Raw genomic sequence first — 288358 nt, forward strand, 5'->3', positions numbered from 1 at the left:
ATTTTTTTTCTCTATAATACCTGCATCACCTAGAACAAAGCCTGATACATACTACTTATTCCATAGTTATTTACTTATTAACTCTGACGAGCATTTATTACATGCCAGTTAATTTTTTAAGCATTATCCTATCTAATCCTCAAGACAATCCTATGGGAAAAATACTGTGAAATGAGGCTGAGATTCTAAGAAGTTGAACATCTTGTACAAATTGTCACAATTAACGAATGGGGGAGTTGGGTTTTGTTCCCAGACCTATCTGACTACAGAGACTGTTTCTTTCCACTACATTTTGCTGACTCTATTCTTATCTGTGTCATAATTATAAGGAAGGCTCTAGATAAATAATTTAATACAGCCAAATGTTAGTTTTTCCCACCCGCACCCCCCCAAAATAGACTTAGTACTTGGATGTTCTTTTAAACTCTTTGTTAGCTGTGGAAGGTGGAAGTCGATGACTTTATTACTCCTATTTTCTCCATGACAACTACCATAAATACTTTACGTATCTAAGGGGCAGACAAGACATACCTATTCAAAGGGCAAATATACACTTTGATTTTTTTCAACATCGATTAAATTTAAAGTAAGAGCCTCAATAGAAAAATCACCTTTCTGTATTCATCAATTCAGAAATTTTCCCCTGGATGTGATGGAAATAAAAATATATTTTGTCAAAGGAGCAAACTGAGAAAAAGGGTGATGATTTTGAAAGGCTCACCATTGAACTTTTAAGGACTCTTACTGAAATCATATGATGGTCAGAGCCTTTTTTTTTCCCCCTTTCCGATAAATTTTAGAAGCAAATATAACTCTATAAGTGCTGTAATATTTTCTTCATTTTTAAGCATGTTATAGCCAATGCTGTTTTATCTTTAAATGATTTCAGTTTTTAAAAAATAGTTCAGCTTAAGATCTAAAAATCCTGGTTCTTCTGAAAATTCTGTTTGCTGAAAAGAATTACCAAAATGCAAATCAGTTTGCCTTTTGGCTTTAAACTCTTGTGTAAGAAAATAGAGAAATTTCACTATAATTCATGATATTCTGTGAAGTCTGGAACAAAGTTTTTAAAAGTAAATTAGAAGTAATTATTGATTTTTTAAAAGCTCACTTTATCCAACAGTTTTCTCTCTTGCTCATTTCCTTATGTAAAAGAATTTAACCAAAGAAAGCCAGCATTCTAATTCAATTTCTCCTCCAAAGTATATAATTTTATTTTATCATAATGGCTGCTTTTATTTCCAGGGTCAGATTTTATTTAAATTTCAGTCCATTAGGAACAAAAACTTGCCATTTTCTGATAAACAAAATCAGCAGGGGAGCCTCTTCAAACGAGAAATGTATTTCCATCGACCTTTGTTTTATTTGATCTAAATGACAGGTATACACCACTTTTCCTGTGTTTACTTTTAAAGATTCTGAAAAAATGGGGGGTGACATTTTTAACAACAAAACTAGCAATCACCCTAGTAGTACTGTGACAGGCAGATGGAAGAAATGATAAAAAGATGTAATCCATTGCTTTAGACCACCAAAGAGGCCTAATATGAGTCATTAACAGAAACCCGTTAATTTTCTTTTTTCCCTGTTCTGACTATTGTTTGTAGAAGTGCTCAGCCTCTTAGGAATTGGAGCGTTTAACTGTTTTTTGCTGTTTTGCAAGAGGGAGGCCCAAGCATTAACAGAAAGGAATTAAGCAATAGGTCATTATATGGCTTAAGAAATCTAAGTGATACAGGTAACATTTTAGAGCCTCTTAGTTTGAGTTTGATAATAGCTAATAAGAATTAACATTAGTAAAGCACTTTAAAGATTATAAAGGGTTTTCATAAACAGTATCTCATTTCCCAGACATCCTCACAAAAATCTGAGTTTCCGAATGTCAATCATTTTGAATTAGAGAACTAAAACCCAGGTCCTCTGATTGTAAATTTAAGACTATGTTAATCCATACAGACTAATAGAAAATATGATGATATTCCAATCTAATATGACTGGAAACAAACATTTTCCCCAAGTTTGTTCTGCAAAACAGCAGTTCTGTATGACACTAAAAGGTGTCAATTAGGAGGGAAAAAGAATTTATGAATATCTATATCTATACAATTTATTACACAAAGTAAAACAAAATATTCTGAGATGTCAGCACGATATCTAAGGATATTTAATAAGTTAATATACATTGGTTATGGACAACAGGTTGATTTAGCATGTGGTCCTTCAACTTACAATGATCAAGGAAACTTTTACTCTGAGACTCTCTGATGCTGAAGGAAACCCTTGGTGAATTCTGTTCCAGAATCCTCTCGTCTTTTGGACTGCTCTTTTTCTTTCTCTCTCTCCCTCTCTCTCCATATATAGATAGATATATAAATCATATAGATTTATGATAGATATAGAGTGATAAACACATATTATGTATATATACAATATATAGCTACATACTGATATATACATATTGTACATGCATACACATTATATGTACATGGTACACATGTGTATATATGTATGCATAGGTATTTTTTTCTCATGAATTCATAGATTCATTGCTTCCTGGCTTTTTTGCAACTAATCTTGGCTATGTAAATGTTTTCTAATCACTCTGATGTGACAGGTAATTAGCAATACACTTCAAAGCACTGTAAATCTTAGTGCTTTTTCAGTCAATAAAATTGTGTCAATTATTGTCAATGTTTGATGTAGGCATGTTTATTTTAACAACCTATAGGGTACTTAACCAATTTTTTTCATAATTACATGAATCTGATTTAAAACCCTGATTTTTAATGTTAAGTACATGAAGGTGACTTCTGTAAGATATCATATTATCAGTTTACTTATGTGAGTCAAGATTCTGAACATGATGGCAACTACATTAACCTCACTTTATATGATATATTTATTACTGGAGTTTTCAAAAGACCAGATCCAGCCTTACTACAAGGGTACTTCAATATGTTCATGGAAAAATAGAATTGAAAGATAATACAAATTTTTCCATGAAATTTTTGAAGTATACTTGTATTTCTTAAGGGGGAAAAAAAAAGCAGAACAAATAAGTTGTTCCCTTACTTTAAGAAACTTATACTTGTACATAGATTATTTTTCTTGTTTTATTTATACTCATAGATGATATAGAGATTAGGATGCCTTGTTTACTGAGATCAGAATTGGAACAAAATGAAACCTTTGTAAAGGTTTTACCCAATTTCCAATTTTTCCTCTTCAGAGCTATTTCATCATTCAAGGGATTATGAAAATATTACACTAAGATACTAACTTTTAATTTCTATTGTCTTTTCCACCAGACATTCAGGAAGCACTTTAAATATGAAGAAATGTCACAGTAATGTTTATCAGGACGTCTAAATGAAGCCATAATCTTTTATTTCAATTCCATAACACACTATTTTTAAAAGTCAGTTCAATATTTGATGTCAGGCCATTAAAACTTTCAAATGGTATAGTTCATGGTTTTGAAACACACTGTGAAAAGCAACTGGCTGGAAAAATAAACTTTCTCTCAAAAGTTTATAATATGTTGCAAAGAGGAAAGAGTATGATCCTTAAAATATATATTCAAACTCATTTAGAATATATCATGGGGTGTCTAGACAAACTCATAGATGATCATTTCACAACAGTCTAAGGTAATCTAGAGATCTTTGGGAAACCCACACAGTTTTGCCTTTAAGGATATGAAGTGTTTCTTGCTAAAAACACTGTCCCAGTTAGGATAAACAATAAATAACCACTTTACCATATTCCATCACATTTGAATACTGTATTTTACCAGCCAAGCCATAAATCTATGTACTAGATCAATAAAGAAAATTGTATGAAGACCATTTCTAATATTTCTGGATAATTTTAAAAGACAATGTGGTTGTGTTTGGACTGTCTATATAAAAACTTCCCTCTGACAACTCTGCTCTAATTTTTAAATATAGAGAAAACTAAATCAAACTGATTCTCTCATATATTTTTAATAATATTAAGACATAGCAAGTCATCCCAACTTTCCTGGCTTGCAACCAGGTACAATTTTGTCCCCTCTTCTCTGCCCGAAGACATATGGCAATGTGTGGAGACATTTTTCTTTGTCACAACTGGGGAGTGCTAGTAAGATGCAGTGGGTAGAAGGTAGAGATGATGCTAAACATCTGACAAGTGCACAGGACAGCTCCACAACAAAGAAATATCTGTCCCAGAACTTCACTATTACCAAGGTTGGGAATTTCTACTCTACACAGACTATTGGTAACTGAAATGTTTCCTTTTACACAAACTTTCCCCAAAGAGATTAAGGTTCCTTGGGAAAAATTGCATCAATGAAGTAGAAAATAATGCATATATCCCTTCCCTAACAAAATATCTATAATGGCTGCATATCAAAACCAGAGAGAAAGTGAGAGTGAAGTTCAGTGGAATAGGGTCTAATACCAGGCAACAGCAGGGCCCTCACTTACTGAGCAAATATCCAAGTGCCTTATTCCTTAAGCCAAAGTTAAGGCTCAAACTTTAACCAACAACAAAATCGTCCCTGCTTAATCTTAGGGAGTCTACACTTTGCACACTTTTTTATTTCCCCTTTTAAGATGGAAATATCTTCCATTCTTGCTGTACTTAGTGTACTGTTATTCACACTTTAGGGTTTTTAATGCAATATGATAGATTTATTTTTAAATGCTTTGAGTTTGCTTTTCAATTTAATGATTTGTTACATTATTTACAGGCTAATTTACTGAACCTATGTAAGATTAATTGCATGGTCTTTTAGGACACGTGACAAATCATTAAAAAGTGATAAAACCAGGCAAATGAAAAACAAGCAGCTTGTGACATATGAATGGAATCCCCAGTACCATTTATTAGTGTACATTTTGGTGAGATTTGCTACACGATCTAAAGCAATACTAGTCCAGAACTGAACAAAGGATTGTACAATATCTGAAAGAAACCTGTATTATTCAATAGACCAGAACAGAGTAATGAGTTTATTTTTGTAAGGAGAAAAGTCTGACATACAATTCAAAATAACCAGAGTCTTTAGTGCCATATTTCTTTTAAGAAATAATTGACATAACTATCTCAGGGAAGCTTATTTATTTTTCAATTTGAAAATAATTAATTTCTAACACGTGTACTTTTTATCCAACTTGTGTTTCAGCATCTGGATAAGGTTCATGTTAATACATACAAAGGGCATTAGCAGTAAAGTTAGACTTTGCAATAAATTATGAGGGTGGGGACAGTATTTGTTGCATATGGATAACTAATATTGTCTCCTAATTAAATATAGAGAATGCTCTGTGGGGAGCCCTCCAGCATCATTAGATAATATTCAGATGGAGTAGGAAGGAGAAGATCATGTCTATTAATCTGTATATTTAAAAGCAGCCATTGAATTATTGGTTTTATGCTCAAATATATTTGAAGCTATACATTTGACAAATATTTTCTAAACTTCTGCTAAGCTTCAAATGGATGTGAAGTAGGGTGACTAACCATCCTGGTATGCTCAATGCTTACCAGAGCACCAGACTTTCAATACTAAAACCAGGCTAGCACGGGGCAGACAGGATAGTCGTTCACCCTTAGTTGAGGTTTTTCAGTACTAAGTGTTAAAAGGACTCTTGGAGTCAGCGTAATTGAAACAAACGTTGGGATAAAACTTGAAGCCAACTAGATATAACACAACTACAGGATGGAAACAAGACAAGTGCTTCAGGAGAGGGAGCAATATGATGCTATAAAAGCATGGAAAAGAGAGAAATCACTGGCTCTCTAGGTAAGATGAAAGTCATCCCATTATTTGGACTGAAACTTGAAGAACTGGTAATAGGCTGACCCTTGCAAAAGCAGAAAAGGACAATTGCAAAAGGAAGAAAACATATTCATTGTTTATCCAAAATTTAGATTTAACTGGGTGTCCTGTATTTAATATGACAAACTTAGGGAAAAAATGAACAAATGGAGAGAAATAGAAAGTAATGCTTCTGCTTTGGAGAAAGTGAGTCTTTGGATTTGATTGGAAACCTTGTTCTCAAACCTTACCACATGTTAGAATTACATGAAAAACTTTAAAAAACATAGATACAGGGTCATGCCCATGAATTCCAATTTAAATGGTTTAGGATGGGGCCCAACTGCTGATATTTTTGAAGCTCCCGTTCTCAAAATTATGACCAACTGATTTTTCAAAGACTTTATTTTTTAGAGCAATTTTAGGTTCACAGCCTAATGGGGAGGAAGGTACAAAGATTTCCCATATACCACCTGCCTCACACATGCACAACCTCCCTATCATCAATATCCCTCAGCAGATAGTACATCTGCTACAGTTGATGAACCCACATTGACACATCATAATCACCTGAAGTCCATAATAGTACCTTGGAAATTACTCTTGGTATTGTACATTCTATAGGTTTGATCAAATGCATAATAGCATGTATGCATCATTATAGTTTTGTACAGAGCATTTTCACTGCCCTAAAAATCCTCTGTTCTCTGTGTATTCATCCCTCCCCTATCAACCCCTGACAACCACTGATCATTTTACTGTCTCTCTAATTTTGCCTTTTACAGAATGTTATATAGTTGGAATCATATAGTATATGAGGGTACTTCAAAAAATTCATGGAAAGATTCATGTTGTCTTTTAATTCTATTTTTTTTCCCCAAACTTTTTGAAGCACCCTCGTATAGCCTTTTCAGATTGGCTTCTTTCACATAGCGATATGTACTTAAGGTTCTTCCAGGTCTTTTTTTTTTTTGCACTGAATAATTTTCTATTGTCTGCATGTAACACAGTTTATTTACCCATTCAACCTACTGAAGGACATTTTGGTTGATTTCAAGTCTTGGTAATTATAAATAAGGCTGCTATAATCATGCATGTGCAGGTTATTTGTGTGGACATAAGTTTTCTCCTCCTTTGGGTAAACACCAAAGAGCATGATTGCTGGATTGTATGGTAAGACTATGCTTAGTTTTGTTAAAACTGCTAAACTGTCTTCCAATGTGTCTGTGATGATTAATTCTAGGTGTCAACTTGATTACATTAAGGAATATCAAAAACTGGTAAAGCTATCTTTTTTAGGTGTATCCATGAGGGTGTTTCCAGAAGGGATTAGCATCAGAGCCTGAGTGGACTGTGTGGGAAAGGTCTGCCCTCGATATGGGCGGGAACCATCCAATTTGCTGTGGACCTGGAGAGAACAAAAATGGAGGAAAAAGACAAATCTCTCTATCTGCTGGAGCTGGGATATACTCTTCTCTCCCGTTCATTGACATCAGAACTCCAAACCCTTTAGCTTTCGGGTTCCAAGACTTACACCAATGGCAGCATTAGCTTCCCTAGTTCTGAGGTCTTTGGACTTAGACTGAGCCTTCAGACTTGGAGTGAGCCAATTATTTTCAAATTAATGCAAACCAACGTCCAGTTTGAGGATGGCCTGTTAGTGACTCCTCTTCACAATCACGAGAGCCAATTCCCCGAATAAATCCCCTTTCATATATTTATAAACATACAGTATTGGTCTGTCTCTCTGGAGAACCGTGACTATGACAGTGGCTATACCATTTTGTGTCTTACCAGTAATGACTGAGAACTTCTGTTAATCTGCATTTTCACCACCATTTGGTGTTGTCAGTGTCCCAGATTTTAGCCATTCGAAAGGTGTTTAGTGGTGACTCGTTATCTTAGTACATTTCCCTGATTACATATGATGTGGAACCTCTTTTCATATGCTTGGCGGCCATTGGTATATCTTCTTTGGTGAGGTGTCAGTTAAGGTCTCTGGTCCAATTTTTAACTGGGTTTTTGTTTTGTTATTGTTGAATTTTAAGAGTTTTCTTTGTATATTTTGGATAACAGTTATTTATCAGATGTGTTTTTCACAAGTATTTTATCCCAGTCTGTGGCTTGTCTTCTCATTCTCTTGACATCAACTTCACAAAGCACAAGTTTTTTCATTTTAATAAAGTCCAGCTCATTAGTTGTGTTTTTATGGATCTTGCCCTCAGTGTTGTATTTAAAAAGTTATTTCCAAACCTAAGGTCATCTAGGTATTCTCCCATGTTATCTCCTAGGAGTTTTATATTTTACATTTATGTCTATGATACATTCTGAGGTAATTTTTGTGACGGGTGCAAAGTCTGTGACCAGTTTTTTTTTTTTTTTTTTCTTTTTCTTTTGCATGTGGATATCTAGTTGTTTCAGCACAATTTGCTGAAAAGACAATCTTTGCTCTCTTGTATTTCCTTTGCTCCTTTGTCAAAGTCAGTATTTTTGTGTGGGGGGCGGTCTATTACTGGGCTTTCTATTCTGTTTCATTAATCTATTTGCCTGTGTTTTTGCCAATACTACACTGTCACAATTACTGTAGCTTTATAGTAAGTCTTGACATTGGGTAGTGTCAGTCTTCAAGCCTTGTTCTTTAATATTGCATGGGTATTCTGAGTCTTTTGCCTCTCCATATAAACTTCATGATCAGTTTGTTGATATTGACAAAATTACGTGCTGAGATTTTGATTGAGAATGCAATCAATCTATAGATTAAGTTGGAAAGAACTGACAATTTGACAATATTGCGTTTTCCTATTCACAAGCATGAAATATTTCTCAATATTTTTGGTTCTTTGATTCCATTAATCAGAGTTTTGTAATTTTCCTCATATAGGTCTAATACATGTTTTATGAGATTTATTCCTAAATAATTTATTTCATTTTTTCTTGGTGCTAATATAGATGGTATTATGTTTTTAATTTCAAATTCTACTTGTTCATTGCTGGTATATAAAAAGCAATTGATTTTTGTAGATTAATTTTGTTTACTGCAATCTTGCTGTAATTGCTTATTAATTCCAGCAATCTTTTTATTGATTCTCTGGGACTTTCTACATAGATGATTATATCATTTGTGAACAAGGACATTTTTATTTCTTTTTTCACAATCCAGGTAACTTTTCTTTTCTTTTCTTTTCTTTTCTTGTCTTGTCTTATTGCATTGGCTAGAGCTTTCAGTACAATGTTGAAAAGGACTGATGAGAGGAGACATCTTTGCCTTGTACTTCACCATAATGGGAAAACTTTGAGTTTCTCACTGTTAAGTTATGATCCTGGCTGTATGTTTTTTGTAGATGTTTTTTATCAAGTCAAAGAAGTCCCTGTCTATTTCATGTTTACTGAGTTTTTTTTCTTTTTATCATGAATGAGTGTTGGACTTTGTCAAATGCTTTTTCTGCATCTATTGATATCATGTAATTTTTATTTTTTAGCCTGTGGTCGTGATGGATTGTATTACTTTATTTTCACATGTTGAACCAGCCTTGTATACCTGGTATAAATCCAACTTGGTTGTGGTATGTAATTCTTTTTATACATTGTTGGATTCAATTTGATAATATTTTGCTAAGAATTTTTGTATCTATGTTCATTAGAGATCTTGGTCTGCAGTGTTCTTTACTTTAATGTACTTGTCTGGTTCTAATACTAAAGCAATACTGAAGTCATAGAACAAGTTAGGAAGTATTTCCTCTGTTTCTATCATCTGGAACAGATTGGTACAATTAATACAATTTCTTCCTTAAATATTTGGTAGAATTCAACAGTGAACCAATTTTTTTGTTTTGGAAGATAATTATTGATTCTATTTCTTTAATAAATATAAGCCTATTCAGATTGTCTATTATTTCTTATATGAGTTTGGCAGCTTGTGTCTATCAAAGAATTGGTCTATTTCATCTAGGTTATTAAATTTGTGAGCAGAGTTTTTCATACTATTGCTTTATTATTACCAATTTAATGTCTAGTGAATCTGTAGTGATGCTCCCTTTCTCATTTCTGATATTAGTAATTTGTGTCATATCTTTTTAAATCTTAGTTAACCTGGCTACAAGCTTATCAATGTTATTGATCTTTTCAAAAAACTATCTTTTGGGTTTTATCCTCTGTTGATTTCCCATTTTTAATTTAATTCATTCCTCTCCAATCGTTCTTATTCCTTTTCTTATTTTTACTTTGGATTAAATTTACTTTTCTTTTTCTAGTTTACTAAAGTGGAAACTTAGATTTATTATTGATTTTAGATATTTCTTCTTTTCTAATAAATACATTCATGCACATTGATTTTGCCAGATATATAAAATAATTCAGTAAAAAAAAAGGATAAACTTTTCTACACATATGGCTGAAGCAATAGGACATTGATATGCCAAAAAAAAAAAAAAAAGAATTTTGACCTGCACTTCATACATAATGTAAATATTAATTTAATATATATATGTGTGTGTGTGTGTGTGTGTCTGTTTTATATATATATACAGACTTAAATGTAAAACTAACAGAATAAAAGACAGGAGAAAATTTTGGGATCTAGGGTTAAGCAACAAGTTCTTAGACTTGACCCTGAAAGCACAATTTATAAAAGAAGGAAAATTGAATCTCATCAAAATTGAAAACGTTTGCTCTTTGAAAGGCCCTATGAAGGAGATGAAAAGACAAGCTACAAACTGAGAGAAAATATTTGCAAGCCACATATCCAACAAAGGACTAATGACTAAAATTAATGAAGAACTCTCAAAGTGCAACATAAAAATAACAACAACAATGTAATTAGAAAATGGACAAAAGACATATGAAGACATTTTAATGAAGAAAACATACATTTCCTGTTTTTACTTGCACTAGGGAAATGCAAATTAAAACCAAAATAAGATATCATTACATAACTATCAAAATAGTTAAAATAAAAAAATAATTAATAAAGAGAACATCAAAGAGAATGCAGAGAAACTGAATTATTCATAAATTGCTGATTGGAATGCAAAATGGTACAGCCATTCTGAAAAAAATAGTTGGGCAGTTTTGGTACATTCTTATATCCAATTACCATATGACCCAGAACATACAGTGTTGGCCATTTCTCCCAGAGGAAGAAAAGCTTATGTTCATCAAAAAACCTGTACATAACATTCATAGCAGCTTTATTGTAATAACTAGAATATTGGAAGCAGCTCATACGTTCTTTAATGGATAAATGTTTAAACAAACTGTGGTACATTCATAACATGGAATACTATTCAGTAATAAAAAAGGAACAAGCTGTTGATATACTCAACAACTTACATGATCTCAAAGAAATTATGCTGTGTGAAAAACACCAATGCAAAAATATTGCATACTGTATGATTTCCTTTGTATAACATACTTGAAATGACAAAATTATAGAAATGAAGAACAGAGAAGATGAAAGTATGGTATGTGTTGTTTAAAAGAGTAACGTGAGGGATCACGGTTGTGACAGAACTCTTGTGCGTCTTGATGCTGATGGTGGATACATGAATGTGTACATGTGATAAAATTAAACAGAACTAAATACTAACACACAAACAAGTACTTATAAAATTAGAGAAATTTTAATAAGATGGATGGATTGCATCAATATCAATTCATTGGTTATGATATCATACTATCATTTTGTAAGATGTTAAAGGATACATGGGATTTCTCTATATTACTTCTTACTACTGCATGTGAATCTACAATTATCTCAAAATAAAGAGCTTAATTAAAAAAAGGACACCACATTAAAATATGTCTTATCCTACAACAAACAAAAAGTTTACCAGTGACTCTGATATGCAGTGAGTTTAAGAACCACTAAATTGGAGCATAAGATTTTGAAGGGAGGAGCCAAATTTAATTCTGAAATGGTAGTATGGATGGTCTCATGCTTGGAAATTTTTTTCTTTCTTCCTTCAAGAGGAAATGGAAAACTATTAAAAACTTTTGAAAAAGAAGAAATTACAACAATGACTTACACTAGTTCCAGCTCAAATGTATTTTTGGGTCTTCCATAAACAATCATCTCACACTATTTTAATTTTTGGATATCTCCTAACATTGACTAAAATTATCTTTATATGTATTCATTGGTAGGTTTATTGTATCTATTCACACACCAAATTATATTATCTTTCTATGGGGAGTAAATATCTCTTCATCCCGATCAATAAGAGAGAGCCTTGGAATAAAAATCATTCAAATAATATATGTTCAATAAATAAATGAATAATAAGTGAACAAATAAGTATAGACGGTCAAAGGAAAGTTGCTATAGACAGGGAAACAGATTCCTTCATCCATTTGTTCATCAAGAATTATTTGAGTACTTACTACTACCTGGCATAGTTAGAGGTGCAGTAGTGCACTTAGGAGACAAAGACCAGTCTTGCTATTTCTGTTAAAAGGAGAACTACAAACCACTGCTGAGAGAAATTAAAGAGGACACAAGAAGATGGAAAGATATCCCATGCTCTTGGATTGAAAGAATCAACAGTGTGAAAATGTCCATACTACCCAAAGTGATATACAAATTCAATACAATCCCCATCAAAATTCCAATGACATTTTTCTCAAAAATGGAAGAAAACTATCTGAAACTTATATAGAATAACAAAAGACCACACATAGCATAAGCAACTTGGAGCAATAAATAAATAAATAATAAAGATGGAGGTATAACACTACCTGACTTTAAACTATACTACAACGTTATAATAACCAAAACGGCATGGTACTGGCATAAAAACAGACACACACTGATCAATGGAATAGAATAGAGAATCCAGAAATCAACCCACACACCTACAGCCATCTGATCTTTGACACAGGCACCAAGCCTATACACTGGGGAAGAGACTGCCTCTTCAGCAAATGGTGCTATGATAACTGTATATCCATCTGCAAGAGAATGAAACTAGACCCATAACTCTCACCATATACTAAAATCAACTCAAAATGGATTAAAGAATTAAATATACACCCCAAAACAATAAACCTTCTTAAAGAAAACATAGGAGAAGCACTTCAGGAAGTAGGACTGGGCACAGACTTCATGAATATGACCCCAAAAGCATAGGCAACCAAGGAAATATAAACAAATGGGATTATATCAAACTAAAAAGCTTCTGCACAGCAAAAGAAACAATAACCAGAGTTAAAAGACAACCAACAGAGTGGAAGAAAATATTTGCAAAATATACGTCTGACAAAGGATTAATATCCAGAATATATAAGGAACTGAAATAACTTTACAACAACAAAAAAAGGTAACCCAATTAAAAAATGGGCAAAAGAGCTAAATAGGCATTTCTCAAAGGAAGATATATGAACGGCCAACAGACACATGAAAAAATGCTCAGCATCACTCAGCATTCAGGAAATGCAAATCAAAACCACACCGAGATACCATCTCACCCCAGTTTGGATGGCTAATATCCAAAAGACTCTGAATGATAAATTCTGGTGAGGTTGCAGAGAAAAAGGAACTATCATGCATTGTTGGTGGGACTTCAAAATGGTGTAGCCTCTATAGAAAATAGTATGAAAGTTCCTCAAACAATTGCAGATAGATCTACCATATGACCCAGCTATCCCACTGCTGGGAATTTACCCAGAGGAATGGAAATCATCAAGTTGAAGGTATTCCTGTTCTCCAATGTTCACTGCAGAACTCTTTACAATAGCTAAGAGTTGGAACCAGCCCAAATGTCCATCATTAGATGAGTGGATATGGAAAATGTGGTATATCTAGACAATGGAATACTACTCTACTATAAAAAAAGAATGAAATACTGCCATTTGCAACAACACAGATGGACCTAGAGAGGATTAAATTAAGTGAAATGAATCAAGTCCAGAAAGAGAAATATCACATGTTCTCACTTATTTGTGGGAGCTAAAAATAAATTTTAAAAATACACAAATAAACTGGCAGGGGGCAGGAAGAAGACACAACAATTACAATTCCTGGAAGTTGATACGACAATCGAACAGATATGAGGTTGTTGGGAGGGAGGGGGGAGAGGGAAGAGGGAGGGAGGTTTCAGTAATGGGCCACAATAATCAACTACATTGTATATTGACAAAATTAAATAATTTTTTTTTAATTTATGTAATGAATATTGTATGACTGCTATGTTGCAGCATTGCTGTATATCCTGAAGATGTAAAATGGCAAGCTGGATGGAATACTTGGACAAAAACACAAACTGAGCCTCTCTTGGGTAAATTGAGATATGTAGTTATTCTACTCATAAACCATCTTTGCTTGATGATGGATTTCTGGTAGACATACCTAACTTTATGGATTGGTGAATCATAACAAATGATTATGATGGATAGCTCAGGTCACAGGGTTATCTGGTGTCTTACGGCCAAGTGTTAAATCCCACTAAGAAGCAAGCAGGAACTGTTTTTGAAAATGAGAATAGTTATTCTATAAAGAAAGCATGGTTTACTCTAAACTTTAGGGGCTCGAAACTGTTCTCTTACCCAAGATTGCTACATTCCAATATGCTACAAACACTTCATGAAACTCTGATTCTGATAGATCATCAAGGCTAAAAGAAAGGCTGCTTGAAATGCAACCTACATCAGCTAGAAACCCTTAGTCGGTGCCCTACTCCAAGACGGCAGGTTTAAAGCTGGAAAAATGTCTCCCCCCAATCACCAAGCACTGTACTTTTTTCTTAGCAGTAGAATGTGTAAAGTTTTTTTCTTTGTAGCAGGTATTTCCATATCTCCTAGACCACTGGATGCCAGAAACCTCACAAAAGTAGCAGGCTTCTTAATTTTCACAGAATTTATTTCCTACTCATTGTCAATAAAGTGTCTTACTAAGACATTAATGTCATATGTCATTTACTGCTTACCAGGTCTTATCAACATGATCTCTTATGGAGAATTGGAGTGATGCCATTGATAGTAAGATGATCACGGTCTCTCAGAATTAAATCATGGACCAGATGGATAGGAGATAAAGCCTTGAGGCAAGATAATGAAAGTACACTGCTATCTCTACCAGGAAGAAGCAAACTCTTTCTGCTGCTCTATACTTATTGAATTAGAAAAAAGAAAATATATTTGTCTGATCAATAGCAAGATACTTAGTGCCAGAAGCTGTGTTGATTCACTCTAACAATAAAATTACATCTGAAACAACTGGTATATTTCTAGTTACACCTTGTAAAATATGTGATAATTCACATTAATTCTCTAAGATCCGTTTTTCTTCTGTGTGGAGCAAGGAATTCAATTAAAAGGAGACGTGATAGAGACTACACTGCTCTATCTTTTAAGGATCAATTGGTGGCATTGATTTGGGGATTCCCCTGGAAATGTAATACATTGATAATTAAGTTGAATTCTAGGACTTCAAGTTAACTAATTTCTATCATGATATTTCTTTCTCCATGGGTGGGAACCAATGTATGCATTCTGCAGCATTGCTGAGAATATTTTAATCATACAACACAAGAACTGGAGTAATAACCATGGGTGGGTTTGGGGACTTGATAGGCTTTCAGTAGGACAAATTTGGGCCCAGGGCCATTTAATATGCTTGTTTATTCCCAGAGATCCCCATTCTGACTGCTAGACAGCAGAAGTGTCATGGATCCTAAGGATTAGCATCAGTTCAAAGGCAGTGCCTAAAAATCCTTGAAAGGCAAGAGTGCTTTACTATTCTTAGTTCATAGTCATACAAGTAGGTGGTTCAAAAATTTCAGAGTCTTTCTCAAGGGAAATTAATCTTGCTTTAAGTATAAAGGGCTCTGGCTATATAAAAATAGTTAGATTTGAATTGGTACTTTGGTGGGGTTTGCTGTTGTAATTTAAGTTTAAAGTTCTTTTTTTTTATACCGACAAAGTTGTGCCTTAAGCAGCTGCCTATTTAGTTCTTCATTAGGCACTTTATGATCAGTTAGCCATCACTAAAGATGTACAGGGGTCAAGTAAGTCTGTCACCACTTTGCCCCTGCTACCTGTTGGGTAGCCTTGCCCACCTGGCCTCTGATAATTAAGCCTTATTTAGCTTCTGTCAGATCCTACCATTTTCATTGAAATCAGGGATCTTCCATCAGTATTCACATTTCCCACATTTCATCTTTAGCTTATAAAAGTCAAGCACTTCTCAGGAATGTTGGTGTTCTACTCAATGTTTTGGCAAAAAGAATATCCTTTAGGTTCTCTAAGGGCATATAGTCAGTGTGCTGAGAGATGAACCTATACAATAAAACTGCTCAAAGTTATTCATATAATCCTGTCTACAGTATACCATGGAATTTCAGGAATCTCAACTTCATTCATCACAAGCTACCTTTGAGAATCGGTTTCCACATAAACCAGCTTATTGAATCCATGGCAGTAAATTCAGTCCAATATAAAAGCATATTCTTTCTTCCCTGGAAACTTCCTTCTACACATATTCACTTGTTCTGTTCTGATAGAAATGAGAACAGCTTTGCAATCCTTTTGGTGAATAAGCCTTGTCTTACGAAGTTTGACAGTAAATGGGCTATGGCATGAAGAGAACTGACTGGAGTTATAGATCTAGAGGAAAATTGGATGATAGGGGTGGAGCATGAGGTGAATTGATCTCTTGTTATAAGGTACCATTTAAGTGAAATCAGAATCTGGTATTTATGAATGGTGAGCCAGCTTCATTAGACAGAGGAAGATAGGATATTTTTGCTGGCACAGAAACCTCAGGCAAGTTTTAGATTCAGCATATGTTTAGTTATCTAAATTCTCCCAATTACCACCACTGTAATTGTTGGAGTGCCTTTCTTTCCAAGCACTGTCCTTACTTTTCACAAAATGAGTGAATTCAATCTACATTAGTTCAATAAACTGTAGCATCATATTTTGTGCCTGATTCTTATCTACATCAATGCTAGGAATGTGAGATATAAAAAGTTATTTTAAAGAAGTCTTAGAAAATCTGGGTTTTCTAATATTCTTTGAAACCAATAATTTTAATTTACAGGTATGAATATGTCCCTTTCTTTCTTTATGCTTGGCAATGTAGTTAGAAATGACTACCTACCACACAGTCCTTGAAATCCTTTTTCCCAGCATATTGTTTTTGCCTTTGTCACTTGGTCTTCTATAGCCATAATTACAATAGGTGACCAAACGTGTTAATTTAACTATCTTTTGCCTCTGAGTACCATGACTATTAGTACCCCATCCTCTAATGACTTCAAATTCAACCAGACCAGGTAACCAATTACAGATTCTCATCCTTGAGTATCTTTTATCAGCAATCACTTCTGTACCAAATATTGTATAAACCAAAGTTCAGTTGCAGATTTTATAGATACTGTAACTATTTTAATCAGAAAATCATAAGATTCAGGCAGTTAGTTATATACAAAAATTTTTTTAAGGAATAGAAGAGCAGGCTATAACCTGAGCCTATAAAAATGACCCCCAGAATGGTACTGCTGACCTGGCTCCCAAAGAAAGCTGATACTTCTGCCACAATGAGGAGGCTGGGGAATCAAAGATTTTTGAGATTTAACTCTTGGCTGTGGGAACACACTTTCTAAGCTGTGACTTGCAGATCGCAATGTTGCTAATGATGCTGTTGTCTCCAGAGTCACATCATAGGGGATGAACAAATGGATGTCCCCACTTTACTCAGTTGCAAAATAAAATCTCATGGGAATGCATTGATTGGCAGGTCCTAAATTATCTCCAGACCCCCTGGCTAAAGGAGATGTAAGATTTATCTTCCAAGCATCTGTTGTAAAGAAGGCAAGACATAAAAAAAATAGGGAACAGATATAAAGCCAATCTATTGTCTCTAACAATGAAAGAAGGGTTCATCATGCATTTAGGTTCTAGCAATAAATACACTAAAAGTTTTCCTATATTATGTATATATTTTCATGAAATTCTAAAAGAAACCAAGTAACCTAGTCATCCTTTAAATTGTAGGTTCTGTGCTGAAATTATTCTTACAACCATCCACAAATTCAATGAATTCCCACAAAGCTTTTTCAAAGAGTGTTAAGAACGATAGATGAACTAGAAAATTTATTTTTAAAAAATGGAAGAGGGAAATATCAGAGGCCAGAGTATACACAGATAGTGAAGTAATTAAATAGTGTGGTTATGAAAAGCCAAAAGCCAAAAGCCAAAGTTTTGCTCTACATCTAGAAAAATATTATGTAAATGTCAGAAATATCTGACAGAGATCCTGCTCCAAGGGTTACCTTATTGGAAAATATGTAACTACTAAAGAACAATGAATTTTCCCTGATTTTTGGATAGTATGAGTTGGTACAGAGAGGTCAATGAATTGTGTGGAGGCTTGGATGGTATAAAACCTACCCAGGTTTCACACACAGGTCATCTGATTTCAGATCCCACCGCATCAGTGCTCTACTATTTCATAGATACTATACTACGTAGTATTCATAGAAAATTTGTGAACATTTAAGAAGAGTTGGCAATTTTTAAAAACTTTTAAAAATGAATTTCCCTAAGCCACAATTATTCATCGTCTAAATCACTATTTCATATTTTGCATTCCTATCTTCTTCCCATTTTTTCACAAAGTATCAAGGTTATTTTTAATTTCCCTGCTTAAAACTACTCAAGTACTTCCCCTGGGCCTCAGAAGAAAATTCTAGTACCTTATTTTCTAAGACCCTACATTAAAAGTTATCAAACTACAGCCCCTGAACAAATCCTGCTTGCTGTCACATTTTATAAATAAAGTTTTATAGTTACACAGCTGTGCTCATTTATTTATGTATTGTCTAAGGCTGCTTTCATACTACACAGGTAGAGCTGAGTAGTTGTGACAGAGACCACACATCTCACAAAGCCTAAAATACTTACTATTTGGCTCTTTACAGAAAAAGTTTGCTGATTCTTGCCCTATACTAGCAGGCACCTGCCTATCTTTCCGTTCTATTCCTATCCCTCTGTTACTGTCTCTGTTATTATTTCCTTCACAGCATTTATTATAACTTGCAGGAACCTGACAATTATTAAAATTTTGGTATATTTGCTTTATCAAATATCCATCAAGTCTCCTTATTTTTTAACTTTTGTTTTTAAATGATTATAGAGTCATAGGAAACATTTTCACTGCAAAAATCATACAGGTCTTATGTGTCCTTTACCCACTTTCTCCCAATGGTTGCATCTTACATAATTATAGAATAATACCAAAATCATGACATTGATATAGCTTGTGAATAGTTCTGTGCCCTTTTTTTACATGCGTAGATTCATGTAACCACCAGTGTTGTCAAGATACAGAGCTATTCCATCACCACAAAGATCTCCCTCGTGAAACTACTTGATAGTTATACCTCCCTCCCTCACCACATCCCACACCCTTCCTAACTCTCGGCAATAGCTCCTCTGTTCTCCACCTCTAGAATTTTGTAATCTGTCTTATTACTACTATTATTATTACTTGGCAGCGGGCCTGTCTGAACCCTTGAACTTGGTGTTGTAACACCACACTCTAACTGAGCTAACCAGCCAGCCCCAATCTACCATATTTTTGATACATGCTTATCTATTTTTGGTATGTCTCCTCTACCAGAAATAAAGCTCCAAAAAGGCACAGTCATACCAGTCTTTTTCACTATTTTATCCTAATGTCTGAATTCTCTAGAATCCAAAATTGGCCTCTTGTGTGGTTATCTGGTAGATTTCCCTAATCTAATTTCAATGTTCTATTTAACAGCAGGTTTTTCATTAAAGAAGAACTGTTAATCAATTCAGGGTCCTGCCAAAATTTTAGTAACAGCTCCTTTTATAATAAACACTCTATGATTCACTAGCAATAGGCAGTGAACTTTACATGATAATGCTGATCAATGTACTGAAAAAAATGTATCATAAATGAAACATAAAAGTTAAGGGGACAACTATATCAATATGCAGGGAATCATAATGCTTTATAAGAAACCCACCATGTTACAGTACTTTAGAAGTATTATTTATTGTAAAACTTGCACACTCTGTGAATAGCTACGTAAAATTAACAGCCAGATGAAGTTTCAGAATCATTTACCAACCAGTCGTGTCTCATGAACAATTGTTCCAAATGCATTGACTTGATTTTTAAAAGAGCTGCTGACAACTTTGTGAAGACCTTGAAAAGTATTTTATTCAAAAACAGTTCCCCTAGGACTGCATATGTTTTCTGTGTTTATTCTATCTGCCTTTTATTGACGGTGTATTTTTGTTTCAATTGTTAACTTCAGAAATATTTCCATCCCTTGAAAAAATGATTTACATCACAGCAGCCTCTTTAGCTGTTAATACTTCATCTGCCCTGCTACTTACTTGTCTCCTGACATCATCTTTTGTGTCTAAAATCAGGGCTATTTGAAATTGGAATGATTGTAACATCAGAAACAGTGAAGAGTTAAAGAAAGATGCCAATTGTGTTTCACCAGCCGTTAATTCTATTCCTCGTATATTCTGAATGTAGGAAGCACCTGTTGACTTCATTTGAGGATCATTTACAAATTCAAATTGTACAGGCATCTTTATTTTTCTCAATAATTCTTGTAAAAATGCAAAAACTGAAGTCCTAACAAGCACCAGGTTATGAGCAAGTTTCCATTCTTCCTTCCTTCCTTCCTTCCTTCCTTCCTTCCTTCCTTCCTTTCTCTCCTTCCTTCCTTCCTTTTAGCAAAACAGGATACAAAATTCCCAGAGTAACTCTTGAAAAAAATTATTATTTTCTCAATTTAAATAATAAGAAAAGAATCAAGCTGTGAAAATACTTTGGATACGAGCATATATTTTTTCAAGAAAATAATTGATAACATTTCTCTTTGCACATAGTTCCATATATGCAGTTCCAATAAATATTGACATATGAAGAAAAATTTTGACTTATGATATTGTAATAAGGATTATGATAAGAGTCAAACTAATCATAACTTTATAAAAAGAGCTGAAGTACAAAGTAGGGCTTATACCTTTAAAACCATACTGTTAGGAGACATTATAAGGCAGATTCTATTGTCACCTATTAATCATTTATAATAAAAGCAAAAGCATTATAAAATATGTATTAAACACCATTAGGTAATGTTGCTATTACCATGTCTTTGGAATACATGACTAAGTCTCAAGAAGATTTACAAGCCCTATTACTTACTTCTTTCCAATGTGTTTCTCATAAAATCTCACATTTATTCTGATGATGTATCTAGACAAATATCTGGTAGGATCTAAAACTAAAGAGAGATGAGTTGGAAAAACATCAACTGAAAAACGAATGATATATCGTAAAATGTTTCTGAACTGACACTTGGCTCAAATAGAGAAATCTGTTGTTTAATTGTCCAAAAAGTTTTTATTATTGCTTGTGTTTTATTTAATAATATACAAGTAAAATAAAGTTTCCAACACCAAAAATAAATTATATGAAACTGTTATACTTAACACTTTCAAATTTTAGCCTATTGACTAACATTCAAATTGACTTCTAATTTAAAATACAACAAATGTGGATTTTGAAGTCACCCAGATATAGGTTCAAATAACAAATCTAACATTTCCTAGTTAAATGATAGTAGACAAATTGCTGATCTCCTCTGAGCCTGGGTTTTCTTGTGAGTAAAATACAAATATTAAACTCTGCTCTGTGATTAATGTTTGAATTAATTGAGTATATGCATATTCATATATATTAGTGCTCATTAAAGTTTCCTTTATTCTCTCCATTTCCTTTTTTGTTTTTGTGTTCTCTGCTTTCCCTTGTCCATTTCTGTAATGTTAATATTCCTTAAAATTTCAACTTAAACCTGTACATTTACCAATCTTCCAGAAAAATCTCATTTATGTCCCTGATTTCTATTATTGGCAAAGGCCAAATTCTTATCTCATCTCTCCCAACACCACCTCTCTTCTGATCTCTTCTGATCTTTAGCTCTTTATTTGTAGCTACTGTCCATGATGGTCATAAGACACCTCAAAATTATCATATCCTAAAGCACAATTATGATCAAATTTTCATTTCCCAAACTTGCTCTTCTCTCACTAGTCTGTATCTCAGTTGTCGGTAGCACCATTTTTTCAGCCAGCAAAACATTTCAGAAACACGCTCCTTGTTCCTTCTTATCACCTGTTTGTCTCAATCCCATCTCTGATTTATGTTTTCCTGCTCCTCATCCATGTCATTAATGCAAATGCCATAGTTTAGGCCCTTCTTCTTCCATTATATACTCCTCTGAACCATTCATCATAAATACTAAATTTTATTCTTTTAACAATATATTGAAATAATCTACAGAATGAAATTAAAATATAAAATACCCCAACATAGGTCGTCTTCCATCTCTGCCTTGAGAATACCCTTCACAGTGATGCTACCATTTGCTATTCCATTTTACTAAGCCCTCTCATCCTCCCAAGATTAACTGAAATATACAAGATTTTCTGTTGTGGGACGCATTCATGACATTGTACAAGCAAAATTACTTTTGTTCTTTGTTCTCCAATAGCAGTTTTGACAAATTTAGATTATTGCCCCTTTCCCATCAGATGTATTTATTTGTTTATAGGTTTATATAAATGATATATGCCTATATTTTCTCACTACATGGGCAGCTCCTTAGAGATAGAGACTTGAACTTTATTCACTTTTGAGTCACCTTTGTAAACTATACTCTGAAAAAATAAGAAATACTCAATAAATCGTGTTGATGAATGAATAACATGGCATCCTCTCAGCCTGACACACAGAGATACAAAATGTTTGTTGACTTTAATTAAAATAAGATAGAATGAAGAGAGCTAATTGCTTCTTATTGTAAACAGCATTTTACGTCCCAGGTACCAATTACCACTTATTTTTCAATGTGTGTTTAAAAACTAATAATAAGTTATAAATTTGTATTTTGTCAGTAAATAATTAATCATCCTTACACAATCTGGCATATTTCACAGAACTATATTTTTAAAAATATTTGCAAAATAACCAATATATTTTAAGCTTTGATTGGTTTTATGAAACCCTTCAAAATGTGACAAAAAATATTTTTCTTGTGAATTTTTATATACCAATGTTTTCTAAAACACACACTGTATTTAAGCAAAGCTTAGTTTTGGAATCTTATATTGTTAAGGAAAACAGAAAAACCCCAAATGGCAAGAGCTCCAAATGCTTCATCCTCCTTTCCACAGACCTGCTCCTCCCAGTGTGCTGGCTTTACAAAAGGAGCTCTGAAGAGTACCATTCTCAAAACAGGATAAATAGTTTCAGCAACTCTCTGTTCTGAGAGATCATCATTTATAGCAAACACTCAGGGATTTCAGAAGCAAGAGATTGGGGTGAGGGAGGTGGATATTTTAAGTGGATAAACTGATTTGGTCATAAGTTAATTTTGTTTCTCTACTATTTTTTTTGCAAAGTCATTCTCTCTGACATTACATCTTCAGACTGCTATCCCCTCTTGTGCCAAGTGGCTGTCCAAAGCCTTCAATTAGAATCTATATTAATCTAGTTAGATTATGAAAAGGTAAATGGCCTGCAGACGCCCATAAGCACATTAGAATAGGTCCTGGGAATTTTTGTTTTCATTATTTCAAAATGCTGACACTTGGTTTTTATTTATGACCCTGATTTTATCTCAAATTTGGGCAGTTCCTATGAGAGTGTGACAAACAGGTAGGATAACTTGTATATTTTTAAGTAGGACATAGTAATATTAAAAATATTCAGGGAAAAAAAATTAGAATAATCTTTTATGAATTCCCTGCAACTCTGGGAGAAAAAGAACATTTAAAATATCCTTGTAGGATACAGATTTTTATTTTATAAGTTTATACTGTTATACTTCATGATGATTGTTGTTTTCTTTATACAGATTTTAGGATTCTTTTTAGTTTTAACAAATAGTGTTGTTCTGATCTAGGCACTTTTCTGATACCTAAGAATACAGAGTGGACAGACAAAAATCTTAAGACACACAGAGTTTACATTTTAGTAGTAATAAAAAAATAATTAAGATAAATTAGCAAAATATAGAGGGGTTTTTTTAGTAATAAATGCTCCTTATAATTTGGTATCATTGTAGTCATATAAAGATTTTCCTATATTCCCCATCTTTAACTTAAAACATTTAATATGCTTTTACTAAATTTTTTTTGCTCCTTTATTCTCCAAACACATAAGGCTCTTTCTCTATGTTTCTTCCTTTTACTGTGATTCTTCAGCCCCTGCACCCTATCCTTCTCTAACAATATCTCTCTTTTAATGATTTGTGTTCCACTGGCAGCTCTGTGCCAAAGAAAGTGATATATCCTGATGAAGCCATTAAGCACTGTACTACAGACATTAAGAGGATGATATAGGCATGATTTCAATCATGCAAAAGGAAACTACCCTTGTTCCAAGAAGGAAAAATGCCAGAGAGCTTAACCCACTCCAGCCTACATTTTCATTTCATTAGATTCAAATCTGGGGATATTGGAACAAATTAACACTTTCCCCCCACAAGGCAATCACTGTAAGTGTTATCATCAGGTGGTATATTGCACACCCACGGAGAAAAAGATCAGGACTGAGAATATGCAGTACACTGAAAAGAACCACCGAACAAACTGAGGAGAAATGGGTTGATAAGATGGAAAATATCTTAAAAGAAAGTTGAACTTTCATTCTGGGCTGTCATGAAGTTTTCTTTAATAATTGTTATTATACAAAAGTCATGGTATTGTTTCTAACCTCTGTGATAGCCCCAAATTATGTTCAAGTATCTGTTTAATTACTCCCAACTTATAGTATTACCATATTCAATTTCTAGACATAACCTGCTTTATGGAATAGATCCTTAAATGGCATACAGAAGTTACGTATTTTTGGTAAATCATGTTTTAAATTAAGAACAGTAAGAAACAAAGGTCATGGGGAAATGTTCTTACTCAATGGAAAAATAAAATAATTGTGCTTTAATTTGAGAGTATTGCAGGGAAGAATATGAAATAATAGTATGTTTAAGACACTTTACATATATATATATATATTGTGTTTTGTTAAGGTTTTTTTTTTTCAGTTGATTCATTTCTAGATTATATGGTACATGGTATATGTACCATTTGGTATAAACAGTATCAAATTAAGCTCTATAAGTTATATGATATTTTGGTAAAATTATTAATAAATCCTGTCTCGTAAATCAGAGGTGTTTGCCTTTAAGCAGGGCCAGTCAAGAATGAAAAAAATTTTTTTTAATTTCTTTAATTCCTTTAGCAAGTACGTATTGCTTTACCAAAACCTATGCTACTTTTCATAATGGCAAATTCTGGATAATGAAATGTCTTTTAAGCATAAAACAAAAAAAATGCATTGAAAATTAGAATCATACTAAGATATAAAACTCACTGATCTTAATGGCATATACTAGTTGAACATCAAGATTATTTTCAACATAAATCTATTTTCTCTGAAAAATATTGAATATATTTCAATTTCTTATTGGCAACCTAGGTTTGTAATTAATAATACCAATTATTTAGCTGAGCTATATTAATATAAAGACTCTAGAGCCTGTGAAACTACGAAGAACAGTTTGCCACTGCATGACATAACACTGAACAGTTTAAGCTTTAAAACCTAAGGGCCTGCTTTTCTTAGCTTATTTTTCCATTTCTTTCTTTTTTATTATTATTATATCAAAAGATTTTAGTTTTCAATATCATCTCTGTAGCTGATAAAAGCATATCCTCAATTTGGGGTTATTATAAATTAATGTAGTTTTGGAAAGCAGAGACTAAACTTGGTAGAATTAAATATAAACTTAAGAGTATATAGACCTGAATGGGAATCTTAGGGTCTTCTCTTTAGAAGGTATAAAGATAGTGAAATTGCTTTCAATCAATAATTTGGACTCTGTTTGTGTGTGAGATGCATTACTAATTTGATTTAATATAATTGTATTAGGAAATACACAAACTAGAACAATAATTAAAAATCTATCAGAATTTAGAGCAACACTAAGACCTGGTAACTGGTTGATCTGTGACTTGTTCTCACTTACTCTTTTGAAATTATTATTGTCTTTTAGATAGGTGATATATCTTATATAAATAAGATCTTTTTTCATGTGCTTAACACTAATTTAAGTGATTGTATTTTTGGAGAGGAGGGGCTTTTTAATAAAATAACAAATGCTAATTGAGGAACAGGGAACTATGCAAATGAAAAATTGTGGGATAATACTATAAGGAGTTGGTGTTTTGAATTATAAGTGGGGTCTATGGCCTTACAGCACCTGGTTCATCTGGCAGCTTGTTAGAAATGTAGACCTGTATGCCCCATCCCATACCTACTGCATCAGAATCTGCGTTTTTATAAGTTTCCCAAGGGGCCCATATGCACATTAACATTTGAGAAATGTTTACTAGTAGACCACTATAGATTTATTCTAATTATGACTATCTTTCTACTACATGGAAGATGCCATGCAAGCCCATAGTAGAAACAAATAAAGGCATAAACACCATTAGGAGGCTGGATCTCAAAATCTAAATAGAACTAACTCTATACCCAGGCTCAGGAAATACACATCTAGGCAGACTGCTGGGAGGTAGGAATGGCTGAGCGGTCTCTCATATCATCTCCTACTGGTAAATTCTTGACATTCTATTAGGTTTAAACCCTTTCCTTTGAGGATATAATTCTTAATAAAATCAAAATATACTCACTACACCTCTCTAAGTCCTACCAGCCTTTCAACCTCCTATTTATGGCCCCTCTCCTCTTTGAGATCTTCCTCAAGCATTCCGTTTGGAAGGAAATTCTTATTTCCCTAGAAGCCCAAAGCAAAATCCTACCTGGACAGTTTCTTTGACATTGATTTTCTTTATCATGTCACTAGGTAAGGCTATTTTCATGTATATGACTGAATATGGTTATGTGTATTTAATCTTATAGAAAATACAGAGTATAAAATCCTTCATGGGTGCAGCTACAACATTTGATTCATTGCATCTCTGTCAGCATAATGTCTGTCCCATAGAGACATGAATGAAAGAGCTGAGCAGAAGACGTCATCAGGGACAGCATGAATGGAAAACATCATAAGGGACTGCATACCTGGAATTGGGAGGCTACAGTGAAAAAGATGGGTTTTAACAGTTCTCTATCTTACTCAAGCATGCTCCAGAGTGCTAATAATCTCAGTCTTCATGTCGTTCTTTGGGGAAGCTACAAGAATGTTGTGAAGGGATAACATAGCTGTTGATTTAACTAGCAGTGGGAGTATTCAGGGCCAAATGTAACCCTTAGACCCCCATGATTGATCTACTTTTTCCTCTAATTCATCTCCAGGTGAACCCTTGCTATTCTGGACATTCCCTGTCTTCTTTTCCATCAGTCTTTGATATTCACTGTTGTTTCAGAAAGAAACATCCCTCTTGAAATCAGATTAAGATAAAATCAAGGAGAATCCTGGGCAATTTGACTTGAATCCAAATAAATGTTACACTTTCTACAGAAAGAGCAGGCAGCTGGACTCTGAGTGAGCTAGCCTAGCTTAAGGACCAGATGCAGGTGAAGAGAGAGCAAGAGTAAAAGCATGAAGGCTGTCCTTCCTGGAAGCAAGACCTCATTCGGTTTACCCCTTCCATTGGTGGGTATAAGGTGCACAAGCTTCCTAATGCCATAAAAAATAAAATGTGTTGAAATTTTTGCATTAAATCTAGTTTGATTCTCATTATTCACATCTACATGCACGTTAGTAAGAGTGGTAAAGTTTTTAACTTGATTGACTATGTGATGTAAAGAGTCAGATTCTGATTTTGGAGACTCTCTAGGTTGGACAAATTTCTCTTCTCTACTTACGCCAGCATTTAAGTGTGCATGAGAATCATCAGGGGAGTATATAAAAATGCAGACTCCTGGGCCCCAAGTCTCAGTCATTCTGACTCACTACTTCTAAAGCAGGGTGTAAATATGAATCTTTAAAGGGAATCCCTCGCCATTCTGATGCAGAGAAAGACTACCTACCCCAGATCTTTGTTACAAAAGACCAGAGTCAAAAAAAAAAACATGACTTTAGCTGCTGACTTAATTCTTTAGAAATTAGGTAGGTTGCTTTTAAATGCTTTTGTCTCTTTACAACTTTTTCTACTTGTCTCTCACTCCTGGAGTGATCAGCAGAGAAGATAAAATAATAATGTATTCACAGTCTGTTGATGTGTATTCAAAAATAATCTTCTGGAGGGGATGCCTATATGTGCCAGTTGCCCAATTTATGCCATTTGTCCCAGCAATGAATCCTCTGTTACTCTCAAAATCATCCAAATTTGAGCTAGTTTCATGGTCATCCTAATCCTAAATTAACAACTACAAGTGATGGCATGGAGAAGTGCATTTGTATCTAAATAATTCTATTTTCTTCTTTTCAAAGTGTTCCTTAAGTAGAGTGCATAACTGTCATTCAAAAAATGTTTTTTCTGAAAAAGAGTGATTATGAATTTTAAAGGGTTTATGGTCTCCAAAATATATCCTAACATCCAACTCTCCACTCTTATCCTTTTGGTGGAGGAGGAGGAGGGATGAAGAAACCTTTCTAATATCAACATCTGGGATGAAAATATAATGTCAATAAAATGTCAAAACATAAATCTAAAAATAATTTAATTTAAAATAAATGAAGCCATCATTTATATAATTCCATTAGGTTTTTCTGCCAGACCCTAATTTGAAATGTGTAAATTATTAACCACATTACATTGTACTCAGTCCTTCATTTTTCACTAATAGGTGGCTGCCTAAATTTCTACAGTTGCTATAATTTTTCTTGAGAATTTATAGAATTTTAATATTAGATTACATGGAAAAATACCAGGATTTTTTTTTAACCTTACGTTTTTACTCATCCTGTTCAACTACTAAAAATCAATTTATTTAAAGTATATAAGCAGCTAGAAGAAGCAGTGAACTCTGCTGCAGCTGCTACAAACCCAAATTTCTGAAAATTGGGAATCTCTTGCAGTATTCAGCTTGAACTCCTTAAAATCAACAAGGAAGGAGACTTGTACTCCAAATGTGTACCCTTTCTTCTTGGAAGTTCAGGGAATTGTCATTATGAGATTGTTATGATTTTAATTTAACTTCACAATTTCTAACAATGCTTGTGGCAGCCTTTGGGACTTTGTTTGTCTGCCTGTCTGTCTGTCTACCTATCTGCCTGCCTACCTATCTGTTTTGCCATCCACCACCCAAATTCACTTTCAGTATCCTGAAGACATCTACGCCTGTGAGGCAAGACCCTATGCTTTGGTTCCCCCATTTGAGCTGACTTTGCTCCTGCAACCCTTGGCATAATGTCTCATCTTCATCAAATGCTTGTATCTGACCATTACTCTTCCGTTCTCAAGAACAGAAGAGAGCACCACATTCACTCACATGCCACCAGGCATGCTGGAAGGACTGGCAGGTAGACATCATCGCATAGTGGATGGTGGCACTGAAAAATCAACTTTCCAAGTCCAGTGTGTGGGTGTGGTTTCAGAATCTGAATTGAGCAACTACAGCAACAGCAGCATCCATGGAAGGGAGATCAAAACAAGATGAGATTTGCTGAGAAAATGATTTCCCGGGAGCAGAAAGTTAGTTCAGAGAGTAAAAGGAGGGGCTAGTTCACTCCCTCTTCTAGTACCTCAGTCCTGGACATTTCCAGTGTCAGAGAATCGGAGTTCATTGGGAGCCCATCTTCCAATGTCCTGCTTTCAGATCCTTTGCCCATCTCCTCTTTCTGCATATAGAGATTTTATCTTGTTACCTACATTCAGTCTTAAATTATACTCAATGATCCGTGGGCACAACACCCTACTCAGGGGACACGAATCTTACTTGGCTCAGATATATCATCAGATTCCTGGATCAGGGGCCACACTCAGTTATGTGGGAACCAATGCAGCCACTAGCTTCAAGCTTGAATTTTAGCTCAATCCATGGATTGCTTATATTAAAATGATCGATCTACCTCCTGGAAGCTTAACTTCAATGCTGGCTGCTTCAATAATAAAGATCAGATGTACTTGTAGAAATTCCAGGTTTGTGAAAACCTACACAGCCTCGTTCAGTGGGTTGTTTTTAAACGTATTGTGCTGGACATTCCAGGTTTCACCAAGTATTGGTTAAAATAATAAAATAAGTTGATGTTCAGACTCATGGTCTGGTCAAAGCTCCAGACAAACATAGAAGGAAAATGACAAGCTCCAAAAGGGCTTCCCAAGCGGCCATCAGAAATGGGCAAACCAATTTCTTTAAAATCCCTGTCTTGGTTTTAGATAAGTGGCTTCTGTGACTTGTAAGGTGTCCAATGTAAAGATCCAGTGCTCAACCAAACACCACAAAAACAAACCAAAACAAAAATCAAAATTGGAAGAAAAGGGAGAAGAGATCATAATATTCTTAAGCAGAAGTCCTCCAATATTTCAGCCAAAACTTTTGAATGTTAAGAGTAAACAATGTATCAGATTCATTCACAGTTCATGACAAACTTCTAATTAGTACTGGAAAAAAAATTTTCAGGGCAATGTAAATTGGACAACTGATTGGCCTGCAGGGGCCACTTTATTTTAAAAATAATGTTCACGAGGAACTCTTAAAGAGACTATCAGTGTGTATCATATAAGTGGTAGATCTACACTAACATTTAATTAGTGCTAGACCTCAACACTGTGGTCTTCTATATTTTACGCAACTTTGAAATCCACCTCTGCAAGGGTTCTTCTGTGATTTTTAAGTTAGATTAAATTATAAGCAAATTTGAGTAATTGAGTACTGAACAAAAAAGATTACCTTTAAAGAGAGTTAGCCTCACTGAAACCTTGCAAAAAACAGTCTGTGGAAGCAAAGAGTGAGAGAAGAGGGAAATAAAAGGATACTAACATATCTGTGATATTTAGTTCTTGATAAAATCAGCAGAAAAAAATGGCAATTGATCTGACCCTCATGAATTTATAAACTGAAATCATTGTTTATATTTGCAGATGTTAAATAGAATAAACATGCATATGTACATAAAATTTTTCTGCCTAGATTTGGCAAATGTTAATAATTATATTAAAATGGTTCTAGTACTACGAAGAGTTTGTGAGAATTAAAATCTCAAAGTTGATGTCTAGGTCTGTAAATTAAATCTTACATTTTCCAACAGACTATGCAGTTTAATGTTGTTGCATAGGTCTATATTGTATAAAATATTTTAGTGACCATTATCTCCCCAATTACTTTTAGATTTTAACCTAATAGTTATATTAAAACATTTGAGCATCATCACTACAAATTATTATAAAAGTCATTTGCTACTACTAATGTATTTGCACAGCGTATTAATGAAACGTTTACATTCATTAATTCGTTTGCTCTTGTGAGTCAGATATCCTTCACAGATGAAGAAACTGAGCTTTGGAAGGTCCTGTGATTTACTTGAATTCACAAAGGTGAAATGAGTCAGACCAAGAACTTATAACCTGGCATTACACTTAATATTTAGATACCTTGTTAATTAAGCATCACATTGTATGAATTTGTATTTATTACTTATTTATTTATTTTGGGCACTGTTGATGGTTGGGAATATAAGAAGAGTAATAATAATAGATAACATGTACCAACACCTAACAGAAACAGCAATGACAATAACAATAATGATGATGATGATAGAGTAAATGCATAGGAATGTATGCATACAAAAGATGAATCACAATAGGAATATCAGAGTTTGCACTGTCATGAATTATAAACACAAATAAATTATATTTAAATACAATAGTTAAATTTAGTGTGACAATTAGTTACTTTCAAAATATCTATTTTAATTCAGGCAAACCTTGGTGTCCATAGTTACTCAAAATGTTTTCAACATAAAGTGCTAGCCCTCAAAACTGTGATCTCTTGTGCTGTATTCATCCTGAAAGTCCACTTTTGTAGAAGTTCTGTGATTTTAAATAGTATATAATCACAAGCAAAATCCAAATAATTTTTGTAAGTTTTGTGAATGGACAAAGTTATGGAATAATGCATTTGGAGCAACACTGTACAGTAGGATGTTTTCACTGAAATATTCTATATTTTCACTGTCTATATTTGACTACTGAGCACTTGAAATGTGCCAAGTGGAACAAAGAAAATGGTTTTGAATCTTATTTAATCCAACCAATTTGAGTTGAAATAGTCACACGGGCAAGTAGATAGCATATTGAACAGCACAGGTCTAGAGGCTTGCCACTCAAATGTGATCTGAGGGCTAGAGGCACCACCATCACCAAGAAATGTGTTAGAAATGCAGAATCAGTATGCTCTGAATCAGAACACTTAGCAAGTTCTCCAGTTGATCTGAATGCACTTTTAAAGCTTGAGAAGGCATGATCTAATGGTACTGTCTATGCTGCATAGTCTCAATTTTATGAAAAATATAAATCATGGCATTGCTTTCAAGAGTACAGAGTCCGTATCTATATCTACCCAAAGCAAAATATTTCTATGAACATTAAAAAGCTAGGCAATGAGTTGGAGATTTGCAAATAACCAGATGTTTGACATTATGCTTCCAAAATATCCAGCCCCCACACACTCTTCATGTGGAAGTTTGCCTCCAGATGTCTGGCATCATATGGGTTCCCAGCACGTCCCTCAGAGCTACTCACAGCTAACTTGCTCACTGTACACTGGTGAATTTCCATGATGATCTGCAAAGGAAAGCAAGTGCTGTTCTTCCAAAACATTTTCTGTCAGAAGAGGCAACTAAACGTGCTGAAGTGCTAGGGGACAGTGGGCACCAAAGTGCAGAGTCGTGCTCCTTGCTTTTGCCATTTTCCATACAGGGACCAGAAACCTCAACTCACCAGAGAGATAGCATTCAATGAAAATGAAAAACAGATTATCTCCATCTAATCCACTACATCTTTTCCCTTAATGTTTTAGTTTGGATTTTTTTAAAAACAGAATAGGAAAAGAAGAAAAAGATTTACATGCACTAAGAATAGTGGTTACTACTTTTTCTTTTCTTGCTAAGTTTTTTTATGTTTATTTTCTAGTGTGACAAAACCTTTTTAGATAGAAAACTTCTCATAACTTTAACAATTTAACTGAATTACTAGAACAAGGTAATCAGTAACATTAGGCTCCTTGGGGATTACGTTTTAAGGCCGCTAGATAGGAGTGGAGCAGGTGGCTCTTTGCTATTGTCATCTGAGGCATGCAAACATATATCAGACATGATGCCCACCTACTTGCCACTTTTTTCTCTAAATTGTAAAATTCTGTGTTAAATTGGAAAGAAATATATTAAAAATATATATATATAATCTCCAGCAGTCTATTGGAAAGCAAATAAGATTTTTCTCCCTCTTTCATTAACCTCCTAACACAGATTTCTTATTCAGTTAGTTTATTTTGACATTGAGAGGCTTAAAAAACCAAATCTACTTCTAATAAGGTAACCAAGGAAGTGCCACATAGAGGAAGTCGGAAGAATAGTGGCATAAACATGATTGGGAAGCATCCCGTGCACATCAGATGGGCTCATAGGGAGGACTCACAGCCATAAATTTGGTTCACTACGAAAGTGTATTCTCAGGTTGAGCTGCCCCTGGATTTGCCTGCAAATATTTCTATTTTTCTTTGGTCAGCTTCTTTTCTCATTCTCCATAGTTGTAAATTCGGAGCTTGAGTTCTTTTTAAGCTCTCTTCCCCAAGACCACTGCTATCCAACTCTCCCGCCTCTTTACAGATAATTTAGAGGCCATTAGGTGAGAATCCATTTAACTTGCTGCCCTCTAACTATACATGCCTCTACATAAATTCTCATCTTTCTCTCCTTTTCTCCCATCTTAATGGGCAGGCATTTCATCTTCTGTCCTAGGGTAATCTTTCCACCTATGATCTAGATAATATACTCCCCACTTCCTCAAAGAACTCAGTGCATTAAACTAGTACCTCTCATTTCTAATGCTGGAGTCTATTCTTTAGGAATTCTTTCCATTCAATATATAAAGTACATATATCTAACTTGCTATAAATATCTATTAAAAACTAAAGTTCCTTTGATTTTATGCTACACCCTGGTCACGCTTTATCAGAGGCAGACAAATGAAAGAGACATCTATCTTTACAAACCTTTCAAAAACAGCAAAATTTTATTTTTCTCTAATCATTTTTTTGAAAACTTCGTCAATGCGTGTGTCAGTAATCTCTGTCTACATACTGTGGGTGCATGTGTTTTACTTTTTATCTTAATTAACCCATGTGCAATATTTAATCCTGGTAACCACACTTTCCTTCTGTATACTTTTCCTCATGTAATCTCCATGACTCTGTTAATCTTTTGCTTTTCTCTCTTTTTCTCTTGCTTCTGCTCAATATATTCATGGCCTCCTGTTTCTCAACTCTTTACATGTTGGTGCCCTTCTCCGAGCCCTCTTCTTTTCCTCTCTTTACATACTTTCCCCTGGCAGCCTGTCTTATCCTTGCCCACAACTTCACTGACAGCATTTTATTGATGATTTAATAATCTCTCTCCAACCCTTTTCTTTTCTGAGATCAGCCTTGTGGATTCAGCGAGCTATAGGGCATTTCTTCACCTTCACAGCCATTGCCTTTTTAAATTGATGTATTCAAACAGGGCATTTTCTTTTCCCCAAAATTCTGGAAGCCCATTCAGTTAATTCTCAATTTTGATCAATATGAAGTTATACCATTCAGAAAAGGAGGAAATCTCTTCAATATCATGTGTTTTTTACTTCTCATATCTAAGAATTGTTTTATTTCATAGACTATTTCTACTATCTTTGAGTCCCTGGTATATATCTAATCTTAGGGAATACCAAATAATTGTGTGTATGAGTACTTTAATGTGAAATGATTGTCAGTTCTTATGGAATGCATGTTCTTGGTATAATTCTACTTGAATTATGAATAAATAAAAGGTGCTTCGGGTTCTAAGAGAAACTACTAATCCTAAGGTTCCTGGATTTTTTTTTAAGTTAGGTATGTACATATTTGTTATGTACGTATATGAATAAAAGGGTTGTTCCCTATTTATTTTTGTATTCTTAAACTCTAACACATAGTTCATAATCAATACACAATTTTAAATACACATTTGTATAAATAACCAAGTAATTTGGACTTTGCAAACTAATAGAATTGATCTGCGCTCTTAAGTATCCTGGAAATCACAGAAGTAATGAAGAAGGTTTGCCTTTCTCGGGATTAAGGCTAAGATTTGTTTACCTGGTTATTATCTTCCTATCAAAGGTCATTTCCCTATGGTCAAGTCCTACTATTTTATGCCTCTGACAGCCCTCATAGGAACTCTCTTTCTACATGATGTCCATCTCCAGTCCATTATTAAGTCCAATAATTTTCCACTCCTAAACAATTCTTTTGTGCCCACTTTATTTATTTTTTCACTGCAACCAATCTAATGCAGGTTACCATCATTTCTTTTTCAGATCTACTAAAGTAACCCTGGCACCCTTATTTGTCCCCTCTAAGCCAGTCTCTATATAATAATCACAGATATTTTTCTAAGTACAAATATGTTGGTGTCATTTTTTTGTACTGGTTTCCATTTGTTTGTAGAATAAAATGCCAGCTCCATATGATAGGCTGCTAAATCCTACATGGCCAACCCTTCCTTTCCACTCCATCCTTGGCTTGCATCCATCTCTGTCTTTGTCACTATGACAGAGTCACTCTCTTCGTCTTTCAGTTCTCTAACAAGCTGCAGCAGACACTGTTGGGGCTGCACACTGATCCCTTGGGTCCCCTTTTCTGGCTTTTTGTGCTTTGTGCTTCTTACTTCCCACACCAGCAGCTCCTTCTGGAGTAGTGTCTTTTGGTTACCTGCTGGAGCTTCTTTTCCTAGATGTACAAAGTCCTGGACAGGCCTGCGAGTTTATGTTCCCCCCAGACAGGCTCTTAACCACCAGTGACTGACAGGTGCCAGAGAATGAAAGACCACTCCATGGCCTAGTCCTCTGAGCTATAATTTATATTCCAGGGCACCACAGCTGGATCAAGTTGAGACCAGAGCTGGGGCTGAAATCACACCCTTGCTTGGCTTCTTCCCTTCCCTTTCCCTCTCCTGTCATTCCCATACTGGGGTCTCCTGGGAGCATTTCCCTAATAAACCACGGGCACACGAGCAATCATCTCAAGGTCAGCTTCTGAGGATCATGAATTAACACACAAAACAAGGTTTTTCTACCTTAGGCCTTTGCACATAGCTTTCCTCTGCCAGAACATGCTTCTCAGTTTCTGCTGTTCTGGTACCTTCTTATTTTTCAGGTTTCATTTAATATCACTTCATTGTCAAGGCCCTTCCTGACCACCTAATTATCGAACACAGATTTGTTTTCATCATAGCCCTTTCCATAGGTTGTAATTATTTGCTGTCTATTTGTTCATGTTTTTTAGTGTAAGTCTGTCATCAATCTGAATTTCCATGAGGGAAGGTGCCAAGTTGCTTTGTTCATAAAGGTGTCATTAGCAGCTGGCACATAGTCGGTATTCAAATATTTATTGACTGGATAGATTAAAGACTTATAGTTTTAAAGAAAAAAAATACTAGTTAAGTTCACAACTACTAAAGAAAACCATTGCATAAATCATAAAATTTTTTGATGCCTAATTATCTCCCAAAAGTTTCTATCCCCATTCTCTGGTAGGTATAGAAAATGTAAGATATTTACATTTTATGTTCACATAAGCCTGCAGTTCAACATAATGAACATGTTATAGTAATGAAGCTTTCCCAATTATTTTTCATGTCAGACTTATCAGGGGGTTTATTTGAAAATAAGTGTATTATTTTCTATATTTTTTAATAATAGAAATCTACACATCTGTTGTGATGGGTTGCTTTCTTTTTCACATTATAATTTCAGGGGAAAAGAGCAATTAACTATTGGCTCTGAAGAAAGAAAAAAATAGTAAGTTCTATTCTAGATTCATTCAATAAAGGAGAAAAAAAAATTTAGAGTCAGATAATGGCATATGTCATCTTGAGGGTGCCCAAGAAAGCACCTTGGCAAGGAATTTTAAGAAGTAAATAACTAAACAGGCAACGAAAAATCGAAGGGCAACAAAGTATTCACCACATAAACAATTTTTGGTAGCTTTCTAACTAATACACAATTTATATTCATATGTATTTCAATAACCTATTTCTGCCTCTTGTGCCTTACACAGAAGATGTATTGAATATGTTTCTACTGAATAAGATATTTTTTCATTTCTAGTGAAGTCGGGTCTTTTTTTTTTTTTTTGTCTTCGGTCTGCCTCCTTCTTTACTTTTGAACACTCCAGGCACCTAAGAAGATTCTTAAATCACTACACAGACCTCCTGCATTTTTCTCCTGGAATCATATTTACAATGAAAAGTTCACTGCTTTTTTACATTTCTAGATCAAAATCTTGTTCTAGATTGATTGATTCTGAATATTAAATATAATTTTATGTATATACTTTCAAACTACATTTATACAAGAAGAAAAACATGTTGTACCAAAGACCTATTGACTCTTATTATTTTCTACTTGAATCTCCATTTTGAAGCTCTCATCTGTCCATTAAATAAGAAACTTCTGGAAATTGACATGGAAATTCTATATAAACATAAATATATAATATACACACACACGTGTGTGTGTGTGTGTGTGTGTGTGTGTGTGTATAGACAAACAAAAGCTGAGATTATGTGTCCCTAGCAGACAGGCACGACAAGAAATGGTAAAAGTAGTAATTCAGAAAGAAAAATAATACCAGATGGAAAGGTTGGGATAACACAAACAAATGAAAAGCACTGGAAAGCATAAATATATCACTAAGTTGAAAAACAAATATTTTGTTCTTTTAGTTCCTTAATTTCTTTAAAAACCATTGACTGTTGAAGGCAAAAAATAGCACTGCCTTGTGAGGTTTCTAACAAATCTAGAAGATGTATAATGATGGAACTAAAGATAGGGAAGAAGTGGAAGACTATTGCTGTCAAGGCAAAAACCTGAACAAGAACTTCACACAGGAATATTCATGACTGGCCAGTAAGCACATGAAAGAGTGCTGAATGCCATCAGTCATCAGGATGTGCAAATTAAAATGACAAGGTATTACTACATTCACACTAGAATGACCAGAATTAACAGTGACAAATGCAAATGTTGGTGAGGATGGGAATCACTCACAACGCCGATATGTTGCTTGTGAAAACATAAAATGACACAAGCTCCCTATGACCTAGAAATTCCCATTCTGTGTCTACCCAAAATAAAGGAAAATATATATCCTGAAAAGATTATAAGAATACTTAGAATAACCACTTTATTCATCAAAGCTCCAGACAGGAAACAACACAAATGTCCATTAACAGAAGAAATAAACAATGTGTGATATATACTCAGCAATGAAAAGGAATGATTGGTGAAACAAGTAACACCATACATGCAACTCAAAATGTTATGCTGAATAAAAGAAGCCAGACACAAGAGTACATGCTGTATGGTTTCATTTATGTGATAATCTACAAATAGATGGTCTATTATGTGATGATCTAGATGATTTAGAAGGTTGTCAAAAATGATCCAGAAAAGGCAAAAATATTTAACAGTGGGTGAAATGAGAGAACTGGTTACCTACTTGCAGAGCTTGGATTGGCTGGAAAGAACAACAGACATTTTTTCTGGATGATAAAAATATCCTGTATTTTGATAAGCACATGAATTAAATGATATATGCAACAATTAAAACTTATCAAACTGTACACTTAAAATCTGTTCATTTCACAATATCTACTTTATATGTCAATTAAAAAAATGCTAGGAACATCAAACTGGATTGCTTTTGTCCGGTCCCCATTCCTTTAAATGTCAGTCATGGTGGCTGAGGAAACTGGATGTTCTGCCTGCTGTGGCCTGACTCAAATGTTCACCAGCAAAGTCCTCCTGGAGCACAGAATGGGAGTGGAAGAAGGGATTGTGCATTAGATAAAACACAGCATTGTCAGAAGTAGGAAAGGCACTGAAATGCAGAGAGAGACTGTAACAGTACATCTAAGGTACATAAGACAAGGGTTGTTCTCAATAAGGTCAGTTCAAATCACAGCAAAGTGCCTGAAACATGTTTAATTTCCCCTGTTGATCTGTCTCTGAGGAATTTAAACTAGTTATCGTTTCTGCACCTTTACTTGGGCCAATGAGGTGCATAATTTATTAGCAACCATAGGAAATAACTCTTTTGATACATAAGAACCTAAATATTGTCATCTATTCCACTATTTATAATATCTGTGGCAATGCTTAGGTCCTCTCTCACTCTCTGTCTGTCTTTCCCTTTCCCTTTCTTATAGTAAGTTGGAATTTAACTGCTCTTCATGTTAGATTTTACTTGTTGTTATGAGTAATATGCTTATTCTATCTACTTTATCCTCAATGCACTTTATTAGGGTGAAACATTTTTTAGGGTATAACTTTTAATTCACGGAAATCAAATTATGCGTGTCTCTAGTTCATGAGTAATTTAACTCACACATACTTTTGAATACCTCTTTGTCTGTCATCTTTGTTTAACTTAGAAGAGCATTTGTTTCCAGAAAGTTGGACAATTTTTTTTTAACTTTCTGCCTTTAATGCATTTAATGCATTAGTGAAGTGTCAGGAGCATGAAAGTTTCAATTATAAATGCTAATTAATGTTGGTTATAAAAAATAAGTAGTAGTTTACCTCTGCTATGTGTTACTATGAAAAAGACAATGTTATGTCTTTGCCAACTGTGCACTATTGGATAAGTCACTTCTAGTTTTTATCTCCTTAGTTTTGTAGAATATATGTTGAAATAAAATATTTTTATGGCTCTAAAACTGCTATGAACTTTGCTCATTATAGCCTTAATTATGTCCATAGAATAAAGCGATACAGAATTAGAAGTAACATTATTTTATGAGCAGGTAGATCATGCCCTGCTTAATAGCTAATTGTTCTAATAGCTACTTCTGGAAAACAGCATATTTTATGCTATTTCTTTGTAAATTATGTGTCTTTCCTGCTAAACTACAAGCTCTATGAAAGTAGGAACTTCATCTATCTTACTAACCACGGTAACCCTGACACCTAATTGATTGTCTAGCATACAGTATGTAGGTAAGAATACTATTTATTGCTATTATTTGCATTTAAATTGGGCCCTAGTTTCTCAAAGCTCTAGGTTAGGCATTGTGCTAAGTACTTTTAGGACTGCCATATTTCACAGTTCCAAAAAATACTATTCATATTTAATCCTGGGTAACTCTTATTCTACTTAGAATAAAATAACGGTGACCCTTGGTGTCTTGCAACACATTGGTCCTGATGGACATTATCTGTAGAGTTTCTCATTTAACCCTCAGTACAAACTTACAATTTGGAGAGCGGTATCACCTTTCAGCAAAGAAGAAACTGAGGCACAGATGGGTCAAGTAATTTGCCCACAATAATCCAGTGACTGGTGGAGTCAGAATGTGAGCCCTGGTAATATGACTGTACAGACTTCACACTTTAGCTTCTACCCAATATTGCCTTGCTAATTAGTGTTTATTAAATAAATAGATTTCTTTTACTTTTCACCATCCTTAGCCATATACTATCCTTGCCTGTCTTTTATCAATCTCACCTTTGTTTCATTTGCCCCTCAACCCTCCCTTTGTGCCTAGTTTCCACCTTTGGGCAGAAAAACACATGTGAAAAGGAATGATGCTGCTTTATTCTCTGAAATGGGTTTCTTGATCAGGAGCTTGGTCTAACATTACAGGTTCTTCAGAACGAATGCTATTTTTCCCCACTTTTGGAAGAGTTAGTTTATCCCAACTGAGCAATGATATGCCTGGCAGGGCTGCACCTCTTCGAGATGTTGTCACCTGTGCTTTTTCCTTTCAGCACAGAGCAGGGTAGGGTCAGAAATTTTATAATAGTCCTTTCTTAGAAATTTCCCACTCCCATTTTGTACACTGAAGCAATTAAGATAACCTTACATATTTCTGGATATTTCTCTACAACAATTTCCCATAGAAAACTATACCAAGTAGCCCAATTTATTGACAAGGGAGCATAGGGGAGGGGAAAAAAAAAAAAAAAAAAAAGCACATACTCCGCTCCAAGGAAACATCAAGAAAACTGAGCAAGTCCTTCCCTTACAAACATATTTGAAAAGTGAATTATAACAATGATAGATGTTTTCTTCAGAAAGCACATTAGCGCTCTAATGAAATAGCTGGATTCCTTCTTCACACTCCGTGTCTCATCCTATGTAATGTAGAGAACAAAACAGGGGGGCATATAAAGATCCAGGGGAGTAGACACATGACTAACTTCTTCCATAAAATAGACTACATTGTGGTAAATGTTTTATTACAAATATTAGAGAGACCAGATTGGATTGCAGCTGGCCCAAGAGGTTTTTTGCCTGAGGCTTAAACTAAAGTCAGGAAGCAAACAGTTTCTGCCCATTGCACTCCTCTGCTCTTCATCAGCCATGGAGAGAAGAAGGAAGAATTATATTCAGAAGGATTATTTTTAAAGTACCAAGAAAGTTGTCATGAATGGTGCATGAAATTCCAAAAGGGAAAATATCTTTTCTCATAAGTACATCAGGTGAATCTACTTTAGCAGAAAACTATAGCCTGGAATAATCTTTTAAAAAGCAAAATGTTCATTCACACATTCACTAATTCATTTATTCATTCAATATGTACTTAGCATCTGTAAAAGACTATATAGGGAATATGGAAATGGATGTCATGCTGTCCTTCCAAAAAGAACTCACTGTCTGGTGGAAATGTTTCTGAATCATGATTTTGAACATGACATAGTTATGGCTGTCTTACTTTCACAAACTCATTCATTTACATTTTGGTCTCAAGCCCTAGGATAGTTACTGCACAGGGAAACAAAATGCCATTCTGACCCATTAAATATTATAGTTATACATTATAATATTATATGCTTTGGGAAAATTATAAAATATTGAATTATCCTATAGTTATTGGTATAAGTAACTTCTAGCAGTGTAAAAAGCTCTAGGATGTAGAAAATAGAAGCCATTGATTCAGCTAGGATGATCAAAGACTTCCTAAAACATTAGAAGAACTTCCTAAAAATTTTAAATAGGCTTAGAATTTTAAAACTTGGGAGGAAGGACATGAGGAGAGACAGTGTTATGACTCATTTCAGGCATACAGTAGCACAGTAAAATTAAGAAAATTTGAAGAATAACTAGTTATTAAAATTATCTCAGGAACATACTCTTTGTGTATCTTTCATTACAATAAGTATTTCCTGAGCCCAGAGACAATTTCTGTCTTATTCTCTACCGAATTTCTAGTAGCAGCACAATGCTTGGCATGGAATAGATGTTCAATAACAGTGACAAATTACAGTGAAAGTGCTAATGAATTGGGACAAGCATTAGTTAATAACCTTTGAATAACAAGAAAGAGGCAAATTATGGGTGCACTATAAAAGCAAGACGTAAAATTTTGAACTTCATGTATTAAAAGGGTTATGTCCCAACTAAACAGGAGAATGTCATGATATAGTTAAAGTGGTCCTATTGGAAAATTAATCTGAAGTGATGTGCACATTTTAGCAAGGAAGAGCAGGTAAGAGAACATTGCAAGTTGCATTACATTATTTGTCATTCTTGTACAATACTTTAGACTTTAAAATCTAGAATTAATAAAAAATTAGAACAACATACTGAAGGTGTCCATTTATTATTGTCCCATCACATCTGTCCAGGAAATTCTTGAATATTTGAAATACCATGAATGGGTATATATGTCTACTTTCTATAGAGAGGATATGGTGATGCACAGAATGCCAGCTACAGTATTACCTGCACTCTCAAACTTGCTTCTCCTTACCATTGGCAGAATGAAGCATTTTTTCCATATTTGTGTATAGCTATTTGTTTACAACTTTATTATAAAAGTTATTATATCATACTTTTAGATAGTTACCATACTTACTGTCTGTTAACCTTTCCCATTAGACTAGACTCTTGAAAATTAGAAAGTCTGAGTTACTTATTATCTAAGCTCAGTGTCTACCACAGAGCTGGCCCAAAATTCATCTTCTTATTTAAGGTATTTCATTTAAGCAGCCAATTATTTTTATGAACATTTTTATGAGCTATTAAAACTAATTATACATTGCCTCTATGTGGACACCATTCAGAATTTGTTGGGAATTTTCACTTAAAGCAAACACAGTCAACACTATGGCCCAGAAATAGCGATGTTATCTGTCACATGTTATAGAAAAAAATCTCTTTCATCAAATCTTTTCTTTCATAAATTCTCAAAACCTATCTTGGGTGGAATTGCTTCAAGAGGAGCTATGAATTTTTCTTGTTTTTCCCTTTATACCACATCCTTCATCACTATTCCAGTATTTCTTGGGTCATAATCTTCAGTCTTGTTTGCTAGACTCTTCTCTACTCAACCCATCTGGTTTTATCTCAGGCTTCTTGCAGTCTAAATAATATTGCCTATCTCCTTGATTTCAGTTATTGTCTATAAACTGACAACTCTCAAATCTGCTGCTCTTACGCTAAACCCTTTTTGCAGATCCAGGTTCTCATAGCTGGTTAATTTATCATTTACTCCCAGACCTTCCTCTCCTCCAGTGTCCCTCAGCGCAATATTTTCTCCATGACACGGCATCTTACTAAAGCGCGAAGGATGACGTGCAAGTCATCCTTGAATTCTCCATCACCCACAGCTCCCACAATGAGTTTTCAAATCATCACTACCTCTCCTTGCTTACTAGCATGACCTAAATATTTTCCTTCAGGCTTTGTGTTTTCAGGGAATATTATAACTTACTCCAGCCAAGAAATTAGGAATCATTTCTTATACTTTTCTTTCTCTCTTTCTCACATATCCAATTCTTATGAAGTTCCTTCAACTCTAGCTTTAGAATTTATTCTTAATTTGTCCAGTTCTGCTAATACCACCCGTAACCAAAAAACCATCATTTCTCCTCCTATATTTGGTCCTCCTTATAATCCACTCTATGCATATTAATCAAAATTATCTTAAAAAACAAAACCAGCTAGCTATAGAAAGAGTAAAGGGAAACACATTTAAAGCAAAGGAAACATCATTTGCTAGGGCCCTAAATTAGCAAAACTCTCAATGTGTTTGTAGAACGGAAGAGAGGACAATGCTGTTGGTGTGCAGGGAAGGGCAGAGGGGATGACACTGAGTGAAAAATGAAATGTGGGCTACTTTGCACACTGTAGTAACATAATCTTGTTTATTACATTAAATCATCCTTCTTGTTACTGTAAAGAGAATGGATTATGAATGAAGAGAGGGCAAGAAATTAAGTGAGTTTAGATAACAGGAAAGGAGTGATGATCTCAAAGAAAATATTATGGATGTGAAAAAGAAGAAAGTGCCCGGAATTTAGATGTAATTTGGAGGTAAAAGAAATAGGATTTTTTCATGAACTGACTATAAGGTGTGAGAGAAAATTTAAAAATTACTGCTATAGTTCTGGATTGAGAAAACAGAAAATGGTTGTGGTATTTAAGGTGGTAGAGACTGAAAAAAAGATTTCAGGAAAAGTTATAAATCAATGTTTCAGGGCTGAACACATTAAGGCTGAAATGGTGTGCAACATCCAGGTGAAATGCCATGAGGGTGAAAGAATAAATAAGCCTTCCTTTGATTTCTATAGCTTCCTGATGCAATCCTGTTATGAGGTGAACAGAAGAACTATGAAATATTCTGTCCAAGTTCTGAGCATGTGCACGGGGTTAAGGTAATATATAGTAATTATCAACATAACCAAATCTGGAGCTCAGAGAACAAAGGAAGTTAATGCATGGTGAATATTTTTAAGATGGCAATATAGTGAGTGAAATCAACTATAAGGCAAGACAAAATGATCACTCTAAGAAACAATGTTTCAATTGAATAACACACAAGGCCAATTATGTATCCAGTGTCAATATTCCCTAATGTGTTCATAGTTCCCACAAGAACATGACAATGTTGACAATAAGAGGTTTCCACCAAAGTTTAGGATTCGGAGGCCTTGGGTAAGAACATGTAAGTTATTTATCATAAGAAGCTGAGAATAGTGCAAGCAATTCTGAGAGAGTGAGCCCACGGGAACTTGAAGATCAGAAATAGTGACAGCACATGTCACACCTGAGAGAGGAGATGAAATCATAAACAGAAAAATAAAGTTAGAATCCAGAAAAAGTAGTAATCAGAGCGGTTTCTGTGTACAGATCAAGTGAACAGCAATCGGACAGCAGCTATCATTGTTCTGAGACATACTTGCCCTCCTTCCCAACAGTCATGGCCAAAAGGGAGGTAAGGGAAGCTAGAAAAAATAAAACAAAGCCTGTTTGTGGTAATTTGGGAGCATATGTTACCCATCATCTTCCTGAAGCTTATCTAAAAGGAATACATTTTGATCAGTGTTTATATAGCACACAGAACTACTATTTGTGGAGTAAAGGATTATAATTCCTTTGCAAGTATGAGGGTACTTCCAAAAATTCATGGAAAGATTTGTATTACCTTTTAATTCTATTTTTTCCACAAACTTTTTGAAATACCCTTGTACCTTCTTTGATGTTTTACAACACTCAGGACTTTAATCAGTCACAATTCTTGCTATCTAATTTTTACCACAAGAGAGAGAGAAATAAGTTCTAGTCTGGTAAAGCTTTAGGATAATGTCCTGAAATAATTAGTAGGGTAGTGGGTTTCAATTACAATAGCCTATTGATATAAACTAGAGAACTCTTGAAAAACATGGGTACCTGGGCTCTATCCTTACAGAATCTGAGTAAATCCACCTGAGATGTGCCACTATGGCTAAAAACTTCTGAAATGGATGAATGAACAAAAGAAGGTCTATGTAGATTTCTGGGCATTTAAGATATTTTAGTCAATATAAATTAAACACTTTACAAGAAATTGTGTGTAAGAGAGAATTCTGAAATGTTCTTGCTTGCCTGTATTACGTACTATTTTCAGTTTTAGAAGTAAATGTCTATAGTCTTAATGTATGTTAACCCTGGAGGCTCGTTCTAATGTCGTGCCAGTTGTATGATATGGGAGTACACTAGTCAGAATAAATAGGGCCATAAATGGATAAACCGACCATAAAACTCAGGTTTGTGTTGTAAGCATGGAATGAAGGAGAGGAAGTTCTTTTCTTCTTCCTGTTCTTATCTATTTTCCCCAATGCTACACAGGCAATAAATCGGAAATTTTACAACTTGACCAATTATCATATTATGAACAGAAAAACCTGAGTAGAGGTAGAAAAACACAAATGAAGTTTGATTTTATATTAAAGATACAACTAAAAGACTGTCTAAAAAGGAGGGCTTCCTAAATCAATGTTATGTTTCAAATTATCAAATGCGTGGCTGATTCTCAAAATAGGTTATTGAAACAGATATTTTAAGATTGAATCTACACTGATATAATACAGAATTTGCAGAATCTTTGGAGAGACTGATTCTTTATAAAGAATAATGCACTATTGAGAAAGAAACACGATTTCACTTTATCAATCCATACCAGAATGTAAGTTTCTTCTTTTAAAAAAGAGACAGGAATGAGCATCAATGCTTAGTGCATTTGCCAGCCATGAGACCACCGTTATGCTAAAAGTTAAAAAATATTTCAAAGAGGATTTTTTTTTCCTTAAATAGTCATATATACACAAAAATGCTTACCAGAGAGTGTTACTAGACATTTTCTCCCTGTGGATAAGAGCAATTTCCTTATATTCAAAAGTAAAGGGATATTGAAGAAAATAACCTGAATAAGTCAGTCAAAACAACTTCCTTATTTAAAATGCAGGCTAAGTTATAAAGTAAAGAGACCACTGGATCAACAAGAACTTGAGTTCTTGCTCCTAATTAAGCCACTAGTTCTATATGATCTTAGGTGACACATTTAAACTCCATAGCCTGAGGCATAATTTTCTCAACTAAACAATGAACACTTTGAACCAGACAACTTTTAAAATATTAGCCAACTGTAAAAAAACAATAGTAAATTGCAAAAGAAAGCCATTATGGCCTTGCTGGCGAGGAGATCAAACCTATAATATTATATCTATAGCTAACTAGTTATCTGAGCTTGGGGAAAACATTCGCTCATTCATTTAACAAAGCACTCAGTCACCTGTTATGCTCAAGCAGTGTGCTAAGCACTGAGGATGTAATAATGAAAAACAGGGACAGAGATCCTGCTTACGTTGTAGCAGGGGAGAGACACAAACAGTTAAAGATAATTACAGATCTGGGCAAATCTTTAAGAGATTCCAAATGGAAGGAATAATTTTGATAGAAGCCATTCTGAAGAGGTGCTACTTGAGCTAAGACCTGAGGGAGAAGGACGAGCCAGCCGGGCATAGGACAAGCGAGGAAAACACATTCCAGGGAAAAGCTGAGGCCCATAGGAGGGGAAGGCTTGACACAGGCTAAACATACAGACAAACAAACAAACAAAAATTTGAACCTTTTTCCCATACAGTAAAATGGAAGAAGTGTACTAGATCAATGGATTTTACCTAGGGAGAGTAAGGAAAATGTAGATTCCAGGGTACCACCCAAGATATTGACTCGGAATTTTCAAAGGGGAGACCAAAGGAGCCCTATGATTTGAAATCTTGAATTTTCCTGAAGTAGTAGAATTTCAAACAAAATGACCTTAAATGTCTTTTTTTTTGTCTGTAATAATCTATGGAATTATAAAATAATTAACCAATGTTCCATTTAAACAAGCACATATAGATTGCCTTCATGTTAATACATTTTTTTAATAAGACAAAGCACTAAAAAGAAAGAAACATCAATGCTACAGAAAACACAAAATAATAATTTATAAATTGTTTGATTAATATTTGACTGCAGGACAAAATATCAAAGAATATTTGCTTATCACCCACTAGAAAATAAAGTTTATAAGGGTATCTACAATTTACTTTTGCTATGTAGTAGAATACCCGGTGCGTGGAATTTTCTTAAAATGTATCTGTTGAATAAAATCTCACAAATGTTGAAACCAAATCATAGAACAATTAGTTGATTTGCCCAAATTCAGTGCCTCAGGGAGAGGGAAGGGAGCACCAAGAGAACCAAATCATCCAACTCCTTCCTTTCCCTGTTTTGCAAATTGCATCCCAAAACTCACAGAAAGTCAAGTTTATTTTACTTCATTAATGAGCATATTCGCCAGCCACTCACTCACCAGTGAAACAGAAATAGTACATTATAGAGCATCCAATATTCAAAATGTATAGATTCAACATTGAAGGAAAATTCTGGCAACAGGCAACATTTATTTGAAGAGTTTATATTATGCCTGGGATTTTGCAGGATTATGAGGGGGTGGAAGTCAAACAAGCTTCGTATAGAATTCTCCATTTCAATGACCTGTACTCGGCGAGCAAAATCCAGACTTTAGACAGAAAGATAGAATTTACACCTGAAAATTATATTGAGCAGTACATAATTAAGAGCTAACACGTTTGGTATTGGGAATGCCACAATTTTCGTGGTCAGAAGAGTGCTATTTAATAAATCTCTAAGGGCATACAATATGAGACTGCTGTTCACTTATTATAGGTGAGTGAGAAAGTTCTAAGTTAGTTTGAATCTGAAAAGAAACAGAGGGGGAGTGTTAATGTTGCTCTGTGTTTGACCATTTGGGGTACAAAATGGAAAATGTTTCTCAAAAATCATTTCTATTACAGTTCTTAGTAACATTTTCCTTAATTTTGGAAGGAAAATATTTACAAAATTAGCATGACCCATATGCCTTCCTATTTAATAGTTCATGCGAGGACTATAATCTTAAAATATGCAGATATACTGTATGTATATAGCTACCTTTATTGTATTCTACCTGTCTTAGAATCATATGCTTTTCTCTTGTGTTCCATTATGTATTACTCACCCATGTTTTCCCACTTTTTCAATAAGAAAGTGTAACCTTTCTTTAAAAAAAGTTTCTAATGTGTCATGTGACAAATAGATATAAGTACCTTCATTTTTTAAATTATTCTAAGGCTATTTTCCTTTTACTGTTGTATAAACAGGGAATTGAAGGGTAAAATAGTTAAAACTTAATGCTATAGTGCTAATGTGGCTTTTAAATCACGTCAGCTGCAATCACTGCATTATAATTAACAATTTATTGAACCAGCAATAAAATGAACATCACATTACTTCTTAAAGCAGCAGAATAAAATGGCTAATAAATAGCGTAAGCCAGACAAATTGCAGAGTAATAGAAATTTTCTTAAGATTTATAGTGTGCAGAAAGATGGATGTGCTATTAGTAGGCGCTCCAATACTGACAAAATTCTTTTACAAAGACATTGTTACCATGTATGTCAGAGTTCACAAGTCTAAGTGGTTTATCCAAATTTCAGCTCTCTGCTATTACAGTGGAAAATACTCATTACAAGGTTTTGAAACTGCAAGCAATGTGTACATTTGCCAACATTCAAACTGCTACTGCCAAAAAGATACTAAAATATTTTATAAACTGTCAAATAACAAGTCTGCTAACTTAATCTGAGTCTATTTTATACTATACAGACTGTAAAAACTATTACATTAATTCACTTCCTGCAAAACTTTTTAAGAGCAGAGAATAGCCTATGTAGAGGCTGAACAAAGTAGCTGCTTTTTACCTTTTGAAAGCTTGACAATATTATACTTCTGTTGGGGAAGCATCATTGTTTCCTTGAAATGCAAACACACTCCCTGTAACAACTGGCATACCAACAGAATCTATTAAATGAAGTGAGATCACAAAATTAGTTAGATTAGGGTCAAGCTATATGTTTCATCACGACAAGGGAATATATTTAGGAGAAATAGTATACTCTCAATGTTTCTGGTGGTAATATATGTTATGATGCTTTGTTTCTGACATGGAGTATTATGCTAATAATTTAGATTAAAAAAATGAAATCTTTTGTTATGTGATAATATGCACAACAATTAGTGTTGTATTACAAAAAAAAATTTTAAGTTTTAATTGTTTAATTACTACTATTAGCAGTAGTAGTATCAGTCATGGTACTACTAAGCAGGTTTAGCCCTCTACTAAAATGTGAAAAAGAGAGTTGCAAGTAAATGTATTCTCAAGTAAAATGATATCTAGATTTTTGTCACTCATTAGTTCATTCAACAATAAGGATCATTTCCATATATAAATTGAAATGTATTCTTCAAATATTTGTCAAATATCCCAGCTCCAAATGTATACACTTAAAGTAAAATATACAGTAATATCTGTATTAATTACTTGCTAAATTTAATTCCTTTAGATTAAGCTGAATGACACTTCCTAATGATGTGTTCTTATAAATAACAGAGGGTAAAATATAATTTTATCATCTTATACATATGGAACTGTATGAGTTAAGGTAAGAGGGCTGGTACCAATACAGACAAAAATGTAATACACAGGATAATATTAAACAGAAAAAAACATTCTCACATTAGGAAGGATGAATTGGACTGCTAATGTGATATTACAAAGCTCTCATCTATTTCATATTTTTTTCCAGATAAATCCTGAGAACAAAGACCTGCTGTTTGCCCTGTAACCATTTCATGGTCCCTAGAACTATGTCATACATGAGGTTCTTGGAAGATACTTGTTGAAAAAATGAATATTTTTTATGTGTGACAATTCTCCTTGGGCATCTCATATTTTGGCCTGTTTTGTGAGTACAGGCATTTAACTCCATGTTCCAAACTATTTGTGTAGTGAACAGCCTTGGAAGATAGAGATAGTGACTCCCTTAGGAGTAAAGGGCAGACATGCTTAACACACAATATCAAAGGTGAGGTTTCCTAAGCTCAGGGCTCTCCTGTACTGCAACCCATTGTGTGTGCTTCTGTCACCTGTCCCTCTTCACATTGCCCTGTACAAATTGGGCATTGGAGAACTTGTGTGAGAAAATTCTGATAGCCTGGCTACTGCTATTACTCTGAGTAACAAACTGTCCCTGTCTCTGAATCAGGTATCTCATGTCTTTTGCCAATATCCACTAAACTGTCACAACCTAAATTGTTAATTTGCAAGTAAGGTCAAATCTCAAGGAGTTCTTGACAATTTCAAAGAGGAGACAGATTAAAAACATTTTTATGTGATTTAGTCCTTACTTACACTTCTTACCTTAAGTCTTTAAGTAGCTTACAATTTTGTAGAAAAGATAAGCAAAATACACAAATGCAAATAATACAATGTAAAGAGAAAAACATGCCACAAGAGACCTACAAAGTGATGCAGGGAAGTCAGAGGAGGAAAATTGCACATGTGAGGTAGACAGGGAAGTTTCAGAGAAAGGGGGATGTTTTATTTCAGTCATAAAAATTAGAAAAACATGACACAGTGCTTGGAAATCAAGTTGAAATTAGAACTCATACCTTGTGTCCCAAGGCCCATTATTCAATACCATAAATCTTTATTTTATTTTCTCTTTTTTAACCACATAATCTTGTGCCAAACAGAACATTACTAATTAAAATAATGAAAGTAGTATTAGTCTTGTAAAAAAAAAAAAAAAAGGAAAAATGACAGATACACTTGCCATCCTGTCTCAACCTCTTACCCTCCATTCACCCCACATATAATTTTTTGGTCCCTAAGGTATTGATAGAGAACCTTAGGGTTCTCCAGTACACAGTTTTATAGTCACTCTTTTACCCATACATTCAAAGAAGGATTTGAACGAGTATGAGTTTTTGAACTAAAACCCATGCCACTAAACTGAACACATGATATTCACACCAAAATACATATTTTACATCCTGTCCTTGGCTATACCTGCCTACTACTGTTAAGCAAAACAAAGAAAGGAGCAAACACAGACAAAAACAAACACATCTACACTAAGTATAACTTTTTTTCTTCTCACTTAAATATACTAATGAACCATAACTAAAATGATTTTTAAAAAGCCAAGAATTGATAATTCAAGGTACTTGGAGTATTCTCAAGTAAATTGATGGATAGTATCTACATGTAATTCCCCATATTCTTGATGTATTTTTATTTAGTGCATAATTCTCAATTTTTCAGTGTCCTTCAAGTGATATATTAATTTATTGCCACCAGTTAAACTTAAAATAACAAATAGTATAGAACCTCCCATTTCCAAAATTATTCACTTCAACCATTTTGAAAAATAAAATTGCTACTGTGCCTTTTCCTAAACACTTACAGTAACTTTGGGCCCTGGTTTTTCACTTTGTAGATTACAATTCCAAGTACTATTATTACTTATTTCCCTGCATCACATAACATTTTGGTAGAGATTTTCTCTACTAATGACTTGGGATTGATCACTTAAATTTCTGATAAAATTCAAAGCTGGATAGGGGAGAGAAGAAAACAGGTACAAACGTGTCTGCCCTCCCATGTCCACTTGGCTTTTCACAATAGCCAAGATATGGAATCAACCTCAGTGTCCATCAGGAGATGATGGGTACAGAAAATGTGGCATATGTCTACCATGAAATGCTCTTCAGCCTTAAGGGGGAATTCTGTCATTTATGACAAGATGAATGAACCTGGAGGACACAACGTTAAGTGAAGTAAGCCAGGCACACAAAGACAAATACTGCAAGACCTCACTTTTATGTAAATCTAAAAAATGTCTATCTCATAGAACTAGACAGTAGAATGGTGGTTACCAGGGGCTGGGGTTGGAGGGAGTCGAGAGGTATTTGCCAAAATACACAAAATATCAGTTAGACAGGAGCAATAAATTGAAGAGATCTATTGTACATCACTGTAACTACTGTTTTTTGTTGTTGTTGTTGTTTGTGTGGTTTTTGTCCTTTTTTTTTTTTTTTTTGGTGACCGCGCTCAGCATAGGGATCCGAACCCGCGGCAGGAGCGCTACTGCACTCCCAGCGCCACACTCTCCTGAGTGAGCCACGGGGTCGGCCCACTGTGGCTACTGTTTACAATATATTGTATACCCGCCGAGAGAGTAGATTATAAATATTCACATCACAAAAAAATGATGAGTATGTGAGGTAATGCGTATGTTAAATAGCTTGACTTAGCCATTCTACAATGTATACATATATCAAAATATTATGTTGGACGCCATAAATACATACAATTTTTACTCAATTAAAAAGAAAGAAAAGAGGGGAAAAAAAGTCAAATACGAGGTGACCAATGTGATTCTTCTATTATATTGAGAAAAAGTTTTAACTGTACAAAATGGTAGAATGCAATTACAACCAAACCCCAAAATCCAGTTCAAGATTTACAAATAAATAAATAAAAACAAAACAAAACAAATTTTTTTCAATAGCTTCCCATTGTCCTTACATAAAATTTAATCATGATGCCAATCTTAGGTGCCCCTTCACATCTCACTCCTGCCCAATCTATTCTATTTCTCATTCGATTCTTTCTCTTGATCACTTTACTCCACTTACGCTAATAGTTCTTAATTTTCAAATTATGCCAAGTACATTCTTTCCTTCAAACCTTCACCACACATGCCATTTACCCTGCCAAAAATGGTGATTCTTGCCATAGCTGTCACCTTCTCATCTTTTATTTAAAAGTCATTTCATTAAGAATTATTACCCGATTTCCCTTTCTAAAACAGGGAAACTTTCATTATATTTTTTCTATCCTGTACCTATTTTTTTCCTATATCTCCCATTACAACATAATCTTCGTGAAAGGAGTCAAAGTGTTTATTGACTGCTATGTACCCAGTGCTTAGAATGGTTCCTGAAGTCTAGTAAGCATTCAATAAATATATGCTGAGTAAATATATATGGGACTAAAAAAAAAAAAAAAAAGATTTACAAAACAGTAAGCATAATGAAAAGTAATGACTTCTATCCCTGAAGTAAAAAAACAATAGCACTAGGGCCGGCCCCATGGCTCACTCGGGAGAGTGTGGCGCTGGTAGCGCTGAAGCCCAGAGTTCGGATCCTGTGTAGGGATGGCCGGTGCGCTCACTGGCTGAGCGTGGTGCAGACCACACCGTGCCGAGGGTTGCGATCTCCTTACTGTTAAAAATACAAACAAATGAACAACAACAAAAAAACAATAGCACTAACACATGTACTAGAATATTAATATGCTTCAAATGTGCATTTTATATTACTAAGCTCCTATCAAATTCAATCATAAAACTTCTTGAGGGAAGGAGGTACAATGATTTTGTAAGTATGAAATTCAAGTATGAAATTCAATTGTTGCTAACAAAAAGAGGTTGTCCATTTAGCTTGCCCGGAAAAAGAAGCTCCCCCTACACACACACACACACACACACACACACACACACACACACACACACACACACACACACACACACACACACACACACACACACACACACACACACACACACACACACACACACACACACACACACACACACACACACACACACACACACACACACACACACCCCTTTCCCCCTTTTAATAGATGAGATAGAGGGGGAAAGGGGATCTTTCCAGGTTTTTTCACTGGCTTGTGAAAATCATGACCATGTAACTTGCTAAAAGGCTTTTTAAGCAAAGATTATTCAGATAATAAAACATTTGCTGAAAGCCCTACTTACCCTCTCTCCAGGAAAACATTTTACTTCTCTGTTTGAGAGTGACTAATCATCCCGGTTTGCCTGGGAATGGGGGCATTTTGGGAACAGGGAACTTCATTACTGAAATCTGGAAAGTTCTAAGCAAACTAGGACTATTTGGTAATTTTATACACTAAGAGCAGCCTCTGGGATACCCAATAAGGCCTCTTAAGAATCATGACAGGAATAATTTTCATCAGTCATCTTTTCTATATCCTTGAGGGCTTTTCTCTGTTCTCTGTGTCCTGTAGCAAGTTCTTGTTTATGAAATCATTGGTCTGAGATCTACCTCCCTGACTTCACAGAGCCTCCTTCTTCCAATCTTCATTTTGGTCAACCTACCCCTCTTGTATCCTTCTTTCCACCTTCTGTGTAGCAGTCTTCTAGACATTTACAAAAAGTGTATACATAGGAAAGTATCTAAAGGCTCGTTCACAGTAAAATATAAATGTCTGCTAACAATCTAATACTTTTTCCAGACAACTTTAAATTTTAAGAGGGAAAATCTAATTCATAGATAAACACCAAAACATCAGTTATATAATTTCTATATAAGAAAATTAAATGAGTCAAGCATTATATTTATTTCCCCATCCTGACTTTATGAAGAATCCCAACAGCTAGACCTCCTGATCTCCCTATTTGGTGGTTCACCTATATCCCACTTATAAGGCCAATCCAGACTTTGAGCACTATGATTTTAAACAGCTTTCAAGTCTGTGCTTAATCTCCAATAAAGGAAGGCTTACCGCTTTGTTCTCCACCCTGTTACGCTGACACCTACTGTGATGCCCCTCTGCAGAACTTTGCTGTCCGTGTAGTGCTCTAAATTGGCCAATCCCATTTACATGACTTTTGGGAATTATGATAAAGAACCCTGTACCCAAGTGTCAAAGCCCAGTTCACAGGACTGGTGCCGATAACATATTCATGTTCTCAAAACTGGTATATTCTTTTCAAAGAATAAAACCCTGCCTCATGCTAGTATTCCTTGTTTTGCTCCAAATTCTGACCCTGAATTCTAGTCCCATATTTTCAAACTTGGTTTGTGTGAGAAGACTAGAGAAATATATGAATGTCAGCCTGCCCGGTACTCTTGAGTGCCACAAGCCTGTTTCCAAATCCTGTTCAAGAACATGATAGGAAACCCCACTGAACCATCTTGAACTGTTTGGACCAACCAGTTGCCTCGATTGTAGAGATTATGGAATTTGGTTAACCACTGATCAAGTGCATAACTGATGAGCTAAATTTCCATTAGTCAGATATAGACTCTTAAAAGTATTCATTTATATGGGGATATTTAATACAGGGATGAAAGAAACATTACATGATCTATGTTAGTAACTCACGGTTCTGTGCTCATGCAAACGTCGCTACTCAATCACAGGACACTAAACTGTTGGGTTTAGATAAGGTCTTAGAAGGATGTCCACTACTCAATCACAGGACACTAAACTGTTGGGTTTAGATAAGGTCTTAGAAAGATGTCCACATCTTTCCAAGCAGCCACTACAAATCAAGTAGACTTGGCAGCCAAGATGAAACCTATTTGCCATCCTTGATCTACTGGCATGCCTCACCTTCCTAATGACCTGCCCTGCTGTGAATAAATTACCAAACTAGGCCAGTAGCTTTAACAGCTGCCAGCATACTACTCCAAAAATGGAGATATTTCTCAAAAAGCTGCATGGCTATCCCTTTATTAATTAAAATTTTCTCTAGGCTCTCTTCCACCTTTCACTTTTAATCATCCCACTTACCCAGTTAACAGTTTTCTAACCCATTGCATTTCAACCGAATTGTCTTTTTCTGCCAGTTTCATCACAGGGAGAAATCACCTAGACTGTCTACCCAGATATTCATTTGACTTTTCCTCAAGCCCACCTCTTAGATTCCTCCCACAGCTTCTTACTCTACAGAATACAGTTTAGTAGCAGCCTCCCACCAAGCCTGACAGACTCCAGGGGAAAAACACCCACATTAGCCAGAAGTTAATGCTTATGGGGAGGAGAAAACAGATGAGTCTCAGGAGAGGGCAAAGTTATGGGCAAAGTTGTGGGCAAAAGTGGCACTACGTAGATAACCATATTTACCTCCTCATGAGACTGATGTCAATGCCTTTCATTCAAAGTCTTAAGTTACAAAGCAGGTTAGATGAGTTAGGGTGTGTGTGTGTGTGTGTGTGTGTGTGTGTGTGTACCAAAAAAAGTACGCAAGAACTCCTTGCATTAAAATTACAATTTGACTTAAGCATAATTTTTAAATATCCATAGATAGATACATGAAATATCAATGACATGTCAAAATAATTATGTATGTGTAAAACAAATATCCCTCATTTCTGTGTGTTTGTATAGCTGAAAAAAATGATACGAAGCTATCATTTTGAAAATGAATTTACAGATGTTCAGTAGTTGCAGACAGAGTTTTAATTTTATATTTAAGCTAACAAGCTTCCCACTACTTTTTATTAAAAAAATTTACCTTTTGTAAGTTTGAGTACTGTGATCCAGGTTGATGTGTCTCCTGAGAATCTTGTAACACACCTCATATGTGTGTTTCTACCAACCAATTCATCTCCCATTAATAGCTCCTTTCACAAGTCAAGTTCAACTAGCATCAGTTTTGATTGGATATATTCCAAGACCCAATAGATAATAAGTTTTTCCTCTATTGTATTAAATAATAAATATGATTCATAAGTGATTACGATGAACCTTTTAGACATATCTTCCAGGGAAATTTTAGGTCTAATATCGTTCAGAAGGTGACTGGCATGATTGGTCTGCAGACTTTCATTTTTGTCTTGAGGTTAATAAATCATTAGCTCTACACTCTGCCTGACAATCTCCTGATGCACATGCACACATCAAGTTTAAAAGATAGACGTCTTTTAAATTTTCTTTCCTCTTTCAGCTACCTATCATCAAATGGTGTGAGGCTGAGGTAAAAATTTTCAGGAATTGTCATGATTCTGTATTAATACAGAGAATGATTGTGTATGTATAAACTATTGCTGGTATGAGTTAGCAGGTGAGTTTGATATTTTGCAGACTTATCTTCAGTTGACAGGATCTTAAGGACACCAGGAAGCCAGATGTGCTGAGATGATCAGGAAGACCAGGAAAGGAGAAATGTCTCAGATGGCCTTTGAACACTGAGACCCTATAATCTACTGAATCCAGAAGCTAATAAAGGGCAGAAAGAAATCTAATCCGTACGAAAATGACATATCTGTCTTTTTATCTTTACATTTTACCAATTTTTAAATGACATATTGGGAGAGGAAATAAGAACTGGGGAATCAAATAGATTTCAGTTTGAAATTCCTTCTGGAACGTTCCTGCATTTTAAGCAAAAATGTAGTTAGGCAGACATATAGTAAGTTTACCACATGGGTATGTTTTTAACCCACAAATTAGTCAGAATAATTTGCCTAATTGACTAGAAACAGAATTGAAAGTTCACTGACAGAAGAATCAGAAAATTAGTTCTGTTTGGAAGACTGTGTTCTTTGGGTCAAGCTGACCAGTACTTGACTCTCAAGTTTGACTTTTTTTTTCCTTATCTGTGCAACAACAAAAGTATCTTTTATGAGTCGAATTGTGTTCCTCAAAGGTTCATGTATTAATCTTCACTATAACAGTATTGAGGGTGGGAAATCCTGTTATGGTAATTGAAAGGTGGGGCCCTTAAAAGGTGATTAGATTGTGAGGACCACGAATGGATTGATCTATTCATGGAGTAATAAGTAGATGGTCTACTGGGTGGTAACGGGCATGGTTCTGATGGCTTTATAAGGAGAGCACATGAGCAGATTAGCTCTCTGTCTTGCTCAAGCCATTCACCATATGACACCCTGTGTTGCTGTGAAGAGTCACCACCCACCAACAAGGCCCTCACCAAATGTGTTCCCTGGACTTTGGCCTTCCCAGCCTCCAAAACTGTAAGTAATAAATATTGTTTCCTTATAAGTTGCCCTGTTTCAGGTATTTTGTTATAAGCAAGAGAGATGAATTAATACAGCATCATTTTTCTCATCTATGAAAATCAGAATTAAATGAGACAATGTGAGCCAAGTGCTCGGCTTATCACCTGGTACATTTCAGGTTCATTACAAATGTTAGCTTCCTTTTTTCTCCTTCTCATGTCTCATCTTATATAAATTGCTTTACTTCTCTGGACCAATTTCTTTATCTGAAAATCCAAGTGTTTAGTCTGGATACCCTCAATTTCCTCTTATATCTAAAATTCTGTAATTCTACAATGTACAACATTGGGTAGGCATGGTTATCAAAGGAGGGGTTGCAAACCCAGGTTTCCATACCAGGCAAATAAAATCAATGTGTGATGCTATGTTATGGAAATCAATGAACAATGGTAAACTAAAGAATAGATCTGTCTAAAAGCATTAAAAATTTTAAAACCTTACAACAGTTTGTCTGCCAAACAAAACATACCCTTGGATCACATTTGAATTCCTGGCTTAAAGTTTTCCAATTTCTAATCTAGGGCTTTTAAATATTAATCTCCATCATCCTACCAGCACCCCAGATTGTTGACAAAGCTGTCAGGGAATGGATCAATTGTAATTGTAAGTTGAACTAAACAGTTACGGTCTGTGCAAGAATTTTTCATGGAAGTTGGCATCTCTGGAAAAATATACTTTTGGAGTTACCCAGATCTCCTCAGAGGAAGAAGGGAGATTTGAGAAGACCAAATCTCAAGGCCAAGAACAGAACCAAGCAGAGTTTTTATTTCTGGTTATGCAGTGGTTTGGCTGCAAAGAAATGACCTCATAGAATCTTATTGAGAATCATCCCTTTGTGGCAGACTTGTTGTGTGTGTGTGTGTGTGTGTGTGTGTGTGTGTTTCTCCCTGCCATGAATATATCTGAAAAACTGCAGAATAAAAATGCAAAATGACAACTATATTTAGATCCACTCCCACACAGACCCTAAAGCTTAATATTTCACTGAACAGCACATGGAAAGACTGAATTAATATCCATAACTCTTCCACATCACTCATGTTTCAAAGTCTGTCATTATAGATTTCTTTGGCCTATATAGTTGCAAAATTAGCTAACAACAGTAATCTTTTTTAAATGTAACTTCAATTGTACTTCATAAAAAAATTCATTAGATTTATTCCTCCTTTGACTCTGTATATTCACAGAATTTTCATTGATGTTGCAAGAAATGACAAATTTCCAACAGATAAAAATTAAACATGAGTGATTTTAGAACAATTATTTATATTCCAATTCTATGTATCAAGATAATCATAAAATCAAAATCACTTATACTATACTTTATTCTCAACTCTGCAATCAGCTAGTTATGCCACACTGCATAAGTCATTTAACTCCTCTGACTCTTGGTTATCTTCTATGTAAAACACAGCGTTGATGGAAGTGACTTCTAAAGTCTATTCTTATAATTATATTTTGTAATTCTTAATGGGACATATCCCCCAATTATTAATTGGACAGAGCCCAAAAGTTATTAAAGATTGCAATCAAACAAAATTGAGAAAGGCTAAGGAATCAATAAGCTCCGAGAAGTTGATCCCTTACTGCGTTGCACGTTCATGTAATGCAAATGTTAGGATATTTCTTCCTATGTGAAACAAGAGGCAGAAATATTAAAATACAGCTGAAGTCAGAAAAAGTAAATTTCTAAAAGTATATACGCCAAATGCCATCACAGATTATCAATGGGTGAAGTTATAAAATGGTTATTATCCCCCTCGAGGTTTAAACATCAATTAAAAAATTATTCAGGCTTGATTACTAAAATTAGTCTCAAGTTTGGGGACTGGTTAAAGTATTTTCATTAATAATATGGTTTTCATTATAATGCAAATAGAATAAAATTTAAATTTTTGTAAATTAAGCCATATTTCTTAAAATCATTTTGTTATTCCATAATTTTTTAAGTGAATGCACAACAATGATAGCAACAAACAACTTTGCGCAGATTTTTTTCTACGTTACTCTGGGGTCAAATTTCTAATAAAAAATAAAAGAGACACTAATATTCTAGCAATGCTAAGGAGTATTCTAGGACTGCTAAACAAGTCTGTATGTAGAATTTTATTTTTTTAATTAAAGCATTGTTTTAAACATATAGCAATTTTTGGCATCAGTGTTTTCTTATTGAATCTCATCTTATTTTAGATATGCAAAAAAAACTTTGAGTGTTGTTTCAAGGAACCAAATTCATTAACTCATTGATTCATTTAACAAGACTTTACTGAACACTGTTCCCTTCACAACATTAGGTATGATAATATCCATGAGCTCTTGTGGAATGATTGCCCATGAGGAGGTTTATAATGTTGTACAGAGAATGTGTCCTGCCTATACCCAAACAGCAGTTCCACCTTCCCAAAGAATGGTTTTTAAATGACCCTCCCCTATGCCACAGCTAACAGGAGAATTCTAACAAATGACAAAAAGAATATAGTAGCAAATAGAACAGTGATATGTCCTGGGAGAAAAAGACAGAAACAAAACAGCTCTCCTCAATTTTCTTTTATTAGTAATGGAGTAAGCCACAATTTTGCAGAAAGTATTAAAAGAAAGCAAATGTAGCACAGAAACCAAGCTATTCAAATCCTAGTAATAAAAGATCATTCTTTGAGCAAGTAAATAAGCAAAGCCTAAGACATGTTCTGAAATTAGTAATAAGGTCCTTAAAGCAAGAAGCAGGCATTGCATCCCAGATGCCACAGAATGGCATAAAACAAAAGATAATTTAGATTATACCTTGACATAATCTTTTTTCTTGGATAAATTGCCATCAGATATTTAATAATGAAGAAGTAGAAATTTATAACAGAAAAAATTGAATATGTATGAGAGTACTTCAAAAAATTCATGGAAAGATTGGTGTCATTTTTCAATTCTATGTTTCCATGAAATTTTTGAAGTATCCTCGTACATTTCACTGAAAAGTTTGGGGTCCGTATTCTTCAATGCATCATTTTGTCAACCTCATAAAGTTTCATGTTATAGATACTGCTATGCCCTTATAGACTCATCTGGAGGAGCCTTTTGGTTATCGTAGTCAAGATTCCGGTGCCATGAACGGGATAGGTAGAATCACACAGGTAGTAAGTACCTCTTACTGAATCCTACTGGTTGGGAATGGACATGAAGTTAGAATGACATTTTACGGTATTTGGATGGATGATACAAAAAGGCTTAAATCTCATTTTGTCAATCGCTACTTCTGAATGGAAGTTGCTGCCAGGTCTATACACTAAAAAAATTACAGAAAAGTAGTAGAGATGTTTTTATTTTATTAGCCCTGCCAAGGCCTTATGACCATGACTTATTTCTGCTCCCAAACCCAAACAAGAGTCCCTTACTCAATTTACTTAGTCAGCTGCATGAAGGGAGTAAAAGAAAGAAAACAGAGGGCAGCATGTAAGTGTGTAATCCTTTAGAATATATGAATCCCACCCCACTGGTTACTGTGGACTAATGAACAACTTGCAATGTCTCCAATCATATTGTCTCTCTCTCCTCTTGGAACTGACATGGGCAAAAAAAGTGGAATTATCTTTCCTTCTCTTACTGCTTTAAAAGAGATATGTTTCTTTACAGATGTGCATCAACTTGCATTCTGCTGGATAACAAGATTACACATTGTGATTTCCTCCTCATATTCTAGTCAGTTGTGAAAATCAAATAAAGCTATCCATTAATAATCAATTAATCCATTTGACTATTATAAATTCCTTATGTACCCTATCATACGTGGAGCAGGGGGTGCATGTTCAAATGGCAAGTCACATGAGTGTGAAAGAAAACAGGAAATGAGAGGGTCTGGGACAAACTGGCCACTTTCCACCATATTCAAGGAAGACACAAATTACTAAGCTTCAGCCAATTGCTGTCCTGTAAGAATATGTGCCAAGTATTTCTAAATCTTACCATTTTTAGGAGAATTTACAAATCTAATATTTTGTGTAAAATTTCCATAACTGATAAATATTATGAACTTATTCAAGTTAAAAATAAACTTGTACATTCCAAACAGAACAGAACTATAATACATATAATCAATTTTAGGCCTAGGTTGTCGATGGTGCTCAATTCATCAAAAGCTATGTGATGAATAGATGACAGTATGTTCTATTGATTTCTACTAAACAAAGCACTAAATAGAAGAAGGATGTAAAATAACTGTATATAGCAGGCTTATTTGGGGGCATATCAAAGAAGGATTATTAATATGAAGTAATTCAACATAGATGAATACTAGTATGTTTGAGTGTTTTCACTAGTTAAAAAAGTCAGTTTTATTTTATAGTTTTTATATGTACATTCAGATAATATCATAAAGGTGCTTCAAATGTTCAATCACAAAACCTGTAAGTTTAGTAAATTAATATGTATAAGTTAGGTATGTCTTATAAGCTCAGTTCTGATACTATTTTCTTTAGCAGAGGATCCCCACATGTTGGTCTATGAATCAACACTGGAAAAGGAGTAAATGAATCACCTGGCAAACTGTGAAATGTATACATTCATAAGCTCCATCTCAAGTAAATCAGACATAGTGTATCTGAAATTTTTGTTTTGTTTTGTTTTGTATAAAGATCTCACATGAGTTTGATATGTGGCCGGAATTGAAAACCACAGTTGTAGGGGCTTTGGAATAAATATAAGACATATTCCCTGACCTCACAGACTCCATGCTACTACAGAAAATGCAAAGCATATCAAAACAGTAGGACAAATATGAACTATGTTATTACATTATATAACCACATTTAGCACAGTCAAGTGCTTAAGAACTCAGAGTGAGGTCAAGTATCATCAGGAATGCCTGCTGACGACATGGAGTGGGGTGGGTTTTTATAAGAATGTTCAAATGTTAATATGTGAGTTGAAAGTGGGAGAAGCTTTCATGTTGGAGAAATAACATGGCTGAAAGTTTCTGGGCAGAAACGGATACTAACATATTAATGAGATAGTAAAGAATCCAACCCAGTTGAAGAAGAAAATTTCCTTTGATAGGTTAGAGACCTTGGAATTGAGACCATGGGTTAGATTCTATAGTAAGAGATAGTATCTGGGGACAATGAAATGGCCAGCTTATAATATAGGACAGATTCCAGTGTATAAAGCTTAAGTAAGTGTAGGGTCACAGGCATACTGATTAAAGACAGAATTTAATGAGTGCAGAAATAGCAGAAGGTGGGTTTGATTTTAGGATGACAGAAAGGTGATAGGAATAGGTGACTGGATTCATTTAGTACTTAATAAAATGAACTTTATAGGTTCAATTCAGTGGCTTGTACGTATAAATAATAATTTTCCTCAAGATATTTTTATACCAATCCCTCCTTCTATGTTTGTTTGGAAATTTCTACAATAACATATTTTAAAATGAATCTAGTTTGCAGTCTATTCAAGAGACAACATAGACACCAATAATACCACGGTAATGAAGGTATCAGAGGGAGTCCAGCCCGTATACACATCCGGAAATGCTGCTGAAGTGCCTGAAGAAAGCAATGTTGAGGAGAGACTGACTTATACCACCACCAACCAACCCCCCTACATGTCCATGTGAAACTTCTCTCCCAATTTATTCACAACTTCCAGAACAGAAGTAGCTTATGTGAACTTATCTCCCTCTCCCTGGTAGTTATCAGAAGGGTGGCTTAGGGGAACCAAAGAGCAGTTGCTCCTCAGGCACATTCTCCAGAAGTGGCAAAGGTGTTCACTTCTCAACAATTCCCAATTTTCAGATTGCATCTTTCTGAGTTTGGAACGTTATTGATGGAATAATTTATTGGAGGAAAAAAGCCCAAACGAACCAGTAAATGCCTCTACTAGCTATCTTTCTTAGATTTGCATTCCCATTGGAAGCCCAATAGGTTTGTGTTTCTCCTGGTATGGAGACTGTTTTGTGCAATGTAGGGGAGCATCGAAGCTTTCTAAACCCAAAGGTTGTCTATGAATGGGAGAGCCCACATGTGGTTCTATTCTGCCCATTTTCCCTATGGGAATCCCCAGAAGGGAAAAAGATTGAATTGTAAGATTAAGCCTCTGATTACTGTCTGATCCATGTGCAAAGAGAGATGTGCTTGGAGAATCCTGACATTCTGGAGCCCCTTTACTCTGATCCTTTTTTCCCCAAAGCACTTATCACAAAATTCCAGAGCAAAACTTTAAAAAATCATACTTTTTTTGGCTTCTTTTTTTATTTGATGACGAATTCTCAGCTGAAAATGTAGGGTCTGGGTTTATTCTTTTATCCCCCTGCCCTACCTCTTGTTTGAAAACTTTAATCTCACTGTGTGAACATCTTACCAGAAGCAATCTTTAAGACTTTATTGCAGTTTTTCTCAGTAAATCCTTTCACTAACCAAATATTTATTAAGGGCCTGTCATGTGCCAAGCACTGTTTTTAGGCATTTGAGAAACATCTCTGAACAGAAGAGACAAAACTTCTGCCCTGAAACGTCTATTCTATTGAAAAGAGGAAGACAACACACTAGCTGCAAGTCCCCAGGAGGTGGACATTTTTTCCCAGCATTTAAATTATGAAAGTTTTCAAACATAGAAAAGTTGAAATCTTTTTACAGTATGCTAATATACCTAACAGTAACCTAATTCATCAATTCTTTATTTAACATTTTGTGAGTTTTGTTTTACCACATGCGTCTAGTCATCCTTCTGGAGATAGACTTTAGAACAACATATTCTGGTGCACCACTCAGATGTTTTCTGACCCGACCTTAGAAGATGTTCTTCTTAATAGGAGAGGATAGAGGAATACTGACAGTTTAAATTAGAGCTATAAATATAGGATAACAGTAAACAGTAGCACAAAAAGACTAATGGAGAAAACCTGGAAAGCATACCAGTTCTCCTCCTACGCCAAGAGTAGCATCCATGTCTACAAACAAGGTTAGGCCAAACTGAGCAGCCATGAAGATAACTTCAGTGAGGAGAGAAGAAATGCTGCCAGGGAGTCAGCAACCATTCCTGTAGTCCCATTCCGAGGACAGGGATGAAAAAAGAGCATGCTTCTGGGGTCAAGGGAAGGGGTTTCTTTTGAAATTCATCCTAGAGAGATGGCTTTGAAATGGATGTTCTTTTGTTGAGCAAGAGCTGTGTTCATGAGAGATGTAGACATGAGTAGGAAGGTCAGATCTTGTCACTTAATGGGCAATTCTGGAAATCTATTTGAATTTTGGCTTGCCCAAACATAAAGCTGGAACAACTATACTTACCACCAAGCGTTGTTGTTAAAAACTGTATGGGACAAAAATATTAGATGAAAGCAGATGCTTAATTAAGTAGTATTTCCATTAATATTATTAGATTGCTAAATTCCTATAGAAAAATAACGTACAAAAAAAAAAAATCTGCTGGTGCTTAGGAGACCCTGAAGAAAAAGTATTCATAGAAAAACAACTATTTTAAAGATAAAAGTAAAGTCATGGTTAAAGACTATAGTGCAGCTTCAAGTAGATTGGAATAGATATCAACTCCACTATTTAATGGTATGGGGTTTCTGCAAATTACTTAATCTCACTTAATCTTGGATTTCTCATCTGTAAAATATCATTTATCTATCTCAAAGTTCTTATTATATGAGCTAAATCACATACATTAAATAAGAACTATGTCACTGAGTCTGTAAGAGCCCACTATCACCTATTATTCTAGACATATTATGATAAGTGATATAAATACAGAGTTTCACGAACTTCACTTTAAAGGAACAATCTTCTTCAGCTGCCTAGAGAAAAGTGAATGAAAAATCAGCAAAAAAGGCACTGTGTCATCAATGTTGTTTTAAAGTAGGTGCCTCTAGTTTTGAAGTATTTTTCACCCCAAAGAAAAATTAAGTAATGGTAGGTTGGAGCATCTGAAAAGATTTATTTATTTATTTTTTTGTAAAAATAAATATTTTTTTAAAAAATCTATATGTATATTATCTATAGTTTCAATCTATGGACACATTCCATTTGTTACCAAAACTTTTTAAAAAATGCTTTGGCCAATAATTTTTTGTTTGCTTATTTTCTTAAAAATTACAGAAATGTACTGAATTCCAAAAATCTAAGTTGCAGGATATAATATAATGGTGTGATGATAGTATTAGTGGCAAACAATCATTATTAACATCTCTTTCTCACAGACACATGTGCATGCACACACACACAGAAGATTATTTTCTTTAGTGAATTCTACTCTTCTCCTTACACGTTCAGAAAAATTATCCAAAAACTTGAAAGTAGGCAACACACACACACACACACACACACACACACACACACACACTCACTCAGAACTTGATTTTCCGTTAACTGCCTATTTTATAAATTTTAGGGGCAGAAGTTAACTTGTAGATTAGTGTCTAGTAGAGATGCAAATAATTCCTATCTGGTAGAACAGAAAACCCCAACGGTACATATAATCCCCTGAAAGACATTAGCCAGTTTTACATATAATCTGCAAATTTACCATAGAATTGCTTTAAGTCCAGCTTCTCAAATAGTTTTCAACTGTTTTCAACATCTTTTTGGCTCCCTAACTAATTAATGAGGTGAATAAAATCTTTGTCATATGCTCATTTTATATTCGCACAACTGTCATGCTTTTTAGTCTTTTAAAAATAGTCCTTTAACACCCACACAACCCTACTAGAGATGCCACCAAAGTCAAGATCTCAGCTTCCCTGATCCTTTTCAGTATCCTAAAAATACTACATGACAGTAACTCCTCATGAAGCTCATAGGATTAAAATTTTGAGAAACTCAAATAGTCAAATAAATAAATAAATAGCAAATAAATACAGTATAAGGCTGAGAAGATCCTCCTGGTGGCAAAAGCACATCAACTTAAGTTTTGTCAAATAATCAAGTTCTATGAAGGCCTAGATTACCATAGAGAGATCTTGCCTCCATTATCGTTTTTTCTCTCTTATGCTAGAAACCCCAATTTAAAAATGTCTAGAATTCATCCTTCTTAATTCCTCACTGATTTCTTCCTTTACAGCATTTCAAATTAATCTAATGACCTTCCATTAAAAATGCCACTTTTTCTCAAATTTCTGGAGTTGTTAAGAGCATTCTCCAAGTCACCCAATCTAGAAACAAAGACCTCAGCCACCTTTGTTCACTGAGCAAATATTTATACGGCACAAATATGTGCACCCTATTGAGTTCTGAAGGAATGTGGGTGAAGAAAATAGAGACAGAAACTATCGCCATGAAGAGCACACAGTTATCTGTATCTATACCTACAATTTCTATACACAAATATTTTAAATTAGTGTTTTCAGGGGAGTATGCAAGGTGCTAAAATAAAACAGCAAATAATTCATGGTGGGAAAGTAATTTACATAAGAAAATTAGACAAGGCTTCTCTGAGGAGGGGACATATGAATGGAAAACTTAACAAGAAGAAGGAACTAGGCTTGAGAAGAACATTTTTTCAGTTCTGGGATGACTTGAGCATGACTGAGGGACTGTATAGTGCTTGGTGTGACTGGAGCTTGATGAATTATAGAGAAAGAAACACTGCTGAGAAAGCAAGAAGCCTACCGAACACATACACAGAAGTTGTATGAACATCAAGAGTAGTTTATCAGAAACTATTTTCTTGCAAACCACCAGCACATCTGAGACTATTCTAAGTGATACAAAAATGAAATAAACATATATAGGATTTGATATGATTCCAGATCTTGTTTATAGTCTACTTGAGAGAGACACATTAAATAAATACTTATTTATAAATAATCAGACATTTATTAGTGTATTAGTGTAACTTTCCTCCACCCAAAGCAGGCAGTGTTGATTACTTCATCACCATCTACACATACACAAGCACTCCCCTCTCCCAACACACCTTCAAACAAAGCCACAGGCCTTCCTAACAGAGCTGCAGCAGAGCAATCCACTCTTTTCTAAATAGTCATGTACAGTGGGAAAGGCTGCCTCCATTTGGAACAGGAGGAGGAGGTTCCTTAGGAGTCTCAGCCATCTCTTATGCTCTCTCTCTTGACAGTGATTGGTTTATGACAACACTTGGCATACAATTCTAGGCAAGACCTAAGAAAATTGGCTAAAAAGCTTCTAGGAAAAATTCTCACAATTTAGAAAAGAGACACTAGGAAAAGACAGCCCTTTGTACTGTCTTTGGGAATGGTCACATCTGGGGTACAGCCATCAGCAAACTTAACCAAAAGAATCGCAGAAAAGCTAGCATCACTCTGTAGTACTTCCTGTATGTGAAATAACAAATTTTCTGAAGCCTGCAGAGTTGGATAAAAATATCCTAACTCACAGCCCCATGTTCAAATAGTCACTGATCCTTGCAAATTTGATTTCCAAATAATTGTGTAATATAACCCTTTCTGTTTCCACTATTGTGGAACATGCCTTCACAATCTCTTAACCTGGATTATAAAAACAATGCTATTCCTGAGCCCCTCTAGACTATTCTCAGATAAATAAAGGCATGCTATTTCATTCCCACTATTCCTCAGCTCACAATCCTCAAATGTTTTATCATTTTTACAGAATAAATTCCAAATTTCTAGCACAGGCTTAAAGCCTCTTATTATCTGGCCAAAGCTTCCTTTTTCACTTCCTATCCCAATATCCCACCTCACAAATGATTTATTCCATCTACACTCAACAACTGTTGGCTCAATATTCTTGTTGCTAGTAGTGGTTACAGTGATGATGGTCTTTATTCACCAGGGCATGTATATGCTTACATCCTAATACTAAATAAAATGTATTTAAATTCTAGATGCTCAGTGATCAAAGCCAACTAAATCAGAAATAATAAAATTTAAGCAAAACAGCAAACCTAAGAGGTAAGTATGATATTCCTGTTTTACTGATAATGAAATTGAGGCTGAGGACATTAAATCAGTTTCTTAAGATTACATACCTAATGAGTGGCAGAGGTGGAATCTGAGTCCAGGTGAACTTGATTCCAAATCAAAAAGCTCTGTTTGCTACACACTGTAGTTTTCCAAACTTTCACACATCTCCTTATGAAATAAATTAATCTACTCAAAAGAAAGATTTTAAAGCTATTGAACTGTTTGCTTGTCGTATCAACTTCAAGGAAGTTGATACGACAAGCAAACAGAAAGGACATTGTTGGGTGGGAGAGGGGAGAGGGAGGAGGGAGGGGGGTTTCGGTAATGGGCCACAATAATCAACCACATTGTATATCAACAAAATAAAATTAAGGAAAAAATAAATAAATAAATAAATAAAATAAAATAAAATAAAGCTATTGAACTGAGCTGCCACAGGAAGTGCCCCAGGGTTCCCGAGCTGGGGTGATGGGGGAGGGATGGCTTCAGCCACACCCCTCTGACATCTGCACCCAGCCCAGCAATGACCAAGCCACCACTGGAAGTCCCCTGGTCTCCCATGCAGAAATGAGGGGAGTGCCACAGGCCTCTACCCACCCCCTTCTTTTCCCACCCTATTTCCTTCCCCTTTCTTTCCGCCACTCTCTCCCCCCAACTACTCTGCAACATCATAGAATGAAAAAAATAATAATATTAATAAACAGATAAACCTAAAAAGAAAGCTATTGAAATTCTTGAAAGGTAATATTATGGTATCTTCGACGGGCTGTGAAATCAAAGGAGGTTGCAACTGACAATGTGAATGATCACACATGGCCCTGTTCCTGCAAGATTGCTGTTCCTGTTTGTGGTCAATGTTGAGCATCTAACACGGCCCAGGATAGGCAAAAAAAACTATAGTTGGCATCTCAGATATCCAGAATTGGTACATTCCTACTTCCCTTTCGCTTTCAATTCTTATTTCAAGCCAGAAAGCATGTATCAGTATTAAAAGAAGCCAAGACCGTTGCTGTTCAAAGTGTGGTCCACAGAAGCAATATCAGCATCACCTGGGAGCTTGTTAGAAATGCAGAATTGAGCATCTTCTAAATTAGAACCTGTATTTTAACAAATCCTCAGGTGATTAGCATGTACATTAGAGTTTGTTAAACACTGATTTAGAGATCTGAAAGATGTCCTAGTTATACCCAGTATACAAGCCCTCCTTTTTTCCCCCCAAGTCCTGTCTTTGAAATTTCACTTGCTGACTTCTTTTGTAAGGCTAATTTTGATTATACCATTCCTTAGAGATAGATAATATGCTAATTACTTAAATAGTAAAAATAAAATACATAATTTAAAGAATGCTTCATTTTCATGACAGTAACAAATGAAGCAAACAGGAAGAAATCAGTTTTAAGGTTTATCAAATAGTGTGTGGCCTGACTATAATTTTTTTCTCCTTTGTACATTTATTTTCCCTGAAATTCATTTCTGTATTAAAACTCAACCTATACACATGTAGGTAAAGGCAGAAAGTTTTCCTCATTTGAACCATTAGGAAAAAAATAACGAAAGAAACTTCCACTTGGACATTAGTTCATCAATTCAAATAAAAAAAACTAAAAATTAGCTAAGAAGAAAAAAAATTAACTTCCATCTGGACATTAGTACATCAATTCAAATAAAAAACTAAAAATTAGCTAAGAAGATTTCACTACAAAAGATAATGGGTTTTATTTTCCTATTTTCAACATCACTGTACTTTCAAAGTAGAATGAAATGTGAATAAAACTCCATTTTATTTTAACATCTAAACCATATTTTTTCTCTCACAGGACCTGTGGGGGAAAAAGTTCTGATGTTCCTTATTGTAATGGGGCATGCTCACTTACAAGGTCGTGAACAACACGTCCCTTTTTGGCCGTGACTGCCTAAATGATAAGAGGATGGGTAGGATAAAGTTTCCCATTTTTCCCTTTCACAATATTGACTTTATAAATGGTCTTTTCAAATGTGAATTTTTCCCGGGACTAAACACGTAGAATGTATGAAATCGTTCATTTGCCCTTTAGCTCTTTAATTTACATAAAAACATCCTGCAGCTTTTCACTTGTGTTCGTTGAACAGATAAGTATAAAAGTAGGAAATGGTACAGTTGTACTCTACTCATGGCAGGCTCTGTTTGCTGGGAAAGAATACTGTTGTTGGACTGAATCGGACGGACCTTCAAAGTAATCAGACCGACTAAATTCCTAGCCTATTCCCTAAGAATACGATTGTTTTCTAATGTGAATTGAGATCCTACTCAATAAGGCAATTTCCTTATAAAACTATAAATTTGGGAACAAAATTTGTGTTTTAACAGGTACTGTGAACATTTTAATTCTGTTAGGGCCAAAATAATGATAAACATGGATAATAGTAACAATATGTTTCCCCAAAGAGTCCTAGAAATCCTAATTTACTGACTAGTAGCTACTTTCACGAAGTAGAAATACGGTAATTTAATAATCTTACCATAGCAGTTTTCACTAAAGAAAATTAACTAATTCATTATTGCTTATAATTTGCTGAGGCATAGCTGCCATATTTGTAAAATCAGCAAGTTCTGAAAAAAATACAAGATTTTAAATGAATGTTCGATTTCCCCCTAAATGCAGCAATGATACAATTACTTAGCTCCCTCTAGTGCCAATTTCTAATATAAACTTATTTGTAATAACCATATTCACCATGTAATTTTGGAGCAAATTAAAATTTTACATGGCAATAATTAACACGTAAACTTTCAAGGGTTTAGTAGATTGAGTTCGGGATCAGAACTGAGTAAGACTGAGCTGATGACATTGTCATGAGTAGGCTCACGGCTGCAGTTAAAATAATGGTCTTTCTTTCAAATTGCATTTCATGTGTTTCAATTAAAACAAATAAACTGATATAGTGCAAAAGAATGCTGATGAGAGAAATTAGGCTTGCTGTTGAACATTTTCGTATACCTCAATTCAGCTATAATAATCTCGCTTAATTTGTGGTTTCTGTTGATCATTATTTAAACAAACAAATTTAAAATCCAAGAAGAAAGATGCCTCAATATTTCTATCAAGGTATACAGAGTAAAATTTAATTTTGAATTGTAAATGAAAACAGAGCAGGCAGAGCTTCTGAATTTTTAAAAAATCCTAATAACCAAACATCTACCTTAATAAAATGGTTTGCTAAAACTTGTTTCCTCAGGATTTCTCTTAGACTGAGCATATAATGGAAGATTTTTATTTCTAAGTAAAAGTAAAATATATAATTTTATTAGGTAAATTGTATTGTGTAGAGTGCATTTAAAGACAAGTTGACAATTTGGAGGAAGAGGAGAAATAGTCACAAATAGAATTTCACTCAATCAAAAATTGCAATAAAACTAATGGGTTTTCTAGGGAAACTAATTTTTTTACAACAGTTTGCATATACATCTTTCGTTTAATTTGTAACACAGTGTAAAGGCTAAGGGGAATAAAAGCATGAATTTTAGAATGAAATGATATGTATTTGATTAACAAAACCACAGTTAATCTGTAACATGCAGATATTGCTTCTGTGTGAAACATACAATTGAACAATGACAAATAATACACGTAACTTTTTTTTCTGCTGTATTGGTAATTTTAAAGTGTTCATATAATAGAAATTTATAATTAAATTGTACTTGTCGTCATTGAGATTATAGACTTTATTCCTTGATGCTTAGAAATTTCTGAGTTAGTATTTTTTAAAATTACCTTACGTTTGTTTTAGTAAAATTTTGTATCCTAAATAAAAAGAGATTCTTTTCTTAGAACAATTGGTGATATTTTTATGCTAAAAATAGTAAGTAAGAACTATAAGCTGTCTTTTCTTGTAGTAGAATCCAAAGATGCTATAAACAAGATTCTGAAAAGTGTTCACAAGTATTTGAAATGTGATGTGAGTTTACAATCTCCATGAAGAGCATTTTAGAAATATTTAAGTAAAACTATGTTATTACGACTGTAGTCTTTTAAACATGATTATTTCTGAATCTTAACAGAAAAAGCCTAGTAGTTAAATACTATAACCTAATTGCATTATTAATATTTCAGAATTTCATCTTTCCTCCTGTCCCTGGATTCAGTGATAGAAACATTTATAAGTTACCAGAAAGTGACATTTTTCTTCTTATTTGTTGGAAACTAGAGAGTTGACTCCATAATTTTCAATGAGGCCATTACTTTCTTGTCTTATTTACCTGTGGCCATAACTCTGTTGATCAATTACCCTTGTTTACTCTTCTGAGTGCTCTCTTATTATATAACTGGATGATTTGGGAGGCTGTGAAGAGCAAAACTAAATACACATTTTGAAAAACATCTTCCCATATTCAAAACTGAAAATAAAAGTTAGGTTTATTTTCTAGTGGAAAGCTAAGAAGTAATAGTCTATACTCTTGAGAAATTTAAAGAACTCACAAAGAGGAATAGTCAACCCTCTTCAGGCACAATTACATGGAGGAGATGCAAATTCTTAGGAAAAGAAAGTTAGTTTAAGAGAAAATGCATTGTTAACATTAAGAGATTTGTTAATGGATACAAAATTACAACTCAATAAGAAAAATAAGTTCTAGTGGTGTACAGTAGGGCTAGGCATCTATAATCAACAATAATTTATTGTATGTTCTCAAATGGTACAAGAAAGTAAGTCAAACGTTCTCATCCCAAAGAAATAAATTTTGGAGATGATGAATATGCTAATTACCCAGATTTGATCATCACACATTGTATACATACTTTGAAATATAACTCTGTACCCCATAAATATGTACAATTAATATGTGTTAATTAAAAATAAATATTATATTTTAAAAAGAGATTATACCATTATTCCTGATTTTTAGCTTTGAGTTTCAGATCACTGTAACATTTAATATTGAAAATGAAGAGAAAATAAAGAACCACATGAAAAAAAAGCAGCCATGCATTTCGTCAGAGGATATTGGCAGAGTTAAGTATTAGAGACATAAATTCCACGAGTATTTGTAGTAAACTATATTGGTGGATTCTCTATCTCAGCAGAAAATCTGGTAATCCTAATTTACCTATTGATAGACTAGAGGTTAAGAGCTAACGAGAACTAACTCCGTTTCATCAGAATTACCCATTAACCAAATTCCAGTTTTCTTGGTCCACCCACTTTGTCTATATGGTATGGTTTTGGCTATAATCAGAACCTTTTAAAGAACAAGTTAATTTCACTTTCGTGTATAGAAATGGGCCATGTGGTTGAAATTGTCCTAATTAGAAAATTACTGCCCAGGAAACAAATCCACTTGCTGAGTATTTAGAGGGAACATTGTGTATTTTCTGGAACAGTAGAGATAAACTATTAACTTCGCATTTCCATTTTTCTATTGAAACCTCTATTATTGAAGAAGAGTTAAGAATTATACAGGCAAATGAGAATTATGTTTTTAAAACAAATCTGGGGAGCCCATTTTGACAGTTTGTCTTAAGCTGATATCACAAGAATTTGAAAGAAACCGAATATGGCAAACTATCATTATAGCTGGATCGAAGGCTAATAGCAACAGCAGTAACAAGAAAACAATAAAAACACCTTTTTTTGTCTCATGTTCTCAGGGCTTTTTTTTCTATTGCCTCATTTAGTTCTCCCAATAACCTTATGATTTAGATATTATTATTATCTAAAGAGATACAGATGCCACATGAAAAAGTCTACACAGTCACTAAGTAGGACAGAAAAGACATGAAGGAAAATAAACAATATGACTCCGGAACTGATCCTTTAGCTAAATGAGTAGTGTTCTAAACATGACAAGGCCTTGTTTAATAACATAGTAATAATAAAAATTTCATTTCTTTGGCAATTGGCAAGTTTTCAAAGTGCTATTAATTTCTTTATCTCATTTGATCCTCACAAAACTATTAGGCAGATACATTTGTTATTTTATCTTCTCTTAAAAACGAAAAAAACAGACATGGTTCTGTGACTTTCCTCAATCATACTCTTAAAGGTCTGAAGAGCAGAATAAAGAACATAGATGTTATTACTCATCTTAACAAACTGTGCAATTTTGAATTCTATTAAGGGATGAAATCCAGAGAAATCTACTTTTTTTTAAAACAATTTTTTAATTGACATAAAATTGTATATATTTATCATGTAGGACATGATGTTTCCAAGTATATATACAATGCAGAATAGTTAAATCTAGCTAGCTAACAAATGTATTACCTCACATAGTGGTCATTTCTGTGGTGAGAACACTGACCACCCACTCTCTCTGCATTTTTCAGGAATACAATATATTGTCATTAAATATTGTCACCATATTGTACCATAGACCTCTTGAACTTATTTCTTCTATGTATCTGTAAAGAAATCTGCTTTTAGGGGCTGGCTGGTTAGCTCAGTTTGTTAGAGCATGGTGCTGATAACACCAAGGTCCAGGGCTCGATCCCTGTACTGGCCAGCTGACCCCCACAAAATGAACTTTAAAATTAGTTTAAATCTTAGCCAACGCCCATAAGCCAAAATGTTTCACGCATATAATGCTTTCATCTGTTCATAAGCATGCTCTTTCAGAGATGTTTCCTCAAAGCAAGATGTAGTATATGAAGTTCCTTCCAAGTCTACAATGCCACGTTCAGGGGTCTTCAAAAAGCTCATGGAAAAATTTGTATTACCTTTTCATTCCATTTTTCTGCATACTTTTTGAAGTATGCTCATAGTTCTATTAGGCCACAAGAGCAACAGCAAAAATAAATATCTATCTAAAATGCTTTCTGGATAGCATAAAATTTAACCCAGGTAATGAAACAAGAATTTTATTTGCAACTAATTGTATTCCTTGTGTTTCTAATGAGCTGGACTAATGAATTGACAGATACTGAAACTTAGATGTTTTATGGCTAAATTATGCCCATAATTTCTAAAATGTGTAATATTTTTTCAATATAGAAGTAACACCTGCTGATAAGTACAAAAATGATTAGCTACAAACCAACCTACTATAGAGTATACAAACACATTTGCCCAGTGAAAAACTAATGGGAATTATGCAGATTATATTTCCTTCCCTGCTGAAGGCAACCATGCTTCACGTCAATAGCAAAATGAAAATATAACTCAAATATGAAACAATGTATACACAAAGACATAACCCAATCTATTTCTAATTTCTAGACATGTTTCTTTTTTATGTAATTATTTGGCAACAAAGAACTAAAATAAAGGTTTATAGCATTTGGTGAGTACCTGAATAGCTCTAACTATTGATCAGCTAAGAATATCACCCGTATACTTCATACCAAAACACACATTCAGAATTATAATGTACAATGTGCATGCTAACAGAAACCAATTTTTAATAATACCTTAACATAATTTGATTTATTCTGTAAATTTCCTTAAAGCACTATTCTGCTGATAGCAAACAATTGGGAAGAGTAAGGAAGTAATGTACTTGGTTGATCAACTTTGGAAAGTAAAATGAATTAGCTAAATTTTCTCTTTCTCCAGTACTAAATGCTAAGTAAAAACTATTTTTAAATTATTTCTATAGAATTTGTGTCATTGAACAATTCATGATAAAGGTAACTGGCTTTTAGGAGCCACATGTGTAAAGCTAGGATGCCTTTCTTCTGTACACAACTATATCCAAATGAGAAATGCAGAGATGGTGTATCATCATCCTTTTATAGACGAACATCGCTGGATCAGATATAATAAAATATCTCTTTTTTACTCTGAGCAACTGGCAAAGAAGAAAAAAAAGCATCCTTTGAAACTGAAGATTTTTAGCATATATTTAAATTTAGTTATCCAGATATGTGTTTCTATTGCTGAAGCTTCAGGACATATTTGCAAATTTTAAAACTACCACCTAATCATTTTACTGAAAAACAGCAATAGTTAGACATTGCACAAATCATAAAGTACTTTGCACAAACTCTGGAAACTGTCTTGTCTAGAGAATCTTTCCTCAAGCGACAGCAGGGATAAACAGATGGGCCATACCATGTTTTAAAATGCCTATAGGTTTAGATTCTGTTAGAGAAGCAGGCAAAATTACATCCAAAAAAACAAAATTGATAAGATTTAATTTCGTTGAATGTCATTATGATAATTTGCAAAATAGTAGAAAGAGCATCTTAACTGTTATCCATCAGTAAATGTAAGAGGATTGTAAGATCAAAACAGTTTGCAGAGCATACTGCTTTTTGCACATTGCAAAACAATCAAAATAAACAGATATACTGAAAAGGATTGCTTTTAGAATTAGAAAGAGAAAACAAAAGATAATAGAGCTATGCTTTCTTAAAATGACAAATAATTGTCTTCATTGCCCAATAGTTGTTCATTTTAATGTCCTTCTCTGAACTATATTGAATAAATTTCTATCTGTTTTTGATACTGATGTTCTCCACATTTACTGCACAAATTTCCCTGACCAGTCTTACATATAAAAGAGTTTGGAAATCTAAGAACTAACCAATTATAAGTCATCAATTTTGAAATTTATAGTTGATTAGTAAGCTTGAAAGCGTACTACAAAGTCCGACTGAATCTCACTAAACACTAAAATAATTCATTTGATTTTGGAACATCCACTGCAGTAATAGGAAGCTCTACACTCATTGTACAGGGCAACTTGGATCATTTAAATACATTCTTATCGATAAAGGCTGACTTTTAACTAGTTTCTACAAACTGACATATCGAATAGCATTTGCTGCATCAGTTTATCATCCATTCAATTTTAAACTCTTAAGTAAAAAGTATTCTTTGTTTTAAGCCAAATCACTGAGGACAAATCAGCCAGATGGCCCTGGTGCCGATTCGGCAAATACTGAACTGCTTACTGGAATGAGTCAACTGCAGGACTGATTAATTGATTTAGTCACATATTCAAAACTTTTGCTTCTTATCCCATTAAAAGTAGCACTAATGAGCGGTGGCTATGACCTTCCAGTGAGAAGCCACAAGTTCCACAACCTCTCAATATTTACCACCCAAATTTAATCTTTTTAATGGACACCTTAAAAGGGATCTGATAGAAAATACTAAGAGCTGCTCACATACTAAAACACTTAGGGAGGCTTTTGATTAATGTTGCATGATTAATCAATTGATTAATATAGTTTTCAATACAGATGTTAGGACACTGTCTACTTTAATCAACCATTCTGAATATAGTGAAGACAAATGCCATACTTTCGTGTCTGCTAAAAAAAATCCTTTCTTTAAAGGTTGTTAATTATGACATAAGCCTTATTTACCACACGCAAATTTTATCTAATGTGGACATTTTATACATAGGGACCATTAATGAGATAAGTGGGATCCTTTTGGCAAAGCCATATTTTAATCACTTTAAATATAATTTATTTAGCCAATTTATGGACAGTTTCCTTAATGAGAAATTATTTTAGAATAATGCTGCAAAATGCATTAAAATCTTAAAGTTTTTATTATTATTTTCCAAGGCTGTTTGTAATTTGTGATGATGCTTTCCACCATACTAAAACTGAAATCTTTATTCCAGTCAAAAATAATCACCCTGTAATTACCATGACAAACTGCCCAAGCTGTATCATCATGGCCATTTCAACTAATGATATTGTATTAGAATGCCTAGCAATAGACTTCAAATGGAAAATATAATTATGTGCATTAGTTTGTCTAAGCATTTATAAGATCACATATCCATCAGTTTTCAGGTCTCATAAAGAAAATCATACATCACTGTCACTGTGAGTTTTATTATTGAAAGCACAGGCCTTTACAAACTCAGCTTAAGATGTGTATCTTAAATTTCACTTGTTCTGTGGATCACTAAAATCCCTGGAAATTAAACCAACATAATTGAGAAGAGCTTTTCCTCTGGTGATGGAGGAAGTGTGCAGCACTGACTCCTTCACACTCTGACCAAAGGGAAGACGAGCCAGCCCGAGACAGCTTAATCTAGCTTTTCCACACCTCCTAAATCTACGCAAGTCTGATTTGGCATAAAAGAACATGGGAAGGTTTTTGGGCAAGGTATGAAATTAAAGGTTTCATACTGTCATCTCCACTGGCCTGAAAGAAGTCAGGAGGGGGGAAAAAGATGCGAAAAGTAACATAAGTTTAAGTTTTGTATAGTGGGCAAATAATTCTTTGGAAAATATACAATGAACTTAAATATATTTATAATGAATACTATTAGAATGAAAATATTGATAGCTAATTTACCTGATTGGAAATATGGCCCTGATCCTGAACACAACAAACTATGTAACCTTGGGAAAGTTGCTCAGCTTTTTTGTCTCCCAATTTTCTCATTTGTAAAATAAAGACATAGATGAATTTCTTACACCTCTCAAGTTTTAACTTACTATAATGATGTGTCAAGGCTTGATTTAGAAAATATTAGTTCAAATGAAAATATGCATTAAAAGGTGAAATCTATTTTTGAATAACCGAACAGAATTGTTTTAATTGGTTACAGAAAATAATCTATCAACAGGTACATCAGGTTCCTCTCCTACCAGGAGTAATTAAGTTTCAAAATATTATACCCCCATGGGCTTAAATTAGAATGCTTTACCTTCTCAAACTGTGTGCTCCTTGTCTGTAGCAAGTGATGATTTGGATATGATTTCCTCCTGAAAAGTGTCATCTGTGCATAATGCTGAAAATGTTTAAATGAATTTTAGCATCTTTAAATTGGTCTTGTTCTAGATCTTAAAGAAGAAATTTGCCTCTATATAATATCAACCTAATAGAGGTCAGTTTCTCAAGAACAGGACTATTGACATTTTGGACCAGACAAGTCTTTATTGTGGAAGCTGTCTTGTGTAATATAGAATGTTTAGCAGCATCTTGGTCTGAACTCATTAAATACTAGTAGCAACTCACCCCCACACCCAGTCATGAAAATAAAAAAATGTCTACAGACATTGTCAAATGTCCCTGGAAGGCAAAATCACCACTGGTTGAGAACCACTATCCAAAAATACAAGAAACTAGTTTGAAAATACTGTCTAAAAGTAGAATACTCCAAAAGCATAAGTCATATGGATTTTTGAAATAATTCCATGGTCATTTATTTATTTTGTTTAAGCACTTTGTACCAAAGCACATGAAAAGATTTAAGTAACACAAATATTTTCTGGGATGACTATGTGTTGTGCGTGTCTGAGTGTGTTTTCTTGTTGTTGGATTTGTGTATGCTCTTTAAGTCCTGCCTCTGAGAAAAATTTTAACTAGGAATGATTACTTAACCCAATTTAAATCTAACTCGGCAGAAAAAGTAAAAGTCAAAGAAGCCAGGAAAAGATTTAATAAGATTTGTTCTATCTATGAAAAGACAGTATTTTATTTTTACAGTCATTTGATTGTCGTGATTACTCAGCTGATTTGGTTAAAGTCCTCATGATCTCATGTATGCTTACAGCTTCCACTTGTCCTAAACATACATACTTGTCATAAACATATATACTTATACTTCACATGTTTTAAATTAGTGCTTCATATTTAAAAGTCAGAAAGAGTCATTCCTATTTTATAGATTAGAAAACTGAGGCTCGGAACTGTCAATACTGAAATTGATTGATGGAATCAATATTCAAGACTAGGATTTCTCACTCAATGGTCTGTAATCTTAATTTGCTCTCCTCAGCTAGCATATTTGATTAAATTTTGCCATTATTTTGCACAAATATGAATTGTATCTATTTGGAACATGAAAATAAGAGAGTACCTCAAAAAGTTCATGGAAAGATTCTTATCTCTTAATTCTATTTTTTCATGAACTTTTTGAAGTACTCTCGTGTTGGTCAGTTCTGTTTACTTTGGCTTGGCTTTCTTCTCACCAAAAGCTGAGAAATAAATGATTTTACAACCTAAATTTTCATATCATAATCTGCCTTGATTCTTAAATAGAAAGAATAAAGAAAAATAATTGTTTTTACTCTCTAGGCCATTAATCTACCAGTTCATGGTCTATAGACATGGTGCTAAACTGTATGAAATATCATAGCACTAAAGTCATTATTATTAAATTCCCAAATTCCAGAATTTAATTTGGCATTTCCTTGAGGTATTCACCAGCAAATTTGTTTCTGACTTTATGAGATCTGGCAGGCTTGTGGGCAATATAGAACATGACAGTCATCTTAAAATTCACATCAAAGAATTAGGTCTACCATTGTGGAAGAACATTCTTTTTTTTCTCAGTAGGAAATGCCACTATTCCTTTGACAGTCTCATGCTATGCTAACATTAAGTAACACTTAGTAAAATTCAGCCTACATTGTGTTATTTCCATGTTTTTGGCACTGTATACATTTGTCTATGCTTTCAACTCAAAAGTTGAGCAATACTGCATGCTGTATTTTGGTGCCAGCATAGATTTAAGCCATCCAAACAAGACTGTGTATTTGAACTGACAGAGAGTAAATGATTTGCATCTGGCATAACTGATGGTGGTGTCAAAACCTTGGAAGATAATTCACTGGTAAACATATTCCTCTGGATGCCTAGCCACACATGCCCAATTTCCTATCAAGGAATGGAGCCAGATCATTGCCAGAACAATACAAAATATTTTATACAGATAATTTGAGAGATTATTTTGCTTTGACAGAAAATGGGGGAAAATGTGGTAGAGTTTTCCTCATTGATGAGACAAGATAATTTTTCAACCTTCATTGCAGAAATTAAATTTCATGCAAAAATGCTTTAATGACAACTATGGAGTTGATGTACTGGTAAGAAAAATCACAAACAGCAAGCTAAAAAAAAAAAAAAAAAAAAAAAAGGTCTAATCTACAATTCCAAGAAGTAATTGGTTAAAAAAAAAATAGTTTGAAACTGGCCAGAGCTAAAAAGATGACAAAGAAAGAACAGAGCTTTAAGGCCTTAAAACATACGTGTGCACTACCCAGATCTCTTGAAACAGTTGTAATTAGATACTGTGCTCAATTCATGATAAGCTTCCAATTCTAACAGTAGTTATATACATAGCCTTTTGAGATACACAAGCTCAGTGGAATGAACATATTTTAATCTTTTATTCCTGTTCTTGAGGAATTTATACATGTGCTTGAGCTGACATATGCAAATTGTATCTTGTCCAAATGATCATAGAATGGGGTTGAGGGAAATATTCTGTTAAGACTGAATGCATGCCGTATAGAGGAAATCAACTTCAAAATAATTTAAATTAAATACATCACTCTTACTACTAACCTATATGTAATATAATTTAAAAATCTCTGGTCATTTATTTGGCTTTTTAGGATCTCGTGGCTCAATCAAAAATTGCTACTGATTGCCTATTCTGTCTTAGACTCTGTGCCAAGTATTGGATGGGATATGAAAATGTCTAAAACAAGATTTCTATCTCCATCTAGCTCATAGTCCAAGAGGGATATATATGAAATTCACTTTTAAAATAATCATGACAGTGGAACACACTATTCAAATTGATATGGGCACAGACTCTACCTAGGTCATTTCAAAAAGGCTTCACTGAGACAAGGATGGTAAAGATGGCTGTTACATATTGAATGTTTGTGTCTCCCCAAAATTTACTAGCTGAAGCCCTAACCATTGTGGCTGTGTTTGGAAATTGGAGCTCTATGGAATTAATTAAGGTTGAATGAAGACATATGGTGGAACCCTAATCCAATAGAATTAGTGTCCTTGTAAGACACCACTGAGATCTTGTGCACACTCTCTCTCTTTCTCTGTGTGCACACAAAGAAGAGATTATGTGAGCACACAGCAAGATGGTGGCTGCCTACAAGCAAGAGAAGAGGCCTCAGAAAAAAACCTATTTTGCCTGTACCTTGGTCTAAGACTTCCCAGCCTCTAGAATTGTGAAAAAATAAACTTCTCTTGTTTAAGCTACCTAGTCTGTGGGGTTTTTTTTTGGTTTTTTTTTGTTACAGCAGCCCAAGCAGACTAATACAATAATATTTCAGATGCATTTTCAAAAAAAAAAAAAATCAAAGTTTTCCTACAAAGAGGGAACAGCTTGTGGAAATACGAATCAGTCGATGAGGAGAAGGAACAGATAAAGAATGGAGGAGAGATAAAGAATGAAGCAAGGTCAGTGAGCGATCTGAGCAAAAGAGCCCTGGGAAACAAAGCAGGGCAACTCAAATGTAATTGGTCAGAGGTAAAATGTCAGGAAATTAGCATGCGATTTTTTTCTTTTTTTCTTTTTTTCTGTGCCAAGCTAATTTTCTGCTGTTAGGGCAAGTATGGATAAATAGATGGCTTAAGCTAAATTGTAAAGGTTTAAAATATCTGCTTTGGGGGAAAGAAAAAGTGAACTAAGCACAAATTAATGGCAGCCAAACAGCATCATTAGAGTTAGGATGAAGTTAGAAACAGGTTTATAATCACTAATTAGTGTGTGCTGTTAACATGATGCTTTCCACGTGGAACAAAAGTAGATGAAACAGCTCACTGGATGGGTAGGTATGGAAGGCTGGCAGGGAAGCTTTGGCAGAACAAGGTGAGGTTATTGTGGGTAGTTCAGAAGGCTACCTGCTAACCCAGAGACCTGGGAGTAGCAGAGAAGGGAACTGAAGTAAAACAAGGGGAAACCAGTAGACCCTGTGAGTGGAGCAAGGGTGGGGAGAAGCTGGGAGAGAGGATAAAAGAAGAAATGTGGTTGGAGTGTGTGGGAAAAAAATGAGATGCCCTATTTAATGGAATTAAGATCCGAGGAGAAGTTTTGAATAAATTGGGAATTTATTTTAATCTGGTAAGTGTGGCAGAGACTGGCAAGCTCTCTTCAGCACACTCATTTCCTGTCCCCTCTGGGTATCCAGATAAATCACCATTCTGCAGGGGAGAAAAAGTAGTATTTTTTTCTCACCCATTGCAAGGTTCATGGCTGAGACCCCTATAACAAAAGACAGATTAATAAGAGAAAGGCATAACTAATTTAGTTAACCAAAGTTTTAAATAATGCAGGAGTCTACAAAAATGAAGACCCAAAGACCCATAGAAAACTATTTTTATGCTAAGTCTGATGAAAGAAGTAGACAGTTGTAGAGAAACATGATTTGACAAAAAGGGGAATGATCTAATTGTAATAAACTGGGGGGAACTCAGGAATGCCTGTTTATTCAGAATCCTTTCTGTGTCTTTGTAAGACATTCCTTCTTCCCGGGTATAGGGCAGGACACCTGTCACATGAGGATCTTCAGCGGAGAAGGGAGCGGTCAGTCAGAGAGTGACCTTCCTGGATTTTATGACTTGCTTTGGGGGAGAGGAACTCTGGTTTCTAAAACTGGCAAGTGGGGAGAAAAGGAGGCTGGCTGATGAAGAGAGAGCAGGAGAAGGTCTACAAAACCTTCTTGATTCTGTGTCCTTTCCAAGTTCCTTTAACCAAAAATACTCAGCATGTCAAGGCACCATGCTTTGGAGTATTTTATTCTCGACCCCAACAATTCTCATCTGTTTAATGCAGCGTGGGAAGAATTGATATAAGCCACATTTGAGAATGCCCAACCACGTGTTGGAGATGCATAGCCACAAGATGGAAGGAGCGCCAGAGCCACTTGCAGATCAAAAATACCTGTTTTGACCAATGCTGCTTTAATAATACAGGGAGAAATACAACATATTTAAAATATTTCAAATGGATTATTTTCTGCAAGTCTTATAGAATACTTTTCAATTTCTGTGATACAAATACCAAAAAAGGAAACTGCATGTGTACTCATAATACTGTGGCTACTCACAGCTAATTAGGGAATTGCTGTTTGATATTTTCACACGAGATCTTTTGGGGAGACCAGAAGTGGGTAACGGTAGTGATGACTCTGAGCTGTTTCACCAAACATAATGATAAACTTGTAGGCAAATACTTACAGATTTTTGACTCAAAATTCCTCCACACATCTTCTGAACACAGTCCTTGCCTTCCAGGCATCAGTCCAAATGAGTGTGAAAGCTGAGTTTTGAGTGGGAAGAGGGAATTCAGAGAGGTAGAAGCTTTAAGGAGAGGTTAACTTACCTCAGTTCCCTTCCTAGCTGCTTCTGAGTAGTTTCTCCATTTCCTGTTTTCACCAAGCCTTTGAGTGACACAAACAAATGCACTGTATTTAAAAAAAAAAAAAAAAAAAAAAAAGCAATGGTCTCACAATCATTCTTCCTTGTAGTCTCTTAAGCAGTTTTCTAAGGGTATTTTACAGCTTGTTCCTTCACATAAAAAGAGAGAACAAAAAAAGCAGCCTCTAAAGCTCCATCCTTTCTCTTTCTCACTTAGGACAAAGAATGCATGTAAATGCTAATAGCAAGTCTTTGCATAAACAGAGGAAGAAGCAGTGGAAGGTTTTAATCCCAGAAGTGGCACAAATAAGTTTTTACCTCTTCTGCTTTTTACTTGCTGAACTCTACATTACTCTCTTCCCATTCTACCTCATTCTTCTGAGGGACCAGCCCTGAGAAAGGTAAGGGAGGGTGTTTCTTGGCAAACCAACAGTGAGATGACCATTTGTGAGCTTTAAGGGAGCAAGAGAAATTCTAGTGACTGGGGACTACTCAATATGGCAAGAGCTGAAGACAGTGGGATGCTTTCAAAATAACTTTGGAGCCACTTGGATCTGAGTTAGACTCCTAGTTCTGCTGTTTAAGAGCTGTTTCCCTTAGATAAGCCATTCTTCTTCCTTGAAGCTCCATTTTTTTCTATCTAAACTGCAGATAACATAATATTGACATATCTTGTTGTAAGATTTAAAGATAATAAGTATAAACAATGCTAGGAGCCTAAGAAGGGAAATATTAAATGAAAGCAACTTGATCAGCCAATCAAAAGATATTTGAGCACCCTACTGTATGTGATATCAGCTTTTTTAAACTAGCAGGAAAGTGGTAAGGGAAATAGAGTGGTACTTTGAGAAGATCCTCTGTACTAACTTTGCAACTTTTCCATAAATCTAAAAATATTCCCAAATTAAAAGTTTGTTAAAAGTAAAATGCAGGAAAGCCAGTTACATATATCTAATAAGTATAATGATATATTTCTTTTCCATACAGTTTGTCAAAATTATTTTATATTGGGTGTGAAACTAGAAGCTGAATTTTTAGCTAAGACGTGAGCACAGGTGTGTATAATAATGCCTCACAGTCAGCAGACTTTTAAGTCAGGTACAGATACGTGTAGACATCCTGCTTTGGGGGCTCTCTAGAATTTACTACAGAGCCACAATTTCTTATCTGAAATCCTTGGAACCAGATTTGTTTTGGAACTCAGAATTTTTCAGATTTTAGGAAAAAATTACAGAATATCCTACATGAGGTCTGGGACAGCAAATAGTAATAATCACATTGACAAGTCTGCAGTGAAATTATGAATATTAAAGTAAATGAGCTAAGGAATGTAAATGGCCTCACATTGGGTAAGGTCCAGTTTTGCCACCCAGTAGACATTTACCTCAGTCTTATGAGGCTTCAGGATTTAGGAATCACAGATAATGGATTGTGGATATCCATATTGAGAATACTCCTAGATTATCATCAGCCAACTTTTCTTTCTTTCTTCCCCCACTGCCCTAAATACAAGACCTCAGGAGGGGAGTGGCTTTCACCTTTGGAGTAGCAAATAAGTGTTCTCTATATACAATTTTTATAAAGAAAAAAGTTCCAATGCTAAAATTATAAAATAAAAAAATAATAAAAGCTAAAATTATGTTTCTTTTCCTATTTTGACAATTCTGAGTCTTTTATCTTCTTGGGATTAATTACCCATATCCTTCCCTTGTCTCTACTTCCTAGATGTGTCACAGGCTTAGCCAAGCTTTTCTTGCTATAATGAAGAGAAAACCAAACAAACAAAAAAGTCAGTATATTTTCCTGAAATTACACCTTCATTGGAGACAATCTTATTTTTCCAAACATTAAATTAAAAATACTTTCTGCACTAATTTTATTTTTCTTTTTATGATTTTTGACCTCCTCTGTTCAAATGGTGGGCCAAATGAATATTTCAATTTTAATAATTTAAAAATATTTGAGTTCTGCCTTCTTCATAGATAAAATTAATTTAGAAATAGCATTATTGAAAACAGGCATCATTTCTAAACTAAGAATTCCAGATGTTTTTAGTTGCTGCCTAAGACGTTTCCACAATCAGAATAAATTGTGTTTCCAGAGTAATGTAATAGATAGAAGTGCTGAATAAATCTCCTGCGGTTGAGATGACAAAATTAACATGCTGATGACATTTTAATGTTTCAATATAATCAAGGGGGCATGGATCATGCCTCCACCAGTTCTAATATAATTCTGTTCTTTAATCTTTTTCCAAGACAAAATAAAATATAGCTAGATTTCAGTAAGTATATAAGCAGAGTATGCCTCGGTCTTCAGGCAAGCTATTTAGGATACGTCTGAAGTGCTATTTAAGTTCAGCTTTGCCAGTAGATATTTTCCCAAAGCAAATGAGTTATATACATATAAAAATCCTGGGTTAAGGACAGATATTTTGTTTTTCTTTTTTGAAGTTTGCCATTGGTGATTCTACTACAATTATTGTTTTATATTTATGCAGAATGTTTGCTGATTGATACTGGGAAATTAATATATTTTGATTGGATCCAGTGAACAGCTGCTGTTCTCCTATTCTCACAAAAATATGGAAACAAATAAACAAATAAGAAAATAAATAAATTTTTGGATCTTGTCTTAGTCCATTTTCTGTTGCTTAGAATACCTGAAGCCAGATAATTTATAAAGAAAAGAAATGTGTTTCTTATAGTTTTGGAGGCTGGGAAGTCCAAGTTTGAGGGTGTGCAATTGCTGAGGGCCTTCTTCCTGGTGGGGACTCTCTGCAGAGTCCTGAGGTAGCCCTGGGCATCACATGGCAAGAAGGCAAGAGGATGCTCATGTCTAGCTTAGGTCTCTCCTCTTCTAATAAAGCCACCAGTTCCATTCTTGTGATAACCCATTAATCCATTAGCCCACTAATTCATAAGTAAATTAATCCACTCATGAGGGAGAGCCCTCATGATGCAATTACTTCCTAAAGGTCCCACCTCTCAACACTGCCGCACTGGGGATTAAGCTTCAAACATGAGGGGAGATTCAAACCACAGCAGACCCAAACTGAGAAAAAAAAGACAAATAGCTGATAGTCATAAAAATACAAAAGTATTTATTTTTCAAACGGTATAATGCAAACTGAAATCTTAAAGTCAAATTTATGCCTAGAGAAAATAAAACAAAACAAAAAGCACCTTCATACACCTTGACTACTCAGGTAAGTTGAAGATCTGTATTGAATGTTGTCAAAGTTGTATTCTCCCTGCTCAGAGGTATTGAAGAAGAGAATGAAATACAGGGAGATAGAGGAATGGCAGTAACTCTTTTCCCATCCACACATAGAAAGGGTGGTGAAGACAGGCTAGATGGGGATGATAAGCAATTATGGTCTCACCTGGAGTCGGGCATAGACAAAAATGGATGACATAATATGAGTTGTTTCCTGAGCACTCATTTGTTTCCTGGGCACTCGTTGAGCTCACCACAGAATGTGACAGACTGAATGTTCATTGCTAAATAGTACTTTTCAAGCTTATATAGGATTGTAAACCTTTTTTTTTTCCCCCAAGCAAAATCTCATTCAGAGATATAATATATTAAACTGATAGAAGAACCCTAATGGGTGGATCAGGGGCCTAATGTGCCTTTCTAGATCACAATATTTAATCTACCACTGCAGATTCATCCAAAACCTGCAGCAGGCACAATTTTTTTCCCCAAGATTATCTTTCCAACATATTTTTCTATTTAAGTCACTGCCAATGAACTGATCTTTCTAAAACACAATTTTGAGCATATAATATCTTTCAATTCCTCCCACTTTTCTACCTTCATCCCAATTTCAGAGCAAGGCTGCTCATGCCTCTGCTTACCTCTCTACTTTCCATGTGCTCCCTGTGTCTGAGAGGATGCTTTCAGCTACAATTAAAAAAAAAAAAAAACCCTATTCAGAGTTGCTTCAATAATGAGCAAATTGACTATTTCTGCCCTAAATTTAGAGCAAGTTCAGGCAGGGCAGGTAGAAAAGTTTGAGGATATCATCAAGGTGCTTAATTTTCCCATCTCTTTGGTTCATTATCCTATAGTGGTTTCTCCTGGTGGTCTTAAAATGGCTGCCAAAAGTAGCTGTGGCCTCTCTTGTTTATCTGTAGCAGAGAAAGAGAGAGAGAGAGAGAGAGAGAGAGAGAGAAGATGGATAGATCAAGTCTCTAACTATGGAAAATAAGTCCTACTAGTCTCATTGGCCCAATCTCAGAACAATTAACAATTGACAAGAGAACACTAACAGTCAGTTGGCTAAAGGAGAGGTAAAGGGACATTTTAGGAGAGGATCCATGAGTCTACCTCTACCGAAGTTTGTCTCACAATCCCCCATCTGGTGATCTGATAGAATAATCCATACTCAGCTGTCAAAAGAAGTTCTCAGAGAGGCTGAACTCTGGACCTGAACAGTGGCTCTGGCAGCAGTGGCTGTATTAACATGGTTGTTTTGTTTCTCTCTCCGCTAGGGGTCTTGTATGAGAGTATGCTGAACATCATTCAAAAGAAAGTGTTTGAATGTCACACTCAAGGGATGCAAGTATGCAATGCTCAATTGTGTTCATTTCTCTCTCTCTACCTTGAAAGAAAGTGTATACTCATACTTTGACCCTTCCAGTAAAAGGCTGATGAATCTTCAGAATGTAGTTGTTTTAAACTGAAAACCTGGCACCCATCCAGGGCATCACACACACTATAAAAGCACTCCAAGTAGTCAGCTGCTTTAGCAGACTGATGGCTCTAAAGATCTCCCATACACTAAAACTGAGGTCCCTTGGTGGAGGTTTAGTTGAGGGATGTCTCCCTTCCAAAGTTGCTTATTGAATTTGAAAAATTTCATAGCTTTTTCTGTCAGGGAAGCTACAGGAAAGAGAATTGTTATAGAAACGAGTTAAAAGAAAAGAATGAAAAAAGTTTAAAGTAAAGTTCAGATAAATGTAAACTAACTTTTTCAGTTGAACACACTGACAAAGACTAAATACACTTCTACTGAAAAATTTGGGTGGAAAGGAATTTTTTTAATAAGATTTCTAACCTCACATTATTTGTAACCACAATATAACACTGTTACAGTCACCAAATACTTTACTCTCAGTAAGAGAAAAGAAATAATTCAAAGCTTTCCAAGCTTGTTTATGTAGTAATGGTAAAAGTGTTCATCTTTCTTTCATTAAAAAGTGAATTACCAGCTCATTTCTGCTATTAGCGACAACTCAAGTTGAATTTGTGAAGGGGATAGAATTTCTTATGGTCACTGTCACTGTTTCAGGCACCTCTAAATATAGTACCAAGTCATCCAAGAACCCCACTGTAGAGAACCATAGAGATCTCTAGACTTTCTCAAGCTTCTGTCTCCTATGAAATTGAACTTGTGTATGTTTCTGTGTGTGTGTGTGCATGTGCATGTGCTTTCTGCTGGGTGACAAAATGTATTTAGAGATTACACTTAATTATAAATAAATTAATTATTAAATAATTTTAAAAGCTATTATTGTAGTACCTAGGCAATGCATTGCCCTTCTGATAAAATGTGACGAGTTAAGACAAAAAGGTTATATTTACAATAGAAATTTTAGAGACATTCTTGTAGGAGTGTGAGAAAAATATTTTGGTAAACACACTTCTTAAATTATGCCACGTAAGTAGTTGTATACTTTGTCCACATTTTAATCCTGCTTACAAAAGAAAATTTCAAGATTGTCATTCTCAATTCATTCTTATACTTCTTATACAAATAAATGTTTTGAATATTGAAAAGAGTATTAGATTTGCGGTTTCTTTAGTCTCATACTGGTTGTGAGATTTTGGCCAAATTACTAAAACTTTTTTACTTCATGTTTCCTCTGTAAATGGGAATGATGACCCCAGGAGTGTCTTTACAGATTAAGTAAGAAAGTAAAGGGAATAATTCAAATATAAACATGCCCACAGGGGCCAAGCAGTAACAGTCAACGTCAAGAAGTTTGAGTCAAGGTATCAGTAAGGAAAGAGATGTCAGACACAAAATGAGATATTTTGAGAAGGGCTTACCTTGTAGGCAGCCTCCCAAGTGGCCCTAGTGTTTTTTGATGGTGTTCATGTCTTTGTATGTCATCTCCCACATTGAACAGAGTTGTCCAGAGAATCCGACAGGATATTGTGGAAATGATGGTGTAGCTTCTAAGGCTAGGTCATAAATGACATGGTTTCTTTTACCTTGCACTCTCTTAAATAATTCTCTCCGGGAAAACCAGTTGCCATGTTGTGAGAATACTCAGATCTGCCTATGGAGAGTTTCATGTGGCAAAGGACTAAGGCCTCTTGACAACAGCCAGCATCAACTTGCCAGCCATGTGGGTGAGCCATCTTGGAAGCAGATCTTCCAGGTACAGTCAAATCTTCAGATGAGTACAGTTTCTGACAGCATCATGACTGCAACCCCATGAGAGACACTGAGTCAGGACTACCTGTCAAGAACCGTGAAAGTTATAAGAGTTGACCCTACTTGCCAGCTAACACATTAGCCTGCCTCATTTTCACAGATTGTGGCAGAAGGCTCAAGCTTTCTGGGTCAGAGACAAAGAAATTTATTATTCATAGCAATAACAATAACCAGAGTATTAGTATTTTCTCTTACATGTTCAAGCTTCACTTCCCACAGAACAAAGCAAAGAGGTCCAGGTAACATCTACACATACCGTGGACTGTGTTACATGAGAGAAATTCTGAGATTAGGAAATCCAAATATACTGGACAGTAAGGATGCAAGCCTTGGCTTTGGTGAGTGACAAAATGACTATCTTCCAATGCTAGTCACTATACAAATATCATTGAAAAAATAGTCCGTAATAAAGGTAATCAATATCTTTGTTCTCAATACATGCAGAGATGTGAGATACCCGTGGAGAATTGTCTGTCAATTCTACCAGCTAAGCCACTCCTGAATTTCTGACACACAGAGACTGTGAGAGAATAAGTTATTACTGTTTTAAGCTCAGAAGTTTTGAGGTAATTTGTTATAGCATAATAGATAGCTAATATAGTTTATTTACAAAATAGAAAAAGGAAAAAAAAAAACTAAGTAAAAAGCAGTAATTATCAAGTAATTACTAATAGCCTAAGAGTATGCAGGGACTCTAGGACTAGCAGAAGTAGTGCTATTAGCACACAGAGGATTGAAAAAGGGAGGGGAGGAAAAGCTTACTGAAACCACTAGAAGCAAGAATCCTACAGAACAGGCCACCATCTGAGGAGGGGCAATCTTCAGTTAGAGTAGGTGATCTCACATGGAGTTCATCCAGGGGAATAAACTCTAACCTCTTTCCCTAATTCCTTCTCATTTCTTCATTGGCTGAAACCAAATGGAAAGCAGAAGAATAGAAATCGTGTTGATATAACTCTCACATGTGAGCGGCCCTCATACCCCCTGCCAGGTAGAGAATGATGGAAATTGAATCTGGGGTAGAAAAAAGAAAATATCTGACAAATAAGAGAGCTCATGCATGCATCTTCTAAAAAAGACAGTTCCTACTCAGCAATAAATAATTATATTGCTCTTTGGTTATTCAGTTGGAAGTGCAAGAATTTGAGAGGCATGGGGATGGGGGTGGAAGAAGGGACTTGAACAAAAAGCAAAATTGAATAACCTACTGCATGGGTTATTCAGTTGTTTTTCAATTATTCATTTGATGACCTTTCCCCAAGGGTCATCAATAGAAGGTCTTACTGCTTGAATTCATTTTGGTTAAGCCCAACAATGCTTCCCATACTCAAGTTGTCTTCCCCTGAGTTTCAAAGCCAAATGTGAAGACATTTGATTCTCTGAACCTGGATTTCTGACTGTTTCAAATCATTCTCCCTAGCCAGGACTTGTAGATAATTAAAACTCTTTTGCATATTGTAATTGGATTCTGTTTCCCAATACTCAACTTGCAGTATACGTAATAATGCTTTATAGATAATCCCATAAAATTCAAAATAAAGAATAACACTGTGAGCCCTGTTTATAAAAAAGACCATTTGTCAATTATGAAAGTCTTTATAAGTGATCAATGGTTTCTCAAGATTTCTAGGAATTAAACTATATTGGGTTTTTACATAGTGTTTGAATTTAATCTAGACTTAATTTGTATTCACAGTTTAGACTGAGAACCAAAGGTAGAGAAATGAGTTTTTTGATAAATTTACTAAAACTTAAATGCAAAGTATATATCAAAAAATTCTCTATGAAACAAATGGATGGTTTTATTATTCTGAGTAAGAATTTAGAAAAAAACTATATCTACTTTTAATTATCTTTTTAAAAAGTTAAAACAATACAAAATTTTATCTTGGAGAAAATACTTTTTACTGTAAAAATGGTATTTAATCAATAAGAGCACTAACACACTGAGATAATAGACAAGAAGATATTAACTAACAATTCATATGAGAAATTGCAGATAATAAGTTTAAAAAATTACCAATACACTAATAGTCAAATAAATATAAAAAAGAAAAGATAAAAATTTCAACTAAGTAAGCTTTTATCTGGACTAGCTGTTGGTATAGACTCTCTAAAATGCTCTTGGAAAAATGTTGCAAGAATTTTATAAGAGTTTATTTAATTTGATTAAGGAATTCCACTTTAAAGAAATAATCAGAGACTTGAGAATAGATTTATATAGAAAGATACACAGCAAAGGATCATCTTACATTAGCAAAAGTGTTTGGGAACATCTCAATGACCAGGTACAAAAATGATAAATCCAATTTTTATACAACTGTGTGTCTGTTAAATGAGATATTCAAATACATTTTTATAATTTTGAAATATTTTCACAATTTGATAATGAAAACAAAATAGCAAAAATATATACAGTATGATTACAAGCATATTAAATATTCATGAAAATATGAATGGAAGTAAATATAATAAATGCAAATATTAATTTAAAAAGAATTTCTCTGTGTGAAAGGATTACAAATATTATTTTAGTCTTTAAACTTTTTGCATTTCCCAATCTTTCCAGTAATTGTCAATATTATTAATTTTTAAAATGTTTTTGTTCTTAGTTAAAAAGCCCAAATGAGAAAATATTGGTCAAGTGAGTAACATTAATGTACACTTATATAAATACCATCTATGTACTGTCAAAACAACATTCTCCTCACCTGCCATTAATAACGGGGTTCATAACATAAATTACTGTGTACTCATTATAGGAATGTTACTAAAAGTCATATATTAATCATACCTGGCTTTTAACAATACGTAATAGAGTGCATATATCAAAGTCAAGCCAAGAGATTTCTAACTGGTGCTTTAGAGTAAGAATCCAAGCCAAGTGATTGCTAACTGGTATTTCAAAATGAAAATTCTGAGTATTCTAAGTGATAGCTTTTGCTGTAATTGTAATTAGGCCTTTTTCATCTCATGAACACATTGGTCTTTAAAATCCAAATTAAACACAAGTTGAACAATGTGTAATCATCATAGGAAAGGATCTGTAATAACATGGGAGTCTTTACTATCCTGGAGGAGAAAAAGACAATAAAGAAATAGTTATGTACCATACAACAAAGTTTCAGTCAGTGTCAGACTGCAAATGTGATGGTAGTCTCATTAGATGATAACGGAGTTAAAAAATTCTTATCTTAATGTACTATATTTTTTATCATTATTTTAGTGTTCTTCTTCCACTTATATTTTAAAAAGATAATGATAAAACAGACTCACACAGGTCCTTCAAGATGTATTTCAGAAGGCATTGTTATCATAGGAGACAACAGCTCCCTGCATGTTATTGCCCCTGAAGACCTTCCAGTGGGACAAGATGTGGAGGTGGAAGACAGTGATACTGATGATCCTGACCCTGTGCAGGTGTAAGCTAATGTGTCTGTTTGTGTCTTAGTTCTTAAGAAAATTTTAAAGAGTAAAAAAGAAAAAAAATTAATAGAAAGAAGCTTATTGAATAAGGATATAATAATACAAAAATCATTTTTGTACAGCTGTAAAATGTGTTTAAGTGAAGTGTTATTACAAAAGAATCAAAAGTTTAAAAAAATCTTGGAAGTTTATAAGGTAAAAATGTTAATGGAAGATAAGGTTAATTTATTATTGAAGAAAGACATTTTAAAAATAAATGTATGTCTTGGTATACAGGGTTAATAGTCTACACTAAGGTTCAGTAATGTCCTAGGCCTTCACATTCACGCCCCACTCACTCAGTGACTCACCGAGAGCAGCTTTAAGTCCTGCAAGCTCATACACGGCGAGTGCCCCATATAGGTGTGCACTTTTTCTCTCTTACACTGTATTTTTACTATACCTTTCTATGTTTAGATATGTTTTGATGCACAAATGCTTACCATTGTGTTACAATTGCCTGCAGTATTCATTACATTAACATGTTATATAGATTTATAGCCTAGGAGCAATAGGCTATACCCAATAGCCTAAGTGTGTAGTAGGCTATGCGAACTAGGTTTATATAAGTACACTCTATGATATTCACATAATGATGAAATCGCTTAACAGTGCATTTCTCAGAACATCCATGACTGTATATCTGTACTATGACAATTCCTCTGCATGTCTCTGTTTTGTTGATTAAATGAAATGATGGAAGGATATTTTTATTTTATATTAGAAACAACGAAACTTGAAGCTGCAGATTCCTTTCTTTTATTGGTGTTTAATAACTCTAATTTTTATAAATCTCTTAAATACTGCTTATGGTAAGCTTTTCATATTATTCTATAAAGAACTATTTGAATTATCTAAGTCTTTCAATTATCTAGAGAATATGAGGGTACCTCAACAAGTTCATGGAAAAATTTTCATTCTTTTAATTCTATTTTTTGCACAAACTTTTTGAAGTGCCCTTGTATTTCCTATTCTACTTATTGGATCCACAGACTAATAGCACAAAGCATAGTTTGGTCGATTCTTGTCTGAATTGTTTCAATAGGCTCTTAACTGTTACCATTCTCTTATTCCTTTCTCTGTCTCATCCATTCTCCACATTGACTTTAAGGTTATCTGCAGGAAAACAAACAAAAACAAAAATAAAACAAATATGAATTATGTATTCTTCACCCTCAAAATTCCTTAGCATAGTATTCAAAACCCCTCAGAATATTTCTCAAGTGACTTTCTTGGTAATACCTATATATGCCATGCAAATTCCTACTTTAACAAGTTGACTTCTGTTCTTTGTTTATATTTTCCCAGGAATCTCCTGGACTCTGCCTGTACCTCCAGCATTGCTCTTAGTTCATTTTTTCCTCTTCTTATCCTGTTTTGCCCTTTAGATTACAGGCAATTGAGATACTTTTTCTACTGTTTTCTGTCTCTGCAAGATTTTCCATATTGCTTTGCACACAGTATACACTCATTAACTGTGGGATGAATAAAAGGTCAGCCATTGAACAAACTCAAAATTCCCCTTCAAATGAGCATTGATCACTGCCTCCATAATGCACCATTTGAATTGGACAAGAGTTCCACAAGAGTTATTTTCTTCATTGTTGCATGCCAATGTGGTGTTGCATGCCAAATGATGTTACTACATTTTCCCACAATCTTATCACTCTGTCACCTCCTTCAGAAATTCTAATTATGATTTTATAAAAATAAATTAGCTACTGGATATTTTCAAAATAATTTTTATATGTCAGTTTTCTTAAAAGTGGACCAAAAAATGAAAAATAATCAGTTTATTAATCTTCTTTTCCTTCCTTCTTTCTCTCAACAAATAATTACTGTGTAATACTTGTGCTCCAGGCATTTCAGTAGGCCAAAGAGAATTAGCAATCACCATATCAGACACAGTCCTTGCCATGACAGGCCTCTCAGGCTATAATCAAAAGCAGACACAAGAGAAAGATTTACAGAAAGAATTCACTTTTTGTTCATTGCAATTGTGTAAGTGTTAAGAAAAAACTGCATTCTGTCATGGGAAGGTTTATTTGGAAAACCTACCAAATCTGGGTAGTTAGGAGAGGCATTCAAAAGAAGCTTACATTTAAAGTGAGATTTATAGACTGAACAGCAATTAACACAATAAAAATCAAGCAGGAAGAAAGAACAGATAGAAAGAAGAGCAAGTGCAAAGGCCCTGGGGTTGAAAAGGAGACAAAGAAACTGAAGAGGTCAATATGTCTAGAGTGCAAATTGGAAGAGAATTTATCCATGAAAGATGAGTCTGTGATATCTGCCTGAGAGTTCCTGTATTACTTCTGTTAATGATGAAGAATGAATACAGTAAGACAACAATGACTGTGATCCAGTCAGCCTACTTTGCAGCTGACTTCCGCTTTCTTAGAGTGACAAATGAACACAGAGACTTCAGATAAGACGTCTCTGCACCTCAGCATCCTTGATCAACACCGCAAAGTGACCGGGCAAGAAATGGTGGGGGTAGCTTTCAAATATATCTATCCATCTTGATTTAGAAAACCCTGTTAATGTAGTTTTTATAAAGAATCCATCGCAGTAGACTTAGAATCCTTCACTTGAACTTTTAAATTATTTTCATGAAAAATGGAAGCAACAGAAGAAAGAAATAGAAAAATCAGAGACTTAAAAGAGATAGACTCTTACACAAGAAGAGGCACTGGCAAAGTTAAAAATTCAAGCAAGTATCAACCACTATGGGAACAAGAGTGTAACTCAGACATACTGCATTTTACTAAAATAAATATTTTTTTTCTCAGTATGCTTCTTACTAACCATTGAATTCTCTGACTTTACAAATTCCAGAGTTTTTAATTACTTTCTTTAAAACTTTATAAATATATTAACATCAGTCTTGCAAAGTGTTGTGTGAGGGAAAAGCCTTTCTAAAACATAGCAGAAAAGTGTCAATCATGAAAGAGGCTCGTCAATACAGAACACCTTGTTTTGTGGTTTTTTTTAATTCACTTATTTATATTATTATTATTTTATGTTCTAAGATGTTGTGGAGCAGTTGGAGGGAGGGGGAGAGGAGAAAGGGGAAGGGGATAGAGCAGGAGGAGGATGTAAGGGGGGTGGCATGGTTGAGGCCTTTGGCACCCCCCTCATTCCTGCAGAGGACCCCAGGGGGCTTCCAGTGGTGGCTCAGTGGTCATTGCTGGGCTGGGTGTGGATGTGTGGGGGGACATGGCTGAGGCCCTCAGAGCCCCACTTCATGGCTTGTGAGCCTGGAGCACTTCTGGCAGTGACTAGGTGGTCATTGCTGGGCTAGATGGGGATTTCAGGGAGCTGTGGCTGAGGCCCTTGACCCTTCCACCATCCCAGCTTGGAAGCCTAGGGGGCTTCTGGTCCTTTTAAGTTCTATAGGTGTTCTTTGGTGGTGTTAGACCTTTACTGGTTAATATCAGAACTTTGCCTGACTTATAGATTTTTTGTTTTTTCTTTCAGTTCTGTGTTGGATTATTAGGTACTCCACCATTTAAACTCTGCCCTGGAACTAATTTCTTGTCCTTTGCTTACTTGTAAAATGGAGGAACTTCCTGTAGGAACCGGCACTTGAGCTCTGAGGTTGAGCTAAATTGTTACTTTGCTGCTAATTCTCTGGGGAAGGCTTTTCATGCAACTCAGGTTTTAACTGTTAACCTTGTAAGCACTTCTGGGTCTCATCAGGTCTGGTACACCTGGGTTGTGTGGAAACTCTCGTCTGGGCTTAAGTTTTTCAGCAAACTGTATCCCCTACAGTTCTATATTCCTGAGCAGTCTCCACTGAGTGGACCTGTGCTGATTTGAGGGCAGATCAGCTTTCCATGCTGTGTCCCAATGTTCCCCTAGTGGGCCAGTCTCCCCCACCCCCTGAACTCCAAACACTTCCCATGGGATGGGCCATGTGCCTATCCCTTGCAATGACTCACCAGCCTCTGAGTGGCTCCTTTTTTCATTTGTCTGTGGCCCCTTGCTCCTATGTGGGTCAACGGGAACCCTGTTAGTGGTCTTGCTGGCCTGGGGGCCACCAAGGCCCTGTTCTCCCCTGCCGCCTCCAAGCAACTTCATATGAAGGGCACAGCTGAGGCTTTTGTCAGCTCTTGCTCCGTGTGCTCACCAGGGCCAGCCTTGAAGTGGTTGGAGCTTGAAATGGTCTGATCAGTCTTTTCTTTCTCTCATTGTGGTTTCTCCCACCCTCATGAACTTCATTGGTCCCTCCTCCTCTTACCCTGAGCTCTAGCGTCCCCAGCTTGGCAGCCATTGCTTTGTAAGAGTTGTAAATTGTTTGATTGTGGGAGAGAGTGATGCTGGGGACTGTCTATCCCAGCATCTTGATCGGAAGTTACTACTAACTTTTTTGACACCCTTTAAATTTTGCACCCCATCTGCCTTTGCTTCACTCTGATCCCAGTCCATCTACGTCCATTCTGGCATTCAGTTTTCAAATGGGTTAGAGCTAATCACTATTTCATCAAAATCACTGATATAACGAGAGTGTGGTCAGGTGCTACTGGACACACAGATTCACGTGACAGCACCATCCTCAAGGGAGTCAAGACCCAGGAAGGCCATGGGAGAAGGACAGAGTCCACCCTTTCTCTGCTCAGACCTCACTCTCCAGAATACCTTGTTAATATAAGTAGTCCAAAAACTAAAAATGACACTGTGTTTATGTAGTGGATTGAATTATGTCCCCCAAAACTCATTGAAGCTTGAATTGTATTCCCCAAGTTTTAAGTATTACAAACTTAGCCCCACAATGACTGTTAAGATGGAGGGAAGTCCTATTACAGTAACTGAAACGTGGAGTCTTGAGGAGATGATTGGATTGTAGGACCATGCCTTAGTGAATGGATTAAAAATAGTGGTCAGGAGCGTGGTTCTGAGGGCTTTAAGAGAAAAGAGAGGAGACTGACTCTATCTCTCCGCCCTCTGTCTGCTCTCTCTGCTTCCACCATCTTGTAATGTGAGACCCCTGGGTCACTGTCACCACCACCAGATGGACTTTGGACTTCCCAGCCCCAGAAACTGTAAGCAATAAATTTCATTTTCTTTAAAAATCACCCAGTTCAGTATACATTGTTATAAGCAACAAAAAATGGACTAATACAGTTTACATATAGAAAGAATGCTTTTGGAAAGACATCATTTCTTTTATATTGAAGTGCCCCCTGATTAACAATTTTCCAAAACAATTATAGTATATTGTTGAATATACTAATGACCCTGATTTGAGCATCACATATTGCACACAGGTATTGATACTCGACTCTGTACCCCACAATTATGTAAAATCAACCGTGTTACAACAAAAAATAAAGTAAAATAATTTTCCATTCAGAAATCTATGAAACCGCAAAGGAAAATCGTACAGCCATAAATTTTACTATACTGCATTTAAGTAAAAACGTTCAAAGAATCATTCTTTGATTCATTATTTTGATCTTTTCTAGATATAGTTTTTAAGAGAGACAAAATTTATCTAAGTAATCTTGTCTCTCTATTCAAAAACATTTTGCTAACATTGCAAATAAAGTTACTCCAGCAACATTGTCTTTAAAACACTTATAGCAATATTAGATATATGCATTTTGGAGTTCCATAAAAATTGCAGATCAGTGAAAATTCAAATCCAAAATAATAACCGGCATCTTTCTCCTGGGTGGAGAATTCTGAAACAGCCCTCTGGAGATTTCCTTAGCCCACATGCAACTCCACACAAATCTGGATAGATTGGGGTCTAGCTAAGAGATGAATGCCCAGGTTACAGCTAATTAATGGACTGTGCACAGTAGCAAGTAAAAATCTGATTTTTGTTCATCTCTCTTTTTCTAAGACCTTGCTTACATTCCTGTCCATATAAAACAGATGAGACCCAGAGGACAGGCTGTGGAAATCCAAGCTTGTTGAAGAGAGAGAAGAGAGGAGGAAAGAGAAAGCAAATAGGAAAAAGGAAGGAATAAGAAAAAGGAATAATGAGATGAATAAATCATGGCTAGAAGGACAATGATAAAATATAGCCATGAGGAAGATAGAAAAATGAAGAGGAAATTGTGGGAAAATGAAATATAGCTGTTGAATCATAAGTTCAATTAAATGCATTTCAGTGAATGGTCTCCCATTGTCTTCTAGCTCAAAATTAGTCAAATTCACAGTAATTTAACAAACGGAATGAGTGTGAAAAGGGGTTTAATAAAGTTTTACACATTTTAAACATAACGTTATTTCTGCAGGCAACATGTAAGCAAGCAACATGTTTATAACGTTCAAAAATGATACAGTTCAGGCTCACAGTATCATTTAAAAGTGCACTATAGTTCTTTTCTCAGAAATGATAGTTGCAATACAAATATACAGGATAATGTCACGCCTCCACACCTGTGCCTTCTCAGATTCTTTCTCCCTGTGCTATCTTGTATTGAACACATCATTTTATAACATTTACCAGGATCTAGTCGTCTCTTTCAGTACATTTTTCTTAAATGTTTTATTTAAGAAAATATTTTAATCTCAAGTTTTAATTAGGGGTTCCATATTTGTATAAAAATAATTGTTCCAGAGTTCTGCAACATAAATGAAATTCCTTTCCTTTTAAGTTAGCAAGGATCAGCAAAGAAATACAACCCAGATCAAACTACAAATGTGGACTTCTATTTGTCATAATTTTTTTACATTCTGAGGCATGTTTCTCTGCTCTGTACATTTAAGAGACAATGTGGGATATATTTTATTTTAATCTTAAGAATTCCTAAGAAAACCTGAAACAGTTTACAACTTGCCACATTATGATAAATATATGCATCAAGTTCAATGTCCTCTTAGCTTCCACCCACCCCCTATCAACTTGCAGATGCACATTCCACTGCCAAAGCTGCTCCACAGCCTCTATTATGTGTTCCCTATAATTTAATATCTATTGTACACTGGTTAGACACTGTTTGACACACATATCTATACATAGTCTACAGAAGAGACCACAAAACTCAGGGTCAAGCTGCTAATACTACTAAGTACTACTAATTACTTTGAATATAAAGGTCTTAATTCTGGATTCCAATCCATTGCCAAAATGAATTTATTCTGGGAACATCGTCTCTGAGATATTTGAATGGCATTGCAGTCATGCAAACTGTCCTAAAGTCCACAGGAATCACTTCTAATTTATTTTTCAAAAATATAAATGTAAAATTCAATATACATGTTTCATATAAATAAACAAATATATGTGTATGTGTATGTATGTGCATATATATACAATTCAATGTACATATAGGAAAGATCACTTCTGAAAGAAAGATGACTTTGATGGTTGTGGGATATACTTTTCCTGCAACTTTAAATACTAAGTCATTGTAAGTGATTTGTACACTAGGATAGAATGTACTTTGTTTTGTAACATTTATTGCCAATTTTATTCTTCTCATCTCATTCATTGAATATCATTTGTGGCATAAAATTGTAGGTGTTTTAGGGAATATAAAATAAGCTGTTTTATTTCTAAGTGCTACGTAAAGTAATTGGGCAAAAAAAAAATATCTGGAAGTTATTTCTGCTATAATATGTATTGATTCACACAATAACATTATTTAATTATGACTATCTTTGATATACTATTAGGGGCTAAGGACAAACACTGGCAAAGTAACGTTTACTAAATGTAATTGTGAATATGTGTTACATGAATTAGCTCATCTAGTTCTCAAAAACACCCTCTGAAACAGGTAGTATTTTATCTTCCCAGTTTTTTTTTTTTTTTTTTGCAGATCAGGAAATGAGGTACACAATGGGGACGTGCCTAGGCCTGAGTCACATAGACAGAAAGTGGTGGATCTAGGTTTTAAACCCAGAAAGTCTTTTTCAAAATCTGTACCTTTAGCCATTACATATTTTATTGCCCCTCAAATACAAATAGAGAAGTGGTCCTTGCCTTCAAATTTAAAATAAATTTGGGATGCTGTCTCTGCAGATTAAACAAAGTTATACCTACTACGGACAGGAAGAAAACAAATTTGGAGCAGCATAAACACAACTGAATTAGAGAATGATGTATATAGTATAGCTAGTACATGGATTCCTTCAGAACTTGGAAACTATTTCCAGGAGTAAAAACTTGAATATAGAAAGAAACATCTAAATGTCTAATTCAAGAGGACAAAAATGTCCTCAAAAATCAAAGGGAGAGAAACTATGGCCTGAAAGACTCCCTGCACAGCCAGGAGAGCCAGCTGGGACTGTACCTGGCAAAGCAAAATTCTAGGGTTTAAAATGCATATGCAGTCAACCAAAGTAGATAAATCTACTATTTCTTATCTTGTTAAAACTCCGAACTGTTGTTTTCAATGGCAAAGTTTGTCACAATCCAAGGACATATACACTAATTACTAGTGAAATATAAGTGTACAACTCATGAAAGATTTGGAGAGTAACATGCTAAACTTAAAGTCTTCAGTAAGCATTTAACTTTGATTTACTAATATTCTCATCGCATGTTAATTGAATAGTACTATAAGGTATATACAAGATATGAGTTAATTATATGTCACTTAAAATAATTATATTGAGGACACGTTAATGGATTCACTATTGGCTTATAGCAGGCATTATTAATGCATCCTGGGCCAAGGCCATTTGCAATGACAACCGTTTATGGCAGGCTCCAACGCAGGAAAGGAGTCATGATCTGAGATCATTTAATCTTCCTTTTTCCCAAATAAGTCAAAAGCTCAACTTTATGTTGCTAAACTTCCCCTCTTTATTTTTTTTTATTATTTTTATATAATGTTAAATCACTTTTACTTTATTATATATCCAGGTGTTTTGTGTGTACTTCTAGGAATTTTCATCTGTCTTTAACATAGAAAATCAAATATTAGATCTTAAGGATTAACTCACTTATGATTTGGAAAAGAGAGACATAGATTCCTGGTATAGCCAAGACACAGCCAGCCTCTGGCAGAAACATCAAGCAATTAAATTTGTTATATCAATGACACCTTTTTATCCAACAGTTTTTATTTTTCTCACATGTAATTAAGATAATCAAAATCAGTTCTCAAATTTGAATTTCTTTCAATAATGGTTTATTATAATTTTCAGCTATTAAAAGTTATATTGTGAAATAATATTTGAGAAAAAGTGGCCATGAAACAGTAGATATTATTAAATGTTATTAAGAAACTATTTACATATATGCACATAAAAATTAGCAAAAATTCATATGGAAGCTGTTAAAATTATTATGTTTTTGTATCATATTTACTAGTGACTTTTTCCCACCTCGATCCTTTTCTATTTAAAAATTTTTTTTTATTGAGAGTGAAACACATTTATATTTTACTAAAATATTATTCTCAAAAAACTATTAAATAGTTCATATTTACTTATATTATTATGCTAAGCACTGTATGCAGAATTATTTGGTTGGAAACTAACTCATCTCTTCCTTCAGACCCCTCTCTCCACCACATTAGGCTAACATCAAGGCCCCCAAACCAGAGTTTTTCTAACTGCAGGCCATTATCCATCAGTTAGTAGTGATAACCAGCATTTTTAAAAAATAGTGTAAAAAAGATAAGGAAATAGAAAAGAAAATATCAGTGTGCAATGTGTGTAGTAAGATATTTTGCGAAATCTTTTTTTTTGTTTTTTCCATATATGAAAATACGTTGGTATGTACAGTAAAATATATTACTACTATGGGACTAGGTCAGAAGAGTTTGAAAACCAATGTTCTAAAACAACCTATATAAACAGATAAAGAAACAAAACCACAGGGGGTCTAAAACAGCTTGCTCTAGAGTTCACCTAAGCAAGAAGTGGCAGATTCAGGAGCACTATGCACTGGTAACTGTCTAGTAGTTATTTTAATCTTGCTACCATAGGGCACATTATATAAATCAAAGAACAGCAGCTAGCTACAATAAACGTACCCAGTATTTGAGAACTTTTCATCCTTTTAAGTCAGCAGCCTTTCTTATTATGGCAAATATGGAACACTCCAGATGAAATCACAGAAAATCTAATCATTTGCATAATTAATTTGATTATTTTAATAAACATTGTTTCTTGTCCCTATAAAAACGATACCAAAAAATTCATACCTTGCCTCCATTAGTATCAATTATAACATAGTCATTTCTCAATTATATCATTGCCTACCATGCATGTATCCAATAATCTAAAATTAAAATCCAGTATGCTGTGCCATTCTCATTAAATGCCCTACATCTAATCTGTTGCACTTGAGCTAGTGAAGGATATTGTTTTGGAAAGGTAATTCGCAATATTATTCTTTACAACATTCTATCTGCAGCAGTAGAGATTTTTAGAAGAAACCAGCAAATATTCTAATTGAACTATCCATTTGACATAAGCATTTGCACTGATACCGGTAATTATTCTCTGCTTTAACTGGTCAATTAAAACTGTAAAAAGATGGCCAGTGTGAAAGTCGTGTTTTTAAAATGTTGTCTCCCCATCATTTAACTCTAATAACTTAATAATATCACTTTCACCGAGTGACTCGAGTGCTTCCAAATTCACATATCTTTCTTAAAATTTAAAAAACAAGTAATAGGCTGTGTCATATGGTGACAAGTACAGTTCAAAGTGTCATTATCACTGTTCTCATGGTGATAATTAATCCTTTAGTCATCATCATAATGAGAAACCACGTTCAGAAAATGCTGATTGAAACATTCAGATATCAAACACAAGTCACTCATTGCCTATCAGCCAAATTCATTCTTACACTTACGGCGGATTAGCACAGAGCCTTCCAAATAATTTATCTAGCCTACTCCAAACTTTTCTAGCCTTCTTATGTTTCACTTCATGATTTCTTAAATGGCCTGCTCTAACATCAAGTACCAGCATTAGACTTTTATTTCTTAATTTGGGATGGATACTTCATCTTAATCAGAATCGTTTCCTGATTTTGTTTTTAATATGGTCTATACTTCATCCCTTAACTGAAATAATTGGAATGAGTTTGTAACTATCTATAGTCAATTAAGTCTGAAAAATTTAAAACTTCCGAGTTTAACTTTTTCAACTTCAAAAGAACTGAGTCATTTTCACATTGCACAATGAAACCCATAAGCAAAGTTAACATTTCAAAAGAGACTAACTTTGAATTCATCTAGAAGCAGACAGGTGCAGAATAAGATGCTGCTTTTTTACAACATGAAAAAATTTTCAAGTGCTACATATCAGAAAGTCTAAAATTGCTTAAAATGACTGTTTTCTGATTTTATCTCAAGTTTCATTCCCATATTGGCATGCTGGACATTTCTACAAGAATGTTCTGTAACCATCTGAGAATACACTGAACTCCCCCAGTTTTATTCTTTTAACTGCTTGCCGTCCTCTCTTTTCTCCCCCTTACATTTCTCAATCTCAAAACTTCAGTGTTATTAAAATCAATTATTTGTCTTTGGCTGTCACACCCAATCATCATACATTTGTGTGTACACATATTCAGTACTCAAGTTACACGAAAGCATCCTTTGACACTATTTTCTATGGTCCTGCTGAGTCATGAGCAGCATCACGTAATAAAAAACAAGGAAAGAGTGAAGATTCCAGACTACAGCACCAATATGAATGAGATGCTGGATGGCTTAGTGCAAGGGAGATGTATTTATAAGACAAAGTCTCAAACTTCCTTAAAGTAAAGCACACACACACACTCACCTTTGCAAGTACTTTTATAACAGCATGTTCATTCCAAAACAAAGAAAAGGTAAAAGAGAAAAGGAAGAAGGGTACAAAATAAAATCAAATGATTGGTTCGGCTATACTCCCAGAGCAAATAAGCAATGAAAATTTTGTGACATGGTTGATTGATGACTCCAGCATCAGGAATCAGAGCAGCTCAAATCACCATTGAGAGATTTCATATTCTCAAGTTTATACCTGCAAAGAGCCTTTTATTTTAGCCAAACTCATAATAATTACTCTATACTTAGAATGCCAGCAATGTCATTAATTCAGGCAAAGATTCATTCACAGGAAATTTGGATTGAGATCATTGCTTCTCTAAAGACCACTTCTCTAGGATACCTTTCCAAATCAAAGACTCCTTCAATATGCCTGTTTATTATCACTATCTAATAATGTTCTGTGTCAGCATGTGGATGAAGACTGATATAAACTGCATTTATATTTTTAATCTAGTTGCCTATATTATCATTTGATGATAAAATCTATTTCCTTCCTTCTATGGGATATTTAAAATCAAGGTGAAAGATGGCTACTTCTGTCTCAAGTATGCTTACTCAACAGCGCCAACCTCAAATCTGACCATCTGTGCAACTGAAATTTTTGAATTTGTGAAAGCAAGAATTCAGAAGGGGTTTTCTCTAAATCAATAGTAAGTTTTTGTGTTCTAAATGTTACTTAGTTCTTATCTTTTGTACACCATCATATAGGAGTATTAACACAGGACAGTTTGATAGTCCCTTGGCTTCGCAGTCAGAAACTAGCCATTCTGTCTCTGGGTCAATAAATTCTTCCCAAAACATCTGGGCTAATTGAACTAATGGATACTTAGAAGATACAGTGTTGAAGAGACTGTCGGATTGGACAGCTGGGGAATCATTATGCACAACTATCATAACTAATCAAAAGTCTGGAAGAGCACTGAAATTATTGGCCACTATTATTTAGATAATTTTTCTTTACTAGTATTAAAAATGGACATCACATTTCAGTTCCTCATCCAAACAATATTTTTTTCTGATCTCTGGATATTTGCACATGCTCTTCCTCAAGCTAATGTACTTTTGACTTTACGGGCTCCTTTTCATTTCAGTGAGTTCTCCTAAACCATTTGATTTGATTTTCTTTTAAAACATTATCCCCACATTTCTGTAAGAGCATTTAGCATGCTCTCAGATAGTCAGTCAATTTTCCCTAACAGCTCTTAGTGTGAACAAAAAGTAATGAACAGGGTGCTAAAATGACGATAATTAACACAAATTAGTAGGTGAGTTGATGAACATGTAGAGCTTTTTCTCTTCTTCTTTCTGTCTATTCTGCTGTCTTCCTTTCTCTTTTAAGTCCTTTCCTTTTTTAAATTAGTCAGGCCTAAAGCCTTTAGGTGCAGCAGAACAATTTATGAGTTAGGAAATAGAGGAGAGGGCACGGGGTGGAGTGGCAGTGGTCCAGAACATGTTATGGGTGCCTAAGCAGGATAAGGAAGCATCACACAGAGAGGCAGCCCAGTGGGAGATGTCACACATCAAGCAGGAAAGGGAGGGCAGGCTTACATAACCAAAGTCCACTGTAGGATACTGGAGCTCCAACTGTGTCAGCAGGAAAAGAGTGGTCATGGAAACAGTGGTTAACATGCATGCAGGAATTTGATCAAATAAGTATATCGAGGATATTGGGAGGCAGGTGTCTCACTGGAAAAAGAAGTGACTTACAAATACGGAAAAGTTAAAAAACTAGACTAAGACCCTGTGGTAATAGATTGGAAGTGGAGTTATTGGTGGGAATATACATATGTGCATGCACACACAAACACACACACACGTATACATGTACCATATACAAGGGTACTTTAAAAAGTTCATGGAAAAATGAAATTAAAAGATAGTACAAATCTTTCCATCAAGTTTTTGAAGACCCCTCATATACAGTTATACATAGAAAAAATATAGATGCAAATTTAATAAATATATATTAGATAGACATCAATAATAGATATCAATATAACGTGTGTGTACACACACACACACAGAAAAATAGACAAAAATTCCCTAGCTCTGACCACTGATAGGGCCTGAGAGCAATGATACCCCCATTACAATGAGAAAATGTAAAGAATCCAGATATTGGCTTCTGAACACCAACCACTACTTAAAAAAGCAGAGCCCCTAGAAGTGATAGCTGCTTTCATTAGCAGAGCAAGGAAAGTACAAGATGAACCAAGAAATACTGATTTGCTAAGGAAAAAAAAAAAAAAGGAAGTGCTCAAAGAATGATGGGGTCAAGGCAAAAATACACAGAAAGTAGCCTGAAAGGCTCCTACTGGATAAATCAGGATAATGTGAACATCAAAATAAGTGATAGGAATGAAGCCATTGAGTAACATAGAAAACCATGAGTGCATTCAGATGTAAACAAATAGATAAGTAACTAAATAAAATTGTAAATATAATGAGGAACATATTACATAGTTTTAAAGTACTTCTCCAGAGGACACTTATTAATTCCAACATTTAAAAATAATGCAGAGGATTTGCAAGATTTGCATATAAGCTTCTGGATAATCACACAAAACCATTGGTGGGTCACATGGTGTCTAAACAAGTAACACAAATGGACATCTTACATAACGGGACAAAGAAAAAATTCTGAGCTACTCAATGGCATGTAATGAGAAAAACAGCATCAATTTTTAGATATTCTTTTTAATGATGTATAATCTGAATCTAAACAGGAGTACCAATCCAAATTAAAATATATTATACAAAAACTGGCCTGTAATCCTAAGAAGTTCAAGATCATGAAGGGCAAAGTTTGAGGAGCTGTTCTAGGCTAAAGGAGACTGCATTACAGTACCTAAATACACTACTTGACTCTGACCTGGATCTCATGAGAGTTGAATGGAACTGATATATTGTTGATTTCCTGATTTTGAGGGTTGTGTTGTGGTCATGGAGGAAACAAATACTAAACCATCTAGGGGTAAAGAGACATGAGGGCCATGATGTATACTCAGTAGGTTGCAGAACAGAAAAAGAGTTATTTATATCATAGTTGCAACTTTTCTGTAAGTTCGTGTTGTTTCTAAATCAAAAATAAATAAATAAATAATTAGAAATTGTGTGGAGAAATGAATAAAAGATAATCAAGAAATTATTATGTGGTATATCAATTTCTTTACACTTCTCGATCTCTTATGTGCCTCTACAGATGTTTACCCTATTGCATTGAAAAACTTGAAGTTGTTTTTCACTGTGTATTGAGATTTTTACATTATGCTCTCCTCTGTGATATGTATTAATGACCTCAATGCTTAAAGGAGGGCATATCTGTGCTAGAATACATCATGTTTTGGTCATAACTGAAATGTAAATAACCTATTTTAATTTGGCTTTTTTTATATATAACACATAAACATTTAGATATATCTCAAAGCAGCTAGAAAAACTTGAAGCAGCTCTGAGCTCAGAATGCAGCACATAATGCATTCCACTGATGTGTAGTGTAACCAAACCGGTTTCTTACAATTATTCTGATAATTCTTTTCAAGTCTTGCAAGCTGTCTGTGCTATTTTCTGGAAAAGAGCTGCATAAATCATTGAAAATTGTTTCTTAAAAAGGTGTCAAAATAAAACAGTCCTCTGGCTTGTAAACTATACTGACAATTCTCCAAGAAGTTTGTTTAAGTTGCAGGATAGTGATCAGGTAATGTTTCTGCTCTATTCTCCCTTTTGCTAATTGGTAAAATAATGGTTTTGAATTAGATGATTTCTAAGGTTTCTCCTACTTTAACGTGGATGGTTCTATCCCTTTTTTACCTTGTGCAAAACTCTGAAGTAAAAAGAGCTCACATTGATTAGAATTCATATACACAGGAAAATATTCATTGGCCTTTTGGGAATCTCATGACAAAATAATCTTAAGGCATGACTTTAACATAAAATTTTAATAATAAGTAATCGCATTTGGGATTTTCATTCAAATGAAACTATATGTGTCTCATGTTTCACGTAAATATTATGTGGGAAATGTCAAAACACACTGAGACTAGGATAACCTCTGCTTCCGATTACATTTCTCACTTTACAACTAGTGAAATAATATGGTGTGATGGATTCAAAATGGAACAAAATATTCTTTCTTTTATGCCTGTTGTTTAAGTTGGACTTCTTAATACCCTGCTTTTCTCACTGCAACTGTAGTGGGTTAAGGAAAGATGTACAGGCTCAAAACTATTTTCAGGACTAATTTTGAATTCTGTCGCAGTTGTCCTCACCCCCCCCCCCACCTCTGGCATTATATCTTCTCATTTCCAAGGACTATTTTATCCTAAGATACCGTGTAATATTAAATTACAATAATAGCAATCAAAGTCATGGGGAGCAAAAGGATTTTCGATTGCAGCCCATCTTGGCTCTCGATAGCAGGCAAAAGGAGAGCCTGAAAAGCACAACAATTCAGAGAACTTGCCAGCAGATCCCATTGTCCTTTCAGTTTCTAATGACACTGAAGTACTTCCATGATTAAAATTTAAAGGCTTCCCAGTAACCAAGTAATTTGCCCAAAACTCCTTATCTAGCACTTACCAAGAAGACTCTGATTTTAATATACTATTAATCAAGCTCCAGCCAAGTTTACCACTGATACTTTCAATTAGAGAAAGACTAGCTTCATCTCTCTCAGTATGTATGTATGTATGAGAGGATTTTTTTTTTCTGATTAATTACCCAGCAATAAAATAAACCACAAACTTGGTTTAGATACACACTACTAAGACACTAGTTGTGGATTTGATAACAACAAACCAAAACATTTTAAACTATTAATCATTTGTAAGAATGACTACAAATCTAGATTCTTTGGTGTGTGTTGCTAAGAATGAATTATTAGTACTATAAACCCTGCATTCATTAAGACTGAAATTGGCTCTACAATGTAAAAATCAGCTAAGGAACTTACTTCAAGAAAATAATGATATATGCAAAGATTTGCCTATAAGTATGTTTGTTTCAGTGCTGTTCACAATGCTAAATACTTAGAGCAACCTAAATATTCAAAATAGAAAAGTAATTATATAAATTATGGATTATTCTTCCAAATAATTGAATAATATAACAGTATGTTTATAATCTTTTTTACTAATATGGAAAGTATTTACATTAAGTGGCAAATAGGTGGTTTATTTTGTTAAAATATATGCAAATGACAAGTAAAACTTTAAGTATAATTATCTACATATGACCAGTGTTTATCTTTTGATGATTAGGGGTCATACAGACTTATTTTTATTCTTATTATTTTTGTATTTGCATTTTCAACATCCAAAACACATTGTTTTGTAAGCAGATAAATGACGGTAACTCATCTCATTTCACACATAACAATGCACTTACATAGCCAAGGAAAAACCGAAGTATTTTTTTTTTGTTCTCTCTTTTTTCCCCCCTCAGTTTTTACTTGGTACCACAATGACTATTACACCAAGTCACATAATTCTTAAAAAAATAGTATCCAGAGTGCTATTGCATAATTGATGTTTGTGACAACAATTTAGACTATGTGTACATGCAGCTTGGTGAATAATGAAGATGATCACCAAATTATTTTGGTCAATTTAATAAAAGAGAAATGATAATTTTGTTGCTTTATCTTTTCCATTCAATTCCTGGTATTTTATATGGGAGAGTTATTTTTTGATATAATCAAGTAAAAGAAATTTTACTACATGTCCTATGTAAAATATAAGAAGACTCTAAACAAAGTGACTATATGGTAGTATTTGCTAGTGAAGACAACAAAAGATAAACAAAAAATTCACTGAATTTGTGTAGTTTGAATTTTAAAACATTGATGATTATATATTACCTTTTATATTGTTACAATGTAAATTAAGTTTGATTAAAGATACAGGCATTGCAGGAGAAAAAATAATTTCCAGAAAAGGGATAAAGAAATAAACATCCCCTAATTCTGGAGGCACATGGGCTTATTACTGTTTTTATGCTAATTTGAAATAAGAGTAATATAATTACAAAATTAGAATTTTATACATAGAGGTTTTTCATTTGTATGTTACTGATAATTGCTTATATTACAAAGCACTTTTAAAGTAATTACTGTAACTAAATCTCAAAAAATTATCACTGAAATTCATATTTGAACAATTATTGTGCAGATGGAAAAATTGTGTATTGACAACATATAAGAAAATGTTCAACTTCACTAATAGTCAGAGGTAAACAAATAAGAACATATTACTTTTAAGTTATAATTTAAAGATTCATTTTTTTCTGATTCGGGTGATATTATTTGATGCTGTTAGAGATGTGATGACAAGTTTTCTCTCATTTCTAGGAAAAAGTACCACTATTTTGAAAAGAATTGAGGCAATAGGTATCAAATTTGAAAATATTCACGCCATCTGAGTGAATAATCCCATTTCCGAGAATCAGGCCTAAAGAATTTAACTGAAATACAGGAAGAATTTATGAGTAAAGATGTCCATTGCTTTATTATTTATAACTAATATGTAACACTATTAAAATGTGCAATTAAATTTTAAAATTCTAAATTTATTAAAATGATATTAACATAAAGTTAGTTTTAATAGCAAGACAATTTTTCTTATATGATATTTTACTACTTATACTATGGTGATGTTTTTTAAAAATGTAGAAATAAAATGAATCAAAATGTTAACTATAGTTATTTTATAAAAGTGATATTGAGGATGATTTTTTAAAATATATTTCTTCTTTGTTGTGATTTTTAGATTTCAACAGTAAGCAAATGTTGCTTCTTTTAACAGAAAAAAATAAAGCTAATTGTGTTTCAAAACTTTTCATGTCACCTAAGCATTCTCTGGACTTATTTTAGATCAACCTTCATCTAATACTATTATTCACTTGTCTTCCAAAACAATTTACTTTCAAGTTGACTGAAACCAGCAGAGAGATAAAAATAAGATTTTCTACAAATGGCAATTTAAAAATATTTCTTACATTTGACTTAATTTTTCCGTTAATGCTAGATTTGCAGAATTATATGTGGCAAAATTTGTTTCTTTATGGAGCCGAAAATTGATGAAAGAAAACTACTTTGCATTCCTTTTAATTTTAGTCTTGATAATTTTAATTTGTATGATTAAAATGATTTATTTATTACCACTAACTTGGATTTAAAAAATATTCTGCAGTAGATGATTTATTAGCCCTATCTCAAGTAGATTCACTTTTAGGAACTATTTATGCTGGTATAGGCACAATAAATGAACATGCCATTGTTTTTTAAATTCTTTTTTCTGAAAGCTATGGTCTGAGGCTAACAATTTTCTACATAATCAAGTGCTAAGGAAAATATAGAGTAACACATTTTAACCAAGTTTAAATATATCCAAATATATATGTCTCTCTCTATTCTCTCTCTGTATAGACAATTAGTCTATATATAGAGAGAGAGAGACAAGTATTTAAAACATGTAAATGTATGACTATCCATATACCTTAGTGTACCCCATGAATGCTTTCTGGGACCTTTCTAAACTAATTCTACACAAAGTAAAGAAAGACTTTTCTTTGAATTTTGATTTAATTTTATAATAGTGTATAATCTCTATATAAAATTAGAGTAAAAAGCCCATAGCTCCAGTCATTGAAAATGCTAAGAAAAAAAAAATACATTGGAATTAAAGTAAAAACATAAAATCACAGGTAGTTGGGCTGGTTCTAAGGAGAATAATAACAAATTTTACAATTATATTTTCTGTTTTTTGTTTTTTGGGTTTTTTTTCTCCTTTATGATGTTGGTAACTTCCTATGAACACCAAAAATCGATGTCTACCCTTTCTGAGGTAATTAAATGATGTATCTTCCACTTAAAGTCTTCTTTACCCAGGTCATCAAAATATAATAACTATAAATTTAACTATTTTAAAGTGCTCTCCATCTCTAACATCTTAGAAAGTTAGAAGATGATTAGAAGCTATCAAACAGAGCCAAAAAGGTGTATTATATCTATCTCTTATAATAAATAAATAATTACACAAATACATATACACGCAAGAACCAAGTAAATAAAAGGGAAGCTTACGCCTTAAAAATCAGTAAGCATTAGTTCAATAATTTCTATTTCTTAGTGGAAACTTTTCTGTTACTTTGTGTGTATGTGTGTGTTTACACACATACACACACACGCACACACATATATATTTGATTAAGATGTATTCAAACTGGCTATTTCATGAAAGATGTGAGTCCTTCTATGAACCGAACCTTCGCTAGTATGCAGGTTTATTCTTCATTAAAGTGTATTCTCAAGTTTGTTTATGAGTGTTAAGTAAATCTTACAATAGAACATTTATGCAATTGTCTACACTCTAAAATAATGTTGTTTCCCATTGCATTACCTTACCACAAAATGCACAGCATTAACCAATTCTTTTCTGTCAACTAGCAATTTTTGGCAGGTCCCTTTTGCATGATTCATGAAGGACCAGTAAAAGGCTAATTGTTCAAATTAATTTGCGTAAATGACTAAGCAAGAGATAACAAAATTACATCTGCACTTGTTTGGCAAAGATTCAATAGCAGCGGCCCTGTACTGCCAGCTGCTTCCAGACAACACTCTTGCAGAAATTAAAAGCTACAAATATTAATTAATACACTTTTTTGGTACGTTAATTTGCACTGAAAGGTTCCGGAGTGCAAAACTGCTGAGAAGATGAACCATGATAATTAGAATTAATGGGATGGATGCATGTTTTTTGCAGCTGAAGTTTTAAAAACCCATGAATGGAACTGGGAACTTGAAACTGACATTCTCATAAATCTCTATGATAATGCAGCTATTAGTATTAGAAGGATTAAGTACTATGGCTCCAGAGTTATCCATCACATGACACGTTATATCCCATCTGTCATTGCAGTAGCTAAGACATGATAGCCGTCCTTGAGGAAGCCATATGAAAAGCTTTGAGAATTCAAGGAATTGTAGTGATGACTGTCAAACTACAAAATGAATAGCTCAAGTGTCTGACTCCTAAGTAGAAATAATAGCCAACACTCTGTATTTGTCAGCTTAGTACTTCGCAAATACCCTAACTCTAGTATCTATATTTAAGATTAGTTAGGCAATCTGAATTATAGATAGATCAGACTGGAAAAAAATAGTAGCGAAATGTCACAGATTTTATCTTTAAATCACAGGTAACTTTAGGACTATGAGTTCCCTGTAGAATAGTTTTTACCAGTTGCATTATTAATTACACATAGAAACATCTTAGGGAAATCTTACTGTTGACATACTAGTAAATATGCTGAAGTCATTCTTGATACAAAGTGACTAAAAACTGAAAATTCAATGCTTAGTCAAACACCGGGCTTTTAGTTTTAACTGTTGATTTATAAATGTCATAGTTCAAAAGCTGCCAAAAGAGATAGAATATCAGTTTTCACATAGTATTTCCCAACTATTCCTAATTAATGTATGCCACACAGTTAGACATATATGTGGAGAAATTTAATTTTGTGTCTTAAAAAACAAAAGAAATGAAATTTCCATGGAAGTTTGCAGAACACATGCAACACTTAATTTATCTCAGTTTACCTAATTAATTTATCTAAGTTTGTACTGAGAGAGGACATAACATCTAAAAGCTGGAAAGTAATTGTTTTACAGCAATCTAATCTAGATCAGTTAGCACCTTCTAGGAGTGTTGTAACCATCTTGGAGTACTGCATTAATTAGAGATTATGAGGTGAGGAAATAAAAAGGAGTTTAAATATTTTTTAAAATAATATTAAATATTTGGTAAGGTAATATGCTTTAAACCAGGCTAGCCTTATGCACATGGGTGAAGGGAAAACCCCCAGGTGTTATCTTTTCCTATCATTTTGTGTGTAATTCCCATCTCCACTAAAAAATGCCTAGTTTTATTATTATTTTATATTATCGAGGGCTTGAAGACCCAAGTTTAAATTCAAGGCTTTGATCTCTATTATGGTGGGAATAAAATCATGGCCAGAAAGACAATACTTAAAACTGCTAACTGTCATTAACTGTCCTTGGAAAGAGATTTCTATCCTTTCTTGATAACAGTCTGTATAGATAACTGCCTAGAAGACACTGACATGACCTTAGACAGAAAGAAGAGTTGCCAAGCCGAGAACAAGAATGCAGAATGTGAAGGCCAAGAGACCAGGGTCACCCTTGCCTAGCTTAAAGCTGTGCTCAAGGTCTGTGTTGTCTTGAAGAATGACAAAGAACACTAGCAATTTATTCAGGGGGAAAAAGGTCATGCAGTAACTTAATAATTTAAGTATTTGATGGCTCGTTGTCATGAGGGACTATAGATTTGACTTTATAGAGAACATCTTAGTGACAATCTGAGGACACACCTTCAAGTATGGAATTAGAGAGAGTTTCTCAGGGGATGAAGCAGAACTCGGTCACTTGCTCAATCTATCTCAATAAAGAATATTTAAATATTTTTTCCCCAAACACAGTTTATAGCTATAAAAAGAAGAAAATACACAGATATATTAGATAATTTTATTATAAGATCTTTAAATGGGCAGTTGATATGCAGAATAAAAGCTTTTTTGTTGGAATGGAGGTGACACGTCAAGGCGTTTGTCTACTTGATTGATAAACTCTATGCAATAACACTAGAAGGTTACCATTGTTCTAACCTTCATGGGTTGTCTCCGCTGTTTACCAGGTAGGTACGCTAGACTAAGAAATAAGTGCATTCCGCAGGCCCTTGTAGCCCATTGGGATTCCTGCTTCATACTAAAAATTTCACAATGTGTAAACATGTTATCAAATACTTCTTTGAAAATTCTGTAGGTTTGTTCTATAAAAAATAGTTTTTATAAGCCCTTTAGGAATACACTTCTTTAAACTGTTACAATATATGCTATTTCTAAATCCTTGAATCAAGTGCATGTTTCCAGAACACTTCATGAGTTTTTTGTTTGTTTTTTTTTAAATTTTATTTTGTCGATATACATTGTGGCTGATTATTGCTCCCCATCACCAAAACCTCCCTCCCTTCTCCCTCCCCCCTCCCCCCCAACAATGTCCTTTCTGTTTGCTTGTCGTATCAACTTCAAATAATTGTGGTTGTTATATCTTCTTCCCCCCCCCCCGGTTTGTGTGTGTGTGTGTGTGTGTGTGTGTGTGTGTGTGTGTGTGTGTGTGTGTGTGTGTGTGTGTGAATTTATATATTAATTTTTAGCTCCCACCAATAAGTGAGAACATGTGGTATTTCTCTTTCTGTGCCTGACTTGTTTCACTTAATATAATTCTCTCAAGGTCCATCCATGTTGTTGCAAATGGCAGTATTTCATTCATTTTTATAGCTGAGTAGTATTCCATTGTGTAGATGTACCACATTTTCCGTATCCACTCATCTAATGATGGGCATTTGGGCTGGTTCCAACTCTTGGCTATTGTAAAGAGTGCTGCGATGAACATTGGGGAACAGGTATACCTTCGACTTGATGATTTCCATTCCTCTGGGTATATTCCCAACAGTGGGATAGCTGGGCCGTATGGTAGATCTATCTGCAATTGTTTGAGGAATCTCCATACCGTTTTCCATAGAGGCTGCACCATTTTGCAGTCCCACCAACAATGTATGAGAGTTCCTTTTTCTCCGCAGCCTCGCCAGCATTTATCGTTCATTGTCTTTTGGATTTTAGCCATCCTAACTGGGGTTAGATGGTATCTCAATGTGGTTTTGATTTGCATTTCCCAGATGCTGAGTGATGTTGAGCATTTTTTCATATGTCTGTTGGCCATTTGTATATCTTCCTTAGAGAAATGCCTACTTAGCTCTTTTGCCCATTTTTAATTGGGTTGCTTGTTTTCTTCTTGTACAATTGTTTGAGTTCCTTATATATTCTGGATATTAATCCTTTGTCAGATGTATATTTTGCAAATATTTTCTCCCACTCTGTTGGTTGTCTTTTAACTCTTTTAATTGTTTCTTTTGCTGTGAAGAAGCTTTTTAGTTTGATATAATCCCATTTGTTTATTTTTCCTTTGGTTGCCCGTGCTTTTGGGGTCGTATTCATGAAGACTGTGTCCAGTCCTATTTCCTGAAGTGTTTCTCCTATGTTTTCTTTAAGAAGTTTTATTGTTTCAGGGTGTATATTTAAATCCTTAATCCACTTTGAGTTGATTTTAGTATACGGTGAGAGGTATGGATCTAGTTTCATTCTCCTGCATATGGATATCCAGTTATCCCAGCACCATTTGCTGAAGAGGCAGTCCCCTCGCCAGTGAATAGGCTTGGTGCCTTTGTCAAAGATCAGATGGCAGTAAGTGGAACACTTCATGAGTTTATCATCATTCTTCATGAAGTTAAGATGCATCTATACATTTAATATTCATAATTGATTTGATTCTAATAAGGTACTTGTCAGAGTGGTTAAAACATTTTGTCAGAGAGCACACAATATTTTCTTCCACTGAGAGTGAATTTCTACACATATATGAGGATACTTCAAAAAGTTCAGAATTATGTAAGCTCGTGTATGTAACTTCAGAATTAAACAAGCTCTATTGCCAACTAAGCACACTGACCTACAGAGCAAGCTGTTGTTTTACCAGGGCAGAATTATTGGCCTTTGTCTAAATATGATGACATTGCCTGGCAAAATGTTAGCTGTTTCTTGTTTCTATTATCACTTTATGTATAAATAAATAGTTCAGGATATAGCACACATCAGCATGCAACAACGATTCAACTTCAATAGTCTCCTATTACACAAAAAATACACACAAGTATAAAAAGAAAGCAAGTATTGTGAAGATACTTTATTTCCTTCAGCCAAGTGTCAAAAGTTGAAAAAAAATACTTATATGACAAAATAAACATAACTTAAATAAAACCAAAACCAGTATTTTTTACATAATCAAATCCCTATCATCAACATCCAATCTCTATTTCATTTTTCCCATGAAGAGATAGCTCATAAATAAAACTAGGAAGACATTTTTCACAAAAATCTTAAGGCAGTAAAACAATTTTTTGGAATCAATTTTTTCATATTACAGTTTCATAAATCAAACACACATACACAGCTTTACCACACTTGGAAGATAATACAAATAAAATCTATGAGGCTATTTATAAATGGGTATAGTACTGAATCTCCAGGCCTGACAGCTTCTACCCCAAATTTTATTGTTTTATCAAGGAAATGTAATTATACCTCATCCACCAGTGTGTTTCTTCTACCTAAAATGGTTTCTGAACAAATATCCACCTTTTGAAGAATCCAGCTTTAAAAAAAAGAGAGAAAAAGTATATTCTATGATAACTGCAAAATCTCCATTAGCTAATCCACTTTAAAGTGATCTCTCTGGCCTGTTACCTGTTATTCTCTGTACAATTTATACAGCTATGAAGCACACTGTGCTTTGGGATATCTATTATTTTATTTCCTTTAATTATTATTTGAATAATTTGTTCTTATTTCTCTTTTCATCAGTCGTTATTGTTATGCTGCCAAACTAGATTGAAAACTCCTGAAGGAAAAAGTCTCAAATACCTATGATCTCATATTTCTTGGTATCCACCATAAACCCCAATGTGGTTTTTCTGGATTCAATTTATCCAACTTTTGCAATGTCTTCCAAGCTCCCACCGACCCTCATTCTTTGGAAACCTCACCTGTTAGAAGCTGACCCCCTTCCACTAGTGCACACATTATAATGCAGAAACTTCTCTCTCGCACTTAAGCGAGCACCTTACCCAAGCTAGAAAATTAAATTTGTTTCTCCTCAGAAATTGGACAGTTGTAACTGAGGAGTCAATATTTGAAAATCTTTAGAACTGATTCAGTTTAACTACAATATTTTAAATAGTAAATTGTCAAAAACTAGCTGAGATTCCCGGATCTTTATTCTTGGTTGTTCCTCCACTACTTGAATTTTCCAACATAACTCAGTATAATTTCTTAATATTCCCTTTTTGAAAGCTGGCTGGAGTTGTTTTTCCTTTGTTTGATTTTAGGTATGTTTTCAGTTACTTATAATCATAAGAAACTTAACTAATACATGTGATGTATTCACTATAGTCAACATTATAAAGAGATTAGAATCTAATCCCCAAGTTAGAATTTTGCCTTCAAAATAAGCAATGAGGTCTTTACAAGAAATTCTGACAGAAAAAAAAAATACCTTTTAATCAAACTGTTTTCCATAAGTAAATAAAAATACCCACCTACTATATGTAAATTTTCTAGGAGCAAACCCATATCAATAAAAGGTAGAAAACATCTTTGAGTATGAGTTGCATAGTATGTTATTACATGCATTTAATCAAAATACTCAGTCTGATTCAACTATATTTGAAGAATCCCATTCACACTTATGCCCAACTTTATTTACCCTGAGGTAGGTACACAAGCTTTATTTTTTCTCTAGCTAGAATTCTCACACCAACATCAAAATAAAACTGTCTTTAGAAAGTGATTTTATCATCTCCAAGTTCTTCATTGCACTTTCTATGATACATTATGAAATGTATTTCTGATTATGAAGAGTCAACATTCCATAAGACATTATACACAACTCCATAAATGATATCTTACAAAGTAAAGTCTCCATTATCCCATTAGTGAGTGGGAAAATAATAAAGCAAAAAACTAATAAAGCAATCATAAAAAAGTCAAATGATACTTTTGAGATTTGCAGGACAAAGTTACTTTGTGAAAAAGCATCTGTCATGACTAGGACTATTCCTTTCTATGAGAAGAACATAGAAGCTATTTGGTAGAAAAATCATTTATTCATAAGGAAGCCAGAAAGAGTAGAAATTGTTTATTTGTGAGTCTATTTCTTAAGTGCTTATTGTTTTTGTTTCTTAAAATCAAGTTACTAAAATTTGCACTTGGAAACAAAAAGACAACTTTCATACACAGTCAAGAAACAAAAAGACAACTTTCATACAGTCACTCCACAGAAGAAAATGTTTGATGTGGCTAGGTATAAGCTCCATAATATATGTAGAATCCTGATGACAGAAATAGAAATGGCATATTAATTCCCAGTAGTTTCTTGGAAAACAACACACCATCCCGTGTAATGAAAAATAAAAAGCCCTAAATTTCCCCCTCAATGTGGCTGTGTTAGCATTTTAATAGTCAAAACTCCTATTGTTTAGTCTGGGTAGAGGAACTGGTTGTAGGATACTAGATAGAAAGGCTAAGAAGTTATAATATTTCCTCAATACAATGCATTGTGACTGAAAAATCTGCCTCAATACCTTTGGCAACTGTCCTTCTGAAGTTCAAGTTACAAAAGGAAAATGACTGAACCCTGTTTACCACTTCCTGGTAACAACTCACCCTAATCTTACCAAGGAAAGATCTGCTTCCAGGTTTCCAACAAACAAAGGATTTTGTCATCCTAATTTCTTTCAAAGAAAAGCTTTCACTTTTTGAAAGAACATTAGAATAAAATTCCTTCTGAGATTACTTTACATTTTTCATTCATAAGCCCCAAATAATAGCACACCAGGGTAACAGCAGCAGTCTAATATATTCATTACATGTGTGACCACTGATTACCCTTTATTTAGAGAAATATTCTTGAGATCAGGTATGAGTTTCCTACAGCCATGTGGAAAAATGGAACAATTGTTGCTCTGGGAGCAAGACCCCTCCAAGGGCTCCTGAGTAATAACCTGGAAGAAGTCATTTCAATTCCCCTAGGCTCAGTGTGTGCATCCGACATATGGGGCCATGCAGACTGTATATATTCACTGCCTTAGTGATTCAATTTAGAAAGGAATTTCCATTAGGATTGAAGACTGATTTTATCTCTTCAAAAGAAAAGACAAACATACCAAAAAAATTGCTATTCCCATCCTTGGAATAGATAATCCATTTTACATGTGGTTTGCTCGTAATGATTTAGAAGTAAAGGTGAGGCTCAAAGACACAAGCCAAGTAAATAAGAATGTGCTCATCAGGTTTTATTTCACATAACAAGCACTCACTATGGTGGTGACCAACTCACGTTTTCTGGGCCACAGGAGAGTTTATACTTGTTTGCATAAGAAATTTAAGCAACCAGTGTTTACGTTTTTATCACACGGTAAAGCTGCCAGAAGAGGTGTGAAATCTCAAACTATCAATGAGTAGGAGAAAACTTAAGTGATCTTACTTTTTGAAAAAGAAAGTAAAAGGAAAGTTAAAAGTGGAGGTAAGGAAAAATATAGATAAGGAAAGCAAAGCCAGAGAAAAGTAATAGGGTCTCCACTTACCATGCAGCATGTCAGAAATATTAGGCATTTGATCAGATTTTTTTAATTAAAATTTTTTCTTAGAGTTCTAAAAGGATAAAATGAATAACATTTTGCTCGTATTTACTTATGTTTTTTTCCTTAACATTTGTACACAATCCTTTAAAGAAAAACAAAATATCACTGACCAAAAACCAGGATCTGGTTTTCTCAATAGTATTTGAGCTTGGAGAGTGGTTGCACGCTTGTCACCTTTAGTCTATTTCTAGGCTTGATGTAGAAATACAAACAGATACTCCTGAACAAAGCCTTAGCAAGGCAAGACTGTGATTCTAATTGTCCTTTTTATTCAACACCTTTTGGTGAGTAGAACTAGCCAGCAGCAATGCAAACTGGGATTAAGAAACATGACCAGCTGTCCAGTGGAGTCAGGCTCTTTGAAACTAGTGGTATTTTCTCTAAGAAGTAATTGAAATAAACAAGAAATTTATCCTTGCTTCATTTCAGAGAATGGCAAAAATGCATTTTGAGAAGTGAGAAAAGATGATGAATTGATTAAAAAAATAGTAGAGACATTCTGGTAAGGGCAAAGGAATGAGCTAAGAGTTTAAGACACTTTATAGGAAATATTTTGGCAGTATTTTCTTATGTACATAGTTTCTCTCTCTCTCTCTCTCTCTCTCTCTCTCTCTCTCTCTCTCTCTCTCTCTCTCTCTCTCTCTCTCTCTCTGTCTGTCTCCTCTCTCTCTCTCTCTTCATTTTCTTTAAACCTAACTGCACTTCCAGCAATAAAGTGATTATGACCAATTGAATCTGAACTTATACAAATTGTAAAATACAAGGTTTAATTCTTATAGAAAATATTCTAGAAAATATACTCCTGTATTAGTCTACTAGGGCTGTTATAACAAAATACCACAGACTAGGTGGCTTAAACAACAGAGGTTTATTTTCTCACAGTTCTGGAGGCTGGAAGTTCAAGATCAAGATGCCGGCAAGGTTGATTTCTCTTGAAGCCTCTCCCCTTGACTTACTAATGGCTGCCTTCTTGCTTTGTCTTCACACGACCTTTCTTCTTTGCTCATAGATTTCTGGTGTCTCTCACTCTTCTTATAAGGACACCAGGAATATTGGATTAAGGCTCCACCCTTATGATCTACTTTATACTTAATTACCTCTTTAAAGACCCTATCTCCAAATACAGTCACATTGGGGGTTAGGGCTTCCACACATGAATTGTGGTGACAGTAAGAAACTTTTTGTGTCTTCCCTTATTATAAAAGAATTCTTTGTTCCTTATTGACCTATTTCTTTTAAATAGGTATTACTAAGACTTAAGTTTTAACTTGTCCTTTAGTAGGACTAATACAACTAGATTTAACAGACCATTTAAAGAAAATGTATTTAAAAAAATTCAAATACCAAATAAGATATTGACCAAACCAATAAATGTAAGTAGCTCATTTAATACGAAAGCCAAGAGCATTGTCTACTTTTAGTACTTTGGAAATGACTCCCAGTTACTACTACATGCTAGTGTAGTAATCTTATTTTAAAGTGATATCTTTGAAGAAAAATATCCCAGTGCCCACATATAACTAACAGAAAAACTACTTGAAGTTTGAAAACAGGCAATAGATTACTAGGTACATTTTTACAGTTGATATTCTATTTACTTTCAATTTTACAACCCTGTAGGAACACAAGTAAATGTATAGATTTTTGTCAGGTAAAGATGCAAATCATTTCTGTTCAAAGGAAGAGATAACCCTGGAAATTACAGTTTAATGCCCTGTAAGACATTAACCAGTTTTATATCTAACCCAAGAATCTTATCTTAATATTTCTTCTGAAATCCTCTATACCTACGTCATCAAATGTTCTTTGAATTTTTAATGATTTTAAATTTACTAGTTCATTTATTAATCAAATGTGTTAAACAGAATCTTTGGCACATGTCTGAAATTACCTTCCTGAAAATAAAACTTAAGCATAAACCAGTAAACATTTATTCATTAATTAATATTTTATGTTGGCATATTGTAATAAGTGATCTAATCTAGAAATTGAATCTTTAATAGCAATTGTAATACTAAATAATTTGTAATTTAATTTTTAAATGAATGATCATGCTTTTAAAGAATAATGGAAAATTAGAAAATTTTATAAAAGCACCTGGAGCAATTTAAGAAAATTATTTTCTTTCATTTTTAAGTTTGTTTACTACAAACTTATGTAGGAAACGATAATGCATATTCATGAATTTCTTTATTGTGTCTCACTGTTAATATTTAATAAATACATGATTAATTAACTGTGTAGGCATTGTGAATATATGTTTCTAGAGAGAAAAAGAAAATAAGTATAATTTTAATCTATGGCTATTTATACTAAAGTAAATCAGGTCTAACCTAACAGGTTTTAAACTGTCTGCTGTTAATTAGGCTAAAGTACTATACTGACTCTAAGTAATTTTTAGGGGAAAAAAATGCCCAGTGTTTTTTCATCCACAGAAATTTGGCCTCATGGCATAGCAGGGAAGAAATTGGTTAGCTGGATTGATAGAGTTTATGGGACATTAAATGTGATACTTTTGACGTAGTCCTACCTGGTCAACTTTTCAGTATCTTCAATATTCAAGGTCAGAAATCTTTTCCATTGGGAATTCTTCCTTGCCTATGAACCTAGGCTGAATTAGACTCCTCTGAATTCCCATGCTACTTTTAATTGCACTTAATTTCATATGTATTTCTTATTTTATGATTCTGCCTCCTTCTCTATTATATTCAATGAAAAGAGATACTGTTGTGTTTGTACTTCAACTAATTTAGTGTTTGACATCTACATACTAAATAAATAAATTGGGATAAAATATATTTGATTGATCAGATAAAAAAACTTGATATGTTCAAAAAATAGGGACCTTGTGGAATGTATCTACACATAAAAGGTGGATCTATATGCACAAATGTTAATAAATAAATCATCGAACATTGTTCCATTTTTTTCTAAAATAATTGCTTGTCTGACAGAATTTAACCATTTTTTGTTTGTTTTTAAAAATCTTACTGGGAGTATAAATATAGTCTGAATCTGAACCAGGTATGAATCTAATATAAACTCTCTGCACCTTTATCTGGCAATTGATATAATGTCATTTTCTCCACTGTCACATCATGGCTATAATTTTGTAGTACATTTATTTTTTAATCATTGGGATTTATAGCTATTAGCATAACAAAGTTATAGAAATAATTCAAATATTTCAAATATAACAACAAATTTGATTTTAAAGGAAGGTTTTGCTGTACATTTATATGCCTGAAAATAAGGCATATAATAAACAGCCTGGTAGGCCATTTACTCTGACAATATCACTGAAAATGGCTATAAAATCTGATGGAAACACTGAAAGATTACCTCTGAGGGGGATGCAGAATCCACTTTGTTTTTAAATTGACCCTGAAGATGTGTCAAAACATTTGTAATATCCACAATAAAGAGTCAAAGTCATGGCTAGGAGATTTCTTGGGCTTGCTATAAAACACTCAGTGTAGTAATTCTACTTATTTCATGTGGTGGGGTGAAAAACTGATGTTGAGAAAGTGTCTGTCATTTTGTTTTTAGATATGTGTATTAGTTTCCACTTCTAAATTTTCAAAACGCATAGCTAAACTATACAAAAAATATCTAATTGCCAGAATAGCTTAAGGAAACACCAAAAAGCTCCCTCTCGGTTATGAAGGAAGGAAACATAAGTTAATGTTTTTTTAATGCATAAAAGAAAACAATTCATCTCAACCATGTCAATAGTCCATTTGATTTGATTTCCTTCTAATGTAAGCTAAAATGTAGGTTATTCTCACACCTCAGCAAGGATGTAAGGTATTTTAACAATAGCCCTGTGAGATAAAAATGTCAATAATATATTCATTCCTTGTAGTATGATGCAGCCTTTTACAGTCCAATAATTCAATTAGGAAAATGGGTTATACAACTCAGATTTTCTAAACTTCTTACCTTCTAAGTTTTATAAAAGGTCATTGTTCTAATCTAACGATTATTATTACTCACAAAAGACTAAACTATTTCTGTTTCTATGATGTGTTTGTTCTGTTAATTTTCACTAAGGTTTATTAAGTATATATAATTTAAAATGATGCATTCTTTAACCTTTCTTGAAAATCAGTCTTAGGAAAGAGTCTGGGAGAACTGTCACTCATATGTAGCCAATTAGTTTCTCACAGGAATAAAATATCTTCCAACAATTAGCAAGTGCTATATCCTGTTAACAAATCTTATCCCATTATGTCAGTCAAAAAGTTTGTTCCCTAGTCAAGAAAATACTTATTTATTGGCACTTATATATTCTAGTGTGTTTCAAAGACTTTGGTAGTCGTCTCTTTGTAATATTTTGTCTGTTAAGCCTCTTCCCTGCCTCACTGAACTCACATAAGCTACATCTGAAAGCTTTAGTACAAATTTACTTCGAATAAAGTCTTCAATTCATTTTCATGGCACCAAAAAGACAGCTTTAATAACTGCAATGACAAATAAACTGGAAATCATTCCAGGCCTTTTCACTTAACTGACAAGTAGAACACTTTCATAATGAGCCGCAGGTTTTACGTTTTCTCTTTGACCATAATAGCTTCATTTAAGAGCGTCAGACCCTGACACTTCATCATTTATCTACATTATTTCTCATCTTCTTTCAAATAAATTATGGAATACTAGACTGAGCACATAAAAACAAAGTGACTTGTTATCAGTAAACAGTAAGATAAATTGTCCAGAAGTTCCTCATTTAGTTCCTTTTAAATTTAAGGGCAAGTTATTGGGTGCACCTTCTTTAACTTCTAATGTTTGCATTTTTACAGCCATCTTATTTCTCTTGCCATTGGCCTCTGTGCACTCATCCAGAGCCTGATGTGGAAGGCATAAAGTAATCCCATTATTCCAAGGTTGGACGCTAAAGTACAAAGAGGCAGAAGGGGAGAAAATCAAATAAACAACTTGGAGAGCGATTTCTCCACATCTGTAAAACCCCCCATCCATAATACATCTTGTCATACTAGAAAATGTGACACTTCCAAAGTAATGAACAGTGCAACTGGAACTGTTTTAGCCCTTGGAAATACAGAACTGATTTTAAATAGATGGGTGAATGTCATCTCTTCTTACTGAGTCTTTTTTTTTTTTTTAACTATATGAAACTGGAGGAAATCAAATAAAATCACTATCAGATTGTATTTCTTTTTGAAACTGTTGACCAAGTTTATGGAAATCCTCACCTCCCTTTTTTCTTACTTATTGCTTTGGTATTAACTTCCAAAGATTAAAGAATCATATCAGATTAATAAATACAAAAATAAATATTTTTAAAAATCACTAAAACATAAGTGCCTGTGATGGTCCATATAAAGGTCTTGACTATATGCTGGATTTATAAATGAAGAATGTATAGTATAGATAGTCATAGGATAATTGTATATTAACAAATTTTGCAGTGACTTGAATTATTCTGGAATTAACCCTCAAGAAAATGCACTGATTTTTTCCCCTAGATATTCTAATCAATTTGGTCATAAAGTCTTGCAAGTTTCATAACAATATTACATGGAAATTTATATACATGTGAGTAGCAACATTTATAGACTCTGTGCAAAATTCTGAAACAGAGAAATATAAGAAATAAAGTAATATTTCATTATCTATCCTCAAAGATCTCAGGGAAAAGGTTTACTTGTCTGATTTGGGGATGCTATTTAACTTCTGGGATTTCACAGTGGTAAAAATAATTAAGATGTAAAAAAATTATCTGTCTCTGTATTTATTCTTTCAGAAATTATTCCAAGCTTCAGTTCTGGAGGAGATGGTGAAATAATATGGTGTTCTGGCTCCTTCTACATAACACATGCCAGAAAACGTTCCAGAAGAAGAGGCTAATGGATTTGTCATCCAACAAAAATCAGAGAGGTTGGAGGATCTGTGGGGATGAAAGGACAAAAGAAGATGGTTAGAAATGTGTGGGGAGGGGAGTGGTTGGGAGGTATGTGGTAAAGGTAGAGGAAATGAAAGGCAGAATAACCTGGAGTAGAAACAGTCTTGGTAGTATAGATTAGTTAAAATAGCCATAAGTTTTGGTGGAAACAGAAACTTCTTTCCCCTATTTTGCACCTTGTGGGAATAGTACTGGTTGGGGAACAGGGAGATGAGAAATAGCTCTTTAAAAAAACAGTGTCTGAGCCAGCCCCATGGCTCACTCAGGAGAGTGCAGTGCTAGTAGTGCCAAGGCCGCGGGTTCAGATTCTATATAGGGGTGGCCGGTGCACTCACTGGCTGAGTGTGGTGCAGACCACACAGTGCCAGGGGTTACAATCCCCTTACTGGTCAAAAAAAAACAGTGTTTGGGTAAATGTGCACATTATCTCATAAAGGCTGTTTTTGCTATGGCATGTCCCCTACTCTCTAAAGTCACCAAGAAGAACAAAAAACTGGACAAGAATTATTTTCCCATCCCAAGTATACAACCCAGCAAAGGTGACTAATCCCCAAAGGCAATATAAACTCATAAGAAAAACCAAAAAGATATCTTAAGGGCTCAACAAATACAGCATAAAGACAGCAAGTTGCAAACCCATAGGCTGAAGACAACAAACTGCAAAACTACAGATTAAGATTAAAAAGAAAATGCCAAATGTCCTCAAATATGCAAAGAGGGGTATTGTACACCTGAAACAGGAACAAACAATAATAAGATATAACAACCATAGAGATTCTGGGTGTGAAAACATCATAGATAAAAGAGATAACTCAATATATATTTCAAGTAGATACAGCTAAAGAACTCTTCAGTGAAATGGAAAATAAGATAAAGAAGCTTATTCAGAAGGATTGAAAGGAGAGTGGTAATAAAGGAATGGAGATAAAAGTGGAAGGGTTAAGTTATGCACCTTAAAAATTCAAAAAGAGTTATAAAAAAACATGACTGGCAGAATTTGATGAATTAATAATGAAGGCTTTCCCAGAATTAAAAATATTTTTTTTTTTGAGAACTTAGATAAAAAGGATTTATGGTGAGCCAAACAGGACAGGTAATGAGAAAGACTGACACCTGGAAATGTAGTGAAATTTAAGAACCACAAAAACAAAGATAAAATTTTAAAGGCTTCCAAGGAGGGAAAACATACAGATCCTCAGCAATAAACCAAAAAACAAATAGTCATTATCCTTCTCAACAGCTACAGATGATGCATAAGGTAGTAGAGCAGTAATATTTTCAACATCTTGAAGAAAAAGAACTTCATTAAAAATATATGTATCATTTAAACTGTCATGTAAATGTGCAAAGCCTAATAAAGATATTTTCAAGAAAGCACAGAAGTCTTCAGAAGTTTTATTACACAAAGACCCTCTTTAATAGCACCAGAAATGTATTTAGGTGGGATCTAGCGGATAAGGACAGGCAGAGTGTAAAAAATGATGATAAACAATAATAATAATAATACCTGATATAAACTCTCTGAATTTGGTCTTATCATTATCTCCTTTTTTCTTGATTATAAAATTGGGGCAAATAAATTTCACCCACTTAGAAAACAGAAATGCCAGGATTTGAACCCAGGTAGTTTGGTTTCAGAGGTTGAATTTATATTTACTACAAACAAGTAATCAGACATATATATACACACACATATATATACACTCACACGCATACTCACTGTTATGTTGGCCAATTCCAGTGGGCACCATTTACATAAAATATTACACTGTAATACGAGGGACCATCCTTCACTTTGTACTTTATGTAAAGAAATCACTCTTGAGCTGTGCAATGCAGTTGTCCCATCTTTATTATATCTAGTTTTAAAAAAAGCAATAGCTAAGTATTATATTTATGCTTTAACATACGAACACATGCTCCAAATATATAAGATTTAAAAGAGTGTAAAAGTGGTTCAAAAATAAACATTTAAATTGGAACAGAATAGGGAGGTAAACAGCAGAAACATGTACACATGGACAATTGGTATTCTATATAAGTAGCGCAATAAACTAGCAGAAGAAGTACCAGTAATTTAAATAGAAGATGTTGAGAAAATGGTTTATTATTTGGCTAAAACTAAGGCATGTCACAATTTCACTGTACATAGCGGTGAACTCCAGATAGATTAAATGTCAAAGCTTGGTGAAGAAGGACTTCTGAATATGACCCCAAAATTGGAAACAGTAGACAAAGCCGAAAGGCATGGCTACATCTTTTGTGTTCAACAGTGAATACTACAGATAAAGTTAATATGTAGGTGATATATTCAGAGACAAAAACTGGCAAAGAATTAATATTTGCAATTCTTGTATGTTTGAAAATCATCTAGAAAAATAGCAGAAACTGAATAGAAAAATGGATAGAAAATATTGATAAACAATTCATAGAATGAATAAATAACAAATATTAAAGTCATTCATAATCAGATAAAATAATTATTTTCTCTAGCAAGATTTCCTGTGTAAGAATAAAGTCAAAATTTGAAATTTAATACCATCACTAATATTTAATCATTTCCTTATATATTATCTAAATTACATTTTGAAGAACAATACCTGGATTCAATTTTATTATAAATTATTCAAAGGAAATTGATAAATAAATATATCACACATTCAAAATATAATACCTGTAGTCCATTTAGCCAAAATTGAAAAAAATGCGATGTGTAGCCACCATAATAGTTGTAACTGATACATAAAATTCAGGTCAAGCAATGAACAATGGAAACTAATTTACATAGGGTAATACTCTTGCAACTTAATAGGTTTAGAGATGTGAGGAAATATTTTTAAAATAAAGTTAGTGATGCTACCAATCACACGGATGATAGGTTAGGGTTCATGGGCTTACCTTCCTATGTTCAGCTCAAAGAGTAATGCCTGACCCTCACGTTTAAAGTGAATGTATAATTAAACTTTCCTCTAAACCAGCACTATAGATGGATTGCTATCATAATTTAAAATAAACTCTATTTTTGGTTGTGCCAATATTGTAGAAGGTAAGTTTGTCTAATTGAGTACTTCAAAAATATCACCTTAACAAAACAATTTAATCTCAACAATTATATAAATAATACCTTCTTTCGGCCAGCTTCTTTCTGCTGGGAAGTAAAGATATAGAAAAAAATAGCACAGGATCAATGATTGAGAATATCATACTTGAATATGTCAATAAGTTGTATAAATACGTGATTTCCACATATGAAGATCACGTAAGTCAGCAGGGAATGATGTGTCGAAGCTGGGAATTCTTTCTAGATAAGGTGACACCTAAGCCATTTCTTAAGAGTGGATACATTATTTTCATGAATTGGAAGAATCAATAATGTGAGTTGTTGATTTTCCCTAAATGATGCAATCCAGATAAAGATTTTGACATGTGCAGTGACAGAAGGATAGGTCAAAGGATCAGAACAGAGATTCAAGAAATAGACAAATATTGTCAATTGATTTTAGCCAAAGGTTCAAGGCAATAAATAGAGAAAAAAAACTCTTTAAAAAATGGTTTCAGAAAAATCAAACACATGTATGGGAAAATCAAATAAAACAAAAAGATTGACACATACCTCACACCATAGCAAACACTTTAATTTGAAATGGAGCATAAACCCAAATATAAAAGCAAAAACTATAAAGCTTTCAGAAGAAAACATATAAGTATAAATTCCATTAAAAAAATGGATAAACTGAACTTAATCAAAATTAAATACTTTTTCTCATGAGAGGCAGCATTAAGAAAATAAGAAGGCAAGTTACACACTGAGAGGAAATATTTTCAACACATATGTGAAGAAGAATTTATATGAAGGGTACTTCAAAATGTTCACAAAAATATAGAATTAAAAGGTAATATGAATATTTCCATGAACTTTTTGAAGTACTCTCATATTTAGACAAGAAAGATACATTATTGGTTAATAAGCATATGAAAGGTGTTCAATATCCTAGTCATCAGGGAAATATAAATTAAAATGACAATGAGACACCACAACACACCCCTAGAAAGGAAAAAAAAAAAAAATCAGAAAAGAAAGAAAAAAGAAAAGAGAAAAAAAAATGACTGGCAACACCAAATGTTGGTGAAAATGTAGAGCCATTGGAATATCTTTGGGATATTTTCCCAAGATAAATGAAAATATACACACACACAAACACACACAAGGGTACTTTGAAAAGTTTGTGGAAGAATAGAACTGAAAGATAACACAAAACCTTCCATGAACTTTTTGACATAGCCTTGGTATATATGTAAGTGTGTATATATATAAATATGCACAAAAATATATAAATTTATAGAAGAATACATGAGTAACAGTTTTATTCATAATACTCCAAAATTGGAAACAGTCCAAATGTCCATAAACAACAAAATGGATTATCTGTTTGTGGTATATTCATGCAATGAAATATCACTCTACAATAGCAGCAGCACCAGTAGTAGTAGTACTTGTAATAATAATAATAATAATAATAATAATAATGATGATGATGATAAATTGCAACCACATAGGTAAATCTCAAAACCATTATGTTGAATGAAAGCATGTGTTTTTCCATTTATATGAAGTTCAAGAATAGGAAGAACTATTTTATGGCTACAGAAATGAGAAGAATACTTATGAGGCATGTAAATTGACTGAGAGTGTACAGGATATTTCTGAGATAAGAACCGATGATCTATATCTTGATTATGTTGCTGTTACCCAGATATACACTCTTCTCAATAGTCATTGACAAATACCATATGTACACCATATGTAGATTCTATCATAATAATAAAATATATGAAAAAGCCTTCTTTCTAGTTTGGTGGTAGGGATCTCCCTGGACAGGTTTAACAACAGACTGAATGTAGCAGAAATCAGGATTACTGGACTCAAAAAATGTCAGTAAAATATATCCAAACTGAAGTACAGAGAAAAAAAATGAATAGAAAATAAAAAGTCATAATAGAGGAGTGAGACTCAATCAAAAGGTCAATTTTAATTAGACTTCTAGATTATGAGGTAAAAGAGAATGGCACAGAAAAACAAATATTTTGAAGTAATAGTCCAATGAAAAATATCAACCCACAGATTTAAGAATCTCAGTGAATCCCATAGGATAAATACATAGAAAACTGCCCATAGGCAATTCATAGTCAAATTGCTAAAAATCAAATACAAAAATAAAATTCTACAAACAGCTAGAAGCAAAAGGTTATGCAGCATTACTTTCACTGGAGCCACATACTGATACATATTAACATACATATTAGCAAAAGTTTGGAAGCTAGAAGACAATAGACTAAAATATTTAAAGTACTGAAAAGGAGAAAAAAAAGCTATAATCTAGAAATGCATGGGTCCACGAAAAATATACTTTTAAGATAAAGATGAAATAAAGAAGATTTTAGACCAAAATAAACAAAAACCCCTAAATACTTGCATCCCTCACAATTCCATTACAAGAAATACTGCACAGATTTCACCACAGTAAAGAAACGTGACCTCAGATGAAGCTCAGAACTTCGGCCTGAAGTAAAGTGAGCAGAAATGATATGTTTATATACATATCATATAAATAGAAATGAATATCAATGGTTTAAAGTTACTATATATATATAGTAACTTTATATATATATATATATATATATCAGGTTCTGATCAGGAAACAGAAAATGCACAAATAATTTGATCAGGAAAATTTTAATATGAATAATTACTAACTAGTAAGTGGTGGTAAACAAAAGAGGTTAAGAGAATGCTAAACAATATAGAAATAGCAAATGGGAGAATCTTCTACCTCTAAGGCTAAGGAAGAGTACCCAAAGACAAAGTCCACTTAGAAGATCCCCTGCTTTCCACCACTGACACCAGGCTGATACTTGGTTCTTGTTGAACAGGGTAAGTCTATGGCCTTCTGGAAGGTGAAGAAATTCACTGGGTTCTATGGGACAGAGCTGTTCTACAGCCAGTGAACTGGAATCGATGAACATAGAGTTGCTTGATTTCTGGTGAAAATCTGAAGCTTGTAAGCCACTGGATATTATCCCATATGCTTCTGGAAGTATTGTCATAGGAAACAAACAGAAAGGCACACAGAACCGGGAAGAGGCGCTCTTCCTCTACTGAAAAGCCTACTACTGAGCCAGCTGGAAAAGGGGAAATGTTTACAGCGTCCAGCTCCACGGTCACCAAGCAGGATACTGTAGGATAGATTTAAAAGTGAGAGGCAATAAATTTATAACTAGCATATAATATCTTGTGGGATATATAAAATACGTAATAGTAAAATATATATGACTATAAGAGCACAAAGGGTGGGAAGAGGGAAAGGATATAAACAAATTTGTGTAAGATAGTTCTTTAGTTTGGGAAATGGTAAAATTTTAAATTAATGTAGATTCAACATATTGTTGATGTATATTGATATGCAAAAAACTAACTAAAGAAGGCATCACTAAAAAGAGTTTTTAAAAAGATCAACAGCAAGAATATTTGCCTCTTTGTTTCCTATTCTAATTTTTTAAAAAAATAGAAATAATTTCCAGCAAAAGGAAAAAAGTAAATTTGATTTATCTACACAACTGAACATTCTTCAATAATTATTTTAAAAACCCAGGAGTTGTAAAAGAATATCTATTCACAAAAATTTCATTATATGCAGTTGTGATAAAAGTAGGTTTTAAAACTGTAGATGCTATACTATACTAGCTACATTATTGAGCACTTGTGATATACTAGGTTCTCTGCTACATGCTTTCATTTAATCCTAGTGGCAGGTCTATGAGGTATTATCTACATTAGAATATAATCCCATTTCCATAAATACACTTGCACATATATTCACATAAAAAATATTAAATTTATCTCTGATTCATGGGATAATAAGCACATTTAAATTAACCTCTGTTTGCTTTTGAATATTTTGTATTTTCCCCACTCTGAACATATATAAATATTCTAAAATAATTAAATCCTAATTAAGCATTTAGAATTTAAACAATATATAGTCTAATCACAATTACTTACCTCAGATAGTGGACAAATTAACTTATAAATTTAAGAAATATGCATAAAGATTATGAGTCTAAGCACACTATATAAAACCAGCAGTTAATATACTTTTCAGATTGTTTTTCTTTATCTGTGAAAAAAATCAGTAGATAAGATTTTGTTTTTCATCATGCTTCTACCATTAACAAGAGTACGTTTTATCCAATTACTTGGAATATAAAAACTACAAACATTACTTTCAAGAGATTAATTAAGGACTCATAACTTGATCTTTTAATTTAGGTTCACTGGCATAAGGTATCAACAGATGGTTCACTTAACTGATCCATTGTTAGAACTACAGGACATGTATTATATCTGAAAACAAGAAAAAAATGACATAAATTTTCTACTAACAACAACAAAAAAAGAGCAGTCTTTATTTCAAAAGCTCTATGTAATATTAATCAAAGAAGCACAGAGTCTAGTAAGCAAGATGACCCAAACTTATATGCAAGAGCTATGCAATTCATTGCTTCTTGCTCTCAAGCATCTAACAATATCCTTTAAAAATCAAACATTTTGAATGACGGTGAATAAATAAATTCATCTATGAAGGGTATAGAGATGAGAATAGAAATTAAAGTCCTATAAAGTTACATCACTGAAGTTCTGAGATGTGGTTCAAGGGAATCTTCTAGAAGGAGATAGTATTTCATCAATTGTAGCCTCAGAATGACTCAGGCCTCATAGATGATAAATTAGATCCAAACTTTCAGAAATGACAGACTTACACATTAAGTTTCTGCATGCTGCCTGGGTATAAAAGATTCAAAAATGGGAGGTAGCATCTTTAAAAAAGCCCATGCTCAACAATAGGGTTCCAATTAGAAAGGCTGAGACTTCCATTCTTGGTCCACATTCAGCATTTACTCCACTCATCTTTGTTCATGTCTATGTCTTATTCATGCATGATTTCCCAGCTGACTCCACTCCCTCGAGAAAGAAAACTTCTGAGGATAAAGAAAGGCTGTAATCATCTGTTTTCCCTTCGCACTCCCACTGTTAATATCTAGAAGGCTACATTGCTGACAGTGGGCATCATTAAGTGATAATAGATGCTGCAGAGCATTTAGGCTACACTCTTTGTAACATATAATATAGAATATGCCAGGACAGGACTCATGACCCCAATATATCAATTCCACAACCTAATATGCTAAAATTGAAGCTCTATTTCATATCATCCACCTGGCTAGCTCATCTTTTAAGTTTCAGCAGAGCATATTGCTACATAGCAGATTTTCTAATATCTAATTCTATGTTTTTCTATCATACTCAAATGAATATTGAGTGACTATACCTGGATCCACATAAAACAGATATATACATGTTATAAAGCTACTATATAGCCTTATGCTTGACCTAGAATAATCAATAATTACTTTGATATTATTTACAACTTTTTAAACCTTGGTTGATAAGGGGAGCCAAGAATTATTTCCCTTCTTTATTTCTCAATTTAATTTTCAAAAAATATATTTATGTCACTTTTATTGCAGATATAAATCTTCACAGACCATAAAAATTTTGGATTGTGTCTTATTTTCTTTTCTCATATTGAAGATAGTTTATTCTTGTTTCTATTGATTTGTTTTAGAGGGCATTTATAATTCCTATAATTCTTTTTTTATTGCTTAGGTAACATTTTTCTCTCTCTCTCTCTTTTCTCTGAATGCCTTCAAGATTCTCTCTTTGTCTTTGGTTTTCAGCAGCTTTCCTATGAATCACCTAAGTGTGAGTTGCCATTTAGGATATTGTTTTGGATTTGCACAGTTCTTTGAATCTGTAGATTGTTTCTTTTTATAAATTTTGGGAAATTCTTGGTTATCATCACTTGAAATGTGGACATCAAATAAAAGTATGCTAGATCTAATAACTGCACTCTCTCTATTTCTTAATCTTTTTCTGGTGTTTTTTTTTGTTTGTTTGTTTGTTTGTTTGTTTATCTTTTTGTGTCTCCATGATCCACTCTTGATATTTTCTACTGATCTCTTACACATCTCTTGTTCTCTTTTATTCACATGTAATCTGCTGTTAAAACTATCCATAAACTTTTCTATCCCATTTCTTACAATTTACAGCTCTAGAATTCATATTTCTTTAAATCTTATATCTAACACTTTATTATTTCTAGTCATTTGTCAACATTGCTAATCTGTGTATTTTTAAATTGACCTGACGTACAGTAAGCATTGTTTTTTACATGTCTGCATTGGATAGTTCCAATACCAGAAGCCCCTATGGCTCTTTTTCAATTTTCCTTTTCTTTATTGGTTCTCATTCATATTTCTTTGTCGCCTTGGTTGTCTTTGATTTGATGTTTGACACTATTTAATAACTTATTTGCAGATATAATTTGAAGTCTAGGATATTGTTTTCCTCTGGTTTAGCATATGAGAGAAATTTCTATTCAGAATACCTTAATACAATTTGAACAACAGATATTTCCTGTGCTAGTTAAAATACTAGAAGCTGGGCTAACCTCTGCTTTAGATCTGATTTGTTTCCAATTCACCTTTACTTCTGGGTGGAGCTGTCATTTATCTCAATTCAAAGGTAAGGGGATAACCAAGGTCACTATCCTTGTGAACCCTTTACTCTAAATTGTGGCTGTAAGCCATGAAAGGATATCAGAACTACTCACTCGGTCATTCATCCATCTCTCTAGGAATTTGCAAAGGTCCCTAGGGGAAAGGCAACCTGACTCTGGATTTTCTTCTCCTCCTGGATCTTAAACTGAAAATGCTTCACAACTTTTAGTTCTCTGATGCCCTCAAGCAGAAGTTTTTAGTAACTTACCCACCACCTTATTTCTAGATTCCTCAGTGAGAAGGCTGCTCAGTTATGCGTAATTTACCATTTGGGGAAGAGGAATTCTCCACACAAAATTTTAAGGACATACACTTTCAAAGTAGTTCAAAGCAGCAGGAAATGCAGCTAAGGACAAACAGAGGTTTATAACAGGACACTCTGCAGGAATTTGAACTAATTCTAAAAGTCATTTGGTTTTTAGTGATGGAATATAAAGAGTAAACATACCAACAACAACAACAAAAAAAAAAAACCCAAGGTGTGTGAGGCACATGTTCCTGCCAGAGTAATACCCTGTGGTTGGAAATATGAGTGCCTTGCTTATAATGTCAAGCTTTAAAACACACACACAATTACAAACCCACACAAATTTTCAATCACTTATGACCTTAAATTTGGCTTGCTTCCTGAGCTCATGAATTACACATGGTTGACTTTCTCAGAAAAGTGAAGTTCAGTTGATAACACTTGCTTATATTTATGGATAAAAACAACTTTTAAGAGTACAAAACCATTTTCCTCTGGTTAAAACAGACAATTGAAGAAAATGTGCTACTGTTTTCTTTTTTAACTTCAAAATGGTTTTATCCTAATTTGGTAGGCAAAGCTCTAGCAATTGCCTACTGTTGTATTACAGGACACTGTACATAGTTACAAGGTTTGAAGCATCTGATATGCTTAAGGTAATAAAATTAATTAAATTATTATCAAATCTTACTTTTCTTTCGTTATGTCTGAATAGCCTTCTAATGATGGAAACAGGAACCATTGCCTAGTTTGGCAGAGAATGTCATAAAAGCCTGCATGTGTGAATGTCTCTGATAAAAATAAAACAAAGTTTTAAATTTTATTTTATAATTTAAGTTCAAAATAACACATATATTAATGACCATGTAAAGATAAAAAGATAACATATATTTTAATGAGACATACTAGTTTTGAAATAATCTACTCTGCAATGTGTAAGAGGTTTTGTCCTATTGATATCGTCCAAACAATTACAGATAAAATATTGCAGAATGAACATGCATTTTGAGATTGTTAAAAAAAGAAGCACTGAAAGAATAAATACAACATATTATGCTATTTGTAACTCTTGAAAAATGAAACATAACCTATATATCACATAAGACATTAGTTTAAAATGTTCAAGAAACACATAACTATTATGTAGATTGGTTTTGAATGTTTTCTGTGTGTCTACATTGCAGTAATCTTTATTAAAATATTTGCAAGTTGTTTCAAGAAGGAAGAATAATCTGCTTGTGATTTAGCTTTATGTTCAAATGTCTCTGTAAAAAAAGAATGTTAAACTGTTAATTTTGTCTATTTCTTATCTACAGTATAGGATATGAGTATAAATCTTTAAAAGAATGCCTTAATATGTGTCTTTTAAGAAAATGTATCTAAGCATGTAAGACATTAAAGGAAAGGAACGGAATAATTTTGTGAAACAAATTGTGAGTTACATTAAAGGAGAGTACTTAGTTATGAATATATTAAATCAATTCACAATTTGTACTCTTTATGCTAAAATTATGTAATGTTTAGATCTGTGTCTGTGTTTTACTTGATTGATACCCAAATGAATGTTGCATTGATTATATATTATCCTTCCTAATCCTCTTAAATCTAAATGTAAAATAACACACACACACACACAATTTCTGTGTATCAGGAGTACCTTGGGGTGTGTAGTATTTTCAATCAAATTTAGTAAACAATATAAAGTTCAAAAATGTCTCTTTATTTTCTGACTTACCATTAGTTATGCAAGAGAATAAAATGAGCAGTAAGAGATAACGTAACCAAGCAAGGATATTATAAAAATCCGTGCATGCGTTACTTTCTATAGCTGACATGTTTCTCCTGGCCCTTCTGCTTTTTAAACTGGATAGCAGCCTGTATTTTCAAAAATAATGGTGAGATTGTATAAGTCTGTCTTCTGAAGAGATGCATTAGAGAATGTTGCCAGAGTACTTGCCAAATCATAGTACCATTATTAATTCAAGCATGATGAAATTGTTCATTTTAACTATAATCATGTAATTCATCAAAATACTACTAGAGCATATCACTCTCAACTATTACACTAATATAGCACCTTATTATAACACCAACAAATGCAGAAAATTATTTTTGATATTTATCTACCAAAAGTAATTGTTTAGAATTTGGGCAGGTCTTGCTTCATACTTTGATAAAAGGAAAAATTTAACATGTTTTTATGTAGTTACTTGAATGTAGTTTCTTTGCATTTGAATAACCTCATCTATTAAGCTTTAAAATATGTCAGGGTGTTGGGAACTGAAATGGCGTATTTCCCACATGTCAGTTTCCTCATTCTCCTTGATGAATATATTACAAACCGAGGTGGTAAGTAAGCATCCCCTTAAGTCATAAATCAACAGAATCATGAACAACTACAATCTCATCACCCAATAGTTCTTCCCTGAAAGTTCCTTGTTCCCTGTGCCATTAAGACTACATGCTTTCAAATATTATGTTGATTGAAATGTACTAGACAATAACCCTATTTATTGCCATTTATCCAAAAATAAAAGAGAAAATTAAGGAATAATTTGTTAGAAATAAAAAGGTCACTAAGATTTTTCTACTTTGTAGTTCACTAAGACACCCAACTTTTTGTTTATTGCTCAGGGATTTATTTATTTCATAAAATAAGAAGTATCACTACTATTGAAACAATATTGCGATGAATAACAATATCCACTTATTTGTATGCTGTACTTGAGCATTCAGATACATGTGTGAAAATGTCCCTGCTCCCTTTCTGAAGACTGGATTATCTACACCACAATGTCATACATAAAGAACAACCTTATTAGTTGGGAGATTTATCAGAACTGGAAGAAACTAGTTGCTCTGTGTGCTACTGGATCTATCCTTTCATTGTATGTTTCCTTTCTCTTGATTTGAGGTTTTATGTTCCTAAATTAGTGTTCTTCAAACAGTGGCTCTTTACACCCCTGGAGATCTTCAGCTGGGTAGATCTATAAGGCAGGCAGATTCCACTACTTCCACTAATTTTGATTCACATGGAGAGAGGAGCACAGCCTGCAACAATTTTCTTGCACTTGCTCCTCCTCCTCCCCCTTACTTCCCACTTAAGGTCACTCTCTTCTTGGATTCTGGAACTTCACAGTAAGCATCCTTTATTTCAAAAACTCTAATCAAGGTTTCTAGAATATGAAAATTAAACTTGCAAACTGAGACACTTGTACTAAAATTAAACAGACCAGAGACATGGCACTCAGCAATAAAGCCCTGGTACATACTCTGTGAACTGCCTGACATCCTTCTCTATTGACTGATCTACTACTCAGGTGTCATAACACAGATCACCTAATATCTTGGAAGTAAAATAAATATATGAAATCTTGCGGTAGTCCAGTTCAAGAGTATCAAGAGTAAAAATAATATACATTTTTCTTATAACAACACAAATTTGAAAGACTCTGCTGAGTGCAATAATGTCAATCTGTGCAAACCAGCTTCCCCAACAAACAAATATGTCACTGAATTTTTAAAAACTGTTTCTGTGAGCTTATTCTTTCAAAGCTTTTATTCTAGTCAATTACCAGTGTTAGCAAGTAAACTATTATTTACAAATAACTGTGTTCCATAGGAACAGAACTTACTACTCTGATGCTATGAATACTGTACCTCCTTATCTTGTTCAAGACTATCAGACTGGGCTTTTGTAGAATTTATTTACAGTTTCTAGAATTTAAAAAAGCACATAAAATTTTCTGATTGATATACCTAGGTACATAATTACAAAGACCTCATGTGGTCCAGTTTTAAATACACTGTGAATTCCAAGATTCTCCATTTAGAAGCTAACTTAAATAGACATTAATGCTGCAGTTCATTTACCCTTGACAAAGCATGGCACCATATCGTAAAGGTGGAATATGTTCATCAGAAAAGACTGAAAAACATGAACTATTTGTTGAAAAATGAAAATCAGTACTTTTGTCATTTCCATAGGAGATAAAACAAATACATGTATTGACTTTCCTTCCTAGTCAATATAATTCCTAAAAATAAAAGGGAGGGGGTGACATGAAAATTATTTGAATACTGAATAAGATAAAAAAATAACCTCAATTATGATCAGCTTATTCTCCCTAAGGGCATTGTTCTTTAACTATTTCTCCTGTAGAAAAAAAGAAAGCACTTTGCTAAATCTTTACTAATAGTTCCTATGCCATTGGGATGTATCATTGGCAAATGAGCTTTCCTGCACAGGAACTGAATTTACTTCTCTGATGAACTTCAGCATGTTAAATGGATCAATATTAGTTTTTTGACAACAGTAAGATTTCAGAATTTTCAACTCAGAATGTTTTTCCTCATCTTAATTCATAAGCATAACTTTTTGTAAGTTTAATTTAAAAAAATATTAAGTTAGTGAAAAATAAAATACATAATCTGTAAACAAATTTTAAAGAGGACACACATTTTTACTGCTGTCTTTGCCCAACACATCAAAGACCTGATGTCTTCAAATGTTGCTATTTGATTCTTTTGCAAAGTTTAGATATGGATATTCTATTTAATTACATACTGTAATATCTACCATAAAAGCATTATTTAGCATAAAATGTAGTCAACTGGCATCCTACATTTTTACATTATAGTAAAGTGTTCAATTCAGTATTCATAAAAACTCAAATATATGAGAAATAAAATGAACTTTTATTTATTTAATGAATACAGCAACACATCAAAAAAATTGTACACCGTGATCAAGTAGGATTCTCCTAGAAGTGCAAGGATGGTTCAATATATGCAAGTCAATAAATGTGATACATCACATCAACAAAATCAAACACAAAAACCATATGGTTATATCAATAAATGCAGGAAAAGCATTTGACAAAATTCAACATCCCTTTCTCATAAGGATGCTCAACAAATTAGGTATAGAAGGAAAGTATCTCAATACAATAAAAAACATCTCTGACAAGTCCACCACCAATATCCTCCTGAATAGGGAAAAACAGGCTTTTCCCTTAAGAACAGGAACAAAAGAAAGATGCCCACTCTCACCACTCCCATTTGCATAGTATTGGCAGTACTAGGCAGAGCAATCAGGCAAGAGAAAGAAATAAAGGGCATCCAGGTTGGAAAAGACTAAGTCAAACTGTCCCTCTTTGAAGATGAAATTATTCTATACATAGAAGAACCTAAAGACTCTATCAAAAAACTCTTAAAGTTAGTTATTAACTTCAGTAAATTACAGGATACAAAATTAATGCCCCCAAATCAGTTGTATGTATATTCTCCAATAATAAGCTAACAGAAAGACAAATCAAGAAAATGAGCCCATTTATAAGAGTCACCAAAAAAATAAAATACCTAGGAATCAATTTAACCAAGGAGGTGAAAAATCTCTACAATGAGAACTACAAAACACTACCAAAAGAAATTAAAGACACAAAAAGATGGAAAGACATCCCATGTTCTTGGATTGGAAGAATTATCAATGTGAAAATGTCCATACTACCCAAAGCAATCTACAGATTCAATGCAATCCCCATCAAAATACCAATGACATTCTTCACAGAAATAGAAAAACAATCCTAGCATTCACATGGAATAGCAAAACCAAAATAGCCAAAGCAATCCTGAGCAAGAAAAAATAAAGCTGGAGGCATAACATTATCTGACTTCAAATTACACTGCAAAGCTATAGCAACTAAAACAGCATGGTACTGGCATAAAAATAGACATTAGGACCAGTGGAACAGAATAGGGAACCCAGAAAACAACCCACAGACTTACAGGCAATTGATATTTGACAAAGGCAACAAAAATATACATCGGGGAAAAGATCACGTCTTCAACAAGTGGTGCTGGGAAAATTGGATATCTATATGCAGAATAATGAAACTAGACCTGCTCCTCTCACTATAGACCAAAATCAACCCAAAATGGATTAAACACTTAAGTGCAAGACCTGAAACTGTAAATCTACTAAGGGAAAATATAGCAGAAACATTTCAGGAACTAGGACTGGGCACAAACTTTATGAATAAAAGCCCAAAAGTATGAGCAACAAGAGAAAAAATAAACAAATGGGACTATATCAAACTAAAAAGCTTCTGCACAGCAAAGGAAGTAATCACAGAGTGAAACGACAACCTACAGAGTGGGAGAAAATATTTGCAAACTATACATCTGACAGGGGATTAATATCCAGAATATACAAGAATCTCAAGCAATTACCCAGTCAAAAAAAACAAGTAACCTAATTAAAAAATGGGCAAAGGAGCTGAATAGACATTTTACTAAGGAAGAGATACAAATGGCCAACAGGCACTTAAAAATGCTCAACATCACTAATCATCAGGGAAATGCAAATTAAAACCACATTGAGATATCACTTCACCCCAGTTAGACTGGTTATAATCAAAAAGACAGAGAATAACAAGTGCTGGAGAGGATATAGAGAGAAGAAAACACTCCTACACTGTTGGTGGGACTGTAAGTTAGTACAACCACTATGGAAAACAATATGGAGGTTTCTCAAACAACTACAGATAGATCTTCCATACAATCCAGCAATCCCACTTCAATATGTATACCTCAAGGAACAGAAATTGTCATGACACAGGGACACCTGCACTCCCATGTTCATCACAGCTCTATTTACAATAGCCAAGATATGGAATCAACCTAATTGTCCACCAACAGACAACTGTATAAGGAAAATGTGGTATATATATACCATAGAATACTAATCTGCCATAAAAATAATGAAATTCTGCCATTCACAACAACATGGATGAGCTTGGAGAAAATTATGTTGAAAGAATTCAGTCATACAGGGGGAAAACACCTCATGTCCTCACTCACAATTGGGAACTAAGAGAGAAAGAAGGAAGGAAGGAAGGAATGACCCCAGTGTTGTATTGGACTTTCAGAGGGACAGAGCATATCTCAAATTGAGGATTGTGGTAGGGGTGCAGGGGGAGGGAAGAGGTCAGGGATTAATTGATTGGGGGACATGGAATAATCACAATTTATGGTAAATCTATGGCCAATGAGGGAGGAGTGAATTACAGCAGCAGAAGCTACAGTTTTGCACACTACTACACTTTATAGGAGATTGTAACTGTTCACTGCCTTGAAACATCAGACATGCAGTTCCATTCTCAGAGAAGAATTTCTTGTTGATCTCGTTATCAGAAAGGAGTATAAACAGATCCGACTGACAGGAGAGGTGGACTGTTCCAGATTCAGATTACAGACTCCTCAGTGGCTTCAATTTAAATGGTTACAGAGGAAATTTTTTTTAAAATGGAAGATATTGTCACATCATCTACATTATGTGATATAAGATGTAAGATAAAGGAAGAATAAAGGCAAATTCTAAAGTTTTTTTTGTCTTGAGCAATGGGCGGATAATAGTGTTACTTATTTATATGAAAAAGATATATATATATATTTATATGGAAAAGACACAAAGAACAGGTTTTGGTGGAAGGGTCAGGATCAAGATATTTTGTTCGGGATACATAATGAAGTCAAGTATAATTTCAACTAGGGAGTTGTAAATAAAAATCTGGATGTCAGAGAACTTTGAGATAGAGAAATGCATATGTAAATGGTATATAGATGGCATTTGAAATCATAGACATGGATTAGATCACTAAGGGTGATCGTGTAGGCATAGAAGAGAAGAGAGGATGGCTGGATGGTTGGCTCAGTTGGTTAGAGCACAGTGTTATAATACCAAGGGCAAAGGGTTCAGATCCATATACTGGCCAGTCACCAAAATAACAAAACAAATTTTTACAAAAAGAAAGAAAGTAAAAGAAGAAAAAGAGAAGAGAGACAAGGACCATGCTCTTTGGAAATTGTAAATTCAGAGGTTGATAGAGAATGAAACTAGATCACAGTACTGAAAGGGTAAAGTCAAAGGGTGAAGATAATATACAATGAAAAGTCATGGATTCGACTGTGTTTAATGCTCATGAGAGGCCAAATAAGTATAGGAGATAAAGTGTCCATTAGATTTGATCACATGCAGATTGTTGTATTTGTCAGGAATAATTTCTTTGTAGTGACAAGTTCAGAAATAAGGCTGAAGAGGATTGGGTAGTGCATAGGAAATAAGGAAATGGAGGCTGTGGGGGTAAACATTTATTTCCACATGTTTTATCATGGAAAAAGTAGAGAAATGAGGTAGTAGCTGTAGAAGGATGGAAGGTTAAAGATTTCGTTCTTTCTTTCTTTTTTAGAGTGGACATGTCTATGTACAGATAAATATGATCCTGGGGGGTGCAAGGTGAGAGAGAGATTGTGGAAGAACGAGGCAATCCCATGGCACGAAGAGAAGGCATGAGATCCAGAGGAGTATCGAGAATGTAGATGCAGTGCAGATGGACTTCTAGTGAGAAGACGAGGCAATCTGTTGCTGATTGCTTCTATTTTCTCAACCAGGCGTGATTGGGCTCCAGCAAAAGCAGGGAAGAAATTTGGCAATAAAGAGGGAAGTATAGTTTTCTCAAAGAGAAGGGAAGTGATCTTATCTCAGAAATATCTTAGACATGTAATGGGATTAAGTATAGAGTGCCTATTTGACTATATGCATGACTTGCCTTCAGCCAGTACTTCTGGTGCACACTGTGGCACTGTGACTGGTATATGACTATGTTTTACTGGTCGATGAGAGAGAGAGCATTTGCTTCATAGAGTGATTATTTTCTCCCAGAAAATTTCAATTGCTCCAGTGTAGTTTTGGAGAAGGTAGATAAAGGCAGGAATGTAGTGTGAAGAGGGTTCCTGAGGGTATCTTCAAGTGAGTGTTTGCCATAATAGGTCATGGGTTCCAAGGTGAACAGAGGTACAGGAAAGGTACAGGAGGAGCCACATGGTGATGGATGGAGAAAAATTGATGTGGATAAGTGGTTTGGAGGTCTGGAAAATTGCTACAGTAGTAGTATCAGAGCAAGAAAGTGTGAGTAGAAAAATAAGATTTGGTGGTCAGAAAATAAAATGCTTGAAACCAAGATTTGGGTGGTAATGTGGCTACAGGTGGTGGTAATGTCTAGGATGTAGATATGCAGAAGTGGACAGCTGAGGTTCTGTGGTTGAAAAATCTTTCCAAACCAACAAATTCTGGAACTGAGAGGTCAGGCAGTTAGATAGGACATCCACATGGGTGTTACTGAGAAAGATGACAAAGAGTAGAGGTAGAAAGAAACAACTGACACAGAAGCTAAGTTTCAATTACAGACAGAGATTAAGAAGAAGAAAATATGACAGCCCCAAAGGACACAGATGGCAGATACAATATGACTCAGAAACGCTACCAAGGTGGAACAGCTCTCAAGTCCGACTTTAACAAGAGTAAGGGTTGTGTGTGTGTGTGTGTGTGTGTGTGAGAGAGAGAGAGAGAGAGAGAGAGAGAGAGATGCTGAAAGTCACAGAAATTCCCATTTGATCAAATGCCACTTTACATCTGCGTTCTTTGATTTTCCTTAGTAAAGAATCCTAAAATTGAATAGTTGGGATTTATAAGTTGTCTTAACTCTGATAGAACATATTTCAAGCCTGGCCTTTTTAATTCTCTTTGACGGATAAACTCAGTTACCCCAATGAGATCGTGAGCCCCTCGAGGTTCTTTAAAATCCTAGAAAACATTTTGTTCTGAACCTTGCACACAGCATGCACTTAATAAATAAATAAATAATGGATGGAATCTCTGATTAGATTATGTGTAACTGAACCTTCTGTCAATATTTCTTTAATCTCTGGAATCCAGTGGGGCTCACTGGGCTATCTTTTCTAGCCTAACACGAAACAACACCTGTCTTCTGCCACTACAGAGTGGGATTTATGCTCCTTTCTTAGGACTAGAATTTCTTCCCGTCTGGGACTGCTCAGCCTCCACAAAGCACAGCTTTTTCTCCAGTTAATATTTAACTAACTTTCTCTACTTTTCTATAGGCAATTTATTCAATTAGTAGGTAATTCAATGTGTGTATCTGTGTCCCTTTACTTGACAAGTAGGATACAACTTTCTACTTGTCCAAAATAAAAAAAACAATCTTATAAATGTTGCACATCTCATTTATTTAATAAAAATTCACTCGCTATGAAATCAAAATGCATCATCATCCATTTGAACTCTAATTTTGGCTCAAGTTGTAGATAACACAGTAAATGTAATTTGTCATCATAAACATATTATTATTTAATCATATGAAACTTTTGGTTTATCTTGAGCAAACTTTATAGTGGTTTTAATACACAGGAGCCATTCCTGTCAGATATGATGAAACAGATTTATCACTCTTGACAAATTATATTGCAAAATGTCCACTCATGACTGCCCACAATGAAATCCGCATTCCCATATTCAACAGGAATGTCACCTGTGATTCTTATTTTATAACCTTGTTCAGTGGCAATCTAAAACTGCTTTTTGGAGGAACTGTAGAGTACTTAAAATGTGAGATGGTTATAAGAATAATTGCATGAATGAAGGAAACCTGTAGCCCTTTAAATCAAACTAAGTAGTGTTTTATTAAAGTGCTCAGCAAATCAATCTAAATCCAAGGATAATAAAGCCCTAATCAGGTGGTAGAAAAAATAATAGGTTGTCATGCATGAGAAAAAATAGGCAATCATGGAATGTTTTCTTTAATTAGGTCGTGTAAAGTGGAGGAACTGAGTAGGAACTGGCAAGACATTCATCATGAGCAAGGTGAGAAATTATTTAGATTACTAAGGAAGGAAAATTGAGTGTGATACATTTATATTTGACTGGACAGAAAATTAAAGCTTTTTTTCCCACTATATGTACTACTTTGCTGGTGATAACTATTGACAGGTGTGGGATTTTGTAAAGCTGAATTCAGCCAGTTAGTCATCTAGTTTGCTAAATCCACATACGATAATTGTTTTCTAATGATTTTAGTTTCAGCTATGCTTCTGGCCACTGGATGTGTTCTAGCATTCTTACTGCAAAACTGTCTCTCACCTCCAATGGAATTTAGCTCCTAATAAACTGGAGATTGATTATTACGCACTTAGCATTTTCTTCTTAAACTGAAAGAAGTAATTAATACTATCTGGGATTGTTAGGACACTGCTTTGTACAGGGATACTGTTACAAATTACAAACATCAGCAGACAGATTTCTTGTTAGACATTGTCACCTTCACAGCTAAGACTATTAAATGTGTCTTTTTTTTAAAGCCTTAATTTAGGGAATGTAATGACATGATTTCAAATATTTGCAGTATTGTGACAACCACCTCAGACAAAATTATGTTTACCAAATTAAATCTGAGAACTCAGCCTTTACTATGCCAAATAGCATCATCAAACAACTGAACATTTGTCGGTCTTTATTTCTCCACTGTGCAAGTCATTTCTATATGTCTCCAGTGATACTTCTAATTAAAGACACTAGGAGCCTGTATCTGGCTCTCCTGTATTTCCTTTTATGTCAATCAGTTATGCAGAGGGAAGATATCTACCACAGAAAAATCTGGTAAGTTTCAGGTTCCATGAATTGCAGTCATGGGGTTTATAATAAGCACAGGGATGACAAATTCCAGAGAGCACCCGTAGTACATCTGTTGACATACTTTCACCTATAAAGTCCAGATTCGACCTAAAAATCTTTTTGGAGCAGTCACTGCTGGTGCCCTCCCCAGATCACCCTGACCCACGTTGGAGGTCAGCTTGCACTTCTGTGGACAGTTCCAGTATTTGCCAGTGGTTTCTAGTAAGTGCCTGTTCTGAGGAGCCTGTTCAACCAGTGCATGAACAAGAAGGGCCAAGGGGCTAAAATCCCAGGGGCGACCCTCACACTGAGTGCTGAGCTGGTGTTATTGTCTACATTCCTCACTCTTCACAGCAGCATGTCTGAGCCATATTCTACACAAAGTTTTAAAGGGTCTCTAGAAGGGTTAAGACCCAATTGCCCAGAACAATAACTTCACATTAATTCAACCATCATCAGTTTTTCTCCCTTCCCTTTCTTATTTAATCTGCCAAATGAGCTACTTGTCTCTGGGTCTACTTTTGAGGTAACTTCACAACATAGTGCTCTGCACAGATATTACCAATCACCAAAGCTGCTATGAGATGAGAATTTGCTGCCAATCCAACAATGGGTATTGGCAGCACTACAATCTGACTTCTACTTCAGCAGCAATAAACCAGATATTGCTTTATTATCTTATTTTCTTCCACTCTGTCACAGTCATTTTTCCATAATTAATTACAAGACCAAATTATGTTGAAACTTTTTCTTTAGCTTGGCACAGTCCAAGCTAATGTACTTATAAATTACAGCAAAGATAACTTATAAACAAGTGCTTCTCTTGTTTTTAATGGACAAGACCCTACTGAAAATATTCCTTAGAGGGTAAGTTCTCAGAATGACAAATTTTCCATTACTTTTAATAGGAAAAAAATCATTTACTCTTGCATTCCAAAACTGACATCTACTTTTTTTTAAATAACAGGAAATCCTATTTAACTGGAGACAGTTTATTTTAAAATTCAATAGCATCAAACAATTTCCTTTAAGTTATACTGTTTATCTGCTTTTGTTAAACACCTTTATAGCTATTATAAATTGTATATTTAATGTTATGCTCAAACAGAACATAAGTAATATATTAAAAAACTCACAGAGATTAGTAAATACAAAATAAATCAATAAAATAATGCATTTTTAGTGACATAATGCACCAGACTATTATTTCATAGACTAGCAAACCAGAATACTCTGAAAGGAGATTGTAACAAAATAAAAACCTGTGATATAAGCATTTAGGTACTTGCCGCATGGTGTTTCATATGGGAAATCCAAATAGATTCTTAAAAATGTAAAGAAATGCCTCATAAGCCCAAGGTAAGGTTTAATAAAGTTCCAGATACAGTTGAATTCTCCTAAACTACATTTGCTTGTCTTGGGGAGTGCCTTAACCTAAGATGAGCAGACTTTCCTGAAACCCCCTGATATATTCATGTTTGTTTCCCATAGTATCTGGGCCTAATTCATTGCTTTTCAAAGTTTAGATTTTATCAAAGTTAGTAGAAATGCAAATTCCTGGCCCAATCCCAGAAATTATCACTAAGTATGTCTGGATGGGCCCCAGTAATGTATGTTTCCACAAGAATCCCAGGTGACTCTGATATAGGCAGTTCACAGACCACTCTTTGAGAAAACCTGGCCAAGCTGGTATTTAGTAAATTCCTGTTCAATAGAAAATTAAATGTTCTAAAACATCAAATATAAGTAATTTTCATCTGGCTTAAGAAGAAAGACAAAATATATGAAGATGTACATATTACATACTTCCCCATGTATTATACCAATCTACTACTGGCTGAGATTCTCATTAGCCTACTGGAGATTTGCAGGCCATTTAAACTGCCTTGTTTGGTCCCAGGAATATGTACCATGTTCCATTACCTTTAGGTAATATTAAACTAACTTCATACTTGCATAGCTTTCATATTTCCATGGGCTGCCTGGCGGGTGTCAGCTGGAGCTCCAGCAAGTTCTGCTTGATTTAGTGGTTCAACAAGCCAGCCAAAAAGGTCCTATTGCCTCTCTTCCACCACTCATGAAGAACCAACCTACAAATCACTTGTCAACAACTTTGATCTACCTTGTTTCAGGTGGTTTACTCTCTGTCTATTATTTCTGCTAAGAGACCCGTGAAAATTAAATACAGACCCTGCTGATGCTTGACTGACCCGATCCTCCATCATAACAGCAGTGTAATAGCAATAAATCATTTCAACTTTAATCTATTGTTATTGATGAATGTACAATTATTTGTCATCTAATATGCTGAAAATGATGACCAAAGAAATAGATCAACTTTTTTTCTTCTTCCGAGTGCGGCATTGATGGATTGTATCCCTAAGCTGTTATTACACTTATAATGTACTCCTCTGCACTGACAGCACAGCTAGTTTTTTAATCATTCCATAGTAATCAACTTAAGACAACATAGCAAGACTCATAACTCATGTTCTTTTTTTTTTGGCAGTGATGGGAAATGAAAATGTTTTTATTCTTTTGAAATAATTCTTACCTGACTAGGCTGAAGATTGCTTTAAAATTGTAAATAAATGGTTGCTTATTGAGCTGGAACTGAAATGTGACATATTAAAATGTCTCTCTCCAAACGGGAAAAAATTATTTAGGCTTGAGTGGAGTGAGACAGTGAGAAAAAAAAAAAAGATTTTTTTTCTTTTAACTGGTTCATTGCTAACTTGATACCTTAGGGGAAAATTTTAGCAAAGCCAATGTATGGGCAAAAATGGTATACGGAAAAATGACAATGTTAAGATGAGAAATAATAATTCCTCTGAAAACATTACTCTTCTACTCTTAATCTTCCTGCAGATGTTTTACCTATTGTATTATTTATGCTTTCGTTATTAACTCAGGTGGCTGGTAATTTTTCATTGCTAATGCAGGTGTTTGGTGAACCACACAGATCAGAAAAAAATAGAGAAACAATTTAACCAACAATTGGCTCAAGATAAAGTTTTCTCTTAATCCAATAAAATGTACAGAGTGAAGTAGATGTTTCAACATATTGAGGCCAAAAATGAATTAAGTTTAATCCCTCTTGTACCTTGTTCTCATGTCATGAAAAAATGTCCTTGAAAATTCCTGCCAAACTCTAACCCAAATCTCTTTTGCTGCCACCTAGTCATAGGAATGATCTTCGCACAACTAAGTAAAACACTACAAGGGCACTGCTGGGTCTAAGTGAATAAACTGATTCCCATACAATGCCTTGCTTTTATGTGTTTACTAAATTAAGAACTAGTTAGAAAAATAGCCACATCCCTGGATTCTTAGAGTTATACTTGCACAGTTGAGATATATTGTAAGTAGGGAATAGATTATGACTTAATTAAATATAATCTGATGCAGTAATACTCGAAGAGTCGTCTATAGACCAGCAACACCAGTATCACCTGGGAACTTGTTAGAAAGCAAATTTGTTGGCTCCAAACCCCCTGAATCAGAATCTCTGGGAGTGAGGCTCAGGAAACTATTTTAACAAGTCTCTAGGTGATTCTGATGCATATGAAATTTGGGAAACACTGATTGAATAAGTCTTCCTCTTTGTGCTATTTATTACCTGTGAAAGGGTCCAAGATAGACATGGCAGGAGGATGCTTCTGCATCCAGCGCAACGTAGTAACATAGAGAGACCAGGGCTCTGGAGCCATGCAGCCTAAACCTACACTTCAGCTTCTCATGCCTGTTTGAGGGCACTTCAAAAAGCCTGTGGAAAAATAGTATTGAAAGGTAACATAAACTGTTCCGTGAACTTTTTGAAGTACCCTCATATATGTGACCTGGGAAAGTCATTTACCCTTTATTTGCTTGAGTTTTCATATTGGTCAAATGGGAATAAGAATACTACCCGCTCCTGTAAGTTACTGAGCAGATCAATTAGTTAGTAGATGTAAAGGGCTTAGATTAGTGCCTAGCATATAGTAAGCACTCAATAAATACTAGCTATTAATATTTTTCTTTCACCCACATTTGGAGACTATTTTAGAAGAATTGAAAATGCCTGGGAATGGCCAGTGAGTTGAAAGTAAGAGGGCAGTTGTTCCTATACTATGTATTAAATAGTGTTGTAAATCTTTGAAAAGGCCAATTTGAAAATAAGGTTCTATTTTTGATATATAGATGAGAATACATGAAAAATAAAAAGAAAATAAGTACCACTATTTAATTAAGCTTGTCAAATTCCTGGGTTTCAAAAACAAACAAATCAAACAAAACTGTCATAAGTTTTTAGGATTTCAGTTACTGCTACATGGTGGTTCAATATGTCACTTAAAAGGCACAATACTCCAGTCTTAATCTACCTATTACTTAACTGTTTCAACTTTCTCTGATATAACTGGTAAATCTAAAATGCTGGCCTCTGTTAGAGAAATATAATCAGGGCTTTAAGATGTGACTTTTACTGTGATTTGTTATTAATCTACTTTTAGAGTAAAATGCCAGGCATGTAGGAAATAGTCAAATTGCAGTCTCATGAATTATGAGCTCACTTATCTTCTACTCAAAGTTCCTGTTATGGAAGGGAACAGAAATAAACCCCAAATTGAATATGCTCAGAGCGAATAAAGAGCTTAGAATTGTCAAAACTGAGGTATGGAAGGTGGGCCGAGTTATAAGTTCTTTTCTGCAATGACAGGAGACACCTGGAGACTCCCATAAACAAGAGAGATTCACGATAGCCACTGTGCAGTAAATAACAGTCTACATGTGAATCGTCCCATTGTTCATCATGCCTACCTCAGTTCTTTTACCAACCCAGGATAAATACATAGTATGGTGTAGAATCAATAACTTTCTGAACTTATATTATTAAATCACTCTGCAATATTAAATATTCATTTACTTTATTCTTTAATGGGTCTTTATCTTTAATCATTTCATTTCTATTACCATTCTCTGTTATTTGCATACTTTCTGAGGTAGCAAAGACTTGTGTCCTGTTCACTTTTAGTGACAGCATGGGGGATGGAACAGTAGGGGCCAAGAGAAGACTTCCCCTTCAACACACTGAAGGTTGTCTGAAAAATCAACTAATAAACACAGATTAATATGAAGAAAAGGCATAATAAATTTTATTATATCATGGCTTTATGTGACATGAGAGCCTACAGAATGAAAACACAAAGAGATAGGGAAAACTGTCCATTTTAATGCTTAGATTCTATGAAGCAGGCATAGCCATGTAAAAATGTGATTGGGCCAAAAAAAAATGTATGATCAAATGCTAATAGACTGGGGAAACTCAGCATGGCTGGTTAGTTCAGATTCTTCTTGGCCTCTCTGTATAGTGTTCATTCCCCAGGGTATGGGGCAGGACTCTTTCTGAAATGGACTCTTAGGACCTACACTCAGATAAGGCAGGACGGAGAATTTGTTTATGGCCAGTTCCAAGACAGAAAAGTGGTGGGGTGGGGGGGAGTGAAGGGTGGAGAGTGGGATTAGAGTATAATTTTAGTCTTTATGCCTCGCTTTGGGAAAAGGGATTCTGGTTTCTATGACCCAACTTGGTGAAGAATGGCTTTCTATGGCTTGCCTTAGGGGAGAATGAGGCTGAGAGATAGGAGGGCAGGAGAAAGTCAGAGCGAAACCTTGCTTTTGAGGCTGCTTCTGAGGCCTTCACTTTGGGGGTGTCACTTTCTGAGCCCCAATAGAACATAGGTTCAATCGGTTTATTTTAAATACAAAGTTACCTGGAATCTTGAATTTCCAAAATTTCACTTTATAGTGAGTAGATAAATAGAATCTCAGAATTTCTTTTCTTTTTATCCTAGAAATATGTCTGGCCAATATAAGAAGGCTTCCGTATAAAAAAGATGCCAAATCCAGGCTAAATCGTTATTTGCCTATATGCTCTTTTTACATACCTAAATTTCTAATTTTTTTCTTTAGTGATTACATGAAACATAAAGAGGTCTAATTCTTACCGTTACAGTATATCATGCACATCGATTCATATATGGATGATAAAAAAGTCAATAAAACGAAAGGCGTGGAGTGGCCAGGTCTGTCTTTCCCAAACTGTTCAGTTCTCTTGAAACATTACCAATGTTCAGGTAATGTTCCAGATCTAAAATATTTCAAGAAATCTTCAAAATTAAAGTTAAAATAAAGTATCATCGAGAATTTTCTCTGTCAGGTGGTCTGCTGAGTGGTTTAGATCCATTAGACATAATTACTCCAATTTAATGTATCTAGAAATTAATGTTTGGGATATGAACAATTTTGTCACCATTATTAGGAGTCAGAAACCGAATTAAGAGGCCAGATATATCTACCTCAGTGGCAGTTGTGATGAAGACAGTAACTGTATGCCAAATCCTAAAAACACTTTTCTACATGTCTCAGGCTCCCTTACTGTTTCATTGAGTTCATGTATCTATTTCTAGTTAATGGACTATGATGGAAGGGGTGTATGTCACTTCACAGCCAGGTAAATAAGAAACAGTGTGAAAACTCTGTGTATCTGTCTGTTAAGGCTTCTTTGGATCCATCTTCTATTCCATCTTCTCTGGAATTACAAAAAGGAGAATGTCCACCTGTACTAGTTTCCTAGGGCTGCTATAACAATGTACCATAAACTGGGTGACTTAAACAACAGAAAGTTACTGTCTGACAACTCTGGAGGCCAGAACTCTGAAATCAAGGTGTCAACAGTGCCACACTCTCGCTGAAGGGTCTAGGGAAGGATCTGTTCCAGGCCTCTCTCCTAAATTCTAATAGCCTCTTTTCTTGCCTTGTAAATAGCCATCTTTTCTCTATGTCTCCTCACATCATCTTCCCCCTGTGTGTATCCATCTCTGTGCCTATATTCCCACCTTTTTATAAAACACACCAGTCATATTGGATTGGGACCAACCCTAATGAGCTCATCTTAACTTGATTGCATCTGCAAAGACCCTATTTCCAAATGAGGTCACATTCTGAGATTCTAGATGTTAGGACTCAACATGTCTTTTTGTTTGTTTGTTTGTTTGTTTTTTTAAAAATTTTTTTATTAATATTTTTTACATTCTGTGATGTTGTTGCAGAGCAGTTGGGAGGGAGGGGGAGCAGGAAATGGAAAGAAAATGGGATGGAAGAAGAAAAAAGGAAGCGGGGTGGGATGGAGGCCTGTGGCACCCCCCTCATTCCCACAGGGGTTTCCAGCTGTGGCTTGGTCATTGCTGTGCTGGCTACAGATGTCAGGAGGGTGTGGTAAAAGCCCTCACCTCCTATCAACCCAGCTCGGGAACCCAGGACCCTTCTTGCTGCGGCTCAGTTGTCATTGCTAGTCTGATTGCATGTGTCAGGGGGGCATGGCCGAGGCCCTTGGCTACCCACCACCTTGGCTTGGGAGAGCCCAGGGCACTTCCTGCAGTGGCTCGGTGGTTGTCACTGGGCTGATTGTGTGTGTCAGGGGGGTGTGGAGGAGGCCCTCAGCCCCAACCCTCAGGACTTGTTGTGGGTGTTGGAGGGCATGGCTGAGGCCCCCCGTCCTCCCCACTTTCTGGCTTGGTAACCCAGGGGACTTCTGGTCCTTCTAGGTGTATAGGTGTTCTTTGGTGAAACGAGACCTTTACTAGTTAATATCAAACTTTGTCTCTGGTTGTGGGTACTTTGTTTTTTCTTTCAGTTCTGTGTTGGATTATTTGCCGTTCCCACTTGAACTCTGTGCTGGAACTAATTTGTTGTACTTTGCTTACTTCTAAAATGGGGGAACTTCCTGTGGGGACCAGTACTTTGAGCTGTGTTGTTGAGCTAAATTGCCGCTTTGCTGCTGATTCCCTGGGAAAGGATTTTTGTGCAGCTCAGGTTTTAATGGTTGACTTTATAGGTAGGTACTTCCATGTCTGGTGAGATCCAGTACGCCTGGGTTGTGTAGAAACTCTGGTCTGGACCTGAGTCTTTTTATCAAACTGTACCCCTTGCAATTATATATTCCTGACCAGTCTCCTCTGAGTAGTCCTGTGCTGATTGGGGGCAGGTCAGCTGTCCTCACTGTGCCCCAGTGTTCCCCTGGTAGGCCCATCTACCCCACTGCCCGTGGGCCAAACACTTCCCATGGGACAGGCTGTGCTCTAATTGCTTGTGATGACTCACTGGCCCTAGTGGCTCCTTTTTTTCAGTTTTTGTGGCTCCTCCCTCCTAAGTGGGTCCACAGGAACCGTATTAGTGGTCTTGCTGGCCTGGGGGACACCAAGGCCTACTTCTCCCCTGCTGCCTCTAAGCAACTTCATCCAATGGGCACAGCTGTGGCTGTTGCATCTCCTGCTCCGTGTACTCAGCAGCTCCAGCCTGGAAGCAGCTGGAATTTGAAACAGTCAGAGCAGTTTTTTTGTTCTCTCATTGTGGCTTCTCCTGCATTCATGCACTCCATAGGTCTCTCCTCCTCTTCCCCTGAGCTCTAGTAGCCCCAGCTTGGCTGTTGTTGCTTGTTAATAGCTGTAAATTGGTTGATTTGTGGGAGAGAGTGATGCTGGGGGTAGTCTATTCCACAATCTTGACTGGAAGTTTCCCAACATGTTTTTTTGAGGGACATAATTTCACCCATAACACCACCCCAACCTTGCATTAGATATGTGAGCAAGAAATCCATCTTTATTGTTTTAACACATTGAGATTTGAGGGTTTCTTTCTTTCTTTCTTTTTTTTTTTTAAGACAGAATAGCTTCTGTTCTTAACTTACTCTACAGTATACTGACTTGTTCTATGTCATAACACCTCCGATCAACTTTTCTTTGCAGCATTTCTATTCCCGTGCCATGGCTGCTTTGTGCAGCTGAATAAAACTATACGCAACATTACAAAATTTAGATGCACAATCTTAGTTCAGCAAGAGAGCCCCTTTAAAATACTTTTCCCATTTTCCAAATTGTCTATCATTAATAGTCAATATTCCTTTCAAGCTCCATAATCGATTTAAATTTCCATTTTTTTTTCTTTTTCTTCCTTGACAAGTGGATATCATTATGATTAAGATAACCTTATGCCTCTGAGAAATGTATGTTAGAAACAGCCAGCATAATGAGAAAGTCATAAATCTATGCATGGGCATATAAGGATTTTCAAAATATAGCCCTATATTTTTCTCCAGCCCATGTCATACCTCTCTTCTTCCCACACCTAAGATGACAGATGTACTGAATGATAGGAAACATTGTATATGAACTTTTTAAAAATCCCTATGCTTTGGCTCATGCTATTTTCTACGTATGTCTTTGATCCACCCAACCCCATCCCCATCATTTTTTCATATGCCACCTGAAAAAAAATGTATATAAGATTAAAGAGTCCATTTTATGTATTTCCTATTCCCTTCAGGTATAATTTGTAGACTAGAGGAGCATTTGCTGCTGCAATAAATTATCCCAAAACATCAGTGGACTGATATGCTAATTTATCAGTCCGATTACAATGTTCTTGATCAATGATGATTTAGGGACCCAAGGTCCTTCTCTTTCGATGTTCTACTTGCCTTGTTGGGGCAGAGGAAGGGGGAAAATAAAGAGTGAATAAGACACACTGTTGCAACTAGGCCTGGAAAATATGGTCCTTTTCTGGGCAGACATCATCACTGACAATTCTGTATTTGTGATCATATGTCCCTCAGCTTCAATGCTCCTTGTATTTCACGTCTTTTACAGTATCAACTGTACTACATTGCATCCTGCATCTCTTTTTACGTTTGCCCTCCAAATAGACTATTAATTTATTGTGAGAACAAATAATGCCTCAATAATTGTATTTTCTCAGAGGGCAGAATTATATCTAACACATGGTAGGAACTAAATAAGTGTATATTTTACTCAGTTATTGGGTTAAGCAAAATTGTCCATTTCTGCTACTATTTGTACGTGCACTATCCTATGATTTCTAGTTTCATAAAATCACATAAGATAAAAAAGTAATCCAACCAGTTTGTGATACTGTTTTTTTTCTAGATCTAAAAGATAGTGTTAGCTAATATTCATAGCTAAGCTTGTAAAGCAGTAGGCCTAAAATCTTTAATCAGATCTAGTATTGCCGGCAGCATCTAATTGCTCAAGTATTCAAGTATTCAAGTAATAGAATGCAGAAACATACGTTTTGTATTAGTAAAGTCTGATAATATCTAATTTGTTTATTGCTATTTCCAGTGATTTGAAACTAAAATATTATTTTTAAGAAATTTTTACAATAATGAATTTTTCCTATTTTATTTATTGCTTAAAATTATTTGGCTATTCACATTGATCACAGAATAACAAAAACTATTAAAATATTTGAGGCACTAAAATAGAAAGAAGGAAATTCTGAATATGCAGCTGCATGAAACCTCTCATGATAAAATTTATTTAAAAATTTTACGATCAGTTTAGATTTCATTATGTATGGTTTCACATTTTTATTTGTTTCCACATGTGTTAGCTAAAATGAATTGCTGTAATTAGTATAAATTGCAATATAAGAGAAATAAAGAAGTTAAAGCTATCTTGAGGCCACTATAGCTCAGAATTTGGTCAGGAATGTCCCAATTCCTCTTCTCCACATGGTATCGTTAAGACATTACACACTTAATAAACAGAATTTTTAAAAAAACCTAACAGCAAAGTCAATAACATTAATTCTGGATTACAAATCTCATAGTAAAATTTTATCAAGACAGCATATCTATTGTCATTAAACCAATAATGTTGAAATATTTGTGAATAGTTGTTTTATAAATTTAAATTATAGCTTCCCACATCTTTTATTCCTCAAAATAACTCAAGAACCCATCTTTTTATAGTGTTCTAAATGCCTTAATCCCAGTATAAACTCCACAGCCACATATCCATATATGCAAACCAAAAGCAGATGTTGATTTTCAATCCACAAATTCTAATTGGCAAAAATATAACTTGATTTTTTTTTTTATGGTAACTTTATTTTTACTTTGAGACTCTCTTTGACTAATGGCAGAAAATGCAATTTAGCTCACATCACATAAGTTGGATCACTCTAGTATTTTCTTCAGACATTTCAAGTTTAAACTTAGCAAATTAAGATTTCTCTCTTTTCCCTTCCTTTTCCATGGTCTCAAGAAAAGGAGTCTTATGTTGGCTTCTGTCCACAATGGCCTTGTTGAGTTGTAAACTTGTGTCTGCCTTTTAGCTGCCATCACTCCTCCACACGGACGAGTGCTGCTGTGGACTCAGTCTCAACTGGTGTCTTAGTCCATCTGACTGCGTTAAGAAAACACTAAAAACAAGGTAGCTGTAAACAACAGAAATTTATTTCTCACACCTCTGCAGCCTGGGAAGTTCAAGATCAAGGCACTGGAGGATTCGGTGTCTGGTGAGGGTCTGTTTCCTGGTTCATGGATGGTGCCTTCTCTCTATGTCCTCACATGGTGGAGGACTGAAGAGTCTGTCTCTGGCCTCTTTTATAAGGGCACTAGTCCATTCATGAATCCATTCGCTTTGTTCTCATGACCTAATCACCCCCTTAATCCCCACCTCTTAGTTCTATAAACTTGGAGGTTAGACTTCAACATATGAATTTTGGGGAGACACAAACATTCAGACAATAGCAATTAGCCTCCAATTACATGGTCCAACCTGATATCTTCTAAGGCCCTAGCGAGCTCAATCTCACATTCTGCAAATGTTATATTCTCCTGCAAATTAATGGATAACGGAAAAATTCCCTTGTCTGCTGTTCTCCAGTGTTCCATATAGGAATCAGCTCACATGGCCTTTCTGTTCTCACAATCCACAAAACTACTTGGGGGTTTTATCATATCCCTGGAGTTCAGCCTGGATCTCTGAGCACAGAGCCCCTCTCCAGAAATCCTCACTCTATGCTCGCCAGCCCTAGAAATATTTATAAGTTCTCAGCAGTTAAACTCGCTCTCAGATTCCATTGCATTCCAACCATTGTCATTATTTACATAATAAATGTACTAATGTTATTATTTATGTAAAACACAACTAACATGTCTAATGAAAGAATGTATCAACTTGGTCAAACGAAGAATCAGTGGGCAATGAGAATGCCAGTAAGTCAGCTTCCAAAGGGTAAATGTTGTTCAGCTCTGGCCATGGGAATGTATACCTGCCAAGCTTAATCAAGAACCTCACCTGCCTCAGACATTACAGCACGAGGTCTTTACACATTTGAACCATGAAATTATTAACCACTATGCTGACTTTAGACTCACTTAAATAACCCTCTAACAAGCTAGTTTCACAAATGATACAGGGAATATACTAGTGGACCCCTATATATTTTCTGTATATGAATACGTCAGCATAATTTTATACATCATGCTCTCAAAAGTTTTATTTACACAAGTTTACATCCTCAGTTATAGTTTATGCTAGGATACTCACAAGAAAGTGTTGTTTTTAATTTCTGGGTCCACAAAGCTGAAAAAGTAGTGAATTGAGTTAGGCAAGTGCTTTCTTACATGGGATCTTTGTCCCAATATCATTTCTGCAAAATTCCACAATATGAATTTGCCTGGTCTGTAAGTTCTACCAATGTCCAGGCTTTTTAAATTGTTTAAGTGACAGCTCTAAGCAGAGCTGCTCAACAACTTTCTTTCTAAAATATCTTTGAATACAACCGTGCTGGAGAATTTACTGCAAAGCTTGCTGTTGGCTGTGTACAAATATTAACCCAAGATTTATTGCTATTTAGCTCATAAATGTCTAAAACATTTAACTGGGCTTAATTTATTTCCATAAGTGAGATTGTCCTTTTTAGAGAGGCATAGTCACACACTACAGCAGTTGAGGCTTGGGTCAGAGAGAAGAGACATTTGATGACAAGAAAAACAAAGCAGCAGCATTGTGAGGGTTGCAGGGAAAGTCTGGGTAATCCCTGTACCTGAGCGAGTACTGCGGTCACCCCTCATACCCAGCTAGTGCCAAGCAGGACTTGGTTATTGATTCCACACAGCTGAGTCACACAGAATTCATTCTCCCTGGGACTTGGCCAGAAATGAGGTTGACCAAGCCTTACATCACTTTATCATCAAGGTTAACTCCTCGCTCTAAGGGCCATGAAGAGAGCTTTATTATTAGTTTGTAATTTTGTATGTTTTAAGTGGAATGACATTATTTTGCCCAAGTGAATAAAATGAAGTAGAGTAATTGTAATTGCTATTGCCAGACTCCATCACGAGCCTCACAGGATTTTCCAAAAGTGAGATGACAATGCGTCATCGTCAACCTGGCCACCATCCCGCCACAATGATTCCTGGCATATTTCCAACATTCTCCAACAATTCTTGGGTGTCCCCGCATAAGATATATGACACGTCAAAGTCTAGATTCATTACATTTCTACTTTTTTTTTCTTCAGTACATGATAATCCTTCATCATTGACTCATTTTTTAAAGGAGTCCTCCAGTTAAAAATATATCAAGATCTTACCACGAGATGTCCTGACACTGACTCATTAATATAGAAAAGAATATGTTCAAGGAAACTAATGGGCAGTATAATGGCCGAGTGACAAAGCACAGCACTATACACACAAGATGGATAGCACTGACATAAGATGATAAACTGGAGTACCTGAACGTTCGTAGTAAGTTAAATCGTATCCATTTAAGAAAAGTGCAGTCGAGAATTAAGGAGAACCAACACATCACAAAGAATCTGAATATAACAAAGTTAATGCCTTAGGTCTAAATTACCTGGTCCCTGTCCTGAGAGACAGTTTCACTACTTGCTGCCAGTTCCCTTCCGCATTCTCTTTCACAATCTCTTGTTTAATATTTGTCTGTTATGTGTGCAACACACATAATATATATACACACATGAGAACACACTTGTAACCAGCTAACTTAACCTCTGACAGTTTTTTGACTACTTCATACTCTTGGGGTTTTGTTCTTCTAGTACCCTCTACTTAAAACTGTCTTGTTTCCTTATTCTTTGCTCTACTAACTTGGGCCCAGTGTAGATCTTTGGCTCTTCCAGAAATACTTGGGTTGCGATGAAAGATACTAAACTGGAACTAACTTAAGCCAAAAAGTAGATGCCAAATACAGTAAGAACACTTCTCATAAAGCCCAAGCATAGTCATGTGGTTGAGACAAGGCTTAGAGTTTATATGTCAGTTTTGATGAAGCCATCATGGTAGAAAGACCACTTTTCTCGCATATGATAATGAGGTTTCAACTAAGCTATACCCAAACTCTCCTTACGCTTAGGTGGATAATTTGTTGCAAATACCTGTGGAGTTGGTATCAATGGATAAAACAAACTTCATACAAGTAATATTTGCTAACACTTTTGAGAATGGAAACTTTCTCTACCATTCTTCATAATCCTCGAAGAGAACTCAAAAGGACTCTGAATGTGCTTGATTTGAATGTGCTCAGAATACAATAGAAATATCTACTGAAAAAAATGTACTCAGGTACAATAGAAATATCTACTGAAAAAAAAGAAGCAAAAAGTAACCTGAGACCATTAAATTATGTCCATTTAGTTTGACTCAAACCACAATTTGCTTCAGAATTTTAGAGTTAAAGGAATCATGTAATACCTCTGGTTGGCTCCTTGGTGCTGCACATGAGGAAACGAAGGCTGGGTGGGCTTCGTAAAGTATAAAACTGAATGTTCATTTCAAAAGCAACATCTACCTTTAAAAGGGCCATGTGTACTAACCAGGAAGAAATTAGGTTCTGTAGAGGCAGTTAAATAATTGGCCAACCATGGTAAGTTTCTGCTGCAGTGATTAAACATTTTTACTCTAGTTTCCCTTCTATAAAAAATATGATAGTAATATATACTTACCAGGATCATTATAAGAAATATATAAAATAACTCCAGAGAGACTCATGGCCCAATAACAGGCACAGAACAGACATCTCAATAACTTCTGCATCTTTCTATTTAACTCATATTAGTTTAAATTTATGACACTATTTTTACCTCATTTACACATTAGAATACTATGCATTAATATCAAACCAATTTCCACTTACTTTTATATTCCAGTAGAAAATATATAATATTATTTTGGGGTATGTATGTATGTGTTTTACATAAATGTTATTTCCCTTCTCTACCTTGCTATTTTTACTCAACAGTATGAATTGGAAGACTTTCCATGTATATATATTTTATTCTTTTTAACTATGGCAGAGTATTTCATAGTATGACTATTCTAAGATTATTTAGCCAGGCTTTCATTTATGGATATTTAGATATTCCAAGTTTCCTGCTCTTACAAATGATGGTACAACAGGGATTTTGCACATACCTTGTTGTGTGAGGGTTCTTCTTGAGTGCTCACCAAATGTGGAATTACTGGAACAATGGCATACTAGTTATTTCTGTTGGGTAACAAATTATTGCAAAACCTGGCTACATACAATAATCATTTATTACGTCTCATGGTTTCTTTGGGTCAGAAATTCAGAAAGGATGCGATGGGGTGGCTTATATTTGCCCTATGACGTCTAAGGCCTCAGCTTCAAGACATGACATCAGGAGCTGAAACACATCTGTTAGTTGAGGCTGATGGTCAACTGCGAGACTAGCTGGGGTTGTCAGTAGAAAACCCATTCACGGCCTCTCTATTTCGCCTGGGCTTCTTCACAGTATGGTGGCTCGGTTCCCAGAGAAAGCTTTCCAAGAGAAGGAAAAAGTCAGAAGGAAACCATATTGCCTATTAGCACCTGGTCTTGAAACCCATGGACTATAATTTCTGCCACATTGTATTGGTTGAGGCATCCACAAAGATCTGTCTAATTTCAAGGGAAGGAAACAGAGATCTTACTTCCTGATGAAAGAAAGTCATCATCACATTGAGGCACCTATTTTTAGGGGATCCCATCTACCATAAAAGACAAAGAACATCATTTATTTTAGTAGATATTACCAAAGTGTTCTCCAAATTGGCTTTAGCATTTACAGTACCAAGGGCAGTTATAACAAGATAAACTTGGATTCACATTTTGATTTCTAAGCGTTAAAAAAAAAATAAATGAAAGATGTTATGTCCCATCTATCTCAACCAACACAAAGAAATAAAGCTTGCATTCAATAAATCGCAGGACTCCTGGCCATTGAGAGAGACTTCAATTATTTTTTTTTTAAACAAAGCTCTCAAGATACAGACAGGTCTTTAAACTTTTTGTGCCTCAATTTTCTTATGTGTAAAATTGAGATTATTAATACAATCTCTGTCACAACACTGTCATAATGACTGAAATAAGTTAACTGAAATAATGAATGTAATGTCCTCAGCATGGTTAACAGAAAATAAATGCTTGAGACATGTTCACAATGTTATAATTATCCTCATTATCATTTCCCACACTTTTCCATTTCTCCATGAAAACTTTCAAAAGGCAGATTTTCTACCACCTTATCTCCCCTTCAATTGCTTTTAAATCAGCATCATACTATAATTTGATTTCAACCCCGTAACTTCAGTCTTCTCTTCGTATCCATAGGATTGGTTCCAGGACACCCCCATGGATACCAAACTCCACTGATACTCAAGTCTTGCAGTTGGCCTTGTAGAACCCGTGATTATGAAAAGTCAGCCCTCCAAATATATGGGTTCACATAAGATATTTTGATCAGTGGTTGGTTGAATCAGCAGATATGAAACCACTATAAATGAAGGGCCCACTGTATTAATTGATAAAAATATGTGTATAAGTGGGCCCTCAATGTTCAAACCCACGTTGTTTAAGGGTCAACTGTATCACACAAAAATACTTTTACTAATAACATCAACAATCTCTCGTTTTGTAAAAGAAAGGAACAATCTTTAATCTTTACAGTAGATCTTTTTGTTGCTTTTGGCACTAGTTTATCTCTCTTCTCTTTTTAACATGTATATATGTATGTATACTCCTTCAAGTATACAAGCGAGTTAAATTCACTTTGTTAACCAAATTTTTAAAAACAATTTAAATATAAAAATAATTAGCATTTGAAAGCCATTAGAATTATGCTTAAAAGACAATGAATTCTACAATTGCTTATCTTTGTCATTATTTGCTAGTATTGCAAGAAATGAACTGATTTATTGTTCATTGCACTAACCATGCAAGCCAAAAGACAATACAGTTACATCTTCAAACTGCTGAAAGAAACAAAAACATCAACCCAAAAATCTGCACCCAGCAAAAATATCTTTAAAAATGAAGGACTTATAAAGACTTTCTCAGGTAAAAAAAATATATGTATATGAGAAAATTCATTGCCAGCAGATATGCACTACAAGAAATGATAAGAGCAATTGTTTAGAAAGAAGTGGGATACCAAGAAAACATACATCAAATAATGGAAAGTAGAGGAAAAGTAATAAATGAAGACAAACATAAAATTTTTTTCTTATGTTTAGTTGCTCTAAAAAACTAAATGTATGAAACAAAAATAGTAGCAATGGTATTATTGCATACTACGAGTAGATAAAAGTAAAATACATCACAAAATAACATAAAGGATGAGAGGGAGAAAATAAAATATTGTTGTAAATTCTTTACATAACACATGAGTACTTAAAGATAGAATCTATTAAAAACAAGTATTTTAAACTATATGGCTTCTTTGTAAATAGTGGCTGTTGTTCTCTTCCAGGCTTTGAGCTCATGAAAATTGTTGAACCTGACAATATGACAACAAAATAAATAAACTACATGAAAATTACTTCAAATCTTAAGTAAGGCAACAGCGGAGTAAAAAATAAATCATAAAAATATAAAATTAATAAAAGTGAGTCAGAAAAGATAGGAGAAAAAGAAATGAAGCACAGAGGTAATAAAAAAAACAATTAACAAGATGGTAAATTTGAATCCAGCCATATCAATAATTATATTAAATATAAATAATCGAAACATATTAGTTGAAATATAGATTGTTAAACTAAGATACAACTACATGCTTTATGCAAAAAACCCACTTGAAAGACCCTATATCAACCTACTTTAAATATAAAACAGGGTGTGTTCCTTCCACAGAAAACGACCAGAACAACTAACAGACAGCTAAATATCGATGGGAGCACTGGTGGAAGAGTGTAGGAGTGTAGCAGGAGACTTGTGATATCCCTTTGGAGCGTGAAAACCCAGGGTGGCAGCATAGAGAGGAGAAAGAGTCACGCAGACTTAGCAGACATGTCTCTGACACTGGGATCAATGCAGGAAGAATTTTCCCTTGCAGCGAAAAGGTAAGCTGGTGACCCACACCAATTCTTATCCTCACAACAGAGGCACATAGATTATTTGGCAGGACAAGCCCAGAACCAATTGTGGGGAGCTGCCAAGAATACATGCACTGCATTGCTCTAGAACAGTAGAAAAAAACTGTGCATTCCTCATCCCCCACCCTCATGACCCAAGCTGATATAGAATGGTGTCATCTTGAAACAAGAACCTTTAGGAGAGCACACCTTAACCTGTGGCCAGTAGCCAGGGCACTTCCCCAGCGTAAGGGTCTGCCATCCTCCCAGCACATTCACAGCAGAATGTGAATCCTCCTATCCCCTACCCTTGCCAGCTGACCAAGTTGGGTTAGACTGAGCCCCCATCCCAGAAAAACTGCTCACAGGTCTCTATCCTAATGAATATGCCCATGGGTTGGTGGAAATAAAGTGCATCCATGCCCTCCAGAGAAGCTGCCAGGCAGTTCTCTCCTGAACGCTCCCATCTACCACCCTTGCCAACAGTCCCAGGAGCAGCTGCACCTGCCCCTTCACTACAAACCTACCTAGTGGCCTCACCCAGCACAAAAGAAGTACCTGGATTGGTCTCCTCACTGCAGGCCTAACTAGCAGCCTTGCCCACTTCCTGAGAAACAGCTCAGCAACTCCACCTTGACAGTCCAGCTCCTGAACTACAGAAGGAAGCATGACCTCACATCAGGACCCAAGAATTGGGACAGCAAAAGGGCTACCAGCAGACCTACCCTCAGCTAGCCAATCTAAAGTGCACCCACGTCCTTGACTCAGAAAAGCAGCTCAGCTGTCACATCCCTGATAGACACACCACTGAGTCTTTGAGCAGTCACATGTACACAAATCTGAGTGAGACACATCTTGTCTGATGTGTTCCTGGTGGGCCCACCTCTGGTCAGAGAAGCAGAATAGTGACCTTGCCTCTGGCAAATCAGTCTTGGAGACCCTGGCACACCATCCTCAGTGAAGCAGTTCCTGAGACAACTGACCCCCAGGGTGCATATGCACACCCCAGCCTGTGAACCAATCCAGCAATACATCCCACAGCAAAGTTATGCCACTGTTGGTACAAACCTCCAAAATATAGGTCACTGAGCCACTCACAGACATAGCAAAAGTGGATTACAGCTGAAGAAACTACAGAGTCTATGTTACTGACTGTATTCATTTGGAACAAAGCCTGTGCTCTACCCAATCAACACTCTAGGATGCATTTGCAGCAAGCCACTCTACAAAACTTGAAAATGTGGCTGTTCCACCAAAAGCAGAGATATCAATGCAAGAATATGAGAAACAGAAAAAAACAAGATAACATGACACCAACAAAAAAATAAAATGTTAGAGCAACTAATCCAAAAGAATCAAAAATTGCCAACTTACTAGAAAAGGAATTCAAATTAATGATCTTAAAGAAATTCAGTGTGATACAAGGGAGTACAAACATTTAATGAAATCAGAAAAGCAATTCATGATCTGAATGAGAAATTTAACAAAGAGATAAATATCTTTTTAAAAATCAAACAAAAATCTTGGAATTGAAGAATTCATTGAATGAGATAAAAACTACATCTGAAAGTCTCAACAACAAACTCAATCAAGCAGAAGAAATAATTTCTGATCTTGAAAGAGCAGTTTTGAAATAATACAAGACCAAAAAAAAAAAAAAGAATAAAAAAGAATGAACAAAGCTTAGAAAAATCTATGGGATACTATAAAGTGAACAAATATTCAGATAATGGACATGCCGGGAGAAAAAAACAAAAAAAGACACTGAGAACTTATTTAAAGAAATAATAGCTGAAAACTTTCCTAGTCTTGGGGAAAGTACAAACATCCAAATCCAGGAAGCTTAAAAATGCCCCCAAATAGATGCAGCCCAAATAGGTTATCTCCAAGACACATTGTAGTCAAACTATCCAAAGCTAAGGACAAAGAGAGAATTCTAAAAACAGAAGGAGAAAAACATCAAGTCACTTATAAGAGAAACTCCATTAGACCAACAGCAGACTTCTCAGCAGAAACCCTAAATGCCAGGAGAGAATGCAATAAGATATTCAATGTATTGAAAGAAAGAACCTGCTAGCCAAGAATATTATACTCAGGAAATCTATCTCTCAGAAATAAAGGAGAAATAAAATCTTTCTCAGACAAGCAAAAATTAAGGGAATTCATCACCACCAGACTGGTCCTATGACAAATGCTCAGGAGAGTCCTATATCTAGAAAACAAAAAAAGAACAACCATCATGAAAATGCCTGAAAAATATAAAACTTACTGGTAGAGTAGATATACAAATTAGAAAGAAAAGGAATCAAACATTATCAATACAGAAAATAACCAAACCATAAGGATAAATATTAAGAGAGGAAAGGAACAAAGGATACACAAAACAACTGGAAAACAACCAACAAAATGACAGAAGTAAGACCTCGTATATCATTTATAACCTTGAATGTAAATGGAATGAATGTTCCAATCAAAAGACATAGACTGGCTGAATGGATAAAAAACATGAACCCATCCATATGCTGCCTATGAGAAACACACCTTACCTACAAAGACACACATAGACTGCAAGTGAAGGGATGGAAAAAGATATTCCACACAAATGGAAAACAAAAGTGAACAGGGGTAGCTATACTTATGTTGTATAAAACAGACTTTAAATCAAAATCTCTACTCAGAGAGAAAGAAAGGAACTATATAATGATAAAGGGATCAATACTGCAAGAGGATATAACAGTTATGAATATACATACAAACAATACCAGAGCACCCAGATATATAAAGCAAATATTATCATGTCTAAAGTGAGGCATAGACACCAACACAATACTAGTTGGGGATTTTAATACTCCACTGTCAGCAATGACAATCAAAACAGAAAATCAAAAAGGAAATGGCACCATAGACCATACAGACCTAACATAGTCAGAGCATTTCATCCAACAGCTTCAGAATACACATTCTTTTCATCAGCACATGGAGCATTCTCAATGTATGTTACCATATGTTAGGCCACAAAATAAGTCTCAACAAGTTCAAAAAAAATCAAATCATATTGAGTATTTTTTTACCATAATAGAATAAAATTAGGTATCAATAATAAGAGGAACTTATGAAACTATGCAAATACCTGGAAATCAAACAACATACTCCTGAACGAACAATGGGTCAAAGAAGAAATTAAGAAGGAAATAAAAAAAAATTCTTGAAACTAATGTAGAGAGGAACACAACACACCAAAACCTATGAGATACAGCCAAGGCAATATTAAGAGAAAAATTTATAGCAACAAACACCTATATCAAAAAAACCAGAAAGATTTCAAATAAACAACTTAACAACCCATCTCAAGGAACTAGAAAAGCAAGAACAAACTAAACACAAAATTAGTAGAAGGAAAGAAATGATAAAAATTGGAGCAGAAATTGACACAAAAAATACAAAAAAATCAATCAAATGAAAAGCTGTTTTTTTGAAAAGGTAAACAAAATTGACAAACCATTATCTGGACTAACCAAGAATAAAAGAGAAAAGACCCAAATAAATAAAATCAGAAATGCAAATGTAAACATTACAACAGATAACACCAAAGTACAAAGGATGACCAAAGAGGATTTTGAACAGCTATATGCCAATGAACATGAAAACCCAGAGGAAATAGATAAATTCCTGGATGCATATGCCCTACCAAGACTGAACTGAGAAGAAATAGAAAACCTGAATAGACCAATAACAAGTAACAAGATAGAATCTGTAAGGAAAAGTTTCCCAACAAAGAAAAGCCCTGGACCAGATGGCTTTACTGCTAAATTCCACTAAACATTTAAAGAAGAACTAATAACAATGCATCTTAACTTAAATTTCAAAAAGTTGAAGTGTATGGAATTCTTCCAAACTCACACTATGAGGACAGAATTACCCTGATACTAAAACCAGGAAAGGACACAGCAACAAAAGAAAACTATAGGCCAGTATTCCTAATTAACACAAACACAAAAATCCTCCATAAAATCTTAGCAAATTGAATCCAACGGTGCAGCAAAAGGATTATACACCATGATCAAGTGGGATTTATCCCAGGGATGCAAAGTTTCAACATATGCAAATAAATAAACATAAAGTATCACATCATAAATGGAAAGACATCACATGCTCATGTAATGGAAGAGTAAATATTGTCAAAATGACAATACTACAGCAATCTGCAGATTTAATGCAATCCCCATCAAAGTAGCAATTACATACTTCACAGAAATAGAAAAAACAATTCAAATACTTATATGGAACAATAAGAGAACCAACTATCCAAAGCAATCCTGAGCAAAAACAAAACAAAATGAGAGTATCATACTCCCTGACTTCAAAATATGCTATAAAGCAATAGCAATCAAAACAGCGTTCTACTGATACAAAGACCTATAGAATAAAATAAAGAATTCAGATATAAATCTATGTACATACAGCCAACAGATTTTTGACAAAGGAACCAATAGCACACATTGGGGAAAGGACAGTCTGTTCAATAAATGGTGATGGTAAAATTGGAGATCCATATGCAGAAGAATGAATCTAGACCCCTATCCCTCACCATATACCAAAATCGACTCAAAATGGAGTAATGACTTAAATCTAAGACCTGAAATTATAAAGCTTCTAGAAGTAAACTTAGGGGGAACACATCAGGACAGAGATCTGGGCAAAGACTTTATGAATAATAATTCAGAAGCACAGGGAACAAAAGCAAAAATTAACAAATCAGATTATGTCAAACTAACATGCCTCTGCACATCAAAAAAAAACAGTCAACACAGTGAAAAGACAACCTGCAGAATAAGAGAAAATATTTGCAAACTATGCATCTGACAAGGGATTAATATCCAGAATATACAAAGAACTTGAACAACTCAATAGTTAAAAACCAATTAATCCCATGAAAAAATGGGCAAAGGAACTGAGCAGACATTTTTTGAAAGAAGACATACAAACGACCAACAGGCATATGAAAAAATGTTCAACATCACTAATCAGAGAAATGCAAATCAAAGCACTACAGAGAAATATCTTCTCACCCCAATTAGAATGGCTATTTTCAAAAAGACAGAAAATAACAAATGCTGTTAGGATGCAGAGAAAGGTGAACTCTTACACATTGTCAGTGGGAATGTAAATTAGTACAGCCACTATGGAAAACAGTAGGGAGATTTCTCAAACAACTACAGATAGAACTACTATACAATCCAGCAATCCCACTACCATACTCAATTCCATATCCAAAGGAATGGAAATCAACAAGTTGAATGGTCACCTGCACCTCCATGTTTATTGTGGCTCTATTCACAATAGCCAAGAGTTGAAACCAACCTAAATGTCCTTCAATGAATGATTGGATAAAGAAAATATGGTATATATATGAAATGGAATACTACTTACCCATAAAAAAGAATGAAATTCTGCCATTTGCAGCAACATGAATGAGCTTGGAGAAAATTATGTTAAGTGACATAGGCCAGGCACAGAGAGAGAGAAATGCCACATGTTCCCACTCGTATGTGAAAGCTAAAAAATTTGATCTTGTAGAAACAGAAAGTAGAAGAGTGGTTACTAGAGACTGGTGAGGGAAAGGGGTAGTGGAGTTAGAGAGAGAGTGGTCCATAAATATAAAATATTAGTGATAAGAAGAATAGGATATAGGGTGCTATGGTAATATAAGGAGACTGCAGTTAAAAACAAAGTACTGAGTATCTTTGAATAGCTGGTCAAGATGATGTTGAATGTTCCTAACACAAAGAAGTGACAAATGTTTGAGGTGGTGGATATACTAACTACACTGATATGGTATGATCATTGCACACAGTATGAGTGTACCAAATTATCATATTGTACTCCATAAATATATACAGTTATCATAGGTCAATTAAGGAAAATAAATTTAAAAGAGAGGATAAAAGAGAGAAATAAAGAGTAGAATAGTAACTACCAGAAGCAGGGAATGGGAAGGAGATATGGGGCTAGGGAAAGGTTGGTAAACAGATACAAAGTTACAAAGTTACAGTTAGATAGGAAAAATAAGTTCCAGTGCCCTAGAGTGACAATATCTAATAATATTTGTATTGTATATTTCAAGATAGCCAGAAAAGACGATCTTAATGTCATAGCCAGAAAGGTTTAGGTGGTAGATATGCTGATGATCTATGCATGTATTGAAACAACAAATTCTATCCCATAAACATGTATGATTAAATAATAAAATAAAATGGATGAAATGCCATGAGGCATCCTGCTATAGGGAACAGCATGGGAGGCTGAGGAGTGATACCCTTTGTTCTGCAGGCTACAAGGGGGTCCCATGTGTGGTACCGCTCCATGGAAGTTCTTGTTTGTTCACCTTTGGTTGCTTGACAAGGCTTCCCAGAATTAAACAGCCTAACCTTTTGGTTTAAGTATGGCTTTGGGAAATTCCCTGGAGTTTCTCAAAGGACATATTAATAATACATCAAAATTAATTGGTTTATTTAAAAAGGCATTGTCAGTACTAAAGGTGTTTTTGATGCATGTTCCCGGTATGGGTTGGCTCCATTTAATTTTGTTATTAATCTTCCTTGTTAGTGATATGCTCATTAACCCATTGTGGCTGTGGTCATGTTCTTGTACGTGTGGAATGAAGTGATTACATTAGATTTCTATCCACATTCCCCCAGGGAAACAGTGGGTCCAAGTGCAGTGGTGTTTACAACTAATTGATCATCAACCAGTTACAGATTTCTTTGTTTCTCCCCACTCCCACAGTTTCACTTGATTTACCAAGAACATGTTCTTTCCTTAGTAATAATAAGAATGATATAGTGTGTTTTTGTTAGTTTGAGTAGGATCATTTAACTTTTCACTTTGTCCCCTGTGCTGTTCCCAGAGTCTATTAGCAGGGAAATAAAAGGTATAAACATTGTGATTTTGATTATAAATTAAAATGATCAATATAGGGTATAAGCAATATTAAATTCTTAGCCTTAACTAATCAATGTTATTAAAATTAAGAGTAGTAAGTATAGGTAAGATTTAAAAAGGGTTAAATTGTAAGTTAAAAAGGTTAAGAATTATAGTTTAAACTAAAAGTCTGACGCTCTTTAATGCCAAGCATGCTGCTACTGCAGTTTCCTGGCCACAAGCCACAGGCTTTGGGGTGAACTATTGATGCATGAGAGAGTGCTTTTATCACAGCATGAGTGCTTTGGAACATTCTGATTTTTCTTTTTCTATAGAGATAAAATAATCAATGTTTTGATTAAAAGATAAATCATCACATAAAAGGTTGAGGAAAAAATATAAATAAAGCAAGATTCATGTGGTCGCTGTCCACACTTGCACTAGCCATCTGTGGTCCATCTCTTTCTTTCCTTGCTGATGCCACACCACCTATTCAGGTCCAAGAAATCCTGAGGACCTGGTCTCCAGCAAAGAAAAAATAATTATAAAGATTTAGGTTACAAGGAAAGGGATGGAAAAATGTATACCATGCAAACACTAATCAAAAGAAAACTGAAAAAGTTATATTAACATTGGGCAAAGTAGAATTCAGAAAAAGAAATACTACCAAAAAGAGAGAGACATTTTATGACAATGAAGAGGTCAGTTATCTAAGAAAAACTAATAAAACCTAAATGTGCAAGCCCCTTTTGATAGAGCTTCAAAATACATGAAACAAAAGCTGATAAAACTGAAGTGAGAATTAGACAATTACACAATAGTTAAAGACTTTAATATCCTTAGTAAGGGAAATTCTCCAGGATAAACCATAAGTTAGGCCACACAAAACATGTCTCTATATAAAAAGATTGAAATCATAAAAGTATCCTCCAATTATAATGGAATGAAACTACATATTAATAGCAGACAGAAGACTGGAATATTCTAAAACATGTGAAAATTAATCAACACATTCGTAACCAATTCGCCAAAGAAGAAATTACAAGGGAGGTTAAAGAACACTTTGAGGTGAAAGAAAATAAAAACACAGCATAACGAAACTTATGAGATACAGAGAAAACAGTGCTCAGAGGAAAACTTATAGCTATAAACACCTACATATAAAAATATTTCAAATCAATAATGTAACTTTACACCTAAAGGAACTAAAAAAAGAACAACCTAAGGCCTAAAACTAAAAGAAGACAGACTAATATTATAAAGAATATGATAAAACAGACATAAAATAAAGAATAGGAAAATGATAGAGAGAATCAATAAAACCAAAAGTTAATTTTTAAGTTAAATAAACACATTGCATAAACTCAGGTAGGCACAAAATTGACAAACATTAAACTAGACTGATTCAAAAGAAAAGAGAGAAGATGCAAATAACTGAAATCAGAAATGAAAGTGGGCTCATGACTACTGACTTTACAGAAATAAAAAGTACTGTGAAAGAATATTTTGAACAACTTGTATGCCAGCAAGTCAGATAACCTAGACAAAATGGACAAATTCCTAGAAACACACAAACTGCCAAACTGGACTCAAGAAGAAAAAATATCTGGACAGATCTATAATAAAGAAAGAAATTGAATCAGAAAAAGAAAGGAAATGAAAAGAAAAATCCCAAAAAAACCTCCTAACAGAGAAAAGAAGCCCAGTGGTTTCAAAGTTTGACTGTACCAAGCATAACCAAAATTCTCTTTGAATTAACACCAATTTTTCTCAAACCCTAGCAAAAAAAAAAAAAAAAAAGAGGGAAGGCTTACTAACTCATTCTGTGAGGCCAGCATTACTTTGATACCAAAGTCAGATAAAGATCTCACAAGAAAAGAGAATTATAGACCAATATCCCTTATGAATATAGATGAAAAAATTCCTTAACAAAATGCTAGCAATCTGAAACCAACAGCATTTTGAAGGATAATACACCATAATCAAGTAGGATTTATCCCAGAAGTGCAAGGGAAGTTTAGTTGAACATATAAAAATTAATATAGTACAGCAACTAAATAGAATGAAGAAAGAAAAAAGCCACATGATTATCTTAGTTAATGGAGAAAAAGCATTTTGCAAAAACCAAAACTCTTTCTTAACAAAAACATTCAGAAAACTAGGAATAGAGGGAAACATGGTATAGGACTTTTATTAAAAAGCCATCATTTACAATATCCTTGTACTTAGTGGTGAAAAATAGAAAACTTGACTCCTAGATCAGGAATAAGAGAAGGATGCTCCCTGTGCCACTGCTACTGAAATTTCTAGCAAGAGCAATTGGGCAATATAAAGGCAAAAAAACCATTCAAATTGAATGTGAAAAGTAAACTTTTTATCACAGATTACATGATCCTATGTATAGAAAATCCTAAAGAACATCTTAAGAACATCCATAAAGCACCTATAAGAGCTAATAAATTATTTCAGTGAAGTCATGGGGTATAAGATCAAGAAGAAAAAGTGTATCTCTATATACTATCAATGAACCATCTGAAAAGGAAATAAAGAAAACAATTCAATTCCATTAAAATAGCATTAAAAAGAATGAATAAATTAAACTTGGAAGTGTGAAAGATTCACACACTGAAAACTATAAAACATTGCTGAAATAAATTAAAGAACACCTAAATAAATGGAATTGTGTCCCATATTCATGAACTGGAAGACTAATATTGTTAAAATAGCAATACTACCCAAAGTGATCTACAAATTCAATGGAATTGCTGTAAAAATTCCAATGGCAGCTTTCACAGAAATATAAAAAGTTTATTCTAAAATTCATATGGTATTGCAAGGAAACCTGGATTGCCATCTCAGCAGAAGAACCATTTGACAAAATCCAGCATCCATTTCTGATGCTGACAAAATAGGAATAGAGAGCAAAGTAGGAATATAGAGAACTTTCTAATCCTGACGAAAAGCATCTACAAAAAACAAAAACAAAAACAAAAAACCTATAGCTAACATCATACCTTAATTTGAAAGACTGAATGTTTTTCTCCTACAATCAGGAAGAAAAGGAGGTCCACTCTCACCATTTCTTTTAAAGTTTTTAGTAGAATTTCTAGCCAATGCAATAAGGCATGTAAAGAAAATAAGTTATCCAGGTAAGAAAGACAGAATTGAAGCTGTCTGTATTCACAGATGTCATAATTATGTATGAGGAAAATGTGGAGGAATTCACCCAAGAGCTACTATAACTATGAAGAGAGTTGAGCAATATTACAGGATATAAGATCTGTGTACAAAAATCTATTTGATCTATATATACTAGCAAAAAACAATTGAAAATTAAAATAGAAAATACCATTTACAATAGATTCATAAGTATAACATATAGAGGGATAAATATGGATGAAGATGTGCAAGTTCTATACATTAAAAGCTACAAAATATTACTAAAAGAACTTTTTAAAGACTCAAGGAAATGGAGGGATAAATCTTGTTCTTTGATCAGAAGACTCAAAATGTTTAAGATGACAACTCTCCCCCAATTTATCTATAGTTTCAACATAATCCCAATATTTATAATGAGCAGACTTTCTTTGTAGAAACTGACAAGCTGAATATAAAATTCATATGGAATTTCAAACTACCAAGAATAGCTAAAACAATTATGAAAAAAGGGAACAAAATTGGAGGGCTAACAATACTTGATATTAAAACTTATAAAGCAAAAGCAAGCAAAATGTATGGTATTAGCATCATGATAGATAAATAAATCAATGGAACAGAAGAGAGAGTTCAAAAATAGGCCATGCGTGTAGGGACAACTGATTATGGAAAGAGATGCAAAAGCAATTCAGTAAAGAAAGGATAGATTTTCAATAAATTATGTGAGAACAATTGGCTATTCACGTAAATAAGGAACTTTGGTTCATATCCCATGCTATATAAACAATTAGCAAAAATTGGATTATAGTATTAAGTGTGATATTTGTCTGTAAAACTTGTAGAAGAAAATATATGAGAAAATCTTTGTGACCTTTGTTTAGGCAAGGTATTCTTAGAAATGACACAAAAAGCATGATTCATAAAATAAAGCATGGATGAGTTGGATTTTATCGATATTAAAAACTTTTGCTCTTTGAATGACATTTTTAGGAGAATGAAAAGACAAGCCACAGTCTGAGAGAAAATACTTGCAAATCATATTTCAGATAAATTATTTATATCCAAAGCTGATAATGACTCTAAAAACTCAACAATAAGGAAACAAACAATTTACTGAGAGAGAAGGAATGACTTTGAAAAGACACATTAATGAATACAAAATTATAGCTAGATAAGCAAAATAAGTTCTAATTGTGTACAGTAGTGCTAGGCAGCTATAATTAATAATGTATTGACTGTTCTCAAATGGCTAGAAGAGAGGAGCTCAAATGTTCTCATCACAAAGAAATAATAAATTTTTGCAGTGATGAATTTTTGCAGTAATTACCCAGATTTGATCATTGCATATTGAATACATGTATTGAAGTATAACTGCACCTCATAAATATGTATAATCAATATGTGTCAACTAAAAAATAATGTTTTTCAAAAAGACACTTGAAGATGTATGTATGTCAAATTAACACATCAAACAATGCTCATTATCATTAGCTATTAGAAAAGTTAATATAAAAACCACAATGTTATACCATTAAGTACCTATGTGAATGGCTAAAGTTAAAAACATTGACTATGTAGGTGTTGGTGAGGCTGTGGAGGAACTGGAACTCTTATACACTGCTGGTGGGAATGAAAAATATACAACTACATTGGAAAACAGCTCTTTATAAAGTTAAGCATACATCTGCCATATGACTCAGCCATCTTACTTCTAGATGAGAAAAATAAAAGCATGAATCTACGTGAAGACTTGGACACTGATATTCATAGAAGCTTATTTTTTAAAAGTCAAAAACTGGAAACAATACAAATGTCATCCACTGGGGTACAAATTAGAAAATTGTAGTGATACATAAAACAGAGTATTAGTAAGCAATAAAAAGGAGTCAACTATTGAAACAGGCAAGAACATGAATGAATATCAAAGTAATTACACAGAATAAAAGAAGCCAAACTAAAAAAACAAACAAAAAATCATATTGCCTTGTTACACTTATATAAAACTAGAAAATACACATTTATGTATATTGACAGAAAGGTAAGTGGTTGCCTGGGGTCAGGGAGTGTGGCAGGAAAGAGAAGAAGGGATTACAAAAGAACGAAGACACTTTTGAGGATGTTGGATATGATCATTATTTTGGTTATGGAGATGGTTTCATAGGTGTACACATATGTTAAGCCTTTTGAACTGTGTACTTTGAATAGATGCCGTTTATTTTATGTCAATTATATCTTAATGATAAAAAATAAAATGAATAGAAAAGTTTGTATCTGTATGGCTAAATTTAAAATACGTATGCTAGGGGCCGAGCCCGTGGCGCGCTTGGGAGAGTGTGGTGCTGGGAGAGCAGCGACGCTCCTGCCGCGGGTTCGGATCCTATATAGGACTGGCCGGTGCACTCAATGGCTGAGTGCCGGTCACGAAAAAGACAAAAAAAAACAACAACAAAAAAAGTATGCTAGGGAAATATGAAGTAGTGATCTTATAATTCCCATGTAATCTAGAGAAACAGAAATAATTGTTTACAGAGAAAAAAATAGGAAGCATTTATGAGAAGAAAAATGAAAACTAGAGACAGGATTTTATGGTTTTTCTGTAGACTTCCAGATTCTCATTTTAGCCCAATTCTGAGACCTGTCTGCATGTGTTCTCATAAGTCCTAAGACACACTCTGTCCTCCTCTGCCGTACATCTTTATTATTAATTCACATATTCACATTTAGTATTTTTTTGTTTTTCTTTTGTTTTTGGCTTGTCAGCACAAGTGGGCTTCTGATACTTGCAACCCAAAATATCTAATAAAAATCTATCCCACAACATAGTATTCTTGAAGCTACACAACCAATCCTTTCTCTCCTGTAGGCATATTGACAGGGGAAGCAACATCATAATTAGTTTGGTGAATGTGGAAGCCACACAAAAGGAGTTAGCTAAACTGAAGTATTAATAGTATCAGATTCGCATATGTGCCTTATGTTTTAATGTCAATAGCAAGGCTTGATTTGCCAATGGGGCTGTAGTAGTTCAAGTTCATTTTTTAAGCCTCTCTTTTCCAACAGTGCTTGAAATAGTACTTTTTTTTTTCATTTTATTTTATTTTATTTTTTATTTTTTTTTTTAATTTTATTTTGTCGATATACATTGTAGCTGATTAATGCTCCCCATCACCAAAACCTCCCTCCCTTCTCCCTCCCCCCTCCCCCCCAACAATGTCCTTTCTGTTTGCTTGTTGTATCAACTTCAAATAATTGTGGTTGTTATATTTTCTTCCCTCCCCCCCCCGATTTGTGTGTGTGTGTGTGTATGTGTGTGTGTGAATTTATATATTAATGTTTAGCTCCCTCCAATAAGTGAGAACATGTGGTATTTCTCTTTCTGTGCCTGACTTGTTTCACTTAATATAATTCTCTCAAGGTCCATCCATGTTGTTGCAAATGGCAGTATTTCATTCGTTTTTATAGCTGAGTAGTATTCCATTGTGTAGATGTACCACATTTTCCATATCCACTCATCTGATGATGGGCATTTGGGCTGGTTCCAACTCTTGGCTATTGTAAAGAGTGCTGCGATGAACATTGGGGAACAGGTATACCTTCGACTTGATGATTTCCATTCCTCTGGGTATATTCCCAACAGTGGGATGGCTGGGTCGTATGGTAGATCTATTTGCAATTGTTTAAGGAACCTCCATACCATTTTCCATAGAGGCTGCACCATTTTGCAGTCCCACCAACAATGTATGAGAGTTCCTTTTTCTCCGCAGCCTCGCCAGCATTTATTGTTCATAGTCTTTTGGATGTTAGCCATCCTAACTGGGGTTAGATGGTATCTCAATGTGGTTTTGATTTGCATTTCCCGGATGCTGAGAGATGTTGAGCATTTTTTCATATGTCTGTTGGCAATTTGGATATCTTCCTTAGAGAAATGCCTACTTAGCTCTTTTGCCCATTTTTTAATTGGGTTGCTTGTTTTCTTCTTGTAAAGTTGTTTGAGTTCCTTATATATTCTGGATATTAATCCTTTGTCAGATGTATATTTTGCAAATATTTTCTCCCACTCTGTTGGTTGTCTTTTAACTCTTTTAATTGTTTCTTTTGCTGTGCAGAAGCTTTTTAGTTTGATATAATCCCATTTGTTTAATTTTCCTTTGGTTGCCCGTGCTTTTGGGGTCGTATTCATGAAGTCTGTGCCCAGTCCTATTTCCTGAAGTGTTTCCCCTATGTTTTCTTTAAGAAGTTTTATTGTCTCCGGGTGTATATTTAAGTCCTTAATCCATTTTGAGTTGATTTTAGTATACGGTGAGAGGTATGGATCTAGTTTCATTCTCCTGCATATCGATATCCAGTTATCCCAGCACCACTTGCTGAAGAGGCAGTCCCTTCCCCAGTGAATAGGCTTGGTGCCTTTGTCAAAGATCAGATGGCAGTAAGTGTGTGGGTTGATTTCTGGATTCTCTATTCTATTCCATTGGTCAGTGTGTCTGTTTTTATGCCAGTACCATACTGTTTTGGTTATTATAGCTTTGTAGTATAGCTTAAAGTCAGGTAGTGTTATGCCTCCAGCTTTATTTTTTTTGCTCAGCATTGCTTTGACTATTCGTGGTCTTTTATTGTTCCATATAAATGTCTGAATAGTTTTTTCCATTTCTGAGAAAAATGTCTTTGGAATTTTGATGGGGATTGCATTGAATTTGTATATCACTTTGGGTAGTATGGACATTTTCACTATGTTGATTCTTCCAATCCAAGAGCATGGAATATCTTTCCATCTTCTTGTATCCTCTCTAATTTCTCTCAGCAGTGGTTTGTAGTTCTCATGATAGAGATTTTTCACCTCCTTGGTTAACTCAATTCCTAAGTATTTTATTTTTTTGGTGGCTATTGTAAATGGGCAGGCTTTCTTGATTTCTCCTTCTGCATGTTCACTATTGGAGAAAAGAAATGCTACTGATTTTTGTGTGTTGATTTTGTATCCTGCTACTGTGCTGAAATCATTTATCAATTCCAACAGTTTTTTTGTAGAGGTTTTAGGCTGTTCGATATATAGGATCATGTCATCTGCAAACAGGGACAGTTTGACTTCATCTTTTCCAATGTGGATGCCCTTTATTTCCTTCTCTTCTCTGATTGCTCTGGCTAGTACTTCCAACACTATGTTGAATAGGAGTGGTGAGAGTGGGCATCCTTGTCTAGTGCCTGTTCTTAAAGGAAAAGCTTTCAGCTTTTCCCCATTCAGGATGATATTGGCAGTGGGTTTGGCATATATGGCTTTAATTATGTTGAGATACTTTCCCTCTATACCTAACTTATAGAGGGTCTTTGTCATGAATGAGTGCTGAACTTTATCAAATGCTTTTTCAGCATCTATAGAGATGATCATATGGTCCTTGTGTTTGAGTTTATTAATATGGTGTGTCACATTTATTGATTTGCGTATGTTGAACCAACCTTGCATCCCTGGGATGAATCCCACTTGATCGTGATGAATAATTTTTCGTATGTGTTGCTGTATTCTGTTTGGTAGTATTTTAGTGAGGATTTTTGCATCTATATTCATCAAGGATATCGGCCTGTAGTTTTCTTTTTTGGTTATATCTTTACCTGGTTTTGGTATCAGGATGATGTTTGCTTCATAGAATGAGTTTGGGAGATTTGCGTCTGTTTCAATCTTTTGGAATAGTTTGTAAAGAATCGGTGTCAATTCCTCTTTGAATGTTTGGTAAAATTCTGCTGTGAATCCATCTGGTCCTGGGCTTTTCTTTGTTGGGAGCCTTCTGATAACAGCTTCAATCTCCTTTATTGTTATTGGTCTGTTCAAATTTTCTACGTCTTCACGGTTCAGTTTTGGGAGCTTGTGTGTGTCCAGAAATTTATCCATTTCCTCCAGATTTTCAAATTTGTTGGCGTATAGTTGTTTATAGTAGTCTCGAATGATTCCTTGTATTTCAGATGAATCAGTTGTAATATCGCCTTTTTCATTTCTAATTTTTGTTATTTGAGTCTTCTCTCTTCTTTTTTTTGTTAGCCATGCTAATGGTTTGTCAATTTTATTTATCTTTTCAAAAAACCAACTTTTTGATTCGTTGATCTTTTGAATTGTTTTTTGGTTTTCAATTTCATTCAGTTCTGCTCTGATCTTAATGATTTCTTTCCGTCTGCTAACTTTAGGATTGGATTGTCACTATCTACAACCTAAGGAACCAACAAACAAAGAAACCAAACAGTAAATCAGAAAGCAAGGAACAAAAGACACCTAAGACAACCAAACAACCAATAAAATGCTAGGAATAAATCAACACCTTTCAATAACAACTCTTAATGTTAAAGGCTTAAATTCCCCAATTAAAAGACACAGACTGGCTGACTGGATCAAAAAGCAGGACCCAACTATATGCTGCCTACAAGAGACCCACCTCACCCATAAAGATTCACACAGACTAAGAGTGAAAGGATGGAAAAAGATTTACCATGCAAACAGAAAAGAAAAACGAGCTGGAGTGGCTATTCTTATATCTGACAAAATAGACTTTAAACTAAAAACCATAAAAAGAGACAATGAGGGACACTTCTTAATGATAAAAGGACTGATCCATCAAGAAGACATAACAATCATAAATATGTATGCACCCAATGTTGGAGCAGCCAGATTTATAAAACAAACTCTATTAGACCTAAAGAAGGAAATAGACACTAATACCATAATAGCAGGGGACCTGAACACTCCACTGTCAATATTAGACAGATCATCTAGGCAAAGAATCAGTAGAGAAACACAAGATCTAAACAAGACTCTAGACCAATTGGAATTGGCAGATATCTACAGAACATTCCACCCAACAACCTCAGAATATTCATTCTTCTCATCAGCACATGGATCATTCTCCAGGATAGATCACATATTAGGTCACAAATCAAGTCTCAATAAATTCAAAAAAATTGGAATTATCCCATGTATCTTCTCAGACCACAATGGATTAAAACTAGAAATTAATAACAAACAAAACTCTGGAAACTATACAAACACATGGAAATTAAACAGCATTCTACTTAATGACATATGGGTCCAAGAGGAAATCAAGCAGGAAATCAAAAAGTTTATTGAAACTAATGAAAACAATGATACATCATACCAAAACCTGTGGGATACTGCAAAAGCAGTATTGAGGGGAAAATTTATTGCATTAAATGCTCACTTCAGAAGAATGGAAAGATGGCAAGTGAACAACCTAACACTTCACCTTAAAGAACTAGAAATAGTACTTATTTTCAACATTATCCTCTGTAATGCTATATTCTTGTCAAGTTCTAGTTCATCTTGTAGATGACTATGCTCATATCTCTCCTTATCTAATAAATGTTGATTTTTAAAATTAATACTTGTGGAAAAATAATATTTCTTTGATTTCCAGGTTCTTCAGAGACACCCCCACCATTATTCCTAATTACTAATAACAATAATCACACTATTAACAGGGTTGTTGCCAGAAATAAATGAGATTTTTGTGAAATTATAAACTGAAAACTCTATTCAAATGTGAAATCTTGTTATTGTTATAAGAGTAAAACATTGTTTTAGCATGCATTTTTTGCTTCTGTATTATCATATGACATTCCTTATAAGAAATGTAAATATTTCTTTAGTCTCCCACATCATTTAGCAGTGATAGCTTTAAATAGACATAGAAAACCCATACTGCCACAAAGCAGGAGTAGTATTGTCTTGGTGTTCACTACTGGGCCTATCTGTCACCATGTTTTATAGAGGTCAGAAAAGGGATGAGGTGGAAGTTCTACGACATATGGATGGTTAGGTGAGTGGATGGATGGAGAGATGATAGATATATAGAGAGATGATAGATAAATTATACATAGATAGATAAGCAGACAGATATAATATGGTAAATGAGTATTTAGATAATGGTCAAGGATAATTTGAGAATAAAATGCCCATCAGTCATCGGAGGTCCAAATATGTGAGCAGGAATAAGAAATACGTATGTTTCAGAGGTCAGGATGAAGCACTCTGTCAGTACCCAGATTAGCAAATAAGTCCATGTGATACATTAGAAAACCTCAACCAGAGCCCGAAACTTAAATTTGGCTAAGGAAAAAACGTTGTGGGTTTCTGTGATGGTTAATTCTAGGTATCAGCCTGATTAGATTAAGGAATACCTAGAAACCTGGTAAAGCAATCAATATGGGCAGGAACCACCCAATATGCTGGGGGCCTGGAGAGAATCAAAAATGGAGGAAAAGGTGACTCACTCTCTCTGTCTACTGGAGCTGGGATATACTCTGCTCTCCTGTCCGTGGACATCAGAGCTCAAGACTTCAGCTTTTGGGTTCCAGGACTTACACCAATGGCTCCATTCACGACCCTGGTTCTGAAGATTTTAAACTTGGACTGAGCCACGCTACTGGAATCCAGTTTGTAGACGTCCTGCCATGAGACTCAGCCTTCAAAATTGTGTGAGCCAATTCCCCTAATAAATCCCTTCTCATATATTCATATACATAGCTTATTAGTTCTGTCTCTCTAGAGAACCCTGAGTAGTACAGTTTCCAAATGGAATACAGATTTTTGGCTTCTCCAGAGGTTAAAAACAACCTACTTTAAAGAGCTAAAGAATGTAAAGATTAAAATTTATTTTGAAGTAACAATGGGATACCACTTCACTTCTATTAGAATAGCCAAATTCTGGAAGACTGACAACACTGCATGCTAGCAGGGATATGGAGCAACAGGAACTTTTATTCATTCCTGGTTGGAATGTGAAATGGTATAGCTACTTCAGAAGGCAGTTTGGCAGTTTCTTACAAACTAAACATACTCTTAACCATATGATCCAGCGATCATGTTCCTTGGTATTTACCCAAAGGAGATGAAAACGTTATGTTCACACAAAAACCTGCACATGAATGTTTATAGCAGCTTTATTTACAATTGCCAAACTTGGAAGCAACCAAGATGTCTTTCAGTAGGTGAATGAATAAATAAACTGTGGTACATCCAGACAATGGAAAATTATTCAGTACTAAAAAGAAATGAACTATCAAGCCTCGAAATATGGAAAAGCCTTAAATGCATGTGACTAAGTGAAAGAAGCCAATTGTACACACTGTATTATGTTAACTATATGGCATTCTGGAAAAAGCCAAATTATGAAGACAGTAAAAGGATCAGTGGTTCCCAGGAATTGTGGATGGGGAAAGGGACGAATAGGCAGAACACAGAGGATTCTTAAGGCAGTGGAAAATACTCTGTGTGATAGTATTATGATGGACACACGTCATTAGACATTTGTCCAAACCCATAGAATGTACAACACCAGCAGTGAACCTTAATGTAAACTGTGAACTTTGGGTGATTATGATGTGTCAGTGTAGGTTCATCAACAGTAGTAAGTGTACCACTCTGGTAGGGGAGTGTTGATAATGGGGAAGAGTATGCATATGGGGGGCAGGAAGCATATGAGAAATCTTTCTGCCTTCCTCCAATTTTGCTGTGAACCTTAAACTGCTCTAAAAAAAAAAGTTTAAAAAAAGTTGCTGCAGGATGCATTTTGTTTGGGAAACACACTCTATAACCAGACTTCCTGGGCTCTTATGCTCACCGCTATGTGACCTTGGGTACAAAATCTATCTCTCAGTTTCCTCATTTGTAAAATAGGATATTAAGTATATCTACTTTTTAGGTTTGTTGCAATGATTAAATAAGTTAAAAAAACTAAGGGACTTAGACATGTGGTCTAATTAAGTCCTGCCACATGGTAAGTGCTCAATATGTGCTATTATGATTGATGCATGGATGGCCACACTCTTCACTCTTGTCACCATTCTGGAAATCAGGCCTAGGTCTAGGAGGTCACATAAGTTTATACTGCACATTGCATTGCTGGAGTATCCAGGAAAAACAAATACAAGGGTGTTATATAAGTTCCTCTTCGTGGTAAATTATTCTTCAGTCTTACTTGATCTACCACTCTATCAATTGCATTTTTTTTCTTGTTTCTTAGACAATTCTGCATTTCAACTGTACTTTTTTTTTCTCTGAATAGATTCAAACACCTTTGCTTAAAAAAGGATAAATTTACATATTATCTGCCTGAAGGGAAGTTCTGGCCTCTCTAGATATTAATAAAAATCTGTCTTTATGAATTTAATAAAAATAAAGTTGAGAGTTTATTATGAGTCAAACATTGCACTAAATGCCTTTATTATTTTTTAGCTTATTAGATCTTCATAAGAACACTCTAAAATAGGGATTGGTTTTATCTCTAGTATACAGGGGCAGAAATTGAAGCATACAAAATTAAGCTATGTTTCCACAGTCAGCCTTCTAGTAGGCAGCAAAAGCCAGAATTTCAATCCAGACAGTCTAGATTCAGAGAGAACTTACTGGTTACCAGGCTCAGTGTCAAGCACTTTCCATGAATGTTGCTGAAATTTATCAAATGCCATAAAAATCTGTTGCAAAACCCAATAGGAACCAATCTTTAGTTGAAAACCATAAGTTCCTTTCTTCCAACACACATTTATTCTGAGAATGCTGGATTTCAGGTACCAAAGCAGGTACTGTGGATACAATAATAAATAGGCCAACTATCTACTGAGGGCAGAGGTTGAAGTCAGACGCAGAAATGAGGCATGAGCGTTACTGTACACTCTTTTCCCCTTAGCAGATGGTCAACCAGTAGCTATTGGCCAACACTGTGAGTAGTCATTATATACCTAATGTTGTTTTTTGGACACTGAGAAAAGCCATGGAGAAGTCAAAATGTAGTATTAAACTTCAAGGATTGTAAAATTTAATTCAAAGACATAATAAATCTTAAACTCATTAAGTAGGAATATAGAAAATCATTGATTTTAAGATGTCTGGGGAAAAAGAAATCATTAAAATGGGATGTCGAGTATGCTTCCCAACCAAATGATAACAGGAACAGAAACAGGAAGTTCTGTCTTATTTGTTATTTCATTATGTGTCTAAGTAATATTTGGCTTGAACTAAGAATTTTCTTGAACAAACAAAAAGTCCGAAAATCATCAGACTGAAAATCCCTTTCATCTTTCACAGTTTACAGATCAATGTTCAGTAACTGAGACAACTCTCTCTTCCTTTGTATGCCTGTAAATCCCTTTTGCATCAATTTCTCCCAGCACTCCTGCTTTGTGGGACTTCCTAAAACCACTTTTCAAAAATCAAAGATGTAATCCACAGTATCCTATACTCCATTCTGCAATTCAAACTTCATTTGGATTCCAAACTTGCTCTTTATGGATTGAAACAAAAAAAAATCTCTTCGGACCTCCTTATTTTCCACTTCTTCTTGCCACTGTAACAATTTTATAATCCTGAGTTTGGAAACACAGTGTGAAAAACCTGTGTTCATGTGACAACGGAGACTTGGTGGAACAAAAATTAAGAATTTACCTAATTAAAAAAATGCTTTAAATGCATAAAAAGAGGAAGATTTGAGTACAGCAACAAAGAGTTTTATAAAATTACCACTCAATAAATCAAAATGAGAGTATGGGCTTTGAAATCAGATAAATCTGGATTCAAATTACAGATCTTCTGATTAATACTGATAGCAATGGACAATTTAACCTCTAACTCAGCCTCAGGAAATAAGCATAATAATCCCTAAATAATAAGTTATTGTGAAGTTTAGCACAGCAAAAGAAATATGAAAATAAATGAGAGCCCTAGTTCCTCACATTTGGGTAAATGGAAAGATGTTTATCTGTCTTATATATATGGGTACTGCATAGTTTATCCAACAAGCATTTATTAATAAACTATTTTTTGATAGACACTGAGTTTCTTATTGGGGCACAATAAAAAATATGGAGAGATACAAGTTGAGTTGTCCAGTAAAAATCCCAGTAGCTCAGATTGTCTGACTGGAGCAAGGACCTTCTTTCCCCAAAAGCTTGAGTCAAACTTACTTCAGGATGAAAAAGTACTAGCCCCCAGCATCCTCAGAAATTTCCAATATAGTGGCAATTCTCTCAAAGACTATCTGGTGCTTATATGCTATCTTTTATGCATTACATCCAAGGCTGTTCTCACTCTTGTACAATAAGAATGTGGAAGTGCTGCAGGCAGGGCTCCTCGCCCATATCTAGCAATGCTGTAGGTCTAGTTCATCTTTCTTTTGGATTAAGATGCGACAAGGAGACCTCTTACCTTCCTTTAGCTGACCTTTGAATTATATTTCCCCTAAAAGCCTGTTAATTGCCTTTATTACATGACATCGTAATATTTGCTTTTGCCCATATTGCCACTTAAATGTATTGTAAAGCATCATTTCTTTACTCAATGACTTAAAATATTTCAATACTATGATTTATAATATGTGTTAACAGCATTAATGTATTCTAATTAGAAAAATATTCAACATTTTAGATTAATTTTGAGAAAAGTCAATGCTTGATTTTTATATTGAATTTCAGAGTCCCTTGGTAACAAAATAGGTAGCAAACAAATTGTAGTAGCAGCTGGCGATGAGTAAGTATGTATGATCATGGCCAGCATCTTTACCTACCTGCTTGTGTCCATCTGGGGTTTGGAAGAACTTAAAAATAATAGGGATGATATAGACTGAATGTTCGTGTCAAACCTAATCACCAAGGTGATGATATTGGGAGGTGGGGTCATTGAGAGGTAATTAGGTCACAAGGATGAAGCTCTCATGAATGACATTAGTGATTGTCCTTATAAAAGAGACTCTGGAGAACTCCCTCACCCTTTCTACCACATGAGGATAAAACAAGAGAAAGGCCACCTACAAACAAGGAAGCAGGCCCTAGCCAGACACCACATCTGCCAGTGCCTTGATCTTGAACTTCCCAGCCTCTAGAACTGTAAGAAATTTCTGTTATTTATAAGCCACCCAGTCTATGATATTTTGTTACAGCAGCCTGAATGAACTAAGGCAAGAGACCATCCTAGTTTTCAGAATCTTGGAAATTAGTATCCTAATTAGCATCTAATGACGCCTGCCAGTAATGTAAGAGCTGGCAATGCTGCATTTCAAATCCTGTTAAAACCAGTAACTTGGACAAAAGTCATGCCTTTCACCACATTTCAAAGTGCTCTTGCATTCTAACCTCTCTACCCAATGCTGTAATAAACAAAATCCCATTACAAGCAGGTGTTTATGAGGAAATATGGAAGGAAAAGGATTCAAGGACAACCTTTCCTACAATTTGGCTTTATTTCTCTTTATGCATATCTATCAGATGATTTTATTATCTTCTGTGGAAACTTGGCATCTTGTCACCTACAGCATTTCCTTCTTATCCCTGGGAAAGTCTTGAGATGAATTCAAACATGCCCACAAACATTCAGTGTCCCTAGAAAAGAGAAACAATAAAATTATGTTATATTCTATATCCCAGATTTCTCTAACCAATATTACAAAAGATTTCTGTTGGTTGCATCAATCCCTAGATTAAAAAAAAAAACAGCAGCAACAAAAACAACCCATAATGTTAAACAACTACACAGTTACTGCCTAAAAAGAGAAGAAAGAAATACAGATTTTACCTAATTTAAAAACTTTTTCTTCACTGACCAGTTAATCAGAAGACAGGGTTTTTTAGGGAAGAATAACCCTTAATATTCTAAAGGGAGGAAGTTGCAATAAAAGTCGGCGGTGGACACAGAACTCTACTCAAATGGATCATAGACCTAAATTTAAGACCTAAAAGTATATCACTGTTAGAAGAAAACATAGAAGTAAGTCTTCATGACCCCTAGGTTAGGCAGAATCTTTTTAGATAAAACATCAAAAGACCAGAAGAAAATATAGACTAAATAAATTTTATTAAAATTAAAAACTTTTTTGCTTAAAAAGGACACCATCAAAAAGTGAAAAAACAATCTACAGAATGGGAGAAAATATTTGCAAATAATATATCTCATAATAGACTTGCATCAAGAATACACAAAGTACTTTTAAAACTCAACCATAAAAGGCCCGGCCCGTGGCTCACTCGGGAGAGTGCGGTGCTGATAAAACTCAACCATAAAAAAGTAAACAATTAAAAAGTGGTCAAATGATTTGAATAAATATTTCTCCAAAGTAGATATATAAATGGATGGCAAATACATGAAAAGATGCTGTATATAATTAGCCATTGGGAAAATGTAAATCCAAAATACAATGAGATACCTTTTTGCACATATTATGATGGCTACTATAAAAAAGACAGATAATAACAGGTGTTGATGAGGATGCAGAGAAACAGGAGCCCTTGTACATTGCTTATGGGATGTAAAATGTTGCAGCTGCTTAGAAAAACAGTCTGGCAGTTCCTGAAAAATGTTAAATATGAAGTTACCATACGATCTAGCAATTTCACAGTTTCACTCCTCAGTATACACCTAAGAAATGATAACTTATGTCCACAGAAACACCTGCACACTAATGTTCATAGCAGCATTATTCATAATAGCCAATAGTGTAAACAACCCTAATGCCTATTAACTGGTGGATGGGTGAATAAAAGGTGGTTTATCCATGCAACGGAATACTATTTGGCAATAAAAAAGGAATGAATCACTGATACATACTACAACATGCCTTGAAAATATTATGCTAAGTGAAGGAAGCCAGTCACAAAGGACCACACATTATATAATTTAATTTGTATGAAACGTCCAGAATAGGCAAATCTATAGAAGCAAAAAGTAGATTAGAGGTCGGCCAAGTCTGAGGGCCTGAGGAGACATAGGGAGTAACTGCTAATAGGCATGGGATTTCTTTCTGAGGTGATAAAAATATTCTAAAATTGATTGTGGTACCAGTTGCATAGCTTTGTGAACATTCTAAATAACATTGAATTGCACACTTTAATAGGGTAGAGTGTATGTTTTTAAAATTGTATCTTAATAAAACTGCTTTTAAAAAGTCATGGGTGGCATAGCATTTGAAGAGGTGTCCAGTGACAGCTTCATTACTGCCATATCTCCAATGTCAAGTCAGAACAGAAAGCAGAGTGCACCCTTCTAAGAGAAACCAAAATGGCCTAATTTCTAGGATCTGACCTAGATGTTGCTAACCTGTATAGAACGAGTAGATACTGAGCAGGATGAGGCAGCTTACAGAGCAGCTATGTCCAAGGTTGTGTCTGTCGTCTGTCAGCTGGTCCTTTGCTGAAAAGCTTTAATCACCCCTTAAATCAGTAAGAGTTCCCCAGCTTTCTTCCTGCTAAATTCAAGAGTAAAAATGTAGACAAAGGGCTTTAAAATTGCTTACGTATATCAAATCATGAAGAAGTCACACCACCAGAGACAAATGAATTCACCACTGAACATGACAATATAAAGATCATGCTCATATAGATGTCATGGGTATGAATGAAAAGCAGATTTTTAAAATGATCTCTCAGCCAGAATCTGTAATATTATTGACAGTGTAGGAAGTTCGATGGCTGTCACCTTATGACCCTTAGATGATTCTCATTATCATTATTAAATGCATTTTAAAGGCAGGGGGCTGCAGGGGAGCTTGTGAGCACTTGGTATAAACACATGTGAAAAAATGGCAGGTAAACAATTATGGAGATGTTTGATATACAAAATAAAAAGATTATCCTATAAAGTAATTCATATCATAATGTGTAGTTTGTATTGTTTTAGACCTGATTCAGAACTTAATATCTATATATTTTCATCACATCAATTACTTTAGAAATAAAGGGAATAATTTAAAATATATATTTACATACACATGCTATCAAGGAAGTCTATTGAAATGAGCTAATTAAATGAATACTAAAGGGAACAACTGATTATAAACATTGAAAAAATGATCAAACAGAGCTTCATCGGGAGAATATATTCCATTTAAAAAGAAAATCTTTCTTTTGTTATTAAGCTATTGGCAAGATTTAACTACAGCTATTCCATAGGGAATTGTTGACAATTATTATTCTTCATTACACCTTAAAAGGCAACCTGTTTAAATACATTCTACCTCATTCAGAGCTGTATTTACTTAACTGTTTATACTGTTTTCTTGGGAAGATAAAAATGAGTTTTTTAGAAGTTACTTGATTCACTGGGCCTAGAGACAACATTATCAGTTTTCTATAGAAGTCCTCATTTTTCTTAAAATCATGACCCATTTGATATTTTTAAAATAGCAACATTAATTTTAATTTGCCATATTATAGGGTATAAATTGAGTAAATGTTAATAGCATTCTTTTGGAGTAATCAGTTCTACATGATTAACTTAAAAATTGCCAAAACATTGTTTACTCTTCATTTGTATCTGAAGAAAAGGCATGAGGAGTCAGACAGAGTTGGATTAATTTACTTTCTGATCTGTATTAAAACTTGCCACGATGATCCATAATTATTTTACTTAATATTTATCCTGACAAAACAGCTTAATTTTGAAAGTAGCTCATTGGAAAATAATTCAGGGCCAAAAGGTATTCTACTTCATAGCTATAATTAAGTTGCATGGAAAATACCATTCTACTTTATTTTTCTTATTTCTCCTCCATTTAATAAAAAATGGGCAAATTACTGCCTCTGAAATCTTTTAAGCACTCTCCTCTGAAGACTTTCTTTTTTTTTAATAAATAAAATCAAAGTAGGTAGCTTGTGGTTTTAACACCATCTAGTGGGCTTCTTTTGTGCCAGCAAGTGAAAACTAAAGAGAGACCGCAGAGAACACAGGAATATCGGCCATTGTACATTCAAAACTTTCCATGATTTCCCTATAAGGGCAGGTGAGGGGCCCATGCTGAAAAGGGGTCCCACATTAAATAAGACAACTGGTTATGCATTCCAATTAAAAGAAAAAATAATTCTTCATTTAGCATCTCTTCTTAAGAACAAGGAAACTGAGAAGTGACCACCCACATACCTTTCTTTCTCATTTAAAATTGTTCAGAAAATGCAAAAACACCAAAGTCACCTTCAAAAATCTAAATTGATAGTGATCCCTTTAAACAAATAATTGTCACCACAGACTATTTAGCAATGCGACAGAAAAAGACATAGCTAATGAAAATAATATAGTGGAACGTTAAAAATATAAAACTCCTTTATCTTGTTTCAAAAGATAACACAGTTATCTTTTTAACAGAGTGGTTAAAATCTTAGTTAATAATTTAAAGGGTATATTATAAATAAAAATTGGCTCATCTTACATTCACTATAGCAAAAGATGGAATACAGTCACTTTACAGTCTTCTTTTCAGAGCTACCCGACATTAAGATTACATGGAAACTGGGGGAACCACAGTCTGTGTATATTTGATACTGTTCTTCTTTACATATAATCCTTGACACATACTATAGCAACCTACATATTCAAACTTGGCTTACCATAGTTTCTTCATTTTCAGCTCAAAGAATTGAACTCAGTCTAATGTAGGTCTTCAAGAACTAATTCAATTTTTACTATAATTATCTATACTCCATTCTAATGAAATCATTTTCTCTCATACTATCAATCAACTCCTCCATATTAAATCCCACAATTTTTTAAAAATCCATTTTTTCCTGACTTTTTAAAAGTATTTCATACTTGGAAAATTGCTAAACTTAAGAAACTCCTTTCTTTCCTGGTTTTTATGAAAGAAAATATGAAAACATGCTTTTCTGAATCTCCTCCTTTTTGTTTTCCTCAGTTTTATCCTCTGCCCTTTAAATGTAAATAAGGCCAGTTTCTGTGATCCTTGAATTTCTCACTTCTGTGACCTCAAGTATCACCTCTGTACAAGCAACATACAAATACATAGCTGCTGTTCTCAAACATTTACCAAAAAGTATATTTTTATACTTTTTGTGTATTTTTTAGATTGGAACATTGTATGTTTTTTAGATTGGAACAGTTTTATACAAGTTGAATTTAAAATGATAATTTAGATGGAAAAATATTTGTGAACCTACGGCATGTGCCAGAAAATCCTTGTACAATTCTGCTTCAATTTACCCAAGTACTCTCCTGGCCATTTTCTATGTGTTAACATTTCCTTCCCTTGTGAAGATTTGGATGTGCTGTGCTGTACTCTCCTAAAGAAATCACATACAGCAAGACCTAGATGGTTTGAATCCTATGCTGATTGATCTAACACAAATGAAAGGTAAGACAAAAACACAATGTGTTCTATAATTTTTATACCTTGCACTGTGTTATGAGAGTTTTGCTATTTGGTAATCTCTCTGATAGTAAATAGAAGAAACCTTGTACTCTGGACTCCAAGTGAGGAAGGAAATGTGATGTTGTCATTGTCAATCATCTTGTATACAAAATGGGACACAAGTTACCCAAAATGGAAAGCATAATGAGCACAGTGATTAACCAGTTCTGCTTAGACTTAAAAACTGTTCAGAGAGAAATAACCAACTATCAGAGTGCTGAAATGATAGTGTGGACAAAATCTGATTATAATTTAAGATTATCTTGAGTTAATTTGAAATTCTGAGCATGAAGACCTAATTGCAATATTCCTGAAATATTTCCAACAAAATTAGAAATTTGTTAAGCCCTTCTGAATAATGTCTATTTCTTGAAACTCTGAACTGTTTCTTACTATCTTCTACAAAAAGGTAATTGAATAATGCGGAGCCTGAAAAGGAGTAGAGTTTCTCTCTTCGTACCACCTCACCCCTTGATCCCTTAAAACATCCACTCAATCAAGAAGGGGCTGAGAAAAAGGTGATGATAAATCCTAAACAAAGAATAAGATTTTGATAGGCCAGAGGCAGTAAGGAGGAATGAACAAAGATATAAAGGTTTCAAAACTCATTGTTTTGATGAATGTCCATTAGATCAGATTAAGGCTTTGTTTTATTTGCTTGTTTATAGAAAAGATTAGAGTCAAATGGCAGGAAATGTAGAGTATAGCCAGAATATGAAATATGGCAACAAGAAAAAGGATTTTGAAAATATATCTATAGGCACTACTTAGTAACTCAGCAAGAGTGTGACATGATCTTACGTAAATTTTAGTAAAATTTAGAAAAATTAAGTTAGTATAAAGCTTTTGCAGAGAAACGTGTTTGAATGAATTGTTTAAGTCTGGTCTAAGCAGTTCATAACTGCAAATAAGTAAAATCTTTGAGGATAAAAATGATGCATATGAGATCTGTGAGGATAAAAAAAGGAAATTAACAGAATTGACAACTCTGCCTGAAAATGAAAGGTAAAGGAGAGGAAGGAGCAAATGTTTAAGCCAAGGAGGAACTACAGAAAGAAACATACGATGATGAACGGAAATTGGGATGTCAGCAGTAATAGCAAGGATTGGAAGGAAAAGAGATAAAGATAGAATAATATTGCTTGATCTCGAAGTGCTGTTTTGAATTCTATTTGGAAATGTCTTTAGGAATTTGGAATTTCAGAACTGGAATGCAGAAGAAAGATCATGGATTACTGTGTGTGACTCCCTTAATGGAAAGAGAATAGAAGGATCCAGTTAAAGAACTAAAGGAGGAATAAGAGCTAGCAAAGAAATAGATCAGGAAGTTTAGAGAGGTAGGAAGAGAGTCAAAATAATACCAGCAGGGGAGGCCCCTGATTCAACACAGGTAAAAATGGCACTGCTTTCAGCAGTATTGCAATTAGATCTTCATGCTCAGAATTTAAAATTCTCTCTAAAACTGTCAAATATTGTTCATTAAAAATTACAAGTAAATGGGTCAGTTTAATAAAAAAGGTCATTAAAGAAAAATTTGTCTTTATTCTAGCAATGATTCTTGTCAAAATTAGTTTCCTTATTCTATAGGTGTAACTTGCAAATTACAATTTAAAAATCTATGCAGCCTAATTGTTAAGGAAGAAAATAAGTTTTTTAAGGCATTGATTCTAAGCTACAATTCTAATTTTAGAAGAATATTCATCTTTGAACTAATTTTAATTTGTATTTTATCTAAAACTAAAGTTTAGGGGAAAATTGGTGCAAAATTTTTCAAAACACCTTGTTTTATTCTAGAAAAGTAAAAATATTTTAAAGGTCGTGACCTCTCTCAGTGTAACTGAAACATTCTACCAAAGATATAATATGCTTTAAGTAATGTGGACACTGCACCAGACACATCACAAATATTATTTTATAACTTAAAACATGTAAGTACAATATTTTTCCATTAATTTGTGCATGGGCATCGAGTGCCAGTCCATTCATTTATTCAAAAATATTTTATATTTATTTATTTAAAAATATTTATAAATAATTATAAATAAATATTTTTGAATAAATATTTGGATGCAAAACAGACAAAAGTTCCTGCTCACTCATTAGATAATGTTGTAGTACAATACGATGAGGTTGAACCTAAAGTATAACTTGACCCTGTGAAATGTGGAGCATTTGCTGTTAAATTTGTCAGTCTTTTTATGCTCTGTATGTGTAAAACTCTTTTTCTCTTCCCTCAGAAAATCTATATCTTTCAAGTGTGAGGGAAACCAAATGACCTTTACTCCTGTCCACTTTAATAATACTTGGACTATTAATTCTTACTAAGACATCCTAATGGTCCCACTCCTCAAAAGCACACATACTTATTTTTTAACTGAGTTTATGACAAAAGATAAAAGACAGATCAAATTCCAAACAACTGATCAGTGAGATCCCATGTCTGAACTTTGTCCTTCCTGGAGGGAACATGGATTTTGTACCTAATTAAGTAGTGACTGAGCAATGGATTAGTGCTCTCAATGATTTTCTGATTTAGTTGACTAACTGAAAATTTCCACAGGGCAGAGTGCAATTTACTTCTGTGCCCCAATTAGCACTGCTAACTGGGGCACAAAATCGGCATAAAATTGGGCCCTGATTTTATATCAGCCACCATTCAGAGAATGGCAAAGAGCCAGTGAGACTCAGAGGGAAGGCTTTAGCATCCTTCCTTCTCTTATTTGCAAAATCACAGAGCAGTCCTCTGTTAATTTTATAGGAAAGTTTACAGTTTGTGGATTACTGTGGATTATCAAAAGGGATGTGAGGACTGAAAGCCTTGTACTGATTGGGAAATGCAAGGGCAATAGAGGTTATGGAAATTCTTTTCCAGAAGGTCTTGGCTGCCAAAGTTGAACCCCCAACAGCAGCTTCTTTTGAACATAGAAATACACTAAAATGTTGGAAGTAATTTTATACCTGACAGAGAAAACTCGTGCAATATTTCCATAAATGATTTGCTTGTGAGACACCTGCAGTCACATAATGAAATATCTAAATATGCTTCACATATTTTCTCTTCCTTCTCCTACAACCTTTCAGAGGCACTCAGAGCCACACTTAAAGAACAAGATTTTTTAACACATTTGTTTGCCATTTTAAAGTCCGACATTTTCTTCAATCTAATATTGCATTTTCTTGCAATTTATTAATTTAATATTAGTCATCAATACAAACACATAGTAATGTCACAAAAAGGGCAAGTGCAGCAAACAACCTATGAAGGAAAGTCTGCCAGCTTTTCATAATGCAAATTGGGAATCTTGTTAAAACATGATTGTGCATAAGACCTTTACAGGATGAGAACAACTCTTCTTCAGAAACCCATCTCGACTTTGCTTAAATTATATTAGAGCAAAATAACAGTTGTGGCTTTTTCATTACTCTGTATCCTCTACTGCCTCTCCTCTGTGGATGCTGCAGCCAAGAACGGCAAAGTGCTCGTTCTGCTGCTATGGAGGTGGATGGACTGTTAGTTGTGTAAGATGGTGGTTAAGTTTTGGAGGCCATGACTGAGCCACATCTGCATGATCTCCTGCACTGAGCTTGTCTTTAGTTTGTTGCTTCATTTCTACTCTAAGTGTTCCTGCATTCACAAGCACCATTCACCTGTGTTAGCCAAGCATTGTCTTTAGATGTGTGGAATGCCATCTCTAGCTTATTTCATAGCACATATTAGTCTTGGTGAGCTCTGACTCTTAGTTCTTGGCCAATCTAGATACTGCATTGATACTCTCTTATGCACACTCTTTCAGTGTGATGGTAAAAGCTTGCAATACTGCTCACTTTTGTGTTATAATTGCTCCAGTAATTGTCAATGCTAAGTTAAATTCCCATCAGCAATATTATTTAAACAACTATTTAAAACACTTTGCAAATTTGTCACCTCGGGTATCAATAAATCAAAAACACAATCCAGTTCAAGAAGGTTTTAGAAGAATTAAAAAGCAAGATTAAGATGATTTGTTAGGTTCAGTGCACTACTCTAACCATAGTGGACAGGGTAATTACTGCTTTCATCCTGCCAAGAAAATAACCTATAGAATTGGTAGAGATGGAATATTTAAAAAAGAAAAAAAATGGACCATTAGGTCATGTGGCTGCATTCATGCATTCATATTTGTAGGGTTTTTTTGGTCCAGATTGTATTTAAACTCAAGAGTATTGAGTAAATTATTCAATCCCAGCTTTATATCATTGGTGTGTGTGTTTATATGTTTGTGTGTGTGTGAAAGAAAGAGAGAGAGAATTAATTACCAGTGGATGAGCAAAAGAAAGAAAGTCAAGGAGAAGAAAGAGGAGGGGGAGAAGAAGGAGAAGAGTAAGAGGAAATAATTTTGGCTTTATTTTCACCACGGAGTCATTTATACATAATCAGTCATGCCTGCAAATTCAGCAACTGTAAGAGCCAAGCATTGTCTTTAGATTTGGGCAATGCCATCTCTAGCTTTTTTCATAGCACATATTGGTCTTGGTGATTTTTATCTAGATATGAGTTTTTAAACCACCTTGGTTTAACTTTCATAAGGCTAAACATTCCCCTTTTCAAATACTGATTGGCAACTGGAATTTTCAATTTTGTTAGTGCATCTGAATAACAATGCAATCACTAGGCCAACGTTAAATACATGAATCTGTTATATAAAAGAGAGAGAAAAAACTTCATAATTCAGAAGGAAATTCGACTCTGGCCAAGAAGACACCTGATCTATCATATAAAAATCACCTGACTTTGCATATTTCACCAAATTACATTTATTTCTATAACACTTATTATATCTGCATAATAGCAATCAGGTATGATCATAGCCTAAATAAGATAGTGAAGTTATAATTCCTTCCCCCTAATTTAACTTACTCTTCAATAACAGCCATAGACTTAAACACTTTGTGACTGTGTGACATTAAGTTTAGTTATCAACATATTTCAGTTGAGACTTAGCATATTACTTCTTCTTTGATTACCTGCTGTCAGTTATATGCTCTGAGTTCAATTTTAATATTTCTGTGTTTAGCTTAGTAAAGGAAGTCTAAGAATCCACTAATAAACTCTTTTGGTTTTGCTGTTCGTTCTTTAGCATCTATAAGATGCTTCCATAAATAGCACATAATTTGATCTTTACAAAAATACCCATGAAGAAGTTATCCTTATTTTACATAGGATAAAACAGGCTGGGAAAGTCAATTGGCTCTTAGGTCATCCGCTTGGAGCTAGAATCTTGTTATACTCTTTCCAGGATCACACACATTCTCCAGTTGCAAAGACAAAATAGACTCCCTGAGACAGCCTTACACTCTTCTACAAATGAGGGATTGAGATACATCAGTATGGATTTTTGCATATCAAAACACAACCATGTACAAAAATGAAGAAAAAATTAATCATAGATCTAAACGTAAAATGCAAAACTATAAAACTTCTACAAAATAGCATAGGAGAAATTCTAGGTGACATTGATTTGGTGATGATATTTTAGATATAATACCAAAAGCACAAACCATGAAAGAGAATATTAATAAGTTGAACATCATTAAAATTAAAAACCACTGGTCGACGAAAGACACTGTTAAGAAAATAGAAAGACAAGATACATAATAGAAGAAAATTGCTGCAAAACACATTTCTGATAAAGGACAAGTATCCAAAAATACATTTTAAAAAAACCTCTTAAAACTCAATAATAAGAAAATAAGCAACTCAATTAGAAAATACATAGGAAAAGATATTCAACATCATGTGTCATTAGGGATTGCCAGTTAAAACGAGATACCATTATACACCTATTAGAATGACCAAAATCTGAAATACTGACAAAATTAAATGCTTGTGAGGATGTGAAACAACTCTCATTCATTGCTGGTGCGCATGAAAAATTGTACAGCCACACTAAAAGACATTCTGGCAGTTTCTTACAAAATTAAATATATTCTTACTATATGATCCAGCCATTGGGTTCCTTGGTATTTACCCAAAGGATTTGAAAACTTATGTCCACACAAAGACCTGCACATGAAAGTTTTTGGCAGTTTTATTTATAAGCCAAAACATGGAAGCAACCAAGATGTCCTTCAGCGGGTAAATGAATTAATAAACTGTGATACGTCCATAAAATGTAATATTAATTAGTAATAACAAAAATGAACTGTCAAGTCACAAAAAGACATGAAAGACCCTTAAATACATAATACTAAGTGAAAGAAACCAATGTGAAAAGACTACGATACTGTATGATTCCAATTATGTGACATTCTGGAAAAGACACAACTGTAGAGACAGTAAAAAAGATCAGTGTTTGCCAGGTGAGGGAGGGATGAACAGGTGGAGCACAGGGGACTTTTAGAGAATTGAAATTATTCTGTGTGATATAATGATGCTGGATATGTGCCATCATGCCTTTGTTAAGACCTCTAGAATGTGCAACACAAATAGTGAACACTAATGTAAACAATCGATTTCGGTTGTTAATAATGTATCAATACTATTCATAGATTATGAGAAATATACCATACTAATGCAAGATGTTAATAATGGGTAAAGTGGTGGGGAATGTGGTGCGGGAAGGGATATATAGGAACTCTGTATTTTCTGCTCAATTTTCCCTTAAACCAAACACTGCTAAAAAAAAAAAGTCTCTTAATTGAAAAAATACAACCATGTCAGAAAAATATATAACAAAATGTCCTTTCAATTTTCTGTGGTACTTGTTTTTATAGAATTAGTAAAAAGGAGGATCACTGGCTTCTGATTCAACAAGCCCATAAAATGTTCATGTAACCACTCACAGCGAAAGAAAAAGAAATAAATTAGTGATTCTTTTTCATTCAATGACTCCCCAAAGCCTTTACTCTTAAGCTATTCCACCAATAATAGTTAAAAACAAAAACTAAAATCTTACACACAGTGAGCACTAAATGCAGACGGTCATCACACTTACCACAAGAAAATGTGTGTAAGTGATGTCTGTCTGTATTTAATGTTCCATGTTGCAGAAGATTTTGATTTAGAGCTCTTGCTATTAAAAGTGTAATAGTACAAATATACGGATTGGATATACCCATATGCAAAAATACATGTTTATATTCAAGCACATATGCAAGTTTATGTATGCAAAAATGCACACTATCAATGCCTTTGAGCTTAATTTTCCGCAGGTAAATAAATCTAAATTATAATTTTCTAACTCAAAATCTCAGAACTGAAGCTTTCTCATCTCTTTCTGAGGTAGAATAATATCTATGTCTATTTAACTTTGATCATGAAGCCCTAGGAAAGGGACCATGTCATCTTCCCAACTGAGAATAATGGTAGGAATCCTATTAGCCCCCACAAATAACAATTAACAATAATAATAATGGTAACATGAAAGCCAGTTTAGCTATAATGATACCCTAGATGAAATGAAGATCTGTCATCCTCTTTATCCCTGTGCTCAGCCAGCTTGCTAATCAAACACTGGCAGAATGAACTGGAGTTTAAGTAGCATCATTATTATGATTTAAATATAAGTTCTTTAAAGAGACTGACAACCTTGGAAAGTAAAGTCATCCATTTACCCACAAAACAGGCAGAGCATTTGCAATGACAAAGCTGACTTCCCTTTCACTGACCTGCCAAGTGGTTTGAACTATTTTCCAAAAGACCACATCTGGTGAGAAGAGAATCTTAGCCATTAGGGAGCAAATGTCCACATCATTACTAAAATAAGAGTGCTGGCAAACTGAGGGCATAAGAAAACCCTATATGCCATTCCCTGAAGACTCACAGAATGTTCAGCTTCTGAAAGTCTCAAGAAATTGGTATATCATTCTACCTCTTTCAGGAAAACTGTATACAACAGAATTTAATTAAAGATGTGCAGTATATTTTGGCTTGCATTCCATCTCTAAATAATAATGCCTCAGAGTTTTTGAGGATCAGATATTCTATAGGAGCTTAATCAGAAAGATCTATATAATCAATTAGCCTTTGTTTACTCCCTACTTACCAATCTACCCATCTCTTCCTTTCTTTTGTATCTCAAAAGTCATGGAGGACACCATAAGCAGATTAAAGTATTGACATCCAAATTTTCATTGTGCTTTCTGTAATTGAGCTTCAACCAATATCATCCCACACTGTCATGGTCACCATTGACTTCTTTCAGTTCCCCATGATATTTTACAATCACTTTATGGCCTTTTTCTTTTTCCCTGAATCAGCAAAGTCAGAAATGAGATTCTCTCTTATTAGGAGAAAAGCCCACTACAAACACAATAACACTAAAAACAGATTCTGTTTTTAAGCCCTCTGTGACATCATTCTATGCCTTACTTGTATTATCTGATTTGATTCTCGAAACCAAACCTGACTATAATTATCTCTGTTTTACTAATGATAAAACTGAGATCATTTCACAGAACTGGTAATTGGTGGAACTTACATGTCGGGACAGGTATTCTTCTTCCTCCCTCCCCAATGGTTTAAGCAGTGTAACACCAAGTCTACAAGATGCCCAGTCCTACACAAATTGTTAGCAAATCCCATTTGATTCAAAATTAGGTTCAGAAGAAACAAGAATTTTACCCACCAGGACTCTGTCCCATTTGGGCCGTCATATTACAGTCCCCTAGAAGGAGATTCTTCATCATCATTTCTACCTTATCCTTACACTTCACTGCACAGCCAGGCTAAGTCCAACCTGTTCCCTAATATTTCCATAGTCAGATTTTCAACCTTGATGCTATTTGGCTTCTCTCAAACCACTGCTGACATGCATTTGATAAATGACTAAAACCTAAGAGAATTCCTCAAGAATCATTATTTTAAAAAGAAATAATGCAGATAACAATTCACATAAAACAATGACAAAATCTGGGTGTAATGAGTCAGAAAGAATCTGCCACAAAAATATAAGTTTCATACATGATGAATAGCTAATTTCCTATGTCCTGGTTCTTCATGAACTTCCTTAACTTTCTTTAACCAAAAACAGAACAAAATCCACCAATGCTGCCAACAAAACATACACATACATACACATACAATTATATATGGACATTGTAGATGAGTTAAAAAATTAGGTAAGTTAGACTGAGCTCATGGCGCACTCGGGAGAGTGCGGCGCTGGGAGCGCAGCGACGCTCCCACCGCGGGTTCGGATCCTATATAGGAATGGCCAGTGTGCCACTGGCTGAGTACTGGTCATGAAAAAGACAAAAAAAAAAAAAAATTAGGTAAGTTATAAGCGATTCTATAAATGATATCATAGAGGGATGTCACGTAAATGTCATTACTTACCCAAAAATGTCCATGGCAAATACTACTAATTAATTGCATTAGTCTTTCCTATCAAGCTGTTATAGGGTGTTAGAATCATTCTTAACAAACTCTCCATGCAGCAATATCTGGAATTGGGTTGTAAGTTAAAATGTATTTTCCATCTTTGATTTAATTAAATTATATTACATACTTGCATAAATTTTCTAAAAAATAAGAATACTATGTCAATTTAGCAATTAGTGGCAAAGGCATTATTATACAAGCCCTAAATAAAGAAGAAAAATGAAATATATTTTATTCTCCTATGACTCTTTTTCAAAATCACCTATCACAATTAACTCCATAGCATTTTGTGCTGGGCAGAGGGCTCAGCAGTAACCTTGCTTCTCATTCATGTAAATGGATTATTTCATTTGTTATTAGGTTGAGCTGTCAACCAACCTTTCTGATTTTTAAGGTCCTCTTTATTGTTTTTTTTTTTTTCTTTACAGGAAAGAAATCTGTTGACGCCCACTGAATGAATCTGCCAGTTTTATTTTTCAAGGAACAAGCTCCCTTCTGGACATGTACATTAAAGGGAAGCAGAGAAAATCTAAGAAATGGTTTGCCTGTAACTGAAGTAAAGCAAGGATTTTGCTTGTGCTCCAAAGATTCTAAGTGGGATACAAAATCTTAAGTACCTCCAAAGCCAATGTTTTACAAAACAGGGAAATATGTGAATGTGAAAAAACACAATTATTACCTGTAGGAATCAAAATAAAAATATCTCAAAGTCAAATTCATATTAGTTGAAAATTCTACATATTTTGAATGAAAAAATAAGTCAAGAAAGGCCCTTATCTTAAACAAACTCTGCCTTAATGTCATCAGTCCCTATCATCTTTCCAAGGATTATACTGCTTTTATATGGTGCTGGGTTAGTGTCACACAAAGTAATTATATAGGACTGGGCATTGTTCTAAGAAGTCACTTCTTTAGAGTTGATAACCCTTGCGAGAATGAAGTGCACATTCTTAATATTATGAGCCTTGATTTTTTTTCCCTTTTCCCACATGGATGTGGACACATTTACCTATTCTAATTGAAATAATGTTAATGAAAATTGGAGAATCAGGGGTGTAGCTTACAGCTGGTTAACTGATCAAGGGAATTGTGGTGACATTAATGATGAGCCTCAATGTTTATTCTAGCTGCAATTTCCTTTTCTCCACCCTTCCCCTCGAATTTTAATCACATTGCATTGGAAAAAAGATCAGGGTGGACGTTATTTTTTTTTAATTGATTTTCAAGCAATCTTATAATTTTGAATGATTGGACAGGAAGCTCAATTCTATCAATTTTTTTTCTCTTATTAAAAGAATTTTAGAGATGAAAAGAGATTTAGAATATCTCACCAAGGCTCTTATTTTACAACTAAAGAAACTGAGAAATAAAGAAGCTTATGGCTTTTAGCAATGTCATGCAATTTAGTAGATGGTTGACTCCAGCTTCCTAATATAGTGTAATTTTTACTACCTCAGGTAATCTCTAAAGTATTTTATTTCTTTTATTTCTAGTTAGTTTGTTGACTTATCCTCTATTCGATTTGTTTTTTATTTCTAACAAATTTCTTCCAGGCATGCATGTAGTCATCCACTCATCAAATGGAATATTTACAGAATATGCCATTCCGTATTCTAAGGACAGAGAGATAAAACATAGCCAGGAGAGCAACATGCTCTTCTTCTAAAGATATCGCCCAATTTTAAACCAACACATTAACAGAACTATTGACTGTCAAAATAAAATGGCCTTTTAATCTGGAGCTAACAGTATTAATCAATCTTTACAGTAGAGTGACTTGAAACATGTGGGTACACTGCAAATGTACCAGGGTGTTTTGAATTTGAAAAATCTATCAGGGAACTGCTTAGTTCTTAATGAATATAAGTTCCATGTGTAGTAGAGGGCTTCTCTACCCTGTTCTTCATACACAGTGAGCTTGGATTTACCCTGGACACTTGTCCTTGAGGACAAAGCCCAAGGAGAACACTAGGACTGTGTTCTCTCAGCCCATCACCAACCTTCCAGAAATTCAGAGGGACAGTCCTGTGTTTCCTAACTGCCTCACTTCTTAGAATCAGCTTCACCTTTCCTCTCAGTCCCCACTTCTATTTTCATTACATCTTTAAAAATTCACACCTGGTGGGGTTCCAGTCAAGATGGCAGAGTAGTCAGTTCCTGGTGCCGCTCTCTCCCACAGAATGACCAAGTTGCAACTATTAAGGAGCAACAACAGAAGACCTGAGATCTGCACTGATACAGGCAGCAACCACATGCCATGGAACCTCAGTTCAGGTTGCTCCCCACTGTGTAGAGAGACTTTAGAGCTTCTGGGCCCACGCGGCCTGAGCCAGCTGTGTCAGAGATGGTGGGGGGGGGAGAAGGACTTCTGGCCCAGGCCAATCCCCACCACCAGGAGAGACTTAAGAGGACTGGGGCACCCACACCCCAAGCCAGCTCTCCCAGAACAGGCAGGCACAGTGGGAATCCCAGCCCAGGTTAGTTCCTGCTGACCAGAAGCAGCAGTCCCTTCAGGACCCAAGCCAGACATCAGGGTGAAATGAGTGGACTGTGATACTCCCGGCCACAATGACAAAACACCAGAGGAAAGATACCAGAAATATGAAAAATCAAGGAAGTACATCACCACCAAAAGAAAATAATAACTCTCAAGTGCTAGATCCTATAGAACATGAAGTCTTTGAAATGACAAGGAATTTAGAGTAAAATAGCTAAGGAAACTAAATGAGATACAAGAAAACTCAGACAACACAATGAAATGAGAAAAAATATAATGTATCTGAAAGAAGAAATGTATAAAGAAATCAATGCCTTGAAAAAGAATGTAGCTGAGCTTGTAGAGCTGAAGGATTCATTCAATGAAAAAAAAAAAAAAAAACCCAGAAAAAAAAAAAAAAAAAACCCAGAGAGTTTAAGCAGCATACTTGAACAAGCAGAAGAGAGAATTTCTGACCATGAAGACAGGCTGTTTGAATTAACATAGGCAGACCAGAAAAAAGTAAAAAGAATTTTAAAAATTGAAGAAAATCTAAGAGAGATGACAGACAACCTTAAAGACAAGGATGCCCATTCTCACCAGTCGTATTCAACATAGTGTTGGAATTACTAGCCAGAGCAATCAGAGAAGAGAAGGAAATAAAGGGCATCCAGATTGGAAAGGATGAAATCAAGTTGTCCCTGTTTGCAGATGATATGATCCTATATATTGAATAGCCTAAAGCCTCTGTAAAAAAACCTCTTAGAGTTGATAAATGATTTCAGCAAAGTTGCAGGATACAAAATCAACACACAAAAATCAGTAGCATTTCTAGACTCCACCGCTGAGCATGCAGAAAAATAAATCAAGAAAGCTAGCCCATTTACGATAGCCACCAAAAAATTAAAATACTTAGGAATAAAACTGACCAAGGATGTGAAAAGTCTCTATGAAGAGAAATACAAACCACTGTTGAGAGAAATTAAAGAGGACACAAGAAGATGGAAAGATATCCCTTACTCTTGGATTGGAAGAATTAACATTGTGAAAATGTCCATATTACCCAAAGTGATCTACAGATTCAATGCAATCCCCATCAAAATTCCAATGACATTTTTCTCTGAGATGGAAAAAGCTATCCAGACATTTATATGGAACAACAAAAGACCATGCATAGCCAAAGCAATCCTGAGCAAAAAAAAAAATAAAGCTGGAGGCATAACACTACCTGACTTTAAACTATATTACAAAGTTATAATAACCATAACAGCATGGTACTGGCATAAAAATAGACACATGGATCAATTGAATGAATATCCAGAAATCAATTCATATGCCTACAGCCATCTGATCTTTGACAAAGGCAGTAAATCTATTTACTGGGGAAGAGACCGCCTTTTCAACAAATGGTGCTGGGAAAACTGGATATTCATATGTAGGAGAATGAAACTAGACCCATACCTCTCACTGTATACCAAAATCACCTCAAAATGGATTAAAGAATAAAATATACATCCTGAAACAATAAAACTCCTTAAAGAAAACAAAGGGGAAACACCCCAAGAAGTAGGAGTGGGTACAGACTTCATGAATAGGATCCCCAAAGCACAGGCAACTAAAGTAAAAATAAACAAGTGGGATTATATCAAACTAAGAAGCTTCTCCACAGCAAAAGAAACAATCAACAGAATAAAAGGACAACCAACAGAGTGGGAGAAAATATTTACAAAATATACAACTGACAAAGGATTAATATCCAGAATATAAAAAGCACTCAAACAGCTTTACGATAAAAAACAAATAACCCAATTAAAAAATGGGCAAAGGAACTGAATAGGCATTTCTCAAAGGAAGATATACGAATGGCCAACAGACACATGAAAAAATGCTCGACCTCACTCAGCATCTGGGAAATGCAAATCAAGACCACTTTGAGATACCATCTCATTCCAGTTAGAATGGTTAACATCCAAAAGACTGAATGATAAGTGCTGGAGAGCTTCCAGAGAAAAATGAACTCTCATCCACTGTTGGTGGGGCTGCAAAATGGTGCAGCCTTTATGGAAAATGGTAAGGAGGTTTCTCAAACAATTACAGATAGATCTCCCATATGACCCAGCTATCCCACTGCTGGGAATATACCCAGAGGAATGGAAATCATCATGCCGATGGGATACCTGTACTCCAATGTTTATTGCAGTGCTATTTACAATAGCCAAGAGCTAGAACCAGCCCAAATGTCCATCATCTGATGAGTGGATAAGGAAACTGTGGTACATCTACACAATGGAATACTACTCTGCTATAAAAAAGAATGAAATACTACCATTCGCAACAACATGGATGGACTTAGAGAAAATTATATTAAGTGAAACAAGTCGGGCACAGAAAAATACCACATGTTCTCACTTATTTATGGGAGCTAAAAATAAACAAACAAATAAACACACAAACAAATCAGGGGTGGGGGAAGATGACAGAATAACCGCAAAAATTCCTTGAACTATTTAAATCAAGTGTAACAGATATGCTGGGGGGGGGGGGCAGGAAGGGGGAAGAGGAACAGGTAAGGCAGAATGAAAATCATCTACAATATATATTGAGAAGTAAAATTTTTTTAAAAAATCACACCTGATGCTCTTTAAACATTTTGGAACAGACGTTCTCTACTTCTGGATATTTACTTATTTATTAATTAATAATTACCTATTCCTAAATTATGATTCTAATAATGATTTGTGCATTATAAAACATATACAAAACCCAGACATTTTTAAAGGATGAATTGATGACAAAGTAAATAATATTTTAAATGATTTCTAAATTTCTCTGAACAGTACACAACATTTTTGTGTCCTCACTAAAAATGTCATCAACCGTATTTTGGTGACAGTAATGTGACTGAATTCACTACATTATTTAAAGAAATTTTTTAACAATTTAATGACATAGAAATTTTTGATTTAGTTTATTTTAATCATTGCTTGTAATGGTTGTCATAACTCAAAAGCATACCTTACAAGAATACGTAGCTAAATATAAAAGAAATGCATCAGTATTTTCACTATTTCCACTTCTGAATTAATTATAACCATTTTTAAATCTTACCCATCAACTACACAAAGGTTATTTGTTTAAATTTATCTAGTAAATTTCCACTCTCCCTGATGTCACCCATTTTCTTCATTACAAACTAATTGGAAGTTTTAGGATTTTTATATTATAACAAATGAGTTCAATACTCATTATAATTCTTCACTTGGCAGATTTTAAAATATTATAAATTTCCAAGTTTTTAATAATAATTATCATCATAACAAATGGTAATTGATAACTTCTTACATGTTAAGCAGTCTACCCTGCTTTACAAGCATTATAACCTGACTTATTCTTCATGGCAACTCTATGAAATAGGTATTATTTCTTATCTCTATTTACGCATGAACATACATGTAAGAGCTTTTAATAGATGACATAGCATTTTTCCAAACATCTTCTAATAACTCTCTATATTATTAGTTTTTTTGAAAAGTTGTCACTTTCTCAGTCATGTATCTTAACTTGAAGTGAAGTGTGAAAGAGCGTATGTGGGTGTGTCCACAGAAGTGTGTGCATGTTTGTGTGTTTAGAAAATATCTGCTATATACAGTCATCCTTCGGTATCTGTGGCAGATTGGTTCCAGAACTTCCATAGATATCTAAATTTTAGTATTCTAAAGTTCCTTATATAAAATGCTGTAGTATTTACATGTAACCTTCTAGTATACTTTAAATCAATGCTGGATTACTTATAATACCTAATACAATGCAAATGATATGAAAATAGCTATTAAACTGTGTTGTTTTTATTTGCATTTTTTATTGTTGTATTATTTTTTTTTTTCCTGAATATCTCCATCCATTCATCATCCCAGAAAACTGCAGCAAATTTGGAGCAGTTTTTCTTTGTAAAACAATATTAGCTTTGAGAACACTTTTACACACTTGGTCACAAAATAATGAACAGCATCTGGGCGTAATAAAGATTTCCATGGTCACTCTCAATCTCTGCACATAACAACATAAATGTCTTATTGAAAACATTATTCCAAATCCTCAACACCTGGTACATGAAAACTGCAACCGGCTGCAACAAGCTGAGAACAAACCCAAGAGGGATGGAGCCACTGTCAACACTTCTTCCTCCTCTTCCCTCCCTAGCTCTAAAGGAAGACTTCTGACACACTGACCAAGTGTCAGGCCATATAGAAATGCTTCATTTCTTTTTCATTTTTAGATGAAGATAAATATAAGTATTTTAGTGGTTAACTTTTACATTTCATCCTATCTTACACTTCCACCAGTGTTCTTAGCACCGCACAGTAGTTTCATCATACCTGCGCTTATCCTGCCATAGGAGGTGAAATGCTGCCAATGTTTGTTGTTGATGATGTGAGGGTATGTAGAACCGGATAATCTTTTCTGGAGACACTAAAGGTTTCTGTAGTTCCAGAGGTAATTTCCATCCCCTCAACTGACATGGAAAGGAAATTAAACATCTTACAGAGACCACTGCAAACCAGCCCTCCACTTATAGAGACAAAGTGAGTCTCACAATGGCTGGGAAGGGCTCACTCAACTCAAGACTTCCCACCTCCCCTCATGTTAGGATTCAGGTCATTTTCAAGATGAAGATTCGGGTCATTTTTAAAGAAGATTAACACAAAACTTTTTTTTTTTTTTTTTTGCTATGGCACTCTTCTCTGAGAGAAGAAAAGCAGAATCTTGAAAAGAACAGTATTTTGGTAAAAAGAACTCTAGATTAGGAGTCAAGAGATACAAATTTTTCTCCATTTCTATTATGAAACAGACACAGGATTTTGATAACAATATTATCTTCTAGATATCAGTTAAGTCTAATGTAAAATGAGAGTGTTAGTTATAAATTTGCAGGTTTTAAACTATTTTTTCAGCAAAGCCTTTTATTCCATGAAGTCCTGGGTGGCATGACAAAAGAGAATAGGGATGACGGCCCAAGATGCTTCTTCCCTCAACCACAGTGGCTTCCAAGGTCACTCCAGGGAAATGGAAGTGCCACAGAGTCCAATCAGAAAAACACTGAACTAGGTCTCAAGGGTCCTCTCTAGCTCTAAGACACTATGATCGATGAGTGAAGAAACCTAATTCAGTTTTATACCTTTTCTTTGCCTCAACAGAGGATGACTCAATATTATAAAATGAGAAATTTATGTAACTCTGTCACTTAAAGGCAGAAAAATTGTAGTCCAGCCAATTCTACTGAAATGTTTTCATCTAAACAGAGTTAATACTCAACAAGTTCACTGAGGTTATTAACTAGACCCTTTGTACTCAACCATTCCCAAATAAGTTAAGTCACTATTCATTAACCTTTTTCTTTCTTGTTAAATAGGAGCATTAGAAATCATCAATAGAAGAGTGCTCAATCTATACTTTCTTGATGTGTGTTCTTATTTTTGCCTTGCTTTTTGAGGTCAGCAAACAAGCCAAATGCCCAGGAAGGCACAGAGGCATTGGGGACATGGCTATATAAAGAAGGCTTTCATTAACCTTGCTGACCCACCATAATTTCAAACGTCAGCAGCTAATCAGAGACTCACTGACATCATCAATGGATGGAGAGAAGAGATATCCTGTGGGATCCATCTTTTCTCTAAGTCTGAAATGTATATTTATAACACCGCAGGGTTACTTTTGCTATGAAGTGATGGTGGGAAAATTTCCCTCTACTATTGAAATACATGTTTCTAATGCTGAAGTTAATGATTAATTTTGACAGAACAGCAAAAACCTTTATTTAAATGTCAGAAACTGACTCTATTATTGGCTTCTCTTCTTCTAAATTCTCCCATGGCATTTTGACAACATGGGCAGCTGTAATGTTTGGCTCACTAATCCAGAAAAGAAAAGGTAAGATAAACTATATTTCTTTCCTTATAAATTATTTCTCTCCATGACTCCCATTTATCTCAAAGGGAAAAGCACAGAATAAAGTATCCATAACTGCTTCAATTGCTACAGTTTCTAATATAAGAAAATGTCCTATCACTTGTGTATTCCCCAGAAGCATTTGTTTCAGGCATATAACAGAATTTTTAAAAGAATTCAACCAAATCTAAGAGAAATGGGAACTAAAAGTTTACCTCAGAAAGTCAAGAATTTGCCATTTGAATCTTATTAACTTTAGAGCTTGCATAAAACTTACTTTTAAAATGGGTTTCTTTTGGTAAAACATTGCTTGGACCATTACGGACCCAATAGTCCTAGTCAAATACACAAATAAATATGAAATAATACCCCAAGTTTTTAACATGTATAGTGTGCAACTCCTGGTCTCAATAAATTATTTTGGATCTCAAAAAACATCCATCACATGGATACTGTTCCTGATTTGAGACTGTAGTGTCTTTCATTAACTTAGATAATCTTGTCCCCATTCATCATGGAATAAAAAAAAAGAGAAGTGTGAGGCTATGGAAGCATGTCACCTGGTATTAAATAAACACCTTTATATTTAATTCAATTCAATTCTTCGACTTCAAACAACTATTTTTAACAACAACCTTATACTTTAAAACAGTTAGGTGATAGAAACTAGGAAATAGGAATCTGAAATGGATCATGTACTGTTTGAGATAAAATATCAATATAGGAGAGTAAGAAGACAGAGTAAGAGTATAAAAAATAAGAAATTAAGGCAATGGGGGAAAAATTCTATAATCTAAAGTTTATATGGTAACCTCGGCACCTAATTCTTAGGATTAAAAAAAATCTTAAAATGCAGTATGAAAATATTTAAACTAGCATTAAATATTTAGACTACATTTTCTGTTGTAAGAGAATTCTAGTTTAGTCACAATCCACTAATTTAATACTAATAGAATAATCAATACCCATAGGTTTTGTCAATTTCTTTGTAATAATCCAGGAAAGAGTAGGCTGCTAAAGTATCACAGAATTACTGTTGTACTATCTTTTTAGAAGTTCCACATTTTGCAACACCTATAATAGGAAGTAATTCCTTCTGTAAAGTTGCAGAACAGTGAAAAAATTATACTTGTTTTCACTTCAACTCTTTTGAAAATGCAAGTTATTAATTTTATTAGGGAAATATATTATCGTAAAAATAATAGATGTTCTCGGAGTTTGAGTTCAGACTTTGTCTCTTTTTTGTAACCTCATGGAAATCCCTTAATATCCTTGGTATTTTTATGAAGAGCAAAACAATTTCATAATATCACATGAATCACTTAATCTCTCTGGGATTTCTTTGAAGATTAAATAAAATAAAACAAAATGAGTAATAACAATTTCCATGGAACTGATCTATCCCAGACGGGTCTCTAGAACACTGCACACTTCTGCTCTCTCAGTTGAATCATGTGCTTACCTCCAGTTGTTATCACCCACAGACCAGCTTCTACCAGATGTGCCTGTTTTACCATGGATAATTTAATTAGATATGAAGCAAACTGATAAAATATGGGTCTAAAATATCTAGTTGGGAATAGGAGAGACAAGTATAAAAGTCTGGGAAAATATCAAGACAGCTTTTCACTCATGTGATAGTACATGTGTATTTAAATTTGTGGCCACCTTAAAGAAAAGCAGACTTAAAACCATAGAACATTTAATATAGCACTTGTTTATGCAATAAAGTGTATTTCAAATTCTAACCAGCAGGGTCACACTTCAAGAAAAGACATAAGCCTTGTATCAAAAGAGTGCTGAAGAGATGTGCATGATTTGAGGTATAATTAAATGTTTAAGGAATTAGATGTTGTTTTTTACGCATCCTGATGTTTAAACTAACCACCCACTTTCAGGTTCTAACATCCTTCAGTAACAGGGATTCTAGGTAGGTAGATGAATAAATAAAGAGTAGGGAGTACAAAATTAGGTATAGATTCTCTCTTCTTTCTCTCCCCTCCTACACCCACAAAAATGTAAAGTGTTAAATTGAGCATTATTTTTTAAGCCTTCCTGATAAAAATATATATATTTGCCTAGATAATTTAGAGGGACAGTATACCATGTATTTGTCTCAGTTTATTATTTTTTCCTGAATATTTAAATATGTGAAGTAAAATCAAAGAATTGTGGGGACTTAGTGTATAAGATTTTCGATTGTCTAAGCAAAGCCATTAATTTTGCTTAAGAGAAACTAAGCAAACTCCAGCCCCAAGATTAATTGCTTTATAAAAAACATAGAAAGAAATATAAGTGCATATAATGATTTTCTTTTATAATGGGTCATTCAGATGTTCTGGCCCCTGATTCACTCTGTGACATGGTTTATTCTTACATTTTTTATTTTTTAAGCCTTGGCTTCATTTCATCATATATATGAGACTGTAAAATATCTGGTGTGCTTTTACTTTACAGATACAAAGAGTCAGCATAAAGAAATCAAAATTATTAAAATTCATAATATAATAGTTAGTATATTATAGGTACACTTGGAAACTATAGATTTGATTTCTTTTGGACAACTATTTCAGACTTACTAATTTGGGAAAACATTTTGGGAGAGAACTTGGATGCCTCAACATTAAAAATATATCCTAGGAACCAACTTATGAACAGTGTCACTTTCCAAAGTCCAATTTGGTTTTATCTTCACTTGAATGGGAGATATATATTTTATTGACATTGTTGCCCAACTGTCTGAACTTACCTGCAAAAATTAGTAGAAATGTGTAGCATAGCCCTGAATTCCAGAAGCCCTTTGCTTAGCCATGAATATATCTAATTGTCTCCCATTTCTACATTTTTAATCTATGTCAATAAAGAAAAGGCTGCAACCATTTAATATAAATGTCATAGTGAGGGCCAGCCCCGTGGCTCACTCGGGAGAGTGCAGCACTGGTAGCACCAAGGCCACTGGTTCAGATCCTATATGGTTCAGATCCTATATGGTCGGTGCACTCACTGGCTGAGCATGGTGCAGACCACACCATGCTGAGGGTTGCGATCCCTTTACCAGTCAAAAAAAAAAAAAAAAAAAGATAAATGTCATAGTGAAAGTTAACTTGTCTGACTGGGTGACTCTTTTATGCTAGTGTATATCATTATGCCTGGCATACAGGAGGTACTTATCTTTTTTAATCAATGAATGGATATATTTGCTTATGCAAATAAGATGCACAAAAACAAAATCCACCATTGTTTATGTCCTATTTTGCAAAGATGACTTCTGATAGTATTTATGTATAAACCATTCCCTTGTATGTTTGTTAGTGCTTTTGCAGTCCTAAAATTCAATTAGGATTTTTTCAGTTTTATCTATTCTAAGCCAGCAGTTTTCTCTTTCTCTCTCTCTTTTTTTTTTTTTTTTTTGGATAATGTTGGCCTTAATTTCTGTGTAAATGCATTCTTTCTTTAAAAGCTCCACTGAGAAAGACTGTTACATTCCTTCATTACCCATAAGTTATTTTGGCATTAAAATTCCTTAAATTAGCCTTTAGTGCTATTGTGCTGGTGACCCTTGTAAGTTTGCAAACAAATACATTTGTTTTCTATCTGTTTATGCTTTGCCTTCTAAACTCAGTTAAAATGAACCTAGAATCTTTATTGTATTCTCAACAGGCTTTGATGATACAATTAAAATACAAAGTATCCAGAAGTTAAATTATCAATGAGTAATTTATCTTGCATTTTTATTTTAAAGAATACTTAAGAGAGTTGTGATGAATTAGCAGTGACAAACTACTTCTTGCAGCCTGATTTTGTGTGGAGAGTTTAATTAAACATTGCAGCTGTTTATCTCTATGGTGATTAAATTTTCATATGTAAATTACATGTATTAAGATCAAGATACTTATGTAAATGTCACTTGCCTTAATGTTTTGTGTTACCATTATTAACATCTAACCATCAGTTTATAATCTTCTTGTATCACAATCTATTCGCATGCAATACATTGTTAAGACAAGTAGAATTACATCCTAAGAACAAACAAGTTTATTTCACGTTTTTATCTACAGCCTAAAGTTTATCATGCAATTTAAATATATTAGCAAAAAGTAAAATCTAAAGCACCGAGGAAGAACAGCTGTCTCCTTTCAAATTCCATTCCATAAAAATTCATTCTATATACCACCTAAATGTATATAAACAGGTTGTTAAGAAAAAATACCAACAAGTAAAAAGAATAATTGTGTTTTCCAGAAATGTAGAATGTGTAGACAAAAGCAACAGATACAGCATGGTATATACTTTTGGAGTTGCTATGTGGGGATTATCAATACAGTACTTTTGGAAATCACATCACCTTCACGTAAATGAACTGCCTGAACTGCCAAGCTTTTGCTTTTCAGACTATCTCTTCACTTCCTGGACAGAGGGAAGAGAGTATTTAAAGGAAGGTTGTTGAGAAAACCCTCAAATGACAGTGTCAGTTCTTACATTACTCAGCATAACTCCCATGTCTAAATAAATGGACCCTTTAAAGCAGAAGAAATTTGGTCTCTAAATGGAATAAAAGGAGGTAGCTAAATAGAAATCTCTCAAAATGCCATCGATAATTTAAAATCTTCTCTTGCCGATATTAGACATGGGATGAACTGAAGAATGTGTCACCTTGTGACCATATTTGTGCTGTCTAAATTTATTGTCCACATTTAGATTCTCCCTATTATAGTGTATTAGGTTCTATTATCATTATTGAATTAAATACAATATTCTACCCTGTAAGACTCCAAGGGACTCATCTTAATAAATCAAACTAAAGATGAAAATTACAGGGTAATTTCCTCCTTCCCTTGTTGACTGCAGTTGTTTACAAACTCCAAACAGCCTTTGTAACCTCCTTTATAAAGACATCTCACATTTGTGCATGCACCCCAATATTTTAATATTTTTGTAAAATATGTAACATACTGTTAGCTGCATTAAACTTTAAAGAATTCATTTGAGCACATAGCAATTATTGAATCAGACAGCTCCAGACTGCAAATGGATCAGAGCTGCAACAAAGGGGTGTGAGGGGAAAATGTATAAGATGTCCTCAGAAGCAAGGCAAAGAAAATATTTGATTGGTTAAAGCAGAGCATTAGATTCAAGGTCTCTTGTTAAAGGCTAGTTGCCAGTTTCTGACTGGTTAAGCTTAAGTTTCCTTTTCCTAGGGTATGAACATTTACTCTGAATTGAGTTTTGGTTTGCTTATGTAAGAACTCAGGGCACTATAGCTACCTCAGTCTGCCGGTCTACCAATTAGTTATTTTAGCAATTACTCCCCTTTTTGTCAGTCTCTCATTTATGAGAGATGGACATAAACTCCAGTATAAACCATCATTCTCTGTCACTATCATGCCTGGTTTGTCTTTGTCTTAGTGTGGAACTCATAAGTCAAAAAGTCAGGTTCTTGTTTTGTCATTCCAATAGCAGAGAAGCCATCTGGAAGACTGTCAGTGGATGCAAACATACATTTAAGACACTTGAGGGAATGGAGCACATCAGAAAGAATACAATAATGACTATTAGAAGGAAAATACCAAGAGATTGGAGTATGCTCCTTAGCCAATGTTCCCATGAGTCAAACCAGCTAAAATCAAGTAAATCAAATAATAAACCAGATGGAATTTCTATGGAAATAAAAAGGAAAACAAGGATTAATGGTTAAAACAAGCTGAACTCAGTCTGTGAATTCAGAGGGAAGTTATTCAAGATTTCTAGATGTGAGCATGAAGCATATTCAGATGATGGAATGGGGGATGGCAGTTTCAATCTGATAAACTTCCTGGTTTGCAGTGTGAATTTATCTGGTGATGGCATCAGGCTTCTCAGTGAATTCTCAAAGTGATTCACATAGGAGCAGGCATGAAGGTTGCCCTTTGCAGTTTATATTGTGTCGAGCTCTTTTACCTGCCCATAACCCTGCTGAGTAGGCCAATTGACGATCTAGGGCTATATCTGGAGCTCACCGACCCCTCAATCCCATTCCAGACTGGATCACAAACCCTTCACATGCCAGGCTGGATTCCCAGACCCCTCTCATGCAGGTCTATGAGCTAGGTAACTGGCCAAAAGCTACTTGGAGCCATAGGTTTGAGAGTATGGCTGCACGGGCAGATGCCTGAGGCAGTCAACATGCCATTCAAGGGGTGGCGATGCACATGCACACTAACTCCACCCACACAAAACTTATTTACAAAGAATGTGCTGCACCACCCCCAACCAGACCTAAGGTGAGGGGGGCTGATTAAATTATTCTATTTTCCCAACAATCCATCCCTTCAGAGTCCCTTGCTGTACAATCTACACATTCAGAATCTTCTGCGATGTTCCCTTAGTGAGGATAAATGACCCTTACATTTACATAACCTATTGTCCATTCAATACGCCTTAAGGGTTATAGTTCTGTCCTTTAGCCACACATGTCCAGTTAGTAGTCACCACTGGTTTGATTCTCCATGGCAATCCTGCAGTCATACTGATGGGCAGTTCAATGAATATTCAGTAGATGATCACGCCAACGTATGTATGTCCCCAGTCAACTCTGGTGCAGTGCCTGCAGCCAGAACACTATGGGTGAAAAGACAGAAAAGGTATTGGTACCAATAGGGGAAGTTCTTGCCCCTCTGGTAAGATACATGCCAGTTTGCCATCCTGAGAAAGGATGGTTGCAGGAATAGGTATCTTACCTGGTTTATGACACCATACTTTATCTGCTAACACTGTTGGATCTGTAGATTCTACATGTAACAGTGTAGGGGAACTCATAATTGGCCATAATGCTAATACAAATGTGCTTTTTGGAATAGAGTGTTTATCTGTTCCAGGCCATGTTACCTTTACTCAAGGAGGCCAGGTACTTGTCACCCAAGTTGAAACTTGCAATTCTTCCTCTAATCCTTTTCCCCAAGGCCCTATTAGACCTACCCAACATATGTGGGGGGCTTTTATTTTCCAAGGCCATTCTCATTGTACTGTCTGTCCCTGTTGCAAGCAGGTTGGGGCTGATAAGAGAATATTTCCATTCTTGCCATATCCTGGCTTCAAAAGCTTATCTTTAGAAGTGATTTACAGCTGTATAGGTGCTGCAGCCATACGCAACAGAGCTTCCACTGGAGAGGATCTGCCCTTGTGGAGTTTCTCATTTAGAATCCTGACTATCAGCCATAATCTCCATGTCCACCCCTTCAGGGATGGGTGTTGGGCAGATATCCTTAGTCCCTTTTTTAAAAGACCATTGAACCATTCAATCATTCCTGCTACCTGGGGATGATATGGCACATGTAACTTCCACTGAATGAACAACTGGGAGGCCCACCTCTGAACCCCATGTCCTAAACTGGGTTCCATTATCACTCTCTATACAGGCTGATCAGACATAGCCATAAGGCTGTTCAATGCCTTCATAGTGTTTACCTGGCCTGGGGCCTTACAAGGCCATATAAACAGAAGACCAGTAGCCGTATCAACAGCTGTGAAGATGTATCTGAAATTTTCTGATCTTGGCAGTGGTTAGACAATGTCCACTTGCCATCGAGTCAGGGGAACCCTTCCTCTAGTTATTTGCCCATCTATATGGGGCATCCACCAGGGGTGTGGACTCTCTTGAACACAGACTGGACAAGCACAGAAGGCATTCACTACATCTTTCTATTTTATAGGCAGGGCCCATCTTTGAGCCACCATCCACATGGTTTTACTGCCATCATGCTGCATTCATTGATGTAACCACTGGGCTACATCAGTAATTAAGACTGTCTCCAGCCATCTTACCTTAGCCAAGGCATCAGCTTCCTCATTTCCTGGACTGGCTAAGGAGAAGTGTCCTGTGACATGGAAAAGAGTTACTTCTTTCTCATGCCCCAATACTCATAACACTTGCCACATGGCTTGTCCCCACAGGGGTCGGTGACCTACCATCCAACATTGATACTTCCAAGTAGAAATCCAAAGGGTTAAACCTTTGTACACAGCTCAGCTGTCAGTACAGATGGTTAATGGCCCAGGCTCATTTTTTATCACCATCCATACTGCTCTCAATTCAGCCCATTGACTGCTTTGCCCTGTGCCATTTTTGTACCACATGATATCTGTTAAGGGCTGGACAGCAACAGTTGCCCATGATGCTGAAGTTCCCATGCTACAGCCATCTGTATACCAAGCTTGCTCTGTGATAGGTCCTGTCCCTCATGGAAAGGTGTAGCCTCCACCTCCATGGGTAACGGTTGTGTCAAAGTTTCCTCCACAAACTGTACTGGGCCTAGCACAGTGTGCAACTCTTTGGACAGAGGACTCATTGACACAGTGCTTCTTTGTTCTATATATGCTCCCCATTTAGACAAAGTGGGAGTCTGAGCTACACCCATTTTAGGGTTGGTTGCCCACATGTGCAGCCAACCTATTAGGGGGTATGTCATCCTTACTAGGACTTTGGAAGTTCCTGTGATAGCTTCAGGGGCTACCAAGGCAGAATACACAGCTGCTAACTGCTTTTCTATTAGGGTGTAGTGCACTTCAGCCCCCATCCAGAGCTGAGACCAGAATCCTACAAGTGTGTGGAATCAGTCGTGTCTCTGCCACAAACCCCATCCTAACCCCTCCTGGGTTATATATACGTCTAAATCAAAATGCTTGGTGGGGTTGGCCACTTGTAAAGCTTGTACTTGCTGTATTGACCTTTTTGTAGCCTAATAAGCTTGTTCTACTTCCTCAGTCCAATCCCAGAGGGCTCCTTTCTTTGTCAGTGCATATAATGGGCATGCCATTTGAACCATATGGGGTACAAATGCTCTCCAATACCCAAAACGTCCCAAATATGTTTATAGATGAGCTACTGTTGTGGGTCAAGGGTATATCTGTATCTTATCTATAATAGCTTCTGGAATGACCCTTGTCTTATGCGACCAGACCACTCCTAGGAATTTGACTGACAGCCCAGGTCCTTGCATTTTGGCTGTGTTCATAGCCCATCCAAATCATTCCAAATGACTTAGCAGCTTTGGAGCTGCCTGGATTAAATCTGCAAGAAAATCAGAGGTTATTAAAACATCATCAATGTAGTGAAACATTGTAACCATTCTGGGCCTAGTCCACTTGGCTAGGTACCCAGCCACCAAACCATGACAGATGGTTGGGCTATGCAGATAACCTTGGGGCAATACTTGAAAGGTCCACTGTCTTCCTTCCCAGTTGAAGGCAAACTAATCTTGGCTATCAGCTGAGATTGGAATAGAGAAAAAAGCACTTGCAAGGTCCAATACATAATGATGAGTCCTCAGCTGAGTCATCAACTAATCTGTCAAGTTGTCAACTGAAGGCACAGCTACATGCAAAGGAGGCACTACTTTGTTCAGTTCTCAATAGTCTACAGTCATTCTCCAGGTACCATCAGGCTTTTTCACTGGCCATACCAGAGCATTAAATGGGCTATGAGCCAGGTGAATAATGCCAACTTTCTCTAATTCCAATATAGTGGCACTTATTTCTACATGTCCTCCTGTTAGGTTATATTGCTTTACATTAACTACACATCTTGGCCTGGGTAACACCTGTAGGTCATGTTTAGCATATCCTTGCAACACAGGCTTTACTGTCTGTATTCGCAGCCAAAACTCTCCAACTGTTGTTTGCAGGTGCAAACCATAAAGTACATAAAGTACCCAAGAAGTATTCAGCTATGGCAGATATATATACAGTATATACATGAGGAGGTAATCTTTCTATGCCCAATGGCAATGACACAGCTTTGAGCTCAGTAGTATGTCCTCCATAGCCATCTATACTAACTGTGGCCTCTGGAAACTTATCTGGATTGCCATATATCAGGCTACGTTCTGCACCGGTATCCACCAGTGCCAAAACATGCTGCACATTCATCCTCGACCAATACATTGCCAATTCAACATGAAGCTTCTGTTCCTCACCTGCCCCCAAAAGACGAGCACCTTGGCCTGCTTCCTATTCAAAATGGAACAGTCCATCCGCCTCCTTGGGAGCAGCCAAAAAGTCCTTTAAATCCACTGAGCGTACCTTGCTACCTGTTTCTGGACGTTTGGTGAAACGCTGTTCAGGGCACAATTGCTGTCACAAGGCAAACAGGACTGCATTTGGCTGTCAATCAATTTTCTTTTTATCAACCCCTGCTGCAAGCAAGTCAAGCCACATTTGCTTACTGCCTGTCTTGCTTGGTCCCTTTGGGATAAATCCCATGCATTTCTTGGGGGGTTGGTCTTAGCCACCTTTCGGACCCATTTTGCTTGTCTGCTATCGTCTACTTCACCCAAACTGGCTATAATGGTCATCACCTCATGTATAGGACGAGCAATGTATTGGGCCAGTTTGGCCATCAGTGACCCAAAGGACGTTGATGGGGCATTTTTCAGCACTATGTCTCTCATGATGCCTGTAAAATTTTCCTCATCCAGGCCACAGGTGTTCAATCCATAGGTAAACAACAAAACCCCCCAAATGATGAACAGGAATAGAACATAATTTCAAGTGCACTATATATTTATACTAAAAAAATAGTTTTTCTCCCTATAGTCACCCCCATTTCTACTAAAGGTAACTACAGTAAGACTAATTTATCTACAAAATAGGTCTAGTCTCATTAAATTTGCCCTGATTATTTACATAAGTGCAGCAAGAATACTGATTAATCATACAGGCTCTTTTTAAGTCTGCTTTGTTGCAACTTTTAACAAGGTATCTCAGATTAGACTTTTAAAAGCATCTCAAGGCTGGGAAGCCAAGTCAAGGATTTGCCATTAGACTTCACCTGCAATACCTACAGACTTGGATAAATCTCTCTATTCTCAATTTCTCCATGTATCTTAAGGTTTATAAGCCTTTCAGATAGTGACCTCCTTCTCAATCTGTAAAATAGAAGCCCAGTAAACAAAGTATCATGTTATTTCTGTGTTTTGCTTTGTTTCAATTAGCTCCATAAAGTCAACCTTACTTCCTCAAAACTGTTTGGTCACATCTAATTCTATGCACATTCCCAAATGTGATATTCTATTCAAAGTCTTGGTAATATAGCCAAGGTTTTCAATTTTGTTCTGTTTCAAGGAGAACAGATTCTTATTGAACTTATACAAATGACTATATTGCCATGAAAATGAGAATACTCCCTGATGGTTTCTGAATTTTGGAGTAATCAGGTGGGGAGAAAAAGTTGTTTCCATTTTTATTTACAAAGTTATACTTTACCAAATTGCTATAATTACTGATCTCTTAAAATAAAAGTTTTTTTTTTTTAAATCTGGAAAACAGAATATTAAAGACCCAGCAATGTTTCAAAGTCAGAAAAATTATAATTATCTTTATCACTTTTTTCAGTCACATGTAATTAATTCTTGCTCTGCTTGATCTTAGATAAGCGGTTTTATGAATCAAGTTTTTCCATTCTAGCCGTGGAAATTCTTAACCAGTTCAATGGTGTGATCATAAAGTTATCAGTAACCTATATTTTTCACTCTTTTCCATGAATCTCCTTGAAGACAAAGCACTTTAAGTTTATAGTTGTTTGCAAAAAGCTGTCTTAGAGGACAAGAAGACTTGAAATGGCTGTGGTTAAGGATCTTATGAGAGTTCATTATAATACAATTGATAAGGAAATTTCATTATTTTTGCAACATATATTTTAAGATAATAAGTAGAATTATTACTGATAACATTATATCAGGACATATCAGAGTTCTAGGAATTACATACCATTTCTGAAACACTTATATTAATAACATATATACATACAAATATATCCATACAAATATAATTCAAATAGGGTTAAACATCATTTCTTATTAACAATGCTTCTCATATAAATTTAACATCTCAAATAAGCCTAATTAGTTCAGTATTTCTTTTTATAAGGAGAAAAAAAAAAAAACAATGTTTTTGAGATATTTCAGGGATCCATCTGTATAATCCCAAAGTGAGTTCAAGGTCAAAAAAAGAAGACTTAATTTAGAATTTAATTTTTGAGAAGTTATCAAAAATATCAAATGGTCTAAACATTTGATTACAGATGATCACAGGTCACTGCAAAACAATATCAAAGTGACAATTTTAAAATGTCAAAGGCAAATAAAAATGTTGTATAATTTCTTAGAAACCAGAAAACCTTCACTCTTTCAGTAGTAAGAAGACTAGGTTTTCTTAAGTAATTAAAGAACAGATAGGAATGGCATGAAGTACATAAAGTTATTCTGATAAAATACAGAATCTTGGTTTCATAAGCAGTTTACTTAAAAGATAAAGAAAAACTTTCACAATTTCTTATCAAGAGCAAGCCAATATGCTAAAACAAAACAAAACAAAACAAAACAAAACAAAAAACTGTTATTTTAACAGAGAAGACCAAATTCTAGTTTTGCATAAATGTACTTTTGATATTAATGCTCAGTTTACAAATCTCAGCTTGATCATACATAAAATATCTTCTTCAAGATTTTCTTTCCACAAACCACCTACAACTCTTTTATATCCATCCAAGTTTTATCATATACTTTTTCTCATTGTGGAACAACAGATCGTACTACTTCAGGACCAAAATTACTCTTTTTTAAAAGAAAACAAACAAACAAACAAAACACATCCTCGTACCTGCTAGCATTCCTTACCAAAAACATGTTTTACTTCCCTGTAAACAGAGTTGTTTCCTTTATTACTTTTAGTAGTTTTAATTAACATATTAATTAGAATTTTTAAACCTTAATAACCTTAATCTCTAGTGAGAACTAGGAAATAAGCAATTGTGAGCTGTCTGTCACATCAGCATTCTGTAAATTGGCAAATTTATGAGTGCATCATTTCATAATTTCTAGAAGCAAATGCTTCCTCATAGTATAATTCTTCAAGATGGCACAGGAGATGTGTGATTAACAGATCCAACTATCTTCAGTTCTTCTGTAGTAAAAAGCAAAAAGTAAATAAGCTTAAACTTATATTTAGTCATTAATATTTCAATATTTTATCTTATTTAGAAATGATGTAGATATTAAATAAATATGCATTATCTAACTTAGCATAACTCCAAAGATGAAAGCTACCAAAGAAATTTAGGAAGCTATTTTCAAGCAGACAAGTAAAACATAATTATATCTAAAATGTTCATTTATAAGCTTTTATCCTTTTTACATCTATTTAATTCACTTGTTCTTAACAATTATGTTTGGATTACTCATGAAATTTTTATGAGCCATTAGACAAAGCTAACCATTATTTCAAGTTATTTTCTTGTTTACTATTTTTACAGCACAGCCTTGAGAGGCAGTCATCAAGAAAGCAAGAATCCTAAAAAAGTCAAATACGTAGTGCTTTTTTTGTTTGTTTTATTCTTATGCTTGATATACAAAAAGTAATGGATTCTGTGTTTTTATATTTATTCTTAGGTTGAACTCATGGTTTCATAATCTTAAACATCTAGATAACAATCTTATTTGACTAGTAAACCCAGGTAGAATAAAAGTTGTGTGTCTGCATAATGCTGACAACTCTGAAAACATTTGTTTTAATTAAAACAAAAAACTCATACCAAATTTTATATGTCAAAAATCATCCCAGGTTAGGTGAACTTGAAAAGTGGTTGGGTTAATTTTTATATTTCTGAGAGTTTGGGGAATACTCAATTTACATAAACACTTATTTTCCTTTAGCTATATAAATAGAGCTCTTTCACAAGTTAATTTTGGCAATACCATCCGAAAAGAGGTAGAAATATATCACACACAAAACATAAATACAGACATACATAAACATACAGGCAGAAGTAGATCTTATAGCTTTAGAATTTTATTCTAAAAATTTAGCTATGTGCCAGTATACTAATTCAAAACTAACTGGTTTATAAACAAATTTTGGATCTGAATTGTGGTTTTAGCTGAGAAGTTCATGGTCATTCTTATCCTTGTTTTTGTGTATGCAATATATCTCTTATTTTTTGGATACTTAAAAGATTTTGTCTTTATGATAGGATAGCTAAACATAAAAGAAATGTATCAGTATTTTCACTATTTTCACTTTTGAATTAATTATAACCATTTTTCAATCTCACTCACCAATTACCCAAACGTTATTTGTTTAAATTGATCTAGTAAATTACCACTCTCCCTGATGTCACCCATTATATGTTCCTAAATACAGTGTTTATTTACTTATCTTTTTGTTTACACTGCATGAGATTCGCTGTGCTGCCTGGATAAGTAAGTAAATGCTTTCATCAAACTTAGGAAAGTTTAGGCTGTCACTTTTCTCAAAAGTTTTTGCTATCCCAGTCTTACTCTCTTTTCCCTGAACTGTCTCACTGGACGATCATGAGGCTCATGTCTCTTGTGAGTCGTCTTTCAGGAATGGTAGGTTGTGTAGCTGTTTAGTCCTGCGTGAAAACAGTTAAATAGTTGTTTTGTTTTGTTTTGTTTTTTACATATTTTGGCAAGTTTTATAGGTTTCTTTCTTTCTTTCTTTCTTTCTTTCTTTCTTTCTTTCTTTCTTTCTTTCTTTCTTTCTTTCTTTCTTTCTTTCTTCCTTCCTTCCTTCCTTCCTTCCTTCCTTCCTTCCTTCCTTCCTTCCTTCCTTCCTTCCTTCCTTCCTTTCTTTCTTTTCTTTTCTTTCTTTCTTTCGTGAGAGTGTTAGTCCTTAACTATTTATTGCATATTCAAGAATATAATATCTCGATGGTGTATTTATCTATTTCTCAACTTAGATTTTTTAACATCTTCCATGATGGTTTTAGATTTGGCTATTTATCCAAAAAAGGTAGATTTTGCTTTACATATTTTGAGGATATGCTGTTACTCTGCCTACAGCTTCAGAAAGTTTATATTCTATCAGCAAATTTATTTTGTTTATTTGACCCCTGAGAGATTGTTTCATTTTGCTTTAATTTACACTCAAGTCTATTTTATCTGATATAAACATAGCTACTTTCTTGGTCCATTGTGATTAAGAATGTCCCAGTTATAACATCAGCAATTATGCAATTTTCTGTTTGTCTGATGACATTAATAGTTCAATTCTTTGAGATAATAGAATGATTTCAAAGAAATGGGATGGCCAGGGAAGGGTGGAGAATGGCAGAATCTTTAAAAGAACTAAAGAGGCAGCAGAGTATGGTGAGAGGACAGATCCTGGAGCCAGAATGCCGGGGCTTAAACCTTGTCTTGACCACTTACTAACAGGTGTCCTAGGGAAGTTCATTTAACCTCCTTATGTCTGTTTTTCCTCAGCTGGCAAATGGATTATAGTAGTAACACAACCTTTTTTGGTTGTTGTAAGAATTAAATTAGTTTCTATTTGTAAAGCACCGTGAACTGTACTAGGGAAATGATAAGTGGTATGTGGTCATTAAATGAATAAAAATAGGAAATAGAAAGCATAAGGAGGGAAGAAGAGGATTTTTCTTTTTTAAAGACAATACAATTAGATTTTATTTCACCCATTTGAGAATATCTCACTTTCACAAGTAAATTTAATCTGGCTACACTTTTTGTGATTAATTATGCATTTGAATTTCTTTTTATGATTTTATTTTCTGTTTCCTATTGGCCATATTATTTCTTCAATAATTTTCCCCCTTCTTTCCTATCTTCTATTGGATTGAATACAATTTCTTTATGCCACAATTTTTACCTACTGATTTAGAAGTTATCCATTCTGTTTTTAGTCTTTTAGTGGATATTTTAGGAAACCATACTCCATGAGTCACTTGCATTACTATTTGTCCTACAAGCAAAAGCACTTGCTGACTTTATTCCAGACTATTTTTTTAAGGATGTTTTTGTAGCAAACAGACTCTGAGTATAGAAAGTCACCCTCTGGAAAAAAGGGTAAGTTTATTTCCTGTCCACTATAATAAAGATCATATATCCTTCTGGAGCAAAAGTTAGACAGGCTTCCTATCCACTATAAAAGATCCAGGTTCCTTGAGCTCAAAGTTCCTCAGGTAGGTGTGACAAAATTTTTTGGCATGGGAAGCACCTACCTAACCTCCTCCATATCACGGTCCTGGGACTTGGGGCCGAAGGTGAACTTACACAAACACAAAGCTCATGATGCTTGCGGTGCCATAAATGAAAAAAAAAGAAAAAGTCCTTTGCTTCTCATCCAGGAGTCTTACATCATGTTCCAACATCTGTAAAACAGAATCTGACAGGTCAGGATTGGAGGAAAGCAAATGAGGTAAATCATGCAAGTGTAGTGTTGGATACCATCTTTAAAATTTTGATATTTTATCCATCACAGAGTTTTTGCTTACATATTTATGCCCAAAGTGAGTGCCACACTCCTTTCTAGTTCTGGCCCTGCTTCGGAGGCAAGAAACCTCTAGAGTGTCAGCAATAAGTATATAGAGATTTGGGTGAATAGGAAATATTAAAAGTTAGTACAATTTTAGCTGTGAGTAGCTGCCTGGCCCCTCAATACCAAAAGCAAATGTGCCTTGCTTGCTGGCATGGAGTTGCTTTCTACCTCCACACCCTCTGATGCCTTTCAGCACCTCCACTCTTGGCCTCAGCTGTTTCCAGTAAACAGATAATTAGTATTAGTACTAATATCTCCTGCCCCCAAAGAAGACCAAAGGTCATAAACATCTACGAGAGTACTTCAAAAAGTTCATGTAAAATTAAAATTAAAAGATAATATGAATCTTCCCATGAACTTTTGAAGTACCCTTGCACAGGAGTATACTGAAGAACTATGAGTGAGAGAAGGGACTCAAACTTTTCTGGCTCTGTAGGATACAAGTTCTGAAGTTATCGCCTTATCTGGTCCATGAGGTAGTGGGTACCCAGAATCAGTTAGTGGCTTTGGGAAGAGTTCACAGTAGAAAGGGAAGCTAATGTAATCGTGATGATGAGATGCTTTGAGCTAATTCAATGTGTTTATGGTGGTTTCAACTGATAAATATATAACTGTTATCAATATTTATATGCCTGTACAGTGGTCTATACATGCTCATAAGTGGCAGAGGGAATTATCCTGATTGGGAAGAGATACATGTAGACTAGTGCTAGTACATTTGGGACTCCACAACCATGATAACCTCTTAGAGCCGTGAATCTCTGCCACTGATGATTTAGCCATTTAGAACCCCTGGCAAAGGGAGGGAGTCTAGACTCAGGGGCAACACTTTGGTTTCAGAGTTATTATCTCCCTGATGTGGTTCAGCTACTAGCTTGCCTTTGGGCTCCTGTGGAAACTGAATGTCTGACCTATAGAGGTCTTGTGATCCTCTAGCCTCATTTCTCCTTTTGGGGGTAGTTCAACTTAGACTGAACAAATAACAAGGTGCAATGGGCCCAACTGGTCTTGTTTGTCAAATGGGAACACTGTATCCAAGAATGCAGCCAGCCTGGTCCCCAACCTAATCTTGGCTTTACATGACAAAGCGGCAACTATCCTTCTGAAGAAAGCTTTATACTTTATCTGAAGCAAAGCTACTGGTTCAAGAGGACCCTTGATTCACGAGGTTCCCTAAATTCTTGTGCCTAATTTACATTGATGATTTATTAAGCTGGAACCCTATGGTGTCAACTGAGCTAATGCCATTACCTAACTTTGTTGCCAGCTACACAGAATGGAAAGCAGATGTGATTGATCCCAGTGGTCAAAACTCAAGGTTATTCTCATATTTCTGCTCTTCACTTGAAAAATTTTACATTTTTACTGATGCTCGAGTTTTTGCCAGTGCTCTAGCTTTTTGATAAGCCACTTGGTGAACTATAGACTGGCAGATTAAAGAATATTTTTTGAGGCCACCCCACCAACTGTGATAAAAATCACAGCTGCTGATCAGACTCCCTGGGTCACTTGTGATGATGCCCATGGTAAGGACCCATTAAATAATAAGACCAACTAAAATAGAGCTATTGATTGATTCCACATTACCTAAATTGCTACCATTGCTGCTGGAGTCCATTATTATATGAGACACAGCAGCGCACCTGCTGTTGTAGGTAAGGTACAAAGCAGAGGACTCTGTGTTTCTGATGCAGAGGATGTCAATGCAGGCGAGAATGCAATTCCTACTAAAAGCTGGGATTTTGCATTGTAATAAGGGAATTCCTATTGTGTTTTTATCCTGTGTAGGGTCTTGCCACTTCCTGCGTTTAGTACATTGACTACATCAAACTTTTAACTCCATGTCAAGGTAATTGTTGCCTTACCACTGTTGACATATTTTTAAGTTACTATGTTGCTGTTTCTATCCAATCCGTTGACTGTGGCCACGCTTGGTCACACATTCAGCTTTCCAGACCATTTTCAAATAAATAGCACAGATTGGATTATCAGGCAGTCTTTCAAAAAAAGAAAAAGAAAGAAAGAGAGAGAGAGAGAGAGAGGAAAGAAAGAAAGAAAGAAAGAAAGAAAGAAAGAAAGAAAGAAAGAAAGAAAGAAAGAAAGAAAGAAAGAAAGAAAGAAAGAAAGAAAGAAAGAAAGAAAGAAAGAAAGAAAGAAAGAAAGAAAGAAAGAAAGAAAGAAAAGAAGGGAGGAAGGGAGGTAGGATGGAAAGAAAGAAAAGAAAAGAAAGGAAAAGGAAAAAAAAGACTAGACTAAATAGCTGAAAATAAACTGCGAACCCCTAAAGCCTACTGGCTAGCTGGGAAGCAATACCCCATCAACCTACACCTCTGAACTCATATAATTTCCACATTGTGGGTTTCCAAAGAGTATAAACAATACTGTTTACAAGCCTCAGACTGTATTGCTTTTGTGGAAGCCAGGCTTAAGTTACTTCCATTAAGTTACTTCCATCCTGAAAGCATGGTCACTCACATATATGGAGTGGTCATAAAAAATTTTCAAGTGTTTAAAAAAACACTTCCAATATATCTTGTGGCCCTCAAATGACTGCAGAGATATGTCCAAAATGAGGCTACCCTTTCAGGAGAGCCTTCCATAGGAATAACTGACTCATTATTTGTGCCCAATATGAGGGCAGTTACTCCTATGATGGGAGTCATCCAATTAGAAAAAGTAGTATTGAATTGTCACTGGCTTTAGTTTAAGGTACCAATGACACTACCTTGCCTTTGGAAGTCTTTCAGGTAAGATTCATTTTATTGGCTAGGGTTGTAATGGATGCTAGCCCTAGATCTCCTCCTTATGGGCCAAGGTCAAGTCTGCACAATTAGTAATACATTCTGCTAGATTCCAGCTAAGTGAAAAAGTCAACTAAGAAACTTAAGGAAAAGCCATCTAGCTATCTAGTGTAGACCCAGATGGTGTAAGAGATTTGTCCAGCTATTTGTGGGCATGGTCAAGGTCAATGCTGCAAGTGGGACTTATTATACTCCTTGACAGTAAATGTAATTAAATGCTGCATGAGGCAAATTGAGCAAATTTTGTTCCAGATTAATCAGAGTAGCTAATTATATAGTACATTCGAGGTAAAATATTTCCATATGTAGACATATAGAGTTGATATACAATATTTATAAATATAAACTATTGATAAAATTGAAGACAATTCGCTCAATGTCTCTTGCATTTCTGCACATCTTGTGAATAAAGATGCTATCTATTTTCTTTCCAGACTATCTTTTCTTGTTGGTAGAATAAATAAGCTTGGAAGATAGACATGGTGTCTTCCTTTGGAACATAGAACCAGTTTGTTTAAAGCATTGTGATATAGATTTTGTATTTTCATCTGAACAGTGGGTGGGCATATTCACTGCCTAGTCTCCAAAGCAAAGGTCAGGTAGGTTTACAGCTTACTATCATATATCAGGTTCATTAATCTTAAATTTCCACTTCTATAATGTAATTCACTGTGTGGGCAAGTGTCATCTGATCTTCTTCAACTTCCCCTGTGAGAAATGAGACTCAGGAATTCATGAAAGAGATTGTCAATATATTGGTTATTGTTATTTCTATCAGTAATGAAGAGCTCCTTGTCTCTGACCCAGGAGTCTCATGTCTTCTGCGAGCATCCGTTAAATTGCAGCAAGTTAATTTGTTAGGTTGCAAATGGGGTAAATTTTAGACCATTGAGAGTTTTTGGAAGTAGTCCTCAGAAAAATTATCACAACATATACAAATAGGTAGAGTGAAAAAGCCACTAGATGGAATAAAACATTTTATTTTTAAATGAAATATTCTAAAAGAAGGCAGAAATGGAGGAACATTAAAATAAAGAAAAAAAAACAGAGGGTATAAACAGAAACAAACAATAAAATGCTAGACCTAAATCCAACAATATTTAAACTTGTATTAAATGTTAATGTACAAAATACACCACTTAAATGCTAGAGTATGTCAGAATCAATAAAAAGTAAGATCCAGTGATACACTGTATGTAAGAACATTTCTTGACTTTTTATGCGCTATTCACTTTCATATCAATTTTAAGATCATTTGTGAAATTTCATAATCATAAAATCTATTTGGATTTTATTATCATCTCATTGTTTTATAGATGGTGATTTCTTTTTTTTTTTTTTTTTTTTTTTTTTTTTTTTTTTTTTTTTGTCTTTTTCGTGACCGGCACTCAGCCAGTGAGTGAACCGGCCATTCCTATATGGGATCCGAACCTGCGGCGGGAGCGTCGCTGCGCTCCCAGCGCTGCACTCTCCCGAGTGCGCCACGGGCTCGGCCCGGTGATTTCTTATATTAGTGAAGCTTTGCAACTTATGATCTCTGCATTTATTTTGTCTTCTGTCATATTTTAAATAAAAAAATTATCCTTTAATCTATAAATACCTCACATTTTTTGTTAGGTTTATTATTCAGTATTGCATAATTTTGGCTAAATATATAAATAGATTTTCGTGGAAAGATTTAGTTTCCTACCATTTTTCCATTGTATAAAAATGCTACTTTCTGATACATATTAATGGTTTTTTTTAGCAGTTTTTCAGATAATTTTTGTTTAAAAAATTGCTTTTGTAGAACCTCTTAAATTTTCTGTTTAGACATTCATTATCATCTGAAAACGATGGCAATTTAGTTCCTTCCTTTTAAAGTCTCATATCTTCTGTTATTTTTCCTTCTTTTATTCAGCAAGCTTTTCAACCTCCAATATAGTAAGTATAATAGCTATGATTTTAAGCATTCTTCTTTTATTCCTTACTGTATCATTATTGCTTTTTCTTTTTACTCATAAAAATAAAATGTAATGTATATTTTTGTTATCAACTTTATCAGGGAAAGGAATTTTTCACTCATATCTAGAATATTAAGAGTTTGTAAAAGTATCTATAAATGTTGACTTGTATTCAATTCTTTTGATTTATAGAATAATATATTCTTTCTCTATCAAATTTTAAGTATTATGAGTTACTTATAGTGATATTTCTTACAAAGAAGAGTCAAGTCACCTATAAAGGAGTCCTCATCTGATTAACAGCAGACTTCTCAGCAGAAACCCAGACAAGAATGGGATGTTACATTCAAAGTACTAACAGAAGAAAAAACAAAAAACAGAAAACTACTAACCAAGAATACTGTACCCAGCAAGCCTATCCTTCAGAAATGAAGGTAAAATAGTGTATTTCCCAGACAAATAAAAGCTGTGAGAGTTCACCATCACATGGCCAGTTCTACCTGAAATCCCTAAGGGAGTCCTGCACCTGGAATCCCCAAAATGATAATCACCACATTATCATGGGATAATACATGGGAAAGAAATAGCACTGGTAGACCAGATATGCAAAAGAGTAAGACAAGGAAACTATACCATACCAACTCAAAAAAAAAAAAAAAATCAATAAACACCAAAGACAAACAAAAAAAAGGAAAGGAAAAAACAAAAGATATTTAAATCAACCATTCAAAAAACATTTACATGCCAGGAGCAAAACAATACCTTTCAGTAACAACGCTAAATGTAAAAGGATTAAATTCCTCACTCAAAAGAAACAAACTGACTGATTGTATTAAAAAGCTAGACTCAACTATATGCTGTCTACAGGAAATGTACCTCACCTGTAAAGACACAAATAGACTAATAGAGAAGGGATGGAAAAAGATATACCATGCAAACGGAAACCAAAAATGAGCAGGAGTAGCTATTCCAATATCAGATAAAATAGACTGTAAACCAAAAACATGAAAGAGACAAATACAGACATTACATAATGACAAAGGGATCTATCCAACAAGAAGACATAAAAATCATAAATATATAAGCACCCAACATCAGAGCACCCAGATTCAGAAAGCAAATACTATTAGACCTAAAGGAAGAGACAGACCTCAATACAGTAATAGTTGGGGTCCTGAACTCCCCTATCTCAGCATTGGGCAGATCATCTAGGCAATAAATCAACAGAGAAACACAGGATTTAAAGTACACTTTAGATTAATTGGACTTGGCAGATATCTACAGAACATTTCATTCAAGAACTACAGAATATACATTCTTCTCATCAGCACATGGACCATTCTTCAGGAAAGACCATATGTTATGCCACAAAACAAGTCTCAATAAATTTTAAAACATTGAAATAATTTCAAGTATCTTCTCAGACCAAAACAGATTAAAACTGGAAATCAATAACAAGCGAAATCTGGAAACTGTAAACACATAGAAATTAAACAACATCCTCCAGAAAATTTCTTGAAACTAATGAAAATAAAGACATATCATACCAAAACATGTGGGATACAGCAAAAACAGTACTAAGAGGGAAGTTTATTGTAATAAATGCTAACATTGAAAGAATAAAAAGATTACAAATAAACAACCTAGGACTGCACCTCAAAGATCTAGAAAAACTAGAAAAATCCAATCCCCTAATTAGTACATAGAGAGAAAGAATTAAGATCAGAGTAGAACTAAATGAAATAGAGACCCCAAAAATGAAGATACAAAGATCAATGAAACAAAAAGTTGTTTTTTTAAAGAAGACAAGCAAACTGGAAAAATCATTAGCTAGGCTAACTAAAAGAGAAAGAGAGAGAAAGAGAGAGAGAGAGAGAGAATACCCCCCCAAAAAAATGAAATGAAAAGGAGACATTATAACCAATACCACAGAAATATAAAGAATCTTTAGACACTATTATGAACAACTAAATGACAACAAATTTGAAAACCTGGAGGAAATGAATTAATCTCTGGACACATACAAACTACCAACATTGAACCAATAAGATATAGAAAACCTGAACAGACCTATGATGTGCAATGAGATTGAGGCAGTCGTCAGCAGTCTCCCCCCACTCCAAAAAAAATCCCCCCAAAATAAAGAGCTGAGGGCCAGATGGCTTTATTGCTTAATTCTACCAAACTCTTAAAGAGGAATTAATACCAATTCTCTTCAACCTATTCCAAAAGATTGAAACAGAGACCATTCTCCCAAACTCATTCTATGAGGCCAACATTACCCTGATACCAAAACCAGAAAGATAAAACAAAAAAATAAAACTACAGGCCAATATCTCTGATGAACACAGACGGAAAAATACTAAACAAAATAATAGCAGCCAGAAGATGGTAAAATACACAAAAAATTAGATGTCACGATAAATTGTAATTTATCCCAGGGATACAAGAATGATTTAACATTGAAAGTCAATAAATGTGACATACCACATCAACAAAATCAAGGACAAAAACCACATGACTTTCTCAATAGATGCATAAAAAAACATCTGACATAATTCAACATCCCTTCATGATATAGACTCTCAGCAAATTAGGTATAGAAGGAAAATATCTCAACAAAATAAATCATATATGACAAACCCACCACCAATATCATCTTGAATGGGAAAAGGTTGAAAGCCTTGCCTTAAGAACAGGAACAAGACAAGAATGCCAACTCTCACCACTCCTATTTAACATAGTAGTAGAAATATTAGCCAGAGCAATTGGACAAGAGAAAGAAATAAAGAATATCCAGTTTGAAAAAGATGAAGTCAAATTGTCCCTGTTTGTAGATGATATATATGATCTTATATATAGAAAAACCTAGACTCTACAAAAAAAAAATCCTCAGACCTGATAAATGATTTCAGTAAAGTTACAGCATACAAATTCAACACACAAAAATCAGTAGCATTTTTATACTCAAACGATGAACTAGCAGAAAATGAAATCCAGAAAGCAAGCCCATTTACAATAGCCACATACACACACACACACACACACACACACACACACACACACACACACACATACACACTCTCTCTCTCTTCTCTCTCTCTCTCTCTCTCTCTCTCTCTCTCACACACACACACACACACACACACACACACACACATACACAAAGGAATAAATTTAACCATGGAAGTGAAAAATCTCTACAATGAGAACTACAAATCACTGCTGAAAGAAATTAAAGAGGACACAAAAAGATGAAAAGGTGTTCCATGTTCATGGACTGAAAGAATTGACATTGTGAAATGTACATACTACTCAAAGTGATCTACATATGCAAGGCATTCTCTATCAATTTACTAGTGACATTCTTCACAGAAGTAGATTAAACAATTCAAATGGAACAACAAAAGACCCTGAATACCCAAAGCAATCCTGAGCAAAAATATATAAATACAGCCAGATACATAACACCACCTGATTTCAAATTATACTACAAAGCTACAGTAACCAAAACAGCATGACACTAGTACTAAAACAGACAGTCAGACCAATGCAACAGCATAGAGCACCCATAAATCAACCCACATACCTACAGCCAACTGATCTGTGACAAGCACTATGAACATACATTGGGGGAAAGACTGTCTCTTCAATAAATGGTGCTGGGAAAACTTGACATACATATGTAGAGCAATGAAACTAGACCATACCTCTTGCCATATACACAAATCAACATAAAATGGATTAAAGACTTAAATATAAGACCTGATACTAAAAAACTCCTAAAAGAAAACATAGAGGAAACAATTCAGGAAGTAGGACTGGGCAAAGACTTTATGAATAAGACCCCAAAAGCACAGGCAACAAAAGAAAAATAAATGGGATTATATCAAACTAAAATGTTCTACACAGCATAAGAAAAATTGAGAGAGAAATGAAAACCTACAAAAATGGGAGAAAATGTTTTCAAACCATGCATCAGACAAGGGATTAATATCCAGAATATACAAGGAACACAAAAAACTTAACAGTGAAAAAAAAAAAATGTAACCTGATTAAAAAATGGGCAAAGGAGCTGAATAGGCATCTCCCAAAGAAAGAAATACAAATGGCAAATAGACACATGAAAAAATGCTCAACATCACTAAGTATCAAGGGAATGCAAATCAAAACCACATTGAGATATCATCTCAGCCTAGTTAGACTGGCCCTTATCAAAAAGACAGAGAATAACAAATGCTGGTGAGGATGCAGAGAAAGGGGAGCCCTCTCACACTATGGGTGAGAATGTAAATTGGTGCAGCCATTATGGAAAATGGTATGGAGGTTCCTCAAACAACTACAGATAGAACTGCCATATGATCCAGCAATCCCACTGCTGCATATATGCCCAAAGGAATGGAAATCATCATGTTGAAGGGACACCTGCACTCCCATGTTTATTGCAGCTCTATTTATGATAATAGCCAAGAGCTGGAACCAATCTAAATGCCCACTGATGGTCAGCCAGATAAGGAAAGGGTGGTATACATACTCAGTGGAATACTACTCTACCATAAAAAAGAATGAAATTCTGATATTTGCAACAACATGTATGAGCTTGAAGAAAATTACATTAAGTGAAATAAGCCAGGCATAGAAAGAGAACTACTGCATGTCCTCACTCATAAGTATAGAGCTAAGAAAAGTAAAAAGAAAGAAAAAAAAAGATCACAATAATACACTGAAATTTCAAAAGGAGTGAACAGATCTGAGATTGTAGGGCAGGGGGTGGGAGAAGGCTAGTGAGAAACTGGTAAAGGGGCCAAAAAAAAATGATTACATTGAGTAATGCTGAATACACTAATTATCCTGATTTAAGCACTGCATATTGGACAAAGGTTTTGATATTCAGTTCTGTACCCCACAGATATGTACATTGAATTTTGTTTCAATAAAAAAAAAGTTCTTGGTTGGGCAAAAAAAATCATACTTTGTCACAGTATGTTTTTACAACATTGTTGCATTTGGTTTCCTAGTATTTTATCTTAAATTTAAATCTGCATATTTAGAAAAGAGTCTAGCCTATGACTTTTTTTGTCATATTTATATTATAACAATTCCCTCTTGTAGTTACTTTTAGTAATCTCCTTTTCTTACTATTGTCATACAAGCTGATGTAGTAAAAACCATTTGCTTTCTAAAGTCTTTGTGATATTTAACTTTAAAGTTATCCAGGTCTTGTGTTTTTATGTGTGTCTGAGGGTGGGTGGATTGTGATTCTGGAATAGATATACATATATTTATATTTTTGTTTCTTTGGGGTCATGTTTTACTAAATTACATTATTTCTATGAAATTTTTATTTGGTTTGAATTTTTACATTTTTTTAAATTTCAAATATATTTGGTCTAAATTTTTAATTTCAAATATTATAAAATTATGCATGATATTTTAATTACAAAAAGTCTGCCATATTTATAATTATGTCCCCTATGCAATTCCTTCTATATTCATTTATGCTTTCTCTTTTACTTCAAGATCCATTTTGGCAGAAGTATCTCTTTTTTTATTAGCTTTTTCAAACACATTTCAGTATGGTTATTTTTTTTATTTGATCCAAATTATATAAGTATATTCTTAATTTTCATTATTTCCTGCTTGACTTTTTAGGTGTGCAATAACTTTTCTGTTTGCTTAGAAAAGATTGTAAAAGGCTTTAGAATTTAGTTTTAGAATTCTTACAAATTTATAAGAATAGTTCAGAGAAGATAACATCCAGGTTCCCCTATTGTTAATACATTACATTCCAATGGTACATTTGTCATAACTAAAGAACTAATTTGATGCATTGTTTTTAACTTATGTCCATACTTTATCTAGATATCCTTAGTTTTTACCCAATGTCTATTTTTGCTCTTCTTCCAGAACCCAAGTGAAAATACTACATTACATTTAGTCATCATGTCTTATCCTCCTCCATACTGTGACAATTACTCAGTCTTCGTGTTTTAGTCTGCTCATGCTGCTATAACAAAATACTGAACAACCACAGACATTTATTTCTCACAGTTCTAAAGGCTGGAAAGTCTAAGATCAAGGAGTAGGCCAGTTCAGTTCGTGGTGAGGTCCCTTTTTTTAATCGTGCAGATGACCATCTTCTTGCTGTGTCCTCACATGGTACAGAGAAAAAACAACTCTCTGGTCTTTTTATATAAGAGCACTAATCCTGTTACAAGAATTCCACCCTTATGACCTGCTGAAAACTAATTTTATTGCAAAGGCCTCATATCCAAGTACCTTCACATTGTGGTTAGGGCTTCAACATACAAATTTTTGGTGACACAATTCTGTCTGTAGCACGTTAGTTTTTAAAATGTTGGCAATTTTGAGGGGTACTTGCCAAGTGTTTTATAGAATGTTCTTCAATTTGGGCTTGGCTTGCATTTTTCTAATGGTTAGGTTAGGATATCATTCTCGTTGCATCGTGTTAAGGGGACCTAATATCAACATAACTTATTGATGATGTTAATCTTGACCATCTGACTGAGGTAGTGTTTGTCAGGTTTCTTTACTGTAAACTTTCTCATTTTTCTTCCTGTACTCTTTGGATGGAAGCCACTGTGTGCATTCCATACTCAAAGGTTGGGAAATTATGCTCCACCTTCTTAAAGGGAAAGTATCAACCTAGCTATTTGGAATTCTTCAGTATGGTAATCTACTACTTTTTCATTAATTTCTTTATTCAATCATTTATAAACACATGGATATTTGTTTTACATTTTGGGCTATAATTTCATAGTACTTTATCTATTTTGTTGCTTAAAGTGTTCCACTTTTGACCACTGACAGCTCATTCAGTTGGCTCATATGTTGCTTTGGCATACACCCATCATTTTAGTTTTAGGCACTTTCTTACTTTCTGGCACTACAAGATGCTACAGGCTTATGTTGTATGTTCCCTACCCCAGCCATAGATTTAGCCATTTCTTCAAGGTGTTCTGGTTTCTTTTACAGGAGAATGGTATTAGTAACCAAAATGCAATGTCTATTTTTTTTTTTTTTCATTTTTTGGATAGGATTCTAGACTTATTGATTTTACTCTTTTTTACCCAGCTAAAGGTGTTTGAACTGTACTCTAATCACTGAAATACTGCTTTATTAAACCTAAAATTTTGATGGAAAATGTTTCTTACAACCACTTACTTAATATTTTTTATTAGCCTTTAATTAATAAATTATGAAGAAACATGATTTACAAATTTCAAACATGTAATGATTTAATTTTTTTGTGCTTTATTTCCAGTTTTATTGAATCATAGTTGGAGAAAGACACCTTAACAATAAATAAATTTAATATTCCTTCAGATATGTTTTGTGGCCTACTTTTTAAACTTCTTTTGTTTCATGTGTCAGTTTTTACTTTATGTACCTCGAGGCTATGTTATTAAGAGCACATAACTACCAAATTATTATTCCATCCTTGTGAGTGCACTTTTTCAATATTGTGTAGTGTAGCCCTAATAATAATTTCTACTTTAAAATATACTTTAATTTAACCACCTGTTTTGAATTTGCCTGCTATATTTTGTTCAATTTCTAATATTCTACTTTTGTCTTCTTTTGTGTTTAGAGATTGTTAAATTTTATTTTTTAAACCTACACTTAAATTTTTAACTCAAAATTCTGATGGTCTAAAACAAAAGAATTTAATGCATTTTTATTTATTATGATTACTTATATTACAGATTTACCTACAACTCATTTTTTTTACATTTTCTACTTGCCACTCTTTTCCTTGTTCATTTTTCTGTATTCTAACTTCAGTTCTGTTAATCAAATATTGTTTACATTTCACCCCCCCAGACACACTAGTTTGTAAGCTGTACATTGTACTTCTGTTCTTGTTGTGCTTAATCTTAAATACTAACATAAATATTTAACTTAATATAATCAAGATCCCTAACTTCTACTGAAAAATATTTATAACATTTGTAAGCCTATCACTCCATTATCTCTTAGATCTGTTGTTCAATATCCTATAAACCATTTTACACTTTCCAAATTAATCATTGTCTTTATTATATAATATGATTCTAATTCAATATATAATATCTATTTATAAAATCAATGTTGTTTAGGAATACAAATTTGTTTACCAATTGCTTTTGAGTTACATCCTTCTTTCATGATTCTGAATTATATATTTTCAACACGTAGGTAAATAAAATTATACTTAAAGAATTATCTATTCTGATTGTACCATTAGAATATATACAAGGGTATTTATATATATGCATACAAATTAGCATATGTGTATTTATATGTATGTACACATTTTATCATATGTTTGTGTGTGTATATATATATGTATACCTGTGTTTCCTTTTTCATTTTTAGTAAGGGTCATTTCTTGTCTGAAAATACTTTCATTTCTCCCTTATTCTTAAATAATTCTTTTCATGGATATAAAATTAAAGGTTAACAGCTATTTTTTTAAACTGTAATATGATATCATTCTACTCTCTTCTTTTTGACATCCGCACTCTCCCGAGTGAGCCACAGAGTCAGCCCTGGGTCTAAATTTTGATGTGTTCTTACTTTTCTTATTTTGGCCTATTTGTGTTTGGTAAAAATAAATCTTCAAATTTAATAGTTATGAAATAATTCTCACTTATAATTCTTTGATTATGTTCTTTTTCTCATTTTCTCTAGTCTCTATTAAATTTTGTTAAACTTATGTTGAATCTTTGCACTATATTTCCCATGAATTTTATATTGGTCCTTAATTTTAATGTCTATAAATTTTATTTCTAAAATTAGACTTTTTTCATATTACATGTTTCTTTTCCTTATTTTTATTTCTGCAATCTAGATAATTTTTCAAATCTATTCTTTTCTTATTTTTTTATGGTTTATACAATTTTCTTATCCCATGTCATGTTAAGCATACCAATTTTAAAACCTCTTACATGTTCTAACAGTAAGGAAAATCTGTTATTTTTCCTGTGACAACGACAACCTCATATATATGGGTTGTTTCTTTCTTAGAACACCACAAGAGTTTGCAGGGTTATATCTCCATATTTGTTTTGTATTTAACTATGTCAAATGATGCAAAGATATCACCAGCATGAGACCATTTTATATTAATACCTCATCTTGTGGGACTCAGGGACCAAATACATACAGTACATTGTCAAAAATGAAACTTACATATCTTGTAGGTCATTCATTATTATATTTACATATTTTCAGAGTAAAGTTTAATATTTTTTCTCCCTAGAAACCAGCATACTTATTACTTGATACTTTCCTTTGAGCACTCTAGATTTATGAAGCAGTTTGCATTTTATCTTTCTATTTTTCATAGACACAAGGTTTTGTTTTTCTCCTTTTTTAAGCAATAAGAAACAGATTTTAGTAGCTGTGAACCTTGAACCAAAAAAAAAAAGAAGAAAAATAATCACAGTCAACCAACACTCAAATTCTTTCCATAGGGCATTCTATTTAATCTTATAAGGTAGAGTTAATTAAAATTAATCTTCAAATATGGAAATTGATTCTCAGAGATGTTAATGAAGTTGATTAATGAGTGACAGACTTGAAATTTGAATCAATTTCTAATTATAAATTTGGTCATTTTAAACTACTTCTTTACATCAAAGAATGTGAGGCAGTGCTCTTCAAAATATATTACAATTGTGCATCATTTAACAATTTGCATCATTTAACAATGGGGACACATTCTGAGAAATGTATGATTAGTTAGTTTCATCATGTGCAAAATCATAGTGTGTACTTACACAAACCTAGATGGTATAGCCTTCTACATATGTAAGCTATATAGTATAGCATATTGCTCTTATATGGGTAATGTGTTGTGCTATGATGTTACAACATCTACAACATCACTAGGTCATAGAAATTTTTCAACTCCATTAGAATCTCGTGATTGCATGAAACGTTATTATGTGACACATGGCTTTCTTCTATTTAAAAAAAAATTGATAAACTATCCAATATCTATAAATCACATAATAAGTAAAATGCTCAGCATGGTTTTTATTTAAATTAATAATTCACTGTCAGTCATACTTCTAGGATAATCATATGCCCATCAAATATTTTTTCTTTTAGTTGAGTCATACAGGTAATCTCTTGCTGCTTTTTTGTGGGGTTTGTTGTTTTTTTCTGTTTGTTTTTTCTATTATATTCCATATGATTAAATGTGGTAAAGGGCCCATAGATGTCTTTCCAGAAAATATCTATTTTCAAAACCTGTCATTGCAGCTATTATCAGAAACTAATTGTAAGCTTAGTTTCTGTGACATAAACAATTGGTCACTGAGCAACAGCACATTGTTCTGTGAGACTGACAAGTTGAAATTAATTCAAGTCATTTATGTAGCTCAGTTCAGTGTATGCATCTTTACAATGAATTCCCATTATGATGAGACTGATATAAATTAAGCCCCAAAGAGAGGAGATCTATTATCAGAGAAAAGCACTATTTTTGGAGTTACACATCTTAGTACTTAGTAATAATAAGGAAAATTCATGAAAAAATCACACACACATATGTATGCAGGTATGTGTATATATGTAATATTTTAAAGGATTCACATATTTTTATAGAGTTTTACTGATGCTTTAGGTTGTCTTCAAATATTTACATATAGACATATTTGTTGGTGAATTTTATGTTCTACAATGAGAATAAAAACTTAGTTGACTTGTATTAAATTTTATTCATCATAAGCTTATTTTATTCATTTCTATTCTGGTTGTTGAGAACTATAAAAATGAAAAATATACTCAATTTCAGATTTTCAGCAATTACCCAAAGTTAATTAGAATTATTAAGATAACAAACATGAACACAGAATACTCTTGTTTATAAATTTTAACTACATTTAATAAGGAAATCCAAGACTGAGCCAAAATCATAAATTGTTTTATGCTATTTTAATGCTTTTTTTGGCCAGTCAAATTAAATAGTGATAGACTGTCCTTTCAGAAAGTGTTAGAGAAAGATATTTTATTTATCTCAAAGGCTAAAATCTAAAATAGAGCCAACCTAGAAACAGTGTGTTTACTCAGTTAAGCAGCAAAAATGAACATGATTATTTGTTTTCAGTTCTATTCTCATCTAATGAAGAGAGAAATAATTATATAGGAAGGAGTCCATGACTAGTCATATTTCTCATGTCATATGTTTTAAGTGTCAATAAATATTTAAATAAGATTTTTTAACATTTTCTTTTCAATCAAATAAGTTAAATGAGATCTTAATGGTAATTTAAAATAATTAAAGAAAAATTATTGCTTTTCCTGAGCACATATTTCACTCTAAACATTGTGCTAAGTATCATACAGATTTCCAAAGATGTAAAAAAGGTCGCTTTGTTTAAGAAGTTTATAGTCTCTAGGGATATCACACTAATTTACATAAAATCTTCATTATATACTATAAATACTTTATTACTACTTAGTGTTTTATCTTAATTATTATTAATAGGATTTCAAAAAAGAAGACATATTTGTGAAATAAATTTTGGGGAGATAATAAGAATGACCTAAAAAAGTGGATTCTCGATTATGTGTTTATTTTCTAAATGAATATTTCAAAGTGTAGTTTATTTTTCATGTTAAAGGAAGCAACATTGTTTCATCTACCAGTAAGCAATCAAACAAATAAATAAAACACATTAAGGTGGGAAAGTGTCTAAAAATTTAACTACCTTTTTTTCCTGTTAATATTTTAATAAAAGTAGAGAAAGCTCAAATTTATGATATATTTTTTGTCTATTTCTCCAGTGTTGTCTTGTACTTTAAACTATTCTCATTTCCTTTCTTTCCAAGGGCTGAATCAGCATTTTTAATTCTCACTATCCAGCTAGCATGAATCTTAGATACTTATTTCTACCAATAAACATTATGCTTTCTAGAAAAAAAACCTAAGTAAGAAAAATAAAACAAAAGGTAAAATCCCTTTACTGGAATCTTTTATAAAAAGAAGCTAAGAACCAGTCGTTCTAAAAAGAGCAAAGTACTGATGGTTTGAATTGTGTTCTCTCTACCTGAAATGACACACAGAACTATGATTAAGGTAAATTGAAAATCAGCTTAACTAATTAATAAGTATTATGATCACCATAGTACTTATCATCTTTGTCATCTTGTCTGTATGGCAATTTTTAGCTTGAAGAAACTTTGTAATTATTTATTAAGCTTTGTTAATCTCCATTATTAAATTTTAAGTATGTTTAATATTGAGTATTTTCTCCAAGTGTCTGAATCACTGATTGCACTGTGCTTTTTTCCCACACACTTAGAATTTTACTGATTATTATATAGAAAGAAGAGTCTGGGCATTAGCATATCGAGGTTAGAAAAAATAATGGAGTTCCAGAATATTTAAGACTAAAGTATGTGATGTTTATGTGGTCATGTTTTTCCACTAAATTTCGTAGGTTCTAACAGATGTATGTTAAGAGGTTCTTAAGAGAAAGTAGTAATAGGGAAAAAACATAAATCAGGATGTCCTACTCTGATTCTCAATAGTCATAAGTGAGATTTATTCCACACTTGCAACATCACATGTATTTCATTGGCCTTGACTCCCATTCATACATGAGGATATGCAATTATGTTCATGGATAAAGGTGGAGGAATGTGATCATCATGGACATAGAAGTGGGTTTAAAAGACAGCCTCAGAACAGAAATGCAGATATGGGAGCCAAAAATAAAAAGAGTAAACATAATGTCTTAATGGTAGGATACTCTCTTGTCTTTTTACTCCTCCCTCCAACTGGAAATCTTTATTTTTATTCCTAAGGTTGAAGACATCAACACTCCACTGTTTAAGAGGTTTCAGACACTCCCTTGAGCCAACCTTTAACATTAAGAGGATCAGGCAGCTTTTAAGGCCTCATAGCCATTATTTTCACTAAGACTTTTGGTGGCTTAACACTTTGAAATATTGAGACTATCTCTTTTATTTTTATATGAGGAGACTGTAATGCCTGTATTTTATATCACTTGAGAAATTTAAGCAGAAAGGAGGTGTTTATGTAGTACATGTTATGGGTCCTGCAAATTACTGAGTGCTGAAGTAGTGGAACTATAGCAGAGAACAAGATACAATATATATCTTCCAAGTGCTTTAAATTGGAAAATAAGACATACACACCTGAACAATTATAGGTAAATAAGTTACTGGATATAGACTGCATTTTTAAATATGTAAAAAAAAAAAATGCTGGTGGGAGGAGGGTTGCCTTTTTTGTACAGAATAAGCTTCTATTCAAAGGAAATGTGGATTTGAATTGACAGTGGTGGATGGCAGGGCAGGTGGAAGCATTCTGGCAAAAAGTAGAATGGAGCATCTAGATGGAAAAAAGCATAAGCAGATGCCCTGGGCTAAAAAGACAGTATTATTAGTAAGAAAATAAGACTATCCTCAAAGCAGTTCAGAATTAAGCATTTGGGGAAGATGAATTCCAATAGTTAGGATGCAGCCACACAGAAAAGACAGAAAAACTGGGAAGTTTGGCCTAATGAAGAACGTGGAATGTTTGGAGAAGTACTATTTCTCAGAATAGTCCCTCTGAATTGGACAAGATGAAATAGAAATAACAAAAGTTAAGATATCACTGCAGGAAGCAAAGGGGGAATGAAATCTGAAAGATATGACCAACAAATAAGATGAGGTAACTGACTGGATGGTGAACGACACAGATAAAGTCCGTGAGTCTGTAACAATGACATTTGAGCAGGTTATGAATATTGTGCTGTGCAAAACATCACCCATCTGAGGTGACAGGGGAAAAGGTGAAATGCATTTGAAAAGCCTTTTGCCAGTGAGGAACTTTGTCTGCCTTTTGGTAATTTATTATCTCAGGGTGGAGAGAACCTTTTCTATTTTATCTTCCCTGGAGTGTTTCCAATCTCTAATTTTCTACTGGTGACCAGAGAGGATGCTTGCCAACATGGTGTCTCTAGTCCAGAAGAGAGCCTGATACATATTAGACGCTCCACAAATATTGTATGGCTGACTGCTTGCGTGAAGAACATGGCAAAGAGGTAATGACGATGATGAAAATAAAAGCAGAAATACCTAGAGAAAGGTTGTTCTTGTGACCAAAATTGGTTAACATATTATCTTGAATTTTATATGGGGAGAGAAACACAAGATACTTTTTCTCCTAGTCAACAGAAAATTAAGACAAGAAATAGGTCAAATGTTCTGGAAGGTATATAAAGCTTGCAGGTGAAGAGTAGACAATTTGTAATAAAATCAGAAGAGCTTTCTTAGGGAATAAGTTTAGAGCAAGAATAGAAGAGGCTGAGAACTCAGCTTTAAGGAGTCTCCAAAGTTAATCTTTGAGACTTTTAAAAGGAGCAATAAAAAAAAGCAAAAGTAGCACTAAAGAGTAAGCAAGAGAATGGGTAATGTTCAAAGCAATAGAAACCAGAAAGATAAAAAAATTTTTAAAAGAATTTGTGATTAGTAATACAAACAGCAAAGAAAGATGATATGTGATCATATCTGAATAGAAAATTTTTATATTTCCTAGAAAAATATGCCAATTATCTAAGAAAAGTATAAAGAGACTATTTTTATATTCTAGATTACAAAGAAAATAGTTGTGTAGGTGGAGGTGAAAATGAGAGGCAATATCTAAATAATTTGAATAAAAAGCAACAAAAAGGGATCCAGAATTCAGTAAAGTGTAACAGTTAAGAGGTTTAGCCTTGAAGTAGGAAAGATTTGGGTTGAAATACCAATTTGTTTACTTACTCTGTTACTATAGACAAAAATCAACTTCTCCAAATCTCAGTTTTTTTCATTTGTAAAATGAGAATAATAATATATACCCTACAGTTTTATTATAATGATAAAATAAAATAAAGTAGAATTGTATCTCACTTGGTAGCTATAACCTTAAGTCAGATTGTACGGACAAACATCATATAAAGTAAAAATTGTTTTTAAAAGAGAAAAACTATAAACCACAATATATATACATTTTTTATAGAGAATATTGTACAGTAATACACAAAATATAATTTTAGTATATTCCAATTACATAAAATTGTACTTTTCCTTATTATTTTACTTTTAGTTTCCATTAGGCAGGTTGTATTAGTTTACAGGGGTTGGTGTAGCAAAGTACCACAGTCTGGATGGCTTAAACAACAGAAACTTATTTTCTCACAATTCTGCAGGTTAGAAGTCCCAGATCAAGGAGTTGACAGAGTTGGTTCCTTCTGAGAGCACTGAAGTTATTCTAAGCCTCTCTCTTTGGTTTGTAGGTAGCTGTCTTCTCCCTGTGTCTTCACATAGCCTTCCCTCTGTACATGTCTGTGTCTAGATTTCCTCTTCTCATAAGAATATCACTCATACTGGATTAGGGCCCACTTTAGAGACCTCATTTTAATTGGCATACATCGTTGAAGACTCTATCTCCAAATATAGTCACATTCTGAGGTGCCGAGGGTTAGAACTTCAACATATAAATTTGGAGGGACAAAATTCAGCCTTTAATACAGATATAATTGAATTTTTATATATTAGTTACATTATTATTTGGATTAATATAGGGTAATCATTCAATAAAAGATAACTGCTATTGCTAAGGTAAAGATTTTTGTTTTGTCCTTGTTGGGGCTCAAAAAAAATGGTAACTGAAATATGGTGTTTGGAAATGCTGAACTAAAGATGCAGCCTCAAGGTCTCCCTGACCCCCCATCCCTCATCTTTCATTCAATCTTCTGTCTCTCCCAAAGCACAAGACAACGCTGTTCTCTGAAGCTCTCTTATCTGTCTAAAACTGGGCCCACCAAAGAATAACACAATTGCCTTCAATTCTTTCCCTGAAATTTCATTAACCAGAGAAGATTAAAACTCATATCACAGAAGAAGAAACTGGAAATTAAATACCATGACTAGAATTCAGACAAACTTTGTTCCAAACTATTGTCTGTTCTGAGGTCCCATTTCCTTTCCAAAGCTAATTATTCACAAGATAATGTCTGCCTCTTGGGTCTCTCTTTTCCTCCCTAAAAATCATTTACTTCTACACCCCCACCTCCCCTTCACCTATAAAGAAGGGTGTATCTAGGCCTCCTCATTGGGCTATTGGGTAATCATTCTCCTGTGATTTCCCCATGCTATGTAAGATTAATAAATATGTATGCCTTTTCCCCTATTAGTCTGTCTATTGCCAGTTTACTTTCAGCAAACCTTCAGAGGGAAGAGGAAAAGCTTTCCCCTGGCTCCTACAACTTTGAATTTTGAAAAGTCCAAACATATTATTAATAACATATATTAATTTATTAATATAAATTTCCAAAAATGTAAAGTTTAAAGAAAAGTGCCCAAAGACAGGAAAATATTGAATATTTTGCATCACGGTACATTATTTCAGTAGAGATATTTGTGTTTTTAATACTTTTTTAGATAATTCATTTAATATTTCTCATTTACAATTGTTACTGAGACCCCAAAGGTCTATTTGCTTACTGCTCAATAGCCAATAATCAAGAGACAAAAGTTGGTGTAAGGAAAAGTAGCCTTTAACCAGGAAGCCAGCATCCTGGGGAAATGGTAGACTTATATCTCAAAGACCATCCCTGAATCTCCCAGGTTCACCAAAGGGTTTTATAGGGGTCTGTGGTAGAAAGCTGATTCATGGCGACCAAGTGGGGATATGCAGACATGCTCAAGTATTTCAAGTAATCATCAATGAACTTCCCAGGTGGGAGTTGACCAGTGTCATATTTTCTCCATGGTTTCAGTTTCTGTTATTCTCAAATAAGATCAGAGTTAGTAAGAGCGTAAAGAATGGTCATCTGAGTTAATCGTTTTTCTTTATTTTGTGTACAATGTGAGAGCAAGGGTCATTGTGTTCTGGCAATTAGCTGCAGGCTATCTAGTTTGGGTTACAGGAGAGAATAAGTTCTTGAATGCAAAGGTTTAACAAACTGGAGTCATTTCTGCTCAGGCTGTTACACAATAATCCTTGCAGGTGAACATGTCCAGTGCTTGAATGCTTATTGTGCAGATTTAAATTTTTTTTTGAAAAAGCAAGTTAAAGTTCTTTATTATTTCATCAGTTTTATAACTGATCTAACTATGCTTTCATAATCCTAGTTTACTAGGAGTAATATCTTCAAAATTCCAAAGGGGTAAACTATCTTTCCTATATTCTCTACTTAGGCAAACTATCAAGAGTAAGAGTAGCTGGCCATGACAGAGTACCTGGTATTGGACTTATCTCACCCTAATCTGCCATCACCATAAAAAAAAAAATTAAAGTTTTACAAAATACATAGAACAATTGATTTCATGCAACAGAAAGCAACTAACACAGTGCTACACCCTTTGAAAAAAAGAAGCACATGAAGTGAACCTCATTACTGTAACCTTGTTTATGTCCCAGAAGGTACTTTAGAAACTCTTCTTTAAGGAGAAATAGCCCATGCAGAGAGTAGCAGTCTCACTGAGTGTAGGAAAAAAGGTCAGTGTTCAAGACAGCTAGAGGCTATCTGTGTAACAATTCCTTACCAATTCTAGTTCTTTGCCTATTTCTAATGTATCCCCTCAAAGGATGAAACTCTGAAAAATTAGAATATAGATTAATGAAGAAGAAAGGTTGAAGAGATGAGCAAAGATGTCAGATACACAAAGAAATGAGAAGAACTGAAATTCAATTTTAGCCAGAGTAGAAAGTCTTCAGAGAATACTCCAGGCTTTCAGCTAAATTCTCATAAAGATCAAGTCCTTGAAGTAAGTCATCCTAAGAATAATGGCAAATTTGAAGAAGACCTGTGCTAACATGGGTTTAAAGCAAGCTGAAAAGTATAAAAGTTATATCCAATCTCAGGCCTGTAAAGAGCTTAGAAATTGTCATTCCCACCCTCACAACAAGAAATAAGCTAACAAGGTAAAGATTAATAACCCTCCTTAGATCCATGAGAAAATCAGAAAGCTGAGGTCATTGGGCAAACTGATGCCCTAAAAACTGAAGAGATAGGCAAATACATAGAATCACAGCTTACCATGAGCAAAAGCTACAAGATTATACAACACACTGGTAAATAACACATTGGTCAAAGAATTCTCAAGAAAATTAAAAATATATATATTCTTAACTAAATAGAAATTAAAATACATCATCAAAGATTGTGGGATGCAGCAAAAGTAGTGATTAGAGAAAACGCATAGCACTGATGGAGTATCGTAGAATAAAAGGAAGATCTAAAATTAAAAATTTAAGCTTCTAATTTAAGAAACTAGAGAAAGAAGAACACTATAAAGCTGAAGATAGCAAAATAAAATAACAAAAATTAATGCAGTAATCAATGAAATTAAAAAGAGGAAAGCAATTGAGAAAATCAATGAAACTCAAAGCTAATACTTTTAAAAGTTAAATAAAATTATAAAACTTTGGCCAGGGGGCCGAGCCCGTGGCGCAGTTGGTAGAGTGCTGCGCTGGCAGCGCGGCGACGCTCCCGCCGCGGGTTCGGATCCTATATAGGACTGACCGGTGCACTCACTGGCTGAGTGCTGGTCACAAAAAAAAAAAAAAAAAAAAAAACTTTGGCCAGGATAACCAAAGAAAATAGGCAGAAGGCACAAAAGTCTTAGAACTGAAAGAGGGGTCATTACTACTGATTCATGAAAACTAAAATAACTAAGAAATATTATTAACTATATTGCTACACATTTGATTACTTAGTTGTAATGGATGAGTTCCTTGAAGACACAATCTACCAAAATTCAGAAGAAAATAAACAGATTACCTAAATAGGACTACATTTATTAAAGACATAAAATTCACAATTAATAACCATCTAAAACAGAAAGCACCAGAGCCAGATAGTTTCACTGATGAATTCTACCAAACATTTAAGAAAGAAATGATACCATTTCTTTACAATCTCTTCTAGAAAACAGAAGCAGAAGAAATACTTCCTAACTCTTTCTATGAGGCCAGAATTATCCTTACACCAAAACCAGATAAAGACATTATAAGAAAGGGCAATTACAGACATATACATGTCATTAACACAGGTGCAATGATCTTCAACAAAATATTAGTAAATTAAACCCACCAATGTACAAAAAAATATACACCACAACGAAGTAGTTAGTACAGGTATTCAAGGCTGATTAAACATTCAAAAATCATTAATGTAATTAATCATATCAACAGATTAAAAAAGAATAATCATATTGTTATGGAACAAACTTGGCAAGAAAGGCTCCAGATGCTTGGAAGGTAGGAGAGTCAGAAGGTTTATTACACGTAGGACCCAGGCGAACTCTCGTTCTGAACTCCTGGGACCATGAACATGAGTTTACACAGTTTTTATAGGCCATAAACTTAGGTTTAACTTATATCTTAGACAAACAGCTGTTGGTTTTAGTTTTTCCTTACTCAAGTGACTTAGGCAAACAGGCAAGATTAGAAATGCAAGCCAGGCAGGCTAGTAAGATTACAAAGGCAGAAATGCCTGCAAGCAGTTGATTATTAACTAGGAAGAGTTCTGCGGGCCCTGGGAGAAAGCAAATTTAGTTGGACAGGCGTTTTACAAGTCAGTTAAAATTTTAATTTTTGAATTCTCTCATCAATATGATTACATTAATAGATGCAGAAAACACTTCTGACAGATCCACCATGCTTTCATCATAAAAAAAAAAAAACCTCTCAGCAAACTAGAAATGGATGGGAAATGCCTCAACTTGACAAACAAAATCTACAAAAAAATCCTACAGCTAATATCGGAATTTAAGGTGAGAAACTAAATATTTCCTTCCTAAAATCTTGTACAATTGAAGAATACTGCCTATCACCATTCCTATATAACATCATACCATATGTCCTAGTTAAAGCAATAACATAATAAAAGAAAATAAAAGGTATACAGATCAGAAAGCTGAAATAAACTGCATTTGTTTGGAGATGACATGATCGTCTATGTAGAAAGTCCCAGAAAATTAAGAAAAAGCTTTCTGGAACTAATAGGTGATTTTAGCAAGGTTGCAGGATACAAGCTTAACATACAAAAGTCAATTGTCTTTCTATATGTCAGCAATGAACTATTGGAATTTGAAATTTAAAATACAATATTATTTACATTAGCATCATATTAAAATAATGAAATACTTAGGAATAATCTCGCAAAACATGTACAAGATCAATATGAGGAAAACTACAAAATTCTGATGAAAACAATCAAAAGAAGATCTAAATAAATGGAGAGATATTTCACATATTTGAATAGGAAGACTCGATATTGTCAAAATGTCAGTTCTTCCCACAATGATCTATAAATTCAACATAATTCCAATCAAAGCCACAGCAAGTTATTTTGTATATATTGACAAATTGATTCCTAATTTCATATGGCAAAGCAAAGGACCCAGAATAGCCAACACCCAGCTTCAATACCCAACTTCCATTATTTAAAATTCTAATACTGAGAATACTGAACTTCAAGACTTACTATAAAACTATAGTAATCAAGACAGTGTGGTATTTGTGAAAGAATAGACAAATAGATCAGTGTAACAATATAGAGAGCCCAGAACCAGACCCATAAAATGTAGTCGAATAACTTTTTAGAAAGGATCAAAGATAATTCAATGGTGAGAGGATAGCTTTTTTCAACAATGGTGGTGGAACAACTAGGCATCCACATGGAAAAAATTGAATCTGAGTACAGACCATACATTTTTCCCAAAAATTAACTGGATCATAGACCTGAATGTAAAATGCAAAACTGTAAAACTTTTATAACATAACATAGGAAAGATATCTAGGTTATTCTTGATTTGGTGAGGACTTTTAAGATACAGCACCAAAAACACCAACAATGAAAGGAAAAATCAATAAGTTGGACTTAATTAAAATTAAAATGATCTGTTTTATGAGAGACACTGGGAGTAGGAGGAAAGATAAGCCTTAGATTGGGAGAAAATCTTTGCAAAACACATGTCTGTTAAGGTAATTTTATCTAAAATACACAAAGAACTGTTAAAACCCAACAATAAGAAAATAAAAAACCCTACTAAACAACGGGCAATAGATCTTAATAGACACCTTAATAAAGAATATATGCATGTGGCAAATGAGTGTATAAAAAGATGCCAAGCATGTCATTAGAGAATTGCCAGTTAAAACAACAATGAGATATCATTACACAGCTACAAAATGGCTAAATTTTAAATACTGACAAAACCAAATGCTACTGAAGATATGGAGCTTCACTAGCATCAATAAACTCTCATTTATTGATGGTAGGAATGCAAAGTGATACAGCAACTTTTGAAGGTAGTTTGACAGTTTCTGAGAAGGCTAAACCATCTACCATACAACCTGGCAATCATGCTCCTAAGTATTCATACAAATTAGTTGAAAATTTATATCCACACAAAAACCTGCATCCTATGTTTACAGCACCTTTATTCAAAATTGCCAAAAACTGGAACCAACCAAGATCCCTTGAAAAGATGAATGGATAAACAAACTGTGTTACATTATGCAGTGGAAGTCTATTCAGAGATAAAAAGAAACAAACTATCAAGCCACGAAATAAAATGGAGGACACTTAAACACCTATTACTAAGTGAAAGAACCATTAGGGAAGGGCTAAGTAAAGTATGGTATTAGCTACAAGACATTATAGAAAAGGAAAAACAATAGAAACAAAAAAAAATATCAGTGGTGGCCAAATGTTATATGGAGGGAGTAAGGGAAAGATGAATATATGGAGCATATGTTTTGCCATAGCAGTGAAATTATTCTGTACAATAGTATAATGACCAACACATGCCATGCATTTGTCATCTCACAGAACTATAAACACAAAGAGTGAAACACAATGTAAATATGGACTTTAGTTAATGATAATTTATCAATATTGGTTTACCAATTGTAATATGCATACCACACTAATTCAAGATGTTAATAATAGGGAAATCTGTGAAACTGTGAGCTAGAGGCTAGGGAGTAATATGGAACTCTTGAGTATTATCGGCTCAATTTCCTGAAAACCTAAAACTGCTCTAAAAACAAATTCCATTAATTAAAAAAAGGTGATTTGGGGTAATTTAACTGCATTGTAGAAGAACGCTTAACACTCTCCTTTTTTTTTTAGAGAGAGAGTATTTATTTATTTACTTACTTATTTATTTTAGCATCTGGCTGGTAGGGGCATCCGAACCTGTGACCTTAGTGTTGCAAGGCTACACTCTAACCAACTGAGCTAACCGGCCAGCCCCCCTTAACTCTCCTTTGAGGAGTATTTTAAGACCAAAAACCCAGGTAATGGTAAGGCCATATTTTGCCGACAATTAAATAAAATTAGATATTGTAAAGAAGCAGGAAAATGTGACTTATCATTAAATGCTAAACATTAATAGAAGCAGACACAAAGAGGATTCATATATAATTTTTGGCAAAATAGACTTCGAAATAGTTGTAATTACTATGTTAAAAGATGTACTGGATGTTGAGCATTTTTTCATATGTCTGTTGGCCATTTGGATATCTTCCTTAGAGAAATGCCTACTTAGCTCTTTTGCCCATTTTTTAATTGGGTTGCTTGTTTTCTTCTTGTACAATTGTTTGAGTTCCTTATATATTCTGGATATTAATCTTTTGTCAGATATATATTTTGCAAATATTTTCTCCCACTCTGTTGGTTGTCTTTTAATTCTTTTAATTGTTTCTTTTGCTGTGCAGAAGCTTTTTAGTTTGATATAATCCCATTTGTTTATTTTTCCTTTGGTTGCCCGTGCTTTTGGGGTCGTGTTCATGAAGTCTGTGTCCAGTCCTATTTCCTGAAGTGTTTCTCCTATGTTTTCTTTAAGAAGTTTTATTGTTTCAGGGTGTATCACTCAGCATCCGGGAAATGCAAATCAAAACCACATTGAGATACCATCTAACCCCAGTTAGGATGGCTAAAATCCAAAAGACTATGAACGATAAATGCTGGCGAGGCTGCGGAGAAAAAGGAACTCTCATACATTGTTGGTGGGACTGCAAAATGGTGCAGCCTCTATGGAAAATGGTATGGAGGTTCCTCAAACAATTGCAGATAGATCTGCCATACGACCCAGCTATCCCACTGTTGGGAATATACCCAGAGGAATGGAAATCATCAAGTCAAAGGTATACCTGTTCCCCAATGTTTATCGCAGCACTCTTTACAATAGCCAAGAGTTGGAACCAGCCCAAATGCCCATCATCAGATGAGTGGATACGGAAAATGTGGTACATCTACACAATGGAATACTACTCAGCTATAAAAACGAATGAAATACTGCCATTTGCAACAACATGGATGGACCTTGAGAGAATTATATTAAGTGAAACAAGTCAGGCACAGAAAGAGAAATACCACATGTTCACACTTATTGGTGGGAGCTAAAAATTAATATATAAATTCACACACACACACACACCAAATCTGGGGGGCGGGGGGAAGAAGATATAACAACCACAATTATTTGAAGTTGATACGACAAGCAAACAGAAAGGACATTGTTGGGGGGAGGGGGGAGGGAGAAGGGAGGGAGGTTTTGGTGATGGGGAGCAATAATCAGCCACAATGTATATCGACAAAATAAAATTAAAAAATAAATAAATAAATAAATAAAATAAAATAAATAAAATGCAGGTCACACTGTGCGCAGGCTGCCAAAAAAAAAAAAAAAAAAAAAAAAAAGATGTACTGGAAAGATAGAAAAATGAAAGAACTAATAGAATATTTCAAAATAGAAGTAGAGTCTATAGAAAAAAAATCAAAGGATATGTTAGAACTTAACATCTAAAATATAAGTACCCATTGGATGGGTTGAGCAGGAAACTGGAAATAGCTAAGGATAAGATTTGGGAACTCCAGGATAAGTCATTAGGAGAGATGTGTGATGCAGCCAAAAGTTATACATGTAATTTAAATTTTGGAAGAAAAGCAGAGAGAGAAAAACACAAAGCAATCTTTGAAGAATTAATGGACATTGACTTTGCAAGTCTGATGAGTTATCAGATTTAATAAATTCAGAAATCCCCAAACAAACTACTTAGGCACATAGGGGTTAATCTGCTAAATATTAAAAATAAAGAGAAAACATTAAAGCAGCCAAAAAAATATAAAAAGTTAATACTTAAATATAAACACCAATAGGAAGTTGGATGACTTTTCAACAGTAACTATGGAAGTTAGAATGCAATGAAATTTTTTAAAGGAATTTATTTTTTTGAAAAGTATTTATTATACATATTTATGGGGTACAGAGTTATATTTCAATACATGTACACGATATGCAATGATCAAATTGGGGTAGTTAGTAAATTCATCATCGCAAAAATTTATTGTTTCTTTGTGATGAGATCATTTGAGCTCCTCCCTTCTAGCCATTTGAGAACATACAATAAATCATTGTTAATTACAGATGCCAAGCACTGATGTATACCAGTAGAACTTATTTTACTACCCAGCTGTAATTTTGTGTTCATTAATCAACCTCTCACTATCCCCCCCACCTCTTCCTAGCCACTAGAAACTACAATTCTACTCTCTACTTCTAAAAGTTCAACTTATCTTTTTTTTTTTTCAGTGTGTACATATGAGTGAGAACAAGCAGTATTTATCTTTTTGTGTCTGACTTAGTTCACTTAACATCATGTTTTCCAGGCTTATCCATATTGCTGCAAATGACAGGATTTCATTCTTTTTCATGGTCGAGTATCATTCCATTGTGTGTATATACCACATTTTCTTTATCCATTCATCTGTTGATGGACAGATCAACTTGATATGGAATCAACTTGGGTTGATTCCATATCTTGGTGATTGTGAAGAATGTTGCAATAAACATGAAAGTGCAGACATCTCTTCAGTACGCTAATTTCCTTTCCTTTGGATAGATAACCAGCAGTGGGATTGCTGGATCATATGGTAGTTCTCTTTTTAGTTTTTTTAGGAACCTCCGTGCAGTTTTCCACAATGGCTATACTAATTTTCTTTCCCACCAGCAGTACAAAAGAGTTGCCTTTGCAATAAAATGTTTTTTAATGATTAAGGAAAGAATATATATTCTGCCAATTAACAAGTTGATAAGAAATAAAAATATGATTTGAAAAGGAAGGTAAAATAATGAAGTTTTCACACACATACACACAAGAAAAATGCTATCAGCAGGCTTGAACTATAAGAAATACTTATGGGAGTTCTTCAGGCTATAGAAAATTATCCCAGATTAAAACATGAATCTGTAAGAAGAATGAATAATATAAAAAATTCTGTAGTTAAGTCAAAATAAATACTATTTAAAACAAAAAATAAAGTCTTGTGGAATTTATAACTTGTAAAACTAAATACTAAATATGTCAATAGCACAATGTATCAGAGGTAGATAATGGCAGTTTAACTGTTATGAGGCATTTACATTGTTTGGGAAGAGGTAAATGTCCTGATTTAAAGTAGACTAAAACAGGGTAAGAATACCTTTTTTAAAAATCTCCATTGTAACCACTAAAAAATAATAAAAGATAGCTTAAATAAAAAATTAGTAAGGGGGGAAAATAGAATTAAAAGTGGTTGATTAATCCAAACAGGACAGATAAAGAAAACAAACAAACAAAAAAAGAGCATATGGGAAAAAAAAAAGAAAAGAAAAGAAATATCAAGATGTTAGAATTAATCCCAATTCAATCAAGAATTATACTAAACATATATGATTTATAAACATTTCAACTAAAAGACAAAGGTGATCAGATTGGATAAAATACACTATCTGTTTTTTAAAGTATAGATACTTTAAATAAAACATAGAGTAAATTTTAAAGTAAGGGAATGGAAAATGACAGCTCACCTAAACATTAACCAACAGAAAGATGATGTCTTTACATCACTATGAGACAAAGTAGTAATCTTTTGGCAAGAATAATTTGATATTTCATAATGTTAAAGGTATGAAATAAAGAGCAAGATATAACAATTTTAAGTTTGAATTCAGCTAATAACCTAGCTCCAAAATACATTGTGCTGAAAAAACTAAAAGAAGAGATTGAAAAATTTACATACAAGTACATAGCTAGAGGTTTTAACAAACCTTTTCAGTAACTGACAGAGTAGGCAGACAATAAATATATCAGTATATATATAGAAGATTTGAACAATCACATAAACATGGCATAATTAATTTTTAGAGAATACTGTATCCAAAAATTGAAGAATGCATATTTTTCAAGACCACATGGAACATTTACCCAAATAAACATATCCTGGGCCAAAAAAACCAAGAATCAATAAATTTTAAAGGATGGAATACATTAATGTATGTTCTAATAATTTACAATTCAAAGACACAAAAGTAACTCTAAATATTTGGAAATTTAGCAACACACATTTAAATAACCTTTAGGCCAAGGAAAAAAATCACAAGAGAAATTAGAAGATATTTCTGTTAAATTATAATAAAAATGCAGCATAGTAAAACTTGCAAAATGCAGCTAAAGAGGTGATTAGCAAAAACTTCATAGCTTTAAATGAACATAGAAAATAAGAAAGGCAGAAGATGAATAACTTAAAATTCATGAAGTTAGGTAATAAACAGCAATTGAACTCATAAAAAGGAGGAAAAAGTAAAAATAAAGACAAAAAATAAACTAGTAAAAGGAAATCTCAATATAGAAAATCACCAACTCCAAGGGTTAACGATGTGAAAATCTTTATAAAACTGATAAACACCTAGTACGACTAATTTTAAAAAAGAGAGAGAAAGAAAATACAAACTACTAAAATCAGAGAGAAAAGGTATATATCACTGCAGATCAAGATATTAAAATGATAATAACAGGATCTTACAACCAATGCTAAGTCTTTTTTCTCTAGCTTCTTTAGTTCCCCTGCCCGCCCCCCCCCCACTGTCGCCCCTTCTTTGGCTTTCAGCACTGTTACAATAAAAAAAAAATCTAGAAGATTTCTTTTGTTTCTTCTTCTTCTTCTTTTTTTTTTTTTCTCCTATATGGGCTTTGTTGTGGTTGTCACTTAAGTCTTTTGCTATTTTTAGCTATAATTTACTCAGTCTGGGGCTGTTGAGGTTTCTAGAATTTTCAATGTAGAATACCAGAGAGGAGGGTGCTGCATGGAATAAGGGCCTCCGAAATGTGCATCCCATACGTCCTTGGCTGAGGGAGGACTCTGCAGGTACAATGCAATCTTCTGTGAGTTCTAGCAGAGAGTGTTTCCTGGCAATAGAGTTTCTCTGAGACTGAGGGAGTCCCTAGGATATGGGATGTTCAATTTTAAAACTAGGACCTTTGGGAGCAAGCCAGGATGGACTAGTCAACCTAAATGGGAAGTAGAAAGAGGAAAGGAGATATCAGAACCTGTGCAATGCTGGAACACATTGGAGTTCTGGGGCAGGCAGAAAAGACATGACAGAACTGAGGATCACAATTTACATCAAGGTTCATGGTATAAAACTCAGGATAAAAAATAAATATGTAAACACCCTTAAGCCAAGCTTGATAAGATCAATAGAGTCAGGAAGTAATGTATCCAACTGTTACAAGAAAATTCAACACATTAAAGGAAGCAAACATATTCCAGACTCACTGCAACATAATGTCTACACTGTTCAGAACATAATTTTTAAAATTACTAATAATGTTAGTAAGCAGGAAATTTTGACACATAAATAAGGGAAATATTAGTTAATGAAAACAGACTTCAAGCTGACAAAATGGTGCAAATTAGCAGATAAGGACATTCAAGCAGGTTACTATGCACCAGGGGTTGAAATTATTAACATCTTGGAACAGATAATTCTTTATTGGGGTGACTTTCCTGTGCATTGTAGGATGTTTAGCATCATGTCTGACCTGTATTCACCAGATGTCAATAACGACTCCCCCACCCAAGTTGTGACACCCCAAAATGTCTTGAACATTGCCAAAAGCCCCCAGGAGGGAGCGGGAAAATTTCCCCCAGTAGTGAACCACTGCTATAGTAGTACCGGAAATAAAGTTAAATGAAAAAAAGCAAACTGTGTGATACATGAATGGAATGCTCATTTCTTTGTAAAAAGGAGAATAAAAAGATGTACTCATATGTATATTTGCATATAGTGGAAGGATAAACCAAAACTGGATATGATGGTTATTCCAGGGAGAGAGAAGACATAAGGTATAGGAGACAGAATACAAATGAGACTTTTCCGGATACATCTTGCTATACGGTTTTAACATTGGAAAAATAAATATTTTACATTTTAAAAAATAAAGTTATATGGAAAATTTTTAAAAACCTAAAAATTAAAAACAAATGAAAATAAATAAATTTAATTATACATCAGAAAAAAGGAAATACTTTAAGTGAATTTATAACACAATATTTTGATGGTACATCCTTAGAGGAATACATCCCAAGCAAAAATGGAGCTATGAGAAAAATCTTAAAAGTTTACCCTCTACTGTGATTCTAAGTAGAGTTATTAATATTGTTATTTTAAAACTAATTTATACTATTGTGGGATAATGGAAATAAGAACTGGAGGTACCTAAAGTATACACTCCTAACTCTCAAAAATGGCAAATACAATGAAATCATTAAATATTTAACTAAACTTTTCTTTTACAAACTCTATTTCAAGGTAATTAATAAATTCTTGTTGAAGAGAAAAAGGTTTCAATCAAAAAGTTCTAGCTAATATACATGGGGGGAAATTATAGAATTTTGAATCAGTATTTTTCAACTCTAATAAAATAATTAATTTAGGCAATGATTATCAACACATGAAACATTACATGAAAAGTTGATGGGGAATTTTAACAAAAGGAAAATCATCTTTAAATAGTTGAACTGAAGCTCGTCAAGCCTCTGTCCATTTCTGAAATATACTGGGACCAAAAAAAAAAAAAAAAAGAAACCAAAGAAATGAAACCAAAGAAATTGACAAATCCAAAACATAAAATAGTCTTCAGAACAGCTAACTCCTTCTCTGTAGTAGTCAAAAGCCGAATAAAAAAGGAAGGGAGGATGATTGTTACAGATTAAAGGAGGTTTAAGAGACCTAACAACCAAATGTAATGGGTGGCTCTTGTTTAGCTATCATCTCAAAGAATCTAGCTGTAAAAAGGCTAGCTTTTGAGATAATCGGACCAATTCAATCAGGTAGTGAGCACCAGGTAATATTAAAGATTTATTTAAAATTTTTGCTGGCATTGTGGCTACAGAAAATGTCCATATTACTTTTAGGAACATACACATATAGTGATTCTATGACTCAATTCTGGGATAGTTTTAAAATCTGACAATGAAGGATAAACGAGATAGAGGAAGCAAATGAGGTAAACTCTTGACAAATGCTGAATCTGGATGCTGAGTATATGTTCTCTCTTCTTTCATTTATGTGTGAAAACGTGCACAGTAAAATATGAAAGAATGTTATCAAAAAGTAATCATATGAGGAAATGATCATGACATAAGCAGCTATTATAAATGGCCTCAGTTTTATTATTTCCTCTGGGTGGTAACATTATAAGTAATTTTTTTCTTTAACCATGTCTTTATTTTTTATATTTTCTAATACGAAAAAAATATTTGTTATAAAAATGAATATAATTATAAAAGAAATATTCATAAAACCATGTGTAAGACCTTTAATAACTGACAGAGCTTTTACATCTTTGTCTGATGTGCCACACCTTTGATTATTTTAACTAAGATTAACTTGTCACCTTTCCATTAACAGAGCTGTCAGAAATTTCACCTTTGGTTTTATCTACTCTAGTATTTTAACATGTCTGATTATCATCATTATTAATAATTACAATTCTGTAGAAATTGATAATTTTAAGTCACAACACTGTTCATTCAGCAAACATTTACTTTGTATGTGGCATCTGTCAGGCACCGTTCTAGGCGCTGAGGCATAAAACATTTAAAAAAAAAAAAAAAAAAGAGTCCCTGCTCTGATAGAGCTCAGAAGAAGCACAGGAATGACATAATCTCAAGGGTGTCTAATAGGAACGCCACCTCTTGAAAAGAATACAAATATGACATCTTTAGTCCTATAAGATATCCAATTACCAGGTCAAATCGTATGAAATGCTGATATTCAATAATTTGACCAAGAAAGTGGCATTGCCATATGTTTCAACTTAATAGTTCTCTCAGACATGTATTTCAGAGATGAAACAGACTTTCAGGGGTATTGGTTTAATTCCCTTCTTTCAGGGATCACAAAACTGTGGACCAAAAAAAGAAATGACTTGCTTATCTCACAAAGCTAGTGAATCAAAAGGAATACAAAACAGATAATCATGCATAAACCCAATTATGGGTCTCATGTCTTCAGTTATCAGTAGTATAAAGGAAGAACCAGATCCAGATAAAAAATCATATATTATCGAATTGCCCTAACTTACAACAGCTATGAGTTTCCCTAGATCTTCCATGAATTCAGTAAACGGACACTTAGATATAGTGCTCAGAGCTGGGAAAAAGAAACTGAGCAAAAACATAATGCGTGTGTCCATAAGCTGCCGGACAAGATGTTTTGCAAATGTTGTGAGTGTGACTGTCCCCTACTTCCCTTACAGTTTATGTAAATCACAAATAGAAAGTAAAAAAGCAAGAGCCATAGAAATACAATTGATTAAGATCATACTTCAAATGTTATTTTTTGAATAGTTGCATGTACAATGACTTAGAACTCTAGAGTTTATACGCAAATTCAGTTGCAAAGATACAGACAGTCTAGTACGTACCATTCTGCTGTGTGGTACAAAATATTAGCCTGTTTATCTGTGAAAAAAGGGAAATTGGTGAACAATTAGCCAGACTGTCATTATTTGTGAAAAAAGATGGGTGGCTGACTAGATACCCACGTTGTAGCTATATCAGGTTATTATTTTTAATTTTTCAAAAATGCTTATGTCTAGGTTAATGTTTCATAATATTAACATAATAAATTTTAAAGAGTAGGTTTAGTGTTTCCCCACAAATCATTTTTCTTTTCAAAAATTCTAAGAAAGACCTTCCACGACTGTAAAGTTTTTACAAATCTCCTTTTTATTGAATAGGTAAGGAGCTGATCAATCAATTAATTCAACAACACGTTACTAAATAGCAATTGTGCAGCAGGCATTGGGTGGGGTGTTGACAATGCAAAGGTGGATAAGAGGAACCTGGCTCCCAGCTTCCACAGATCCGCAGATAGTATTGGGTTACATTTATCACGTTATTGATTGGAATGCACTGGTGCTCGTTCTCATTAGAAAGGTTTTAAACCAGATAGATACTAATGTGCAGATTAAAACGTGTTACTTTGTTCTTCTTTGAAGTATCCTGCAATGATACATGTGATTAATAACGTTAGCTCATTTTATGGATAAGTAATCAAGTAGCTATTTTAAAGGACAGCAAGCTCTTGGCAAAGTCAGCAAAGTAGAGGTTATCTTAAAAACCAGTTTACATTCTACTGAATTAGTCAGTTTAACATGTGGGTTTGTTTTATTCATTTTCTTTCCATTTAGTGTATATTTGGTCCACAATCAGCATACCAAGGATCGTAAAATTATTTTTTTTTAAAAAAGAAGCTTATTTTCTAAATATCAGAACATATATTAGAAATTTAGAAAATGAAAGTTTTGTGACATAATGTACCAGAAAGAACACCGCATTTTAGCAATCAGAAGGTGCTAGCTTTAGTTAAAAAGAAACTGCATTTACTCAAGTCTACAAACATTTCCAAATTTCCAGTCTTTTTATATATAAAATTGAGACAATGGTACCTACTCTACTGAATAGTTTTGATGGTCAAAGTCTTATATTTAAGATGCTTTTAAAAATTTCGATTTTCGTACATGGTTATAAATTGAGTATGAATTTGGGTATGCATGGATAGCATGAAGTTGCTATATTTTAGCTCATGTTGAAAGTACTTTTTGGGTCGTGGCGCACTCGGGAGAGTGCGTTGTTGGGAGCGCAGCGACGCTCCCGCCGCGGGTTCGGATCCTATATAGGACTGGCCGGTGCACTCACTGGCTGAGTGCCGGTCACGGAAAAGACAAAAAAAAAAAAAAGTATTTTTTGTTTTAATGTGTAAGTGTATAATTGTTACATTTTTGTTAAATAGATATGTTCAATTTTACTTATGTTGATTTAGTTCATGTTTTCTTCTGCTTTTAGGCTGAGTTACGTTAAGTACAATTTTCTAGAAGGATGTGTGGATTGTATAATTCTTGAGCCTTGTATATCTGAAAATGTCATTCCCTTGCTTTATGTCAATTATATGCTATGTAGCTAAAGAAATCTCAGTTTACAGGCTCTCTCCCTATTGACTGTAGATTTTCCTGTTCTTGGTCATAATCAGTTTTTTATTCTCATACATGGTGAACTTTTATCTGATTCGAATTCTTAGTGCATCTTCTCTATGATTAACTTCACTAATATAGTTTTCTTAGCCTTTCTTATGGTTTTCTTGATTTCTCATCTATAGTATTGTTTTTTATTATAATCACAATATGATTATCAGGGTTTATTTATATTAAAACATTGGAAACACTCCCAAATAAAAGAATAACAATAAACATTAATATATATACCCATATACTAGAATATTCAACATTAGATTGATTATACAGAAAAATTATCGTGGCCCAACATCAAAAGATGTAAAGCTATATATACAATATAATCACAAGTGTAAACATATGTATATATGTATAAATTTTCTCTATATACAATATAATTATTTATAAAGATACTCTTCATATGTATTTACATATTGGATTCAAACATAACAAGATGATAAAAAAACAATTATCTCAAGGAACTGCAGAAAGAGAAGGTTAGGATGGGTTGACATATTTTTCTTTTTTCTTTGTATTTTTACTGTATTATTTATAATGAACATGTGTTTCTTGATTATATTAAAATGGTATCAATAAAAAGCAAATCTGCATTATAAAACAACAATTTTATAAATTGTTATTATAAAATAACAATTTTCCAAGAAGGATGTAATGTTTGAGAAGGCAGTGTTAAATTAGATTAATCTCAGGGCAAATTGGGAGAGGGGAGGTATACAGTAAGTGAACTATTCTCCTTATATAATATTTGTGGCCAATTTTGACACCGGAATGGCAAACGTTTTATTTTAAGTGATTATCAATTTTATTGTAAGCACTAAAAATATTCCTTTATATTATAATACATTTTAATCAAGAGAATATACTTGACTCCAATATACTTTTGTTTAATGGGGTTACTGTTATTCTTTTGTCTGGAGTTATTGCTTTAGTTTATTAAAAGGTCTGGCCTTCACCAAACAAAATAGTTAAAATGAGAGGAATATCTGTCTATTTTACAGAAATGTTTCTCACCCAAAGGATTTTGTACTCAAGTTCAGGGTGGTTTCATTCATGTGAAAAGTTACTTTTGTTGTTGTTTTGAGTCGCTTAGTATTTATTCAAAAATTTCCCTAAATCTTACCATATTTTTGACATTCTATTTATGACTTTGGAGCAGAGTTAAATTATCCCGATGGTCCAGTACAACCACTAGACTAATAACAGAATGCTGCATTTGTGTACTAATGAGCTCTGTATCTCCAACAGCTTAATTTAGTGCAGTTATTCCTTATGACTTAGAAGCATTAAGGCAGGTTTCCTGAACTAATAAAGAAAGCCACAGTTGCTGGAACCTGAAAATCCACATTGGGAATGTAACAATTTTTGCACTAACACCTTCTTCTTTAGGCTTCCTCCCCACTAAAAAAAAAAAAAAAAGTTACTCTAGAAATACTTTGGAAACAAAATGATCTAATGGTTGGTCATACAGTTTACCAGCAACTGTCATCTTGCAGTTGCCCTAGACATAAAATAAAATCTCAGAATATTTTCAGCATCGGATTACCACATGAGGGTGCTCTCTTCCCAAAAATGAGTCTGCAAAGTGAGCAGGCCTCAGCCAGTTTTTTGTTTTTGTTGTTCCCTTTCATATACATTTGGAAGACAGGAAAGGATTTGTTAGAATAAACATGTGTGAGTAGGAAAAAAAAATAAAATGAAAGTCTCAACCTTAACACAAATAGACTTAGGATTTCTCTATAACCATACAGTATGAATCAGGCATACAAAATCTCAAAGGCATACCTTTGATTTAAAAATAAGGATCTACATAAAGGCTCATAGTGCCAGGCAACATGTGGTTCACAGATCACCTATACTACGGTGGTAGAGAGAGGTGAGAGTGTGTGCTCATTAAATAAGCATATCTCTGTGCCTTATCCTGACCCACAGAATCAGAAAATCTGGAGGTCAGGCAGGAATCTGCATTTATATGTTGCTCCTCAGGTAATTCCCATGAACCTTACAGTTTAAAAAGCTGGTATGGAGTCATTTTACAATTGTTACGCTTGTAAACTGACACACATGTGAATGTTTAAATTCAATAAACTAAGTGATTCTTTGAAACCATGTCATCAACTTTTGGAAGCAGTTCAATCATAAGGGAATCTTTTCTGGAATACATGTGAAAATTCTCACCCAACACTTTTACAGCCTTTGCAGAGGTAGTAACTATAACACCTGCTCTCTGAGATGATAGAAAATACAAACTTTACTCATCTCACCAACCCACTGATGTTTTTCTCTCCTTCCTTTTGACCTAGTTCAGTGAATAAAAGAAAAACCCATGCTTCATCATGTAAACTTCACACCCTTAAGATTAATTGATGTCTGTCATTTTCCATAAAATTGCCTGAATAGGGAAAAGTTTAAGAAATAACTTATAAGTCAGAAATATGTCTTGTAAAATAGAACTGTAATTATAATTGTGTTTTCTGTGGAAAATGAATTTGTATTGGAGAACATTTAAAACTTAGGTTAAGCAGTAAGTAATGGTTAATAGAAATGCTTATCAATGTGGTCAGATCTTTAAGGCCCCAAGTCATGCTTATCATTCAAAGACCTTGTGCATAGAATTTCATGTCCCCATGAAGAAGTAAACAATGGAAAAGAACAGGTTGCAGTATCTGAACTCTGAACCCAGGCATAAGTTGTTATGAGATGAGCTTTGTATGCATCGAGGTGGTGTCTAGGATCAAACCAATGTCCATAAAAATAAAACTGGCATATACATGTGTGTTTATATACACCTATATGGACATATATAAACATAATCATTGTACTATACCTATACATATAGCTACTCACATAGCCACATTTGTGTATAGATGTATCCTCATTAATAGAAAAAATGTATAAAATATTAGAATTCAAATGGGATATACAAGCCTCACGAGTGCACATCTCATTTGATAATTTTCTAGACAGTTAACCATCTGGCCTCTGCTTGAGCTCTCCCTAGAAAAGGAAGTTTCCTACTGACCATTACAGACCAGACAATTTTAAATAGCAATTCTATAGGATATTGAAGATAGTGTTTCAAACATTGAATCTGGATTAGTAAATTTCATCTATTACTACTAGTTCATCTTTCAGAATCTACTCATAAGTTTAATTCATTTTTTCATTTAACACCTCAAAAATGTGAACTACATTAATTTAGTTTAACGTACCCCGTTTCCTACTCTGTTATATCTATGATCTCTAAGTTATTTTTTAAACTTTTTAGCATTCTCTTCAGAATCTTTGAAATACACTGTTTTCCAACTGCCCTCTTCAAAGATATAAATGCAAAATAAAAAGTTTGTGCTAGTGCAGAAAATAGAAGGTTCTTATATTTCTTAATCTGAACCACATTTCTGTAAACTGAGTTTTAAAAATAATTTTTTAAAAATGTTTTTAGAGAAAAAGTGACAGACTTTCATTCAAACTCTGGCTTCACATCCTACAGTATTTAAGCTTGAGCAAGTAATTTGTCTAACCTTAATTTCTTCGTCTGTAATGGGGATAAAAATTTTCACATACAAGCTTATTGTTAGGAGTAAACAACATGCCATATGCTATGTATTGAACATATGGATCAAACATAGCAGATCATCAAAATACTGGTGTCCTTCTATCTGCCCTTTCTTTGCCTGAGGGATTCCTTGAAACATGGCATTGATCCAGTGGTTCCATTGATCCAGTAAAGATCTGTTTTTTTCCCTGGATTTGTCTTCACAGGCACTGATGGTTTGTGCCAAACACTGCACGGGGTTGGAGAGGACCACAGGTGAGACCTGCCTGTACCCCTAAACAGTTGCTGGGCCAAGCTGTGACCTCAGTGTTTTCAGGAGCAGCTGTCAAATAAGGACAGTTCTATGTTGCCTTGGGTCAGCTGAACCCCAGTGATGCACCTGGGAGAGTCAGGAAGGTTGGGCTGATGTGTCAGGAACACCATCCATGCTCTGGCCCTGGGTCCAGTGTGTAGTCAAAAGGCCTCCGACTGCAGCATTCAGGGTGTTGCTCAACTCAGCTCCTAATGCCTCACCTGATCAGATTCTTCCATTCTCTATAGTCTGTGAAGTAAATTGTTCTATGTTGGTATAGTTGATTACTAGGGCTGTCGTACCCAATTGCCACAATTTGGATGGTATAAAACAACAGTAATTTACTCTCTCATGGTTTTAGAGGCTAGAAGTTGGAAACCAAGGTGTGGGTAGGACCATGTTCCCTGAAATTGAAATGTTACATAAAGGAATTGAGACAGTCTTACAGACAAGTAGTGTTTAAACAAAAATTTGAAGGATATAAAGGAGTGAGCTACAAAGATATCTCAAAGAAAAGCATTATAGGCAGGGTGCAAATGCCCTGAGACAAGACTGGGTCTGGAACAAAAGGGGGTCACTGTGGTGGTAGACACTACATCAGGTCAGAAATGTAATAGGGAGAAGCAAAGTGTAGACCATGTAAAGAGACTTTTGGAGTATATTCAGGGTAAGAAAGGACACCATTAGAAAATTTTGAGCCAAGAAGGAATATCCTTTTAAAATTAAATGTATCAGACTACAGAATTCAAAAGACATTGAATACTGCTAGGGTGGAAACAGGAAGACAGTTAAGAGACTATTGCAATATCCAGGGAAGAGATGATGGTAGAGTGGATCAGCGTGGCAGTATTAGAGATGTTAAAAACCTAAAACTGAAGGAATTATTTGAACATAATTTTCTGATTAATCAGATTTGAGACATGAGTAAAAGTGAGGAGTCAAGGATGTACTCAAAGTTTTTTGTCCTGAACTACAGGAAGAATGGAAGTACCATTAATTAAGGTGGGGAACTAAAGGTGGTGCAAGCTTGAAAGAGAAAATTGGGAATTCAGTCAGGTTAATTACGAGCTTTCTAATGGAAATTCCAGTAGAGGATTCTTATCCACGTAGGCTGCTGGAGACATGAACATGGAGTCCAGAGACAGGTGTAGGCTTGAGAGTTAACATTGGGGAAGAACCCATACATAAAGGAACTAATGCTGTGGATCAGTAATCACTCCCTAAAGGAAGAAGGGGAACTAGAATCAGAGGCACAGAAACTGGGGGCTCCAATAGTAAGAGGTATAGGGATGAGGGAACTAGGAAAGAGAACACGAGTGGCCTGTAGAGTAGAAGGAAAACCAGGAGAGTGTCATTTCCAGGAGGAGATGTACCAGCACAGCTAGTTTTGTTTCAGGCTGAATCCTAGGACATCGCTGATAATCATCTTGTTTCACTCGATTCCGAGTTCTAGGTTGTGAAATTAGTTTGAATCCTGAGTCTGCAATTCACAACTTCTCAAGGAATACAAGTTCAGGCCCTTTAAAAAGATTCTTCATTAAAAATCATCTTTAAAAAAAATCTTTTAACTTGAATCTTAATAGTTTTGAATTATTAAATCTGTTCAAATTTTAAGTCAAACATTGTATATATTAACTTTTCCTCACAGCTTTGTGTCACCTGATAATTTGATATGCTTGCCTCTTATGAATTCACTCATTCTATTCATTGATAAAAATATAAAACATGACACAACTCAACATATAATCTGATTTTACGGAATGCCAAAAATTACCATGTGTCTAGTGATTATATTTTAAGTAAAGTTATTTTCTCCACCTAATTATTCTAAATATTATACTCCAGGGTATTCTTTCAGTAGTAAAAGTCTAATATTTTTGAACTTTAAGAGCCAGTAAAGATCACCTAGGAAAATCACTATCAAGGAAGATAAAACATCTTAAAGGTCTTTATTACATTCTTTTGATACAGTGATCCAATTCACAGGTATTTTGCCATTATTTGCTCTTCTCATAAGTTGGCTTATGATGCAACTGCTTTTTGAAGTTTTTGGATCAGTTATATAATTATGCCCACCAAAGGCCCTCATCTATAGTTTTCAGAATTTTTCTTTTTTTAATTTTTTTAAAGTTTTTTGTTATGAAAATCCATCTTAATTGTTGTCAGTGGTTTCTTTTTCCATTCTATTTATGAATATTTCCCTGCCCTTGGAATGCAACCCATTTGGACCAGTGCCCTTAAAAAATGTAAGGAGATTGAGATAGTCTGTTTAAACACTTCACCCTTCCGTGCTTGTATCAATGAGTGCTAGTTGCTTACTTGTCTGTGCTTTAGAATGTTTAATGTGAAGTCTATCAGCCTTAGGCTTTGCTTTTGTCATTGTCATTTTTAAAGATTTTACTAACTATAGCAGTTTTTTCAATACAACTTTCTGCACTGATGAAAATGTTCTCCATCTGTATTTGAAATACAGCTAGAAATGCAGCTGGTGCAAGTCTGGAATTAAATTTTTATTTATTTAATTTTAATGAATTTAAATTCAGATGGCCACATATGTCTGGTGGCTACAATACTGAACAACACAGATCTCTACTATCTTGTTCTAGCCTTGAATGTATTTCAATATGTCCCTTAGGTTAGTTCTAGTAATTGTGCCTTTTTCCAGGTTCTACTCACTAATAACAGGATTAATAATAGAATTAGCTATTAGTCCTAATAACAGGAGTAATATCAGGGTTAGCTAATCTGACATTATCCATAGTATCACACATTTATTTCAGAAGTGTAGTGGATTTAATTATGCCCCCCCAAAACTCACTGAAGCTTGAATTGTGTCCCCCAAGTTTTATGTATTAGAAACTTGGCCCCCATTGTAACTGTTGAGGGTGGGAAATCTTATTATGATAATTGAAAGGTGAGCCTTTAAGAAGTGATTGAATTGTAGGACCCTGCCGTAGTGAATGGATTGAAAATGGTGGTCAGGGGCATGGTTCTGAGGGCTTTAAAAGAAGAAAGAGGGGAGTCTGTCTCTCTCTCTTCTGTCTCTGCTCTGCCATTTCACAATGTGATACCCTGTGTCACTATCGCCACAACCAAGACCCTCACCAGATTGTTTTCTGGACTTTGGACTTCCTAGCCTCTGTAACTGCAAGAAATAAATTTTATTTTCTTTATACCATACCCAGTTCCATGTATTTTGTTATAAGCAACAAAAATGGACTAGTACAGAAAATTGGTACCAGAAAATTGATTGCTGCTTATAACAAATACTTGAAAATGTTGAAGCAGCTTTGGAACTGAGCATTGAGGAAAAGCTGGAGGGATTTGGAGGAATAGGCTAGAAAAAGCCTAGATGCTGGTGCGAGTTTAGAAGACAAGAGAGCCAGGCAAAGTTTGGAATGTTTTATGGACTGGTTAAATGGTGGTGATCAGAATGCTTATGGAAATATGGACTATAGAGGCCACTCTAAGGAAGTCTCAGATGTAAACGAGAAGGGACTTATTGGAAACTGGGACAAAGATTAACCTTGCTATGAACTGGCAAGGAACTCAGCTGCACTGTGTCCATGCCCTAGGGCTTTGTGGAAGTTGGAACTTAAGAGTTGCAAATCAGAATATTAGGTGAGAGAAATTTCTAAGCAGCAAAGCATTCAGGAAGCTGCATGGCTACTTGCAACAGCCTATGCTCAGTTATGGAAGAAAAGGCATGATGTAAAGCCAGAATTTAAAAAGGAAAGCAGAGCATAAAGATTTGGACAATTTGTAGCCTGGCCACATGGTAGAGAAGAAGAGAGCATTTTTTTTTTTTTTTCAGAAGAAAAATGCAATGATGCTAAGAAGATTGGTACAAAAGAAAGGAATTATCAAGAGAAGGTGGGAAATGCCCTGAAGGCATTGCAGAAGCCTCTGCGGACAACCCCAGACCATTTAAGTCTGATAACATAGAGACAAACACACACAAACACCGTTACATTCATCTCTCCTTCAAAGTTTGCATAAGTAAACACGGACACACGCCCACACACAGAGCCCCGCTGATCGCCTTCTCTGTCAGGGACACTCAATTGGAAATGTTTGTAAAACTCATCCTCATAATATATTGAAATAATGATTTTTTCTTATAGCCTAGAGGGTCTGGGCACACTGCTGGAGGTAGACATGGTCTTCTCTGAAATAAAGACACTGCCTTTATTTAAAAGCCTGGAAAGGATGATTCTTCTGCTTGAAACGTAGGTGTTAGATAGGAGGGAGAAGAAATTTTCAGCTTTAGGACCTGGAGTTCTTTTCAGAGCATGAAGAAATTCTGGGATGGTGTGGGTTCAAGATGACACTTGCCCAATGAAGCTGATGGAGAATTTCCTAGTGCAGGACTCTGAGCTGAACCTCCATCTGCTTTTCTAAATACTAGATTACCTTGTTTCGTTTTACTCCGTCTTCCTTGTTTTACTCAAGTATTTTCTAGATATCCCAGCCTGGTGTCAGCTGGACTGTGAACGTACATCTGGGCTATCATGTTAAAACAAGACCAATGTGTTTAAGGAGAAATGATGATAACCGCACTTGGAGAGAGATGCCCAGAGACATCTTAGTGCTCTAGCTACCGCTCTTTATATCAAAAGTTTCCTGACATGGCTAGTCTTGGGGAACTTGAGAAGAGGACTACATGTATATCTTTAGAGTCATCCCTTTAAGTATAAGAGAACTGAGACACAGAAGGAAATCAAACTACTCAAGGTCACCTAGATAACTAACAGCTAAGCTGTGATTCCAACCTAAGGGAACTCAAATTCCCTAAAACATGACACCATATCATAAGCTCTTTTTATGTTGTACTGAGAGATTTCATGTATCACCCACACACTGGATCCAGTTATATCCTATGTACCTGGGCCAAGCACATCTCATCCACAGAAAGGGTGACATGGCTTCAACTACTTAAAATGACTATCATGATTATTTATGTATTTGTTTACACAGGCTAGATGTTTTCAGATTCTTCAACAATTTTACATATATTCTCTTTTCTAGAATTTTCACTTTAAATGCACTATACTGAGCAGTATTTCTACTAAAATGTGGTACCCAAAAGCGCTCAATATATTCCAACGGAGTCTGATATACATGTAATACTATTTTAAGTATTCCTATAACTCCTCTATATTTAAGATAATGTCATTCCCTTCTTTACTCAATACACTCTTTGTCTACGCTTATTGTCCTTGTGTAGTGGAGCTGCCCCCTTTCACTCTTTTTTTTTCTTTTTAATTTTATCAATATACAATGTGGTTGATTATTGTGGCCCATTACCGAAACCTCCCTCTCTCTTCCCTCTCCCCCTCCCTCCCAACAATGTCCTTTCTGTATGCTTGTCGTATCAACTTCAAGGATTTGTAATTGTTGTGTCTTCTTCCCCGCCCCTGGTATTTTTGTGTATTTATTTATTTATTTTTAGCTCCCACAAATAAGTGAGAACATCAGGTATTTCTCTTTCTGTGCCTGACTTGTTTCACTTAATATAATTCTCTCTAGGTCCATCCATGTACTTGCAAATGGCACTATTTCATTCTTTTTTATAGCAGAGTAGTATGCCATTGTGTAGATGTACCACATTTTCCATATACACTCATCTGATGATGGACATTTCGGCTGGTTCCAACTCTTAGCTATTGTAAAGAGTGCTGTGATGAATATTGGAGAACTGGTATACCTTCCACTTGATGATTTCAATTCCTCTGGGTATATTCCCAGCAGTGGGATAGCTGGGTCATAAAGGCAGATCTATCTGCAATTGTTTGAGGAACCTCCATACCATTTTCCATAGAGGCTGCACCATTTTGCAGTCCCACCAACAATGTATGAGAGTTCCTTTCTCTCTGCAACCTCACCAAAATTTACTGTTCATAGTCTTTTGGATATTAGCCATCCTAACTGGGGTGAGATGGTATCTCAGTGTGGTTTTGATTTGCATTTCCCAAATGCTGAGTGATGTTGAGCATTTTTTCATATGTCTGTTGGCCATTCGTATATCTTCCTTTGAGCAATGCCTTTTTAGCTCTTTTGCCCATTTTTTAATTGGGTTGCTTGTTTTTTTCTTGTAAAGTTGTTTGAGTTCCTTGTATATTCTGGATATTAATCCTTTGTCAGTTCTATATCTTGCAAATATTTTCTCCCACTCTGTTGGCTGTCTTTTAACTCTGTTAATTGTTTCTTTTGCTGTGCAGAAGCTTTTTAGTTTGATATAATCCCATTTGTTTATTTTTCCTTTGGTTGCCCATGCTTTTGGGGTCATATTCATGAAGTCTGTGTCCAGTCTTACTTCATGAAGTGTTTCTCCTATGTTTTCTTTAAGAAGGTTTATTGTTTCAGGGTGTATATTTAATTATTTAATCCATTTTGAGTTGACTTTAGTATATGGTGCAAGGTATGGGTCTAGTTTCATTCTCTTGCATATTGATATCCAGTTATCCCAGCACCATTTGCTGAAGAGGCACTCTCTTCCCCAGTGTATAGGCTTGGTGCCTTTGTCAAAGGTCAGATAGCTGTCGGTGTGTGGGTTGATTTCTGGATTCTCTATTCTATTCCATTCATCAGTGTATCTGTTTTTATGCCAGTACCATGCTGTTTGGTTATTATAGCTTTGCAGTATAGTTTAAAGTCAGGTAGTGTTATGCCTCCAGCTTTATTTATTTATTTATTTATTTGCTCAGCATTGCTTTGGCCATGTGGTCTTTTGTTATTCCACATAAATATCTGGATAGTTCTTTCCATTTCTGATAAAAATGTCATTGGAATTTTGATGGGGATTGCACTGAATTTGTATATCACTTTGGGTAGTATGGACATTTTCACAATGTTGATTCTATTGTCCTTGTGTAGTGGAGCCACTCCCTTTCACTCTTAAAAGGGACTAGTTTGGAAAATCGATTATATGGTTATTTCATCTATAAGCTTATTTGCTTAGTTTTGAGTGGATCGTTCTTAACTAATTCCTATTCTCATAAACTGGGATATTTTCTGAGTCATAAACACCCATTTTATCCTCTAACAAGAGTTTCTGATTAGTATTGTATAAGAACTGTTCAAAATACTTAATAAAATGTAAAAATTCATAAAAGTCTTCAATTCTAATAAATTTCTCTAACACCTGTTTAAGCTCAGAATGTCAGTAGCCATAACAACTTGAAATTTGCAATTCCTTCTTCTTGATGTTCGGTCACCTCAGAATTAAATTTCAGTTTCCTCTCACTGAAAGCATCATTAGTTGTTTTCTTACAATACACAAGGCAGAAATAGCTGAAGACTTGTTTAGTTATTGCTAGGGAACACTGTCAGCAAACAAAATTAGATGGAAGGAGAAAGAGTTAAAACTAGACTGAGGGTATGTATGACTTCACTTGCTTAATTACTACTTGCTTAATAACCCAACTCATGCATGAGCTCTCTCAAGCATAATCCCATAATTACTTAGCAGACAATCATTTATTAAAACAACTATGTTCATAGCACTACACCAAGCACTAATGAGAAGAGATGAGAAATGTAAAACAGGGTCTCTAACCTCTAGGAGCTTATCAGGTTGAGAGAAAGTCCCACGTGAAAGCATCAGGAGCATATCAATATGAACAGAATGATGCAGAACACAGGCTACACATAAACTAAGGTGTTTTGTATTTCATTTGTTTCTTATTTAATAAAATTGGTGGGATTTTCTTGCAATAATAGGCATAATTACCTATCCTAGATTTACTACTACCATCCTGAAATTCTTCTCAAAACTGAATTGTGTATTTGTTTTATGGAAAAAGCTTGTTCTACCCTGGCATTCTGAAGGAATCAGTCAGGGCATCACTTGAAATGTCTATAGCTTTAGTTTTAAAATGGATAAAAGTAACGGCAAGAGCCAAGAGCAAAATGTGGAAAATTCTGCAAATGCTACGAACACCTACACTTAATTCAAATTGCTCACTTATTATTTCAAACAGTGTATGGAAGAATATGTCACTTAACAAGGGGGTGTACGAACAGTACAGCCACATGTCACTCTACTTAATACTTAACCTTAAATAGGAAAACATTCACCAGTTCATAAGAACACATAGTAAAGCTCACATTTCTCCTTTTCTGAAGACTTATTTACTGAGAAAACTGAGAAAGGGAGAGTTTCAAATTTCAGAAGCAAAACAATGATATGACTTTGATAACTGAATTTTTACTTTCAAAATAAACTCTATTATGTTTAATTTAAAAACTAGCTACTACTGTCAAATCTCCCCCCAAATCACCAATTCTTTGACCTCCTAAATTAAAAGTTTGCTTCTACAATAAGGGTCTCTGTCATAAAAATCAAGGATTCTTCTGAATAAGTCATTTTAATTTTTACAAAGGTGACTTTCTGATGTTTGTGGTCTTTTGCTTGATTATTATTTTAATGTAGAGTAAGTATGATATTACTAAGGAAATTAAAGGTAGAGTCAATGTTTATTTTATCACTGCACTTGAATCAGATAGAGTGATTATGTAGAAACTATTAAAACACCAACATTATTAATACTATCTTCAATTAATTCAAATGTTATTCATTATAACCACATTTTCTTGGCAAAATAAATGATAATATATAGCATTGTATTAAGTGATTTTCTGTTAAAATGATAACTATTTTAGAGTTTCAGCTTTTTTTATTTTGCTGAGACTTTAAGACTTTTATCACCATTAACATAAGTTGGAAAGCACACCATGAAAGGGATCTACCAGTTCCACAAACTCCTGGGAAATTTTAATGCACCTCTCTTATCAACAACCTTTTTCTAAGAGTGTCCTCACATGTACATAATCTCAGAACTCCATCAAAATAACTCGACTAGAGCCTTGGATTGAATGTCCCCCCAAAACTTAATCCCCACTGTAACTGTTCAGGATGGGAAATTCTATTATGGTAATTGAAAGATGAGGCATTGAGAGGTGATTAGAATGTAGGACCATGCTGTAATGAATGGATTAAAAATGGTGGTCAGGGGTGTGGTTTGCAGGGCTTCAAAAGGACAGTTTCTCTCTCTGCTCCACCATTTTTGCAATGTCTTACCCTGCTGTCACTGTAGCCACCACCAAGGCCTTCACTGAATGAGTTCCCCACTTTGGACTTCCCAGCTTCCAAAACTGTGAGCAATAAGTTTTGTTTTCATAAAAATTATCCAGTTCTGTGTATTTTTTTATAAGCAACAGAAACAGACTGATGGTGATGGGATTTTGATTACAAAACAGCATTTTTTTTTTTTTCGCCTAAATTTTTACTCTCATGACAAATGCTAGAACACTTAATAACAAATAAGTACTAGTGGAGATTCTCCTGAAATGGCTCTTGAGTTTTCCTGACATGAGTTCCACCAGAAATGCTTTATATTTTATAACTCTTTCACCTAATTGGGTGCTCCTTCATTGAATTTAGAATATAAGCACACAAAATAGGAACCAGGTAATAGTGTGAGCACATTTGGATATATAAGGAGAGAAGCCAATAAGCAGCACTCATGAAGCAATAAAAGCCTGCATAAGCCATAAGTAAGTGAAAGTCTTAAAGATATACTGCGACACGGGAGAAGAAAGAAAGTGAAGAATTAATTAGTTTGCAAAGGCAAGAGTTGTTGAAGTTGAAATTGGAAATAATTTGAGTCTCCATAATGGTGAAGCTTTAGAGGAATAAAGAATGCCCTCTGCTGAGGTGGTTCCCTGAGCTGCTTTGCATCTAAACATTTCATTTCTCAAAAAGGATGATTGCATAATTCCTTTAAAATTGTGTGCCAATACTTCATGTGCCTGCTAAGAGTTTACTTTCATTTTTTAATTCTGTATCCATCTTACAAACATTTTCAGTCACTTAAGCTAACCTGAGTGGGTCTCTGTCTTTTATCCCCATCTGTCATTTTTGAATTTCCTCTCCATTTCCACACTTTTTACTCCTTTATGGAAATCTAATTCTTGCTATTTTTGTAATGTAACTTCTTTGTAATTTATACTGCATGATTGCTGTTATAATTGTGCTCCTAATATTTCATCTATACATTTGTAATCACAAATTTGAGGGTTGTTTAGTTTCGATGTAACAACACTGGTAAGTATCTGAAGTCATGCATATCCATCAACGCAGATTTTTTATTGATAATATATTGAATAAATTTTCTATCACCGTAGGATGTTTAATCGAATTACCAACTAAGTCACAGTAATTGTATATTCAACAACAATCTCCCACCAAACTCTTGGATTTACTTTTGACAAACCACAGTAGCACATGAACTGACATAGTAAAGGATAAAATAAAATATATTATTTATTTTATAGTTTATTTCTTACTGATTATCTAATAAATCAAATTTCTAACATTTTTAGTAAACAGTGGACATACAAAATATCTAAATCAGTTTAGATTTCCCTACTTGATTGTAAATTTCTTTTTTCTGCTAGCATTTATATCTCTCAAGTAAACAATTTTTTGCTCATTAATTCACTTTGTCATACATTTATTCTTTCAACATTTTTAAAATGCCTACCATATACAAAGTGCCAGAACACAAGAAAAAAAATGGTCTGCCATTAACTTTCTGTTGTACAATTGTGGTTTCTTTGTGTTTTATTACTGCTAAGGCAACAAAACAAAATATATTTTAAAATTTGGGTACTGTGACTTTTCCAGCAAGGTAGAATAGCATTAACACAGTATTATTGCCTGATTAATATTAAATTTAAGGAGGAGAGAAGAGGAGGAAATGAAAATGTAGTAGCTGGTTCCATCTACTCATATCTCCTAGACATCCCTCCATGTCTCTTGCCTCCAGCTCCATCTAGAAATATGAAATTTGGGAAAATAGGGAGATAATTAAGTAGAAAAAGTGTTGAAGAAGAAATAAGTAGATGATAAAGGGGGTAGCCTTATTTGAATGCTTCTTACACACTTCAATAACAGAAATCAGAATGTGAACATTTAAAGAACAAACAAACAGCTTAATTATCTCTTAGCTCCCCCCTTCTCACTTCATGCTCTCAATATCAGATACACTGTTCGACATCACTAGCAATCAAAGCAATGCAAATAAAAACAACACAGAGATCACATTTTCAGCCAATTAAATTGGCAATGATCAATAACATGTGGCATTAGCAAGGGAGATTGGCATTCTAACACACTGGTGATGGGGTGTGAATTGTCACTGTTCCTTTATCAGAAGTCTGAAAATGTATCTGCTCTTCCATCCAATAATTCCATTTCTAGGAATTTTTCCTAATGATTTGCCTTTTCAATAAAACATCTAGATTCTACTAGGTAAAATAAGGTAAATATATGGCTGCAAATTTTGCTCATATTTTTGAAATGTGAATTTTGTGGAGAAACAGCTCTAACTGGTGTGCTGCTTTGGTTGAATAAAATTTGTTTTCATCAGTAGTAATTGTATACAGTAGCTTCATGTTTTCTAGTCCTGGAAATTCTACTTAGCATTCTCTATGAACATTCATTCCCATAGTGATGGTTAGGCAAATTCCTCTACAGGGAATCCCCCCAGCCCCATGACTAGAAGGGATAAGAGGAGGAACCAAAGTACTATTCTCTGGCTAGTAATGAGAATTACCACTACTGGACAAATGAACTTTTGAAGGTTTACAGCAGCATCATTCACAAAAGTCCCAAATGCAAACCACCCTCAAGTTTCCATCAACTGTGAAATGGACAAGTAAATCGTGGTGTGTTCATACAATGCAATGAATACAAAAATAGAAATAAACTACAGTGACATACACCATGAATGAAACTCCTAAGAATTAACTTGGCAGAAAGAACTCAGATACACACAAAAATACGTACTGTATGCTGTATACAAACTTCAAAAAAATAGATAAAACTAATCTGTGTTGTTAAATTCAAGATGGTGGTGAAGAGGGAGGTAATGAAAAAAAGCAATGAACAAATTTTTTACATCTAAACACTCATCAGATAAGTTCAGTCTCAACATCCATTCCTTTCCAAAGTCAAATTGATACACTAAACATCTGACTTGAAGTCTAGTACTATATATGTACCCCTGAAGGTACACAAAAATTTCCAAGTGGTTCACAGTCTCAAATAGTCAATTTCTAGATCTTCAGTGAAATAACACACTCCTGCCTTAAACTGACCTGACTGATAAAATATCTGCCGTAGGAAAATCATGCAGGCTTTCCTTTTTTCTAACCTCTCCATTCATTCTCACTCTTTTCATACTCCCTAACTGTCTCAAATCTCCTTATTCTATAATGCCTTGGAATGTAAAGATCTAAGTCACCAAAAAAGTGGGGGGGGGGCTGCAATTCAAATATTGGTATCAGAGGGACTTCTTTAATAAAGGCACCATAAAACTATGGTTTTTACATGTTTTTGTTAAAGATGAAAAAATGACATTCATAATAAAATACAATACAAAAAAAAATGAACTACAGCTACATGCAACAGTATGGATGAATCTCACAAACATAATTTGGGGGTTCTGAATTAAGATATATTTTGAAGAGATAGTAGAAATAAAATAATTTTAAAAATAACTTTATCTGTTCTATCCCTTGACTATCATTATGGAATCCATTGTTTTTAAAGAGTATCACGAGAACAAAGAGATTATCAGTACAAAATGTAGAAATTTCCACGTTAGTGGAAATTTATTTCATCCAGGTGACAGACACACTGTAAGGCTTTATATATTTACCAATCTATCTAAAAATAAGAAAGCTTAAAATTTGAAAAATCATACTGAAAATATCAATCTGCTACAATGCACACTCTGTACGATTTTACCATTTTCAGTAATGAGAAAGAATTTTGGGAGGGGATTCTCATTGACAAGTGTCTATGTTTCAGTGACATAATTTTTGCCATGATTTCAAGGAAGATGTAATAAAATAAATTCTGCATTTATTTCAACAGATCAACATTAGATTTTTCAGTAAGTGGACTGTACACTGTAGGGAAAATAGTGTTGTATATATTTTCTCAAACATTTATTCAGGCTCATAGGAAAAACATCTTTATGAGTTTTTATAAAATTCTTATTGAATTACAAAGATTTTTACTTAGTTGGAATTCTAAAAAACTTTTCATTTCTACCATGAACCTATTATTAGAATACCTTTATAGAAATATTTTGCAGGATCTACTTTAAAAATGAACTCAAAACAGTCCTTAGTGTATTTTTGTACGTGTTGCATTTAGTGGCTCAAAATCTTCTCTTCTTGCAATTTATTTCAACTGAACCCTATATAATTCTAGCAATAAGAAACATTAATCCAAAAATACATGAATTAGTTGAAAAAAGTGTCATTAAAAGATGCTTTTTTGTGTGTGTGTCTTTTTCGTGACCGGCACCCAGCCAGTGAGTGCACCGGCCATTCCTATATAGGATCCGAACCCGCGGCGGGAGTGTCGCCGCTCTCCCAGCGCCGCACTCTCCCGAGTGCACCACGGGCTCGGCCCAACAGATGCATTTTAACATGACTTTTTCTGTTTAGTAATTAACTATCAAAATTTGTTATATATTTGTTCTGATAATATACATGAACAGCACTCACAATAATAGTTGATTGAAAAGAAATTTCTTAAAACTTGGATTCCAATGATTCAGGAAATTTTTTAAAAAGCTAAAATAAAATTAGATATGTAGATAGGCATTTACTGCAGAGACATAATAGATGATTAATAAAAGACTTTCAAGAAAAAAATGTAAATATTCTGTATGCATACTGGAATGGAATTCTGAAGCAGAAATTAAAATTTTTGACTGGCTAAAAAGAGCTTACTCATATATCTTAAAATCAACTTTGGTACCTATTAAATTACTAGAGTAATAAGATTCTATTGGATACATTTAAAAATATGACAGTTTTATTTTGAATAACAATTATTTTAGAAATTGCATTTGATGCAATTAGCTAAACTTGTTATAGAAAAAATAAGATGCCAATTTAAAATATACAAGGGGATAAATTATTTGTGAAGATTTTCAAAGAAAGTAGATGAGCAAAATTTATGAAAATAACTCCTCTATACTGTCTACAGTCTATCATCAAATTAAGGAGGAATAGAAGTTTGCCAGGTATATTTATAAAAATTAGTTTTCTTTAAAATTTTCTTCACAAATGTTAAATGTTATTATCTTCAGCTTATTTCTTATTATAAGATGTAATGGACATAAAATTTCTATATAATCTGTAAAACATTTATGGGACATTTCTTATGAAAAGATCTTCCTGATATAAACTTCTTATTGAATGCTAGAGATAGTTTCTTCATTCAAATAAATTCAAAGTTCTCTGATATGTGAATGAGACTGTAAGAGCTATCTAATTCATCTTATTTTCCTTTATGATTTGCCCGTTAGAAACCTTAGAGCCAAATTTAGCACTTAACACTCCACTGTAATAATTTCTTCTTTCATTCACTTCATGACTTTGGATTTTCAATTTTTATTTTGAAGGTCTTTTAATGCATCTCTTATTTTAATCTAATTTAAATCCCTTCAGGGGTTGCAAAGAATGATTATGTTTTGTAATGATGAATATACTAATTATCCTAATTTGATCATCCCATACTGTACACAGGAATTGATTTTCAATTCTGTATCCCACAAATATGTATAATCAATTACTTTTTTAAAAATTTATCAATATAAATGTAGTTGATTTTTGTGTCCCTTGACCAATTCCTCCTCCTCCCATTTATGTTTTAATTAAACAAAAGATCAGGTTGAAATTTATCTATGAGATTCTTATAAAAAAGAAATTTGTGATCTCAAGAATAATAATTTTTATAATTGTCAGAAGAGTCTCAAGTTATCCTACCAAAACATAATTTTGGAAAAAGCAATTTTGCATGAATCTGTATAGCATCATCTATGTTCCCAGGTAGCTATCTCTGTCCAGAGATGTATTTGGAAAAAATATTTTTAAAAAAATCCCTTTAGAAGTAAATGTCTACATTGCATAGTAGTAAGAACACACATTTTGGAGTAAGATTGCGTCTGCCCAAAACCCAGCATTACCACTTTGTGAGGTATGACCTTGCGCAAGCTTAAGATCCCTGTGCTTCAGTTTACTCTAGTGAAATGAGAACGGTCAGGTTAATGTGATGTGAATGGGGTGGTGGGGAGGAGGAGGAGATGGAGGGGGAAAAAGGAGGAATTGGTAAGGGAACATGAATATCAACTACAATGTATATTGATAAATTAAAATTTAAAAAAAAATAAATGGGAATGGTAAAAGTAACTGCCTCATAGAGTTATTATAAGAATTAAATGAGTTATAAAGCATATAGAACAGTGCCTGACACATAGTAAATGCTATTTAAGTGTTTATTAAATCAATATTTTATAGAAAATAAAGGGGGACTTAAATCTTTATTGTGAAGTTCTAAAGATCACTCTCGTATTTCGTTATTATGATCTGAGTGCCAACTCTGTAAGCACTCTTTTACTTTGAAGGTCCCATCCTATGGAAAAAGCATAAGCCCTGCAATCAAGAAGCTTAAATTAAGTATATCTATGCAACAGCATACCAACCTGAATTAAAAGAAATAGTCAGTACCAACCAATAGATATCTCCATCTCTAGCCCTAAGAAAATTACTATTTTTTTTCTTTTCCTGGTAAAGGTTGTGAATTGTTCTCATTCTCATCAGTAGAAAATGATGACCAACTTAGATATTCTCCTTCTTTTTGTGCTATTTGCTAAGTAGGTTATGGCTCTCCATGTGTAAGTTCAGTTCCAGGATTAACATAAATAGCATTCAAAATTAATCTGCAGAGAAAGTTTGGTACTGTCTCTGAGGTCTCAGATTTTCAGCTAAAACTTCAAAGCTGAGAACAATAGGTGTAATGTACCCCCAAAGTTCTAAAGAGTGACAATAAAATCATCCATGCAATGCTTACCAAAATGGAGCAAAACCAATTAGAGTATCATGACCCTTAA

Source organism: Cynocephalus volans, chromosome 1, assembly GCF_027409185.1.
Source record: "Cynocephalus volans isolate mCynVol1 chromosome 1, mCynVol1.pri, whole genome shotgun sequence".
Classification (NCBI taxonomy): domain Eukaryota; kingdom Metazoa; phylum Chordata; class Mammalia; order Dermoptera; family Cynocephalidae; genus Cynocephalus; species Cynocephalus volans.